Genomic DNA, 288,358 nt, shown 5'->3' with positions numbered 1-288,358 from the left:
CAGACTGCACTTTGGAGGGGCAGAGCGGCAGACAAATGCTGTAGAGCTCCACCCCCCAGCAACTAAGCCCAATGAAGGGCTACACCCACTGCCTCCATCCTGCCAGGGAGGCAAATGGCTGCCACCAGCCTAAGTGGTTTCAGCCACTGGCTGGGATGGCAGGAATAGCATGGGCAGCTCTATGCTTTAAAATGCCACCAAAGTAAAAACATAAATTGTGGAGAGACCTTTACAGTCACTCTCCAACAGTATCTTTTCCATTGTGTGAACGTGTGGCTCCAGTCCCCTGCCCAACTGATGCTTTCTGGTGCTACTTCAAAGAACGCAGTGTCACAGGACCACAAAGGAACAAACAGCATGAGTGAGGTCAATGCTACTATTAATACACTTTGATTAAGACATGTTTGGAATGATTGGGAACTGTTGCACTTCAAGGAACCAAGGGAACAATGACCTCTTCATGACAAGAATGTTACTGATAAAGCCAATCCGTTTCTTATCAAGTTAGTTATTCTAGCCATGTTGTCAACTTGATTTTTTAACATGACTGAAGCATGATGCCCTGTGGTATTTATACTCAAACAATTGAAGTTAACTATTGCTTATTCTCAAAACTGACCAGGCATTTGAATGCTATCCTCAAAGGTTTAGGAATCTTAATATGTCTGAGTCAAGTGTATTCTCTTACATATTCCTTTCCCTTTCTACCACAACTGCACTCATTTTATGTAGGCTAATTATTAATAGCGTGATAGTCTGAAGATACAATTTCTACAGTGCTTTTGAACCTTGGTTTGAAAAACTGGTTAATATTTTCCAAAAATGCTGCCCAGGAGGTCTGAATAAAAAATGTATTCACCCAGAGAAAACTGCAGTTAACCTATACCTTAGTTGTCTCTGAGGGTAGTTAATTCCAAAGACAAGTCCAGTAGCTCTATAAAGATTTTCAAGGTATGAGCTTTCAAAAGTCAAAAGACCCTTCGTCAGATAATGAAGTATTTGGTATCTGATGAGGGGAGCCTTGACTCTCAAAAGCTTAAATCCTGGGGAAAGCTCATTGGTCTTTAAGGTACAAGCACTGAGCCATTACTGACCCATGGGGGGATGTTGCATCATGACGTTTTCTTGGCAGACCTTTTATGGGGTGATTTGCCATTGCCTTCCCCAGTCATCTACACTTTACCCCCAGGAAACTGGGTACTCATTTTACCGACCTCAGAAGGATGGAAGGCTGAGTCAACCTTGAGCCGGCTACCTGAACGCGGCTTCCGCCAGGATCGAACTCAGGTCGTGAGCAGAGCTTCGGCTGCAATACTGCAGCTTACCACTCTGTGCCACAGGGCTCCTGCACCACTGGACTTAAGTCTTGTTGATCCATTGCAGACCAACACAGCAACACACATGAAGATAATTTCAGTGGGTGATAAATATAACACAGAAAAGCTTATGTTATTGATTTAGAGGATACATTTTAAAAATCTGGATTCTGAGCCACTGAAAGGATGAACGCTTTAACAGTGACTCTTTATTGACTTGACAGGCTCTGGTCTAGTACTGATGGATTGATTTTCTAGAGACCACCATTTCCAACAGAATAAAGAAACCAAAAGTTTCTCACATTAGGCAGGTGTTGAGAAACTTAGAGCAGAACCACAAGTGACAAAAGGCACAGATTGGACACTTGTCTGCTTCCCTCAAGTTTTGATGGGAAATGTAGGCATCCTGGTCTCGCAGCTTCGCTCTCTGACTGCTGTCCAATGGACTTTTCAACTGTCACTTGTCCAACATTCCACCAAGCTGCCTACATTTCCCATCAAAACTTGAGGGAAGCTGACAGGTGTCCAATCTGTGCCTTTTGTCACTTGTGGTTCTGCTCTTAGTGCTCCATGTTTTGACATCAGCGTAGGCATGTGAATATAGGCAGCCCCCTAAGTGTTTAAAATGAAACAAGTATTTCTTTATCTGCAGCTGACTTTCAGTTACTGAAACAATTTGCCAATGACTGTAACATTGTACAATATGGCAGTCTAGGCAAATTAACAGTCTGTGTCATCTTTCAGTATTATTCATTTGAGTCTTTTCCTGAAAAATAATTTCTCTTATAAAGAAACCTACAGCTTTCCCCATCTGAAGAAAGAGTGGATGTCTGGAATAGAGGATGCTTGAACACCTGCCAATTTGGATCACTTCCTGTTTGCCAGTAATGATCAGGCAGCCAATTAAACGATGGCCTGTTTGGCTGTTCGTAACCTGTTCACGGTGAGGGATCAGTTGGGAGCTGGCTTCTGCTCTCCTGATGGGATAATTTTGCTCTGTATCCAGCAAAGTATTTTTGGAGAGTGGAGTAAGATGGGAATCAGGAGCCACCCCCAGCTGCTCATAGGGAAGTTGAGTTTTTCTGATCTCCCATCCTAGAAACGTTGCTACTTCCCAGACTAGCTGGGATGCAGCAAATTAAGCAAGACCGAGAGGCTGATCAGAAACCCAGCTGACTTTCTTTCTCTTCTTAGCTTGGGCAGAGGAAAAGTGAGACACGAGCTGTTTGTCTCATCAGCTTGATATGGGCCTAGAGTGCAATCCCTTAAGCAATGTCATGTAAGCAAAGTGTTAATTGGTGTGAAAAGGGTTGCCAACAGGCCTGGAAATAATATCCTATCCCTTTAACGGAGATTTAATGTGTGGAACGGGGCAGCTGAAACTTCTTGTGGCATGGAGGCAAAAACATCTCCTGGTGAACAGCATTCCACTAAGCCTCGACGTCAGGAGATTTTCTAAGGCAGGAGATTTTCTCTCCAGGCAGCTGGCAAACTTCCAGAAATTCTCCAAATTAAACCAGAAGGCAGAAGAGGCAGAATGCAAGACAGAGCAAACCTGTGGGGCCACGAATGTAACAGAATGGGAGCGATCCACTCAGCTGTAATATCAATTGCTGAGACTTAGAGCCATGCTACAAGTGACGCCTGACACAGGTTGGACACTCGTCAGCTTCCCTCAAGTTTTGATGGGAAATGTAGGCATACTAGTTTTACAGCTTGGCTCTCCATTACAGCTGCAAGACCAGGATGCCTACATTTCCCATCAAAACTTGTGGGAAGCTGACAAGTGTCCAACCAGTGTCAGGCATCACTTGCAGCTTGGCTCTATATTACAAGCTGGAGGGGGGGGGTGGAAACACAACTGGGAATTACCCATGATGATTTTTAGTACCTGGAAGGGATGGATAAACTTTCCCTCAGTTTGATTGATAATTGGGATCAGCAAACCAAACAATTCCTGTCACCCAGTTGGAGAACAGCTCTTCTTTTCCTTGAGCCTGACACTGAAATACATTTCCTTTTTCACTTCCAATGGTGTCACCTAATCTCATTTCCTAGTAGCGTTGGGGACCTTTCCTCAGAGGCTGAACTGTGAGACAGACCCTTTCCCCTGGTTCTTTGAATGGCGAAGTGATTTGCAGCTCCTTCCACTTGGGATCATCATTCTAGATACAAGGAGCCCTGAGATTTCTTATCGGGTTGCTTGATGCCTATACTTAGAACCTTAGGGGCAGGGCCTTCATTAACATTGCCTATGGTTTCGAGTATCTCAGAAAGAAAAACTTCACAGAGAGTTCCCCCAGTATAAAGACTCCATTGTCACTACAGCTGCCAGGGATGGAACACTTCCCCTATGAAGAAAGGTTAAAGCACTTGGGGCTCATTTCAAGGGGGAACTCGCAGGGACGCAGTTCTGGCAGTTTCCCAAAGAGGTCACATGTCAGGTGGCCCCACCCACCTGACTCTCAGCCATTTTGGGCCCGTTTCAGCCTGGATTGGGGCCAAAATGGCCTGGACTGGGCCTCTGATGGGTGGGTGGTGGATCACTCTCCCACTCAGCAGTGGCCCGATCCTGACCATTTTGAGCCCCTTTTCAGCCATTTTCACCCCTTTTTGCCATTTTGGGTCCAATTTCGGCCCTGAATGGCCAGGATTGGGTCCAAAACAGCCAGGATATGTGATGTCAGGGGGTGTGGCATATGCAAATCAGTTATGCTAATGACATACCTCCAGCGATGTCAAGGGGCATGGCATATGCTGATGAGTTATGCTAATGAGTTATGCTAATGAGTTCCTCCAGCTCTTTTTCTACGAAATGACCCCTGGTTAAAGCGCTTGGGGCTCTTTAGCTTGGAGAAACGATGGCTGAGGGGTGACATGATAGAGGTTTACAAGATTATGCATGGGAAAGAGAAGGTAGAGAAAGAAGTATTTTTCTCCCTTTTTCACAATACAAGAACTCGTGGGCACTCAATGAAATTGCAGAGCAGTTGGGTTAGAATGGATAAAAGGAAGTTCTTCTTCACCCAAAGGGTGATTAACACATGGAATTCACTGCCTCAGGAGGTGGTGGCAGCTTCAAGCATAGACAGCTTCAAGAGGGGATTGGATAAACATATGGAGCAGAGGTCCATCAGTGGCTATTAGCCAAAAGGTATAGATGGAACTCTCTGTCTAGGGCAGTGATGCTCTGTATTCTTGGTGTTTGGGGCGGGCAATCAGTGGGAGGGCTTCTAGTGTCCCTTCCCCACTGGCAGACCTCCTGAGGACACCTGGTTTTTGGCCACTGTGTGACAAAGAGTGTTGGACTGGATGGGCCATTGGCCTGATCCAACATGGCTTCTCTTACGTTTTTAATTCTGGTATGATCGTGAGATTAGCCTAGATTTCATTTGAGTTTTTAATTGGTGGCTGTATCTTATTTTTAGATGTGCTAACTAAGCATCCTTATCTAAATTATCATTTGATAAATGTCTTCCAGGAACTTTTAGAATGTCACTTGAGTTGTCCACAGGCCTGGAGAAAAATGTCCTGTCCCACACATTAAACCTCTAGATTTAATGTGTGGAAATGGGCAGGCGAAGATTTTTGTGGCATGGAGATAAATAACATCCTATTAATCCTTTGTTAATGGGATAGGATTTTTTTTTTCTCCAGGCAGCTGGCAACCCTAAATGTCAAACCTGGTGGCAAAATGCCTCAACCATGCCATGTAACCAATGCCATGTAACCAGGTAGCAAAATGCCTCACCCATGCTGCAGCAGAGAGGGGCCATCCTAAATCCAGGCCTAGAAGACTGACGCTTGAGTTAGAAGCTTGGCAAGGAGAAGATTTTGCTCAGTTGGTAGGCGGGAGGGTAGGCACCTAGGATTCCTCGTAGGCCTGAAAAAGTGTAGTCTCAGGGTTTCTCTACACGAAATGCCTCAGCACTTGTTTGTCAAGTGTAGGGATATGCATAATGCAATGGGAAGCATAGTTTGAAAAGACAGAGCCGGCAGAGATCGCTCCTCAGAAGATTTGTTAATTTCATCTTTGCCTCCCCAAAGGCTCTGTCAATGTTACCTCTCCAGTCTAAAACTGTGTGGCATCGCAACCAGAGGGCACTGAGGAATGGAAATGGAATGGAGCTGCCTTCCAGAGCCAGGCTTGGACCTGGAGAGGTTATAATGGGCTGAAGTTTCCCTTCTGGAATTTCACAGCCCCTTCACACAGCTCCAGTGTATAGCAAAGCCTTCGCCTTGCAACTGGATCTGTCTTTTTAAACGACCCTTCCTGGCGAATATTGCATTTCCCAACACGTGTTCTTCACATGTCAGATGTCTCCTGTAGAGAGACTCTCAGTCATGCAGACTGGTGTTGAAAATGTCCTTCTGCAACGGAAGAGGGCTCTGAAGCCTGAGTGACCCCAATTTAGGGTAGTCTAGAGCCTGGTGTCATCACCTAAGTGTCCAAGAGTAAAAAACAAGACAGGAAGAAACCTCTGAACGAAGGCGAAAAAAAGATATGCTGAGCACCAAAGGTTAGAAACGTTTATAAAGCAATAATTAGTTACTACACATATGCAAGAAAGCAGAGTGTTGTACAAAAATAATGATTGTAATGCATAAAAAACAATGAACAAAGTACAAGGACATAAACAATAATGCAAAAAAACCCACAGCAATTCAGGCACCAAAACTCAGCAGTAACATTAACAACGATGCAACTGCTGAGGTTTTGTGCATTAACTGCTGTGGGTTTTGTGCATCTCTGTTAATGTTGTTCATTGTTATTGCTTTATAAACATTTATAACCTCTGGTGCTTGCCACATCTTTTTCTCTTCTTCCAACCTAAGAGTGCCTGGAATCTACATAGACAGGATAGTTGGTGACTCCCTTGGCTATTTTCTCCACCGGAGCGTTTGCCCTCTACTTGCTCCTTTCTGCACAGTCTCTTCTAGGTTGAATGTGTTCCTTGTCACTGAGTTTGCCCTAGACACCATACACTTCCGCAGGTTATAAAATAACCAAAGTGGGTTCAGGTACCATGAGAAGGTGGTTCATTAAAACTTGTCACAGTGTATTTGTTCTTGGAGTTCTTTAAAAAGCAATCCTTGAAATCTTCAAATGGAACACTGAGTCTGTAGTTCTCACTGGCAAGGGATACCTGGAATATAATTAACCTTGAGCTGTTGTGTGGGAAGAGCAACTGCAGCAAAGATACGGCAGGTTCTACAGTGAATCTCGAGTCTGTAGACAAGCTTCATGACCAATCAAAGCTCCCTTTCCTCTGGAACCACGTTGCTGTTTTAACTTCTGCAATCTTTCTTTTTAAAGGAAATGGACACTTTATGTTAACTTTAATTTGAAATGTTAATTCAGGTCAATTATTATTAGGCAAATATTAGTATGCAATAACTCTGCATTTTACATCTTACATTTGTTATACTTAAAATTCTGTTAGAGTTTCTCTCTGCTGTATTCTGAGAATAGTTAACTGGGCTAACTTTTCCTTGGCAGCTCAAAAGAGAGCCCATTAACTATAGAAGAGGGACTAATAAATATGCTTTCCCCCATTTTTTTTGTTATCCTTTGTTGTTGTGAGTTTTTATGTGAATGATGTATAGTGGTTAGAGTATCAGAATACGATCTGGGAGGCCCAGATTCAAATTCCCACTCTGGCATGATAGAAGTTTGCTGAGTGACCTTGAACCAGTCACACACTTTCAACCTAACCTATCTTCACAGGTTGCCCTGACCTGGATAGTCCAGGTGAGCCTGATCTCAGCAGATCTCAGAAGCTAAGCAGGGTCGGCCTTGGTTAGTAATTGGATGGGAGACCTCCAACGTCAGGGTTACAGAGGCAGGCAATGGCAAACCACCTCTGTTAGTCTCTTGCCATGAAAACCCCACCAGCCATAAGCCAACTCTGACTTGAGGGCATGCTCCACCACCACACCTCACAAGGTGATGGTGATGATAAAATGGAGGGGAGGAGATGTAAGCTGCTTTGGAATCCTACTGGGAGAAAGGCAGGGCATAAATGAAGTAAAATAAATAATGTGCTCAAATAGTGATCTAGTGTGTTATCAAGAATAACAGTAATACTGGTCTCCATGTGCTTCTGCTGCTCTCGAACAGCTGGGTGGGGTGGGGTGGGGGGGGAGGATAAGGATAGTCGTGGGGGGGGGGAGGATAAGGATAGTCCACAGCCCTCATGCACCTCCAAGCAAAAATTTGGTACCCTGCATTTTGCAGATTGCTAGATCACCTGGAAAGAGCTTAACGTGCACACAAGTTGAATAGAAAGTTGTTTGTGAGCTGATAGCTGCAAAACTAATTCTGGATGAAATCCAAATGATAAAAATACAAATAACTGTTCAGAGATCCAGGCCCCATTTTTACATGCGTGCACTTCAACAAAATACTCAATCAGCTGCTAGACTAAAGGTATATAAATGTGCCTTTATGCTGTAGAAGTAAAGAAACAGTGAAGCAAAAGAAATATATTCAGTATAATAATAACAATAACTGCACTTACATACTGCTCTTCTAGACGGATAAATGCCACACTCAGAGCAGTATACAAAGTCAGTGTTATTATAATCCCCACAATACAGCTGGGGAGCTGGGGATGAGAAGGGTTTATCCAAGGCCATACTTCAATATGCTGTTGTTAAATGATAACATTATACAAAGCTATATTTCTTGCTGACACATTGCAAATATAAGGTGCTACGATTCTAAATAAGACACTATAACAATGACACCCAGGTGCCTTAGCTTACCAGGTGTGGCAGTAGGAACGTGCTGCCTTCTGCGCTTTAGCACCATCGCCACAGATGGTCAGGAAGCAGTATTGCAGGTCACCAACAATCCTGTGTGACTAGAAGCTAGTTACGTAGGTTTCACCCGACACTATAAAGCTGCTGATTTTTGTGTGGCTCTTTCTTCTGTGCAATGTGATGCTCAAGATAGCAGGCCTGGCAGCAAAGCTGTTTCACTCTTACATTTTTTCAGTCTAGTCTTCTGAGATAGCAGTCCTCCTTTGGCCGTCAGGTACAACAGCACCAAGGTGTGTCAGGATCGTAGAACACAGTGGGCAAGCCTCAGCTGATCTACTTGGAAGTAAGTCCCACTTTATTCAGCGGTGCTTAATTCCAGGAAGGTGTTCTTAGAACTGTAACCATACAGTGTAATCCTGAACAGAGTCATACCCTTCTAAGTTCATTAGGATTGCATTGTTAGTTTGAGTCCCCATTCTGCCACAGAGGCTTGCAGAGTAACTTTGGGACAGTCTTACTTTTGCAACTCACCCTACCTCACAGGGTTGTTGGTGAGGACAGAACGGACAATATTGTATATCAGTTTGTGTCCCCATTGGGGAGAAATGTGGGGTATAAATGAAGTAAATATATAAATAGTTACTTAAAGTCAGGCAGAACCTTATAACCTCAAAGAGAAGGCTTCCGGCAAGAGTGCATAAGGGTGAAGGCTGAACTTGTCTTCAGAAGATTCGCTATAAAAAGTAAAGGTGCAAGCACTGAGTCATTACTGACCCATGGGGGGACGTTGCATCACAACGTTTTCTTGGCAGACTTTTTATGGGGTGGCTTGCCATTGCGTTCCCCAGTCATCTACACTTTACCCCGAGGAAACTGGATACTCGTTTTACCGACCCTGGAAGGATGGAAGGCTGAGTCAACCCTGAGCCCCCTACCTGAACCCAGCTTCCGCCAGGATCGAACTCAGGTCGTGAGCTGCAGTACTGCCGCTTACTGCTCTGCGCCACGGGGCTCTTAATATAATATAATATAATATAATATAATATAATATAATATAATATAATATAATATAATATAATATAATATAATATAATATGATATGATATGATATGATATGATATGATATGATATGATATGATATGATATGATATGATATGATATGATATAGGCCTTCATAAAAGTATTGTGGAGAACCACAGTTTTCTCTATGCAATTTAGGGAGACTGAAACTATATTTGCAAGTTTCTATATTCACAAGAATGCTGGGTTAGAGGTGTCACCAAACAAAATTTTTTTGCAGCGCTTATCATTCAAGGCCTCTTCCCAGAATTCCTCTCCCCTATTTGTATTACTGAAATGTCTGCCACAAACCACCCTGACATTTGCAACAGGTTAACAGAAACTCCAGGCATGTTCCATTTCAAGTCTTTTCTGAAGCCATTTGAACATCACAGCATACATCTTTATTTTCTTTGTTTCCTGTTATTAAGAAAAGCAGTGAAACCATAGAAACAAATCATTTTAAAACTGAACAAAATTGTCTAAAAGCTTTAGAATCTAACTGATCAACCCCTGACTTGTTTCCCTCTTTGCTATAGTTCTCCTCAAGAATCATTATAATAATCTTGTATCTAGAAGGGTAACTTTTATTTCTTTTAATTATTATAGTGCTTGGACTTGTACTCATGGTATTTGCTCCATGTTGGTGTCAAATCTATACAAAGATCAATAGTCATTTAGAAAAGCAATGTAATTCAACAATTCATATTTTTACAGCAGAGTTATAATTATTCTTGATATAACAAAATGCGTGTAAAATAAAAAGAGAAGAATGTATTTTTTTTTAAAACCTCCTGTTGGTGTTCGAAATTACTTTAGATATTAGTGGGCTGGAATTTGGAAACTTTTAGTTGCACAGGGCAAATAAGGATTGCCAGATCCCCTGGGGGCCAAACCATGCTTACTATGCACAAAGCATGCATGCTCCATGTTGGCAGAAAATTACATACCAGTAATACAGGAGCATACACACCCATTTTAGCCATGTGCTTCCTGAGTGCTGTGCATGCAGTCGGCCAGTTCCCCAGGCCTTTCCTCATGCCAGCTAGGTGAGCAATTAGAGGGGGCATGGCAACCTTAGGGCACATAGCAACTGGAAGCAATAATAGGAAATATTGTGTGAGTGTTGATAAAGGCAAGACTTCTTTCTGGTGGTATGACAGACCGCCCCCCCCCCTTCAGTTCCTGACTCTGAGGCAGATTTTCCCGCCAAAATCCAAGGTTGCCTGAGCAGCCCCAAGCAGTGTGTCTCTATTTGTGCTTTTAAAGTTCTTTTGTGTCCCACCCTGATTAGCAGTTAATATTTTTGGCTTTTTAGCTCAGCCCAGAAACTTGATAGGGGAAAAGCAGGAGCCCTCTTCCTCTGTGTTGGAAATGGCACTGTTCCAAAAATAAACAACAACTTTATTGAACAGACAGGGATAGAATAAGGACAGTCAGTGAATGAACGAGCTGAGGTAAAATTTGTTAGTAGAACAAATACACTTTAAATCACAGGCAAAATAGGTTTGTTTAAGTTTAGTTTATATGTTCTTGTTCTTTAATTGTGAGAGGTGTTTTGTTTATTACTTAGGTTGCAGCAACAATATTTCCTCACAGAGTTCCCTTTTTCAACTCAGGTTTCCAGACACTAGTTCAAAACTGTTTTCCCTTTACAACAAACCCGGGGTCCTTTTCAGAGCCAAACCCTCTTTAGACACTGGGCAGAAATTAATCTTCTTTTCCTAAGAATGAACCTTTCTTCACTTGTCTTGACTGGGAGTTTTGTCTTACTCCCCAATCACTCCTTGCCAAATACACACACCCCAGTTCTATCATAGCTGTACTGGCTTCTGCTGGCTTTTATAATGGGAATTCTCAACAGGGATTTCCCTCGAAACACTGATGCTACAGTTAGAGCAACAGATTTCTTTTTCCTCATGCCAAGGGGGAACCTGTCTGAACTTCCCTGTCAGACATTTACACACTTCCTCAAAAATTCTGTCAGCAACACTCTCATCCTGCCGGTGGGTTCTGACTGGCCAATCAGAGGGAAGGGAGAAGCCTGCCAATCAAGCTTTCACTCCAAGCCACTGGCAATTCCTCCCCCTCCAACTCTCCAAGTGTGGCACTTGGGAAACCTTTTCTTTACAGTGCTTTCCAACACACACCTGTATACAGTATAGGTACCTCATTCTGCAGTACCAACACCTCTTTTGGCTGTTGAGCTGGAACCTGCACGGTGATGAACATCATGAGTAATGGCACCTCTTTCTTAGGAACAAAAAAACACTGGATAAACACTGGACCCATGTTGTGTAGCATGTCTTTCATTCTTGCCATGTGTAATGCTTCAAGCAGACAGCCATCATGGAACAAGACTCCATCCAAGCTTCTTTGTGTGTTTGTGTTTTACATAAGCCTAATAGTCATATTAAACTTATTTGGACTTTAGCTGAATAGGTGCTTGGATTGTGGATGCTTGCCAGATCTGGGCAGTGCTAGTGTTTGGGCAAACAAGAAACAACAGTGGCCTATACTTATTGTATGTGCACCAGTCCTGTGTAGCTCAGCCTAATGTTATCTGTAATTCTGAATGATAGAACGAGAAAAGGGTGAAATCCCCTTAACGTCCTGAAACAGGGCATGATATACAATCAAATAAAATATTGTCATAAAGCTATTCACCATATCACCCAATAGGGAGACAAGTGCAGTTCCTGCCAGGTGAACTCACACTATACAATTAGTAATGTATTTTTATTCTGTTGCACATGATTTTAGGAGTATTGATACAGGAAATGTGTTGATTTTACAATGCAATGTTCTGTTATGTTGATGTTTGCTGCCCCATGGTTGTGGTTGAGGAGAAGCATATAGAAATATAGATAGCCATGTGCTAAGCTGCAAGATAGCATGGTGGATAACCTGGAATTTGGACTAGTCTTGCTTATCATGAAGCTCATTGGGTGGTCTTATGGGCAAGTCACTATTGTCCACTTTAACCTACTTTGCAAGATCATTGTGAAGAACAAAAAGAATTATCTCTGCAGAAATGTGTGATTAAAAGCAAAAATGGTGAATATGCGATGGTTCAAAATATCTCTGGGAGAGTTCCCTTAAGGAGAACATTGCTTTGCAATTGTATTTCTGTGTTCTTTAAAACCAGGGAACTCCTGAAGTAATTGCAGCAGTATTTTTCAGTGAATTCTGTCCGTAATAAATTGTGGAAATGACTCCATGCATATCTGCCAGCAGCTTTTGAGGCAGCTGCAAAATCAGCAAGATGCTACTGAAAAAAAGGACCACAGTGATCAGTGTCTACAGCCCATGGCTCACGGAGGAATATTTAGTCATAATAGCTGGCAGTAAACTTCATTTGGAGCTCTTTCCCCCTCCCTCAGGGAGTATCCTATCAACAAATGATAACGATGAGTCTCTTATTTTGAAAAGCAAAGCAGTAAAATAAGGTCCAAACAAAATGAAAACCCAAAACTTAGTTCAGAGGACTCTCGTCCTTTGAATCATCATTTGGACTACTTTGTTGCCAGCACATAGTATACCAACCATTTAAAAAATGCAAAGCACTTGCATAAAATAGTGATCCAATGTAACACTGGTGCACCATACACATTGGAAGTTCACAGACCTCTCTACCCATCAGTAGGAACATTTGCATAGGATTCATAAAGAAAAATGTAGACTTATATGGTGATTGCAAAATATGAATCTACGTGTTTAAAGTCATAGTATCTTTGCTGAGAAATTTAAATTATATAAACATTCATATAATTTATTTTGCCTCAATAATCAATGCTATAACCCAGTGGTACTTAGCTTGCAGACACCACACTTGCAGTTACCATTCAACCCCCCAAAACACATTTACTTCCACATCTGGCACAAGGCCTGAATCTCAGGGAGGCTCATGGCTTACCCATTCCTTCAGTGGCATATGTCTTGAGGTGGAAACCACCCATCAGCCACAAGCCCTAGTAGGCAATGATCTTGTCCACTTTTCTAGAACATGGGGCCGGTGCAACATTGAGGAAAAATGCTTAGAAGAGCCACAAGTGGCAAGTTAAAGAGTCACATGTAACTTCCAAGCCACTGAGTATCACTGCTCTAATCACATCCGTACTAGATTACTGTAATGTGTCTCATATGTGACTACCCTTGAAGACTGTTCAGAAGCTTCAGTTGGTGTAGACTGTCACAGATAGATTACAGGCTGGCATATATTATAGGGATGCAGAGGCATGGCATGGCAACTAGGAGGAAACCAGAACAGGGGACTGCCATCAGTAATGGTTTGATGCTGATGACACACAACTTTATATATAATTATCCAAGTTGATGGAGACAGTTGAAAAAGTCCAGGGCAGTGTCTTAGGGCTGTGGTCAACTGGGTTAAGGTAAACAAACTGAAGCTTAATCCAGGCAAGTCAGAGGTGATGCTGTTTGGGAAGGCCCAATGTTTGGCAGGTGTTGAGTTACCATGGGGTCAAGTATTCCATAGCAGATCAAGATAAGATCTTGGAGGGTGTTCCTGGACCTGGACTTCTTAATGGATGAGCAGGTTGGTGCTCTTGCTATAAGCACCTTCTTTCCATTATATCTAGTTCATAGACTAGCACCTTATCTAAATTCTTCTGGCCGGACTGCACTGATCCATATTACTGTAATCTCCAGACTGGACTACGGTAATAATATGCTGGATGTGGGGCTGCTTTTGAAGATATTTCAGCTTCAGCTGGTACAATATGTAGCATCAAGGCCCTTCTCTGGGTTTGCCATTTGGAACAGATAATTCCAGTGCCACATCAAGAGTGCTGGTTACTTGCTTCCAGGTGCAATTGAAAGTGCTGGTTAGAGCCCTTTGCTTTTAAAGCCCTTTATGGCCTAGAGCCCTCTCATAATTATCCAGTATATTTCCTTGCACTCGTTATGTTCAGCAGACAGCATCCTTAGGACACTATAGCCAAACCGCTACAGTCCATACAGCTATAGCAAGAAGGCAGGCTTTTTTTCCCATGGTGGGCCCAGTCCTTTGGAACAGCCTGCTAGAGTGAGGAGGGGGCCTTTACCAGCTTCATTTAGGAAAACATGTTCCAGAGAACATTTGGTGGATAGTGAATTGTTCTGTGGATCTGACAGCGAATTTGTTGATCCTGTGTTTCAAATGTTGAATGCTTTTAATTTCTGTAATTTGTGTATTTTATTGGGTATTTGATTTTCTTAATTGGGTGAAGATGTTTTTGTTCCGTTTGATGCTTCCCACATTAACTGTTATTGACCATCCTCCATTTTTGCCTTATTATGTGTAATTTGTATGTTGATATGTTTTGTTGTATATTTAGATATTTCATATTTTAAATGTTTTGAGGAGGCTTGACGTTTTAATATTAAAATATTTTGACGTTCGCTGCCTTGGGGACTCTATTTAGGTAGACAGGCAGCATAGAAATGCTTGAAATAAATAAATAAATGATCCCTGGTCATTTACAATTATGTTTTATGCTTCTATTATTTACTGTTTTACAATATTTTAATCTCTTTTGCTATTTATTGCTTTGATAGTGGTTTTAGTTGTTCTTTTCAAAAATTGATTTTATTAAATGGGTAGATACTGTGAGCTGTGGGAGCTTATTCCTTTTTAAGTCCATTGACTTTAATGGGCTTAGGAGCTGTAACTCTGTTAGGACTATACTGATGTTAATTTAGTTGGCGCAATTTCTTTTCTGAAAATACTTCTATGCTCTTAACTTCAGGAGTTGTTCTCAGCTCTGCATCCTTTATTCCAGCAAAACGTTCCCTGTTAAATTTCTGTCTATTGTGACCCATTGAGGCCCTAAAATAAATGGCAACCCTAGAGAAGAGGCATACTGCTAATGTGATGTAATAAAACAGGAGTCTGGTGGCATCTTAACAACATTTGAACATAAGGTTTCAAGAGTCAGAGTTCACTTCATCAGATGCACTGGAGTATAAATCCATCAGACTGATTTATACATTTATTTCATTTATGTCATTTATAGTCCACCTTTCTCACTGAGACTCAAGGTGGATTACATAGTGTGAGGTTAGTACAGTCAGTAGCAAGGACATTTCCATAAACAATGTCATAGGGTAAGTAAATACAAGTTTACAAAAACATAGCATTACCAAGAATCCAATACAGAGTTGAAGAAATGCTGAAACAGAACATAAGCAATTCCAGAGCTGACATTAGACATTAGCATGGGAATTGAGAAGAACCTGTAACACGTGTGCGACACAGTGGCTGAATCCACACTTACCGGCATAGCGTGTCAGAATACTAGCGTCTTCCTGGCACTTTTTCTGACGTCATTGCGCCATGAGAGCAGCATCGTGGAGCAATGATGTCATAAAACACGCCAGGAAGACGCTATCATTCTAACTGTTTAGTGCTATGCTGGTAAGTGTAGATTTGCCCCTTGTGGAGACTTCAGACTCAACCTGTGTACTATATTTTTTATTTTATTTGTCATTTTTAGTCCGCCTTCCTCACTGAGACTCAAGGTGGATTAACAATGAGAGATTAGTACAGTCAATATCAAGGACATTTCCATAAACAATGTCATAGGGCAAATAAACACAAGTTTACAAAGACATAACATTAGTAAGATTCCAATACAGAGTTGAAGAAATGTTGAACCAGAACATAATCAATTCTAGGGCTGACATTAGATAACATGAAGCTCAGGTAGCATATATTTAAAGCAACAGATAGCACGTAAGGCAACATAGTGGTGAAGTCTATGGTCCCTAACTCATTAGCGAAGCATCTGAGACCCCCTTGCTACAATACAGCCTTCTTATCTGAGTAAAAAGCCTTTTTGAATAATTTGGTTTTGCATTGTTCGTGGAAAGCCAGGAGAATGGGGGCTCTCCTGACCTCCTCAGGCAGGCCGTTCCTCAGGGTAGGGTCCACCACAGAGAAAGCCTGTGTTCATGCTGTAGTTGATTTCGCCCTTGTGCAGGGTATGCAACAGAAAGGTGGGCTGTAGTTCAAGGTAGATTAATGGTACAGACAACAAATGTTTAAAATGTTACGCTAAGCAGCAGATCATATTTGACATCTCCTCAGGAACATTCCTGCCACCAATCCTGCAAAGTTGCTCTGGAAGGAAATTTACTGGTTGATCAGTTTAAATAAGTATTCAAATGACCCTGAGCACACACACACCCTCTAAAAGCAGCAACTCCAGTAGAACTGTGAAGAAAATGCCCTATCAACAATTTACAAGCTTCAGACCAATTTTCTCAACTTGCCAATTCCTACAGACAGGAAAAACAAAAGGCGTTCCAGTGCTCAGCCGTTCTGTGGGTGAAAGGGGACAACTTTTTGAGCCCCCTCATATCAATTTTACATGCAATCGCAAGGGTGATTTTTTTTAACCATTGGATGGATGGATTTTTCTTTTAAAGCACAGATACTGTAAATGTCAAGTCTTGAATACTGCGAGCTCGCCACTGCAATCCTACGCATACTTGCTCAGAAGTAAGTCTCGTTTTATTCAGTGGGGCTCTTCCAGGCAAGTGGTTTTAGGTTGGCAGTGCGCATTTGCCGTAGAAAGAAGCTTCCTCAAGAATTAAGCCCTATCCACAACGGACAAGCTTCAGCCCCATTTTCTCGACTTGCCCATTCGCCCAGACGGGAAAAACAAAAGGCGTTTCCAGGCGCTCAGACGTTCTGTGGGTGAAAAAAGGGGACCCAGCACTGCCACCGCCCTACAGGTTTCTAACAAACGCCCCCCCCCCCCCAATCTTTTCCCTCACATGAGGGGAAAACCAGAGGCGGCTCTTCATGTCCCTCCACCAGACAACCCGCAATTAACCTTCTGCGTTGAGGGAGGGGGGGAGGGGGAGACTCCGCACATGAGCGCCCAGGCTCGGCGGATCCGTCTGTTGGCTGTTGCCATGGCTACCGCAAGCGGGCGAACCCAATGAGCCGTCTGCGGCCATAGGGAAAAGACCCGCCATTTTGCTGGGGGGGGAGGGGGGAGTGGCGCGCGGTATTGTGCTTTCGCGTGAGGTAAACAAAAATGGGGGGGACGCGAGGCGCCCGGCGTCTGGGAGGCTAATTCGCGGGGCAGGGGGGACGCTCCCCGGCTACCATTTTGACAAGCGGGCGGGCGGAGGCGGCGGCGGCTCCTCACGCCCGAGCTGAGGCGAGGCGGAATGCAGCGTGATAAAATGCTGCATCTCTGCTGCCCGCCGCCGGGGCTGGGTTGGGGCTGTGTGCGCGCAGCGGCGGCACTCCGCGCGCCAAGGCTCTTCTCTCGTCCGCTCGCCTGCAGCGCTCGCGCTAGAAGCCGGTGACCCCCCACAGAGAAGGGGCTTGCGCTCGCCCTCGCGTCCGTCTGGGAAGCCGCCGCCGCCGCCGCCGCCTGGAGAGGAGCAGAGCGCCCGAGAGCGAGCAGGTGTGTGCGTCTGCGGGCGGGCTCGCTCTTGCAGGCTGCGCGTTTAAACCCCCAAAGGAAAGTCGCCCCTGACGAGGCTTGTCTGCGCTTCCTATTAACAGAGCGCTGGCCGGGGAGCGTCTGGCGGTGGATTGAGCCGGAGGAGGCTGTTGCCGGCGCTGGCGAGGAAGTACGCTTTTGTGTTCGCTTGGGGGTATGTATATAGCGCTTGCGCGAACTTTTTGAGCCCCTTCGTGTCAATTTTGCATGCAAAGAAAAGGATGATTTTTTTTTAACCATTGGAGGGAGGAATCATTAAAAAAAACCCACAGATGCTGCAAATGTCAGCTCTGAATACTGCAAGCTCGCCACTGCAATCTTACGCGTGCCTGCTCAGAAGTAAGTCTCATTTTAGTCAAGGGGGCTGACTTCCAGGTAAGTGGTTTTAGGAGGACAGTCCACATTGGCTGTGGGAAGAAGCCTTCCTTTCCTTTCACGTGTACTCTTTCCCATGGCTTTGGAATGCATTCAGAGTGGATTCTTGCAAACACCTAGAGGAGCTATTCCATCAGTTATTTCTGGGTTTAAAATGGTACACTTGCAGAGGGGAAAAAAACTCTCTTGAATGCTTCAGTGTTGTAGTGTTGACACTTTTGCTCAGCGTTAACCCCACTGTTTTAGGGGGGGAACCCAACCCATCAGTCAGTCAGTCAGTTTATTCAGTCAAAGACCAGCACAAATCTGAACAATACAAAATAACCCTAACCCTCTTTCACTGCACTCTCTCCAACGAGATTGTATTGTATTGTTGTAATATGTAGGTCATAAGGGAAAGCAGCGTTTGCATTAGTTTTATGGACTGCACGCCCCGTTGCTGTGTTTGGTTAGTTGCTGATGCCGGCGCTGTTAAGAGGCGAGAAGGTATGAGAAGCAGCTCGCACCTCCTTCTCGGACGCCCGCATACCATAGGCGTGCACAGGGAACACAACACACCCATTGTATGCCTCATTTTGGAGTTGACTTGAAAGACAGGAAGCAAGTGCTCCACATGGACCGCAAAGGCATGGGGGAAAGCAAAACTCCTTTGAAACGTAACCTGGGTAGTAGACTGCTTGTAAAAAGCCATGGGGACAAAGGAAATTAAAAATACATACATGGAAAACCTGCAGAAATTCATGAGCAAGGTGCTTCTGCTGCAGAGGGTTGATGTTGCAGCTCCCTAGAGGATTCCCATTCCTATATACGTTCTCTCAAGGACCAATTCGAGAATGAAGCTGATAAAACCACAATATGTTGACAGGACAGAGACCAGGTCATATCTAAATGATGGCAAAAGTTAGGCATGTGTCCGCTGTGGATAACTCATAATGCTTTGGGGCTGCTTAGAATACTGGGGATGGAATTCATGGACTGCCTGGACTGTTTAGTCAAGAATTATACACTTTCCCCAAACTCTATAGGGGCATTCTTGTTTAACATTTCAGCAATAGGAATGTTAGTGGATTAAATATTATAAGCCGCTACACTTAAGGAGATTGGTAAATTAGTAACAAAAGTGGTATGTGCGGGTGAAGTAGTAAGGTGTCAAAGTCCAAGATGTTTTCAGATGTCTTTGTAGTGATGTGTGCTTGTACAGTTATTAAAGGAGATGGGCAAATAGTATATTCATTGAGCACAGGCTTGTGCTTTTAGGACCTCTTGTCTGCCAAATCTTTTACAAAGCACCTTCTGCTCTCCCCCCACCCACCCCGTTTCCTCCCCAAGTATTTGTGTTGCTTGAACTGGCCTGTTGTATGCGTCGTGCTTTATATTATACTCCAAGGTATTTGGGGGGGGGAGGGCAGGATAGGTTTCCCCATTGTGTTTTATGATGTAATTCATTTATTGAGCCGCATACGTTCTGTCCATTTAACATGTATTTATGCAAGCGTTCTTCTGTTACATGCCAAGTCCATTGTTAACATTAAGAGCTGCTTCCCACATGACAAAATTCTTGCAGGGAGGGCCTTTTCATGTCTGTACATAGGTAATAATGGATGCTGTTAGTACACACAAGAATTTTGCTCTGCGTGCACCTGGTGTATGTATCGGGCCTAGACACCTGTGGCTACCCCAGCGTAGGTTCAGAAAGCATATATGATCATCTCATACAGTGCTGCAGCTCTTGTTGGGGTTTGGTAACAGTCCTTCATAAGAAAAGTTTTCCCAACTGATGCCAAGATCTTTATTGTAATGTCAAGCACTTGTATATCAAATAACGGACCTTATACTGAATAGAGTAAGTCTTCAGTTTACTTGATACTTTTGATGACAAATCAATCTTACCAAGAGGTGATTTCCTGGAGTCTTAAAGACCTGATCAGAAAAATCTGGTAGTACAAGTCCTGGAAAAGTCTGTGATTAACAGAGTTTTACAAAGGCAGTTGTCATTCTTCCTTGAGACCTGCTCAGTCCAGGCACAGTGTGCCCCATCTCCTGAGCACATGACAGAGAACTCAGGGGGTCTTTTGCTTCCAGCCAACTGGAGAGATGGAATTCCCTGCCTCAGGTGCATGAAGAAAAGTTGGAGCCAGGGGAGTCATTTTTTTCATCATGCTGGGATTTGCAGGCACTCTTGCCACATTTAAGTGCTTTTGGAACAGGGTAGAAAAGAATTCCTTTGGCTTCTAAGGTTCTAAAAATGCTTGCCTTCTGTAAGAAACTAAGGCCTGTAAGAAACCAAGTCATTCCTTGAATCTTCTGTTTAGATAGGGAGGTTAGAGTTGCCCAGAGAACTATAGCTACTTACCAAGGCCAGCCAAAATTTGTGGGACCCCCAACCCTTTTAGAATGCAGGTGGGGAAATAACTGGGTTAAATATTCCTGTATGTATCAGAGTCCTTATCTATGAAAAGCTAGATGTCAGGGAGAAGGCTACTGTTATGCTCTTAAACAGCAGGCCAAAACCTACTTAGTCAACAGTGCTTCATTTGGCTTTAAATAGTTTTAGGCCTGTGGCCAAAAATACAATGGAAGGGGATATATTATGTACTTGTTCCAGATAATCGGTACAATGATAGCCACTTAACTTATTACAATGTGTTGATGAATTCATTAGGATACAGTCAATTTCTGTCAGTTTGCTCAGTCTTCTCTGTTTTTCTAAGCCATTTTCACTCTTCGGTCATTTAGTTCTTTCTCTTAGGCCAGTTGAACAATCTGTATATGAAACGTGCGCTTGAAATAGCTAACCGTTCAAGCATTCCACTGGTGCAGTTGTCTCTGAACACTGAGGTTTAGGCTACTCTTTTGCTAATAACCTGTAGGCATTTTAGCAGTCCTGAGGGGCTAGCTGTGTGCTGTGTTGTTCTTCTTGGAGTCCACCCTGAGGAATTTGGATCAGAAGTGCCTAGTGAGTTCTGTTCTGGGAGTTCAGTTCCCAGGTGTGTGGACCTCCAGTTTGAATCAGGACTGCAGTGTGTCTGGACATGGGGCTTAAGCCCCTTACCCTGCACCATTTTCCCAGCCTGAGATAGCTCTGGCTCTGAGCTGAATCAGGCCCCCACATGCCTTGGAATTGTGTTCCTAGCATGGATCTTGCAAGGCATGTCTGGCCAAAAGTCCTTGTGGTGGACTTACTAAGGCACGAGGTATAGTTAAGACTGAATGTTGAGTTTCTTGCCCAAGCCTCGCGACTGACTGGGGAGTGCTGTTTGTGGGCTGTGGGGGGCAGGGCCTGGGGCGGGGTGGCCGCCATGCTGTCCCAGCCGGCTCCCAGCGGCCTCCACACAAGGTATGGGAGCCAATGGGCGGGCTTAAATTGGGAGCTGGCTGGGCCTTCAGGTGCAATTGCCCGCTATCGGCATCCTTCCCACCTTGACTTCATCAGGACTTGGCTCAGTTGTAGTTTGGCCTCTCCCTGTTCTCTCTGGGGGGGTCTTCTTTTCGCTTTGGGTTGTTGGTTGTGGTTTACACTTCTGTCACAACTTTGGTAGGGGCGGTTTGGCATGGGACACAAATCTTTCTGTGGGGAAATATGGCTGACCCCTTAAAGGATCTTGGGAGCAAGGCACAGACGGGGCAAGCCCAGCTCGGGGACTGCTGGGGCATGCTCACTCCTAGATGGCAAGGGAACCATCCAGAGGCTTGCGCCCACATGAATTCCTTCTCGCAGTTTCCCCCTCAGCTGGCGGGCCAAGAGGATGTGAGGTCATCGGCTGGCAGGTGGGTCAGCTAATGCTTGGATCCAAGCCCCATCAGGCGCCAATGCTCTGTAAAGGTGTAATCAATAAAGTCGTGGCCTTTGAAATTCCACCTGATTGATGTCTCTGTGTTTTCTCTTGCCATGCCCCTTGCCTTTCACCCCTCGAGCTGGCTCCACAGTGTATTTCTCTTTACTAATTCTTCCAGGCACAATAACTCAAGTTCAGGAATATTCCAGCATCACAGACCAGCATACCAAAGAGAACTCTGGGTAGTGATAGGGGCCTTTATCCCTAAGTCTTAAGACCTAGTGACCGTCAAGTTTCTTGTGAGGATAAAGTTAAGAAATGGAGACTCATGCAGGCTGCCCTCATAACTTTGGAGGAAGGGCAGAACAAAATGCTCTAAATAAACAAACATCTCTCTGGCAACAATGAACAGTGTTCTCCTGTTCCTTATTGAATCCCAAAATGACTGTAGTTGAAAAAACATTCTAAGACTTAAAAAAAAAAAAATTCAGCTGACTTTTAGCATCTGGGGTGAAGGTGGAGTTCTAATATGCTTATATTCTTCCTTATATTCTTCCAAATAGATGGCCATTTAACAAGTAATAATGTAATATGGTTTGTGTATGCTATTTTTTAAAAAAACAACTGCGGTAAGCTGTTCTTCCTGTTCATGGGAGAAATCATTCCATACTTCAACATTTCTTCAGAAATCCTGGTATTTACTATAACTTGGTAGGATGGTACAGGTAACCCCCTACATAGTGATAAGTAGTACGGACTGTGATGGGTTGCTGCTTGATACAAAGGCCACCTCTGTTTTCTCCAGTTTTATGTACTTTTCAGCCCTTTGAATGGGATGGGCATGCAGTTAGTGTTTGATGGAATATTAGCCATGTATAGATTTAGGATGTCTGAACATTACACAAAGACCAGACCTGCATAAGCCAGTCTTCGTTGATCAGTGGTATATATTTCACAATCTGTACTTGTTTAACTAGATAACCATTTTAATTGACAGTAACTTGCAGACATTTAAGGTCTGATTTTTATTGAGATGGTAAATCTGGAACCCTTGCATTATGGAATGCTGTTTAATACAAAAAACTGTTTTCGCATAAAAAAAATAGATATCAGAAGAAGGTTAAGATAAAACTCCTCTCACTGATGTTCAGTTTTCAGTTTTGTGGGATTGTGTATGTGTGTAGCAGCACTCATTCATGCTAACCTTTGTGCAATCTGAAATGTTGTTCTGTGTCTACGTATTTTCTTACCACGTCTGTGAGAACAGGGTCTATGGGCCTAGATGAATATCACAGGGCTGTGACGCCTTAGGAATATAAGACTTAATACTCACAGAAAAGGTACCTATGAAGGAATCCCAGCCCAAGCAGTGTCACAGTTTTGTAGGAAGTCAAGTAAACAGCGTAGGAGAAGAAAGCTGGAATCAGATGAAGGAAGGTCTTTTATATGTGCTTTTAAAATGAGTATTAAACTACAAGAACAGTGGTTAATTATAATAATCTAAGGAAAGCCCCTTGTTTTGTTAAAACTAGCTAATAGGAAAAATGTATTTCAAAGGAAAACCAGCCTTTTCCATTCAGGATGAAATTTATGAGCACTTACCTTTTATGTTAAATATTTTGTATTTATTTTAAGTCTTTGAGTATTTGTTTTAAAATTCCGTATTATGTGTGAGTAAAGTGCTATCAAGTCACAGCCGATGTATTTTTGCCTCACGGGGTTTTGAAGGCAAACAGGTGGTTGCTATTGCCTGCCTCAGTGTCATGACCCTAGACTTCCTTGGTAGTAGACTCCCATCCAAGTATGAGCCAGGGCCAACCCTGTTTAGCTTCCAGGATATGCTGTGCTAGCCTGGGCCATGCTAGCCAGAAGATAAAATATTTCGTATTACTTCTTGGGTAGTAGTCTTTTATCCTTTTTCTTTGTCTAAAAGGTCCTGCCTTACGGTTGTTTTCCTCTGGCTGCTTACTTGTGTAATGTTACCGGTGTAGTTACATGAATTGGACAGATTTCTTTAAGGAGTTCCAGAACGAACAGCTGTTTGAGGGATTGTTCTACATGAGTTTATTGTTTTTGAGAGTTTGCTGTATGGACTCCTAGTGATACAATATTTTCACTTTAATAACATAATAATAATAACATTTGATTTATATACCGCCCTTCAGGACAACTTAATGCCCACTCAGAGCGGTTTACAAAGTGTTATTATTACCCCACAACAATCACCCTGTGAGGTGGGTGGGGCTAAGAGAACTCCAGAGAGCCGTGACTCGCCCAAGGTCACCCAGCTGGCTTGAAGCGGAGGAGTGGGGAATCAAACCCGGCTCTCCAGATTAGAGTCCCGTGCTCCTAACCACTACACCAAACTGGCTCTTTATCTTTTTATGTTAGGTTAGTTCTGTTTTTTGTAATGATATGTTCTCTCTCTAGGTGCTGCTGTTTGTCTCTTGAGCATAGAGACCAAGAACATATTCTATACAGTTTTTTAAAAATGAAGTAAAATAGTAGTTGTATTTTTACGTTTAGAAAAGGTACAGCTGTTAAATGCAACTTCTAGAGGTCTAATCAACCACCGTAAAAGAACATTCTGTTGATTCACTATACAAACATTAATCGATGCCATAAATTCGCCCTTAGCTGCCATGCTGTCTTCCACAGGAAAGAGAATTTTTAATTTTTCTTGTAATTAATCTAATGTATACAAAACATTAGTGGGAAGCTTGGTTTACATGCTTCTTGTTTGGAGTTGTTTTGGTCCTCTAACTGGGTTTGTCATGTGCCCAGATTCTCTTAACAATGTGCAGGTGATCTGAGCTCATTGGGTGACCCATTCAGAGGACCAGTTACCCCACACCAGTTACCCCACACAAATTATAACTTGTTTGACAGATAAAAAGTAAACACTGTTTCAATCATCCCTCTGGTTGTTTTTAAACAGTAAAGACAAAATTACATGGCATAAATCAGGTAGACAACATTTGAAAATATCTCTTTAAAAAGAACCATGTGGTATTTATAATGGGAACTACTCACATAATAAACTCAAAAATATGGCTTAGGATTTTTTTTTCTTCCTACAAATCTCTCCCGAAACATTAACATATTTATTATTTACAAAATACTACACAGAGCTACATACTGTATGAAAGTTAAAAAACATAAAGACAAAGCCTCCCTACAGATTTACAATTTAATAGGGTAAAAAGATATAAAGGGAGGGAACAAATCAGACAGCAAAGCCTACTCTGCTTTGGTAATCTAAGTATAAAATTAGGTAAGGTGATAGCCTTTCATGTCATCCATATCATTGCTTTGACTCATTGTGATTCTGTCTTTCCTCCAAGGAGCTCCGGGCAACATACATGGGTTTACCTTCACCTACTCAGTGTGGGTGGGTAGACTGAGCACACAACTGGCTCCAGGTCACCCAGTAAGTTTCATGGCTGAGGGGGAAGGTTGAACCTAAGTCTCCCTAGTCCTTGTCCTACTGAGAGTCTCTCTACACAAGTGTAGGGAGATGCCAGTTAACCGAGAAGTGTAGTTTAAAAAGACGAGCCAAATGCTCTGTCAATTTCACCTCTGTATAGAGCTTGCAAAGATAGCTCCTCAGAGGGTTTGTTCCTCTTTGCCTCCCCAAACGCTTTGTCAATTTCTCCTCCCCTTTGGGGAGGCAAACAAACCCTCTGAGGAGCAATCTTTGCTGGCTGTAGAGAGGTGAAATTGACAGAGCCTTCTGCTCTGTCTTTTTAAACTGTGTTTCCCAGCTAACATTGCATTGCTCTCCACTTGATCATTCTCGTGTAAGACGTCTCAGGTGGAGAGACTGTATCACGCAAACACTGCAATCCTGGGCAGAGTTATACCTTTCTGAGCTCACTGTTTACATTGGCACTGTAATGATTAGAATTAGTGGTAAAAGAAAGGAGAAAATTAGCGTGTGGGGTATCTTTCTGTTTCATATATCCAGTGTGGTTTTCTGTTATACAAGTCTAATTTCTAGTCATTTCCATACATAAGACTTTAATCTGCTTTGTCTGTAAATTGTCTGTGAATGAGAAACACTCATTGTCTTGGATTCATATTGAGATTGCATTCAGTTGTATGGCAGTTAGGTACAGATGTAACCCATTTGCTGTACTTGTATGGGTTTTTTTGCTCCTCTCACTGCTTCCTTAGCATGCGGAGCCTGATAAAACACTTCCTGATTTGATTAGGGCTGTGAAGTCTGGAAAAAAATGGGAGGGGGGACGCTTTTCATTGCATCGTTGCCAGATGCATCAGTACAGATATTTAGGTTGAGGTTCCCTGAAAGATAAAGTATGTATTGCTAACCATCAGACTTTTTATGAATTGCTTGAAATAAAAATTTAAAGCACTTTGAATGCACAGTTTGCTTTAAATAAATAAAACACAACACAGAATTTGCTTCTTTCTATTTTAAAAGTAAACTGGATTAGAATGACAACTGTTAAAAGGACTGTGAGAATCCTTACAAGGATCTGTTTGGAAGAAAGCGATGGGTTTATCTGTCTCGGTTAACCTCTTTCTGTTTTATGCAGTCCTTCGTCAAGCCCACATCGGAGGCTGAGAAGGGGAGGTGTGCGCCTATCCTGTCCTCCATCAGTCTTTCTCCTTTTGCAAACTCCCAATGCAGATTATTGTCTGGATTGCTTATCTGCTTGTCATGATTGTCTGTTTGTTATAATGCTTGTGCCACAATTGCTGAAGCTTCATATATACTGCTTTGTTACTGAATTGCTGTGTAACTCTCTCTGATCCTCTGAAACCATATTGCAGACGTTACTTCCTTAGGTCCCGGAAAGGGCCTCTCTTGCTATCTTAGAGAACTATGTGAGTCTCGGCTAGCCGTGACCTTGATGTGTCTAGATTCCAATTTTCTCTCCTGTTCCCAGATGCTGGGAAGTAGATGTTGTGTACCTAATACAAAGTCATAACTGAATAGGTTCCCACAGAACTCTTGCAGGCTTGCGCGCCAAAACCTGTCATTTGGAGTGCGAGGAAAATCAACTGTAACATAGATTCCTTGATTTGAATTGGCACTTCTGTCAAGCTCCGTGATGGAGAACAGACCTGAACTGCATAGATTCTAATAAAGCTGATTCTGCTGGAACCAACGTGTTTTCACTGTGGATGGGCTTGAGCGGTTTACCTGCCAGGGACTGACACTGCTCCTTAGATGGGTCATTTTACTTGTTCACGGGCCACCTTGGTTCCATGGTGGGCATTCTTGCAGAGGTGGTCTCAGTCTTGGTGCTGGAGACACCTAAACTGATACTTATGGGAGTCTTCAACATTCATGCCAAGGGCACCATGCCTGGGCCAACTCACGATGTCATAGCCTGTTGGGCTGCCATGTGTCTCTGTCAGGTTGTGATGGGCCCAATACATGAAAAGGGCATATATTGGACAATTGTGCACTGAGCCTTTGGAGGAAGGTCTGGTTTGGGGGTTAGATCCAGAGGAGTTAGCCGTGTTAGTCTGTAGTAGCAAAATCAAAAAGAGTCCAGTAGCACCTTTAAGACTAACCAATTTTATTGTAGCATAAGCTTTCTAGAATCACAGTTCTCTTCGTCAGATGCATGGAGGGCAAAAAGAAACTGGTCAGATATAGAGGAGGAGAGGGGAAGGCGGAGTAGATGCAAACAGCTCCTTCTGATATGGAGATACAAACAGCTCCTTCTGATATGGAGATCAGTTTGCTTCTGTTAAGGAAATCAGTTACCTCTGATAATGAGATAACCATTCATAGTCCCTATTCAGTGACAGCTTATATCTACAGGTTAATGGCACAGCCATGAGCACACACATGGCACCACAATATGCTAACATATTCATGGCGGACTTGGAGCAACGCTTCCTCAGCTCCCATTCACTGGAACCACTACTATACTTAAGATTCCTGGATGACATCTTCATCACTTGGACCCATGGGAAGGAAGCTCTTGAGAGATTTCATCAAGACTTCAATAACTTTCATCCTACTATCAACCTGAGCCTGGACCACTCTACACAACAGGTACACTTCCTGGACACCACTGTACAACTACATAATGGACGGATAAATGCCACCTTATACCGGAAACCCACAGACCGATACTCATATCTACATGCCTCCAGCTACCACCCTAAACATACCACTCGGTCAATTGTCTACAGCCAAGCCTTACGTTACAACCACATCTGCTCCAATGCTCTTGATCAGGACTCCCACTTAAGAGATTTACAACAAGCATTTTTGGGGCTACAGTACCCACCAAATGAAGTGAGGAAACAAATCGACAGGGCCAGACTAGTACCCAGAAACAGCCTGCTCCAGGACAAACCTAAAGGAACTAACAACAGAACACCACTGGTTGTCACCTATAGTTCCCAGCTCAAACCCATCCAACATATCATCAGTGATCTACAACCCATCCTGGAAAATGATGCCTCTCTCAGAAGCCCTGGGTGGAAGACCTCTCCTTGCTTACAGACAGCCCCCCAGTCTGAAACGACTTCTCACTTACAATCATGAATCAGCTAGCAGAGTCACCAGCACAGGTACCAGGCCCTGCAACAGACCCAGATGCCAGCTCTGCCCTTATATCTACCCAGGAAATACAATTACAGGCCCCAATGGCATCAACTACACTGTCTCTGGCTCTTACAACTGCTCATCCTCCAATGTGATATATGCCCTCATGTGCCAACAATGTCCATCTGCTCTGTACATTGGACAAACCAGCCAAGCTCTGCGCAAAAGAATAAATAGACACAAATCTGACATTAAAAATGGCAACATCCAGAAACCAGTGGGAGAACACTTCAATCTACCACGACATTCCATCAAGGACTTAAAGGTCACTGTAGTTCAACAGAAACCTTTCAAAAACAAAATCCAATGGGAAGCTGCTGAATTGGAATTCAAATGTAGATTTGACTCAGTCAAGCTGGGACTGAATAGGGACTATGAATGGTTATCTCATTATCAGAGGTAACTGATTTCCTTAACAGAAGCAAACTGACCTCCATATCAGAAGGAGCTGTTTGCATCTCCATATCAGAAGGAGCTGTTTGCATCTACTCCGCCCTCCCCTCTCCTCCTCTATATCTGACCAGTTTCTTTTTGCCCTCCATGCATCTGACGAAGAGAACTGTGATTCTAGAAAGCTTATGCTACAATAAAATTGGTTAGTCTTAAAGGTGCTACTGGACTCTTTTTGGTTTGGGGGTTGTATGCTTAGCCTTTGTCATGGTCTGTTCACTACCTCCTTGAGGCACAGAGGAGTGTGGCACTGCAGGGGTGACAGCCAGTTAAAATGGTCTGGCCATGACAACTTATGGATCATAATGGATTCCTGAATCCAGCTCTCTTGAACTGCAGTGTGAAGCTTCTGGGATCTGTGAAGGTTGCCATTTGGACTCTGGATCCTTGTCCAACATGATTGCTGAAATCATGAGGATCATGTTCATGAGTCCTTAATGCCCATCCTAAGTCCATCATTGACTTGGGGGCCCTTTCCTTGGTCCCTCAAAGAAGCAGATAGCCATCCATTACTTTAAAAACCATCACTTGAGACGAATGATTTGGCCAAATATGACAGGTCTCAGATTTGATCTTTCTGGGCAAGGTGATTGCGAAAGTGGTTGCAGAATGACTCCAGGCCTTCCTGGATGATCTATGTACTCTGACCCTGGGATGGAGACCTGTTGGTGGCTTTAGCCAATGTTCTGTGTTTGAATCTAGACAAGAGCTATGCCTCCTTGTTGCTCTTATCTTGACTTGACCAGCAGCCTTTGATGCTGTGGACGTGCCATCTCATTGAGATGTTTAGAGGCAGAAGTAGGTATCAAAAGATCAGTTTAGATAATTCCTTATGGACTAGACTCAGCAGGTTGCAGTTGGAGACCGGTTGTCATTAGGGTCCTATTCCCCTTGCTAGAAGAAATCACTTGTGGGTTTGGAGGTGGCTGTCATCAATATGCCAATGACACCCAGTTCTATATTTCTTCCTCTAATTTTTCTGTTGATGCTGTAGAGCTCTTAAGCCTGACTGCTGTTATTAAATGCCTAAAGAGTGAGCAACTTGAAAGTGAATAGTGACACATAAATCATGGATTCCAGTATCTCTGCACTAATGTACAGAGTATGGGGAAATAAACAGGAGGAAATTGAAGTCTTAATACAGGAAGGAGACTATGACCTAATAGGCATTACTGAAACTTGGTGGGATGAGACTCACAATTGGAATATTAGGATTGAGGGTTACAACTTGTTTAAAAAGGATAGACCAGTAAGGGAGGAGGGAGGAGTAGCATTATACGTCAAGGATGTATATATTTGTGAGGAAATACCTGAATCTGATCATGAAAGGTCAGTCGAGAGCCTCTGGGTAAAAAGAGAAGAAGAATGAAATAATAGTGATATTATGGTGGGGGTTTACTATAGACTGACAAGGCTGGAAGATACACTCCTGGACCAAATGACAGAATTTTCAAAGAGACAAGAGATAGTGGTTATGGGAGATTTCAGTTACTCTGATATGTGTTGGAAGTCAAACTCTGAAAAAAATGTAGTGTCTAATAAATTCCTGACTTGTCTTGCTGACAAATTCATCTTCCAGAACGTGGAGAAGGAAACAAAGGAGACTCCTATCTTGGACCTGATTCTCCCCCAACAGGGAAGAACTAGTTCATGAGGTGAAAATAGTGGGCACCCTGGATAGTAGTGACCGTTAATTTTGTAATTTAAGATCATAGGAAAGACAAGATATATGCACTGGATTTTAGAAAGCTCATTTCAACAAGCTCAGCATTAAGCTGGCTAGAATTCCAGGGTCAGAAATACTGAAGGAGGAGGGAGTTCAAGATTGGTGGACATTTCTAAAAAGCAAGGGGGAGGCATGACATCTGCAGGAGTTGCAGCCGGGTTCTCCTCCATCATGCCCCACTGTTTGGGGGGGTCCCCAGGCCTCAAACCAGATGACTGCCGGGGGGGAGGTTACTTGACTTGATCCCCTTTACTGGTGACTCCGAAGAGCCCAGACCCCTTAGCACCCTGGCCTGATTATGGAGCCTTTCCTTTATACCTCCCTGCTGGCTCAGTCATCACCCCCAGGCCTACCACCCTGATCCTACCCTTGGGGCATGGGACATTGCTAGGGCCAAGGGTTGGAGCATGGCCCAGCTTATCCCCTGGCTCCACCCCAAGCCCTACCTTGGGCTCCTCCACACACACACACCAGCATCTCCGGTCATCTCCTGCTCTGTGCAGCCCCATCCTGCAGGCTTGGGGCTGATAGAATTGCCCTATGGCTTTGGCCTTGCTGCTGGGCCTGGTGTGGTTTCTGCTGCCTGGAACTCCCAGTGGCCTGAACTTGTGGTGTTGTCCCCGAATGAATGCTTTACTCCAGCTCGGCAATCCCTCCCTCATCGCTGGGATACCTTGTGGGTGAGTGGGGCCCTTCCTGGGGGGGAGGTGGATGTGGTTGAGGCTGCTCTGAGTCCCAGGCTATCCCTGGATAGCAAGCCATTGAAGGCACCATCACAAACTATTCACATGAGAAGGGAAAATGGGAAGAACCTTAAAAAGCCAGAGTGACTTCATGCACAGCTTTCTAAAGATCTGAGAATTTAAAAAAGACACATTTAAGAAATGGAAGGAGGGCTGTCTAACCAAACAATTTGCCCAGTGCTTGTAGAGGCTATTAGGCTAAAGCTCAGTATGAGTTTAGGCTAGGGAGAGATGCTAAACACAACAAAATAAGGGTTCTTTGCTTATGATCAGAGCAAGAAAAAGTACAAGGAAATGGTAGGCCCACTACAGGGATAAGAAAGTGGAGTCGTAACAGGTGATAGAGGGCAGAACTATTCAACTCCTACTTTGCCAAGGAAAACCATGCTCAGCTTGGCAAAAAGAAAACACATTATGAATGAATGACTAACCTCCTTTTTTGGGGAGTTGCTACTTGATTAGATCAGGGAATGCTGTGTGGACATAGTTTATTTCGATTTTAGTAAGGCTTTTGATAAGGTTCCATATGATCTTTTTGACAAGTTGGTAAAATGTGGTTTGTATCCTACTACTGTGAAGTGGATTTGTAATTGGTTGACAGATTGCACCCAAAGAGTACTAGTAAATGGTTCCTCATCTTCTTGGAGTGTAGTAACTCAGGGATCTGCTCTGAGCACATCTGTATAAATGACTTGGATGAAGGAATAGAGAGGATACTCATTATATCCGCAGATGATACTAAATTGGGAGGGGTAGCAAATACATTAGAAGACAGAATCAAGATTTAGGATGATCTTGACAGGCTGGAAAACTGGGATAAAACTAACAAAATGAATTTCAACAGATAAATGTAAAGTTCTGCATTTAGGAAAGAAAAATCAAAGGCATAACTATAGGATGGTGGAAACTAGTCTTGGCAGTAGTGCATGTGAAAAGGATCTAGAGGTTTCAGTAGATCATGCACTGAACATGAGTCAGCAGTGTGATGCGGTAGCTAATGAGGCAGATATGATTTTGGGCTATATCAACAGCAGTATAAATGTCCACATCACACAAAGTGATGGTATCACTTGACTGCTGTGGTTAGACCTCACTTGAAGTACTGTGTTCAGTTTTAGGCACCACAATTTGAGGAGGATTCTGACAAGTTTGGAGCGTGTGCAAAAGAGGACAATGAAGATGGTGAGGGGTCTGGAGACCAAGTCCTATAAAGAAAAGTTGAAAGAGCTGGGTATGTTTAGCCTGGAGAGGAGGTGACTGAGATGTGATATGATAGCTCTCATAATATATTTGATGGGCTGTCATATAGAGGATGGGGTGGAGTTGTTTCTGTTGCTCCAGAGGGTTGGGACAGAACCAGCGGGTTAAAATCAAGCCAAAAGTGTTTTGGCTAAACATTAGAAAGAACTTTCTATCAGAGCAGTTCCTCAGTGGCACAGGATTACTTGGAGGTGGTGGGTTCACCTTTGGAGGTTTATAAGCAGAGGCTAGATGGCTACCTGACAGTAATGATGATTTTATGACTCCATATGAACATACACATATTGGGAGAGGGAGGACATGAAGAGGTGAGCTGGTGCTAGGCTCTTGTGGCCCTTTCTTATATTGTCAGCATAATACCGATCACCACTTTGTAGTCAGGAGGTAATTTTCCTCCAAGCCAAATCGGCTGGGGATCCTGCAGGATTTTTGCTTTCCTCTGGGTCTAGAGCAGCGGCCATTTGGATTGGGGGAGGGTAGCTATGAAGTTCCTGCATTGTGCAGGGGGTTGGGCTAGATGACCCTTGGGATCCCAGGATATGCTGAAGGGTATGACTCGAAACTCGAAGAACCCTTGAGGGTGGCAAAGGCGGTCTTTTCTTGGTCCCCGTGGCCATGGGGACCTGCCAATACCCCTTTGTGAGGTTGAGGGTGGAGAGGTAGCGGGCGGCCCTGAGCTGGTCGATTAGCATGTCGGCCAGGGGCATGGGGAAGGCATCAAACTTTGCAATTTTATTCACCTCCCAGTATTCCACGCAGAAACGAATGGACCCATCAAGCTTTGGGACCTTTGGGACTGCGCCACTCACCCCAGGATGGCTGGATAACCCCCAGGCACAACATCTCGTCCACCTCTTGGGCGACGGCATCCCATTGTTTTTGTGGTAGCGGCTGCCAGGCCATCCGGGCGACTTGTCCGGGGACCGTGAGGATGGTGTGTTCTCGGCAGTTGACCAGGACTTGAGCTCCTGCTTGGAAGGTCTGTAACCGGGCTCCTTGGTCGTAGTGGGACTTCTGGGCCTCTTGTGCGGTGGCCAGATTCTTCCGGGCCAGTGCTTGGGCCGTCTCCAGCCACTTGAGGAGGTCCTGGACATACTCGGGGGCCAGACGTCCCGGGTCTGGCTGCTGGGGAACCCACTGACCCTCTACTATCTCCAGTATTGCCCAAGGGTTGCGACTGTAGACCAGCTCGAAAGGGGTGAACCCGACCAATGCCTGGGTGGTTTCCTGCACCATGAAGAGCGGGTTTTTTTTTCGATGAACAGGTCCCATTGGGCGGGGTGGTCGTGGGCCAGCTTCCACAGCATTAGCTTCAGGGTCTGGTTGAAACATTCCACCAGCCCGTCGGTCTGGGGGTGATAGATCGATGTGAATATCTGCCGAATCCCCAGGGTGCGGCACAGGTGGTGGGTGACTTTGGCAGTGAAGGGGGTCCCACAGTCGGTAATTATTTCTCGAGGGAGGCCCACCTGAGTGAAGAACTTGACCAGGGCCTGCGTCACCCTGGGGGTCTGCATGGTCCTCAGGGGAATGGCTTCCGGGTACCGAGAGGCATAGTCCATTAGGACGAGCAGGAACCAGCAACCCCGAGCGGTCCGGGACAGGAGCCCGACAAAGTCTATGGCCACCCTCTCAAATGGTGTGTGGATTATGGGCAGGGGTGCCAGCGGGGCCTGTGGGGGCGGCTGTCCCGAGGCCCACTGGCAGGCCTCACAGGTCCGACAGTGGGTCTTCACATCCTGGGCCACTGAGGGCCAGAAGAACTTAGCTAGCGCCCGAGCCATGGTGTTATTGGGGCCTTGATGTCCAGCCCAGCTGTGGTCGTGGGCATGGGCGAGGACTGTCCGTCGGTACTCCTGGGGCACCAGGAGTTGTCGAGCCTCTTTACCCCTTGCTGTCGTGACTCGGTACCACACGCCCCCTTCCTGATCACCCGGGGCAGCCTCCCAGCCTTCCTCTCATCACTCACGGCGCCTTCACTCACCGCCACAGCGTCTCGGAGATTCTCCAGCGTTGGGTCGTTGGCCTGGCGGGCCACAAACGCCAGATCCCGGGGCCAGTCGGGTAGGTCGGCGTCCGTGGAGGCGAGTGATGAGCACTGGCTGCCTGCAGGTGCTGGTGAAAGCCAGGCGCATCCCGCCCCAGGAGGACGGGGTAGGGCAAGGCCATGACTCGAGCTAGCTCTACCTCCTAGGTTTGCCCCTGGCACCGCACGGGCACCTTGACCATCGGGTAGGTCTCTGAGTGTCCATGAAAACAAGCCACGGTGGTGGTATGGATGACGGGCAGGCCAGGCGGTAGCAGCTGAGTGCGGATCATTGACACTGAGCTGCCGCTGTCTAGGAGGACCAACAGCCACCATCTGCCCACTTCTACTATACCAACAATGGCGGGGGTTGCGACGGGCGTACCGCCATGGGGAGGGCCTCTTCCCAGCCGGCGTCGCACTCCATCAGGAGGCAATCACGTATGAAGTGGCCCCGTTGGCCACATGTGAAGCATGGGCCCCAGTCTTCCGCCACGCGGCTCGCCTTGGGGGCGTGGTCCCGGCCGGAGCCCGGTGGGGTCCTCCCCCAGGATCCCTCACAAGGTGGTGTCAGTGTCGGGCTCCGGGGTGGGCCGAAGTGGGGGCTGGGGAGGTCCTTGGGCCCTGGCCTGGCCTGGCCTGGCCCAGCCTGGCCAGGGGGCTTCAGCTGGCTGGTGGGTCGCCCCCGCTGGGCTCGCAGGAGTCCTCGGCTGCAGTGAAGTTTTCCAGCAGGGCCGTGGCATCCTTCAGGCACGAGGGGTGACTGCAGGCCACTCACTGGCGGGCCTTGGGGGGGGAGTATGTTAAAAAGTTGTTCTAGGACCACCTGGTCCATGATCTTTTTGCCCTCTGTTGTGAGTATCAGCCAGCGATAGGCTGCGTCCCATAGGGCGTTGACCAGGGCTCGTGGGCGATCGATCTTCTGATAGGTGACGGCCTGGAACTTCTGTCGATAGGTGTCGGGAGTCATCTCATAGCGGTTGAGGATGGCCGCCTTCAAGAGCTGGTAGTCTGCACTTTCTTCCTTGGGTAAGGCCCGCAAGGCGGCTTGGTCTTCCCCCGTCAGAAAGGGCCCTAGGATAAAGGCAAACTGGTCCTGTGGCCACCCGGCGGCCTCCGCCGTTCGCTCAAAGGCTTCCAAGTATGCGTCAATCTTATCGCCTTCACATAACTTCGTCAGTTGGTACGGAGCCCCCCTGGCTGGGCATGGGGTTTGACCTCCCTCCTGGGCCGGGGCCGGCCAGGTTGCCTCCCAGGGCCTGGGCCAGACCCTGGAGCAGCGTTCTTTGGAACTCCTGCTGTTGCGCCATCAGGTCCCAGAGGAGGCGCACCTATTTCTCCGCCAACTATTGGCTCAGCTGGCCCAGATCCACCATGGGCATGGAGGGGCTCAGTGCAGTGGTCCTGGACGCTGGGGTGGCAGCCTGGTCCATAGGGTCACAAAGCTGGGTAGGCTGCGATTGGTCGGGCAAGGGGGCCCTCAAGGTTGCTGGTTGCAAGAAGGAGCAGGTCCTCGTCCACCTGGGAGGTGCCGGCAGGTGGGGTAGGGGCTGTTTCACAGCAGGCTCGCTGCCGGCATTCTCCACCACTTTGTCACACCCCCTGGCACCCCCTAGGGGTAACGGCGGCTCCGGGAGGAGGGTGCCATGTGGGTCTGAACTGAGCTACCTATGTTGGCCGCCTGGTCAGCCCAAGCTGGGGTGGGTCCCGGGGCTCCCCCTTAGGCCTCAGAATTGGTGGGCCGGTGCCTGAGCTGGCTTGGCTCTTCCGTACCGACTTCCACCCGGCAGGCTGCCCCTTTAGCGTCAGGGACAGACTCTGCCTCTACTCCTCCCCGGCCTGGGTCTGGAGCCCTCCTTAAGTAGCCACCCTCCTTAGACCCAGCCCCGCCCTCCTTCCCACGAACCCGCCCTGAGAGTCATCCCCACCACCTGGGCCAGGTGCAGCCACACCCGTTTGCCCCACCCACCGACCCCCAGGTGGTTGGTCACCCTTCCTTTGCTCCTCCCCCCTAGCCCCTCCACAGCTCTCCTCCTGCCTGATGGGCAGATGGGCCAGCCCACCCTCAGCGGGGCTGGGCAGGGACACCTCTGACGATAGCGGGGTGGGGTGGGCTTTCCCGTCTCCACCTCTCCGGCCAGCTAGTCGGCATGTGGGGTCTGCTGGGCTGTCTGGCACCTGTGCCCCACCATGCCTCGGTGGCTCCCGTGGTTTCCGCTGGCTTCTTCTCGGGCCTCCACCCCTCGGCTGGTGGCTGCGTCATCTTCGGTGTTGGGCGCCGGGCCGTAGGCGCAGAAAACGCGAAATAAAGGTTGCGCAAAACTCGTTCGAGAAAACGTGATATTTCGTGTTTTCCGCGCGACGACGCGCAATGTTTCGGAATGCAGAGGGCCGTCTGGAATCGGCCCAGCTGCAGGATCCTGTCCACATCCTCCTGGGAGACCAGGCTAAAGTGATCTAAAATTGGACCGGAAGATGGCCAAGGGGCCTCCAGTTCCCTCACTGTATCAATTGTGGCTGGCAGATCGCTCTGGAGAGACAAGATTTTATCTGCAAAGAAGCTCTCAAAAAAGCCTCGCAGCTAGTGGCCGAATTCCTAATTTGGCAGTCTCCCTGCGAGAGGGAGACTAGAGACCGAATAACTTGAAGCAATTTTGCTGGATGTGAGCTTGTAGATGCTATGGAGGCGGCAAAGTATTCCCTCTTCGTCGCCTTCACAGCCACCTCATAGGCCTTCATAAGCGCTCTATAAGATGATCTTGCCTCTTTACTACAATACCGTCGCCACACTCGCTCTAGCAGTCTTGGTTTCTGTTTCATCTGACGTAGCTCCTCCGTATACCAAGGACCCAGTCTGATAGGGGGATGAAGAGGGCGACAGGGAGAGATCTTGTCGATGGCTTTCGAGAGACGGTCCTGCCAATCTCCCACCAGCTCATCTAACGAACTGCCAGGGGGCATTGGATCCCACAGAGCATTCTGGAAACCAATTGGATCCATGAGTCTCTGCGGGCGAGCATAAATCAGCTCACCGCCCATGCAGGAGGGGGTTGGCACTCCCAGACAAGCCTTCAGGACATGGTGGTCCGACCACGGTACCACTGTAATAGCATCTAGGTCCACCCGAACCCCCACCCCAAATATTAGATCCGGCGTGTGGCCCGCTTGATGTGTAGGAGCAGAAACAAACTGGGAGAGTCCCAGTGCTGCCATGGATGACACCAGGTCTGCAGCCTGAGAAGAGCCGGTGTCATCGACATGGACATTGAGGTCACCCAAGACCAACAGTCTAGGATGCTCCAACCCCCACCCCAATACTGCCTCCAACAGGCTTGACAGGGTAGCTACTGGTGCGCTAGGCGGTCGGTACACCAAGTAGATAGCCAAACTCTCCTCTGCATCCCACACCAGGTCAACACAGTTCTGAAGGAAAAAGACTCTTGAATGAGTATTGCCACCCCACTCCCCTGGCCATCCGTCCAGGACTGGTGAAAGACTGAGAAACCTGGTGGGGCCAGTTCTCCCAAGGCGTCTGTTTCACCTTCCCTCACCCAGGTCTCGGTCACACAACCAGCATGCCTTGGGATGGGACGCAAGTTGGAAGGGTACCGAGCTCTTCCACATCTCCGTGACCTTCCATTCCCATCCCACATCCCACTGCCATACCTCCCTTGACCCCAGAGTACTGGGATCCCCAGCTCCATCCCGGTCTCCTCCCTCATGTCCACCGCCCTCTGCAAACCTTCCTTCACATATTATCACACAGCAGGAACAATAACCTGCAGTTCAATCATAGTTAATTAATACTATGGTAATATTCAAAATTCAGTCCCAGGCAGCAGCTCTCTTCAGCCTGGGCAGTCGGTGGGTGGGTGGGGCTGAGCAGCTGAAAAAGCTCACCCCAGGTGGAACAGCCTCCCCAGCAGCAACAGCAGCACAGGTAATCACCCTGCAGTCCCAGGCAGCAGCTGGGACTGCATGTAACTCTGGCAAACAGCATTGACCAGTACAAAAATGCAGAATACAATCGTGGCTGGTATGCTGGCATACATGACATATGTGCTCTTCCTCTGTGCACTACATTGTGTGTCATTGCATCCTTGGACTTTGGATGTTGGCTAATATGTTTGGACATATGTATCTTCCTCCTTCCAGAGAATACACACAGTTACAGCCACTCCTACCAGTTCAACCAATCTGTAGCTTCAAAGCATTATCTGGTACTTTTAAGGCAGGACAGCGGCTCTGAACATGTATGTGTTTCCTTCCTCACTACTGGATAAGGCCCCTGCAAACTGCAAGCCTAAGATGAAGGCCAAGATACTTTGAGGGGTATGGAAGCATAAGAACAGAAACAAATGTTCTGTGTTGCAATATATGTTGTAAATTAAGGGCCTTTTTTTACTTACCCACTTTTAACTGTTGATCCAGAATTGCATACATTTCAGAACTGGACAAATCTGATTTGTAATTGTATGTCTGTATGTAGAACTGTGCATTAGGAACCCACTTTTTTTTTTTTTAGAACCATGAAACCCAGTTTTATGTTATGCGTAGTCCATAACCATAATATGTCTAATTGATATGATGTTACAAATCAAGAAAATCTAAAACAAAGGGAGCTTTCACTCCTGCATGCTGAATCTCTTACTACGAATTTTATTTTTCTTTAAAAAATGTTTCTGGACAATGTTCTGATTTCGGTTACGTCTAAAACTTTTCAGCATTCTGGCTCAGTAAAGTTTTATTTGGATGGAACTGCGGGCTTGGTGTGTTATTGGCTGTAATATTAACCATTCCACTTGGGCAAACAAATGCTTTTTCAAACATCTTTCGCTGATCTTTATTAAATTTCATTGCATATCTATAATTTTTTTAAAAGAAAAGCTCCTCTTTACAAATTTCAGTTTAATTTTTAGTTTTGTTATACCACATGTTCTTTGTTTTGAAGATGTTTAAGAAAGAGTGCTTTTTCATAACTGGAATATATGTGAAAGATACCACAAGGGCCGTATTGTGTCCTCCTTGTGTTTTCTCCAATTCCTTGTAACACTCTTAAGGCAGATGTTCAGGAGGGGAGAGTGAAGTGAAGAAGAGACTGTTATAGCAAATAAACATGATCAATGGTAGCGGTGCTCATAACTAGAAAGGAAAGGAAGGAAGCCCTGCAACCATATAAAAGCAATTGATGTTGGAAGGTCCATTAATTTATGAGGTCTGCAGACCTACTGTCAGGAAATAGTAGCTGTGACTGAAGATTGAAATCAATGATAGCCTTTGCACAACTTGGGCAATTTAAAATTTTGGGTTGAACGAAATTCTATTGTGTGTGTGTGTGTGTGCGCGCGCGTGCGCGCGCGTGCGCGTGCTAATTGGTCTGCTCAAGTACTGACAGCTTAGAGGCCAGTGCCAGAAGTCCAACAATACAAACTCCTAATGGTCTGATGTGAGAAGCAATTCAAGTGAGATACATGTGGCGGGGAAAACAGGTACAAACACTTCTGTGGAGTGGATCTGAGTGTTGTCTACCATATAAATACTGACCAGCACAGTTAGAAACAGAGCATAGAAAGATGCACCCTTCAGAATGCAGAAATCATTCTTAGCTTGAATGCATGCTTTCCACAGTCTGATTAAACACATGAAGCTGCCTAATACCAAGTCAGAACCTTGGTTGGTCAAGGGTGGGTTTACTGTGACTGGCAGTAGCTCTCTAAGAAATCTTTTCACATTAGCTACTTCCTGACCCTTCTAGCTGGGGATGTTGGGAATTGAACCTGGGATCTTCTGTATGCAAAGCAGATGACCTAGCACTGAGCCAGAGACTTCCCCAATTCTCCAACACAAGTGCTCACTGCCACAGTCACGGCAAATCTAGTAGCTAATATAATAATCAGCACATATTTTTGACTTGTTTTGTGAAGTGTCGGGACTGTAGGTACAGTGTACTCAGAGCCTTTAATCCATGCACTGGGCAGGCTGTAAGCCGAGAAACTGCTGATATTATTTAAGCTGCTCTGCAGCACCACCCCCTCGGGTGGCCAGAATGTATATTTCAGCTTCCAAGCCCAGAAGGATCAAGTGGCCTCAATAAGGTCTGTCTGGTCTTTGTATAATTTCTGTCACTGGCTTGACTAAACAAATGATCGCTCAGGGCAGGTTGAACTACTGTAGAAGGTCTAGGAACATTGCCTTTTTCTGGACATCTCCTTAAGGAAGAGATCCTGGGCATGTTTTTGTAATTGTAAATTGCAGATAAAGAGGATTTATGTTATGTTGTTCCCTTTAATGGATTTTCCCCCTTTCTGCTGTAGTCTAGTCTTCTCTTAGTTTGCTTTATCTAGGAAAATCTCTAAAATTAACTGCAGAATAGAATCAAGCAAAGCTTCATTAGTTTTATTTACACCCTGTCTTTCTCCCAAAAGATGTTTATATCATTCTCCTCTTGCATTTTACCCTCACAACAAGCAAGTGGGGTGAATTAGGCTGAGAATATATGACTAGCCCAAGGGCACCCAGCAAATTTCCATGGTAGAGTGGGGATTTGAACCTGGGTCTCTGAGATCGTAGTCTGACACTATACTACTCATTTCCTTCAGTTAATTTCATTCTGTTTTGTGTTATTGATGCACACATGCATTGTTGAAACTTTGCAAAAAACAACAACCCCTAATCTTGATGTGATTGTGTATATTGTGTTGTATCAAAGTCCTTTTTGTACAGTATTCTGCTCGGGTACGCCTAGTCTCCTATGCATTTGATGTAATTGTACTGGGCTTTCAATTACATAATTTTTGCAGTGTTTTAGTAATACACACGTGGCTGTCAGTTACACTAAATGGGGAAATGATGCTTGTGAACTGAAAGCTGCATCAACTTGGCACTTTTATAAAAGTCATGGCACAATGTTGCATCCTTAATCCATCAGGTCCACTTTAAAACAAGAACTCCATGAGAAGAATTTCAAAAATATCCCTCATTTAATATCTGTTACTTTTTAATGCAAAACCCACATCGTTAATAGCCACTTTTAAAACGGGTGTCTGGACAGTCATTTTAAGTACCGTGAATGAAGTGTGGGATGCAAGACGGCTTGCATATTTGTATGTTTTGAATCTTATTAATTTGAGTTAATCTAGCTGCAGATGTGATTTAGGGCCGTGTCCCACACTGAATACCCATGTTTACATTTCATAGAATTGGAAGGGGCCGTACAGACCATCTAGTCCAACCCCCTGCCCAGTGCAGGATCAGCCTAAAGCATCTCTGACAAGTATTCATCCAGCCTCTTCTTGAAAACTGCCAGTGAGGGGGATCTCACCACCTCCCTAGGCAGCTGATTCCACTTTTGAACTACTCTGACCGTGAAAAAGTTTTTCCTAATATCCAGCCGGTACCTTTGTGCATGTAGTTTTAGCCCATTGCTTCAGGTCCTACCCTCTGCTGCCAACTGGAACAGCTCTTTGCCCTCCTCCAAATGACAGCCTTTCAAATATTTAAAGAGAGCAATCATGTCCCCCCTCAACCTCCTCTTCTCCAAACTAAACATTCCCAAGGCCCTCAGCCTTTCCTCGTAGGGCTCAGTCTCCAGACCCCTGATCGTTCTTGTCGCTCTCCTCTGCACCCTCTCGATTTTGTCCACATCCTTTTTGAAGTGAAGTGTGCAAGATGTGTGCAAGATGACAGAAATCATACAATCTAGATAATTTTTAACCCCCAACCCCATATATCAGAAAAAGGATTAGCATTTGATATATGTATCTTGTACCAAAATACAGTGAAACAGTTATTCTGAGAATACAAAATATGTTTAAAACATTTCATGCACATTCATATTTGCATGCAGAATTCTTAAGTTTTGATAGTATGTAGCAAGATGGAAGGGTTCTGGGAGGACGTTTTGGTGAATACTGGTTTGGAAAGTATTGTTTTTGTTCATGGATGGGGAGAGACACCCAGGCAAATTTCCACTCTGTAACACCAAAGTGAATAGTTGACAATCAGGCCACAAATGAGTCAGTCTTCCAAGACCTAGTTTTGACATACTTTAGAATAACCTTGCATTGTGAGTTCTTCGGAAGACCTCTTTTCCTTAGGAATCAGTTTACAGATAAAGTATCGTGTAACATGACCAGCAATGGATGTTTCTATCCTGTCATTAAGAAAGCACAACAGAGAGAGGTTTTAATTTCCACTTTGCATAGCTGCACGCTTGCACTTTCATTGTGCCTAAGAAACAGCACAACATCTCATTCACAGACAAGTTTGTTAGCTGATTTATTATCTGTCTTGTATTCAGTTCCCAAATCCAAAGTGGATGCAGTATTCTCAGGGCTACAGGTCCTAAGAGAAATTTCTGTGGATATCTGCACCTGTTCAGGCAGCACATGCCAGCATGAAATATGGTCTACTTGTGTGGTGAAGCACAGGGGGAAAGCTTACCAGGTTAAGTGCTGCAAAACAGAGTTGTGCTCTCACATGACTGGAAAGACTCAAAGTTAACTCTTATTTCCACCAGATGGTGTTTGTCAAATAGATACAATTATTTTAAGTTTTCAAGAGTAACTGAATCAAACAAACGATTGAATATTAAGATAAAAATGGTTTGTGTGTGTTAATCAACTAATAACGCCAGTTGTATATAGAACTAATAAATTGTTCAAGTCAAAACTGGTTATGATCACTGTAGTAAACAGAAATCAGAGAACTATTGTATGTGTACTTCTTGCATTAATTTTTTGTTGTATGATTTTGTTGCCCAAGGCTACATGCTCATAAACAGTTGCACACTAAGGGTCAGTCTGTTATCTTTTCTTTTTCCTGATATAAGAGTAGTTCTTCTCTCCACATGCCTGCTTAGGGAGATGTATTTTGAGAACCAAATATAGGGACAATAATTCCTGCCTTCGAAACCACTTGAAAAAATGAGTGCTGTATTGGTGGAGATGGTGGGCCATATTCTTCGGCATGTGTGCTGAATAGTGGCAAACTAAACAATTTTGTTCAGTATGCAGTACTGGCTAAAGGGACCAAGATAAGCCACTGAGGTGCTTGGAAGTCCTGCTGAGGCCATGGAGACATCTTACACGAGGATGCTGAAGTGAAGAGAGACACACCGTTCACCGGGAAACGTCAGAGACAGAACAGAAGGCTTCCCCATTTTCACCTCTCTACAAAGAGCCGGGAGATCACTCCTGGGAGGGTTTGTTAATTTCCCCTTCTCCTCCTCCCTGAAGGCTATGTTAATTTCACTTCTTGTGGGGGAGGCAAAGAAGAAGTAAACAAACCCTCCGAGGAGAATCGCGGCTCTTTGTAGAGAGGTGAAAGTGACGAAGCCTTCTGCTCTGTCTCCTATGTTTCCCAGCTAACAGTGCGTCTCTCTTCGCTCGAGCATCCTCGTGTAAGATGTCTCGTCTGTAGAGATTCTAAATTACCAGTGTATCTTTCCAAATACAACACTCATGTGTCCCCCTTCTCTGCCACTTTTATTTGTTGGTTGGGGGAGGGGGCTTGCGGCCAAAAAGTTGCCTACCCCTGTGTTATTTGTTAGTTCAAAGGCAGAGAAAACATTTTAACCCAAGACCCATAAAAAACCTACAACTTCTACCTGTGGAGATGTTGGAGTGCCAGCAGAAGGGGAATGGTAGAGGCTAGGGCTGTACTTTGGCCAGGCACTTTGGGAGCGAGTTGAGCCCTAGCAGTGCTGCTACTGCCTCCAGATCTTTCCTTAGCTCTGTCAAACAAAATTGTCTGGTGTGATGCTGTTTGGCACACGTACTGGGTGTTATCTAACCTGGCGTTACTTAACATAGTATATTTTACACTGACTGCAGTTTCATCTAAGAGCCAAGCTACAAGTGACGCCTGACACAGGTTGGACACTTGTCAGCTTCCCTCAAGTTTTGATGGGAAATGTAGGCATCCTGGTCTTGCAGCTGTAATGGAGAGCCAAGCTGTAAAACCAGGACGCCTACATTTCCCATCAAAACTTGAGGGAAGCTGACAAGTGTCCAACCTGTGTCAGGCGTCATTCGTAGTTTGGCTCTATGTCCAAGGATGGTCACATAGTTGCAAAAAGGATTGAGCAAACTGAGAAAGAATTTAAAAGTAGTGGGGGAGAGAACAGAAGCATAGAAGGGGATTAAAGCTGTAAATCCTTCACTGTATGTTAAGGTGGATGTTACAAGAGTAAGATTCACTAGTCCTCAGCCAAGTTTGTTTTGGCCCATCATTGGAGAGCACGTGGAACTGTGCAGTGATGCTGTAAAACTTTGCCACATTTTAATTTTCAATATTAACCAGTCTAGGTAATTAGTATAACATTAGCATCAGAATTTTTTTTCAAATCTTAAAATGCTTCCCATAGTATGAAGTATCTGTATAAATAATCTCCTGTCAATCATGTTCAAAGCGTAGCAGAATATTTTAAATGTACAAAACATCTGATGCCTCAGTAAGATGACTCTCCTTTCAAGGTCTATGCCTGTAACCGAATTCATTTGCTAAAATATTTATAAACATTTAAATCACCTGCTTCATATTCTATTTACCTTATTCAAGTGTTGATGGAACATGAAACATGAAAGTGGAGTCCTACGGTTGCTGTCTTTGATGCATTCTTTGCTTTCTGAGTGCTTCTGTCCTCAAGGAGATACGAAAGTGTACTGTAAGGGACTAGAACAGGAGGTACTGAATACAGGTTGAATTCTCCTGCATGAGGTCAGAGCATCACAGATTTTTAAAGGGTGCTGTTGGCATTTCAGAAGGTTGAGGAAGTTTAACTGTTAGCCGAAACACTTTCCTAACATTCCCACATCTACCTCTTATGTTTGTCTTCTTTACTGGTGGCTGCTAGAGGCTTTGGAAGTGATTCATCATCAGGGCCGGTGCCTCCATTGAGGCAACCCCGGTGATCGCCTCCAGAGCTGAGGCGCCGGAGGGGGCGCCGGGGCCGGGGGCGCACGCCACAGAGCTGACTGGGAGGGATGGGAAGCTGCCCGCGCACTGCCCCAGCCGCCTGCTATGCCTGGCCCGCAGCTACTGCAGTATTGTAGCTCTCCCACGCTGCTGCTGCTGCCGCCGCCAACACGCACCCCTGGCTGGGAGCAGCAGCTACAGGCCAAGCGCGGCAGGCGTCCAAGGCGGCGCGTGGAGCAACAGAGCGGGAGGGCTGGGAGGACACATGCGCACCTCCCCAGCCACCCACCATGCCTGGTTGGGCCAGCAGCCTCTCAGCCCTCCTGCGCAGCCGCCCGCCACCCTGCAGTCAGGCAGGAGCAGTCCTGAAACTCCCCCCCCCCCGGCCTCAGGTGCCAGAAACCGTGGCACCGGGCCTGTTCGTCATGTTGTTAATTTATTTGGAACAGCAGGTTCCTGTTTACTAGTAGATGGGACACTTTTGTCCTTGTAGGATGCTAGAGTTAGACTTGATCTGGAAGTCTTCATTTTCATCCCTATAGCCAATAGCCAAGGGAGAGGTAACTCTGTCCAACAGGGCCGGCCACAGCAAGAGGAAACCCCAGGTTTGCAGGAGGGAAAAACTCATTTTAGAAAAGTTACTTTGAGAACAAAGCCCCCCCCCCAAAAACTTTTAATAGTAATGTCAGTGCATTCATTTATTTACATTTATAGTCTGCTTTTCTCACTGATGCTCAAGACGGGTTACACAATGTAAATCAATACAATTGACACCTGGGACATTCAATAAACAAGGCAACAAGGTATGCAAATGCAGAAGTTGCAGAAATTTGAAAACAAGCAGAAATCTGATGTAGAACTGAAAAAAAGCAGAAGTAATTAAAATGACATATTACACAGCGCAGAAGCCACACAGCAGGAACATACTTGCAGCAGCAACAGGTAATATACAGTAGTATAATCCGTGTTTGATATCTCTTTACCTATGCATCGCTTTTGTACTATTTCCTTACAGTACAGCCCTCCTACTTGTGTAAAAAAAGCCGTTCTGAATAAATCAGTTTTGCACAGTTTGCGGAAAGCCAGGAGAGTGGGGGCTCTCCTAACCTCATCAGGCAGGCCATGAGGGCCACAACAGAGAATGTGTGTGTATTGGCCATTGTCGATTTTGCCTATTTACCAGATGGGACCTGCAGTAGACCCTGTTCAGATTAGCAGTGCTGCCATGGCAAAGCACAGCATTGTAAGGGACTTTGGGGCAAGAGTTCAGCAGCACCTATAAGACTAACAGACTCTGAGCTTCCATGAGCCCCAGCTCACTCCTTCGAAAGCTCCTACCCTACCACAAATGTTGTTAGTCTTATAGGTGCTACTGGACTCTTGCTCTTTTCTACTGCTTCAGACAAGCTAACAAGCCTACCCATCTCGATCTGTCTCCGTAAAGGACTTAGTACGTGATAGCCAAAACCTTGATTTGTGTGTGGTGACTAATTGGAAAGCCATTGGAGTGACTGCATAATGGAATAATATGCATATGTTGCCTAGCTCCTGATAATTACTGAGCTGCATTGTTCTGCGCCAACTGGGGTCTCCAGGTTGACTCTGAGGGGAGACCTGTGTAGAGTGCATGACATGGTAGGTGGCCATCTTCAACTGAGTTGGAAGAAGGATGCCTTAACTTGCTTCTTTAGCAGCAGTGCTGGATCCAGTATAACCCCTAGGTTCTTAATCAGGTCTGCAAGGGTCAGCTGAACCCCACTGATGGTAGAGAGAGCACAATGTCCTTCGGTATTTCTGCCTTCCCAACCAGCACCCCTCCCCTTTTGTGCAAATGTAGTTTAATTTTAGAAACCCTGGAATTCAGGTGGCATTTTGTGCTGCCATAATACTCAGTATTGCAAGGGTGGCCACCACCAGCAGAAGGTATGAAGAAGTGAGCAGAAGCCAACAGCTGGGGGTGGGGGGGAGAGCCACAGCTGAGCTAGAGGATGGGGTAGTTACAGCCAATGAAGGGGGGAGCCAGAGCTTCACGTCGTGAGTGAGTGAGTGATCATTTGGGAAAGATAACTTGGCTTCAGTCAATATATAATGTTGTCCTAGACAGAGTTCCACTGACTTCAGTGGACTTAGAAGGGTGTAACTTTGCTTAGGGTTGCACTGGTAGATACAGTTCAAGAATGGTGAGTAAAGAAAGTGGTCACACTGGGAAAGCTGGAAGCTCAGAGCTGGCCCAGACGATCAGTCCCTAGTGGGTGGGGCGAAGGAGGCAAAAGCAACAACAGAAAAGACAGGCTATTTTCAGTTTGGGTGGTGCTTCTCTTGTGTGGCTCGTGCAGAGAAGCAGCTCTGAGTGTTACCATGTTCTTACAGTCACTCAAAAGCGTGCAGCAGTGTGTGGGACAATATTAATAATACTTGGCTCATGAAAAGGCCCCATTTTGACAATACTTAAATGCTGTAGAAGTCGTGATACTGTTGTTTGTTTCTTACTCTGCTTGGAAAGCTGGAAACCCTGAAACATATGAGGCTTATTTTAAAAGAATAGGAATTTTGTAGTTTGTAGTAGGTAAAAAGGTAAACGTAGTCCCCTGTGCAAGCACCGAGTCATTACTGACCCATGGGGGGACGTCGCATCACGACATTTTCTTGGCAAACTTTTTGTTACGGGGTGGTTTGCCATTGCCTTCCCCAGTCATCTACACTTTACCCCCAGGAATCTGGGTACTCATTTTACCGACCTCAGAAGGATGAACGGCTGAGTCAACCGTGAGCCGGCTATCTGAACCCGGCTTCCGCCAGGATCGAACTCAGGTCATGGGCAGAGCTTGGGCTGCAGCACTGCCACTTACCACTCTGAGCCACAGGGCTCTGTTGTAGTAGGATGGCCATTTCATAATACAGACAGTGGACATAGCTGCTTATAGTGCTCTCCTAAGCAGTTATACCGTTCTAAGTCCATTGACTTTTGGTCTCCTGCTGAAGCAAGGTACAAGGCCCATTCTTTCCCATTCCCTGCTCTCGCTTTTTCACGTGCTGTAGTGAGGAGTTCAACAGGAGAGGAAAGGTAAACATGATAGGACAGTAAAGGTACCAGGAGGAAAGATCCATAGCTGCCTTGCCCCCTGGTTTTACAGGGGATTTAAATGGTATATCTGATTTCCAGATTGTGAAGTGGCTATAGTGAAAGTTCAGAAAAAGTGTATGTTACAGATCTCCCACACACTCATTGTGCTCTTTGATCTTTCCATTATCTGATTTCCTAGCTAGAGAAAGTTTCCTGAAAGTTTTAATTTAATTAATTAGCATTATTTATAGTCCGCCTTTCTTATTGAGACCCAAAGTGAATTATGCAATGTGAGTCAGTATAGTCAATATCAAAGACATTTCAATAAACATATAATGAGTATATAAAGGAGTTGGTTAATGTATAAATAACAAGTAACAAAACTCCATTCATCCCAGTGGAGTATCAATAGGCTGCCACCATTTCCCCCCCCCCCCCGACTAACTTCTAGCACAGAGGCTGAGGAAAAACAAGCCCCTAGCTTTACCAGACTTTACTTGAGAATTGGCTCTGCAGAGTGTAAGGAAACTGTTAACCTGAGGCTAGGTCTTTGTGAGAAAATGGCTGAACTTAGGTTCAAGACTAAGTATTGTCAGGTTGTGGCCTAGCTCAGAAATGTGTTTGCAGAGCTGATTGGAAACACTTATAGGGCAGTCTCTGAGTTCCCAGATATCTGGCCTTAGAGAGACTCTTCTCAGAGTGCTCTGTGTTAACTCCCTAGTTTTTCACACAGCTGAAACACCAATTAACATCTCAGCTCTGATTGGTTCCTGAGTTGTCATGTGATTCATTGAGACCTGAAAAAGATGGCTTCTCAGCTTACCCAGCTCAGCCAATTTTTATCATGATTCAAGTATTTCAGAGAGCAGCTGAAAAGCTGCATGCTATTCTTCACCTCTGCATGTCCTTATGCTGAACCAACTAGGCATGAGAGAGGGCTTGCATTCTAACGGATGGGTAAGATGTACAACAATGGAAACAGATGCTTCAGTAGCTAGCGCTCAGGTTTTAGACAGGCAGTTTTAATATGTAGCAACAGTAAGAGTTTTTTGTTTTAATGCTTGTTGCCTGAGTAAGAGTGCTTCATGTTTTTGGAGACACTCCTTAATTTAAAAACTTTTATTAAATGTCTTGTGCGTGGGTACCCCCCAGAAACAAACCTTCCGATTGGAAACCTTGGCCTTTCTGAAAAGAAGAGCTTTCGGTCTCACACACACAAAAACGGGAGCACTTCCTGCCTGCCTGATTGCTGGAGTGGCTGTGATTAGCGCCCAGAATTGGGAGCTTGAGGTGCCAGGACCCCTATACAGAGTCTGCACAGAGAGGTCACAAAAGTAGCAGGGCCAGATTAGCTGGGCATTGGTTTAAGTTGAAGCCAGGAACCAAAGGGATACCACGCAGATATAAAGAATATTTGTATTTATTACATTATGCTTAAAAGATTATTTTTGAAAAGTATGCAAGAAAGGAGAGAAAACAAAGTTCTAACTAGTCCTAACACTATGCATATCCTGGCAAAGTCTTTGCTTGCTGTTCAAAACCGTGATGATCCCTTGCAAGTATAACACAGCATTCTTAGACCCAAACTATACAAGACCTCAGACATGTGTCCTTCATGTGTCAGGTCCTGCAAGGTTCCCTGGGGAGTGTAGTTTTACAAAGAACAGCTGCTTGATGTGATTATCTGCTTCAGGAAGAGCAATGGAAGGGATTCTCTCTCTTGCATAAAACCTTAGCTCAGGTTTTCCTCTGGAGCTTGGGAGGGGGGGGCATAACAGGAGGCAGGAAAACCTGGGTGGCTTTTGGCAAGGGAGAGAGAGAATCCCCCCCCCCCACACACACACACACCACTCTTCCCTGGTGGAGAATCGCATAGCAGATTCTCTTTCACACAAAAACCCACAGAGCATCTCATGTAGTTTCCTTCTCCGTCCGTAACAAGTTTCAGAGTCCAAGGCAACAAATGGGCTTCAAAGGGAACCCACAAAACAAGGCATGGCTAAAAACAAATACTAAGAGCAGAAGCTAAGAGCAAAATGAAGAGCTCACTTTCCCAATTTATGCCCTGTGGCCTAGCAACCAAGGCAGATCTCACTGACAGTCAGGATACTGCAGCGGCATGCGAGATTGGCGCCTGTAATGATGTTTCCTTGTTTATCAACTCCTCCTGATCAGTGCTGTCGAGTCTTATTAGGAAACATGTCTTGCTGTTGAGTGGGAAATTCCTGCATGTCCTGATTTAAACAGCACTTTTGTTTTCTTCATTATTCATTTCCATTTCTTTATGACAAAAGGAATGTAGGATTTACCATGCTACCTGTAAGTGCTCTGAAAGACTTTTTTTAGCTCTCCCCCCGGCCAAAGGAAGATCTCTGGTCCTCATGGAGGGGCCTGTAAATAAACCAGTGACATTTTTTCATCACAAATAGTATTATAGCACATTTGCTGACGATCTGATGTTCTGCTGCCAAAAGCGACATCATTACAGAAGCAACCTCCTCACAGTTTTTTGCTCTCTTTCCCAGTTTTCTTCTGTAGGGCCATAAGCACCTATTAAATATAACATTGAAAATAACATTTTGCCAACAGTGAACCATGATTTTTGACAGCAGACATAAACCAGTAGCTACTTTGAGACATAGTTTTTAATAAATCATTATGTATGCACAACTTTAAAAAGGCTAACTGGTTTATATTTAGACAGGTTTATTTCACTTTACATAGCCCAGGGAATTGAATAACGAAGTCCCTTTAGACTTCAGCTTACTTTTAAAGGTGTGTGCATGGGAAGGGAAATGTCAGGTTTGCATTTCACATATCAAAACAGGGATACTTTTGTATGCATAAGTAGAGATGGGCACAAACCACATTATGAACCGTAAAAACCCACGAAAATGGCGATTGCGACCCGGCGGATCGTGATTGGCCATAGCCAACGATCCAGCGGTCGGGAGAGGCCTGGTTCAGGGCGTTTGGGCACAGTTTGGGAAGCCAGACACTCAGGCGCCAGCAATCTATTCCCCTGGCAATGGAGCCAGGGGAAGGCCTGAGCTCTGTCTGCCCTCCTTCTGTCGCCCTGGAACCCCAAATGGAATCCCAGCTTTCCTTGATCAGCGGGGCTTCCTTCCAACCACGGAGCTGGAAAGCAGTTACAAGTTGGGAGAAGACACCCAGGGGAGGGAGGGGGGGTGTCCTGTAGCCATGGGCACTCCAATCTCATCCCTGCAAACCCTGATAGGCAGCTCTGATGGCCAAACACAGACCTCCTGTGTTGCTGAATGGGACCCATGCTTATGTGGTCTCCCAGGCTGGGTTTCACTTTCTGCGAGCAGTGGAGTGGGACAGAACTCTTGCTTGCCACTTGCTAGCCTTTAGGGAGAGAGACTAATTCAGCTTGGATCCACGATCCAGTTCGGTTCAGGAACGGGAGATGCTCGTTGCCGTTCAGGAATTCGGGATCGTGGCCCGCACCAAACCACGATCCGCTGGTTCGATAAATTTTTTTGGTTCATGCCCATGTCTACTTATAAGACCCCCTATTGTGTCTTTATAGTATCATTATTTTCCTGCTGTGGGTCACTGCCCAAGTGCCCCCCCAACCCATTGCTGGAGACACTTGTCTTCGTGCTGTACATTGTAATAATTTCCTCAGCAATTCAACTGTGGCTTCAGAAGCAGATGCGTGATAGCCTTGTTTTCTTTTAATTTATACCCAGTTTTGAAGCTAATATAAACACACTCACCCCCCCCCCAAGTCTTTCTCCAGGGGCAAACCATGGAGATTTATCAGGGACAGGGAACAGGCATATGGGTTTGCAGTCCAATATTTGGATTTCTAAGTTACACAGCTTAGGTGTGAACAGACTAAAATGGCAGCCCAGCTGCAATCTGACAGGCTACGTGGTTTCTTTTCCTTGGCAGCACACTCTGCAATAAAACAGAACACTTTGAGGTTCTCAATGGCCTGTCTATAATACTTGTCGTCCACATTTCTCTCTTCCTTTGTCCTTTCTGGGTCACCTGCAGAAGTAGGCACTCATCTCTTTCTGTGATCTGTCTTCCTGAATTGCCCTGAAGTCAGAAAAAAGTTCCACCAGGAAATCAGTGACACATAACACTGTGAACACTCCACTGCCTTCTGGATTTTATCATTAAAGTTGAAATAGTCTGTTCCACTGTCTGATGGCTTGAGAATAGTCAGTGTTGTTAGGGATACCAGCAACTTGGGCTTCCTGTGCTCATCTTATGCAGGGACTTGTGTGGGATGCTACAGCAAGGAAAACAACGAACTCATTCCTGTAGAAGTAGCAAAACAGTACTGCTTTTGACTCTGAGGCCTAGTTCTCACAAGCAGCAAAAGAGCTGGTCACTTTTTGGACTGTACCACTTCACACAGAAGGTGAGTACTTGTGTGATTGAATGCTTCTCTGAATCAGGGGGGAAATTCCAGCACACAGGAAACTGGGGAAGCCTGGAATCTAGGAGCTAAGCTACAAGAGATGAATTACATGAGGATGCTTATGTGATGGGAGTTGCAATGTTAGCCAGGAAGCTGAATTATAAAAGAAATCGAAGGCTTTGTCAATTTCCCCTCTCTAGGGAGCCAGGGAGATGCTGCTCAGAGGGTTTGTTTACTTCCTCTTGGCCTCCTAGAAAGGGAGGTAAACTGATAGAGCCTTCAGGAGTCAAAGAGGAAATTAACAAACCCTCTGTGCAATGGCTCCATAGAGAGGGGAAATTAACAAAGCCTCTCTTTTAAAACTCAGCTTCCCAGCTAACGTTGCGACTCCCTTCACATGGTCCTCCTCATGTAATTTGTTTCTTGTAGCTTGGCTCTCAGTTTCTGCATGCAGAGACTTCTTTTCATATGATGATTGGAGAAGCATTCAGTGAGATGTGAGCCTCGGTGATCTGAACTGCGACAGCTGAGAAACAGCTTCACCGTTTCACCAACTGTTTGTAGGAACTAGTGATGCTTTAGTGGTGCCTATCGAAGCGTAAAAGCCATGTGCCTCTCCCTCTAAATTTCTCTTCCTTCTGTCTCTCAGAAGCATACAGTGTTTGCAGTTAGACCCCCGCCCCCGGTCTTAGGGCCATCATGACCTGACCACCTGCTGCGAAGTCAACCAAGTGGGAGCCAAAGCGGCTTAATATTGTAGTACCATGATGCCCTCATCTTATGGTGGAAAAATGGATAGGAGCCAGGCTAGGGGCAAGGGAAGAGGACAGACCTTCTCTTGAATCAATGTTAGTTTCAAGGTAACTGCAATGGAGAATCAGCCTATTCTGAACCATATATTGAAGGATATTTACAGGGATTACACATTCCACTGTTTGTGGTTTTTCTTTGTTTGTGGGAGGGGTTTAGATAGGGTTTTATTATATTTTGTGCATTTTAAATTTGAATGTGTAAACCACCATGAGCCACAAAAGAAAGATGGGGGGGGGGTTGCTACTTCCCGTTGATTGCTGGCAGATCAGCGGGCAATGGGCCAAACCCCTGGGAGTTTGCCTGCCACCGGTGGGCACCTGGGAACCCTACAGAGGAGGGACTCTCAATGTCAGTATTGCCAAGCCACTTTTACATATGAATAGTTTAGATATTCTACTAAGGGCCACAGCAGCATTAAGTATAATCGTAATATATCCAAAATTCTGTGCTTGAAATTTTTAAGAAAGGTTTTATTCATATCCCGCCCATCTGAGAAACCACTGCCTACAAGAGTTGTCCAGTGACTTCATAAGGATTTAGCAGCAGAAGGAAATGGTAGGATTTTGAGACAGTAGAATGGGCTGGGCCACTTCAGACTGCAGATCGCTTTTTTAATGTTCCCCATGGGGGAAAAAAATCCCTGCATGTAAAAATTAGCATGTTGGGAAGACAGGTTCTCGCAGAGTCCATCATGTAAGTAGAAAACTAGCACAGTACAGAGAATTAATAACCTATAGGAACTTTGAAATGCAATGTCTTACTCGGCTTCATGAAATGGTGCATTCCATTCTACCATTGTAGTAGCACTTTGTTATCTCATTACCAAATGTTCCGGGCTTTATTTGTATGCTGCATAATGGGGATTCTAGCTTTGAAACCTGTTTCTAGCAAAATTATACTTCTATGTAGTGGGGTGGATTTTGTGGGTATCCTGTTACGCCTCTGAGCAAAGTTTATTTATTCATTCATTATACATTAAACATTTATATCACACTTTTACTTTTAACTCAAGCTTGAAGCCTTCCTCCAGTCTAAGGAGCCTTCCTTCAACTTAAGTGGCTCTCCCATTGGAGGATGGCTGGGTCCACCCCATTGTTAATTATATAAATATATTCTTTCACTAAGTGATACGGAACCAGGCTACCCAGAGAAAACCCACAACACCCAAGTTCTAGGCACATTAGTAGAGCTCACAATTTGGTTTACTCTAAGTTAGAGTGGGGTTGCTTCCTAGTAAGTGTATTTGGGATAAGAGGCCTTACACACAAGGTTAAATTCCTGGCTCTTGTGGATTTACCATGACTGGTGCTCTGGGGACTACATCAGTATGTTATCTTGCTCTAAGATAGGACTAGAATTTTATTTTAACTTTTATTTATCAATTTACTTAATTTATAGTCAACCTTTGTCACTACGACTCAGGGTAGATTATAAAATTTAGCAATGCAACAGGAACTGTGTAAGACCATTGTAACACAACTGGATCTCAGTTAGGAATCAGTGCAATACACATACACATCTTTTTACACACAGACATACACAGATATAGATACACACACACATATATGTATACAACAATACATATACATATCCCTAAAAGAATTAGTTTGGCACCTCAAAATTAGAAGTTCTGAATGTTTCTACTCCTGATTAAGAACATGTATATAATACCAATATAGTGAATCTCTTGTTCTTGGTAGTAGCCATCAGTTAGGAAATAGATTAGTTAAATTTCACCATAAAGTACAAGTAGAGTTATGCCCATGAAGTCAGTAAACTTAGAAGGGAGGAACTCAGGTTAGGATTGCGCTGTACATGTCTCCATTCAAAATGTGTTAATTATTTTCCATTTCCTTTTATCTGCTAATAGGACTAATTGAGTGTAATTGCATAGAGAAACCTCTTTCTAAACCAGCCTCACCAGGTTCTCCTCCCAGTTGAACCTTGCTGGCTGCAGGATCACCATTATAGAAATTCCTTTCTCTGTTGCTTGCGTTAGCTGCTGATGTTCAAGTCCTAGACTTGTGACTTTATTTTAATATTGTGCACATTCATGCACTGCGAGAAGCAAGTTCACAGGAACCACAACAGACAATGCAGTGATAGGCCTGGAGCGTCTCTTTCCAAATTTAACTTAGTATAAAACTGACAATGTGAGGGTGTTCTGGAAGGTAACAGCAATGTGGTTCTACATTTGTATATCAAAAATTGATGTTACTTTAAGAACAGAAGAGTTCTGTTAGATAGGCATTGCCTAGTAGGACTTGTGGTTAGCAGGTAGTTCCCACTTTGACACAGCAACTGCTAGAGGAGCTGAATGATAAATAAGCTGTGAGCCTCCCTGAGCTAGGCATGAAATTAAGGGGCCTCTCCTCTTCAGTAATTTCCCACCTTTCCCTGAAGCCTCTGTGATAACAGCACCTGGATGTCTTTTAATATAGGGAAGCATTTATTTTTTAACATCCCACCTACTAAAGTGCTCTGGAGAATTTGAAAGCTTGGACACAGTTTTGTGTCATAAGTCTGACTTAAAAGCCCTTTCCCTTACTTCGAATATATCAGTGCTGGCTCGAAGGTTCACCAGTGGTGGGGAGAGACAACCACCAAGGTACCTGGTAATTAAAAAGATTGTAGTTATATACATTTAATATTAATAGCTATATATGGGAATATTTGATGGTAATTACAAAAGTGGTTCTCTCTGAGCTGCAAAGAGAGTACCGCTGATGTAGCTTGAAGTTCTGTTTCTAACGGTGCCAGGCATATATTTCTTGGGAGTCTCAAGCAGGGTGTGATGGTGAAAGCTTGGACTTTGGTCTCCGAAAGATCTTGTGTATGAAGATAGAGGACCTGTGTATCTGTCATGGTTTGCAGAGGTTTAGAGATCGGGCTTCCATTAATTTGCCTAACGCTTTTTGAGGCACGCATGTTTTGGTGGAACAATGACAGTAGTGCTAACAAAGATGATAAATGGTATTAGTAAAACTTCATGAAAAGTATAGTGCACCAAAATCAATGGAAGTGACCTGGAAATTTGCCTGGAAATTTTCTGAAAATTCTCCGAGTCTGTTTTTGTTTAGTAGGCTTGTATACTTAATTGGGCATGGCCTGGAGAAAGTCTGGTCGCATAATTTTTAATAATATTTATATCCTATAAAAACTTATTTCTTGTAACCAAACAGAAGTGGAACATTGTAGTGGATGCAAATGATTAACCTACGCTCTGTTAGTGTAACCCCCTGAGCTAGTTGGTTTAGCCCAGTAGGACAGAGTTGTGTCTGGATCTGAGCAGCCAAGGAGAAGGCTGGGAAGCTTGATAAAATTTTATGAGCTCTTATCACCTGGAAAGACACTGTATGTGAAAATGAATGAGTAAAAAGGAGGTGTGGGTTATTTTTTTTAATATATTCAGTTTATATTCCGCCCTCCCCACTGTTAAATTTAGTTAAATTTAAATTTAGTTTGGTATTATTACTGGGATCATGTTGTTATTGGTATTATTAATGAGATCATGTAGTTTCTAAGAGCTGAACTAGATTAGACAAATTACACTAGTCTATACAAGAATCTAGAATTGTGTCTGTTCTTACCTGCCCGTGTCCATTTTGACCAAGGTGAACATGTTTCCTGTAGCACCGGTTCCCTATATGTGTGGTCATATTAGTGAGTGTCCATGGTCACTATCATCAAGTTGTTGGTGCAGAGTGGCGATTCTGTTTTGCTTCCATTTCCCTCTTCCAGGGGATGGTTACATGGGATGGTTTAGGCATGCGCAAAGTTGAGGTGCATGATGGGATACCATTCTGCGTCTTGGAGGAACACAGAAGAAACCCGTGCCAGCATGGACGCGGGATCAAGTGCAGTCTGGCCGCATTGGCGAGTATACAGAAGAGCAGCAGGAGACACATGTAAGTCCGTTCATGTGTCGTTTGCAAGTAATTTGTCTTGTGTGGTTTGGCTCTAAATCGAAGCCTGAAGCCTGGGTTTGTTCCTTAATCAAGAGGACTGCATCAGGGGACTCTGGCAGTTGATGAATTGGTTGGCCTTTGCTCACCCCAAAGTGGTGTCAAGAGACAACCAGTTACTTGACTGAATTCACAGGTCTTATTTGCTGCAGTATTTCTGTTCCATTACATCTGTGTGTTCAGTTATAAAAATCTAGTTGTGTTGTTCTAACTGTTCAATGGTTTTGACTGAAATTTCTTAACTTACCGTTGTCTTGCAAGTTTGGTTCCTAATTTAGCCCTACAGAAAGAAGTTGTAGTAGCTCTACTTAATAAGCTTACTGAATGCTTTAAAAATGAGAGGTATGATAATATTTACAATAGAACAGCCAAGCTGCCCAAATCGACTTTGTGTTGCTGATAAATACAGGGGTTTCGAGGTAGACGGAGGCTGTCCACTGAGAACGCCTTTAAGAAACAAATAGAAACACAGGTCTGCAGAGTTGCTCACTTTGGATATTTCTTGCAGCTTGCAGAATCGGACATGAGCAGCTGGTTCTGGGTCTGTTTTATCCTTGAAAAAAAACTGGAAATAGCAGTAAAAAGAAATGGGGAGGGGGAAGGTCCAGGATCTGAGCAGGTGGTTAGGCAGATCTCTGTAAAGGTGCTAGAGCTGAAACGTGGATCACGGGGAACAGCAAATCAAGGAATTGATCTGTAATCCAGTCAAAATTGAGCAATTTAACTTGCATTACTTGAGCAAAGGTTTATCTGACTTTGATCTTCCTGATTCCTTTCAGGAGTGCTGGTACTGCTACTCTGCTATTAGCCCAACCCATGCACCTGCTCCTTACAGTGTGCAATGACTTCTTGGACAAGATACCACTTCCTAGCTTTCTACATAGAAAATTTTCTAGAAAATGTGCCTGTCATGTCAGGAAAAGGAATCTGTCGCCACAGAATGCAAGGACTTAAAAAACAAAAGCAACCGTTGTAACCTAGGATGCCTGCAATTTGTCTAATCTCTTCATTTTATTATCTCTTTTCAGACATTATCACCATGCTTACTGGCAGGCCACCGATAGGAGTGAGTGCTTCTCACAATGTTCCCTGATATGTGCGGTTGACATTTCATGTGAATAGGGCAACATGAATTTTCCATGTACAGTCAGCTCTGGTGCACATGAACACAAACTTATTCACATGTACCAAAGCTGTATGGAAATGGAAAAATGTCACATGTTGCAATATTCACAAGAAATGGCAACCACACATATCAGGAACATCACAGAGAACACTTGCTGCTGTTGGTGGGCTCCCAGTATAAGTAGTTACAATGTCTGAAAGGGGCTGCTGTTGTGCAAAACTAGTTAAAAATCTGTAGCGTGTGATGTTTGCACTTGAGAATCATTAATATGCTATGGACATTATTTTGGTCTGAAAATAAAATAGGTGAGATTAAAACCTGATTTATCATCTTGGTAGTTTCAACTTCTTTGTTGCTGTTTGAGTACATTAGATGAGGGTCAGCCCCCGAAGGCTAGATGCAGGAAGGCTATATGTAGTATATATTTCATCAAGGTGTGTTTTAATTCAGAAGAACAGTGCAAGAGATGGTGTGTAACTTTGTACTTCCAAAATTAATAACATTATCAATATTGTACAGGAAATATCAGTATTGTAGTCTCTATGCATCACGTGCAAAATCAGGTTTTTTCCCTCTGAAAGTCAAATAGTGGTATGCTGGTTTGGCATTAATCAAACAATTGCAAACAAACAGAAGTTCCAACAAAACACATTGCCTTTATCCTGATTTTGTTTATGGTTGTGCAACAACTACTTGCAATATAGCAGAAGTGCAGATTAATAGATAGTCTCATCTTACCCTGTCTTGGCAGCTTTAGCTGTACAAGTAATGCTAGGGGTGTGCACCTGGAAAAAAATTGGTTTTTCGGGTAAACCCGAAGCAGGAAAATGATCTGTAATACTCCGAAACCTGAGGTGGCAAGCCGCTTTAGGTATTTAAATTGCTTCGGTATGCCCCATAAAGATTTGGAGCATACTGAAGTAACGGGGGGAGCTGCCTGTCTCCCAGCCCTCCCACCCCAGCCCCCCAGTTACAACCCACTCCTTTGCACCCCCACCCCACTTATCTGGAGCTAGGCAGACCAGCTGGGTGGGGGCCCGCATTGCCTATGCTGTCGCAGTGCCCAGTTGGGTGGCGGAGAAGCGCAGAGCCGGCTCCTGCGGGGCCCGCACCGCCTCTCCGCCACCGCAGCAGCCAGCAGGGCAGCGGAGAATCACGGAGCCGGCTCTGTGAGGCCCGCGCCACCTCCTCCGTCACCACAGTGGCCAGCTGGGTGGCAGAGAAGTGCGGGACCGGCTCCTGTGGAGCCCACACCACCTCTGCCACTGCAGCAGCCAACAGGGTGGCAGGGATGGCCGGAAGGGCCTCCTCCACCTCCTCTGCCACTGCAGCAGCCATTTGACAGGCGGGAAGGGCTGGAGCTGGCTCCTTTGCCACCGCAGCAGCCAGCTGGCTGGCAGAGAAGGCCGGAGATGCTTCCTCCGACCCTTCCTGCCACTCAACAGGCAGCTGCAGCGGCCATTTGAGGGGCAGGAAGGGCCGGAGCCAGCTTCTTCGCTGCTGCAGCAGCCAGCTGGGTGCCAGAGAAGGCCAGAGATGCTTCCTCTGGCCCTTAATGTCCCTCAAGTGGCTGCTACGGTGGCCATTTGAGGGGTGGGAAGGGCCGGAGCCGGCTTCTCCACCACTGCAGCAGCCAGCTAGGTGGCCGAGAAGGCCAGAGATGCAGAGATGCTGCCGTGGTGGACATTTGAGGGGCAGGAAGGGCTAGAGCCGGCTTCTCCACTGCTGCAGCAGACAGCTGGGAGGCTGAGAAGGCCAGAGATGCAGAGATGCTGCCATGGCAGCCATTTGAGGGGTGGGAAGGGCCGGAGCCGGCTTCTCCACCGCTGCAGCAGCCAGCTGGGTTGCCAAGAAGGCTGGAGATGCAGAGATGCTGCCATGGCAGCCATTTGAGGGGTGGGAAGGGCTGGAGCCGGCTTCTCCACTGCTGCAGCAGCCAGCTGGGTGGTGGAGAAGGCCAGAGATGCTTCCTGAAGCTGCCTGCGCTCTGCTGACCAGGGAGGCTACTCCATCGAGGGCTGAGCTTTTCCACCTGCTCAGCCCCACCCCCTGAGTGCTCTGGCCTTAAAGGAGCTGCTGCCGGGGACTGCTGCTGCTGAAGCTGCCTGCGCTCTGCTGACCAGGGAGGCTACTCCATCGAGGGCTGAGCTTTTCCACCTGCTCAGCCCCACCCCCTGGGTGCTCTGGCCTTAAAGGAGCTGCTGCCGGGGACTGCTGCTGCTGAAGCTGCCTGTGCTCTGCTGACCAGGGAGGCTACTCCATCGAGGGCTGAGCTTTTCCACCTGCTCAGCCCTGCCCCCTGAGTGCTCTGGCCTTAAAGGAGCTGCTGCCGGGGACTGCTGCTGCTGAAGCTGCCTGCGCTCTGCTGACCAGGGAGGCTACTCCATCGAGGGCTGAGCTTTTCCACCTGCTCAGCCCCACCCCCTGGGTGCTCTGGCCTCAAAGGAGCTGCTGCCGGGGACTGCTGCTGCTGAAGCTGCCTGCGCTCTGCTGACCAGGGAGGCTACTCCATCGAGGGCTGAGCTTTTCCACCTGCTCAGCCCTGCCCCCTGAGTGCTCTGGCCTTAAAGGAGCTGCTGCCGGGGACTGCTGCTGCTGAAGCTGCCTGTGCTCTGCTGACCAGGGAGGCTACTCCATCGAGGGCTGAGCTTTTCCACCTGCTCAGCCCCGCCCCCTGGGTGCTCTGGCCTCAAAGGAGCTGCTGCCGGGGACTGCTGCTGCTGAAGAACTGGTGCTGTTTATTGCTGCTTAGGATGTTTGTATGCTGTGATAAGGGGATGGATATGAGGAAGGCATCTGAGATAGGGCCAGGGATACCAGTCCTCTGGGGACGGGGGAGGTATGGCGGTGGGGCCTGGTTTAAAGGGAGAAGGTCACGGAGATGTGGAAAGGCTCGGTGCCCTTCTAACCTACGCCCCATCCCGAGGCATGCCGGTGTTGGAGCTAGGAAAAATCCTCCTTCGACACTGATGTTGTGCAATGCCAGGTCCATAAATAATAAGACCAGTATGCTGCATGATACTTTTATGGCAGCTAATATGGACCTGGTATGCGTGACCGAGACTTGGGTGAGGGAAGGAGAAACAGTTGCTCTTGGTGAGCTGACCCCCCCGGGTTATGCGGTCCTTCATCAGTCACGAACTGAGGGTCGGGGGGGAGGGGTGGCAATCCTTGTCCGGGAGGGTTTCTCCTTCAAGCCGCTTCCCGCCCCGAAGATCCCTGGCATTGATTGTGTGGGCCTGGTGTGGAATGCCGAGGAGAGTTTGGCTGTCTGCTTGGTGTACCGACCGCCCAGCGCACCAGCAGACGCCTTACCGCGCCTGCTAGAGGTGGTTGCTGGGTGGGCCTTGGAGTACCCCAGGTTGATGGTGCTGGGGGATTTCAATGCCCATGTAGATGATGCCACCTCGATACAGGCCACGGACCTGGTGTCAGCCATGGCAACACTGGGACTCTCCCAATTTGTATCGGCACCCACACATGAAGCAGGCCACACGCTAGATCTGATCTTCGGGATGGGATTGGATGTGGTTCTGGATAAAGTAGAGTTGGTGCCATGGTCAGACCACGCGGTTGTGAAGGCCCGGCTGGGCGTGCCACCCCCCTCCTGCAAGGGCGGTGAGCAAATTTATGCTCGCCTGCGGAGACTGATGGACCCAATTGGGTTCCAGAATGCTCTGCGGGAACCAATGCTCCACGGTGGTTCATTAGATGAGCTAGTGGAGGGCTGGCAAGTCCGGCTCTCTGAGGCCATCGATGAAATCGCCTCCCGTCGTCCTCTTCGCTGCCGGAATCGCCGGGCTCCTTGGTATACGGAGGAGCTGCGGCAACAGAAACGGGAGCTAAGACGACTTGAGCGCGTGTGGCGGCGGTCTCGTGACGAGGAAGCAAGAACATCTTATAGGCTGTTTATGAAGTCCTATGAGATGGCGGTGAAAGCTGTGAAGAAAGAGTATTATGCAGCTTCCATCGCATCAGCTAGCTCTCGCCCAGCTAAATTATTTAATGTGGTCCGTTCATTGGTCTCCCAATCAGGTGGAGACCATCAAAAGTTGAATTTGGAGATAAGCTGTGAGGCTTTTGCGAGCTTTTTTACTGATAAGATCTTGCTTCTCCGCCGCGACTTACCAGCCACAGTTGATACAGTAAATGAACTAGAGGCCCCTTGGCCGTCTTCGGGACCCATATTAGATCATTTCAGCCCTCTTTTCGGGGAAGAGGTGGACAGGATTCTGCAGGTGGTACGGCCTACCACGTGCCCCTTGGACCCGTGCCCGTCATGGCTGGTGAAAGCCAGTGTTGACGGGCTTCGGAATTCCTTGGAGGCGATTATAAACCTGTCCTTGAGCTCTGGGGTTTTTCCCAAGGCGCTGAAGGAAGCTGTGGTACGGCCTCTTCTGAAGAAATCATCATTAGATCCTGCTGACCTGCTCAATTACCGACCAGTTTCCAACCTTCCGTTTTTGGGGAAGGTGATTGAGCGGGCGGCAGAGAAGCAACTGCAGAATTTCCTGAAGGAGACCTCAGCCCTAGACCCCTTCCAGTCTGGTTTCCGCCCGGGACATGGGGTCGAGACATTGTTGGTCGCCCTCACAGACGATCTCCGCAGACATCTGGATCAGGGCGGATCAGCACTGCTGATTTTGCTGGATCTGTCAGCAGCGTTTGATACGGTCGATCATGAGCTTTTGACCCACCGCCTTGCCGATGTGGGGATTCAGGGGACAGCACTGCAGTGGCTGGTCTCCTTTCTCCACGATCGGGGACAGAGGGTGGCGCTCGGGGAGAGGGTGTCATCTCGTAGGCCACTGGTTTGTGGTGTGCCACAGGGAGCGATACTCTCTCCATTATTATTTAATATCTATATGCGCCCCCTCGCCCAGCTGGTGCGGAGTTTCGGGCTTGGGTGTCACCAATACGCGGATGACACCCAGCTTTATCTGTTGTTGGACGGGCAGCCTGGATCGGCCCCTGATGCCCTGGAGCGTGCTTTTGAGGCTGTGGCTGGTTGGTTGAGACAAAGTCGGCTGAAATTGAATCCCACGAAGACGGAGGTCCTGTATGTGGGTCGTGGGGAGATGGCTTTGGGACCCCAGCTTCCTACACTTGATGGGGCAGCACTTACACTGGCCCCGAGGGTTAGGAGCCTGGGGGTGATTCTGGATTCCTCCTTGAAGATGGAGGACCAGATCACTGCAGTTGCCAGGTCTTCCTTTTATTATCTTCGGCAGGCCAGGCAGCTTGCCCCTTATTTGTCTCCCCGTGACATGACTACAGTGGTCCAAGCAATGGTCACCTCTAGGTTGGATTACTGTAACGCGCTCTACGCTGGGCTTCCCATGGGCCTGATCCGGCGGTTACAGCTGGTACAGAATGCAGCAGCGCGGGTCATTGCTGGAGCACCGGTGTGGGAGCATATTACACCGGTGCTACGCCAGCTGCATTGGCTGCCAGTGGAGTACCGAATCAGGTTCAAGGTTTTGGTGTTAACCTACAAAGCCCTACGCGGACTGGGACCGACGTATCTGAGGGACCGTCTCTCACCATATGAGCCCCGGAGGACTCTCCGCTCTGGAGGAAAACATCTTTTAAGTGTCCCTGGCCCTAGGGAGGCCCGCCTGGCGTCGACCAGGGCCAGGGCCTTTTCAGTCCTGGCCCCAACCTGGTGGAATGCTCTGTCTTGCGAGACAAGGGCCCGGCAAGATTTGCTTGCATTTCGCCGGGCCTGTAAGACAGAGCTATTCCGCCAGGCATATGGCTAACGCCGGGCAGTGCCGCCCCCCCCCCGTGAAGGGGGGGTTAAACCATCACCCCTATGCAAACACAGAGGCATGTATGAACCACTGGGCAGCATGAATTGTTATATTTAATGTTTTTAAATGTTTTTAAATGTATTATTTAATGTTTTTAAATGTTTTTAAACATGTTTGTATTTGTTATCCGCCCTGAGCCTGCGAAAGCAGGGAGGGCGGAATATAAATATAATAAATTAAATTAAATTAAATTAAATTAAATTCCTCTGGCCCTTCCTGTCTCTCAACTGGGTGCAGCAACAGCCATTTGAGGGGTGGGAAGGGCCGGGGCCGGCTTCAGCACTACAGCAGCCATCTGGGTGGCCGAGAAGGCTGGAGATGAAGAGATGCTGCCATGGCGGATATTTGAGGGGCGGAAAGGGCTAGAGCCAGCTTCTCCCCTGCTGCAGCAGACAGCTGGGAGGCCGAGAAGGCCGGAGATGCAGAGATGCTGCCATGGCAGCCATTTGAGGGATGGGAAGGGCCAGAGCTGGCTTCTCCGCCGCTGCAGCGGCCAGCTGGGTGGCGGAGAAGGCCAAAGGTGCTTCCTTTGGCCCTTCCTGCCCCTCAACTGTCTGCTGTGGTGGCCACATGAGAGATGCGAAGAGCCAGAGCTGGCTACTCTGCCGCTGCACCGGCCAGCTGGGTGGTGGGGAAGTGTGGAGCCAGCTCCTGTGGGGCCCACACCACCTACTCCACCACCGCAGGGCAGTGGAGACACCCCAGATCAGCTGCTTGGCTGAAATACTGAAACACAACATTATTAATTCTAGGACTGACATTAGACAACATGAAGCATAGGTAGTACATAGGAGTACATATTTAAAGCAATGGATAATATATAAGGTAACATAGTGATGAAGTCTATGGTCCCTAATTCATTAGCAAAGTATCAGATACCCCCCTCCCTACAATACAGTCCTCCTATCTGAGTAAAAAGTCCTTTTGAATAGTTTGGTTTTGCTTCGTTTGCGGAAAGCCAGGACAGCGGTTCCTCTCCTGACCTTCTCAGGCAGGCTGTTCCACAGAGTAGGGGCTATTACAGAGAAAGCTCGTGTACGGGCTGCTGTTGATTTTGCCCATGTGCAGCCTGGCACCTGCAAGAGACCCTGTTCAGATGAGTGAAGCTGCCGTAGAGGGACACAGGGAAGGATGCAGTCCTGTAGGTATGCTGGACCAGGGCCATGAAGAGCTTTGTATGTCATAACTAGGGCTGTGTACGGGTGGGGAGATTCGGTATTCCTGCTTTGGGTTTACCCGAAGTGGGAAACCGATTCGGAATACCTCCAAATCCAAAGCGTTAAGCCGCTTCAGATTCGGGGTTCGGGAATCACTTCGGTATGCTCCATGAAGATTTGGAGCATACTGAACCGAGGGGGGAACTCCCCACCACCACCACCCACCCTCCCTAGGGCAAACCCTCTACCCCCCACCCCCCGGGAAGACCCCTCCACCCCCACCCAACCCTGGGGAGACCCCTCCACCCCCCACCCACTTACCTGGTGGCCGGAGGGTCATCAGCTGGGTGGCGGGCTGCCGCCGCCACCGCTGTGGCAGCGGCAGTAGCACAAGGCAGCACGGTCTGGAGCCAGCTGGCTCCTTTGCCGCCACCTGAGCCTGCAGGGTGGTGGGGAATGCCGGAGCTGCCGCCTCCAGCCCTTCCTGCCCCTCAAATGGCCAGCGTGCTCCGGCGTTCCCCACCACCCCGCAGGCTTGGGTGGTGGTGCAGCACAGCAACGGCAGAGGAGCTGACCCGGAGCCACCGCAAGGTAGGTGGGGGGGAGGTGGGGGGTTGGTGTTTAAAGGGCCCCGCCTCTGCTTGCAAGCAGCGGCTGGACCCTTTAAACAAGTCCCAAAGCTTTCTAAAGCATTTCTGAATGCTTCAGAAAGCTTTGCTTCAGTATTATGAAGCGGGGCCAGCATGCTGGCCCTGCTTCGGGAATACTGAAGCTTGCCGAATCAGGTCTGCTTCGGGTATCTTTACCCGAAGCGAAACCCGAATAGCACAGCCCTAGTGATAACTAATACCTTGAACTGAGCACGATAACTGATAGGTAGCTAATGGAGTGACTGTAGGGTGGGAGTGATGTTCATGCTCCTGCTCGCTCCAGTCAAGCCACAGCATTTTGTAGGGGTGTAAACTGTAGGCCAACTAATGAACTGCTGCAATATACTAGCTCTTCATTCTCAGAATCAGTTTTGACCACTTGAGTGTTAAATGACAAGCCTAGCAATAGCCTTTCTTCCTTAACCTTTTCTTATTTAAAAAAGAAGGGAGCACCTTCCACAGTGATGGTGACTGCTATGCTGGGCCCACTCCAAGGCTGAGCTCAGGAATTTCCTCATAACCACAAATTGTAGCAATGAGACCTATAATACCTGTCTGGTCTTATGGATAGCTTTCTAGCACAGAATTATGTAAGACTGACTCATTAGTAGTGTAGTATTTTTAAAATTAAAGAGATATTTAGAGTGGCAATAAAAACAGCTTAGAATATTTATTCCCAAACTGCCAAGGCTTTTCATAGTTTTGTGAGTCCAAGTGTATCTGTGGAGTGCCTTTTCAAAAAAAAAAAGTTAGGCTAAGCAGTTTCTCTTTCATTGGACTTTATTGGTATCAGCAGATCATTTTTTTTTTCTTCAAATGCTGTCCTTGTGCATCAGACACAAAGATAAAAGGCAAAGTTGCCCTGTAATGGAGACCATAAAATATCTGATTGACCTGGCTAGCCAAATGGAAGACTACATAAGATTTAATGATAAAGTGTTTAATAATATATTTTTTGCAACCTTCTTTTGTACTCGACACCTTAGGTACAAAAAGTGAACTGTAGACAACTCATTTCCCAATCTGTTTGAAATTTTAAAAAATCCTGTGAAGGGCACCGTAGAATAAGCTGCTGAGAACGAAGGTAGTTTCTTGATGAAATGGGTTTTTTTCTACCGGTCGCAGTTATGGAAAGACACAGGGCTTTTTTTCAGCGGGAACGCAGTGGAACGGAGTTCTGGAACCTCTTGAAAATGGTCACATGGCTTGTGGCCCCGCCCCCTGATCTCCAGACAGAGGGGAGTTTAGATTGCCCTCCACGCCGCCAAGCAGCACGGAGGGCGATCTAAACTCCCCTCTGTCTGGAGATCGGGGGGCGGGGCCACCAGCCATGTGACCATTTTCTCCGAGGGCAACCCACTGAGTTCCACCACCTCTTTTCCCAGAAAAAAAACCCTGAAAAGATGTGTGGCGTTCCACAAGGGGCGATACTCTCCCTGATGTTATTTAACATCTACATGTGGCCCCTTGCTCAGTTGACGTGAAGCTTTGGGTTGGGTTGTCACCAGTATGCTTATTGACACCCAACTTTATCTGTTGATGGCTGGCTGGCTGGATACTGCCCAGATAGTTTGGCCAGGGCTTTGGGGGCTGTGACTGAATGGCTGTTGCCCCACGGGTTTGGGTGAGGGAAGGACAATGTGAATGCCGCTAGATTTTATACATTGAATCTGGTTTTATTATGCTACCTGTTTTTATACTGAGATGTAATCTACTCTGAGCCTGCTCTGCAGAGAGAGCGGAAAATAAATATCATAAATAAAAAATAAATACATTGATAAAGGGTATTAATGGAAGTTTTTAGAAAAAAACATGGAAGAATTTTTGAAAGGTTAATAGGCAAATTTGCTTTTTATTCCCACTGATGCCAATTTAATGATGGCTTTTGGATGGTATCATTTGTAACAATTTGTTTTAACATAACGGGGGTGGTGGTGGTAATTAAAGAATCCTTCTTACAAAATCCAAACTCGAATAGACCTTTGGTTGTTGCTCCTTTGCAGAAGTGCCTGTGTGGGTCATTGCAACCCTGAGAGGCTCTTGGTTTCCCTGTCAGAGGAGTGCCACAATGCCAACAACCTCAGGACACTGATGTTCAAAAATAGCATAGCTGCTGATTCCAAAAAAATTTAGTTGCAAACTGGAAATAAACCTCTGGCTTCCCTCTTAGGAAGAGGCTAAGTTTGTCCTTGGTCACTGACGCCAAGCGAGACCCAAAAGATTTGGATTCAAAATAAATCATGGGAGAAAGAGACAAGCTCAAAAACTGGGCTGATACTTTTAATAAGAGGCACAACGTATGCAGTTTTCCAGGCTGCCCGTTGGGTCCAAGAAAAATGAAGGCAGCATTGGTTCGTTTCTTGTGCTCAGGGAAATATGCTTTTTAAAATGAACCGAAAACAGATTTTTCTAATCATCCTTGTATCTGAACAGCGAAAAAGCTGTTATGAGTTTCCTGCCTCTATACTTTACTGGCTTCTCTGATTGTGGACAAACCCATCGGGTGCTGAAAATAGCTCAAATGCTTCTAGAACAGTAGCTGCAGCAGCAGCAGCTGAAATTCTTTCACCCTGTCATTTCTTCTCTTACAGGTTCTTGTTCTTCACCCAGATTTAGACCTTTGGAGAAGATAAACATTAAGTGAGGACTAAATCAACAAGAACTGGTTGTACAAGGACAAAAATATTAACATCTACATCTGAAAAAAACGAAAACTCATCTGACTGGTAACTTTTTTTTCTCCTTTATGTGCAAGTTAGGAGTTTGCAATTTTGTCCTGGGTTCACAGCTGACATTCCTTGGTCACTAATTAACGTAGTATGAGAACCTGCCACAGACAGTGTTTTTCATCAACCCATGCACACAAGTTTTTGTGCTGAAACTTAACATGCTTAGGATATTCAGAGGCAATAGTGGGTATCTACATTTATATTGTCCTGTTCAGAGAGTTTGTCTACTTAAAAAACATGGTGGAGTATGCACTATGCCCCCTCCCTTTAGATTAAGATTTTTTTCTATTAGTTTTTTTTTGGTCTGGTTACTGTAGTGGAGAAAAAGATCTAAAGCAGACCTGCCAGTTGTTTTGTTTATGATTTTATTTGTCCTTCAATCCTTGAAATCCAGTATCCCATAATTTTCCAGGAAATTTCATTTTTGCAGAATAGCAATTCACTGATTGAATATCTAAACTAATTTATATTCAGTATTGTTTGATTTCATTTCTTAGTCTGTGGTGGTATGTAAATACAGTAGGTTTGTTAGAAATATTTCAGTTCACAGTGACATGTCCTTTACCATTGGGCAGCCTGAAGTGGTACAGTTCAGGAAAAGCGTTATCACTTGATTCTGCTGAATATGTAAAGGTGCTGCCACCTTATGTTGTTTTTGTGTTTACTCTTTCCCTTCTTCAACCAGAATTTCTTTTGTTTCCTCTCCTGGGATAGAAGAAAAAAGTTCTTTCTCCAGCCATCCTAATGCCCTAGTTCAGTGAAACTACCTAGTTCTGTCCACCGAACAGTGGTGAGACAGAAAGTGAAAGGGAAAATACACTGTTTTGGATGGTTGCTGTCTAGAAAGGAAGGTTCCAGGGATAGATAAATAAGTTTGTGTGTGTGTGTGTGTGTGGCACGCCAAGAGTTATCACTAGCCAATCAAGGAAAGTACTGTCAACATCAGAGAAACAGGAACAATGGAAAAGAATAAAAGCCTGCACTATTTTCTAGAAGTTGAAAAAAGGAAGGTACCCTTGAAACAGAGCTAAAGGACCTTGAAATGCATTTAGCCAGTTCTAAAAATAAAACTGTAAGTGTTTTTCTTGCCATCAGAATTCAGCCCACCATGAGGGAGGAAAAACAAGTCCCAGATTTACCTGAGGCCCCTGTTTGTGGGCAGTGGGGTGCAGGGCAGGGTGGCTGCTGTCTACATTGGCCCGGGCAGTTCCGGGCAGCCTTCTCGTGGTTCCGCAAGGTGGCTGCCATTCCTTCTGGCCCAGGTGCCTCCCAGTGGGCTCCTTGTGACAGCGGAGGAGCCAGTGAAATTTAGACTACCTAGCTTGCCAATCAGGGGCAGGCTGGTTAGGCTTTCGGGAGCAGGCCCTACTGGCGGACATGGGGAGCTCAGTCTCCAGTCAGGTCCACCAAGCATGCATATATCTAGAAACCGCCCAGGCCACCTTTACATTCGCTTGCGACCCATGTCCCACACATCCCTCCCTTGGCTTAGGGTTCAGTCTGGAGCTCTGTGGGAATGTTCCTTATGTGCAGTGGTATAGTGGTCTCCTGTGTAGTTCTGAATTCTGAGTTGTTTGCTCTAATCTGGACACAGATTTAGGTAATAGTGGTCTAGCGTTGAGTACAGATCCTTGGGGGGGGGGATATGGCCTGCATGCCCTGTTTCCCCATAGCTGGGGATCCCCTTAAAGGATCTTGGGGGTGATGCATGGCAGGGACAAGCCCAGTTTGGAGGTTGTCAAGACATGCTAGCTCCCAGGTGGTAGGGAATCCACTCAGAGGTTTACGTCAATGTGGAATCCCACCTACTGTCATCCTCTGGGTTCCCCCCACTCAACAGGTGGACTGAAGGAACAAGGGGGTCATTGGATGGCAGGTGGTTCAGTTGATACTTGCATTCCAGCCAGGGCTCCATTGGCTGTTATCAGTAAAGTTGTGACCTTTTAACTCCATCTGATGTCTCTGTGTACCTTCTGACACCTTCTTGCCCTTTGCCCTCTCACTCCTTGAGCTAGTCCCTCAAGCGTTTTACATGCCATGCTGTATGAAATTCTTGTATCAGCTTTTCTTGAAAATGATATTTCAGGAATTATACACTAAAGAAAGTCCTCTGCATGCAAAATCTCCACTTGTTCAATATTTAAGTGCCCTCATTTAGCTTCTGGCTGCAAAGTTCCATGCATATAAATTTGTTCTTAAGTTGGAACCAAAGTAATGCCAAGGTTTAGTCTAGGGTTAATTTTTATAGCCAAATAATGTTGCTCCAGCAAGTTGGGGTCTGTAACTGAAGTGCTGACCTAACCTGAATTTGAAGGGATGTGAGCACAGCACTCTAATTCTTCTGAATGAAGGGGAACTCTCCAGGGAGGAATGGAATGTCTTTCTTTTAGTAAATATACCTCCACATTCATGGAGAACAAACAGTAACATTCTGTGCAGGTTTCTTCTTGGACAGTGTGCTCTTTGTTCTCTCTCCAGTGGTGGTGTCAAATATATTAGTGGAAAAATAATAAAATTTCCCGCCATTTGCATTTTTTATTTTAGTTACCTTGTTCACTTGTAAGGGAGTCTGTAGACCTTCAGAAGCACAGCACTGTTACTTGTAGTTCCATGAATAAAAGAAGTACTCAGCAAAGTTGACATTAGTTAAATAAATGAATACAAACTGTTGCCCGTGTTAGTATAGTCATGTATACTAGATCCATGTATCAGTAACAATTTTACAGTGAAAAATTCCCATCAAGCAGGATCTAAATATGTACTTACCAAATGTTTGCCTTTAAAGTTTACTGCTTGTGCTACATCTTGCCTCACTAAATAGAGCAACACTGTTTCTTCTGAGTTTGTCACTTCCGGAGTAAACACACCTTGTAATTTTCTGACGGAAAACATCCTAATCCAGTAGTTCATGCAGCATGGTTTGTCCCAAGCTTAGTACCCCTAATGCACATATAGATTCCATAGACCAAACCATCTTCCTTATTCAATTTAATAGAAGGTGCATATCTTCATTTACAATCTCCTTTAAGGATGGGTAGGTTTCCTCCTTTCTGTTCCCATGTTGCTCAGCCCTCTACTACACACCTTCTGGAAAAGAGGGGAATTTCTAAAACCGGTTTTGAAATCGGGAACATGCAAAATATGCTATACATTTTGTACTCCTGCTGTTCATTTTCATGTCTTTCCTACTCTGTTACCAGTATGCACATGATAAAATGCTGCAAAAAACCCCTCCAGAGTCTTGATGTGGTTGAACATATGACCGCATCACTGTTCTTCTGAGCAGTGTTTTACTAACGCATAGAGGACAGAAAAGAAACAAATGAATTTAAGGAAATAAGGCTGTGGTCAGCTGAACATGTATGAAGTTCTGTACACAATTCAGAAATGTTCTAATGTTTAGCTTCCATTTCAGAAGCATGACTGGGTTTGTGGCTTTCATGGATCTGTTCAACTAATGGTGGCGCTCTCCTTCAGTAGAAGGAATCTTCCCCTGGTGCAAAAAATCCTCTTTTGCTGGAAGAAAGTGCCACTACTTCTGGAACAGATCCATGGGATCCAGTTGATGAAATGCAGAACTCCAAAACCTGGGGTGAAATCTGGATGGAATCTTGTTTTTCAGAGTAGCAGTGATCTCTTAGCCATGTGCTGATCTGCTCCTTCCATTGATTTAAGAAGAACCTTTCTGTATCAGATAGCTCTGGAAGTATGTGAGGATAATAAATAGAAGTTAAAGCTTCATTTTGCAAAGGCTCACAATGCTTGATCTTGAAACCTAAGTTCTGTGCTCAGTCTAGCATATCTAGTCAGAATAATCAAGAAAAGGAAAACCTTTGGGTTGTTGGTGGAGAGTGCCCTCAAGTCATAGCTGACTCCTGGTGACCCCTGGTGGGGTTTTTATGGCAAGAGACTAACAGAGGTGGTTTGCCATTGCCTGCCTCTGCAACCCTGGTCTTTGTTGGAGGTCTCCCGTCTAATTACTAACCAAGGCCAGCCCTGCTTAGCTTCTGAGATGAGGCTCACCTGGGCTATCCTGGTCAGGGTCTTTGATCTGCTACACCGTGGCTTTTCCTTATGCTTTAAGTGACTTATGCAGCCAGCCTCACAGCACATCCCTGTGATTAGGGGGAAAGGCTGCTAGAAAAGAGCATGTCGTGCTTCTAGGTTGGTTCAAACCTCAGAATCTCTTAATCTTCATATTATATGCTGAGGTCAAGTCAAGAATTGGATTGGCTGAGCTTTCCTTTGCATTTAAAAGGAGAGAACAGTAGATCTCATTGGAGAAAGGGGTATGCCTCCTTTTAAAATGTCCATTTTGGGTCACAATTGGTGTTGGATGTTATAAGAAAGAACAAGGATAGAAAACACTTCAAGGATGTATATGCATTTCAGGTCCGTAGCTACAGTGATGCAAAAAGGGGCGGTACTCCAACTAAATCTGTCATATTCAATCAAAAACTTGTCAGTGAACATTAGTCTTTCAAATGTAAATTGTCTATGCAAAGGGAAAAGGAAAGGTGTGGCATAGAAAGGTGTGGATCCTGTCATGAACCTTCCAAGCGTGAATTCTCTCTGTAAGTAACTAGAACAAAATTGTATGGTAGTTGTGGGTTTTCCAGGCTGTATTGCCGTGGTCTTGGCATTGTAGTTCCTGACGTTTCGCCAGCAGCTGTGGCTGGCATCTTCAGAGGTGTAGCACCAAAAGATGCACCAGAGGTGTAGCACCAAAAGATGGCATCTTCAGAGGTGCAGCACCATCGTTCTCCGGCCGTGAAAGCCTTCGACAATACATAGAACAAAATTAGTAGTTAGCAGGTCTTAAGAACTTTGATTTTAAAAGCCTGCAGAGGGGGAGCAGGGGTAGTAAAATCATGTTGGAGAAAAACAAAGTGGTGGGGGAGGGGAGAAAAAAAAGAGAAACTAACTAAGGAGTGAAGGGGTAAAAACGGTGGTTGTAGCAGAATGCAGCCAAGTCCAGCAGTCCTCATGCCCCCATGGGCCAGAAGTTCTGCCTTGTTGCTTTAATCCTCCTCTTGTTTTTCCTTTGCCTTAATAACGGCATAAAGCTAATCCAGCATTTGGCAACCCTTATTCCAGCATAGTTGCGCTGTGTTTTGCTTTGCATTCCCTGATTATTTGGAAGTTTAGGGTTATAGTTCAAATCCACTGAAGTCAGTGGCAGTACTACAGTTGATTATAACGAATGTGGATTTGTGCCCCTTTCTTTTCTTTCGCTTCCTCCTAAACACAGTTTACGCAGCTCTGAAAATTATATAGTTGTGAGAGGCGGACGATGTAATTGTAGAGAATGAGGAGAGTACCACGTGGAACAGCAGGAAAACAAGAAACAGAATAAAGGGGGGGGGATTAAAAGGAGACGATTTGTGAGATGATTTGTGCCCCGTTCACAGATGATTCATACAAAATCTTCTACTGGAGCCACCAGTTTCTTTTTACATTTTTATTTTCACGTATCCATGGCTTTTTCTCAGAAGATGTTACTGTGTTACTTACTTCACAACGAGTGCAAATGCTTCCATGTGTGAAGTTGTGTCTAGTACTTGTAACATTTCCTGCCTGAAAACACAGTGATAATTCTCTCAGTAAGGTAATTAAAAAATACATTGTGGAGGCCTGTGTATATTTGCATCTTGTTAAATCATTGAAGAGTCTTTCATATTCAACTAAATGAAGCAGCACAGTAATAAAAATGAATTTGTTCTGGTAGAGCTATTTCAATTTTCTATAGAACAGTCAGTTAACTTACATTATGTCTGGTGTGCATACTTTTAGGGGGTAAAATTTTGAGGAAATCATGGCAAATAATCAAAAGTTTTATTTTGTAGTACTCCTTAAAATATTGTTTCTTAAGCTGTGAGCTAAGGGAGTAGGAAGTGCTCAGATGACATGGCCACATTGATCCATGCTTTTATAGTCTTGCAGTTGGATTACCACAATGTGTTCTGCATGGGGCTGCCCTCGAAGACAACGCAGAAGGCAGGTGATTGTCAAGAGAGAGGTTGCAGAAACATTTCTTGCCTGTCTTATGACAATTATGTTAGTTACCCATTTGTTTCTATGTTCAGTTCAAGGAACGGGTTATGATAATTAAAAATCTTCATTCACTAGAACCGACATGTTTAAAGCACCGTCTCTTTCCTCTGTCATCAAGCTGGGTTTTTATAACCATTCCCACTATCAAGACTTCCCATCTGACATATATCTCATTTCTTTTTGGGTGATAGCTCCTGCTTTATGGAGTGGGCTTCTGTAGGACATAAGGAGGATCATCTTCAGTGAATTTCTTGAAATGTTCCCCAAGACATTTAAGGGGGTGCAAGAAATGTAGGCAGTGGAATTATTTGGTATTTTTATTAGGAATGTTTCTATATAATTCTATTGTGGTGTTTGCATTTTTTAAAAATGATATAATGTAAGCCACCGTGAGCTTATGATTGGAAAGCTGAGGTCCAAACCTCCTTATGCTGTGTGCTGCCAGATTTCCCAGAGAGTCTATTGATTTATGGTTCACAATTATGAATATCTCTTAAGCTATCCAAATTCTACACATTTTAATGGAGAGACTTAGCTGTATAATAGTTAGGGGTATGGGATTTGAGAGGAAAGCCAGATTTTTGCCAATCTGGCTAAACCCAACTTTCCTGAATCAAATCAGAGAATCTGGGATCCAGTCTGGGAACCTGGGTCCAGACCCCTAGATAAATCTGGGTACATCCAGGAAATATGGCTTCATTACCATGTTTCAGTCCCAGTGCAGTTGCTTCAAGAACTTGTTTGTGTTATCTTTGCTATGTGCCATGGATGGGACACAGTGCGGCTGAGATACTGGTAAAGCAGTGGACATTCTGCTTCACCTAGAGTTAGAAATGGAATTCATGGAGACTGGTACCATATCCATATCCAAGCCTTTATTGGCATAAATATTATACAATGAACAGTCATCCAATTTAAAGGTTAAAGATGCAGGATGCAATCCATACAAAGTAAGATTAAAATTACAAATAAGAGCAAGAGAGTAATGTAGCAAAATCTGAAATAAAATATTACTTGTCAAGGCGTATAGTCATAGCACTATAGAGAAACTTTGCTACTATTTCAGTTATTTCTACATCTGAGTTATCAAGCAAAAAGTGAACCTTAAAATTATCAGAAAACTCAAAGAGTTGGACTAATATGAGATATAAAAGATCCCGACGTGGCACCAAGTAAAAAGGGCACCGGAGAAGGACATGGGAAACAGTTCCAACACAGTCCCCTCTACAAGGTCAACATTTATTGGAGTAAGGAATCCCATGGAATCTACCCAATAAAATGGCTGAATGCAGAACATTAAATCTGGCCAAGGAAAAAGCTCTATGCAAGTTGGGGGCTAAGAGTTGGTAAAGATATACTGCTGGAAAGCTTATGTTAGAAGAAATCCCTAAGTTCAAGGGAGATCAAGTTCTATTGGCAAGACTATAAAGAGTTTGTAACTCTGATCCCAATAAACTAGATTTTATTTTTGAAAGAGCCTCAGACTCAGAAAACAGGGATAAAGAATCTAGACAAGTTCAAAGAACTTATTTTGGCTTCAATGTGGGCTAGCCAGCTAGAGTTGACGGATTCAGGTAATAAATGGTATATATAACTGGAGGGCTCAGAATTGAAATGGAGTCTCAACCAATATTTAATAGTATGAAGCCATGCCTTAGTGGCCAACAAATTCTGACTGCACTCTAAACATAGAGCGGCATATGGAACACACATAGGTACCCCCATGATCTTATGCAGAAAGTTAGAATGGACACGTTCAACTGAGTTATCAGTTGCGTCAATCCAGAGAGGAGCCCCGTACAGTAACTGTGCTCCAGTAGACTGGTAAATTAAAGCCAACTAAAAACAAGATGGAGGCTGTTTGCCAAGATAGTGTTTGCATCAATTAATATCAGTGTTGCAGTGCTGTTCAATAGTGTATTGTTTTGGGAGGTACAAATATTTTCCATCATGTTGAGCACCTTTTGCCAGTTTCACTTGGAACACCAATTGAAGCCACTCTTGGGAATGGATGATCTTGCCACAGTTATGTGTTTTAATAACATTCAGGCTAGAATGTTGCGGTATGTTATGCTGCATTTGAAAACTATTTAGGAACTGCACTTGGTCCACAACACAAACCTGCCCGTTTCGTTTCAGGGACGCATTGTGCAGGTGACCAGAGGCCCTAGATGTTCTGGATGCAGGATAGCTGCCGCCATATAGACCTCCCCATCAAGTGAAGTTGTTGGTGGGTTTTTTTCTAGTATCGCTGCCTTTGGAAAACCCCAAATGAGTACTGCTGTGCGGGTTGCACTTTGCTGATGAAGCTCATTCCCAAGCTGCTGAGGTATACTCGTTTGCAGCTTGCAAGTGCTATCCCATTATCTCTGGAAGAATTATGTGGGGAGCTGACTTACCTAACAGCTCTTCTGTTTGTAATTTAATCGTTTTCCAAATCTTGTATATATTCATGTTCATAGTATGTATTGAGATCAAAGCTTGTCTTTATGGTAGAAAACTGCTGTCTCTATTTTCTTTGTCTTCACTAGGAATAGGGATTCTCCAGCTTGAGAAAATCTGCAGTTTGAGAGAGCCTGAAATTTGATGCACACTTAACCTAGCAGTAAGCACATTGAGCACAATGGGATTTCGGAGTTCATGGATCAAGCTGAAGGAAGGGTGAAGAGGCACTTGGTTGTTCCTGTCCCAAGGAGTTTAAAATCTAAATTTCAATAGTGGTATAAATAATAGGGGAAGGGTATGTCAAGAGACCGATTGGAGGAAGAATGAGAGAAACAAGGTGAATGAGGTGAATGAGAGCAAATCAATTGCATATTACTATATTTGAGCTTTATTTCTGCCACGACATGAAGGGGAATGGACTTGCAAGCTATTATAGCTTGAGACCTGGGATGTCTGAAAAATCCTGTAGCCATCCCACCTCTCTGCTTGGCTACACCATCCCTTTCTCTTGCGGGGGGGGGGGGTTTGCTGTCTTCTCTCTGGATAGTAACCACCACTACAGATGAATGAATGGCCTTTTCACACGTCTTACCGGCCACGCAAAATCGCACAGAACTCCCGGAACAACAGCATCTTCCTGGCTCGATTTCAAGTCATGACTCCGGTTTGTGATGCGAATCGCCACAAGTCAGAGTCATGACGGGAAATCGTGCCAGGAAGATGCCATCGTTCTGGGAGTTTTGCATGATTTTGTGCGGCTGGTAAGATGTGTGAAAACAGCCACTGTCTGCTGCTAGGCAGATTTGTACATTTAGTGCTCTGAATCTGTGTGGGTTTTGAAGGCTCCACCTACTTGCCACATCCCCTGCTTTGTTTGTATTGGCTAGCATGGGGATGATCAGTTGTACCTTTGCAATTTTGAGCTGTCATGTTCAAGGCATGGTGAGCTCACCTGCTATCTCTTCCCTCTACTGCTCTATAGAAAGCAAGACTGCAAGAAAGTAAGGTGTGGTGTGTTTACAGAGATTAGCATTTTTGGTTATTAGATGTCTCCTCCAATTTATTGAATTGACTTACATTGTGTCATCCCCCTTGAGTCTCAGTGAGAAAGATGGACTATAAATAAGGTCAATGAATAAATAAACAGTAGCTGTTTGAGTCTGGAGCTTGCCTCTGTTGTGATCTCATTAGATGGCATAAGGCATGCCGCAATTTCTCAGACTTTCTTTCTGGGAATAATATAGGGAAATATTAGCAACCTGTCTCACATTTGTGTTGTAGGATTTATGTAAGGTATCAGGAATGCTCACTGACACCATGTAAGTGGTAAACTGCCATTTTGTGAAATGTTTTTTGAGTTGAAAAGTGGGAGGAAAATGGAAGTATATGTTGTTGGTACAAAATACTCCCTCCCATGCAGAATCCAGTTGCCTGCTGCCAAAGTGCAGTACAACAACATTAAGGAATGCTCCATAAAAAGACCACTCTTTTCTTGACGTTCAACTTTTAGAAACAGCAAAGTGCATCTCCACCTATGATTGCCGCAGGTTCTCGATAGCCTTAAGAATCAGTATATAATGGTAGTACTCATTGCTTTCTGGATTGAATAGACTGGCCATTTCTACCCATGGAGCCAAAATGCATATTGTTCTGAGGCTAGGTCTTTATGGTGAGAGGTTTCACAATAGGGTGACTGAGGGCCAAGCTACAAGTGACGAATGACACTTGAACGGCAAATGAACAGACTCACGTGTATTCCTCCCTGTTCACTTGCGCTCCACTTGAGTGGAGCGCAAGTGAACAGGGAGGAATACATGTGAGTCTTTTCAGTTGCCATTCAAGTGTCATTTGTCACTTGTAGCTTGGCTCATAGTTTGACCAGAGAGAGTGAAAATGAAAGATACTAGCAGCACTTGTAGTACATTTGTGCCTTTGCTGGCTTTATAGTGCCAGTATATGACTCCTGAGCCATCCAGCTGTACAGTAAACTCATTGCATTTAATTTACCTAAGGGCAAACAGATGTTCTGATAGTACTAAATCAGCTTGGTGTGATTTATTTCTTTGTCTGTAGACAAGGGATGTACAATTTATGACAGGACTCTGATTGGGACCCCCAGGGTGGTTTGAAAAATTATATTGTGTGTGGTACATCCACAGACTCCCACAAAGGCATGGCAGCTGGTGAGGACATATGTGGGAATGCAGCAGGAAAAACAGTTGGATGGAAGGGGGAGGAAGAGAGGAGAAAGAGAATTTACAACAATAAAGAACATTAGACAAAAATAAAGCACACAAAAAGGTTAGGAGAATATATATATCTAACTGCAAATATAAAATTATATGATCAAACTCTTCTCAGTAGAACAAAACTATAGATGCATCATAGTTGACCTGCACAAGGTAGTATATTTGCATACAGTAATAATTTCTTTCTGTACAATTAATTGCATTATGATAGAACTGTTTTGCATTCTGGATCCAATCCTGAATAGTTTGGTGTTGAATATGCTGCATTGTTTTTTGACTGTGATGTCATTTTTAAAGTGATGCTGTGAATTCAGCCATTGGTCCACCTAGTCCAGAGCTCCCCGACCTTGTGCAGCCTGAAGTTACTTTTGGAATTCTGATGCAGGGTGGTGGGAGCAGCTACAAAATGGCTGCCATAAGAGGTGGAGCTAACCACAAATATCAGGCAGTGAGGTCATGCATAATTCTGGAAGTAACTCTTCAACATTTTGGGCAGATGCTCTGTTTAACATGATGCCTTTTAAAAAGAACATGTTATTTAAAGATATTAGAGGTGTGCAGTTTGGTTCGGTATTCAGAATTAAAAACAGATCTTGAATAACGAATCGGGTTTGTAATACCAAACTCAGTTTTACCAAATTAATTTGGTAAAATTCAGTAATACAGTCTGGGCTGTTCCTTTCTATTCGCTGCAACAAAATAGCAATGAAACAACATTTCTTGTCTCTTTTGCAGAGAGGATGTGTGTGTGTGTGGGGGGGGGGTCATTCTTAACCAAACTACAACATTTGCAGGGAACCTTCTGACTGTCCTCCATTGTAGCTGGGTGGTATCGAAACTAAGCAAAATGTTACACTCATCAAGTATAAGATCTATGTGAAAATTATTTATAACTTAGATTAGATAACAGGAAACCTAGAAGATATCACTAGGTCATTAAATGGCACATGGCTCTTCAGCTAGACAGAATAGTTGTTCATGTTGGCCTCACTCATCTGCACAAAACAAAGTACACAGGGAAACAACCTTTCACAACATGCCGGGGGAGTTACACTTGAACAAGCTGAAAAGCATGAGTTAGCTACGTCCTTGTGGATACTTATTACCTTCCATCAGGATTGATGTGATTACCAGTTAAGACAACAAAACCCAGCAGGAGCATGCAGTTTGCTTCCAAGTTTGGTATAGTCAGCATTCTCAAAAACTGATGAACACAACAGCTTAAAAAAGCATCTTTTGTTGAACAAAATGCCAAGAAAATGCTTCAGGCCCTCTCCGCTGATGCCTGTAGGAAAATAAATATAAAAGATAATTTTATAGCAGCATTAAGCATGTTGACTTATTTTTGATAAGTTTCAAAAGGAACTAAAAGATAAACTTACAGAAGTTGGAAGAGATTTATCAGGTCATTAGCGTGCTATTTGCATTTCATGGCAGTCAACTAATTTGTACTAGACTCAATTTAGAGCTTAATTATGATTACATTTTAAGACTCAGGGAACTACTGCTCAGTGTTAGGATACAGGGCTCTACAAGCAAAAAATCCAGACTGAATTCCTGGCTTCTCCTTTTAGATCTCATGTGGGAGGGCTCAAAAAGACCTCTATTTGAAGTCTTCAGAGTTCTTGTCAGTCTGGGCAGACAGTGCTAGAGGTTAGTCAGGGACCCCCAATATGGTGCCCACCCAGTGTTTTAGAAAGTAGGTGAGGCCCCTGTGCAGATTTTTAAAAAGTTGCTTCAGCAGCAGCTTTCAGCACAGTATCAAGATCTTCCCTGGGTGACTGTAGGTATATGCAAGAAAATATATGGGTGTGCGCACACACACACAATCAAGTAAATCTGAACTGGGAATACCGAACCAGAGAAAAAAATAATATAGCAAAAATTTGTAAAATTCAGCCATTGCTTCCTATGGGGAAACGCAATCCGGGGAGTATCCGGTAGGCTACGGGGTGTTATTTTCCAACCAATTTTCACCAAATTTTCAGGGAACCTACTCTTGACTGTCCTGTAAAGACCCCCCCCCCCAAGTTTCATAAAAATTGGATCCCGGAGGCTAATCTTATGGCCCCCCAATGAAGGTGTCTCCAGCACCTCTCTATTATTCCTTATGGGGGAAATTATCTGGGGGCGGTGTGTGGTCTTTTTCAAGAAAACACCAAATTTGCAGGGGATCTACTCCTGTCTTTTCTCTAAAGATCATGCAAGTTTCAGGAAGATTGGACTCAAGGGCCAATTCTATGGACCCCCACATAAGTTGCCCCCACCCACTCTATTGTTTCCTATGGGAAAAAGTCAAAACTGACTCTCACTGCAGAAACTCACTGGGGCAAGGCTACCATGGCCAAGGCAGAATCCCAAATGCAAGCTGAGTTCATCCCAGAGAAAGCCCAAACTGAAGTATGGGAATGGAATCCTCCCAGAACTAAAGTGAAGGAAGGGGACCAACATCACACCAGAGAATCACATCCATTCAACCTAAACCAAACTGAATTAAGCAAATGCATTGTCCTTGTGGCTGGGTACTGCTTGGTTCTGTTCTATGGTGTTCCACCACTGGCTGAATGCAGTACCTGGCTGTTGTGAATGACACTGCTTCTGGGCTAAGTTGCAAGAGTGTCCCTTGCTTCACTTTGGTTTGGGTGGAATGAATGTGATTCTCTGGTCTGATGTTAGTCCCGTTGCTTCACTTCACTCTCCCTTTAAAGCCATCTAAATCAATAATCAATGACATACTGTGGTGATTCATTCAAAAATGTAATTGTGCATTATGTGAAGAAGTACTTTATTTTACCTGTTCTGAATACACTTCCACTTAATTTCATTGAATGACCTTGAGGTTTAATGTTATATATGGGGGGGAATCCTTTCTGTTTTCACCGTGCATAATTTTATATAGCTCTGTCATATCAGCTCTAGCCATCTTTATCCTAAATTTAAAGGACCCCAATGCGTAAGCTGTTTCTTATAGGGAAAACTCTATTGAAGTCAGTTTTAATAATCCTTCCTTTGAAACTCTGTTTAGGCTTATGCTGTAAGTATATATATGAGTGCTGCTGTAGCACAGTGGTTAAGTGGTTCAGCTTCGAATCAGCACTCTACTGGTTTGAATCCCATTATTGCCATGAGCTCAGTAGGTGGCTTGAATAAGCCATTCCTCTCATAACACTAACTTGTTCACCGCTCTGGGTGAGGCACTAATCTATCTAGAAGAGCAGTATATAAGCGCAGTTGTTGTTGTTATAATATTATCCATCAGGTTACTGTTACATACATGTTTGCTTATATTCAAGCAATTCTTAAAAGGTTAGTAAGGCAGGACATGTTATGTTGATTCTTCATCAGCAAGGCTTGTTCTTCATTGCTTTATAATTCTTTAATTAATGCATTCCACTAGTTTTCTGGGATAGATGTTAGGCTGATAAGTTTACTCTTGCTCCCCTTGGATACCTTTAAAATATTGATGGTGTCTTCCGATCTTTGGTAATGATGGGGGCTAGTTTTAGTGACGATGTACATATATTTAAGATGGACTTGTAATGACCTCTTGGGTGCATGCCATGTAAACTCCCCCCCCCCCTTTTAAAGGTCACTTTATTGGTTTTATAGCATCTTTGACTTGTTTATACCTTCCTGAATCTGTGGTGTAAATTTCATCTGAGCTTCCATTGTTGGGTCTTTAAATGATCTTTGACACTTCTTGTTTTGTTCTTTATAACAAATCTAATTTTTAAAAAAGTTTTACCTTCTTTTAAATGTAACTTCCTGGCCATCATTTTACTTGCACACACCTTGAATTTAATGCCTTCAGTCGCTGTTCCAAAAAGATTTGATACTTGCATGTGACACCGGATCCTGCTAACTGCTCAAGATTAAGTCAAGGCTTCTCTCTATGGAACTGCAGAGTCCAAGAAACAAACATGATCATTAGGTCTAATTAGAATCAAATATTTAATAAGCGTTGGTAGCTGAATTTAGTGTACTCGTGAAGGCTGAGAAATTGTTTGGGGGTAATGTGCTGTAGAAGTAACAAATGGAGCATGCATGGTTGAATAGACCTCTGCAGAGGTTTTTCTCTCCTTGTGGAATGTCTTTTATCTAAGTAGCAGTTTACCATACTTGGCATATTAGTTTCCAATCACTCTTGGAATACCAGTGTCAAAGTTTATTTGTCATATAAAACCCATGTTATTCATGTTACGGTTGATGCTTTCTGTAATAAACGTGTGAATTGTGGCTTCATGGACATTTCAAATCGAAGATAGTGGAAATTCTTGTTTTCGTTCTTTCTTTTCAATATAATAAATTTACAGATATATACAAAAGATACCAATATTTGTAGAGGGTCATCTTACATGCTAGTGTAAGTTGGGAGAAGGCTTTTTTGCCACTGCATTTACTTGCTTCTCTAGCAGCAGTGCTGGATCCAATAGGCTTTTCACCGAATCAACCAAGGTCAACTGGACCCCAACAAAGGTTGGAAACACAATGTCCTCCAAGATCTTTGCTTTTCCAGATTCTCTTGGTTCAATTTCACTTCGTTTGCTTTAAGTCATTTTGACAATAGCTAGCTGTCAAGCAGCGACTCAGTACCTCTACAGTGTCACAAGGGGATATGGATAGCGAGATACAGAGTTGGATATAATCTGCATATTGTTGGCACCCAGTACCATAACTATGAATTATTTCTCCTAAAGGCTTTATATAGAGGTTGAATAACATGGGGGATAAGATTGTACCTTGTGGAACCCCACAAAATAATTCTCACACTGAAGATAGCTGGTCTTCAATACTAACTCCTTGAGGAATGATTTAAACCAGCCCAAGACATATTGCCTGGTACCTACTTCTGCCTCCAAACATCTCAAGATGGTCGACTCTACTGCATAGAAAACTGCAGATTGGTCCAGGAGGAGCAACAAAGAAGCATGGCCTTTGTCTACATTCTGGTAGTGCTCAACAACTAGAGCCGTTTCCATCCCATAGCCTGGCCTAAAACCAGAATGAAAGTGGTCCAGAGCACAAGAGTGCTCAGGAGTTGCTCCACTTTGCTCAGACAGGGCAGATTAGAGACTGGGTGATAATTAGCTACACAATTTTTGTCTAAGAATGTTTTTTAAAGTAGTAGGTGGGTCCTAGTCCGACACTCGAGCCACTTCAACTGCAGTGCTCTTAAAGCACCTGATAATCAGATCCAGTTCATGCAGTCAAAGAAGCAGTGAAAGAATAGGTATGACTTAAAGGCATGCTCATCATGAGAAATGGGGCTCCTTTGTGAATTTTGCACACCATTGGGTGCGGTGAGAACCGCGAGTCCCACTTCTCATTGTATTTAGTAGCTGTGGGGGGGGGGTGAGAATAAGCATATTCGTTCATGTATTGTCTTTACAGCTTTAAAATAAAAATCTGAGCCTGCTCTGACAAACTGATTTAGATTTTTCTAGGCTTAGCTTTATGGTGTACTTCTTCTGACTCATTTCAACATATCCAGTAAAAGCAGCTGGAAGCTAGAACTGAATGTTAAATATATAATCAGCAGTCCAGACCAGACAGAACGCTAAACAGGACCAGAAAAAAATCCGAAATGAAAATCTACTTGAAACTCTTCCAGGTATAATAAAGAATATTGACTCAGGTTGGCGTTGTAAGGATCTTTGGTTTTACTCCACTGTTTTTTAAAAAATCAATATTTCTGAACAAGTAAAACCTCCTAGAATCAAAGAAAATAAATAGAGAGAGAAGTTCCAAACCCAGAGATCTGCGTCATGTACAAACAGCTTCCGAAATTGGGCTCCATGGGAGCTGACTTTCATGACCCAACCCAAAACCCCAAGCCACAAAAGAAATTATCTTTGCAGGCTAATGATGATAAAATTATGCAGCCTAGTCAGTGGCATCCACTTGAGATCTTTGGATGTAAGTGATACAGGGGTGGAAGTAGGTCATGGATTCGCTAGCTATTCTTTTTTTAGTCTCGAGATAATTCATGCAGCTGGAGACGGCGGCGGCGGGATCCATTCGGCAAAAAAGAAGCGAAATGCGAGAAATATATACGTCCTGTTGGATGTGGACCAAGAGTGTTAATAAGCCAGGTCTTATCCTCAGAGCTGCTCTCTCCTGCACTGCTTAATTATCATGAAGGAGATAATGAGTAGTAACTTAAATCACTTATCACTGATGTTATGGAGTAGAACAAGATAAAGGGGGCCATTTGAGGAACATAAAGCAGCTGCCTATGAATATCATGCATTAAACTGTTGATGTTGCAGTTCATGAAAGAAGATGCCCATGATCAGTGCCGATATATGCAAATGCCTCTCAGATCCTGCAAAGTTGAATCACCAATCCTAGGTGACAAATAGATGATTTTTACTACTGAGCCCATTTGAGCCAATGTGGTTATGGTGTCAGGCTAGGATCTGGGAGACGTGTTTGAATTCCTGCTCTGCCTCGGAAGCTAATGCTGGCTGACCTTGAGGCAGTCTCCCCCTCCCCCGCTTCCCCCAGCTCAACTTGCCGCAAGAGGGGGAGGGGGAGGATAAAATAGTGGTAGGAAGATTGAAGTTGTAAGCTGTTGTAGCTCCCTTGGGGACAAAGCAAGGTATAAATGTCCATTTGGAAAGGTGCAACTCTCCAAAGGCCAGTCTCCAATTTACCTTTTCTGGGGAAGGTAATGGCTGCTTCTCGGCCTTTTGGCTAAGATCAAGTGTGTGTGTGTGTGTGTGTGTGTGTGTGTGTGTGTGTGTGTGTGTGTGTGTGGTAGCAGAACAGCTCCAAGTGTCAGCCAGCCTACCCCTAGTGATCCATATTTCTGTAACCGTAATGTTGGATTACTATAACATGCTGTATAGTGGACTGCCGTTGAAGTCAGCCTGGAAACCGTAGCTGGTGCATAATATGGCAGCCCAACTATTGTCGGGTTAGCTGATGGGAGCATCTTGAAACAGCTACATTGGTTGCCAATTTGTTGGCAACTTCTGTTCAAGGTGCTGGTTATGCTCTTCAAAGCTCTTTATAGCCTGGAAGCCACTGGGGGACTGCCTAGTCTCATATGGAGGAGACCCATATGGTCTTCAGGCTGCCAGCTGCTGGTTGTTCGCCCGCTTAAGATGACCGACCTCGCATCAACACAAGGCCAGGCCTTTCCTGTTGTGGCTTCCACTCTGGAATAGTCTCTGAAGAGGTGAGTGCAGGAGCCTCTTGCCGATCTTCCAGAGCTGCCAGGCCTGTTCGTTTGCCAAGGCTTTTGATGAGATGCAAACAGCAAGTATCTTTAATGGGAGTGGGGAGGTATCAAGGATTTGTTTTTTAATTGGGTTTTAATTTATAATGTTTCAATTATTACTTAAGCACCTTTGAGCTGAGAGTAAAGGCAGAATATAAATATTTTAGTTAATAAATTCTACTTAGGATTAGTACTACAAGAAACAGAAGTCGGAATGGGTCTGCATGGATAAGAGGAAAGTAGATACTAACGGCAGAGGTCACCAGGGAACAGGTTCAGCTGTTTACCCAAATGTAATTTCTATCTTGTTTGGTCATGCAAATCCGCTTTCGGCCTTGTAACAGTTTCACTGATGCTAAGCCAGCTGTGCAAGAGAAGGTAAACAGTGCACTGATAAATGGGCCAGTTAGAAGGAATTGTGTATTCCTGACATCTGAACCAACAAAAAGGAGTATAGTTTAAGCACAGTTTCCAACTGATAAGTCTGCGAAGTTGAACCAGAAATAAGTAACAGAAGTGTAGTGGGGGAGCATGCTACCCGTCTGAAAAAAGGGGGTCTCAGAAGGATAGTAGGCCCGTGTGGTTTCTGGACAAGAGAAATAATTGAGGTTGGGGTATTATTTTAAGTTTATAAAATTAGTTCTAGTAACAGAAACAATTTTTATATATGATATACTGAGTTGAAAGCAAATTTTTTTAATGAAAGAGGGAGTCTATGAAATCCCATACCAGAGTAGATTCATTTATTTCACTAGGACAGCAGCAGTGGGTACGGGACAAAGTGATGCGGTATTATCTCAGCATCCAAGCAAAAATTGTGGGATCTTGATTGGTAACTGTCTTACCTTGAAATTTAAATATATATAATTTCTTAGTTTCTAAGTCGCTGATGACTGCTTCTTTTTCACCTTGGGAATGATTTTAAATAATTCTGAGAAGGATAGATGCGAAAACAGGGCATTGGAAATGAAAATCTTAACTGATTTTGTAGGAAAGGTCTAATGAAAAAAACCTGCATTGGTTTCAAAGAAAAGAGCAAGAACTGACATGCTGTTCTGTGCACGAACCAGTCCTTTACAATACTTCCCCCCCCCATCAGTTTCCACCAATTCTCCCCTCAGTATTTGGGAGGGCCCTCCAAAGTGCTGCTATTCAATACCGGTGAATGCTATCACAAGAAAAGCCCTGGTTCTTCAAAATGTAAAGGGATTTTTTTCATTCCAACACATTTCATGAGTATTCCTCTATAGAAATGATTCAAAAGTACTTCTATAGAGGGGAACTGTGTTGAAATCACCCTTTCATTTACCACATGTGACCTTGTCGTAGTGCACATCACTCTGTTTATAGAATATATAAAGATGCATATGAATTTAGTGCAGCAAATGATTCTATTAAAATAATATGTTGCCAGTCACCTGAAGGAATGAAAATACACTGTGAACTCTCATGACTTGAGTGGAATGAATACTCTGTGACTAGCCTAATACAAATGCTATTTGTGAGTAGCATTGTTCAACAGAATGCGTAGTGTTGAAGTAGAACATGTAAAGCTCTCTAAGGTCACTTGAAAAACAGTCAAAATGAGCTGTAGAAATGGAACAAACTGAAAGGAGACACTGAGCGGCGCGGAGGGCAATCTAAACTCCACTCTGTCTGGAGATCAGGGGGCGGGGCCACCAGCCATGTGACCGTTTTCTCCGAGGGCAACCCACTGAGTTCCACCACCTCTTTTCCCGGAAAAAAAGCCCTGCATAGTATTAAATGTTAATCTATCATCATATTTATTTATGGTTCACCTTTCTCACTTGAAATCCAAGGCGAATTACACAGTGCCGGTGAAAATACAACATAATGAACAGCTAGGACATTCACTGATCAACATACAATAATGAACAGCAATTAGGGTGTGGAAGCAGAAAAATGTGAAAAACGAGCATAAAGCCAAGCACAGAAGTTTTTCTGAAACCAAGCATAACAAAATTACATGGGATGTTTAGTAATGTGGAGACTCCCTAGTAGGTAGGTACATGTCTGCCAGTACTAAATAGAATAGTCTATAGTCCCTGCCCTTGCCAGTGCATCTCTCTGGTCTACTTCTTGCAATGCAGCCCTTTGATCTGGGTAGAAAGTTTGGTGCAGTGGTTAAGAGCAGCGGGACTCTAATCTGGAGAACCGGGTTTGATTCCCCGCTCCTCCACTTGAAGCCAGCTGGGTGACCTTGGGTCTGTCACAGCTCTCTCCGAGTGCTCTAGCCCCACCCACCTCACAGGGTGATTTTTGTGAGGATAATAATAACACACTTTGTAAACCACTCTAAGTGGGTGTTAAATTGTCCTGAAGGGGAGGTGTTGAATGTTGTTGTTGTTGTTGTTGTTGTTGTTGTTAAAGCCATCCTGAATAATTTAGTTTTACATAGTTTGTGGAAAGCCAGGAGATTGGGAGTTTTCCTGACCTCCTCAAGCAGGTCATTCAACAAGGTGGGGCTTACCACGGAGACAGTGCATGTACAGGTGGTTTGTTCGTTTTGCCCAACAGCAGGGCAGTAACTGCGGAAGATCTTGTTCAGATGAGCAAAGCTGCTGTGGTGGAACATAGCAGGAGAAGCGGTTTTGCAGCTGTGAGGGACCGAGGCCATGAAGGGCTTTGAATGTGATGATAGTCATGAGTCATGACCTTGATTTGAGCTTGGTAGCTGATGGGTAACCAGTGGAGTCACTGCAGAATGGGGCTGATATGCATGTCCCGTCTAGCTCCTGAGAGTAAATAAGCTGCAGCCTTTCTCTGTAACTTAACAGCCTACAAGCCATACATCAAATTATTTTATAAGTAGTTTATAGCTTCATAGATAAATATGGCTAGATCACATGTACACTTTTTAATCTTGTCTGATAACAAAATCTTTAGTTTCTGTTGTTCAAAAATGTTCTGTAGAATTTTAGTCCAGGATTGCAAAGTGAATTGTAACGAGGGCAGCTAAAAAGGATATGGACAATTGAGTCAACTTGATTCTTACAATTAAGGACAATAACGTTTATCGGGGAATTCTACTAAAACAGCCATCTCGGTGGAAGGTAACACATTGCATCGAAGTAACATAAAAGAGCATTGATATTTTGGAACAGCTAAGTAAAAGAAATGTTTAGCCAGTTGGAACGTTTTCTGATAGGATAAATGAAAATAAATAGGGGAGTATTTGAATTTTAGCATAGCCAAATCTTTTTTACATAATTGGTTTCATAAATTTAGCAAACCCCTTTCCTCAGTGTTTGTGAGGCTTGAACTCTTACCAGAAACCATACCAAGAGACCAGCAGCAGCAGGCGTAGAGCAGCACCTGTTGGACCATGTTAACTTCAGTACATCATGGCTGTAGCCTTGGACTGTCACATGGTTATCTGTTGACACTAGCTTGTTGACTGTGAAGTACCTGAGATTTTTTTTTCTATTCTGGGGTTTATCTCTACTTGGAACAAATTGTATGAGGTATGTGCTATCGCAGTACAGGTGGAAGCTGGTAGATATGGGAGTGGGTTTTTATCAAATATCGCCATTGTTGGGCAAGGTTGCTTGCTGCCTGTCCACCCTCCGTAGCATCCCTAGAGTTGGTGATGCAAGGCTCTTTTCTTCCCCCACTTTCTCTCTAATGTGTTTCAGCATTTCTTCAACTCTGTATTGGATTCTTGCTAATGCTCTGTCTTTGTAAACTTGTGTTGATTTACCCTGTGGCATTGTTTATGGAAATTGACTGTACTAATCTCACACTGTGTAATCTGCCTTGAGTCTCAGTGAGAAAGGCGGACTGTCCATGGCATAAATAAATAATGGTATGCAATTCTAGATCGGTGAGGCACAAATCTGTCCGACTGACCGTTGTATTGTAGAAGGAGGAAATTGACCTGGCTTTCATAACTGAGACATGGTTGGAGGAAAATGACGTGGTTCCCCTATCCCAGCTGACTATACCAGGTTATGTGGTCCTCCACCAATCCTGCATTGCTAGCAGGGCACATGGTGTTGCTGTTGTACTCCAACGTCCATGCTGAATGCTCCACGTCCAGGCCAGCCCAGGACATTACAGCTTCATTGGCAGCCCTAGGCCTCTCTCAGTTAGTGATGGGCCCCACACATGAAAAGGACCACACCTTGGACTTGATCTTTTGTTCTTAACCTTTGAGGGAAGATTTTCTTTCGGAGTTGGAGATTCAATCTGGACCACGGACTGACTGCTACTTGGTGAAGTCCAGGGTGACTCTGGCTCTGATATCCCACAAAATAGGGGGCAAGAATAGCTAAAATGATCTGCCCATGAAGGCTCATGGATCCTTCTGGATTCCTAAATATGCTGGGGGATTTTAGAATTCAAACTCAGGCCCTGTTGAGGCTGCGGTAGAGGCATGGAATTTGAAGCTTCTTAATAAAATGGCGTAGGTCAACCTGCTAGCTCCTGTAACAACTTTCAAGTTGCATTTTTAATTAAATATTGTACTGTGGTGGTCTTCATCGTTTATGGAGACAGGGCCTACCTTTAACAAAATGTGGTTGAATGGGACCCACTGGGTTATAAGCATGAAACGCCATATCACGTGTGGCATCACAGTCACATGATAGGAAGAGGAGGGGCCCTGCCTTTGCTAAAAAGGAATCTTCTTTACCTGTGGTCTCACCATCCTGCTACTGGTCTCTGTGTGTGCTCAAAGAGGCAGCACAAAATCCCCTAAAGGGGAAAGCTTCAAGGATTCCCCCGCATCTATACACTCCCTTGACTCCCTTCCTAAGGACAATATTAGTTAGATAGAAAGAGGCTGAATCAACAAAACATACAGGACATTAAGCAATGAATGATTCCAGCACAATAGCTCAAGTTTCCAGAGCCTGTTGCAGCACCTGAAATGCTCTGTCCAGCACACAGTTTGAGGATCAGCAGTTTACTTCACCCAGCAGTTGCTTTTCAACCTGCCTGCTACCTTCTTAACAGGAGGTTCCAGAGATCATTACCACTACTACAAGCTCTCCCCTAAATCACAAACTTTTCTTCTTCAGAAAGTTCAATTTCAGCTATTTTGTGTTAAATGTTAAATTAATCTTGAATAGGCAACCTCTTTTCTAGATGCCAGGTATAATACCATATTCAGCTATAGGATTTTTATAGCTGAATGAGAAAAATGATGGCCTGGAAATTCATTTGGCAATGGCAAATCACCCCGTAAAAAGTCTGCCAAGAAAACGTCATGATGTGACATCCCCCCATGGGTCAGTAATGACTTGGTGCTTCCATGGGGGACGACCTTTACCTTACCCCACCTCCACTGCTGAGAAGATCAAAGGCAGTGACAAGAAGACTGAAAAGGTGTCCTCTGTTTGTTGACTGTCCTTCCTCCTCCGCCCTCATTTGGGCCGTGTAAATGTCTTCTCCCTGCCAGGGGATGCTTTGTGGGCAATCTGCTTTCTGTTTCTTTCCCGTGCCTGCTGTGAGGCACACGTGGGATTGTCCTCACAGTTACCACATCAAGAAGGGGGTGGTGACAAGGTTGTGTAGGAGATGCTGCAAGTTTCTTGTCTCGCAGTGCACCAGGGGATTTTAAATACATACCAGTGAATTGCAGCCTCTCCGGACCTCTAGTTAAATATTTCCCGTCATTTCTCTTTGGTAGGGCGCTGCTGCTGAACCCATTGCCTAGGGAAGCTGCCTTCCCTGGTGTTATGCTATACCGTCGATCTACTTGCTGAATCTACCGTTTTTCTTCCTTTGAGTCCGTTCTACCCCTAGGAAATATTTGCATTTCATGTACTTTTGGTATGCAGATGTGGTTTTAAAATTGCTTGAAAGCTAGAAAAACTTCAGTATTTAGCAGCAGACATGAGTACTTCCTTCCCTCCATCTTGATTATGCTGAGAGGTTTTGAAGGGTGTTACCAGTTCTTTGAAACGTTTAACTTTTTGTTTTAAAAGCAAATTACTTTCTGCATATGTCAGCTTTTTTCCCCCAGAAGGTCTAGCAAATCACCTGATTTACATATGCAGAAGGTTGTTATTATCATTTCATCTGTTTATACACAATGCAGTTGTCAGGAGGGAGGAAGGAGGGAGTGAGAATGAAAAGATTATCTAGTGGAAATGTGTGTGTGTTTTTCAGCTCAAATAATACTCATAACTAGTAGGTGCTACTTGACAGAAACTGATAGACATTTGTTCTTCACCTGATCCTTCCCCAATCCCAATGGCAGACTGGAATTTGCTTCCTTCCTCCTGTTTCTCTGGAGCTGTTTTCTTTTCTGGGCACACAGTAGCCTGATCACTGGAGTGTGCATGGTATTAGCACAGGACAAAGTGCTGTAGTGGTTACAATGTTGGTCTAGAATCTGTGAAATTCCCCACTGTTCCATAGTTAAAGGGGACGTCGCATCACATGGGGGACGTCGCATCACAACGTTTTCTTGGCAGACTTTTTGTTACGGGGTGGTTTGCCATTGCCTTCCCCAGTCATCTACATTTTACTCCCAGGAAACTGGGTACTCATTTTATCAACCTCGGAAGGATGGAAGGCTGAGTCAACCTTCAGCCGACTACCTGAACTCTGCCCCATGGGGCATATAGTTACTCTGATGAATTTGGGCCAGTTATTCTCTCTCACCTTCGCCTAATTCTCAGGGGTGGTGGTTGTGAGGATAAAACGGAGGATGGGAGAATGATACTGCAAGCTGCTTTTGGTCCCCGTTGGGAGAAAAGTGGGATATAAACAAAGAAATTGAGTGTTCTGCCAAGTGTGTTCATGGAAAGAGATTTCCCCACAGTCCTGCCCCAAAGCAGCATCTAGAAATACTGCTGTTTGCCTGTGCAGTAGTTTCTTACTCACTCCAAGGTGAGAACCGCATCCATGTCGAAAACCAGAGGGACTCGTTCAAAAGTGCTGTAACAATGTCTTCCGTTAAAACATTCAGATTATCCAAAGCATTTTGTACCAACATGGAATTGTAGACACTGCATGAAAAATGGGCTTCTTCTTACCTTCCCTAACTTGCTGAATGGCTTGCAGCTTGGTGTACCTCCTCTGTGTTCGGTTAGTGTTACAGTTGTGCCATCTACAAAGCTCTAAGCGCATGCTCCCCCGTGCTTCCCCTTTGCGGAGGAATCCCTGCGCACGTTGAAATGGAGGGGAGTGAAAACAGCCCCTTTGGAGGCAATTTTCACCTGGCTGGTCTTCAGGACACACACATGCATGCACATCACTCCTGCTTTTGTTGCTCTCCCTCCTCTGGTGCACTCATTTTCCAACATGACAAAGGAGGGAGTGGCTGTGCGTGCATGCTGAAAATGAGCAGGGTCAAAACTGCCTCCAAAGGAGCTGTTCACTCACCTCCATCACCATGTCAACACCTACCAGGCTTCCTCTGTGAAGGCGGGGAGTGCACACGCCCCCACACACCTCTCTCCCACCAGCCAGGTGAACAGGGCCAGGGAAGGTAGGTGAGGGCAGGGGGATGGCAAGCAGATGTGATGGAGATGCAACGTTTGTAAAATTAAGGCTTTGAGGAAGGAATGCTCCTACTTCCCAAAGTGAAACCTGACTGATTCACGCCCCTGCTGCCTTTTTGTGCTCTGTGGCCCCAAGGAGTGGCTCCTGCCTCACCAACATCACCCCTTCTGCAGAAGAGAGGCCAGACTGAGCGGGCTTACGGCCCCTCCATCCTCTGCCCTAGAGGTAAAGTATTCTTTCCCAAGTGTCCTCAAAAATTGATTAGGACTTGTTGACTCATGGTGTTAAGCACCATAAAAACAGGGTAGTATTTATTTTTTTATATCATTTATATTCCACTTTTCTTCACAACGAGTATACAAAGTGGTTTACGTTGTCCTCTCCTCCTCTTTATCTTCACAGGAACCCTATGGAGTAGGTTAGGTAGTTTAATCTGTGACCCCATTTCCGAACTGTTTCCCCATCTTGTTTTCTTTGGTGCTTCAATGTTTATCTGAAGATAGTATCAGTATTTCTCTAAAGGTAGTTGTTTTTATTACCAAATAGACTAATATAGAAATTTTATGTTTCCTGTATTATGTATATGGAAATGGCTTTCATTCTGCATTTATTTGTCAAATATTATTTTATGACTAGGGGATATAGTTTTTTATCTACAATAAAATAAATGTCTTGCCTGTTTACCAGCACTACAAAAATATTTTAGCATTGTCTCCTGAGTTTCAGTAATATGTCAACGTTGTATTCACACATAGCGCCTTGGAGTTTGAGCTTGCAGCCAAGCCAAGCTTCAGTTGGCTGATTTCAATTAATTATTCTCTTCCTTGTTAAATGCTGAACTTGACAGCTTATTTGCAACTGTCCACACTCCGTCCCCCACAATATTCTGGCTGTTGGATATTCTGAATATGCAAATACCCTGTGATGTAGAGCGGTTCCTTTACATAAAACATTTTTTTTGTATTCAGTGTGTATCTAAGTAAGAAGGTAAAGTAATTGTCCTTTCATTCAAAGAGGCAGAAATGGGAAAAAAGACTGTGGATTAAAGTAGGAATTTAGGAATCCTTCTACCTTTACTTGGTAACAAACTTATATTTGCCACTTGTCCATTTCATAGGGAGCTGAAGCCAATTCTGGTTTTCTGATTAGTAAGATAATACTTTCCAAATATGCCTTTGTCTCACTCCCATGCTACATTTTTAGATATTCACAAATAATGTCTGAAGTGGCCCTTACTCCAGGTGCCTAAACATAAGAAGTCTTTCACCACATAAGGTACTGGTGTCCTGAGAAAATGGTTTGGATGTTTCTACTATATAAAGATATGCTCAGTTTATATATGACTGACATTTTGGTAAACCAAAATAATTTAATTTTGGAAAAAGAACACTGTAATAGGGCTAGACGTGGGAAAAAATATCTGGAATGGGCATTTTGGAGAGGCATCATGAAAGGGAAAAATAGTAGCGCTTGCCAAACCAAAAAAGGGTAGGGGGATAAAAATATCTCTGCCCAGTTGCAAATGTCTGGGATTGAAATGTCCTTTCTCGTTCTAAGATCATTTAGCAAATTGTATAAAGGCGAGTTCTTTCAAGTGAGTAGTAGCTCTGTCTGCAAGTTGTCTAAGGGGGTGAAAAAGTCAGCGGATTTATTAAAGTTGTTTTCAAGTAATGTAGGTGTTTCCCACAACCAATGACTGAAATAATAAAAATTATGATGTATAAGCCTGATGGTCTGTGTAGCACTAACAGATCGGAGATGATCGAAAATCTACTGGCTGTAGTGCTTTGTGAATGTTTAGTGGACATAGTGGAAGAAAACATGATAGAAGTTGTGTGCAGTTAGACACACACAACAATCAGTAGCCCCAATATGGGTTATTGACCGTCACTATTACCAAGAGAGATATTGCTTTAATTGTATGAGGCTTGGATAAATCTTATAGGGCATACAAAATGCACCGGTGTCTATATTTTTTCTCCACCCTTCCTCCAGGGAGCCTGGAGTGGCAGACCGATTCTCACCTGTGTTTTGTCCTCACAACAACCTGTGATGTAGGACAGGCTGAGGGAGACTGACCCAAAGACACCCAGTGAGTTTTATGGCTTAGTAAAGGTTTCAACCTGAGTTTCATTGGCTCAGGTTCAAATCTCTAGCGGTCTTGATTGTTTCACAAGGTCCTCATCCATGTATGCATCTATGTAAGCCACACTTATGGGAGCCATATGCAAATCCCTGTTGCCAGATTGAGATGTTTTAGGATATGGTGATTCTCCTCTGAAGAAATAATGTGTTTACTAGTTTTATGTAAATTGGGTTCTGTTTGTCACCTCTGGCGCCATTGCTGACAGAGAGCATGACTCATGTTTCAAAAATAAATATATGTTTACAAGTTCCACTTAGAATAAATATGGTAATGTATTATTAATTCATTAATAATTAGCCCAAATTCTTTTTAAAATTCAGGAAGGGATTATAGTATTTTTGAGAATCAAACATTTTAACAAAAGTTAAACTGTTTATTCCTGTAGACAAAGAAATGAGGACCAAGCAACATGGGTAGGAATTTGCTGATAGAATCCTATGTTGACAAAATAGAGTCTTTGTCAGTTTGGACTGCAGGGAAATTATTACATTTTTAAAATATTCCATTATGTTTAAAAAATCCTCCCAGTCAGTGGAAAATATTCATGGAATATAATGACATGCTGTGAAATTTATCACTAACCTATCCCTATGCCATTATAGTGATCATTCTTCCCAAAGAATTTTCTGTCCTAACATGCAGTAGAGATCAGGTGGCAGGTAGCTGCCCATTTCCAGGTGTTCCCTCTGTGTGAAATATAACCAAAGTGCAAAGTATGCTGCAGTGAGGAGAAAAATGTATATGTATTACATAGGGAAATGGATGTGCATACAAACCTCATCAATTTTATTACAGCCCGTCTTACCAGCTGGCTGCCTTTCCCCTTTCTTGCTTGTATATCCTGGTATTTCTAGGTGTTGTAGTTTATTTCTAATGAATAAATTCTTACAGTTTTTTTTAAAAAAAACCTTTCTAGCTTGTGTACCTTCAAGCAGTATGATTTGAATATGTCTTCAACAGTACAGAGATTTTTTTTAAAAAAAAATAGTAATAAATGAGTTTAATCCTAAACCCACTTTTTTAAAGTAGAAAGGCAAGTTAAAATGTCCTAAATAAATAATCTTATTCAGAGTTGTGAAAACACATTTACCTGGGAGGAAGTCCAACTGAACACAGTGCGACTCTGATTAAACACATACATGATGGAATGAGAGCCGAAATGGAATGAGAGTACGAAAACTTATTTGTTTTAATGCAAGGTAGAGGCAGATATATGTATTAAATGGCATTGGTAACTCCTGCATGGCTAATCCAAGAATAAAGGGTTCTAAGCAAAATCTGTATTTTTTTAAAAAAAAGCAGAATAAATGACCTTTCTGAAGATACGATCTAAAATTGGTTTGGGGAAAATCTAAAAATAAAATTAAGTCATGGTTCATTCAGAGTTAAGGCCTTTTAAAAACCATGCTCATGGGAGAGATAAGCATGTGTGATGAAGGGAGATTCATGGCATGAATGTTGTGGATTCCGATCACCATGGCCTATATCAGGGGTGGCCAAACTGTGGCTTGGGAGCCACACGTGGCTGTTCTAGACATATGTAGCTCCTGGAGGTCTCTGAGCATCACCGTGGCCGTACAGTTTATTTACTCAGGGAAGGAGGGGAAATAGGCAAGCTTGCAAGCTCCCCCCCACCCCCCGGCAGAGGTTGTTAGGAGAAAAGAGAGAGTGGGAAAGGAGAACCCACCCCTTCTTTTGATGTCACTTTCATGGCACTTCCCCAAACCCGCCTCTTCCTCTGAAGTCACTTCGGTGCTTAGTGTCTTGGTCTCTCAAACATCTGAGGTTTATTCTGTGTGGCTCTTACATTAAGCAAGTTTGGCCACCTCTGGTCTATATAAATGCAAATGGGCGATGAGATGTTACTGGTGGGGATTAAGGGGTCTCAGCCAATTAGGAGATGGTAGCAGAAAGTATTTACTTGCCTACACCTTCTCCTCAGCAAGCATTTGCCCTGGCGACTGACCCACCCTTCCTACCAACATAGAATGGGACTAGCTGGTCTCCATTATGGGGTCAAGCAGGAATTTTTGAGGGGGGGGGTCATCTGATTGGCAATGGTTGTAGCCCCTTTTTTAACCTTCTGCATGCTGCCTCTGGATTGGGAGTTACTCAAATAGGCCTGGTTGAAATACTGGCTAGGCACAACTAGTTGGCAGGAATAGGGCAAGTTGCTTGGGATAGGTAGAGTTAATGGGTAAACACCCTGAGTCATCATGGTGATGGGAAGTGTGTTTGGAACAAGTTATCACATGCCGTGCAGATAGTTGGTGCTGTTAAGGAGCACCCCAGGTGCTGAGCAGCATCTCTTGAACACAGGGCTTTTTTTCAGCTGGAACATGGTGGAAAGGAGTTCCAGAATGTCTTGAAAATGGTCACATGGCTGGTGGCCCTGCCCCCTGATCTCCAGACAGAGGGGAGTTTAGAGTGCCCTCCGCACCACAAGGGTAACCTTGCTTAGGGCTATGGTGGCAGCAGTAGCCATGCACTTTTTGTAACTTTGGACAGCAAGACACCTTTGAAAGTGGCAGAAGACATCATTTGTTTAAAAAACTGGTTCTGGATGAGCTCATTCATGTCCAGTGATGTGGGGTGGCAGTGGTCCTGGTTCTAGTGATGTCATGAACAACATATAATAGATTGTAAATACTTCGTCAGTCATCATCATGATAGACAGTATAGCTTCAGGATATGCATCCAAGTATAGATCATTGTGTATCTCTTGATGGGAAATGTTATAATCCAACACAGGGCCAAACTACAAGTGACGAATGACACTTGAATGGCAAGTGTATTCCACCCTCTTCACATGCCTTCCACTTGCTCTCCACTCGATCCACTTGCCATTCAAGTGTCATTTGTCACTTGTAGCTTATCCCACAGAAGGCCTCTTGATGGAAGAGGTTGGAACTCCCATAACAATAAAGTCTGATCTTTCTACTGTATGGTACAGAGATTAAAATTATATCAGTGTGAGCATAAATCATAAGAGATAAGCAAAAACAACAACAACAACCTCCCAAATAGGGTGGGTGAAGCAGGGAGAGAGTAAAGTATCACTACTTTTTTGTTTTGTTTTGTCAGTTATGCTCAAGCATAACGGACTCTCTGGAATTTTCCTATATAAGTAATGGTACATCCGATTTAAAGTTTTGTAATGAGTTCAGAACAATATGATGAGTTATCTTAAGTGTAGCAGTAATAGTAAAATACAAGAGTTGATGGAATATCTGAGTAAAAACATTTTCCATCCGGGCTTGATTTTGAGATATCAAAGAACAGGTTGCAAGAGTCTACAACTTATCTATGTGACAGATGACAGAGAAGAGTCAAAAATATCCCTCAGATTATAGACCTGAATGACCTGGAAAAGTCATGAGAGGGGGAGAGAGAGAAGGTTGTGTGAGCTTTTGCGTATAGTCTGTATAGCTTCACAGACAAGAACATGTCTTGCATTTAAACATTTAGAAGTGAAATTATAGAGTGTAATAGAGGCATGTTTGACAGATATTGTGGTTCTAGGGCAAGTTTAAAAGTTGTGCTTAATAATAGATATGCAGTAGATACAGCATTTATGTTTCTTCGGTATATCTACCGATGACTGAAATATTCTGAATTTTTATCAACCACTTCACTACTGTATTTATTTGTGAACTGACAGTGAAGTTCTGTGCAGAGTTACTCCAGTCAAAGTCCATCGATTTCAGTGGGTTTGGATTGGAAGTAACTCTCCATAGAATTGCATCAAACTCTGCATAGAATTGCACTGCCAGTCACAGAACTTTACCAGTGCTTATTGAAATTAGTTATTGTGGGAGATTCTATTTATTTTATCTATTTATGTCATTTATAGTCTGCCTTTCTCACCAAGACTCAAGGCGGATTACACAGTGTGAGATTAGTACAGTCAGTTTCAAGGACATTTCCATAAACAATGCCGTAGGGTAAATAAATACAATTTTACAAAGACATAACATTAGTAAGAATCCAATACAGAGTTGAAGAAATGCTGGAACAGAACGTAAGCAATTCTAGGGCTGACATTAGACCACATGAAGCACAAGTAGCTTATAGGAGCACATATTTAAGACAACAGGTAGTACATAAGACAACATAGTGGTGAAGTTAATGGTCCTTAACTCATTAGTGAAGCATCTGAGAAGCCCCTCTGTACAGTACAAAAGCCTTTTTGAATAATTCGGTTATGCATCATTAGCGGAAAGCTAGGAGAGTGACCTCCTCAGGCAGGCCGTTCCACAGGGTAGCAGCCACCACAGAGAAAGCCCATTCTATCTGCTTTATTTCCTATTGGGCAGAGGGGGAAAAGTAAACATGCTGCCAAGTGAGCCAACTAAGAGCCAAGCTAGACATTACAGTCTTTGGTGACTTGTGTCTGGGTTCCTCTGACCCAACTCAGGTTTGCCGCAATCACAAAGCAGCTGCAGGGAATGCCATTTTTAAAGATTGGAGGAAGCCCTTTTCTGTGGTGTGGGGCAAAGCAGAGGATCCTGCCCACCCCCTGTCATTTTGAGAAGCTGAAACTACTCCAGCAGTTACATCACTTTGGAGGAGCATGTGCATATTCCGAGAGCTGGTGCTCCAAACTGTTGGGGACCAGTTCAAAACAACAGCTGGGATTGGTGGCAGGAGCCCCTCCTCCCCCACAATGCAGTTCCAAGCCAAAAGGGGCTCCCTCTGATCTTTAAAATGACATTCTCTGCAGCTGCTGTGTGACTGCAGGGAACACAATTTGGGTCGGAGTAGCCTAGACGCAACTTGTCCGAACCCACAAATGTCTAGTTTGGCCCTAAATAGAATGGAAATGGTGGCAGAACCAGCAGTATTTTTTGTGCATGCTATCCATGGGTTTATGGGTTTGGGAGCAATGTGGGAAAGCAAAGTGGGAAATTCCCACAGAAATACCAGGCAGATTTTGCACATTCCTAGCTTGTACAAGTAAGTAAGTAACTACTCCAGCTAAAACTAAGATCTTTATTTGCTGTCCAAACAACGCTATGCCAAGCTGCCTCTGGATTCTTAGCATCAAATTCATACTAAGCACGTATCAATTTCCTGCCTCTCATTACAGACTTCTGTGAGTCCTGAATTTGTACCCCCCGTGAATCCGCAGGAACACTGTGGAACTTGAAGCAGGGCAGGCTCCAATAAGGGGATGGGAATGGATGAAAATTGCCCTCCCCTTTTTCTGCAGCACATGTAGCTTTTGTGAGCAGAAAGGGAGCTTATGATCCATCCCAAGGACAGTAGGGCTTAATCAAAAAAAATGTTGTTTAAAATTTTATGTAATTAATCAGAGAGCAGGGTGGGTGAAGGGAATCTTTCAGTGTGAGATACTCCATTCTGGATTGTTTTGTATTCCTTCTCTGCCATATTATTTGTATACAAGTGGGAACCTTTGAGGATTTGTGGGGGGTATCTCGTTTCCCCCTCTCTCACTATTCCTCCACTATTTCACCTTTCTCTTCCCTTAAAGCCCCCATAGCCTTTCACCTTTTCCTGCTTCCTTCTCTCCTTCCCACGCACCAGCCAAACCTACCTTTATGGAGGCAAGGAAAATGATCTGAGCTGCTTTGGGTCCCCACAGTGGAGAAAGGCAGTACATAAATGAAATCAGTTAAGAAATATAGGTGAAGGTGGAGGGGCAGATAAAAGGTACCTTGTTTAGTGAGTTTGAAGGACAGAATGACATAGAGAAAATTAAGCATGTGGAGGCTGTCGGGAGAACAGAAAGAGGAAATGGTGTGGAGAAGGGGGTACAGGGGAAAGCGAAGTCCCCCCTGCAAATCCTTGTAGGTTTCCCACCATGCAACTCGTCTTGGCTCACCCAGCACCGCACAACTGGGCCAAAAGGGAGAGGCTGCCAGTTGAGATGTAAGAGGGAAAGGTGAAGTTGGGGGCAGACAAAGATGGGTGGGAAGGACAGAAGGAAGCAGAAAAAGCTGGAGAGGTTGTGTGGGGGGGAGGGGAGGGAAAGAGGACGTGGTGGGAGAAGGGGAAATTAGATGCCCCCTCCAAGTCCTTTTGGATCCCCGCTAGTATTTATTCTTAGCGAGTTATCCAGTGGTTGTTGCCAGGCCTGGCCACAGTGAGTCCTTGGAAAGGATCATGGCTCCTCCCTCTTAATTACAGAATCCAAGGCTTGAAGGCTGACAATACTGTTGTGATAGCAATAGCCAATAATGGCATTCCTTTCATAGAGTTACAGGCACTGTTTCAATTTGGGGGACTTAATCCTCCAGTGGTTTTTTGGTTGTTAAGATTTCAGATTTTTCTGCAAACCTGCAGTGTTTTTCAGGTTTGTAGAAAGATCTCTTTTGTCCATTTATGGCACCAGATTTAAGTATCCTCAGATTTAGCTGAGTTGAGAAGTAGATATATTAATGATTTTTTTCCTTTGCACAATATATACAGTTTCTTTTATGGTATGGAATCAAGTAGTGAAAATGAGTACTCAATCAAAATGTGTATCTATGCATACTAAAAATCAGACAAATCCTTCAGGCGTCCCAAATGCCAAAATTCATCCTAACAGCTACTTTAGAAATGTAACAATAGAACCGCTCTAAAAGACTCTTAGTTAGATGTATCACCTCAAGACAAAGTGTTGAATCAAAATAATATCTACTGTACAATCTTCCTTTCCCTTTGATTTCTCAACATGACATGAAAGACCAACCCCAAGCATAATTCGAATTTATATTCATCCACTTAGTGTTAAAATGGTGTAGGCTCTGTTGGGAATCCTTTAGTAAAGGAACTATTGTTTTCCATTCAAAGTAGACTTCCTGTACATTAGAGATTCTTAAAAGGCTGAAATATGATCTTGTTACAGCAGAATTTTCTCTATTGTATGCCAATGTTGCTAAACTTTTCTAAGGCAAAGTACATTTAGGACTGAACAAGTGCTAATGGTTTACACTATGCTTTCCCCTCTTTATTCCATGTGGCTTGCTTTTATGTATTTAAAAGAAAAATACAGTGGCCGGTAACTTTTTTAGTTTGAGCTTTTTATCATTCGTGAAAATTTAAAAGCATAAAAATAAATAGAAATGAAAATGGTAGGTTTTTTAAAAAAAGGTGAACTGCAGATTTCCTGCGTTTACTCAAGGAGAGATCCAGAGGAGTTAGCCGTGTTAGTATGTAGTAGCAAAATCAAAAAGAGTCCAGTAGCACCTTTAAGACTAACCAACTTTATTGTAGCATAAGCTTTCGAGAATCACAGTTCTCTTCGTCAGAGGCATGGCAAGGAGAGAGATCCCTCAGTGTTGTCGCAGGCCCTTGGCTCACTCAAACTTGGGCTGACCTTCTACTCTGAGATGGGTACCATTTAGCCACTCAAATGTGTTCCACTGTCAATTATTTACTTAAGTATTTCCTTGTATATGCACTGGACACTTGCTACTCAATGCGCGCGCGCGCGCACACACACACACACACACACACACACCGTCTACCTCCTTTTTAGGTACTTAAAACATTGAACATATACATCAGAACACATGTAACTGCCGTATACCAAATCAGATAATTTGTCCATCCAGCTCAGTATTGTTGACTCTGATTGGTAATGGCTTTCCAGAACTTCAGGCATTAGCTATCTGAGGCCCGTTTAAGTGGAAATGCCAAGGATGAAACCATTGCTTTCCATACCTGCAGGATCTTGAAAGTGAGCACGAAACAGATAGGTGGTTCACCTTTCTTCCTGGCTTACCTTTCACTTTGTGTGGCCTGCCTTGAGCACAGGACTAATTTCAAGATGCATCGGGGATTACAGGGATGGGGGAGCATCACTGCCTCTGGGAAAATGAACAGTCCTCAATAGTGGCTCTCAATAGTAGAACGCAATGGGATAGTAGTAGGAATTTCACTTAAGAGGGCAGAGGCAATGGATGTCAACCTGACATATAATGATAGTAATAAAAAGCATCCTTGACAGTTGAAACTTGAAACTGCCAGAAGGAATGAATACCGTAGATACATAGATTCCTATAACAAGTTCAGACATATACAACAGAACTGATGTTCTCTTCCCCTATTGGGGGGGGGACCCCAGATCTGCTTGCTAGGTAAAGTTGGGCTTGTTTGCTGTTATAGGCACAGGAGCTTGGCAGGGTGGGGGTGGGAGTGTTACAAGGGTAGCAGCAAGCCAAAAGCAATATTTCATTGAATCTGACATTTGAATAATGAAATTGCTTCATAAAAGAAAATGCATCCGCATAGCAAAGGTTGACCCTCTTAAATCAAGCTGTGTTATTGCCTCAGGAGAAATCCACAGATTGGTACATAGAGCAAAACAAAGTTAGTGGTGATTTACTGAGGTATGGGCACTAAAATTCCACCAGTTTCCAACTGAATATTTTTGGTCCCATCTTCCAATGGAAAGCATTCTTTCTTGCGGTAGGTGGAAGGTTGATGTTATATTGAAGTTGAGCTTAGTGGGCTTGGATTTGTCTTACGTGCCTTGACCATTACAGTTCATTTTATCATATAAAGGTGTAAATGTCCTTGCTGAAATATAGGGATCTGCTTCAGACTTTATGTTGTTTTATTCATGTACAGCTTCAAAAGAAGATCTGCTTCTACTACTAAATATAAATATGTTAATTTTTCTGGTCCTACCCTAATGTCAGCATACGTTGGGGGTGGGGGGATGGGTTCTGGAGACATGATAAAAAATTTAAAACTTCTTTAATTATACCTATATAATCTAATATATTCCTCATACAAATTACATACAGCTCCTCTGCTGCCATATAGGGAAGTTGCCCCTGTTTTTACTCCCCCTTCTCTTGTGTCATTAACAGCATCCTGACACAAAGCAAGTCATGTTTCGCCTGACGTGGAGATAGGTTTTGTTAATAGAAACAAAATTGGCAGTACCTCTACACTGTTTTTATACAAAGCATACTTATTTGAATTGGAAATTATTGTTTATAAGCAGTGGACTCATATAAATTATATCTTGGACATGGTGAATTTAACAAACATAGACATTGTCAGGCAGTTAAAAATGCAGGACTGAGCAAAGGAGCAAAAAATCTGGAGGAAGGGGAGAGGGCTTGGTGTAGGTGGTCGTGAAAACCATGGAATTTGATTATCATTCAGGTACAATATGTAATAACAGAACAGGAAAACCTGAGAACAGTTATTGCAGAGAGAAAAGGAAAGCAAGGGAAGATTTGAAATTAACAATTAAGGTGGAAGGTAACCTGTTGAGAACAAAGTTATGGAAATGTAAGTTTTGAAGGAGCCAAGCAGGAAAGGATGACCGGCTGTATCAAGGCGCCAGAAAGGCAATAATAATAACATAATAATAACATTCAATTTATATACCACCCTTCAGGACAATTTAACACCCACTCAGAGAAATTTACGAAGTATGTTATTATTGTTGAAGGCTTTCACGGCCGGAGAACGATGGTTGTTGTGGATTTTCCAGGCTGTATTGCCGTGGTCTTGGCATTATAGTTCCTGACGTTTCGCCAGCAGCTGTGACTGGCATCATCAGAGGTGTAGCACCAAAAGACAGAGATCTCTTTGACACTGAGAGATCTCTGTCTTTTGGTGCTACGCCTCTGAAGATGCCAGTCACAGCTGCTGGCGAAACGTCAGGAACTATCACGGCGATACAGCCCGGAAAATCCACAACAACCTATGTTATTATTATTCCCACAGCAATCACCCTGTTGGGGGTGGGGCTGAGAGAGCTCTGGAAGAGCTGTGACTGACCCAAGGTCACCCAGCTGGCTTTAAGTGGAGGAGTGGGGACTAGAATGCAACTAGAATGAGAACAGACCTATGGATTAGACAGGAGAAGTTTCTTTGCGATTCTGGGGAGGAAGTCACAGAGAGTAGAAAACTGAGTTCATGGAGTCGTGAAAGAAGTTGAACGATAGAAAGTCAAGAAAGTGGAAATAAGCAGGATGCCCCCAAGATTAAAGTAAAGGGTGGGCAATCATAGAGGGGGAGGATAGGTTAAGAGGGGTTTTTTTACAAGGAGGAAATTGGTATGCAGTAGGGAAGAAACCATAGAACCAGAAATAGGTTGGTAATGTGGAGCGTAGGAAGGATAGTAGTGGAAGAGATATAACCAGGAGGAATGGGATCAAGGAGGCATATGGAAGGATTAGTCAAGGACAACAGAGCCAACCTGCTAAGTGTGATGGGGGTGATGTTAGGAGGTTTAAAAGAAGAGCTGCAAGGGGAGGAAGGCGGAGAGATTAGAGTAGATAGCGCCATCTTTTTTGCTGAATGAGGGAAAGTCTCCAGCAGGGAATAAGATGTTGGTAGAAGCCACTGATTTCACTTTGATTCATTAACACTTCATTTGCTTTGTTGCCTGCTTGATTGGGAATAGGCGCACAGGAATACTTGATCATTGCTGCAAAACTGGGAACGTAGTCAATAGCTCTAGTCATTTGGCTAGAAACTCCTCCGTTGTACAAGCCAGTCACCCAATAAAGCCAGAAAGAACCAACATACAACATTGTGCGGGTGTGCATCTATCTTTCTAGTGCATTTTATTCTACGCTTCCTCCAAAGAGCTCAGAGTGGTTGACAAGATTCTCCCTTCTTCATTTTACCCTCACAACCACCCTCTCAGGCTGGGATTGCATAACTGGCCCAAGGTTACCCAGGCTGTTTTATGCTGGAGTACAGGTTTGGGTTTCCGAAATGCTAACCTAATACACTCCAATATATATATGCCTGCTTGGTCATGAAGATCATACATGAAGCTCTTTCTCCATGTATCCAGGGCTTTCTCTGTTGTAGCACTGAAACTTGATGGTTTTCTCCCCACTGCTATGTGCTTAATGAGCTGTACGTTGCAGGTCTCCCCCCGCCCCCGCCACCGCCCCCAGCCATGATTTTCTTTTCTTTATATTTGATTGCTATTGGGTTTAACATCTGATTGGGGGGGGGGGGGAGAGGTGATTTATGGCATCTCTGCCAAAATGTTTTGTATAAAAATGTCATACTTACTTTACTACTATTTTATTGTCCTGGAAGCCACATAGAGAACTAGATAATTGAGGGAATGGGGCATAAGTATATTAAATAAATAAAATTATTTAAATAATTAAATAAATAAGCAATAAAACCAATATTATGCTTACCAGATGCTTAGAAAAATCGCCTGATCTGGTCTTGAGTTTGATAGTAGTTTGATCTGCAGCAACCAATATGTTAAATGTTTTGTGGCATGGATATAGTGCTCACAATTTGTTAGTATCTATAGATCAGGCTACTGTTAGAGGCACAGGGCCTTGTTGGCAGCCCTACCAAATATTAATGTATTCTTTTAAAAAATCCTCTATAAGGTGCTGTGATGCAGCATTATCCAGAAATAACATTTGTTCATAGAGCAAGAAGATGCCTTTTGGTGTTTATCAGCAGTTTATATAGATCAAAGCATGCAGCAATATTATACATCCGCACTGGATTATATACACTCATATAGCAATTTCATTATAACCCTCTTAAAGCACTAGTGCCCTGATAAATGTGTAAATAGACACAGATGTGGCGAGGGATTTCAGAGTGGTGAATCAGTTGCATGCTCCAGTTAACAGATGCTAAGAGAATACCAGCAGTTTGGACTTGAAAATGGATCTTCTCCTAATGAATTACGCTTGTTTGAAGACTCAACCATATGACATATATCTGATTCCAAACTGGGCTCTGGAGAGTGAATAAAAAATTCTACACAGTGGGGCCACTTATGGATAGGGAAGGTATTGCTACACACTTGAGAGATTTTCAGGTTTGCAGGGAAAGGCAAACAGTTTTTTAAAAAAAATTAAACTTTAAAAGAAAAAAAACCAAGCCACTATAACAGTGCCTGTGCAAGTGCATGTCTTGATAAGGGAAAACATCTTTGAGCAACATTTGGGGTTAATAGTAGCCCAAAATGGTGGGCAACAATCGAGAGGAAAATATGGTGGGGGAAGGCGCGGGACTGCAGAAAAGAGATAGGGGGGAAGTAGAAATTGCTGGGGGGCAGGGAAGCTGGCCAGGTGGAGCAAGTGGCTGATTGAGAATGAGGCCAAATAAAACCACAAAAGGCAGATAAGAAGAGCTAATGGGGAGAAAGAATGGATGGAACAAGGACTGATAGGGCAAGGCACTGAGGGATGGAAATAGGAAAGGAGGCACCAGTGGGAAGCTGAAGATGCTGTTGTACAGGTGATTGGCTGTGGCTTGCGCACTTTCAGCTGGCAGGTGCAGTCTTCTGCAGCAGCTTGTACCTGAATACTCAGAGGATGTGCTTTAAGCCCCAAGCCACAGGTGCTAACCTGTCTGCCAGACACTAACAGCATAAGCTGGCAGAGATGGGGAGAATGTGACCTCATATCTCCCATGAGACTTCTGCACATGTCTGTTCGTAATCTCAAACTAAGGATATATATAAATCCCAAACTATATGTATAAATGAGTCCCATGCTGGTAAACATATGTGGCAATCTGAGCTTTAGGCTGCTTTGACTGTGGCCACAAACCACAACTTTGGAGCCATGCCAGTGGAAGTTACCTACTTCAGTTTTTTTGACATTGCTTTTCACCGTCTTAATAGATAGTGATCTCAGCAGTTCTAGTTTGGTTCAAAATGGTTTTATTAAGAGATCTTGTTGTTTTTTTATCTATATCCGACTGCCGTTCCTGCCCAAATATGCCTACTAACATAAGAAATAACTTCAGGGTAGTTTTAAAAACCAATGTTTTATAAACAGAAAAACCATAGGGAGAGATAGTATAGTGTAGTGGTAAGAGTGTTGGACTAGAATGTGGGAGACAGGTTCGAGTCGTCACTCTGCCGTAGAATCTTGCTCGGTGATCTGGGGCCAGTCACACTCACTCAGCCTAACCTACCTCACAGGATAGTTGTAAGGATCAAGGGAGGAGAGGAGAATGATGTAAGAGGGCAATCCTAAAAAGAGTTACTCCAGTCTACGCCTATTGATTTCAGTTGGCTTAGATTGGAGTAACTCTTCTTAGGATAGCACTGTAAATTACTTTTGGGTCCCCACTGGGGGCAAAGTGGAGTATAAATCACATAAAGGAATACAAATTTTTAAAAAGTACAAACAGGCTATGTACAATAACAGGAGGTTTTTGAGACTTGAAAATGATGTGTGCAGGTAGTATCACTCCCACAGTGCAAGCATTTTTTCCTCTGTTTCTCTATGATCTCTTGGCGAATAGGTTTTATGAAGTTGAAAAATATGAATGTGTATTAATTATGAGAGGCTCTACGACATGCCTGCAAGCTAAGTGCAGCATTTAAAGCCATGAGGGAAAAAAGATTCTCTCTCTTTTCTCCAGAAAACAACAAAAAAAATTGGGGGGAGAAATAGAAATGCAATACTTACTTTCCTATGAAACAGATTTTTAAAAATGATTTAACCATTTAAGGTGCATCATTTAGCATACAATATTGTACTATTTGGTATATTTAAGGAGTTAAAAGTATGAAAGTCTTAGTTTTCTATAAGAAAAATAGCAAGTACAAAAGCATATGCGTCTTAATTTTTGCCATCTGAGAGATAGGAAAAAATAAACATTGGTGGTAGTAAAAGAAAGTTTATTATTTGGATGGAAACACTCTCATATAGACAGAATAGATAGGATTCCCTGTTGTAGTATTTGGGTGTTCAGTTAACATTTATAACAATAAAAACGCTGTACTCTTTATGCATTGTCTCTAAATACATTATACCACTAGCAACAAAGCCTGTTGTGGGAAAACATACAATGTGCTCTAGAAAGGGGAGGGTGGGCAAGCGGGCATTACCTCCTCCTCCATAACTAATCCAGGCCAGGTGAAGGGGGGCTGGGCATTACCTTCTGCTCCATGCCTGATCCAGGCTGGGTAAAGGGAGGCAGGCATTGTCACCTGCTCTGCACCTGATCCCATCTGGGTGAAGGACTCCGCTCCTGATTCCAGATGGGTGAAGGCAGGTGGCAGGTATTGCCACTTCCTCCACTCCTGATTGCAACAGGGTGATGGCAGAGGGTGGGCATTGCTACGTGCTCCACTCCTTATCCCGGCTGGGTGAAAGGGAGAGCAGGCATTGCCTCCTGCTTCTCGCCTGATCCTGGCTGAGTGAAGACAGGGGGAAGGTATTGTCACCTGCTCCACTCGTGATCCCAATGGGTTAAGGCAAGGGGTGGGCATTGCCACCTGCTCCGCTTCTGATCCCAGGTGAGTGAAGGCGGGTGGCGGGCATTGTCACCTTCTCTGCCCAAGATCACAGCTGGGTGAAGGCAGGGGGCAAGTATTGCCACCTACTCTGCTCCTGATCCCGTCCAAGTGAAGGTGGGGGTTGTATTGCCACCTGCTCCACACCTGATCCCAGGCATGTGAAGGAGTGGTAGGTATTACCACCTGCTCCATGCCTGATCCCAGCTGGGTGAAGGGAGAGTGAACATTACCACCTGCTCCGCTCCTGATCCCAGCCAGGTAAAGGGGAAGTGGGCATTGCCTCCAGCTCTGCACCTGATTCAGGTCCAGTGAGTGGTGTGGGCTTTGCCGCTTGGTCCGCAACTGATCCCAACTGGGTGATGGCCAGGAGCAGGCATTGCCACCTGCTCTGTTCCTGATTCCAGCTGGGTGAAGGGGGAGCAGGCGTTGCCACCTTCTCCGCTCCTCATACCAGTGAGTTAAAGCAGGGGGTGAGCATTGCCACCTGCTCCACTCCTGATCCCAGCTGTGTGAATTCAGGAGGCAGGCATTGCCAGCTGCTACCCTCCTGGTCCCAGTCTGAGCTTCCCACTGTGGCAGCGCCTTCTGGTGGTGCACCAGGGTTGGCAGTGAGTTGTCTGGAACACAGTTACTCTTTTATATAGTAGGATATTAATTGTTGTCAAAGTGTTTTATACATAGGAATTTAATTATGTAATGCTGTAGATATTTACATATTAAATTTTCATAATATACATTTTGAGAAAAACCTTGTCTTTTATTTCAGTTATTCCAAGAGAGGGGGAAAATCATAGTAGTTTTTTTCAGTGTTCCCAAAAAACCTGGTCCTCAGTATTTTTCATGTTCTACTTCTGGAACTGTTTTAAGGCAAGTTTTTTTTCCATTCATATACACATAATGATGTGTATATTTGTATTCTGTTATCCGCCCTGAGCCTGCGAAAGCGGGGAGGGCGGAATATAAATACAATAAATTAAATTAAATTAATTCAAAAGGAGAAAATACTTTACAGAAGTCCCTCCCTGCAAATTTCCCAGCATATCCACTGGAAGGTTTTTTTAAGTCCTTAGGAAAAAGCAAGGGAAATGTCCTCCCACCCCCTGATATTTTCAGTCTTTTTTCCAGGCCTTCACATCTCTCAGCCCACCTGCATGTACTGTAACATGACTTTGAAACATGACCCCCTTGTAAGGTCACGTTTGCACATAATATAGTGTGTGGCTCTGTCTGGCTTGTTGCATCTCAGGTTGTGAAGGCCTGCACTCTCACAGTGCCTTCCAGTCTCAAAAAAGTGATTGTTTGTATACAGACACTCAAGGTGAATTGTGCTATAACATGATTGAGTGTTAGTGAAACCAGTTATTCAGAGAAAATAGCATAGTAACTCAAGCCAACTGATCAATTACCCATTGAGTTAGGAATCTGGCACTGTTGTCAACACCTGTATTTGCTTCATGTGAATTGTCCAACAGTTAAATAAACCAACATTGGTTTTTTTGTCTCCATTCACATTAACGACAAAGCGGCAAAGTGGCAATAGATTTACAAAGTTGACTGAGTATTACCATTAGCGTTACAAAACAGCCAAACATAAAAGAGGAGTGTCGTTTGGCGTGTTCTTGACTCAGCTGTCAAGTGAGATAATTCATTGGAGTAAAATAGGGCATGTATCAGGTACTAGATGATGTGCTTTACAAATCCTGACTTCTGGTGAGGAAGGTGTATCTGTAAGGAGCAGGTGTTCTATTTACATGAATATCTGCATCATCCAGAGTCCATGGCATGCGGGCAGAAATTATGCAGTTTAACAAAAGTTGCTCATTGAATAATTTGAATGAGATATCTTAAAAGTTTCTCTGCTCAACCACATATTGCTACATTATGCCTCCAAAGTGTATAAGGCAATGGCAGCTAGAGAGGCGTCAGAAGCTGTGCAACAGAGATGCCAGAGCAGACCAGCAGCTAGTTATTTATGCAGCACTCCTAATCTGTAGGCCAAAAGCATAATGTTAGTCCCTGGCAGCTAATTCCCTTCAAGTTCTCCACAGTTAACACACCAGGGTTCCAGTTGAAGCAATTTTATTAGAGATCCATACAGTTCAGGGTGTTCACACAAAGGTAGCAATTGGCAGAAGTGACTATTCAAAAATGGACACTACTAATTATAGGGAAACTTCCCACCCTTTGGGTCCGTGGACATTCTGGTGCGAAACCCCCAAAGAGTTACATGGGAACTGATTGGTTTAGGCTAGACAGAGTACCGAATGAAATCATCACAGTCTCTGAGAAAAGATACATTGCTCGCTGCCCGCAGCTTGCTTCCAAGGACACTTGCTACAGAAGTGAAAGTAAATACTTTCAATAGACAACAGACAGCCCCATTGGGTCAGTGCATTGTAAGTTAGCAGTTTACACACTCTCAGATGATTTATACAGAATACAACCTTAGCAAACAGTTGTGATCAGCACAAAATGCATAACACAATATTGGCAAGTATGCTGGCATACATGACACATAGAATGTATGTGACCCAAGTTGGGTTGCAGGTGCCTGACCCAACTGTCGGTCACATGTTCACACAAGGACTACCTTTGAAAATCTCTCCATCTCTCTTTGTGGCTTCAAGTACTGCAAGATGGAAGGAAAGGTTTGAGCCTTCCCTCCCATGCCATTTTCATCAGCAGAAGGGCTGCTGGTGGGCCGTTTGCTCCTTCCTGAGGTTGTACATCTCCACCCCAGGGTATATGAAGTCCAAGAAGGAGGCAAAATAGTGTAGAAGGGAAGCCTGAAGCCCTTCTTCCCTCCCTGCACTGTTTGGAGCTTCATGGAGTGACAGAGAATTTTTAAAATGTTATTCCCCATATGAACTGTGTCTGAGAGTTGGATAAGACATCAGCTTGTGTCACATGTAACGTATATTTTGACCCTGAGAAAAGTCAGTTCAGCTGAAGAAAATGTCACACAAGGCCCAGGATAGAACAAGCTCTGTGGGGCAAAAAGAGGCTGTGAAGCTGGAGGAAAACAGAAAATCAAAAGTCATGGTTGCTGAGGGGAAGGTTATATGGAGAACACGAAGCCCTAAAAATCACAGAATCACAGAGTTGGAAGGGGCCATACAGACCTTCAAGTCCAACCCCCTGCCCAATGCAGGATGGGGCTCTGACAAATATTCATCCAGCCTCTTCTTGAAAACTGCCAATGAAGGGGAGCTCACCACCTCCCCAGACAGCTAATTCCACCTTTGAACTACTCTGACCGTGAAAAAGTTTTTCCTAATATCCAGACGGTACCTTTCTGCATGTAATTTAAGCCCGTTGCTTCAAGTCCTATCCTCTGCTGCCAACTGGAACAGCTCCTTGCCCTCCTCCAAATGACAGCCTTTCAAATATTTAAAGAGAGCTAATCATGTCCCCCCTCAATCTCCGTTTCTCCAAACTAAACATTCCCAAGACCCTCAGCCTTTCCTCGTAGGGCTCAGTCTCCAGACCCCTGATCATTCTCGTCATTCTCTTCTATACCCTCTCAGTTTTCTCCGCATCCTTTTTGTAGTGAGGCCTCCAGAACTGCATACTGTACTCCAGGTGCGGCCTGATCAAGGCAGTATAGAGAGGGACTATGACCTCCTGCAATTTCGATGCAATGGCCCTTTTGATACAACTCAAGACTGAGTTTACTTTTTTTGACACTGCATTACACTGACTGCTCATATTTAGTTTACAGTCCACTCTTACTCCAAGATCTCTTTCACATACACTACTACCCAGAAGTGTATCCCCCATCCTGTATTTGTGCTTCACATTTTTGTGGCCCAGATGTAATACTGTGCATTTATCTATGTTGAATTGCGTCCTGTTCACAACCACCCACTTCTCCAGACTATTCAGATCTTGTTGAATTTTAACTCTATCTTCTTGAGTGTTTGCCACTCCTCCCAATTTGGTATCATCAGCAAATTTAATGAGTAGCCCGTTTACCCCTTCATCCAGATCATTGATAAAAATATTGTAAAGTACCGGGCCCAAAACCGAGCCCTGTGGCATGCCACTGGATACCTCTCTCCAATCTGATGAAACACCATTGACCACAACTCTTGGGGTGCAGTCCTCTAACTAGTTCCCTATCCACCGAACTGTCCTATAGTCCAGTTCACAGTTTTCCAGTTTACCCATTAGAATGTCATGGGGAACCTTATCAAAAGCTTTACTGAAATCCAGATAAATCACGTTGACAGAGTTCCAACGATCCAGTAAGCTCATCACTCGATCAAAGAAGGAAACCAGGTTGGTCTGGCAAGCTCCGTTAGGGACAAAACTTATTGACTTCCCCAGATCACTAAGTGGTCCTTCAGATGTTTACAGATTGATCCCTTTAAAATCTGCTCTAATATCGTCCCGGGAACAGAAGTCAGACTGACCGGCCTGTAGTTTCCCGGGTCATCCTTCTTCCCTTTCTTAAAGATAACATTCGCTTTTCTCCAATTTGTGGCACATCCCCAGTCCTCCCCCCTCTGAAATAATAGAGGAAACAGGAAGAAGAAGGAGTGGACCAGTAAAAAAATGGGACCTTAGAAAAAGTTTCAGCTGGGGACTAGGGACAGGAGAGTCTGTGTGCTGCTGACATGGGTCAGAGAGGGACAGCAATGATCTGAGTAGGTAGGGATACTGTAAATTAAAAGGGAGATGGTATCAAAGTGGAAGGTACTATAAGTATTGCGTAGAAAAGTTAAGAGGGATTGCATGCTTGATAGGAAAAGAGTAGGCAGGCAAAGGGGGTCCTGGATGCTTTGGTCAGAGAGGCTAACAGATAACATGGATTAAAGAAGAACTGTTCTTGATTGAACTAACTAGGCAAGTGTTTGGCTCTTTTGAAAGTTTTAGCAATATGTTATTTCAACAGGGAGGTTGAAATAATCTGGATTCATTACTAGAGATGGGCACGAACCAGAAAAAAACTAACCATGTGGTTTGTGTTTCGTCAAATTTCATGAACCATGAACTTTCATGAACCTGCCTCCGGTTCGCGGACCAGTTCTTTAGTTCGTGAAAACGTCACATCTAGGTCAGAAAATCATCACTTCTGGGCCAGGAGATGGTCGCTTCCGGGTCAGCAGAAGGTCTGCAGGAAGTCCATCCCCTGTTGCCTAGGAAACTGATTAATCAGCACCAGGCAGTGATGAATAAAAAAACAAAACAAACGAACCAGCCTGAAGTTCGTGGTGGTTCATCAGAAATGGGATCGTCATAAATTCATCATAAATTTTGGTTCGTATTTTGGTTCATGCCCATCTCTATTTGTTACCTGCTTGCTCTTAACAACTTCTGCCAGCTTAAAATTTGGCTTAAAAGAAACTGATTTTTGCAGTCCTCCCCCCTTTGAAGCCATACAACTGTAGAGGTTCAGGGGCCAGGAATAACTTAAGGGCTTGCCAAACCCTTAAGTCGGTTGAATAAATACCTTCTAGGAAATTGGAAGAGGATCAGAACTTCCCCCTACTAGCAGAGTATTTAAATATATAGATATTTGAAGTCTGGAAGACCACTTGTGCCATTAATTGAGGCCCAACCAGTGTCCAATCAGATTCTCTTTTCATATAGAGCTATCCTTCTGTTTACTAACTTGTATTAATATTTATTCACTGAACACGGAAAGTGCACTTGGCATTACCATGTAAAGTGCAGAAATAAAACGGCTTCTTGTCCTAAAAAATACAAACTCTCTTAGAGTTTAGTCTACAGAGTATGGCCTTGTGCCATCTTCTCTCCCATAAAAAAGACAGCTTATACAATTTACGCCGTTAAATCTTGTGCTAAAAACTGAAAATAACATGTTCTGCCTTTTAGCCTGAATAGCTTCTAAAATGAATGAGGAATGATTACAATTTAGACTGTTGAATTTCAGCACTAGACTGTCTGCTGGAAAATTGACAGATTTGTTCCAAGATGACACTGAAAAAAATGCTCGTAATTAGAAAGACTGTATTTGCACTTAGTTTTTAGTTGTTACTCCAATAACATTATAATAATTTTTTTCCTTATAAGAAGGGGGAGCAATAAGAAGGGATTTTTGATGAGGTCAATAGAGAGAGAGAGAGAAACTGAGTTCTGGAAAACACTGCTTAGGGATATAACTACTGACTGGAAGGCCTGAAATGAATCCAGGACAGGAGGAGCAAACTAGAGTCAGAATTCTGGCTGGTGACATCAGTAAGTTTCAAAATTTGAAAAAAAGAGGGGGAGGACGTTTAATATTTTTCCTGCAAATATCCAGTATAGAGCAGCTGTGCTTGGCCAGAAAAACAAAGATATTGTTATTTTTCAGTAGTGTGTTTTATTGCATCTTTATAGCTGTTTCGTAGCACTGTGTAGTCAGGAAGAGACAGCATGCTTTTAGTAGTAACCTGCTGCTAATTGAGCTAAACAAGCACAGAAGGAGCTCAGCTCAAAAAAGGATGAACTCAAATTAATATATCCATTTATAATTGGTTAGACATTTCCCCCTGATTAAATATATATATATATAAAGTAGTTCTACTTAAGCATTGAAATGTCTGGTGTGCCATTCTCACAACACAACCATGGGTCCTTTAGTACAACTTCCTAGAATAACAGAATTCGTCTAAATTTCCCCTTCAGAGTTTCCATACAGGAGGAGTCTACCACCTGGTAACAGTTTCCATTGTTCCAAATATTTCCTTACACCCATTCTTAATTCAGTGAGTTAGAATTTGATACCATTCTTTCAGAAGACATTATAAACAAACTTCACCTTAATCCTTAATATACTACATCCATTATCCTCAGACTGGCAACGCTCCGGGAGTGAGACTGAAGCACAGCCGTACTTTAACCTCTTCTGCATTCACTGGAAACTGAAAACAATGGAAAGCTCCTTGCTACACCCAGGGTGATTTCCTGTAGATGTACTTGAAGCACATATTTTTTTTTAAAAAACTGTAGTCGCTTGCAAAAATGCTAGCATCATAACTTGGAAAAAACAAACCTTTAAAGGAAGATGCGTCTTGCATATGAGTCATCCAAACACAACAGTGTGAAACCAAATAGTTACTAAACATACGGAGTCAAGAGGTAACTGACTGCCGTGGATCGATATAGTTCAGTTTGCATTTCCTGCACTGTTACAGTCGACAAAGTGAAAGCAAAGCCGTCCGCTGGGCTTTCTCAGAACCTTCCTTGTTGGAACAGACTGAAAACAATGTGGGCACTGGCTTTAAATTTGTGAGAATTGGGCAATAATTTACTTGGGTGTGATGCTTTTCTACTGTGACTCCTTTGCATCTAGATTGTCATGGGTGAGTACTTTAGAAATTACAAGAACAGGCTCAAAATCATAGCAGCTTGTTTACATTTTGTAAATTTTGAGTACTGAAAGCAATCAGAATTATTTCACGTCAGGGTCATAATTCATTTTCTCTGCTCTGTGTAAAGATATGCTGATTGTTCTACTAAAATAATGATTTTATGTATTAAATCTGCAGTTCTGTCTAAATCATTTCTTATAGGTGATCACTCATGATTAATGTTTATTTCTTGAATACTATATATAATTGGATGTATAGGATTTGGGGCAGAAATAGCATTATGAGCTTTTCCATATTCTGTGTAAAGCAGTTTGACAGCATTACTGAAATATAGGGGTTAGTGTTATTTCAGAGGTTTATATTTATGTCTGTTGACTGCCTTGGATGTAATAAAACTTCATTCAAATTCTGATTTTTTTTTTGGTAGGATTTATTGCATCTTATTTATGTAATCATTGCAAAGCAATTTTAAGCCGACATGCAATGAATTCACGAGTGATTTGGCTTTTAGAAAAAATTAAAAACGTGAACTAACTTTCTGGCTTGTTTACATCATTGAGTAATTTATTGTGACAACAAAAGAGAAAGTCATCAGGGCACTCAAACAGCCTGCATTTTTATTCTAAAATAAGTTTTACTGAGTTCATTAGAGCTTACTTTAATTGTTTTATCATTCCCATGTGTGTTTATATATATGTATACCAGATAATTTTTATTCCGGTAACCCATGTCACATAGCATGAGTAACAGCCTCACAAAATGGCATCCATGCTGCCACAGCTACTAGTGCTTCAGAAATTAAAATTTACTCACTATTACCTTCTTAAGTAATTACTTGTCTTTGAAAGATCCTGGCTGTTGAGATGCCTGAAGTTTCAGATGTATACTTCATACGCAGCATTCTGACCTCCTCATAAATCATTAAGTCTGCACCACATAAAAGAATCGAAGAGGCATGTCAGTCTTTTGCTAACTGTCCCTGCCACACAAATCAAAGCCGTGCATTTTGTTGAGCTGGCTGGATTGAAGAGCTGTTTCTGAGCCAATGAGTGGCAAGTCCTCCCTATCCTACTACTTAACTTGAGCAAACGAGAAAAGTTCTCGTATTCCAAGAGCCTTCCTTTAGACTGTAATACAAATGTCCTGTCTCAGCCTTCTCCGGGTACAAAGATATAACTTCTACACAATCACAGCTGTTCTGTCGCCTCCTGTCTGCCACCCTGTAACGTAATAGTCTAATCTCGCCCCTTCGTTTAATGCTGACAGGCCATTACAAATCGTGATTTACCCAAGCATATTAACCATAACCATGTTGTACTGTGGGTTCCTGCATATGATTTATTAACCGACAGTAGTCATTTCTATTTACATAGACACAAGGGGTTTTTGAATTACTACCCCTGGAGAACCAGAGGCTCTCCCCATTATACTTCTCTTTGGTGCTGTAAGAGAAAGTCATTCTTGGGTACCGACAAAATGCTTCTATCACCAAAATAAACGTTTAATTATTTGCCAGTGCCTGGTGACCTATAGATCCTCTGCAAATATTGGAAGACAGCAAAGTGTCTGTGAGCCGCAGCCTGTTCTTTGAGGGCACTTAAGCACTTAACCTGTGCGAATGTCTAAATTCTAGTGATTCGGCTACACCACATTGCTCATTTATTTCCCATTTATAGCCCTTTCAGTTATGATTTTGGCATTCTGGAATGCATAAACCTCTCAAAATGGCAGTGATGTTAATAGGGCATTTTCCCACCTCAATACACATGAACAGAGGCTGGAAAATTGGTGCATTTTCTCCCAAAGTGTCAAATTTTATTTATTTATTTATTTAATGTCATTTATAGTCCGCCCTTCTCACTGAGACTCAAGGCGGATTACACAGTTTAAGATTAGTACAATCGGTATCAAGTACATTTCAATACAGTATCAAGGACATGTCCATAAACAATGTCATAGGGTAAATAGATACAAATTTAAAAGACATAGTATTAGCAAGAATCCAATACAGAGTAGTAAAAATACTGAAGCAGAACATAATCAATTCTAGGACTGACATTAGACAACATGGAGCACTGGTGGCAGGGCTTTTTTTCCAGAGGGAACGCAGCGGAACAGAGTTCTGGCACCTCTTAAAAATGGTCACATGGCCGGTGGCCCCGCCCTCTGATCTCCAGACAGAGGGGAGCTTAGATTGCCTTCTGCGCCGCTGGTATGGAGGGCGATCTAATCTCCCCTCTCTCTGGAGATCAAGGGGCGGGGCCACTGGCCATGTGACCATTTTCGCCGAGGGCAATTTAAACTTTAAAAAACTTCCCCCTTGTTCCAGCTGACCCAAAGCGACGTCATTGAGCTGTCTTGAGTTCCACCACTGAGTTCCACCACCTCTTTTCCCAGAAAAAAAGCCCTGCATAGGACATATTTAAAGCAGCAGATAATATGTAAGGCAATATAGTGATGAAGTCTGTGGTCCCTAACTCATTAGCGAAGCATCTGAGACCCCCTCCCTACGCTACAGCCCTCTCATTTGAGTAATGCACTTATTGAGAGGATCACGCAAAGCATGGTGTCCTGGTACTTCAGCTGACAGCACCAAATCTCAGTGAGTTACAGTAGTGTGCCAGCATCACTTATTTTAGTGCTGTGACCTTTTCAGAGGAATTTTGCATCTTCTGAACAAAGTGCTATATTTTCTATTTGGGTAAATACATCTTTTGAATGATGCAGTCTTAGCACTTGAAGTTGCAGTACGGATTATTAGATTGTGTAAGCATCACTTATATTTTAAAAGGATAGTTGTGTATATATATAAACAGCACCATCAATGTGTGTGTGGTGGTTTCCAGAGTACAAAAGGGTCCCCGCAGTTTATGAGAAAATGGAGTCTATCAGTGGACCGATTTTGTTTTGACGGCATCTTCTGAATACACAGGGGTTCTCTTACGGAAGCCCTGAGAAAGCCTCTTCCAGTTTTATACTGATAGAATTCTGTGGAAGATAATCTTAGAGACCAAGAACTCCGAAGTACAAAGGAACTTTTCCTTACTGAATTCATGAGGGAACCTACCAGCTGGAGCATTTAGGAACAGAACATGTGTAACTTAACTGTCTTCTTTTCCTCAGTAGTTTCATTGTAGTTGTTCAGATTGTTCTGTCAGTCTGAACTGGAACCATGCCTGTCTTCAATATGTTATCAATAGCAGCATGCAACTTATATTCATTGTTTGTCTTTCCATGCCGTTCCACTGACCAAAGGATTCTGTACAGTATCCTTCATTGCCCACAGTTTATGAGGTGTGAGCTACGCTGTCACCTTCATTGCAGTGGGGGGAAAGCAGAATTGCAATTGCAGGATCTATCCAATGCCTTGGTTTTTCATTTGGCTCTTTCATGGCAGTTTCCCAGCACATTAATTCTTTGTTCAACCACAAGTCTGCAGAATTTCGTTTGGTTATTATACTGTCATGATTTGTAGAGAATCAATTTATTTTCCAAGTCACTTTGCTTCAAAGGGGAATAAATGTTAAAAAGCATGAGCAGACAAGTTAGCAGAAGACCCAAATGAAAAAGAAGCAATGCTAATTATGCCAAAGATCACAAACAGTGACGGAAACAAAAGGGACATGGACTATAGGTTATGCTATGCTAGGTTCCATGGAGGATTTCTGCAGACAAAAGGGGGTAGGGTGATTTTTGCTAATTCCCTCTGTTCATGGCAGGACTCTGATCCCTGCACGACGTTCCTGGGAGCTCTCTGTCACCAGAAGCAGCATTTCAGGGCCCCAGCAGGAGAGGGAGGCAAGGAGGTCATAAAGCTCCATTGGAACCAAGCCATTCTCTCCATGGCCTGGCATATAAAGCTGTTCCATGGCCACTTCTGTTCAGCAGCATATAGCAGCTGTCTGATGAGATGATGAGCCAAAGGAGCTTAAGTTTTGTGGAGTCTTAGCCATTATGTGGTTTAGTAAATAAGCAGATGCTCTAGGAGGCTAAACCACCTTTAGAGACAGGTACGTGTGGGCCTCAGAAATGTTTAAGGTTGCAGTTCTCAAACTGGGTGGGAACCTAAAATGGATTGCAAGTTATGACTCTCTTGCAAGTGGGTTTTAAGGCAAGGAGGGAAGAGAAGGACAGTGTGCATTGGAAGCGAAGGCTCAGTGGCAAATTTTGGGTTTCTCTCTGGATAATGGTTGATGTGGCCATGGAATATTGCTCAATAATGCTCTACATTTCTAAATTCTAAACATGAAAAATAAAAATATAAACCTGTTCAATGTTAAATAATGCGTGATTCCTGCATTGTATTTTCAGTAGTGGAAAAGTAGTGTGAATTTACTTTGCAAGTGGGCCTAAAAAGTACAGTAAATTTTGAAGCAGATCGAGTTTCAAAAAGTTAGAGAACCATTGGTTTAATGAATTCAGGCACTTATTTAAGACATATGAAAAAGGTAACACATTGACTTGGTAATTTGCACTAAAGTACCACTGCACCCTCCGGGAAGTATTCATAAAGTCTGGGCAAGTGGCCACCAAGAGATTATATAAGGATACACACAACAGTACTTGCATCTTTGTTGTGCATATTTAGTATTCTCTGAAGGTATCAATGAGAGCTTAGTTGCAAATTGACCTAGCACTCTGTAGTTCCATGTAACTTGAATTTTACTGCTTGCAGTATATGTAGATGCTCAAATTCCTTTAAGCCTCATTTATGCTAGAGCACTTGAATATAAGCTGATTTGGTATTCTTAAAGGTATTGTTATAGTAGGCGAAAGAGCCCCATGGCACAGAGTGGTAAGCTGCAGTACTGCAGCCCAAGCTCTGCTCACGACCTGAGTTCGATCCCGGCATAAGCCTGGTTCACGTAGCCGGCTCAAGGTTGACTCAGCCTTCCGTCCTTCCGCGGTTGGTAAAATGAGTACCCAGTTTCTTGGAAGTAAAGTGTGGATGACTGGGGAATGGCAAACCACCCCATAAAAAGTCTGCCAAGAAAACGTTGTGATGCGACGTCCCCCCATGGGTCAGTAATAGAGATGGGCACAAACAGCAATACGAACAAAAAAAAGCCACGAACAGCCCAATCTGCTGTTCGAGAACAAGCTGTTTGTGAGACCCCATTTTAAATGAACAGATGGTCCTTGCAAGCTGGTCGTTGCTGTTCATCAAGCCAGACAGTCTGGCACCTGCAATCAATCCCCTTGGCAACTTAGGCATGGATTGTCTGAACTCTGTCTGAACTCCTGCTGTTGCCCTGGAAACCCCAATCTTAGCCCAATTTAGCTTGATAGGCAGGTCTTCCTTTCAAGCGTGGAGCTCCAAATTTGTAACAACAAGGGAGCAAAGAGCTCCCAGCTCTGACTTTGTAGACAGTGGAGAGACAGTTACTGTTGGCATTTTGATAGAGAGAGTGCATTGGAGCTTGAATTTTCTTTGTGTGTGGTGGGATAGGGATCTACCCCTTCAAGTTCCAGGGCTGCTGCCAGGCTCTGAGCCAAGCTATTATTTATTATCAGTACCTTTCCTGGTGCCTGCTCAGGTCAGGTTTCTGGGAGTGGTGCAGTAGGGATCTTGACCAAACTTGGATGATGGCTGGAGGAGAGCCTGCTGGCCCCCACAACCAACCAACCACGAACATGTTCGTGAACAGGGCCATGTTCGTGGTTGTTCGTGAGTCCCTGTTTGTGGATGGCAACGAACAACGAACATCATGTTCGTTTTTTCCCCCTGTTCATGCCCATCTCTAGTCAGTAATGACTCGGTGCTTGCACAGGGGATTACCTTTACCTTTTTTTACCTATTGTAGTGGACAGAGTGTATGTTTTAAATAACCAAGAACTGTTAAAAACCTATCTGATATTTTAATACACATAATAGTTTTATCTGATTTGCTGTATGATTTATAACTTCCACTATGGCCTCTGTGGGCCAAAGCCTAAGGCTACCTGCTTCAGTGTGAACAGGGGGGCCATGAGTATATGGACTCTAGAGCTCACTCAACACTGATGGCTGCTTTTTAGGAAATGAGATTGGTGCATCAGAGACCCGCTAGACCTTTTGCTTGGTTTCGTTGCATGTTAAGTATCAATACACTACCCAATAATTGCCAGTGTATAAATTAATAAGCATCCCTTTGTATTTTCTTTTTAGTGTTACCATTCTACAGGATATAACCAATGGCTTTTAGATTAACTATTTTGAGGTAGCAATATCTCTTGAGCAATTGGTTGTCTCTGGGACACTTATGCGGTCACATGCTTCCTGTATCAAAGGCACTTCAATGTAGAAAAAAACACAACAATCTCTGATGGATTCAGCTATGCAGGAAGAAGATTCATTAGAATATGTGTGAGCCAACATGGATGTGAAAGTTGGATAGTGGATAGTGAAGAAAGCTGACTGGAAGAATATTTATTCATTTGAAATGTAGTGTTGGAGGAGAGTTTTGCGGCTACCAGGAGTGTCCAAAAAGACCAATAAGTGGGTTCTAGATCAAATCAAGCCTGAATTCTCCCTAGAAACTAAAAGGGCAAAACTGAGGCTATCGTACTTTGTTGGAGGTGACTTGACGACATATAACACGCACACGCCAACATATCAAGGTCTTAAAAAGGCATTAAAGGAAGATAAAGGAGAACACTGGTTTGGGTCCGTGGATGCAAGGGTCACTGATCTTTCCCAGGGATCTTTTCTGTGTGGACTAACAGTTACATGGGTCAGGAAGCTACTGGATCCAGCTGGGTGACAAAAAGCTGAAAGTAAGAAGAGGCAGAAAAGCTAGCCACAGTTGTTTATAAACTAAGTGGGAAATAAGGCTTGATCCATCAGAACAAAGGCTTGGGATGTTTTCCAGTCATTAACAACAACAACATTTGAGTTATATACTGTCCTTCAGCGGAGGAGTGAAGAATCAAGCCCCGCTCTCCAGATTAGAGTCCTACCACTCTTAACCACTACACCAAATAATAGGTTTGTTTCATTTGTTAATGATAATGATTGTATTGAAAAATGTGTTCTGAATTGCCTTTCATTTTAAATGCAGCAGGGGAGGCAGAATTCCTACCTGCTTGATCGGTTGCTTGCAGCTGATCTTCAAATAAAGACCGAACAATTTTTGAAGGCCACTCAGAGGTAATTATAAATTAGAGGACACCTTGGCATTTAAGGAGGCTGCCAATGTCAAACTGACATAACTCTTTCAATTATTATAGATTCTGTAGATCAAAAAATAAAAGTGTTTTGGGCTCACTTGTTCTATTTTGCAGAATGTGTTGCATATTCACTTTTCACCTTTTGCTTTGTTTACCTCTTTCCCATGTGTTGGCTGCCCAGCACACCATGTTCCAGAAATGTTATTTAAGTAAGAAAGTTGGCATGTATACTGCATGTAACTGCTTTTAATTTTTTTTTAAGAATGAAGCCAGTTTTAGATTGCCAGATGTTCCTTCAAAATGCCAAGAAGTTGAGCTCAGGTTTCTTACAAGGTGACATGTTTTTGCTTCTTTTCTAGGGATCCCAGACCCCCAGTGGGGGCTTCCTCCGCCCCCACTCCCCACACCCCGCCCCCGCTTACCTGAGCAGCAGGGGGTGCACCTTCCTTGCACGTTCCCCCATGGTGCGGCACACTCCTGTGTGCTGCAGCCACCATGATCAGGCCCGTTTTGGCATGGATCGGGGCCGCTGTCGAGCGCAGGAGCACTCCTGCACTCTGCAGCGCTCAAAACAGGCCCGATCCATGGCAAACCGGGTCCGTTTTGAGGCGCTACGGAGTACAGGAACGCTCCTGCACTCCGCAGCGCCCCAAAATGGGCCCATTCTGCCACGGATTGGGCCTGTTTTGAGGCGCTACAGAGCGCAGGAACGCTCCTGCACTCCGCAGCGCCCCAAAATGGGCCTGTTTCAGCATGCCCATTGATTTAAGTATCTGCAGATCAGGGCTATTAGTAACAGTAGGTTTTACGATAGCCTGTTACACGTATTGTACTGATAAAGACTACTGGAATGATATTATAATTATGTACAAACTAATTATGAACATCTGCTCTTGAGAGTCCAATTATAGTGTTGAAAAACAAATCTACATTGAAATAATCAACTTTACAAAGTTATGAGTTGAAAATACACCTTCTAAGTTAATGGGGTAATCATTTGAATAAAATTATTTTGTTCCATTCCTTTACGGTACCCCTGTCATCTCATTTCTTTTCATAATATTTCTACCTGATGGTGATGATGAATAGATAGCATTAAAACTGCAGACAGAACTGATGTACGCAATTACATGCAACAGATGCCAGGTAATACTACAGAACTCTAGGAATTACTTCAGTGGTGCTTTCTCCAAAACAATGAGGTCCCAGGAGGCCATTGCTGGATAGGTATGGTCTAGATTTGGGTTGCCAACTCCAGTCTGAAAAATTCAAGATTTGGACGTGGTACCTGTAGAGGGGACAATTTGGGAAGGGATTTCACCTAGAATCTACAGTATACTATAACATCTGCCCTCTGGAGCTGCCATTTTTTTCAGAACTGATACCTGTGCTCTGGACAGTAGTAATTCTGGGAGAACTGCCTGGAGGTTGGCAGCCATAGTCTAGATCCAGGGTATGACTTTGCCTGTTTGAATTTGCCTAGGAATTGTGATCTTCTTAAGTCCCTTATCCAGGTAGCCCCACTTTTAGAGATTAAGCAGGTGTGGTGGAACTCTCTCCCACTGAAAGCCATTATTACTACCTTTCTGGAATCAGGCCATGTCTTGGTTAGGTGAGCTTTTAACATCCGCTAACTTTTGTAATCTGACTACTACTGGAATTTGTATTTATATTGCTGATTACTTAAATTATCATGGAGCTTAAGAAATGACTGCTAGGAGAAGAGTTCTTGCACTGGACCCAACCCATAATGCTGAGTGCAGCTTACCTACTTCTCCTTTCCTCTATTTTGTCCTCACAACAATCCTGCGAGAGAAGTTAGGTTGAGAGAGTTTGACTGAGCTTCATGGCAGGGGAATGATTAGCGCCCAAATCTCTCATGCCTATGATAAACATTGTTAATATATGCAGGAATGCTATTTGAGTTTCTCGATGCGGCGTCCCCCCATGGGTCAGTAATGACGCGGTGCCTGCACAGGGGACTACCTTTACCTTTTTAGAGCCACATTAATGAAAAATTCACTTTCCATTTCATTTCCACTTTTTATTTTTTCAAGTTCTCTGTGCATATCTGTAAATTTTTTTATATTCTGGCCCCAGACCAGTTTGCGTGAGTAACTTGGATTTCATTGCTTCCCCGCTCCACTTGCCTCATTAGAGCTCTCTTCTCCATTTTTTCATACTGGTATTAACAGGTTTACTTTATTTTATTACATCATGCATTTAGGTTACTAAATGTTAATTGGCAACTAATTTTCTAATCACTAATTAATATGTCAACTGGAAGAAAATCTATAGCATTGTTGATCATTAATTAATCAGAAGAAGATCTAAATGGTAATCATGGGTAAATGATGGGTCAAAATAACGGGGAAAGTAACTGGTTAGATGATCCAGCCTCATAGCCAGTTGAAGTAAATCTCCAGAGGTTTTAAGTTAACAATTGCCAGCAGTTAAATGCAAGCTGTTCGTGATCACTTGAGTTTTCCAGCTTGATTTTCTTGGTCATGTTTACTTTGGCTATTTATAGAGGGAAGAATAGGAGCAATTTTGCTGTAAATAGCAACATGTCTTGTAGAACTATATTAGGTATAAATCAGGAGGCAACTTTATGGGTACAAATTGGGGGAACAGCAGAAGCCATGTCAGTTTTGAGTAGGTTTTTTTGTAGAAGAAAATGGCAAGTGTTGTCAAAATAGCCATTAGATTGCTGAGGAAGTTATCATTAGGCCACAGTGCAAGCATAGGGCATTATGCACACATCTAGCAGAGCAGATAGTCCTGTCATGTTGTGTGATTCTAATAACAATGCATGGAGCAACTCTTTGTTTTTGGTAATATACGTAACAGGTTTGAATCCATCTTGAGGGAACAGTCAGATTCATAATTACACAGTGTTACACAACATAGTACTATGTCATTGCTTCTAAATATTTTGCGTTCTTTCATTTAGCACTTAAGGTGATCCAAGGCACGCTGAGTGCCACAGTGATTTTGCTAAACCGCATTACTCTTGAAAGTGAGTACAATGCACTTACTTTGAGAACCACACATAATACAAAGCAATATTTTTAGAATTGTTTATGTCTGTTTCCGAGCTGGAGCAAGATGGAAACAGGTTGGCATGCTTGGGTTTCACTTAAACAACTGATTATAGAGTCTGATTCCATTTGCTGTCAAGGACTTGGCACTGTGGCACAAAGGAGCTATTGTTCTAAGGTAATCTTTGACCGAGACCTTGATAAATTCTGTTAATTCCTTACAATACCATAGATCCGGTCTGTTACTTCTAACTTTGGTGTAAAGTAATATGCTACACCTAGATAGCTTCAAAGGAGGTGTGCACTTTCCAAGAGAAGTACGAGCAGTGAGGGGAGGGAGGCTGTTGTTCCTGTGTAACACACCTGCCTTATATCAACAACTAGAGTTTTTGCCACTTTTCCTATCTGTTAAAGATAATTGAATATATTGGGCTGTGTGGTCCCCACAGTTGTTAAGAAATGCACACCTTGATTCCCCCCCCTCCTTTATGTGGACTCTACTTGGCTTCCATTGCCGTCTCTGCATTGATTAGAGTGAATGCTCTGGTCTGAATGCCATAATATTTTTTTAGCCATAACTGGGCAGGGTCATCCTTGCTGAATTCAGATGTCACAACAACCCTCTCCCCCTCTAGCAGAGAATATGCTTAAAGGCTTCCTGGTGATGAAAGCCTTGAATCAAGCTCCCGTTCACCCTGACATTTGAATCCAGGTGCTTTGACCAATTGGAATTTATTTCTTACCCACAAATTAGGATTCAAAACCTCATTTTAGTCCCAGATTGCGAGTTAAGAAGCAGACTTCAGTTCAGCCAGTTTGCATGCATGTAGGTATCAAGGTGAACTGCCGTTTGATTGGAGGTTCCTCAGTTCAGTCATGTTTGCCCATAAGGGAGCAAGAAAGAGCACATAAGCGTGGCAACATGAAGAAGAGCATGGCTGATGACGGACAGGTCATCATCACTGGCAAGTGCCAACCTCAATCTGATGAGAGCCTGAGCTCTTCTTTGGGGCTTGGGAAAGCGCAGGGACTTTCTCTGACATCATACCAAGCCTCAACTCTTAAGCAGAGTTGCACCCTTCAAAGTCCATTGAAGTCAATGGGTATAGAAGGGTGTAATTCTGTTTAGGATTGCACTGCAAGATATTCCAAAATGCATGGGATATCTCAAAGGTTTCTGAATTCTGTGAGGCTGTATGAGATAAGGATGAACTCTGTTCTCATTATCTTGCTTAAAGGCAGTGAGGAGGAGGGTTTGAACTGCACAGAGCATTATGTCCAGCAAAAACACATCCAGAGTTCTCACTGGGCGAATGGTCTTTCCCTTGCACATTTTGTGTTTCCTTTATAAAAGCACAAAAGCATGCTGTCGGATTTCTATGACAGGACGTTGGCTGTAGTTGTTCCCCAGTGTTGCTTGACCTCTGCATGAGTTCTGACAATTTATATTGCCTGAAATTAGTGAACCTCCAAGGGTACTGGTTCAGTGAGGCCTCTGGCAGTGGCCTGTGTAGCAGCAACGAACCATGCCGTTACACAGTCGAAAGCTGGCTTTCAGATTTCACATGGTGCTTGGGGTTGCAAGTTGTTACAGCTTGGACTAGATAGATACAGGGCTTTTTTTCAGCTGGAACATGATAGAACGGAGTTCCGGAACCTCTTGAAAATGGACACATGGCTGGTAGCCCCGCCCCCTGATCTCCAGACAGAGGGGAGTTTAGATTGCCCTCTGCGCCACTGGAGCGGCGTGGAGGGCAATCTAAACTCTCCTCTGTCTGGAGATCAGGGGGCGGGGCCACCAGCCATGTGACCATTTTTGCCGAGGGTGATTTAAACTTTTTAAAACTCGGACCCAAAGTGGGTCGGATTGGTCCTGGGAGCATGCACGCACTTTGCGCGCGCACATGTGGTACCAGGGGCACCACCTCCCACCAAGAGTTTCCCCCTGTGCTGGCAACCCACTGAGTTCCACCACCTCTTTTCCCAGAAAAAAAGCCCTGGATAGATATTTGTTACTGCAACACTCCATGGATTGGGTTGTAAGCCAGTTTGTTTAGGTACAGGGATGCCTACTTTTTAAAAAGTAATTCCTGATGCATTGGTATTTTATGGGGAAAGGGTTGCTAAAGAATCGTGCCTCTGTGAGTACTCCTTTTGGCGTTCCAGAAAAAAAAACCCTAAAAGAAGGGACTCCCCTTTCTGTTGTCTAAGTGTGTGCTTACCCTTCTTTTTCTGGCTCATTAATTGATAGCTAGTGCACATCTCCGTTTGGAATGTGCCCGCCCTTTTGACAGTATGCTGTCTCAAGATTGCTTTTGTTTTATATGAATGGTATGAATTCCAGTGAACAAAAAAAGAAGCTATATCAAAGGATTTGGACTGTCCAATTAATTTTATGTCATTAAAGCACGCATGGGAGCATGAGGAAACCAAAAGAAAAAACATAAAGCGAATTTCAGGCTGTGAATGCCAGGCCGTGTTTTTATTCAAGAGTCCTTTTCTTCCTGTTGAATTTTGAAGCCATAAAAATTGCATGCACCATCCATAAGGTTCCCAGCTGAATAGCTAAATAAACCTTAATTTGTAGGGGAAACTCCGAATGTAAAAAGATCCTTTTTTATTCAGTTTACTGTAAAGAGCTGCCTATGCAGCTATAAAAACAACCCATAAAATGCACATAGTATGCCCTCAGTCTGTGTCACTTCTTTGGCGCTTTCTGACTGATGTTCGCATACTTTCTTTTCAGAAAAAATGTACTGAATTCCTAAATTATCTGAGGAGTATTTGAGGAATATATCTTGAGCATAACAACAACAACAACAATACAACAGTCGTTTCATCGGGGTACTGGGAACTATTTCGAAAAACTTCACAACTTATATGGAAAAACTGCAGCTTTCTGATACAACACCTAGAGAATTGCAAAAGACAGAGTTACTTGGAACAGCGTACATTTTACACCGATACCTGGCTGATACTTAGGTCTCTGGTGGAAACTTTTATCAGCTCAGCAAGGCCAATCAATGATAACATGTGATCTTTATTTATTATTGATTGTGTTGTGTGAAATTTGAACAATAACAGTAACAACAACAACAATAATAATTGACTATTCTCTTCTCTTGAGATTGAAGTAGGAGAGGTCAAGGATAAACTTGTTAACACCACAAACGTCTTTATCATCTGTTGCTCTGTCTTTTTAAAGTGAAAATGAAAGAACGGAAGCCAGGCACCAAGTCTCCCAAGGGCTACTGCTCAGTGCTACGGCTTGAGACCTACACAGATGCGCTTACAGTGGTTTGAAATGAGATAGGAACATCCTTTGACATTAATCAGCTTTATTAGACCTTCCATAAATTATATATTGTGGCTTATTTCAACAGAACTGCAAGTTTATTTTGATCCTGGAGTTAGCATATTGGGGTGTCCTCTAATAGGGAGAGAGATGGAATGGGACACTTTGTTTCATCATACTTATTTATTTTTACTCTGCTTTTCTTCTCAGTGGGGACCCAAAATTATTAGCATCATCCCCCTCCCTTCTCAGTCATATTCTCGTAAAAACAACCCTATGAGGTAGGGTGAGTTGAGAGAGGGTGACTGCTGTAAGGTCATTCAGTGAGTTTCCATGTTCAAGGGGGGATTTCAGTCTGGACTTTCCAGGTTCTGGTTGGACACTGTATCACGCTGTTGGAGTGCATGACTCTGTTTTTGTAGGGGCTACTAACATGGGTCTTATGTGCAACAGCCAGCCTTGGATCATACATAAATATTGAGACTCCACAAGGTTTTAGAAATGAGACCAGGGTTGACCTGTAGCTCAGTGGTTGCCTTCAGAAAGTCCCAAGTTCCCTTGCACCACTAGATGAAGGATCTTGGGTGTTCAGAAAGACTTCTTTCTGCTTGGAGGAGCTGCTGCCATTTAGAATATATAGTACTGGACAAGATGTGCCAGTGGTCAGACTCACCATAAAGCACCCTCGTTAGGTGCTTTATAAAATCAGAGTTTCAGGAGTGAAACACAAAAAGGTGTATTCTTAACAAGGGACACTTGCAAAGTATGACCACCAGGGGGCTGTTTTCGTATTAGTGTTTCTATGTTCAAAGGCAGAACCCCTTAATACCATTTCTGGGGAGCAGGCTTGGGGGAGGGTTTGGCCCCTGTGCCCTACTTGCTGAGCTGAGTATATCCAGTTGGCCACAGTATGAAATATTATATGATTATATCAACCATTGTCTGATCTAGCTTAGCTGCTCGTATAAAATAGGGTGGCCAGACCTCTGTCCTCAACTTCCAGGAGCTTTTGGGGTCAGGGCACCTCCAGTTTTCTTCTTTAAGTGAAGTCCCGATACTCTAGGAATTCACTGGAACTCAGTGGTAAAACTCTATGGTAAAACTCAGAAGTGACATTGTTAAATCCAGTTGACCTCACTTCCCAACCTCATTTTGCTCCCACTACTCATTCAAGTAGTAATGAGGGATGGGAGGTGGCTGCAGGAGGTCTGCAGCTGTTCCAGGTATGCTGGCAACCCTACTATAAAATATTTTTGTCCCAGGCCTCTTGCCCAATCAAACTTTTTCACTCTGTTAGTTATTTCTTGACTTTCTTTGCTAGCTCCTCTCCTGGTCATTCCTGTGCCTGCTCTATTTTCAACTCATAACTTGCAGCGTCTTTACCAGACCTTTCTTGCTTTGTCCTGTAGATTTGACATGACTACCCAATGTTAATCTTATTTCCTGGCTAACTCCATAGTAAAACCATAGAGTTTCTGTTGATTCCTAGAGCTACCCTACATCACTTCTGGGTTTTCCCCAGAAGTAACATGGAGGCACACACAGAGTCATAGCCCCCAACTTCCAGCAATGATTTATTCCCAGTTCGGAATCCTAGTTTATAGGGAAACACAAGCCATCTTTGTTGGGTCAGATGTAACACCAAAGTATCATTTGCCATGCCTTGCATAGGGTACAGACAGGAGCATATGGGCCTAAACATTTTCCAAGCTTATTCCCACTTGTGCACCTGTCATGGGAGTGGTGCGGCCATTGGGGAATGCTGGCGAGGTTGTAAGAGGACCGGTGGGGCATGTGCCTCCTGCTGTGGCCTTGCCACATCTGGCCGAGCTTAGCCACTGGCCGAGCTCTACCATGAAGGTCCTTAGGGAGCAGATGAGCAGTGCTGCAGAAACACGGGTGCCGGCAGCATGGCAGGCCTCAGGATTGCGCTGTCTGAGGCCTTACCAATTCAGAAATGCCCCCTTAAGGAAAAAAAGACAAACTATGGTCGATGTCTATGCTATTATTTGGTTTTAATCCTTTTTTTTTTGAAAAGTCTGACGGGGATTCTCTTAATTCAAGGTAAACATCTGTAATAATTAGGATTGACTTCCTGTCCAGTAATACAGATGGATGGTGTCATCAGGAGGGGAAGACAGGCATGTTTGTGAAGTTGTGACCACAGCTGAGTTAATTATATACTCCCCTTACTGCAGTAATGTTTGTTCACAGACTTGGCATTTATATAGCACAGAGATTAACCCAAAAAAATGCACATCAGTGGAGCTAACTACAATTTACATTAAGAAATCAAAACTGTCGGTGAAAAACCTTGTTCAAAGAGTTCTGTACTCAGAGTATCTTAGCTGAAGTTCTGTGTGTAGTGTTGCATTTTACAGCCGGTATTCCTGGTGCTACCATTTGTTCAGTTCCAAACCCTGAGAACATTTTAAAATGCTGTCTCCTCTAGCAGCAGGCAAACACTCTTGGAATCTAATGCTCTTGGAATAATTTGTGGCAGTTAAGGAAACCAGCGTTACTATTGAAGACGATTTATTTCAGACTGAGCAAAACAGGCGGGACTTGTTTTGTTCTTTGAGTTAAGGTATGGAGAATTCTAAGGAAGTAAATAATCTTAGTTAAGTTTTACTTGAAACAGAATGGCATGAAGTTTTATTAGCCATTCCCCAAATTCCTACAGCTGCTCTTTATTGTTCACCTTATTCTCCCCTAACATGGTTTTGTCTTTGGATTTACAAATAAAACAGAACCTCTTTTCACTTCTGCTAGGGAGATAGCGTTTTTTGTGGAGTTCGGGACAGTCTTTTTCTTGGCTGTCATCAGACATTTTTCTTTTAGACAGGGTGATCCAGTCTAACCAGAAATCTAATCCCCTTTATCCCTGAGAACCATTTTTAGAGGGGGGTGGCATTTCAGCTTGCCTTGGGAGAGGGGAGGCAGGAAAATTGTGCTCCGGGGGAAGTAATCTTTGCACCTGTAACTTAGGGTGGGTCCAACCCCCCCCAGAAGTCACAAATAAAAAAAGCCTGAGATAGCCAAATAGTCCCTCAACTCCACAAAAAATGCAGCTTCCCAAATACTAAAAATACCAGCGTTTATAAATTTGTTTATAAATCTAAAAACAAAACGCTTCACCCATTCCTTTCATGGACCTGCCATCTACAACCTTCTCCTCTCATCAGGTCATTAGGTGTGCCTCACAGCAGACAACAAACAGCAGACAAAACACGACCATGGCAGAAATGGATGGGAGGCACCATTTTAGGCTGCCTTCAGCCTTCGGTAGCCACTTAAAGCACTGAATGTTATGAGGAATTATGAGGGGATAGCCCTTCACTGAAAGACTTCACTGAAAATGCCCAGTAACCTGGACAGCGATTCTGTATATTCACCAGCTTCTGTAACAGGGTACCTATATCATTATTCGTCAAACTATTTGTTCCATGAGAGGCCTCAGCACATGTTAGTCAAGTGTAGGGAGACACAATGTTAGCCAGGAAGTGTAGTTTTAAAAGACAGAGACTGCAGAGATCGCTCCTCAGAGGGTTTGTTAATTTCATCTTCACCTCACTGAAGCCTCTGTCAATTTCACCTCTCCAGTCAAAAACTGTGGGGGATCGGAAACCAGAGGGCACCAAGGAATGGAATTGGGCGGGAGCTGCCTTCTGGAGCTGGGCTTGGGCCTGGAGGGGTTATAATGGGCTGAAGTTTCCCTTCTGGCCTTTCACAGCCCCTTCACACAGCTCCAGCGTATAGCAAAGCCTTTGCACTGTGGCTGGCGCTGTCTTTTTAACTTACCCTTCCTGGCTAACGTTTCGTCTCCCAACACGTGTTCTTCATGTGTTAGATGTCTTGTGTAGAGAGACTCTAAGACAGCTTAGAAATAATACCCTTTCTTCAAATCCCAGCTCCTGCTGATGCACAAGACGGCTAGGATGGCACTTACCTGTGATATTGACACTGTTTCGCCTATTTTAGCACCTTATGGGATAAACACAGTCACAACAACATTAGTAGCTATAGGCACTTCGTCAACCTTAAGATAGTATCACTCATCATCTTTTTTGCGACTTCATTGCTTATTTCTAGTTTGTTTGTGTGTTTGTTTTGAATGCCATGGAGCATTAAGTCCCCAAACGGAATACCACAGATACTGAAACCTTTCCAGCTTCCTGGTTTAATGTATTTATAATTTGCGTTCAGGGCATTCGAAGTATCTGGCAGGCTTCTGTAATGGCCCTGATTCAGCACTCATTGCACTCCGTGATTTTTAAAGCCTCAAAAATCCATTGGTTAAGGAGCAGTGATTTTTATAGTGCCTGCAAAAATAGCCACTTACGACTATCTAGAGCCAGAGAGTAACTTAAATGTTCACTTTGTAAAACCTACCTGTTTCAACTTTGTATATTTTACTGAAGTAATAAAAAGCATGAATTTTTCCCTTCCGTGCATCCACTTACCTTTTTTTTAAGCTATAGTCCATTGGGCTTTTTTGGAAATGGAAATTTGGGTCCCAAATCTTTTCCACTTGGTGACAGACTTTTTTTTAAGCAATGCGTGAACATTTGAAAATAGGTTTTTTATGTAATGTAAGCACTAAGTTTTAGTTTATGACAGAGGAGCAAGTGGTGTCTCAGGGCCAAGCTAGAACAGGGAGGAATACATGTGAGCAGGGCTTTTTTTCTGGGAAAAGAGGTGGTGGAGCTCAGTGGATTGCCCTCAGAGAAAATGGTCACATGGCTGGTGGCCCCGCCCCCTGATCTCCAGACAGAGGGGAGTTTAGATTGCCCTCCGCGCCATGCGGGGCAGAGGGCTATCTCAACTCCCCTCTGTCTGGAGATCGGGGGCGGGGCCACCAGCCATGTGACCATTTTCAAGAGGTTCCGGAACTCCTTTCCCCCACGTTCCCCCTGAAAAAAAGCCCTGCATGTGAGTCTGTTCACTTGCTGTTCAAGTGTAATTTGTCACTTCTAGCTTGGCCCTCAGGTCAGTTCAGTTCAGTTCAGTTAACCTTTATTGGCATCAGTTGGCACAATATTCACAATACAAGAAATGTAGAAAAACAAAGTTACTTCTGGAACCACTCCTGATGGAATTTTATAGCCATATAGAGAAACATGGCTACATTCTCAGTGGTTTTAGGCAGGGAGTCATTCAGAAGGAAGGAATCCTTTAAGGAATCCGGGAAGCCCCTCATATTAACTAATTCTGCTTCTAAATATTTAAGATGGAAGTCTGCATATGGTTGGCAATAAAGCAGGACACGCAAAACTGTATCAATACTATCGTGATCACAGTGACATACTCTGTCTATGTATGGGATCTTATTATATCTGCCGAATAAGATTGAAGATGGCACCGCATTGAATCTTGCAAGGGAGAAGGCTCTGCGAAGATGTGGTGCCTGTAGGGCAGAAAAATAAGAAGCCATGCCACCAGTCTTAAGGGGGATCTCAAAGCTTAGAGGGGAACAGGTTCTATTGCCTTGGCTAGATAACTCCTGATATTCGATATCCAGTATTCTATGTTTAATTACCCTGTATGCCTCTGGAAAGGAAAGTAGGTATAACGAATCAATGGATATGCCTATGGTAGTTACTTTCTTTTCAATATAGGCTAGCCAATTAGACATGTTGGACTCTGAGAGCATTTGTTGTACAAAGCTCTCTGCCTCTGCGGTATAATGCAAGTGTAGCCAGTATTTTACTGTCCTGAGCCACGCTCTTGTTTCCACAAGATTTAGACCAGTTTCTAGACACAGGGCTGCATAAGATGTACAGCGCAGCATGCCGATAATTTTCCACAGGAAACTGGCCTGCACCCATTCCGTAGCACCATCAAATGCACTTGTCCGTGCTGGGATGCCATATAATAGTTGGGGAATCACGTTGGCCTTAAAGACTTCCAGCGCAGCTGGTACAAATTGGTTTCCTCTGTTATAAAAAAAACCCGGGATATAGCTGATGCGCTGATGTTGGCCATATTTATTGCCTATTTGCGATGGTTAAACCATGATGCATTATATTGGAAATGCAGCCCCAGATACCGCAAGTAGTTAACCTGTTCTATTTCTTTCCGTCCAATTTGGACAATTTCCTGGATTTAGAGAAAACGATTATTTTTTATTTCTCATGATTCAAAATCAGTTTGTTAGTTGAGAAAAATGTAAGACGTCTATCCAGTGATCATTTTAAGCCTACTCTGGAGCTGGAAAGTAGGACAGTATCAACGGCGTAAAGTAACAAGGGAACATGTAAGGCGCCCAGTTTAGGATAATGACTTGTCCATGCTGGGATGCCATATAATAGTTGGGGAATCACGTTGGCCTTAAAGACTTCCAGCGCAGCTGGTACAAATTGGTTTCCTCTGTTATAAAAAAATGTAGGAAATCAACTAGGATTCTAGGAAATCAACTTCTTCTAGATAGGGGGCGAGATCATTGAGAAACAAGTTGAAGAGAAAAGGAGCTAATATACAGCCCTGCTTGACACCTTTATTGGATGGAATTTTGGGCGTTAGTTCCCCTGCCAATGAGCATTTAATTTGGCAAGTGGTGGCTGTATACAGCTTTTTGTTAAGGTTAAGTAGCTTCCTATCTATGTTTAAGTGGTGTAATTTGGCCCATAGGAGTTCCATATCAATTGAGATCTTGGAAAGCAGCATATAGTTTTGAGTTACTCCTTTTAACATATTTGTTAATCAGATGAGATAGAGTAGTACAGTGATCCAGCGTTGACTTCCCTTCTAGCTTGACCTTCAGTTAATTAAGGCCTGGTCCTGTAAACTCAACCTGGATTCATCAGTATTTCTTCTCCTCTCAGACCCCAAACCAGTCATAATTTGTTATATGTCTTTGTTTTGTGGTAATTTAATGAATTGTTCTTTTTTGTTTGTTTTCTGCAGAAAAACTGAAGACTTCTTCAGCAAAAACTCCAGAGTAGAAATGAATACAGGTATGCCATTTCTATGAATGGAGGGGAAACATGGCCCTTTTTAAAAATTCCATTCAGCTAATTAAGAAAATTATGGCAGGATTCAGATACGCTCTTTAAAATATATGTATATGCATACATCAATTATAGGTTTGTTGCTATAGACGGGGCTAGAATGTATAAATACATGAATTTATACATGCATATGCATATATACATGTTCCATTTCAATATATTTTACATATTTAGTAAAATATATTGCTTTACAGTATACATATACATAGTCTAACACAATGGTATATATATAGCAAGGGTTTTTGCTTATGGTAATTCTATTCTAAATTCTTATTGTTGCTTATTTACTCAGCTGTATTTACTAGTACATTCTTACCTAGTTATATTTCTAAATATGCTGCCAGATATAGATGCATGTGTTTTGCATAACTATCTTTCCAAATCATTATATTAAACAGTTATGAGGGATCCACAAATGCAGTTACCAGTTAGCCAGTGACAAACTCAGTTTGTCTGAGGGCCCACCTCCCTTTTCATGTTCAGCACCAAGCGAGAGGTCCTCTTCTAGTTTTCTGCATTTCACAGGAGATGTGGCGGTGGTGGGTTTCTCATTTCATGCAAAGGCAGTGGAGACAGACTTCATACTCCCCACCAAGAGTGCTCTTGAACATGCAAAGAATGTAAAAGTGTCTGTGCTCCTTTGCAGGAGCATATTAGCTAGTCTTTATAATTAAGTTAAACTCTTCAAGGGCCAATCAATACTTACGATCAGGGCTTTTTTTCAGCTGGAACGCAGTGGAACAGAGTTCCGGAACCTCTTGAAAATGGTCACATGGCTGGTAGCCCCACCTCCTGATCTCCAGACAGAGGGGAGTTGAGATTGCCCTCAGCGGCGCAGAGGGCAATCTCAACTCCCCTATGTCTGGAGATCAGGAGGCGGGGCCACCAGCCATGTGACCATTTTCTCCGAGGGCAACCCACTGAGTTCCACCACCTCTTTTCCCAGAAAAAAAGCCCTGCTTACAATACAGAACTAGTGTGTGCTTAATATTATTTTAATTCAGTAAAGTTTTGTCCTGGCCTTCCTCCAAGAAGCTTGCGGAGATAAAGATTGTTTCTTCCTCCTCTGTTTTAGGCTAGGCTGAGAATGCGTGACACTGGCCCCAGGTTGCTTATCAAGTTTAATAGCAGAGTAGGGATTTGACCCTTGGCCTCTCGGATCTTAGTCCAACACACTAACTACTCTAAAACATCACATTAGTAAGTAATGTAAGAAAACAGAAGCCATGTGGAAGTAGGAGTGCCACATAAGAAGATCAATACCAGTGTCACAGACAGGGACAGATGGGTTTGGTTCTTTTGTTCCTGCGGTGTGATCTCTATGGTACAAGAACCATAGGAAAGCTTTATAACTTGATTCTAAACATTCAGTCCTATGCACAGTACTCACTGCTAAGTCCGTTGGAGTCAGTGGGCTTAGGAGGGTGTAACTGTGTTCAGGATTGCGCTGTAAATGTGTTAAGTGGTATTCTGACTAGAGATGGGCATGACTCAAAAAAACGCACGAACCAGGCCAGTTCGTGGTTCGCAAACCAGTGGTTCGTGGAAGCTCATTTCCACGAACTTCCAGGAACTGGTCTACTGGTTTGTTTGGGTTGTAAAGGGGAAGTTTAAATGGCCGTTTCTCCAGGGAAATGGCCATATAAACTTTTCCTGTGGCTTGCAAATGGCAGGTCCCTTTAAACTATCAGCTGGCAGGCAGCAAGGGAGGATCCCCCCTTGCCACCTGCCAGCTGATAGTTTAAAGAGACCTGCTGTTTGCAAGCTGCAGGGCCCTTTAAACTGCCCAAACCTCAACCCCCAGCCCCCCAGCCCCACACTTAACTTGCCCTGTGGCCCCTCAGTGTCCTCCTCCTCCTCCCATGAGGGGTGGGAAGGTCGTTTTTGGCCTCTTCCACCACTGCGTGGGCCCGCATGGCAGCTTCCTCCGCCACTGAAAACGGCCTCCCTGCCCCTCAAATGGCCACAGCGGCAGCCATTTGAGGGGTGGGAAGGCCATTTTTGGCCTCCTCCGCCACCCTGCAGGCCCATGCAGTGGTGGAAGAGGCCAAAAACGGCCTTCCCACCCCTTGCAGGAGGAGGGGGAGGATGGAATGGGCCCACAGGGCAAGGTAAGGCTGGGGGGTGGGGGTGGGGTTTGGGCAGTTTAAAGGGACCTGCGGCTTGCAAGGCAGCCAGGGATCCCCCCTGCCGCCTGCCGGCTGATAGTTTAAAGGGACCTGCCACTTGCAAGGCAGGAAAGGGCCCTTTAAACTGTCAAATGCCTTTTTCCCTGCCGCTGCTAAGCGGCTGGAAAGGGGCATTTAAACCCCACCAACCACGAACTGGTTTGTAAACTTGCCCCAGTTTGTGCCAGTTCGTGGTTCCTGGTTCATGAAAACCCACAAACCTTATGGTTCGGGTTTTTTGTGGTTCGTGCCCATCTCTAATTCTGACCAGAGACTATTACAAACGAAGAGCTTAATCAAGATCTAAGACTTGAATTCCCTATCCCATTAGCCAAGCACATTTGGTTGGGGGGATTCAATCCCTTTTTTTCAGGGTTTCGTCCCTTATCAGTAAACACAGTTACACCCTTGTTAGTCCATTGAAGTAAATGGACTCAAAGGAAGTGACTCTACTTGTGATTGAACTGTAATTTTCTTTTTTAGTTTTTGGAATCCCCATTGCTGTTTGCAGAGTTCTTCATGCCCCCAGCCTCTTCATATTTATCTCTATAACATTATCTTCTTTCCTTGCCAATCTTTAAGACATATGTAGCGGGTGTGTTGGAGAAACCAGTGTAAAGTAGTGGTTAGGATTTCAAACTAGGACTGGAGAGATCCAGTCTCAAATCTCTAATCAGCCACGAAAGACTTTAGGTGATCTTGGGCCATCCTCTCTCTCTCTCAGCCTAAACTACCCCACTTGGTTGTTGTAAAGATAAAATGTAGGCAAGGACCACCTGAGATCCTTGGAGGAGAAGCCAGATTAAAATGTGATAGATAGCTAGATAGAGCTGCAAGCAAAACTGAAGTCTGCCTCTATCTCTTATGCTAAGAAGCAGCTCCGTTCTGCTGATGAGAAATTTATTTGGGAATCAATCAACTGATATAGTCGGCAGATCTGTTTACTGCATGAATGTATTCACAATATGCAGACCACCTTTTCATATATGGATAATTAATGGGTCAAAGTTAATTTCCTCAAATGGATCCTTACAGTCTTCCCATAAATATTGAAGGCAAGAAAATGCATGGCTATTGTATGTGGTTAATTCATCCCATTTAAAAATGATTAAATACGCTAACTGCCTTATAATAAATGAAGGATATAAAGACAAATCACAGTAAAGCATGCATAGTATTGGCAGAAGGCTAAAATCTATTAATCTTAATGTTAAATCATCCCCCGCCCCTCCAAGTTACCTGATACTTTTCATCTCGGTCTGTTCTGAGCAGTATTTCCTAAAATTACTTTGATTGGGAAACCTGCAGTGGGCTGAGTGATCAAATTAAATTGCACGCGTGACGTCTTGAAGCAAACTGTTGATTGTCCATAATGTCAATGACGGTGAACATATCAGCTGAGCTAGAACGCCAGAAAATAAAAATTAGTGGCTCTATCAGTAATTGTTTGTCCTTTTATCTTGTAGAGCCCCTGTCTTAAAATGAAACATGCTCTTTTAAAACTTCTGCTTGAATTCCTTTAGCTTCTGTGTTGAATTTCTAAGAGCCAAACAACAAGTGACGTCTTACACAGGTTGGACACTAGTCGGCTTCCCTCAAGTTTTGATGGGAAATGTAGGTACCCTGGTTTTACCCTGGTTTGGCTCTCCATTACAGCTGCAAGACCAGGATGCCTACATTTCCCATCAAAACTTGAGGGAAGCCGACTAGTGTCCAACCTGTGTAAAACGTCACTTGTAGTTTGGCTCTAAGAAGGAAGTACCACTGGTCTTGGAAAATCAAGTCTGTTCCCAAATTTATAGTCGCTGAGTGTGACATGAAACCCTCACATTGAATGCTGAATATACTTCATTGTTCTACCCCAACAGTTTTTTTAAAAAATTGGGACAAGAATTTTTTTCCAACTAGAATTTTCTTCAGATTTGTATTTCCTGAAGTTACAGGCAGCTGCCATGCTATTTTCCCCCCATCTTTGAATAGCAAAATTCCAAAATTGGAGAGGCACTTGACTATCTCAGAATTCTGGGATTTTGGATTTTCCCCAGAATTTACCCATAAACAATAAATGTTCTGTTTTGATCTCTGTAGTGAATAAAGGGCTGTTTCCACACAGCTTAGCTTGTTGTGGAAAATAGCAAAATCTCGTGTGAAATCTCGCAAGAAGATGCTGTTATCATGTGAGAAGATGCTGTTATTGCATAAGAAGATGCGATAACAGTGTCTTCTCGCGTGATTTCGCGTGAGATTTCGCTATTTTCCACAACAAGGTAAGCTGTGTGGGAACAGCCTAGGTTAGAAGCTGAGGAAGGAATAGGGTGTATGTTCTAATAAGTTGCTTCTACTTGGTACTTTTTTTCCTTAGACAGAGGGCAAAAAAATACTATTATCAAATTCTGAATTAAAGTATTCTCTGAATAAGTATACTAAGCCATATCAAATGGTTAGTATCTTAGTGGGTATTCCTTACAATGCTGTTATTGAAGTGATAATGTTGTAATTGTAATCCTCCATTTTAGAATTTTTTTTGTATGTGTGTGTATGTGTGTAATGAGTTAGGTTCACACAAGCGATCTTTCCAATACTAGAAAGCACATGACAAATCTCTTGGCTCGTTTATTCTTTGGAATGGCAGTATTAATTAACTAGAGCTTCCCCAAGCCCTTTGGTATGTATATACAAATCCGTAAGGATCAACAGCAGTTGCTAACTGCATGAATATATATGTCTCTGTTAGGGCTTTTTTTCTGGGCAAAGAGGTGGTGGAACTCAGTGGTGGAACTCAGAACCGCACAGTGACGTCACTTTTGGTCAGCTCCAAGAGGGGAGTTTTTTAAAGTTTAAATCGCCCTTGGCGAAAATGGTCACATGGCCAGTGGCCCTGCCCCCTTATCTCCAGACAGAGGGGAGTGTAGATCGCGCTCCGCGCCACTCCAGTGGTGCAGAGGGTGATCTAAACTCCCCTCTATCTGGAAATCAGGGGGCGGGGCAACCAGCCATGTGATCATTTTCAAGAGGTGCCGGAACTCCGTTCCACCACGTTCCAGCTGAAAAAAAGCCCTGCTATTAGTGTATGTCACAATACCACATGATATGTCGCACGTGCTTGCTCTCTGTTGTGGGCCTGTGTCTGTGTCATTTTGTGCTTTCAGATAGTGGTGGGTGTGCTCGCAAACGTGCTGCCATGTCTGTCAAATTAACTGCTGTGAAGAGGGTTCAGAGTTCTCCAAACCTATTGACCGCAGGTATTACTATTAACTGTAGAGTGCTGCTTTTGAATGCCATTGTGTTACGTTTTGTTACAGTATCACAGCTGAAAGAGACAAGATGGATGTCTCTCTCAGTAACCCTCTCAGTGGTTATTGCTGTATTTCTTTTAGTCTATCACCACATTTTATTTCTTTGAACAATATAATCTTAGGCTATGTTCCCATAGGATTTCTTGCAATTTAGCACTGAACCACTCAAACATGTCTAAATTTTGACCAGAATTTACTTGTACTCAGCCTTATTATCAGTCATTGAATTCAGGCCCAGAACATGTGCAAATAGTAAAGAATCTTTGAGCTTAGAATCTTCCCTGAGCTGCCACAATATATTCCCTCCTCATTTAGATTTAATAAGAAGGGCTTCTCTTTCAAATGGTATTACTTTGTAGACAGACTTGAGCCACGGTGCTCTCACTTTAGAAAATATACATTTGCTGTACAGAAAGCAGTTCCTCAAAACACACACGTATGCGGGATCTGACTCAACAGTCAGATTTTGGCGTTTTATGCTAACAATTCTAACTCTCTCCTTGACCACTGGATTCGTGGCTTGCAAGTGACACTGTGTGGCCTGCACGCATGGCTAGTAAGTGCATGGCTTGTAGGTGACGTTGAACCCAAGAAATCAGTCTCTCCACAACCATCATTAACATTTCTTTAGCAATAATGGTTCTTCTGTAAGCCTGTCTTGTCTTTCGGAAATGATCTCGCTTATACATCACGTATCGGCTTCCTGGAATGAATGCTGGTGCCCTAGCACAAACCTGGTTCTGGTTGACATCAGTGGACAATTGATCGAATGGTAGATCTGTGTACACCCAAGCACCCTTGTTTTCACTAGTTTATACATTGGCCTTGTGTTTCCCAACCCTGGGATTCTGCAGGACATTGTCAGGGGTTCCGTGGGAAAAAAGGTAGGTAAAGGTCGTCCCCTGTGCAAGCACCAAGTCATTACTGACCCATGGGGGGACGTCACGTCACATTTTCTTGGCAGACTTTTTACGGGGTGGTTTGCCATTGCCTTCCCCAGTCATCTACACTTTACCACCAGGAAACTGGGTACTTATTTTACCGACCTTGGAAGGATGGAAGGCTGAGTCATCCTTGAGCCGGTTACCTGAACTTGGGTTCCGCCAGGATCGAACTCAAGTCGCGAGCAGAGCTTGGGCTGCAGTACTGCTGCTTACCACTCTGCACCATGGGGCTCTTTCCGTGGGAAATAGCAGAATAAATAAATGAAATTTTCGAAATACAACTAAAAATTCCAGATATCCCTCAAAATATCATGGTTATTAAGGTTATATTTAGTTGTATTGTGTCTGTGTTTGTTTCCTTTTGTTACAATACAAATGACAACAATTTAACAGTAATTGAATTGCTCTCCCTATCATCAACTTCTTCTGGCCGGCAAATGTTTTCCTAGGTAGAGGTTCCTTGGAATTTGAAAAATTAATTTAGGGATTACTCCATGGAAAAAAGCAGGTAAACACTATATTGGGAAGTTTATCCTGGGCCATTTCCACACGTCCTAAAAAGAGCACCCCACTCACCGACCTCTGGCGTTTTTTCCACGGAATTACTGACGTCTCCATTTCCAGAACAAATCCAGGCAGTTTTGCTTCCATTTTCACAGTGTTGCAAAAACTGCCTACGTCTGTTTTGGAAATGGAGACATCAGAAATCCTGCGGGAAACCCACAAGCATTTGGTGAGTGGGGTGCTCTTTTGTGGAAACGACCCTGGTTTGTGTTACCAGTGGAAATGGCACCCGCCCCCCACCAAGAGGGGCAGTGGGAAAATAACTTTCACCTTTGTTACCCATTTCAAAGTTCATGTAAGCCAAGGCCTGCCCCACCCCCCAAGTTCTGATGCCAGATTGTGTAGAGACCTAGTTTGCATGATTTCTCCCCCGCCCTTTAACCAGGCATAGAGGGCACAGGTCTCATGAGCTTTGTCACACACAGGCACCCTACTGTTCCTCCACTTTACAAAGTCTGCTGCAGCCGTTGATAAGTTATGAAGTGGGGCAGAGTTTTATTTAGTGGGACTAATCTAGTTTAAACGTAAATGTGCCAATACATGTGAATTGCGAGTTTTGCACAGGAATTTGGAGAGCTGACTGCATGATGAAACAGAATGCTGCCTTAGGCTTTTCTGTTTTATCACCATGGTAGGTCAGATAGAAAGAAACAGTTTGGACCTTAAAGAAAAAGAAAGACCTTCCTAATATTTTTCATAAACTTACAGTGTAAGTTTCCCATAATCCTTTTCAGTATATCCTAATAAATATAAATGTCTGAACGAATTTTTGTAGAAAGTAACTTTCACACTTTATCGCCAAATTGGAACTAATGTAGCATTTGTTCATTGTCAGTCTTCTGTGCAGTCCTGCATGGGACTACGCATGTGCAGGCCTGCTGCTTGGTAAGTTCTGTAGCTTTAAGTTTGTAGAGGGGCGTCTTCCTCTCCCAGAAAGGCAGCGCCCAACCATCAGTTTCTCTCTTGCTGCTGGTCAAAGAGAGCTCCTCTGCTGCTTTTCGTCAGACCTTCTGCATCCCTGCTGTTTTGCCTGAGAGTGAAGAAGAGAAGATGTGTAAGATCATAGGTGAAAAAGCCTTATTTAAAAAGTGCACCTAATGCGGCACTGAAATGACCGAGACAGTTTGCCTCATCTGTCTGGGAGAAGGGCGTAACGCTGGCGCCTGTGGACATTGTGACGTTGTCATGCCAAAAGCCGTGCCGCAAGAGCTACCAGACTCCAGGCTATTCCTTGGGAAAGGGCACTTTCCAACACCAGTAGCTTGGCAGCCAATTCCTCCACCCTGGCAGAGCTCATGGACTGGCCAGATCTGCCTCTTTAAGCACCTTGAACCAGTGTCTCAGGCCAAGTGGATCTGATTCCATCCATTCCAGGTCCAAGGACCCTTTGGAGTCAGTCTCAAGAGCCCTGTCATCAACGCTGACCCCAACCAGCTCCTGCTCAGATCCGAAGCCTGAGAGGTCGAGATCCCCAGAGGCAAACCAGTCCATTTGTGCGACTGCAGAACCGCCCAATTAAAGGGCTTAAACCAAATCAAAGCATGCCTCCAAACAAAAAGACAGCTCCTGTCATTGGAGAGAAGCACTCATCCTCCCCCCACCCCAACACACAGGAGACAGTGATAAATGCAATGAAGTGCTGTTTAGTTCTATTCAGTTATGGTTACACAACGGAGCAAGTGCCATGCCTTCCCACCTCCTTCCCACTCCCTCTGGCTCAGCCTAGCCCCAGACTACCCTGAGTCACTTCCTCCAAGGAGACCATCCCTCCTTGAGTGTGGGGTAGCCCCAGGCCAGCCAGACATGCCCAAGCTGGGCAGCATTTGACCACACCCTGCCCACGTTGCTGGCTACGTGAGACTTGGCTGGATTAATACTCTGTGGCAGAGCCATCTCTCTCCCATGCTGCCCCTTCCTCCCTCCCTCTAGGACTGCAAGGGCCATTGGAATTGCTTATCACAGCAGTGAACACTCAGGTATCAAAGAATAAAGATGTAGTCTTCGGAAGGTGTAAGTTAATGGGACTGTAACAAAGGAACACTTTCCTTTGTTACAGTCTCTTGAACTGTGCATAGATAGTAGAAGGGAAAATTCATTCTAGTTAATCAGTGCATGCTCTGTAGCTTTTGTCTAAAGTAAGCATCATTTTAGGAAATTTGCAAAGGGTAAATGTGTTTCTACATCATGAAAAAAATGCCTTTTTTATAGCCCATAACAAACAATTACCATTTTGCTGCTTTAAAGAGATTGATTCTTACTGCTGGAGTGGCTCATGTACAGAATGATCTGCAGTGCATTTTAAAACACCTCTGCGTAATTAGTCACAGACTAACGATGGAGTGAGGTTTTCATTTAAATCCATTTCCATGGAGAAAGTGCTGTGGCAGGGGGCGCATCAGTAGATACTGTTGCTACAGTAGAAATAACCTCACAAACGACGGCTTCACTTAGTTTTTCAGTAAAATCTCCCCAACACATTGGACAGTATCCTACTACTTCATTCAGCTAATGGGCACCACTTTTGTCGGTACGAAAAGAGGATCTTTTGCTACCAGAAGAGTGTCTTGAGTAAGAACAAGGCTCCTTATGCCAGGTGAAGATGCCACCGTCGGCTGAGTGGCATCGTAGAATACACCCCATTTAGATAAGTAATAATAGATTGATTATTATTATCAACATCTCTGATCTGAAATAATTAAAAAACAAGGACCGGGCAAAGAGCTGCGGGCCAAATTCTACCCCATTCATTCCTCCTGGTTTTTCTCTACAGCTATATCTGCACTTAAGCGGTGTGTGTAAACTGCCAAGTCACATACAACCCTGTAGGGTTTTCAAGGCAAAAGAGCAACCGAGATGGTTTGCCATTGCCTGCTTTTGTGTAGCAATTCTGGATTTCCTTGGTGGGCTCCCATCAAATTACTAACCACCAGGGTTGACCCCGTTTAGCTTCCAGGACCTGACAAGATCGAGCTAGCATGGACCATCCACATCAGGGTATATGTATTTATTTATGTGTGTTATTTTTGAAAAAAATTGTACCTCACTTCCTAACCCTCCAGTGGGCTATCACTGTTGCTTACAAACCAATAAAAATGCAATATAAAAGGATACAATACAACATTAAAATAATAAACACATGCTTAAAAACAGATAACATTCAGTCAAAAAAAATCTCAATTCTCAAAACATTAGTCATCACCTACTAGCACAAAAGTTTCCCTGAGTTAAGGGATGTTTTCAGATCTCTAAACATCCCAAATAATTTAGACTGCAATTCAAAGAAGTTTCCTGGGAGTAAGCCCCATTTAATAAAGTGGAACTTACCCCTAAATAGATTTGTTTCCTATCCCGTTGGAAAGAGAGTAGTGTTGTATATAAATAAATACGTAGCAAGATATTATCTATAGATATTATCTATACGTAGCAACATATTATCGTTCCGCCGGGCCTGTAAGACAGAGCTGTTCCGCCAGGCGTTTGGTGATTGAAGGGGGCGGTGCCATGTCGGCCTCCCACCTTTGGGGTGGGGAAGGTTCTCCCCACCACTGCACCTTGTTAATTTGTTTTATTATTTGTATATTGATTTTAGTTTTTGTTTTTATCAATTTTAACTGTTCACCGCCCAGAGCCCCTGGGATGGGCGGTATATAAATTGAATAAATAAATAAAATAAATAAATATAGAGCAGTAATGGTAGTGAAACAAGCATGAACTGATGTCTTTCACCAAAGCTACAACCATCGGTATGCTTTTCCAGGAAGTAAGCTTCACTGACCATAGTGGGACTTCAAAATATACTTAGGGTTGTGCTATATGTTTGCTAAGGATGGTGGTGGAGAGTGCCCTCAAGTCATAGCTAACTTATGGCGACCCCTGGCGGGGTTATCATGGCAAGAGACTAAGAGCCAAGCTACAAGTGACGAGTCACACTTGCTTGGCAAGTGAACAGACTCACGTGTATTCCTCCCTGTTCACTTGCCATTCACTTGCTCTCCACTTGATCAAGCGGTGAGCAAGTGAACAGGGAGGAATACACGTGAGTCTGTTCACTTGCCAGGCAAGTGTAATTCATCACTTGTAGCTTGGCTCTAACGGGTGGTTTGCCCTTGCCTGCCTCTGCAACCCTGGTCTTCATTGGAGGCCTCCTATCCAATTACTAACCAAGGTTGACCCCGCTAGATCTGACGAGATCAGGCTTGCCTGGGCTATCCAGGTTTGTTGAGGTTATCATTATACACTTTACTATCATTACTTCAATTTTTCTGTAGCTGCAAATGAGGTCGTCGCTGTGGTTTCCCACACTCTAATCTCTGTCCTTTTTTGCACATGCATTGGAGAAGTTATTTACTGTATTCTCTTCCACTGCTTTGTGGCTGTCAAAAAAACCCCTATGGCTCTGGATCATGCAGTTGAGCAATTCTGCAGTCAGCCCGTGGTTTCCTCCATATGTTTCTGGTCCATTCATGTTTCTGCCCAGCACTTTGTTTGCATTTGTTGTATTTCAATTTGGGAGATTTCAAACTACAATTTGGCTGTAAAGGACGGACATCTGCAGCACTGGGCCTGGCAAGCTGGCAGGAACTCTTCTTAGAAAGCAACTAGGAAAGCTGAAGCAGCAGCCACTGGCAGCACCTGTCCGGCAGTGGGCTTTTTAACCCAGTTAAAGTGAAGAGCAAGCAGCTCTTTTGTCGGGAGAGGGATGAGAACGAAGCAGCGCCTCAGAGATTGGGCTTCACAAGCCAGCCTGGTGGAGCAGCTACATCTTGGAGAGATCTGGGCTAGATCTGCCATGGAAGGTTGCTGGGTGACCTTGGAACAGTCACACACTCTCGGCCAAGCCTACCTCAAATGGAAAAGAAGAGAATTGTGTAAGTGACCTTTGGTCGCCATTGGGGAGAACGGTGGGGTAGAAATGAAGTAAATAAATAATTTTCTGGGCCATCCCTGTAACACTGGTTGGTGCACCAATGTGAGAAGTCAGTCAGGGCTCTCACAGGCCATGCATTTGTGTTTTGTTGTATAGTTAATTAAATGTGCATGTAGTGTGAAACTGGAGTGTTTTTGTGCTGGGCTGATTTGTTGGTTTGGGGAACCATGTATTGTTAAATTCTCATAAAGCCCAAGGAAGCTTTGGCCAAGGAGAGGGAGAAGAATGAAACATGCAGTCTGACTCTTATGCCTGTTTACTTAGAAGTAAGCCCTACTGAATTCAGTGGGGCTCTCTCCCAACAAAGCATGCTTTGAGATTTCAGCCTAAAGAAGAAAAGGCCTTGATCATATATGCTGGAGTAGTATTACTACTCATTTTAAAGAGAGTGTGCAACACTTGGACGGTTTTTGGTAAGGGTACAGTCCTAAGAGTCATGACATGCATTAAGAAGGTTAGCAGAACTTACCAAGCACTAACTTGCGTATTTTTCCTCCCTAGGACTTGATTCACACTCTCCAGATTCAGGTAAATGTGATTTTCTTTGTGAGAATACTGCGGCTTTGCTTGTGAGTGAAATGAAGCGGGCATGTGTTTTGCTGTCATGCTTTCCCTCCACAAACTGTACTAATTTGGAGAACTGCCTAAACCTTGGACCTTCAGGGTGTTGCTTTCCTGGCTCCTCCTCATGCAGTTTTGCCCAGCTTTATGTAATTGATAATAAATCAATATATTTGCTCCTCTTTTAGCAGCTTGCTTAAATTCAAACTGCTCATCCTAAAAGACCTTATACTATTCACTGGGATGTCAATAATTTACTGCAGGAAGTGCTCAATGTCCTTTTTTATTAGGAAACTGCAGGGAAATAGAGAGGAATTGAGTTAACAACTTCTATTGTTTCCTAAAACAATCAGAAAATCTAGTATCATCAGGGCTTTTTGTCAGGGGGAACACGGGGGAACGGAGTTCCGGAACCTCTTGAAAATAGTCACATGGCTGGTGGCCCCACCCCCTGATCTCCAGACAGAGGGGAGTTGAGATTGCCCTCCGTGCCATGCGGCGCGGAGGGCAATCGAAACTCCCCTCTATCTAGAGATCGGGGGCGGGGCCACCAGCCATGTGACCATTTTCTCTGAGGGCAACCCACTGAGTTCCACCACCTCTTTTCCCAGAAAAAAACCCCTGAGTATAATAGCAAGTGATAAAAACATGGCTTGACATCTGATCCAAATCATACCTCATGGAGCATCACCCATATTTCTAATAGAAGAGCACAATCTATAGAATTCTTCGTGATGTGTCAACTAGCATCCTTAAAATTTCCTCAGAAAAACTGGTAAGGAAGGAGATTCCACAGTTTCCTTGGGCAATCTTTTGGGTGGCTTGTTGTGAACTTCCCCTGCACAGTTAAGGATGCTACATATATACATTTTTTTTTCTCTTCATCACTCTATGTCAGTATTTCCAATACCTTTAATTGCCTAGTTTCTGAAGTGAAGTTGGAGGCAAAATGTACTCTTAACTGAGAGAAGTGTAAATTTACGGTATGTTAAGGACTAGCCATTCTCAGAGAGTCTCCTTCCTGTCGTAATTTCTGCCTGAGTCACTGTTTGGGCCTGTTTTTTGAGGGCAGGTAATTTTGCGGCATGAGTGTAATGGATGGTCCTAAGCTTAACTTTTACTTTGTTCCCATTTGAACCAGTTTCCAAAACATGGAACTAGGTGTTGTTTCCAAAAATAGCAGCCCCATTCTCCCCCCTCTCAGTATGTGTTATCATTTTTCAGTTTGTGATGCGATGTCATCATGCTCCAAGGGGCATTGCACTCTTCATTAACAGACACTTAAGAAAGCATGGAAATCAAGAGGTTTTGAATACGTTAGACATTACAAGCAAGCGGGGCTTTTTTTCATCTGGAACATGGTGGAATGGAGTTCCGGCACCTCTTAAAAATGGTCACATGGCTGGTGGCCCAATCCCCTGATCTCCAGGACTGAGTAGGGGCAAATGCCTTTATGAACAAACATGAATTTATGACTAATGAACAATGGCTGAAGGACGTAAGTAATTCTGTGGCCATTTAGGAAGGCTAGACTGGCCTCGACCAGAGCCAGTCCTGGCTGCGACCTGGTGGAACTCTCTTTTGGTGGATACACAGGCCTGCCAAGATCTTCTATCTTTTTGGCAGGCCTGCAAGACTGAGATGCTCCGCCAGGCATATAGTTGATGCCGGTCATCTGGAGATCCTCCCAGCCGGCCTCTTGTCAGGGGGGCCTTCTGATCATCTGCCCCCCCCCCTTATATGAGTTGCAACATAAACTGAATGGCCTGTTTCCTCCCTCCTTTTCCCCACCCCCTGTGTATTACTGGGTTGTAGGGTCACTGTCTGGAGGGGGTGTTTTTATGGAAAATGCTGTGATTGTATTGTAAATTACATGTTTTATTGCTGTAACCCGTTTGAGCCCGCTTGTGGGGAGGGCGGGATAGAAGCCTAATAAATTTTTTAAAATTAGCAAAGAATTTTGAGGCACCTTAAACACTAAGGACCACACTAGGCATATATTGGAGAGTTGGGTCCAGGTTCCACATACCCAACTTGGGTTCCCTACAGCCCCACAGCAGCTGCAGGGAATGGCTGTTTTTCAAAAAGGATGGCCCGTTCGTGCTCTGAATGCTGCCATGGCTTCCCCCCATGTTGTTTTCCTGCACCAAAACGGTGCTGGAGGGAAGTTACTTCACCATTTTTGTATCTCCATGTGGAGCAGCAAAAATAGAGAAAGATCTCCCCCAACACTATTTCAATTCCAGAAAACTGCTGGGTTGGGTAGGCAGGACTCCTTCCTCCCTCTGTGGTGGCATTCCAAACCTGTTTGGTCTCTCTTATTTTTAAAAAGCATTCTCTGTGGAAATCCTGAATTGGGTCTGGGGATCAGGGACCCAACTCTTTAAAAACTTGCACATCTAGTTTGGCCCTAACAAATGTATTGTGACAAACTTGCTGAACTCACTTCATCACAACTAACTTTGTTGTTTGTGCTGCTTCCGATTATTATTGCTACCCCTCTCAAAGTCATTGTATTATTTATGGCATTTTTATCTTGCCTTTCCTTCAAAGAGCAAAAAGCAGCCTACCTAGAGTTATCTTGTTTTATCCTCATTGCAGTATTGAGAGATAATGCCTTGTCCAGTGCTGCTAAGCGAAGCTTTGTGGCTGAGATGGAAACTACATGAAACTCCCGAGCGCATGTCAGGTCCCACAAGGTTCCCTGGGAAGTGTAGTCTTACAAAGAACAGCTGCTCGATGCGATTCTCCATGGGGGGAAGAGCGATGGGAGGGATTCTGTGACGTCATCCTCCCCCACCCTCAAGTTCCTGAAGGAAAACCTGAACGGATGTTTTTTGAAAGAGAGAGAGAGAATCCCTCCCATTGGAGAACCACATTGAGCGGCTGTTCTTTGTAACACCACGCTACACAGGGAACCTTGCGAGACCCGACATGTGAAGGACACGCGCCTGGCGTTTGTGTAGTTTGGCTCTTAGTAGCAATTAGAACCTGGGTTCCCCACGTCCAAACTGTGCTATGTTGGCTCTGGTTTAGAGCTTATAACATAGAGAAATCCTCCCAAGCCCACTTCTTTAAAAATACAAAAAAAGACATGAATGTGATCCAGGTCAGGCCATGATCACAGTGATGTTTCCATTGACTCCTTGAATCAGTAAGGCTCTGACCTTTGTGACTGATGGACATTCATCTTTATATTTCACATCTATATTTTTTCATTCCGGTGAGCCTGTGCCTTTATTATATAAGTTCCACCTATTGTATGTAAAACTCATTTAAATTGTTAACATCATCAAAAGAATTCTTTATCCAGAATAAATGTGCTTGGATTTCTTTTCATATAAAAGCTTGGAGAGCATTTAACAATGGGAGTAGAGAGACACTGGATGGAGACACTAGCAGCTCCTCTCTTGCAGCAAAAGGCTTTCGAAGTGTCCGTCCAAATCTTCAAGAAAAGAAATCGCCAGTTCAGGTAAAATGGCAGACATGCAGAATCACACTTTGAGTTTTTGCGACTGTCAAAAATTTAATACCAGCATTCCACAAAATAATAGGTTGAGGCAATTCCCTGCAGATTATCTGATTGTTAAAAAAAAAATCCTAACGTGATCTGAATCTGTTAGCTTGTGGTTTTATTTGTGTCCGTGGCTGTACATATAAATTTTCAGCCATGTTGGCTGTGCAGCTGCTGGTTTGCTCATGCAGTCAGTTCCTTCCAAATAGCAAAGCACAAAAGTCTGAACCTTCCATCAGGATTTAAAATGTACGTCTGCTGCAATTGCCTTCAGTCTTCTCAAAGTCTCTACCCAAAAGTCTATTGTTTTAAAATATGTGCATTCTTTATCGAGGTGGGAAATGATCATTTTTGTTAGATTTTGTTAAAAGTAGTACATTACGTTTAATTTGGAAACATTTTAGTCCCGTCATTGAGTTACTTAAATGCTCCATCCCCCCCCCCCCTATTCACACACTATTCCTGCAACTCAGAAGCCTTCAAGAGGCATTTATTTATTCTCTCAGAATAGCGGTTGCATGATATACTGTTTTGATCAGTATAATCTGAAGGTTGTATAATAATGTATCAGTATAATCCGGTAAGTGAGTAATATTGATCTAAAAGAAAAATTTGCTTCATGCTACTAGAGCAATATGGACCACACAATGGTCTTTTCATTAATAAATGCAATCTCTGATTTCACCCCAAATCAGAACAAGTTGTTATCTGGAATGCTGGTGTATGTTGAGGCCTGATTCAAAATCTTTGGCTGGATTTAGTCCCTCTGTTTAAAGTGACTTGTCTTAACTCGGTTTGCTTTCCTGCTAATGTATTGCTTTATCTCTTTTTCTTGCAATATTATTTTTTGTTGTTTACGTGGATGCTTTTGGCAAATAAGGCACCCCCGCTGCCTCCTAGGAAAGACAGTTTCGGTAGATGTGGAATACCTGATCACAGGAAGAGTGATGCTAACTCCCGATCCATAACCAAACAAATAAAGAAATCTCCTGCTGATGCTGACTGCTGTATTAACAAGGAATCTCTTCACAGGGCAGCTTATTCTAAAAAGTCTAACACCAGTGTGTCTCATACACAAAAAATAACTAAACCACTGGCCTTGGTTTACAGCACAAAAACCATAGCTGGCATTAGAACTACTGTTCGTCAAGGCCAGAAACAGCAGTCCCCAAAACGTAGAGTTTCAACCCTTAAATTAACTCGGGCACGAAATACATCTCGTAGTATTCCTTGTCATACAGAGAAACAGGCTGCGCCCCTTAAAGCACCAGCAACTCCACAGAGGCCCGTTTCACCTGCCTGTAACCCTGTGCCTGAGATACACAAAGCATCACTCTCCGTTCAGATAGCTCCCATCCCTGATAACAAAGCAGAGCCTGAAAACCAACAACATCCACCTAGGCTGTCTCCAGACACTTCAAAGATGCCTCCAAACAATATGCAACAAATGTCTACAGTCCGTTCTGCACAGTCCACAGAATGCAATGTGGTATATTACGTTTTTCTCTCCCTTTTATCTTAGATCTTTTCTGTGTCACCTAACCTTTTTCTCTTTAGTATACTCACCTGGCTTTGATTAGTGGCTACAATTCCTGGGTAAAACTACCTGTTGCCATATTTAAAATAGCATTGCATTATCTATTTATTTATTAGCGTTTTGTTTTTGAACATGATTCTGACCTAGTACATGGAGAGAGGGGAGAAAGTGTGACATCTGGTACATGTGAAGAAACCATTACTGGCATTCTAAGTGCTGCAGAATTATGTTATGAAAAAAAGAAAAGACACTCCACTGTGTTTGATGCACTTCTGAACAACGTTGCTTGGAGGTAATGGGAATAGCCAGGAATCCGGATCCGAAGGGCCACAAGTGATCATTTATACATGCATGGAGGATTTTCTGCTACTGCTTATCACAGCTCCATACACCCTGAAAAGCTACCCTCCAGTATTGCATTCTATTAGGTCCAAGTGGCTGCTGCCAGAAAGGGAAATCATCCATTTTTCTCATTCCCATAGTCATCATGACAGCAGTGACTTACTTTACAATATATTTATGGGCCTGTTTGGGTTCTGGCCTTTGTGCTGTCATTATACCAGGTTCTGATGAGCGTAAGAGTTCTGTGGAGTTGTCCTTGCATTGCTATAGGGGATGTGCACGGGTTACTCTTCCATTACACCCAAAGCACAGGGTGGATATGCAAGGGTCCGCTTTGACTCTTCCCAAGGCCGAGTGGTGTGCAAATGTCTAGAACTCTATGGAAATCATTTAATAAACATTGATAAGCTGTGAATTGTTAGGAATTGGCTGTTAATGGCATCATCAGTGATGTGTTCACACTTCATCTAGAGCTGCTCAGAATATATAAGTCTGAACAAGTTCCCAAATAGATCTCTTGTGTGCAGCAGTGAGGACAGGGTGTTGAACTAAAAGGAATTTTATTCTACAATTCCAGGCATCCTATCACTTTCTGTAAATACTAACGTTGTATTCTTTTTGATATCCCCTTTTTGTGTATAAAATATATTAACAATCTTGTTGTTGGAAGAGGAGGATCCAGCGCTGTCTCTCTCCTCAGGTTTCAGAGGGGGACAAACCAAAGAGTTAGAAAGATAGAGAGGTCAGGGCACTCTGTTTACTGTTCACTATTGTTTACTGCTCTGACTGTCCTTTCATATGCAGATTGCTATTCTCAGGATTTCCTCCTCCTGACTTCCTCCCTCTCATTCCTTCTCTTCTTGGCTTTGTTCCAGGCAACACCTTTCTCCTTCTCCTCCCACCATCTTAGCAGCATGGATGTTGGCCTTGCCCTGCAATCCATGTCCATCTTTAGTGTACTGGCCTGCAGGTTCCCAGTACTGGCGCTGGGAGGTAGGCTGGCTCTAATACCCAGTCCAAGGCTGAGACTCCAGGGGCTAGGCGAGGCGTGGCCATTCAGTCCATGGTCGGCATTCCAGTCAGTCAGGCTCGGCAAGGTCAGGCAGTCCAAGATCAGGGTTCTAGCAGGCAGACGAGGCAAGGTCAGGCAATCCAGGGTCAGAGGTCCAGTAGTCAGGCTTTCAGGGACCAGGCAAGGTAAGGCAGAGTGAATGGCTTCACACCGATTGTACCGTTGCATCCACACCCAGCAGCCTCTCTTGACTGGTTTTATAGCCCCCGGGCTAAGGGCCATGAGTGCAGCCAATTGCTTGGGAAAGGATCCTGCACTTACTCTTTCTCATCATCAGGGGGCAGCTGGCTCAGGGGGTGTACACTTTACCTCCTTGCCTGCAGTTCCATTCTCAGCTTCCTTCTTCGGTGCTCAAAGGGTGGAGGTGAAGCTGGAGGGCTGGGGCCAGCTAACTGAGTTTTACCTGCTGGATCAGAGCTAGAGGGTGTTGGCTCTGCTTCAGCTGTTGATTGTCCCTGCTGATCAGCACTCTGCTGGTCAGCTTCTGTTAGCTCCCCTTCTCCTGAGGAGTCCTTAGCTTGTGGTAGTTCCAGGCTGGCTGCACAGGGCTCCTCCTTCCCCTGAGGAGTCTTCACTATCACTGAGCCCTGGCTGACTCATGACTAGATTGGTAGTTAAGATCTGTCTCTCCTCCTTTCCTATCAGAGTACGGGATTCCTGCACTAAAGAACTCGTATTTCTTTTCTAAATATAAACCAAGTGTATGCTTTTATTATTTTCATTCTTGCTCACACACCAGCCAGCAGAATGAGCTCACAATGACCTATAATCACTCTTTCTATGCCTAACGATAAACTCTGCTAATGGCCCAAACATGGAATCCTTTAATTAGGTTTCTGGGGCCTACATAATGATGTAGGCAAACACCCTGGCTATCATCTGCCACCAGCAGGCAATCCAGAAAAGTGCACACTGGGCACGCTCCCAGTGTGGTGCGATGACATCACTTCCTGAAGTGATACCATCGCGCTGGCCTCAGGCCTGCTCCTGCACTTCGGTGGGGCCAATTTTGGCCCCCAAATGGGCCAGAATTAGCCCTGCGCAAAGCATGGCAGCATACCCTTGGCTGGTGTGATGGTGTCACTACCCGGACGTGACATCATCGCGCCTCTCCAGGAGCACATGTGCACAAGACTACACTAGGTAATTCCCCCCCCCCAACACCGCCAGGAGTGTATAGGGACCTGGGAACCCTAGGTTAAACAGAGAATGTTTCAATGTAACAAAACAGATTTATAGCCAGCTCTCTTTCTGCTGCCTCTCTTAGCAGCATCTCAAACCCTTCTCTCTCCAAGAGCCTCCTTTCCCTCTAACGGACTCCAGTTGGCCCAGCATTCCACCCACTCCCATTGGCTGTCTCTCAGGAGAAGTGGGTCTGGAGCCAGTCCTGTCCAACACAGTGTTAGTCTGTTATAGCAAAACAAAAGAGAAGTCCAGTGGCACCTTAAAGACTAACAACATTTATTTCAATGTGAACGATCATGTGTTGTAGCTCACTTCCTCCGAGCTGTATCTCCTGCAAGCCCCTATTGAAATAAAATGTCGTTAGTCTTTAACGTGCCACTAGATGTTTGTTTTATCATCCTTCTAAGGCCACTGAAGGGGTCGCCAGTGAGGTGACCCTATTTAGGATTGCACTGCGAGTCTCCTAAAATATAAATATTTACACTTTGCAGAAGGACTTATTTACTCTATTTAAAGGAGAAAGCATGACATGATTCATAGAAAAGCATTTCATACAGGGTCCAACCTGGAAAACGATAAAACCATCAGATGAGTAATACTTCCAAAGAGGAATGTTAATGTTTCCTTTGTCGCTTTTTTGGGGGCTCATTACTGAAAGATAACTTTGCCTTAGCTAAATGAGGAGAGAGCTGTCCAGTGTTTATAAGTCAAGAAATTTATCTGTGAGTATTAATGAAATAAGAATTATAGATCTTTGTGTTAAGGAAGCAAAATCAAGCAATTATTATATGCCTAAAGGCATTATTTGTATAATTAATAGCCTGTAGTTTTTTATTTTCATTAATAAAAAGAAAAGCTACAATTTTGTAGGAAAGGTTACCTCCAGCTTCCAGAATCCACATATAAGGGGGCCAAAGTGTAATTAAACGAGGTTTCTAGAACATCAACCCTGTTCTTGCAACAGTGGCCAGTCACTTTGGAAACTCTCTGCTTGCTAGACGGGAAATGGGCGTTAGTCTTGCCCTAATAGGACTCGGAGGGATGAAGGATTCCAGGCCTCCCCAGTGGGGCCATCAGTCAAGGGGGTACGGGCCCAGAAGGCATTTAATTCCTGGGAACACTCTCATGTGGTCATCTTTGCCAATGGAGAACAGCGAGACGAACCGAAAACAAACTAAAGAACAAGTAAAAACAGCAGCTCCAATAAGCTAAGTGTTTGGGAGCTGGGGAAATTTCGCTGGCAAAAGCACTGGGAGGGCAACTTCTGTTGCCATATCATCGAAGCCTCTCATTCAAAACAAGAAAAAAAATCAAAAATCTTTTATGACCTGTTGGATCCCAGGAAATCAAAGCATGTGTTCTAATTTTTAGAGGGACTGCTTCAGCTCCAACCAGAAAATGCTGATTAGCTTGGACAAGCAGGGGACCCAAAAGGACTCGAGGGGGGCATCTCATCCCCTCCCCACTATTTCTTGTTTTCCCTTACCTAACAGCCCCTATAGCCTCTCTCCTTTTCCTGCTTCCTTCTCTCCTTCCCACCCACCAGCCAACCTACCTTTATCTGTGCCCCTGCCTTTAACTTTCCCTACTTCCCTCCCCCAGCAGCCATTACCCAGGAAAACTACGGCCCAGTTTTGCAGTGGGGAACCTGCAAGTGCTTGCAGTGGGTACCTGTATTCTCTTCCTCTCACTGTTTCCCTTTTTCCTCCTCCTGGCAACCTCCATGCCCTCACCTTCCTCTGTTTTCTTCTTCCCTGCCCTTCCCATTTTCATCTGATTATTCATTTACTTCATATATATCTCACCTTCCCCCCCCCCCACTGAGGACTCAAAGCAGTTTACGTCATTCTTGTCTCCTCCATTTTATCTTAACAATAATCCTGTGCGGTAGGTTAGGCTGAGAGTAATTCAGATTTATTCAGTCTTTGACCAGTACAGGCTGAGAATGAGTAACTGGCCTAAGGTCACCCAGTGAGCTTCCATGGCAGAGTGGGGATTTGAACCTGCCAGATCCCAGTCTGAAATCCTAAACGCTACACGACACAAACCCACAACAGCCATCACTACACAACACAGGTTTTCTTGAGGTGGCTGCTGATAAACAGTAGCAAGCAGCTGGGCCTGGGTAAGCCATGTCTGTTGCTTGATAGCAAGTCATCTGGTGGTTGCTACCTGGCCTGGCTTCACAAAGTCCTCCTTCAAAGGCCAAAACAGCCCTGGAAAAGGGTCCTGCCCTTTCTCCTTGCCTTTGACTGACCAAAACCAAGACTTGAAGCCTGGCAGTACTGATGTGGTTGTCTAGCAACGACTACTGAGGGCATTCATTTTTTAAAGCTACAGAAGCTGCTTCTGTGTTAGAAATACTTCTAACATTTGGGGCAGGGTTCACCTCTGATTTTTTTTTTTTAATTTCAGGTTTTTCTGCAACCCTGGAGCTTTTCTCAGGTTTGTGGAAAGATCGGTCTTGGCTGTCTTTGGCCCCAAACGCTACAGTACTCCATTTAAGTATCCACAGATGGGGCCATGTTGAGAATTAGATATATTGGTTGATGACAAAGCTGGCTTCTTTCGTCATTCTTCCATTGCCCCGTGAAACTACAGTGAGAAGACATTCCTCAATGTCCTCTGGGAGTGGACATCTTAGGGTCAAAATATTCAGTATAAAAATTCATGTCAGGACACAGGTTCCCAACCTGAACCACGTTTATAGATTTCAACAGGGACTCACTTTTTAAAATGCTTTCCATTTTCCCATTTGGCAGCAAAAGGGGCATGTGGAAGGGAGAGATTTTTAGTCTCTCGCACCATTTTTGCCTCCAGAAACTGCACCAAAGGAGTCCTTGTTCACTTTTCCTCTGGCACTGTGTGCCCTTCTTAGAGCATGTGAAGCCAGAGGAAGGGGCAAACAGGAGCCCCTGGTGCCATTTCTCATGGTAAAAATGTTATAGGAGGGAAAACTGTCTCTCCCTCTCCTATACTTCATTTGCATTCAAACAGAGAACTTTTTGAAGGTGAGTCCCTGTTTGAATATATAACCGTGAGTCAGGTTGGAAATCTGTGATCTGACGCTTGGAATTCATGCCATGTAATTTGATGCTTAGTTTTAGAATCCCACAGAGATTTGCGTTCTGGGGGAAAGCTACTTTTAGTAGCCTTCTACTGTTGCCAGGTTTTGTAAAAACATTGCTTTTGGCAGTCTCTTGATAAAACACAAGCTAAATGACCATTTACATCTTTTTGAAAAACAGAGAAAAGCTCATATTCATGTTTTGCTTCCTTGCTTGTGCTGTATGCTACAGCATAGATCTCAGACTCATGGTCTTTATATTCTAACCCCAAACTGCATGTTACAGATTACAGCAGCAGTGGAGATACATAAATTACTCTTATAGATTTGCACTCATCTTACTAACATATGAATCAGACCTTAATCTTCCTATGGGAATATCAATTGGGAATTCTCAACACTTCACACAGGAGCTGAGATAATGCATATATTATTGTTAATTGCACAATTACAAAACAGAGGTAGACAAAAAGAAGGAAGGGAAGTTTTGGGGGAGCAGCTTGCTAGCTGCACAACATCTCAGTTGAGTTTGTAGCCTTCCTGCCTATAGATATAATGGCTGTGTGAACCGGTGGGTACGAGCTGAAGAGCAACAGCCGTAGCACTGTTATATTAATGTAATTAATATAATGTTGATATAATTAAATATTTCTGTAAGCTGCTTTGAATCTCTTGGGAGAAAAGCACTTACACAGAATTCCTGATGTATCCTGTACTATATCTATAAGCGCAAATAAATCTTCCAAGGGCATCCAGCCATTCAGTAGCTTGACTAAAATTAAGTCTTTAGCTTCCTTGTGTCTGAATAAGGGAGCTTTGACTCTTGAAAGATTATACTCTGAAAATCTCATTGGTCTTTAAGTTTCCAGCGGACTAATACCCTGCTGTTCTACTGCGGACCAACATAACTACCTAACTGAAACTAACTTCACCTCCCTGTTTGTGAATTACAGTGCCATATACGAAAGAGGAAGATATCTTCATTTCCTCTGATATTCAAGCATATTGATCTAGATAAGTTCATCTTCGTTCTTCTGTGCCTCCACACATGGGGACTGCGCAGGCGCAGGCCAGCCGCCGGAGAATTTTCCATAGCTTCTATAGCTCCGAAGGGGCCGTTCGTCGCGCGCCTCAGCGACCGTTTTCCCGCCCAAACGGTCACGTGCTCCTCCAGCGACCAACGGCCCCTTCCCTCAGTTCTCTTCTTGCCGCCGCTGGGAGAGAACGTTAGCTTCGTTGCTCTGCGCTATTACTTGTGATTGATCTTCTGGTTTATTTGGACATCGGTTTGGACTTCGGACTTCGCTTTTGGATACTGATTTGGACGGTAATTAACGGACGGTTTCTGACTCGGACTGGTTGACCTCTCTTATTTGCGCGCCCCTGAAGATGGCCTCAAAGGCGCTCTTCAAGCGTTGCCTGAAGTGCCATACTAAAATGGCACAGACCGATGGCCACGACCAGTGCCTTTTTTGTCTGGGGGAGACCCACAATGTGACCGCCTGTAAGATCTGTCAGGGGTTCACGCATAAGGCCCGTCAGGATCGGCAGGCCCGGCTGAATTCCTCCCTCTGGAAAGCGGTCATGTCAACAGCAACACCGCTGCCCTCCCCCAAGGCTGGCCCAAGCCCCTCTGTCGGAGGGCGCTCGAGGGCGGGTTCTGTGTCCTCCGCTCGGTCTGCACGCCCCGCAAGTGCCGCAGCGTCGAAGACAACCTCTCCAGCGCAGGGTTCGGCGAGGCCGCCCCGAAGCGCTTCTTCCACCGCGTCGGATCCGAGAGCTGCCGCCTCGGGACCGAAGATCGTGGTTCCGAGCCCTCGGTCGGAACCGACGACTGGGTCGATTCCGGTGGCTAAGCCGCGCTCGTCATCATCCAGGGCTGCGTCGGTACCGAGATCTTCTTCAGAGCCACCTGCAAAGAAGAAGAAGACCAAACACCGTCATCGCTCTCCACGCTCGGTTCCGACGGAGGAGGTCATCCTGATTCCACGCACTCCGTCTCCTCACCTGGGCTCTCCGGTTCCGGAGGATGTGCCGGACCCGGGCGCGTTCGAGGTTGTACCATCGGCACCTTCCCCAGTAGCTGATCCAGGCCCGCCTCCGAGTCGGCGGGATCGGTCGTCTTCTGGTCACCGCTCACCAGCAGCTGCTTCCAGTCGTGAGCGACGTCGGTCCGAGGAGGGGAGTGTCGGTTCCGGGCGATCGTTGGCCTCCCGTCATCGTCAAGCTTCGGATCTGCCTCCCGCTTTCCATTGCCAATGGGAAGGGGCTCCTGGTTTCGCATACTCGGAACCGAGGCCCTCGACCTCTAGGCAGGCATGGTTCCCTCCGCCGGCCCGGGGAGAGGAATCGCACAGTTCCGAAGGGGAGGACGTCGGCAGCGTCGGAGAGTACGGTTCCGAGTCCTGTTCCGAACCTTCGCCAGACGACAACGTGGCGCCGAGCAGTAGTTCTCCATATGAAGATTTGAGAATCTACGCAGATCAGATGGCTCGGATGGCTCAAGCTTTGGAAATGGATATCTCCTCAGCTGTTCCCCAAACCAAGGACAAGCTGCTCAGGAGGGTCTATGCTGACAATCCTGCAACCGTTGGCTTCCCTATGCTTGAAGGGATAGAGGAAATTGTCGAGAAGGTGTGGAAGGTGCCCTGTGACCAACCTGCCACCTCGAGGAGGATTGAGCAGCTTTATAAGATTAAACAGGGCACCTGGCCATCATTGTTGAAGCACCCTCCGCCTTCATCGCTCGTCACGGAGGAGTTCCAGTCTCGCCGCTCTGGAGCACCCTCAGCACCACCTGACAAGGAGGGGAGGAAGCTAGATGCCCTAGGTAGACGGCAGTATTCCATCGCGTCCCTAGGGTTGAGGATTGCCAACTACCAGACGATTATGGCTGGGTACCAACTCTACCTTTGGGAAAAGTTGGCATCCTATGTTGGCATCCTCCCCCCTGAACAGAAGGCAGTGGTGTCGCTCCTGCAGACAGAAGCTGTCCGCCTGTCGAAACAACAGCTAAATGCAGGGAGCCATGCGGCCGACACGGCAGCTCGTGGGATGACTTCCGCCATCGTCCTCCGACGCCACTCATGGCTGCGGTCTACGGCCCTTTCCCAGGAAGTGAGGTCCCGGGTGGAAGGCTTACCTTTCGAAGGGGAATCACTGTTCTCCGCGTCCACCGATGAGGCCTTAAAGAAAAAGAAAGAGGACAGGCAGACGGCACGGTCCTTGGGCCTAGCTCCCACGGACAAACCCGCCTACAAGCCACGGTACGCTCCCAGGTACGGCCCTTACCACTACCAGGGCAGGTACCAGCAGCAGCGGCCGAGTTACCAACCGTTCCCGGCTTATCAACAGCGGCACTACCCTCCTCAGCAACAGCCCAAGAGGCGTAGGCCGTTCAAACCTCGTTCCTCGCAGCCTCCGTCCCAACAGAAGGAGCAGCAGGGCCCGGGGAGGCAGTACTGACGGGTCAACCCAGCCGTACCACCGAACTTCTCGGACAGACTGAGGCCATTCCTCTCGGAGTGGGAGTCAATAACATCTGACTCATGGGTCTTAACTATTGTTGAGAAGGGGTACGGGCTGGAATTCATTGAACTGCCGAGATGCTGTTCACCGCTGACCGCTGTCAATAACACTATGGCCGAGCTGGACACTGAAATAACATCGCTCTTGGCCAAGGGAGCTATAGAGGAGGTGCCCTATGAAGGCTCTGTGAAGGGGTTCTTCTCCAGGTTCTTCCTAGTCCCCAAAAAGGACGGGGGGTTGCGTCCCATTCTGGACTTGCGAGGCCTTAATGCCTATTTGAGGGTGACTAAATTTAAAATGGTAACGTTGGCAACTGTGCTTGCCCTGCTCAGGAAGGGGGACTGGTTTGCGGTCCTGGATTTGAAGGACGCATATTTTCATGTGGGGATACGTGAGGAACATAGGAAATACCTGAGTTTTGTCTACCGGCAAAGGGTTTTTCGATACAAGGTGCTCCCCTTTGGCCTGTCCACTGCCCCACGGGTGTTCACTAAGTGTGTTGCTCCTGTGGTCTCCTTCCTTCGGGAGCAGGGTTGCTCAATTTTTCCGTACCTTGATGACTGGCTCATCGTGGCTGAGTCTGAGCCCAGATTAGCCCAGGACCTTGATCTGGTGCTTACCACATGCGACCGATTGGGCCTCGTGGTTAATCTAGAAAAATCTAAATTGGTTCCCAGTCGTACGGTCTCCTACATTGGTGCACTCCTGGACTCTGTGAAGGGTAAGGCTCTGCTCCCCCAGGAGAGGGCTAGGTCCCTAAAGGGTCTTGTGTCCATGTTTAAGAGGAACCGTTTTCAACCGGTACGCACTATCCAGTGCTTGCTGGGCCATATGGCTGCTGCTACTTCTGTAATCCCCCTCGCCAGGCTGCATTTGCGGCCTCTCCAGAACTGGTTTGTACGAAGGTATGATGCTTTTCAGCACCCTCCGTCCCTCAAGCTCTCCGTTCCTAGGAGCATACTGTCCTCGTTGGATTGGTGGCTGTCTGAGGGCAATTTATTTGGAGGTTTCCCTTTCGGTTATCAACATCCTGACATCACGGTGACCACTGATGCCTCTCTGCTGGGATGGGGGGCTTACTGTGGGGATGTCTGTGTCCAGGACGTCTGGACTGAAGGTGAAAAGGCGCTCCATATCAATGTTTTGGAACTAAGAGCCATTCGTTTTGCGCTTGTGTCCCTTACAGCTCTGCTGCGAAATCGTCACGTGTTGGTACAGACAGACAACACCACTGCCATGTACTACGTGAACCGGCAAGGGGGCACAGCGTCCATGACTCTCTGCCGGGAAGCCACGCTCACCTGGCAGTGGGCGGTCAAGAATGGCGTCACTCTGCGAGCCATACATGTGGCTGGGTCAGACAACGCTCGGGCGGACGCCCTGAGCAGGGTTCTGTTGTTAGACCACGAATGGGAGCTCAACGACGGGTGCAGTGGGCTGATCTTCCAGATGTGGGGACACCCGGTTATAGATGTGTTCGCTACGGCGGCGAACGCCAAAGCCCAGACGTTCTGTTCCCGAGCAGGGAGCGATCCGCTCTCTATTGGGGATGCCTTCCTGTTTACGTGGAACCAGGGATTGCATTACATGTTTCCGCCCTTCCCCTTGATAGCCAAGGTCCTGTGCAAAATAGAGGAGGACAGGACAGACTGCATCTTAGTGGCTCCTTTTTGGCCAAGGCAAGTCTGGTTCCCAAGGCTCCTGCAGCTATCTCAGCGGACCTATGTGAGGCTGCCCCCTTGGCAGGATCTTTTGAGGAATGGGGACATTCTTCACCACGACCCCGGGAAGCTGCATCTGGCAGCTTGGCGGATCGTCCCTCCTCATTGAGTTTTTCTACGCAGGTGGAACGGGTCCTCTTGAATGCCCACAAGCCATCTACCCGGCGCTCTTACGAGGCCAAGTGGCGGAGGTTTGAGACCTGGGCACGTGAGAAAGGGGTGGTACCTACGGATAGCTCCCTAGGGCTGATTTTTGACTATTTGTGCCTCCTGAGGGACCAGGGATTAAGGGTTACCTCCCTCAAGGTTCACCTGGCAGCTATCTCTGCTACCCACTCTCGTGTTGATGGTAGCACGGTTTTTTCCCATCCAAAGTCCCGCCAGTTCCTTAAGGGAATGTTCAACCTCTACCCACCAGTGTCGCCTCCTGTACCACAATGGTCACTGTCTTTGGTGCTGGCACGGCTAATGTTGCCTCCCTTCGAGCCTTTGGCGACCTGCCCCTTGGACCTGCTGTCGTACAAGGTGGCATTCCTAGTGGCTATAACCTCTGCCAGGAGGGTCAGTGAGCTCTCTGCGCTACGGTCTGACCCCCCCTTCCTTTTATTCCATCCCAATAGGGTGGTATTGCGTCCCTGCCTGGGCTTCCTACCTAAGGTAGTGTCCACTTTTCATCTGTCGCAGGAGATATCGCTTCCTGCATTCTTTCCTCACCCCTCTTCCAAGGGGGAAAAGGCGCTGCACACTCTGGATTTGAAGAGGGCGCTAGCTTTCTATCTGGACAGGACAAAGGGCTTCAGAAAGTGTCCTCACCTGTTCGTGTGTTTTGGGGCCAAGGACAAGGGCAATAGGGCTTCCTCGCAGACTCTGTCCAGGTGGATTGTGACGGCCATTAGTAAGGCCTATTCCCTGGCTGGGGCGAGTTGCCCGCTGCAGGTTAGGGCCCATTCCACGCGGTCCCAGGCTGCCTCTTCGGCTCTCCTCCGGGGGGTTCCGTTGGCCAGCATCTGTAGGGCAGCCACCTGGTCCACGGCTGACACCTTTGTCAGGCATTATGCTGTAGATGTGGATACAGGGCGAGATGTGGCTGTGGCCAGGGCTGTATTGCATTCCCTTTTTTCCTAAGGGGTTCTGGGATGCTACGCTATCATGCTACAATTTTGTAGTTGTATGTTTTATATGTATATATGCTTATATATATTTATTGAATATATCCTTATACAAGTGTGTATATATGGGAGTATATGGTATATATGTGTTATTTTTGTATGTATATTTGTGTATAGTTATATGTTGTTTACACTTGTTGATGGTTCTTGTGTGATACAATAAAATTGTGTTGGACTTCACCCCACCTTCCTTATTGTGTGAAGCTTGGTACACTCCCATGTGTGGAGGCACAGAAGAACGAAGATGAAAACAGGGTTGACATACCTGTAACTTATGTTCATCGAGTTCTTCTGTGCTGACACACAACCCTCCCTCCTACCCCGCTGTGAATTCCAATGCACAATGCTGTGTGGGCTATAACAAATATTGATGTCTATGCAGGTTGTGGTTATGTGTATTGGTTCAGCGGCGGCAAGGAGAACTGAGGGAAGGGGCCGTTGGTCGCTGGAGGAGCACGTGACCGTTTGGGCGGGAAAACGGTCGCTGAGGCGCGCGACGAACGGCCCCTTCGGAGCTATAGAAGCTATGGAAAATTCTCCGGCGGCTGGCCTGCGCCTGCGCAGTCCCCATGTGTGTCAGCACAGAAGAACTCGATGAACATAAGTTACAGGTATGTCAACCCTGTTTTATTGCAGTAGTGGGGGTTAATAGTAGGTATTCATTAAAGGTTGAGAAAAGACAGGGCTCAAGAGGGACAGAGGCTTGGTGTCCGTCAAAAAATACAGTTGGTGAGAACTCTTAGTTATGAATAACTGCTTGATTTTCTAACAAAAAAAGCGAATGTATTGATCTAAATTTTGTTTTGTTTGTGGATTTTTTTAGAGGCATAAAAAGGTTAGAAACTTGGTCGGCTAGATATTGGGGATTAAAAAAATTAAATATGCTAAGATTTACTTCAAATCACAGGTTGATGTAGCTGTTAGTCCTGCTTTTCTGTATCATCAGATGTATTAATTTATTTATTAGACTTTTAGTCTGCTCTACCCACAAGTGGGCTTAGAGTAGAGCACAACATAATAGTATAAAATAAGAATAAAAACAATTGTAGCAGTTATAATTATATTAAACATCAGTGCAGCACGCACAGTGCATCCCCGTTCTCTAAATATCAGGGCCCGTGGGACACGGTGGCCATCCACCTGAGGATAACCTAAATCGAGAGGGCACATGTTCCCCCCCACCACCACCTTACAGGAGGCCGGTTTTCAAACAGGAAGGAATAAAATATACACAGGGATTCAAAATGCCATGCCAATTCTATAGCTTTAAGGCTGAAAGTCAGAAAAGATTTTATATCTTCAATTGAGCATCCAAATTTTAAAATTTAGCTATGAATGAAATTTACAAGGTATTTTTACCCATTCATGTGTGTGCGTGCTTGGATTTTGTGTGCTTTTTTCTCTGTGTGGTAATTAACAAAAATCGGTTCACTTTTTCATCTTAGATTCTTAATTGTGTTTTGTTCTTTTGAAGCAAGGCCAGCAATTTGGTGTCACCATGTCTTGTGTATCCCTTTATGAACCTCATGTTAAAATTTTGAGACTGTTGTCCTCAAAGTTTATCACCCAGGAAAAAACTGATGTATATATTTAATATAAATTGTCCATTTAGGACTAAATATCCTAGTGAATGAGTCAGACCTGAATATAAATGGCCTATTTAGGACTAAATATCCCAATGAATGTATCTATGTGCTGAGACTTGTAGTAAGAGCACTGCGATAACAGTATCTCAGTGTGCTTGAATGTGAAGGATTTTTGGTTTTACATACGGTGGTGTCATGAGAATATTTGTTCCCATGACTTTTTTCTTGCGTGTTCATATGGTGATGGTTCCTTAGGAATATGACCCACATAATAAAATCGGATTTCCTACATTCCAGAAAATGGCTACACTAAGTCCCAGGATGTCAGATCTCACCATGTGAGAAACGAATGAAAACAATGGTTACATTACTGCTCCCAAAAAGTGGAAATGCAGTTTGAGAGAAAATACTTCTTTTAAAAAATAATGCCTGCAGTCTTGTTTTGTCCAGAGTATGAAATGGATGTCAGAGACAATCGGCTTCAGTCCTAGCTTTTGGAAGATGGTTACTAAGAGTCTCTCTACACAAGATGCCTGGGCACATGTTCGTCAAGTGCCAGGAGATGCAATGTTAGCCAGGAAGCATAGTTTTAAAAGACAAAGTAGCAGAGATCGCTCCGGAGGGGATGGATTCTCTCACAGCCTCTGGTGTGTCGAACTGTTTCCCATTGTGGAGCCTTTGCCCTGCCCGCCTGCTGCTTAAAACTTTGAATTAACCAAGCCTCAGCAGGGCAAAGGCTCTGGAATGGGAGACAGTTCGACACACCAGAGGCGGCGGGGGGCTGTGAGGGAATCCATCCCTTCCAGAGTGATCTCCTCTGGCTCTGTCTTTTAAAACTACGCTTCATTGCATCTCCTGACACGTGAAGAACACATCAGAAGTCTTGTGTAGAGATACTCTTACATTTGGTAACAAGAACCTAACCATAAGAGGCTCATATGCTAGTGCAATGATTCTTAAACCGTGAACAACAAATCATTAGCGCTGCTTGATACACTTTTGTAGGTATGCAAAACAGCGTAAAAATAACGAAAGAAAAGGCCAAAGAGATGTGTCAGAGCCAGCAGTAACCACTATTGAAATAAAACTCCTTCTGTATTAGAGCATAGCTGTTCTGAACAAGGTACTGAGCAATTTGAAAAGAGTTGGTGATGCGTTGCTAGGTAAAAAGCAGACAGTGCTACCATTTGTTCTGTATCCCTGAGATACTCTCTACACTCTACTTCTCGTTACCTGAGTTGAGTTTTAGTTCAGCAGTCTTTTAAGTAGCCACTCCTATGTATCAGTTGTAACTAGGGTTGCCAGGTTCACCCAGACAGTCCATTTTTTCTTGGACAGTTCGGGAGAAACATACTCAAAATTCCAGACACCCGGGGGAGGGAGGAGAAGAGAAGGAAGGGGAAGACAAGGAAGGGGAAGGAGCAGCACAGCATCGAGGAAGCCAACCCACTCACTGCCACAGAACAGACATGAGTGGACTTAGCCTGGGGGCCAGAACTGCTCACAGGCTGGGCCCACAGCGCCTCTGCCTCTCCGCTCCCTGTCGAGTGGCGCGCCTTTGGGAGAGCTGGGCTGGCCAGGGCAGCTTCCCACCACTGGCCCCCAGCTGCGTGGCTCTGCCTCTCAGAGACTCGAGAGCTGGGGCCTGCATAGCCAGGCATGGTGACGTCACTTCCAGAAGTGATGTCATCATGCGGGGAAGAATGTCCTGAGGGTGAATATCTGTGTGTCCCCCCCCCCCTCCCCAGGTTCCGGTTCAGGGAGGGAGAACGTCCAGCAACTGTAGCTATAACATTTAAAAATGTGGTGGTCTGCAAAGAAGCAGCGAACCCAAATAGTAAGTTGCAAATTTAACAGTGTGGTCCTAAGCAAAGTTACATGCTTCTAGGTCCATTGAAATCAGTGGACTGAGAAGGTCATGGTTCTGCTTAGGGTTATTAGCCAGAATTATTACTCGAGTGGTATGTTGCATAAACCACAGAAGATGGAGGTACAGATGATAGCAGTTGTTGCCTTTCCCATTGTTGTTATTTTTTAAATTGCTCATCCTTCTGGCAATGGCAGGTTCCTCCACAATGCTATGTTTTTTTGTTGCAAACAAAACTTATTTCAGGATGAATCTTGTCAAATATTGGGGCTACAGTCATAGATCCATTTCATTTGTCACATTGCTATTCATATTGACAAAGTGACTCCAGAGCAGGGATAATGTTTTTTTTTTTACCAGTTCTAACTTGGTGGGCTCAAAACAGAAGATGGGAAGTACCGCTCTGGCCACTCTCTTATCTGTGCTCCTGCCCATACCTGCTTGCTTTCCACCTCTGCTCCAGAGTTATTAAGCCTAGGGTTTCAGTGTTGGTTTTCATTTGATTTTATGAACTCCTTGGCTGCGTAGTTTATAGTAGCTGTACTGTGTTGGCGGAGGGGCAGGTTATGTGCAGATTTCCATGCCTTCTATATATTGTCCTTGTTCCAGTATTAGAAATGTGCATGGACTGCTGCTACCTTTTATAAGTAAAAAAAACACTCTGTGTATGCAGTAGGCAAGTTCTGCTCTTGAGGAACACATGTTCCTTCATTAACATGAATACACCTACAGATAGGCCACTTGAGATCCCTTGCTTTTGAGTTTTATAAATATTACTTGTTAGTTACATTTTATTATGGCAATATTTATGATTATCATTACAAAAACATTTAAAATAAAGTTCTCTACCCTGTTTTTCAGTCATACCCATAGTATTTAAAGCTAGTGTTTAAAGGTGCTAGCTACCTTTTAGTTGTTCTTATTTTTTAAATGGTACAACTTTTTGACAATTTTATCTGCAAAATGACTTGCAAAGGAATCACACTACGGTTGTGTTTTCGAAGTCAGCATCCTCCATCCTTGAGATAAAAGCCCCCTCACAACTTGGAAAAGCTCCGCTAAATAGCATTGCGGAGACACAATGGTGGCGGAAAAGTGAGCTCGTTTCACTGCCGTTGCAGCCACAGAGAAGGCACGATAATGTGCTCTCACCTGGGCCGATTCCACATGGCTTACCTGAAGCTGGGATGTTGCGGAACATGCCGGAAAAAACGCAGAAGATCGTGTTTTCTCACGCAAGTTTTGCGCGATATCGCGCAAAACTCACGTGACAAAATGTGATCTTCCGCGTTTTTTCCGGCATGTTCCACAACACATGGCTTCAGGTAAGCCATGTGGAATCGGCCCTGTGTTTAGTCGCATTCATTTCCACTTGTGCTCTAACCATCTGGCTCAACCATTTCATCATCCAAGGGGCATTCCAAACTCTACGGAAGGAAAGAGGGCACTCAGAGCCAAGCTACAAGTGACGAATGACACTTGAACGGCAAGTGAACAGACTCACGTGTTCATTTGCACTCCACTTGCACTCCACTTGATCACCACTGGGCGCACAATACGTGAGTCTGTTCACTTGCCATTCAAGTGTCATTCGTCACTTGTAGCTTGGCCCCCAGGGGCAATCGTGTCTTTGTACTCCACAGGTCAACCAGGGCTGCAACAGGTCTACAAACTTTATAGAATGGAAAATTCCCAAGAGACATCAGGAACCCCTCTGGATCCATCAACCCCCTGGGGGGGACTGTCCTAACTGTCCCCTAATTAGAATTCCAAAGACTCTTCATTGGACACTTATTTTCTTCTTAAATGCCTTCCAAGATTAATTTCCAGAGCTTTCTCCACTCTCCTTGCAATAAATAACATACCTGCAGAAAACTGCCAGATACTGATAGGATGGGGCAGATGCCCGAGCTGCCCCCAGTATCCTGTGCTAATCGGGAAGGGGCCACACATGCAAACCCAGTACAAAGGAAGAACTTCCTCTCTGTGTATTAAAACTGAAGGGCAGAAGAACAGAGCCTCGCCTGTCCTGCCTTCGTTGCCTTCCTTCTTCCCAGCTCAAGCAGTTTGGAGTGATACATCAGTTGCTGTACAGGAAAGAATGGAGTTGGAAATGACATGGAACAGAAACATGGAACATTTTAAAGATCTCTTGTTCTTTGATCAGTTGATGGATGCATATATTGCTGATGTACCAGTCTTAAGGCTTATCTCTAATGTTTGTTGTGATGATCAAACAGGAGAATCTTCCCTGAGTTCAGGGACACCCGTAGTGGTGTCTCATGCTGTCATTAAGTTGTTTCCTGTGTAGTTGACAATATTTTCAGAGTAACACGGGCATTTCTGCAGCATCAGGAGTAACCCTTCACTGTCTCAGTCCCTCTTCTAATTTCTAACCGTCAAGTTCTTTTACACCGTACGGGATGTAGGGCAGACAGGCAAATCCTATGCATCTTTTGACAGAAATTCCACCAAGTTTAATGGCTGTTATTTCTATGTGCATAGGATTACAGCCTTAGTGATTTTATAATAAAGGTCTCCGGTGCTGGAAATCTAGATCAGTCAAAAAAACGAAACGTGCATCTTACTTCTGTGGAAGTATAGATTATGGACTGCTTTGAAGATTAAGCTTATTTTGGCCAAATAGGCAGATGCAGTTTTGTGGTTAAAAAAACGAACTCTAATAATCATTATAGGCACTTAATTTAAACAAAACCTCTAACAATTCAAGTCTTGGAAACCAACATGAATGTTTATTCCAACACACTGCAGTTTCTGGCATTGCTTCTGTTAATACTTGATAAATTCACTTAGTTTGTTTTCTTTTTTGATACAGTTTCTTTCTTTCCTAATCTGTTTGTGAACTTCCTAAGACTGCTAGAGTGCTAGAAAACAATGTGTTTATCCCCCTTATATTCCTGCACACAGCAAAAGTGTAAGGAAAAGGGTTTAAAAAAAAAAAGAATAAGTTTAGTAATATGTTTTCTTATTTTTTGTTTCTCAAAACTCAGCTTGGAAACCAGAAAGTAACTGCCCATGTGATGGAGGTAAATGCTTCACAGACCCACAGACAAACTTCAGCTGAAGCGTCACCACTGCCTCCTCCTCCTCCTCCTCCTCCTCCTCCTCCTCTGGTATCGATTAACAGACCCTCTCTCTCACCCGACAGTGGCACCCACGTAACATCATTTATTTTGCCAGCACGTGATGACTTTTGGCCTTCACGCTTTTATAGAACCCTGGCCCTGTCACGCTTCTCATATGCATACCCGTTCTTAGCTCCTCCTGACAATATTATCCATAGGACTGAGACGGCCTCTGTCATGACAGACTCGGCCATGAGTGAGTACTCCTCTTGCACGGCGAGCGAGTCCTGCACGGCCATTCTAGACGAACTGCAGAGTTGTCACTATGATACTACTGACCGTTCTGAAACACCTTCCCCAACTCTGAGCCAGATGTCTGCCGTGTCAGATGGCACCACCTTAACCACCGCTGCTACCGGCTCTCATGTAATTATCCTTCCTCTTTCCTCCTCCGTTTGTTCAGTCAGGATTCCAAAGGGCGGGGGGGGGGGGACGGAAAGCTATTCTTTTTCACCCCATTTCATTTTAAATAAATGTGCTGATCATTAAGTACTCAGGTTCTGTGAGGTGATTTTTTTTTCTTCATATGGAAATTTTAAGCGCCATACCATAATATAAAGGTACTTGAAATGTACAGTTGTGTTATTTTGCACTGCCTATATTCAGGCAATGTATATCAAACAATATATGATTACAAGGTTTTACTCTCTAGGAACAGAGGTGCCGTTGTTCAAATCAGCCTGGACCTTTAATTCCATCACTTTGAAGGAAGTTGCAGAGACAGATAAATTTGGACGCGGCAGTGTTGTAGAACCAACAAGAAATACTTTCTCACCCAAAACACGGAGTATAATAAGCAGTCGTTGCTAATGCATTTCGTGGGGGAAGGGGGCGATGCGACATTGGTATTTTAAATGTGGTGATGGAATTGAGGGATAGGATGCATTGAGGCAAAATCGCTTCTTTATTGCTTTGCTACACTCTCACATTGGAAAAAATACAAAGGGCGGCCCCAGGTCTAAACTGAGAAAACCAACAAACCGGGGAACCAGAATTCTGTAAATTAATTATATATATTTTTCAAAGTGCAAGGTGCAAAAGTGCTAATTAAGTATAACATGCATAATAAATACATTTACAAAATACAAAGTCCATCCAATGAATCGTCACAATTTCAAAATCTCAGAGTCCATCCATTTATAAACTGAATCTTCACCGTCCGGAATATATTAGAAGATTTTAAAGTGCAAATGCTGAATACAGTGAAGAAAGCCGGTGGGAAGGGAGACTTGTGCAAGTTGTTTGTTCTTTCACGGTCCAGAGTGGGAATGATTATTTAATAGTCGCCAACGGGAGTTTGCAGGCAAAATGTTATTAACCCGTTTCGTGAGTGGAAAAAACTCACTTCATCCTGGGCATAAACATAATCAGACCGGAAACATTTTGTTGGACAGGTAAATGATTGCCATCAGATCACACTTCTTGTTGGAAGAGCAGTTTGCAGTGGTCATAAGAGGCACTTTTTAACCATCTTTATACACTGTTCTTTCTTTTAGACTCTGCTGACCATGTTCATTCATGCTCTCTCCCCACGAACAATGGTTGCCAGCCTCCAGGTGGTTCCTGGAGATCTCCTGGAATTAAAACTGATCTCCAGGCTACTGTAATCAGTAATAATAACAACAATAACAGGAACATTTGATTTATATACCGCCCTTCAGGACAACTTAACACCCACTCAGAGTAGTTTACAAAGTCTGTTGATATTATCCTCACAACAATATGGGAACAATAAGTTCTCTTCAATAAAATGGCTGCTTTGGAGGCTGGGTTCCATGGCATTATAAAGTCTCTCTACATGAGATATCTTACAAGAGAACACTCAAGTGAAAGGAGACGCAATGTTAGCGGGGAAGCGTAGTTTTAAAAGACAGAGCCAAAGGCTCTCAATTTCACCTCTCTACACCAACTGGCAGAGATCGTTCCTCAGAGGATTTCTTAAGTTCATCTTCACCTCCCGAAAACTCTGATGAAATTAACAAACCCTCTGAGGAGTGATCTCTGCCAGCTACGCTTCCCGGCTAACGTGAGGCATTATCCCTGACACTATAGCCACAGTCTCTACCTTCAAATCTCCAAGAATTTCACAACCCAGAGGTGGACAAAGCTAATTGCAATGGAATTACGGGAGGGGGCGTGACTTAGTGGCAGAGCATCTGCTTAGCATGCAGAATGTCCCAGGTTCAATCCCCAGCATCTCCAATTACAAGGATCAGGTGGTAGGTGATGCGAAAGGCCAATAACGGAAACGGTAGGTGATGCAGAAGGCCTATAACGGAGGCCTATAAGTGGACCAAGAGTCTTGATGGACCAACAGCCCGATTCAGTGTAAGGCAGACTCATGTGTTCAAGCTGCTCGTAATAGTGAAGGAGAGGCTGTTTGCACACACGCTTAAGAGACATCCTCATGTTCAATCCAACTGCATGTGTTCTCGGGCACTGAAACAGGCTCTGGGGTTTTGCTCTAGCTTAAACGAGGCGGGAAGGAAAACCCTGCAGCAATTCTTCAGTCCCGCTGTGCTGAAAAGAGCTGGCGCATGGAATCTTTCAAATGCTTGATAAGTGTCCCTGCAGAAAGAATACTCAAGCTGCAGAACCTGTCAAACCATACTGAAAAATCAGTAGCAGAAGCAGAATGTGCCTCTTAGTTGAATTTTGATACCTTTGATAAGAACAGCACTTAACACAACTTTTGCCTTCCACTAGCTGTGATCCCTGACTGCATGAAGTCGCTTCTGTTTTAGCTCTTCCTCTAACTAACAGTTCCCTTTTTAAGCACTTTTGTCTTACAGGAATGAAAGTGTGAATAATCTTACATTCACGTTCTACAAACGTGCAATTGTTTTTTTCCAGGACTGCATTTTCTTTAGAGCAATTTCAGGGAAGTGACTAAGAATAGATAAATAATGTCTTTATGCATAAGTCCGTAATCCAGGAACAAATGTATTATATATATGTGGGGGGGGGGGGGGGAGTGACACAACTTCTTTCGAATCAGTTCTTCCTCATCTCAAGTGAAAGGTTTATTTAGCACCTAAAACCAGGCAAGCTGGAGTATGTCCAATATTTAACATGTTGTTCTTGTTGCTGCAAAATCACAATATTTTAATTTCTAAAACATTTTCCTGAAGGAAGAACCATTTTGCCGAAGATACTAAAATGTTGTGGTATTTAACGCCAAAAAGTTTCAAACTAACCTAACAAAACATAATCCTAAAATCCTAAATATGAGTTCCTATTCAACTAAATGAGTTCATATTCCTAAGTATGAGTTCCAATTCAACTTAGTGAAAGTCTTCAAGGTATTTAAGATTGGAAAGTTGCCGTATTTCTTTCTTGCCATGTAGAAGTGTTACAAGCCCATATCAATCAGGAACTTAGAACAGACAGGTGTACCACACAAATTTACCTTTTTATGTCTGTTCTCACTGGTGTATAAAGGAGATATCTAGTCTTCCTGGTTTATTTAGATTTTATAGAATGGTATCATATGAAGTGGTGGAAAAAATGCAGCTGTGTATTCTTAATAAATCAAGGCATGGCTGAAATATTAGCATTGATTGTAATTTTGCAAAAGGAAAATTGGAATTGTTAGAAGTGTGACATTTTAACTTGACAATAGCTCTATGGTTTTCCTTTATATCCAGGGGTAAGCCTTAACACTTCAGGTAGATTGCAGCTTCTCCAGTGGGCATCCTTTTCCCTTGTCCATACTTGAATGGCAATATGAGTTAATGCAGAGTGTAAGAAAAGAACTGCGACTTTTATTCTGCATTCATACAATTGCTGCCTTTACTGATGAGTTCTTGATGTCTTCCCATGCTTCTACCTTGTTTTATTTCATTTGGGAGGGAAAGGAGGTTAGATGGGAATACTGATCACGTTTGTGACTAAATAACTGAGAACTGATTATTGTCATTTATATTACATGTTTTGTGTTTTGAGTCTATGAGATTCTTCCAATTCTTAGTTTAGCTGATATGTTTTTGTCTTTTTCCTTAGGCTCATGTAACAGTGAATGGGACCTCTAGCTCAGCTGTCAGCCCAATGAGTCACTTTCAAAGGCCGTTCTCCCCTTCCTTGGCATATTCCCCACCAACCTCACTCAATTCAAGCACAGTTCTCCTACAGCATAGCAGGACGATGGGTGAGTTTCCCACATGAACTTCATGCTTTGTTTGAAAAAAAGAAAAGTTTCTTGCACATTGTACAATGACTACAATTGATCATACAGAGATAGCAAAGCAGGAAGCATACCATCTTAATAAAGAAGATGTTACCCACACAGGCACCTTAAGAAAAATCAGAACCACACTGTATATAGATCGAACACCCCGAATTACACGTAGTATGCTAAAGATGCCTTCAACAGTTTGATGTAGTAGTTAAGAGGGAGGGACTCTAATCTGGAGTACCGGGTTTGATTCCCCACTCCTCCACTTGAAGCCAGCTGGGTGAACTTGGGTCAGTCACAGCTTCTAGGAGTTCTCTCAGCCCCACCCACCTCACAGGGTGTTTTGTTGTGGGGAAAATAACAACATACTGTGTAAACCGCTCTGAGTGGGCATTAAGTTGTCCTGAAAGGCGGTATATAAATCGAATGTTGTCATTGTTGTTATTAACAGAGAATTCTCAAATGCAGGGGCCACATAGGATCTTTTACTTTGGGTTGTTGAAAATGAGCCATAAGCTCTTTTATTTTTAAATAAGCAACACGGGCAGAAGAGGGGGTTTTTAAGAGAAAATGATAGGACTGTTATAGGATACACAGCTTATGCTGCTTGCTTGTGATAACTCCAGCAAACAAGCCAAGCCAAGCCAAACACCATGGAAAAGTTATTCAGGCTTACCAGTGCACATTGCCTATGGCAAAATTCCTTTCTTTTTTTTTTTGAAATTATATTTTATTGTAAGTATAACTATGCAAACAGGGTATAAAATACAACAACAAACATTCAATAAAACTTGTGAACTTTTTCTGTGTAAAACAAAAACCGAAAAAGACAAAAATCAAAAGGGGAAACAGAATTGTCACATCTCTCAATTCTGATATCCAGGTATCTTCATATTAAGAAACAAGTATATAACAATTAAAGATAGGCCATAGAAAAGTAGAGGTCATGTTTCACCTTATTATTTGTCCATTTTTCCTCTTTAGTCAAGTATTCCAAAAGTGGAAGCCACTGTTCTAGGAAATAAGATTTGTAATTTGGATTTTCCCTCTGTGCTATTTGTTCAGTAATTTTCTGCATGATGAAATGATCCCACATTCGGGCTTTCCAGCTTTCAACTGAAGGGGCAGATTTCTGTTTCCATTGTGCAGCAATTGACAATTTGGCGAGTGCCAAGAGTGAATAAATGAGATTTAGACTATTAGGTGGGATCCCTGGGTCTTCCCAGTAATTTAGTAGTATTATTTCAGGGGTCTTTGGAATCAGATGGCCTGTTATAGTTTTGATTTCTTTAATTAGCAAAATTCCTTTCTGATTATAGCTGTACTAATAATAATTGACTCCTTGGCCATGTGAAAACTCCCTCTCTTGCAATACTTGAATACAATAACAACTGTGTTGATTCGATTTTGCTTTGTTTATAGCCCACCTTTCTCACTGAGCATCAAGGCAGATTACACAGTGTAAAACAGTGCAGTCAAATAGCATGAGACATCAAACAAACAATTTAATAGGACTAGGATCACAAAAATTAGAAATAATGCAAAAAAAATCAGATGTGGTGTGTCACTAACAGTGAAAAAACGCCTTTCAAATGCAGTAAGTTGAAAAAATAATTGCATATGTTTAATTTTTATCAACTTCTTAAAATGGTTATTAAATATGCTCTTTTTACTTTTAGAGTGTACTTCTATTAAAAAATTGTTGCACGATGTAGAAAAGCTGATTCGGAAATGTTACCTTCAAAAAGAAGGGGAGAACATTCGTACTAAATATTCCACTGATCCATAAAGATGCTTTTTGGCCCTCTTAGATTGCACAAGTTTTCCCCTAAGTTTAGTATTATGTTTATTTGGAAAAAGGCTCAGATATTCAGCTATTTCATATTCACCAGCATGCCTGACCATATATGTTTAGTTCTAAATTATTTATGGACTTTTAAATTTAAACAAGAAAGAGAGTGGATGACACATGAATTCTTTAAAAACCACTAGGGAAACAGTACAACATACCAAACACTAATTTGGGCATTTCTAATAAAAATTTCCGTTGAAAGTGAAATACCCTAGGTTTTACCAAATACTTGGTTTAGCAGAAAGTGATTGCCTCCTTTTAAAAAGCTCAGAATCCCCAGCTTTATGTCTTATTCTAATAATTCAGTATTTGAAATGTAAGTAACGCATTACCAGTGGTTGATTTTTGGTCTTCTGTGCAGTCCCACATGGCATCTGCCCTTCCAAGAGCTCTGGGAGGAGCAATGCCCCCAACCCTCAGTTCCTCTTTTGCCACAGGTTAGAGAGGTTCTTTGCAGCATTCCTCTGTCCATGTCACTTCTTCATCTGGTGAGAGACGGAAGATAGGGGACGATCAGAATGGCTAAAAAGGTCCTATTTAAAAAATGCACACAGTGCAATACAAAAATACCTACAGACATTCTCTTTGCCGTGTCTGTTTGGGAGAGGGTCACAATGCAAGCTCTTGCAAACACTGCCAGAATTTCACACCTAAGGCCTTGTCAGAAAGAGCCACTAGGTTGCAAGTAGCCCAGCCACTGAATCGGCTGAGGCTTCTCCTGCAGAACTAGTAGCTGATCAGTTGGACCCAACCCCACCAGCCGGCTCACCATCGAAGGCTCCGAGCCCATCGGATCCAAGTGTGCTGTGTCAGATCCAACAGCATCACTCAACCTGGAGTGCAGCAAGTCCTTTGGATCCGACACCACCTCGGGTCTGCCAACACCAATTGGCCTCCAGTACTCCGAGCGCACTGGATCTGGCAACATGTAGGATCCACTAATACCAACTGGCCTTGGGTATGCCGAATTCATTGGCTCTGACACCGTTCCAGATCCAACAATGCTCCAAGTCTAAAGAGCCATTGGATCTGGCATCGGATCCAGCTTCTTTATGGACACCTGCTTCTAGGGGTTCACACTCAGCTCTGAGCCCTGGCAGGCAGAGATCTGAGGGAGCAGAAGTAATTGGAACCACCAGGAAGAAGGCCAGATCCAAGACGAAGCATTTGCCGAAGCATAAACAGAGCTCCCACAGAAGGCCTGTTATAGACCTGAAGGTGGGAGACTTAGAGGTCATGGATACCTCACACACCCCTCCTTGTTCAGGATCATATTTGGTGTGGTCCTCGGAGGAGAAAGGAGAGCTGCCCTGAGCTCCCTCGGACCTGACCCATCAGGCACGTGAACAGATCCTACACTAGAACTGTTGTGTGCACAGGTGCCCTTTGTAGTACCAAGGAGTGCCTCCACCTCTGGAAATTGTTTGGGGAGAGCCCTATAAAACAGAATCTGTGGGATTCATATTGAACTTTGCACAGCCAAGGGCACACCATCAACAGCACTCCATCCTGAATTCATCAATGCCCTTCCATCTGTCTGAATCTGAACCAGTGCCCTGTTCGGAGGTGTGGAGCCCAAGTCTGCCGTCCGACCCTTCACTGGATGAGGGGGGGGGCGTGGAGAGACAGAGAACCTGTATCCTCTACGGATGACTTTTGGCTGGGCCCTTGGACTTTTCTTCTTTTTAAACATCATCTGCAATCATCTCTTTTCTTTCATTTTCCACAATTGGTGTTCTTTTGTTTTCTGTTCTCATCCCTCCTTTCCAGTCAATGCCATGTGCTTTTTGTGCCAAATCAAATACCACCTTGCAGGCAGGATTTGTCTCATTCTCACTTCTGAACTCTGCCTAGAAAGAAATTATTCTGCAGTCATTCACTTTACCCATTCTCCTGCCATTTTATAAGGGGCATTTTTTTTTCTGTTGGTTTCTGAGTTCAGCACCAGAGGTTGTGTGTGTTAAGTGCCATCAAGTCACTTCTGACCCATGGTGACCCTATGAACGAAAGATCGCCCAAATGTCCTATCATTAACAGACTTGCTCAGATCTTGCAAACTGGAGGACGTGGCTTCTTTTATTGAGTTCAGCCATCTTCCTGTTTTCCTACTGCCTTCCATTTTTCCTAGCATTATTGATTTTTCCAGAGAGTCCTTAGCACATTAAATTCCTCTTCCTCGCAGAGCAAAATGATAGATGTCATTTAATGTCATGTTATGAAGCATTTCGAAAGCATGTGCCCATTTGCCACATACATTGCTGTGGGACTTTGAAAGTGCCTGACACAATACCTAGACTTCAGCATGCTAGTTAAATGGTTATGCAGCATCCTGTTAACCTTATCTTTGTAGAATCCACAGAGACGTACTCCCAGCATGCGCATTCTGTTGGCGGCGGCAGCACTACCAGTACAATACCGATCTGTAGAACTTCTGAAGAAGAGAAGAAAGTTACAGTCATTAAAGCTCCACATTATTCAGGGATTGGCCCAGTTGATGAATCAGGAATCCCAACTGCAATTAGAACGGTAGGAAACGCTGAGAGAGAGAGAGAGGGAGAAGGGGAATGTGTGTGTGTGTGCTCGCGTGTGTGCAAGTTCATACAATGAACTGATTGTTGACCACAGGGTATTTTTCCACATTCTTCTGGGCTTATATAATGTGGAATAGAATATGCATATCTGGGGGACTCATGAATATAATGCCAGAAAGGAGAAGATTGGTGGGATATAATTGGAGGGTCCTGTAATTTAAAAAAAAATCCATTGTAAAGTTTTCAGCAAAACTGTATTTCCCCCCTTTTTCCTCTCCCTTCCTCTATTTTGTTTACTTTGTTAAAGTTTCTTTAAAAAATTTTAAAAAATTGTAGCTTGTAATTTTATCAAGATGCTGTTGCATTTCGTGTGTGAAGTGAATAGCTTTCTCCTCCCCGCCCAAACAATAATTCATTTAACAGATAACGCCAGGAAACTCAGGGCACAGCAATGCTGTCCTTTGGTGGCCTGGAAAAGCAGCAAGAGAAAACTCTTCCAGGCTGGTTTTGACCGTGTGCCACTGGTTAGTGCTCGAGTGATTTCAGGATGCCTTACTGAAGTGTTTTGTTTTGTGCTATGCTGAAGCATTCTTTCCACACTGCCGCCCCGGCAGCCCCTTCTGGCTGGTCCGGTCGGCAGCAGTCACAGCTGCAGCCTATGTTGGGAAGAGAGCTGTTTGCCAGCCTCCTTATCTGAAGGAGGAATTGCTGCACTAGACAAATGAAGCGACTAGGAGCCAGGATGAAAGCAGCTGAGTCTTTGCAGGTGAAATCTTTGAGAGGTACAAGAACTTAGCAGCCGTGCATTTGCTTTGCCTGCCAACAACATGTGGAGTTGTGGAGTTGCCAGGAATAGCTTCAGGGGAATGAAAAAGTGGGTTGGGAATTAAATTTGATGGGAGAAAAGCAAATAGAGAAGATTTCTGAGTAAGTGTTAAAACGTAGAACTTTTTTTTTTTAATCTAAGAAATGGGAAAGTGTTATATCCTTATTTTGAAATGGATAAGGCATTTGAAGTTTTTTCTGATGTCTAAATTGTTGTAACAATGCCATCCTATTTAAAACAGACAGATCTTAAATGGCTTTTAAAAAGAATTTGTAGATTAAGCATATAGAGTGAGATATTAGTTATATAAAAGTATATAAACAAATGAATCGATTTATTGTGTATAGCCATAAGCTGTCACAAAAACCCCACTAAATAAAATGCAGTTATATGTACAGTACAGATTTACCGGTACACAGAGAGAGGTTAATTAAAAGTATATAAACTGAAATCCTTCCACCTGTACTTAATGGGCTTGGCAGAAAGCAGGCTAGATATTTAAGCCTAAAGATCAGATTCTCTGGGTCTCTTACGATTCACTGTGAAATTCCTTCCCATTTTGTTCTTTTGTATAAAAATAATGCCCAGCTTTTGTTACCAGTATTGCATTGATGTTTCATGTTGGCTAATATGAGTTAAGTGATACACCGTGCCATCCTAAGCAGAGTTACAAATGAACTTAGAAGGGTGTCAGTCTGCGAATCATATAGTAGAGTCCAGTAGCACCTTTAAGACTAACCAATTTTATTGTAGCATAAGCTTTCGAGAACCACAGCTCTCTTTGTCAGATGCATCTGACGAAGAGAACTGAGGTTCTCGAAAGCTTATGCTACAATAAAATTGGTTAGTCTTAAAGGTGCTACTGGACTCTTTGCTATTTTGCTAATCATACGAATCATCTGAACGTGCACATGTGCTCCTGCTTGTGAGAGTCACATGTATGTGGCTGCAGAGTCAAAATAGATAAGATGGTATGTTGTGAGACTTGCACGGCTAGGCCTGCTTCCAGAGCTGCCTTTTAAAATGTTAACGTGTACAGCTCTGGCTTAAGGTGTATAAACAATTATTCTCCAGACAGTACAAGAACTTTTATGTCCAGAAACAATGCTAGCAGTGCTGTTTACATCTTTCTACTTGTAAGTAAGTCTGATAGAGTTTAGAAGGCTTACTGTTACTATTTTTTATTGCTTTCAAGGTTATTATAGAGAAGTGGAATAGTGGAGCGGGTACCTTGTGGGTCATCTGATCAGTTTAATAAATAAATAATACACTGAATCGTATGTGTTGGTCTCAATCTAACTGAAGTTAGTCACATTAAGTACCTTCCATTGAACGCTGTAGAGCAAGTTAGTTATGGACAACTTCATTCCCAGTGCTTTCAATGGAATTCATCACGACTCAGTTTAGCCAGAATGTCTGATATATCACTTCAAATTACTGTTGGTAGGATGCAGTAAATCAAATAACTGCTCTGATCTGGGTGATGCGTATGTTTACTGTACAAATGCGAAAAAATTCTCAGTTTTTAAGTGTCGTTTGCGGTCATCATGAATCTTTTCCCCGGTAATCATTCACATTCTAGAAGGGGAGACCATTGTGAGCCATTTTGGAGATCCCCGTTGGGGGAAAAGTGAGTTATGAATGAAGTAAATAAGTTCTGTTTCAGTGCTTTGCAGAACATGTATGTTCTCTGAGAAACATACTTGTTAAAATTTCTGCACAGCCCTATCTTTGGAAAGTATCCTTGTAAGCGGCACTCTGTAACTGACATTCAGAATCAGTTCTCAAGGTATTATCACCTTCACTTGCATCTCTTCTTTATTCACTTTTGATGCTTCCTCATACAGTAAAGTCAGCTGCAACAAATGGGAGTTTTGTCAGTATAGTAATCATGTCTACTGTACACCCAGCTACAAACTGAACAAAGGAATGTTTCAGCCAAAAATTTGGAAACGTGTTTTTGCAGCCTTCTCATTTTGAAATTCTGGTCTGTTTTCAAAAGCTCAGTTTGTTGTCTTTATAACAGTTAAGATACCTGTCACCCATGGGAAGGGGCAGAAACCCTATTTTCAAAAGTAAGGTTCTATAGGCTACTGTACAGAAGATTAACTTTAAAAGTTATAGATTACCTTCAGTATGTTGCACCGTATTTATGCAGTACTGGTCATCACAAAATGCCGCAAATAGTTAGGAGTATTAGCTAACTGAACTTACTAATAAGAAAACTGCGGTAAATCATTATATGAAGCTTCCCAATTTGTAGGGCTGTAAATATATATCCTATAAAGGAATATATCCTATATTAGGGGATGAGCCATCTTGGAAAATGTACAGATTGTAATCCATAAAATGCAGCTTTTTATTTTCTTATTTAATCCTCCCCATAGCATATATATCAGTTTCAGTTTATTATTATTTCAATCCAGGATCAGAATCTAAGTCAGTAGTATACAATAATATATGAGAGATACATTAGTTACATATCTAGCATATCTAGGGATTGAATACAACAATATAATTAAATAGATAAAATCATTAAAATGTTGTTAAAATTTCTTTTTAAAAGTAATAATATTCTGTCTGATTAGACTAGCCAGGGTGCAAAATCTTGCTACCTTGGCAGTAATTTCATTACAACAATCAGCTAACAGGTGAATGTAATAAGAATGATTAGCATATATATCAATATGTGTGGCCTTGTTTGCAGGCTTGTGCTGAATGCGGGGGGAGAGCGGAGGGGGGGCAAGGTGACAAAACACAACAGGCAACAGTGCTGGAGTTGAAAGTGGCCACAACTTTATTGATATTATAGCTTGCAGAGCACTGGCGCAGCATAGGGCACAGATCTGAGCATCAGCTGATCTGCCTGCCAGCCAATGACCCTCACGCCCCCATCAGACCGATGCCGGGGGGGGAACCATGGGATGACAATCAGTGGGATGTCAGTGGGATGTCACTCCTGAGTGGGTCATCCCCTGCCACCTTGGAGTGATGCGGATCTGACAGCCCCTGAGCTGGGCATGCACCTGCCATGCCTCACTCCGCAGACTCCTTAAGAGGATCCCCATAATAGGGAAACTGAGCTTGCAGGCCCTGTTTCCCCACAAATGGATTGGTGCCCAATGCCCAATCTGCCTGCTTGCTCCAAAGTTGTGACAAAAGGGAGGGCTGGGCGGGATGCTGGCCAAAAGCCAAGTGCTGAGGAGCAGGGGCCAGCTCCTCCGACCAGAGGGCGCAGCAGAAGTGCCCCCCAGGCCCTCCATGCTTCCCTCACTCCTCACTACATCATGGCCGCCGTGCTTTCCCTACTCTCCTCCATGCAGCCCGCAACCCAGGCCCCCAGGTAAGTCGGGGGGGGCGTGTTTCTGTGCTTTTTCAGGTCAGAGAATCCACTAGTGACTATTAAAATGCATTCTAATAGATGAAAATTGGTTTATGTGTAATTTTCTTAATATAATATGTTCTATATTTCTATACACAGTAATGTAACAAGGTATACAGTACATGATTAGCTTCAACTTACTAAAATTTAATTTAATTTAATTTATTGGATTTATACTCCGCCCTCCCCACATCAGCAGGCTCAGGGCGGATCACAACACAACTTAAAACACATTTAACGATCATTAAAATTCTAAAATACTACATCTTATCATTAAAAATTACACACATATATATATAATATATATATACACACACATAGAGAGAGCAAGGAAACAAAGCAGCACACGATTGGTTTGGACGTTCCATACAGTAATTCTTCCGAGAACAAAAAGTGAAAGATGGACGACGACATTGCATGGGAGGGCATATGGTTCCCCCCCCAACTAGGGGGGGCACCACCTAGCATCAACCACATGCCTGGCGGAACAACTCCGTCTTACAGGCCCGGCAAAATGTTAACAAGTCCCGCCAGGCCCTGGTCTTATGAGACAGAGCGTTCCACCAGGCTGGGGCCAGGACCGAAAAAGCCCTAGCCCTGGTCAACGCCAGGCGGGCCTCCCTAGGGCCAGGGATCTTTAATAGATGTTTATCACACGAGCGGAGGGTCTTCTGGGGCTCATATAGGGAGAGACGGTCCTGCAGATACGTCGGTCCCAGTCCGCATAGGGCTTTATAAGTTAATACCAAAACCTTGAACCTGATTTGGTACTCCACTGGCAACCAATGCAGCTGGTGCAACACCAATGTAATATGCCCCCATACTGGTGCTCCAATGATGACCCACGCCACTGCATTCTGTACCAGCTGTAACCGCCGGATCAGGTTCAGGGGAAGCTCAGCGTAGAGTGCGTTACAGTAGTCCAACCTAGAGGTGACCATTGCTTGGACCACTGTAGTCAAGTCATGGGACGATAGGTAGGGGGCAAGTTGCCTGGCTTGTCGAAGATAGTAAAAAGAAGACCTGGCAACCGCAGTGATCTGATCCTCCGTCTTCAGGGAGGGATCAAGAATCACCCCCAGGCTCCTAACTCTCAGGGCCAGTGTAAGCAGTGTAAGGCCCCCAAACCCATTCTTCCACGACTCAAGTACATGATCTCCGTCTTCGTAGGGTTCAGTTTCAGCCGACTTTGTCTCAACCATCCAGCCACAGCCTCAAAAGCATGCTGCAGGACACCTGGGGTCGATCCAGGCCAGCCGTCCAACAACAGATAAAGCTGGGTATCATCCGCATATTGGTGACACCCAAGCCCGAAACTCTGCACCAGCTGGGCAAGGGGGCGCATATAGATAGTAAATAATAATGGGGAGAGTATCACTCCCTGCGGCATACCACATACTAGTGGCCTACGGGACGATTACCTCTCCCCAAGCACCACCCTCTGTCCCCGATCATGGAGAAAGGAGATTAGCCACTGCAACGCTGTCCCCTGTATCCCCACATCAGCGGGGCGGTGGGTCAAAAGATCATAATCGACCGTATCGAACGCTGCTGACAGATCCAATAAAATCAAAAGTGCTGATCCACCCCGATCCAGATGCCTGCAGAGATCGTCTGTGAGAGCGACCAGCAGTGTCTCGACCCCATGTCCTGGGCAGAAACCAGACTGGAAGGGATCTAGGGCCAAGGTCTCCTTCAAGAAACTCTGCAGTTGTTTCTCCGCTGCACGCTCGATCACCTTACCCAGAAACGGGAGTTTCGAGACCAGGCGGTAACTGAGCAGGTCGGCAGGGTCTAATGATGGTTTCTTCAAAAGAGGCTGTACCACAGCCTCCTTTAACACCCCAAGAAAGACTCCAGAGCTTAAGGACAAGTTTACAATCGCCTCCAAGGAAAATGTAGGAAGTCACAAAATTTTATATGCAAGTCATTTCATGTATACAAACTTTTTGTAAGGCATTAAAAGTACATATAAAATGCAATCTCTAATATTAGAACATGATATGCAGATGGCCTAGAATGGCCATCCAACATCAAGGGAGTGAATGTGATGTCAGTGATGCTATTGCCATTATATGACCATCCATATCCTCCATGATCTTTTCCCCCTTTTAACAATGAATGTAGAAGGCACAGAAAGCAGTTCCATGTAAGAAATGTGTACATTATCACATGGAAGTGGAAAGTGCCCTCACGTCGTAGTTGACTTATGGCAACCCCTGGCAGGGTTTTCATGGCAAGAGACTAACAGAGGTGGGCTGATTCTGCACACGTTGGATAATGCACTTTCAATGCATTTTATCAATCGTTTGAGGTGGATTTTTTGTTCCGCACACACAAAAATCCATTCCAAATGATCTATAAAGAGGATTGGAAGTGCATTATCCAACGTGTGCGGAATCACTCATGGTTTGCCATTGCCTGCCCCTGCAACCCTGGTCTTCAGTGGAGGTCTCCCTTCCAATTACTAACCAAGGCTGACCCTGCTTAGCTTCTGAGATCTGACAAGATCAGGCTCACCTGGATTATCCAGGTCAGGGTAGATGATCACATACAATAATCTCATACACACAATCATGTTGCTGTACATATTTCAGAAAGCACTTTCTTACAGGTAAGTATTTTCCATCTAGTAGGTCTGTAAGAGTAACCCGCAGTACAGAGATTCGTACACTTTATAGGAAATGCATGTTCACGTTCCAAGTCACTGATGTGAACAAAATACTAGCAACCCAGTTTGAGATGGTAAAAGTACTGCCAAATGGTACTTCAAGTAGGGATGGAATTATTTCTGAATTTTAGGGCATAACTAACAGGATGGTGTTGATCGTGAGGTTTCTGCTTAGAACAGCAGCTTTGCACCAATTTCTCTTTTCATACTGTGAAGCTTTCTATGTGGAATGCATGTTCCCCTTCCATGCAGCAGCCAATAATGTGGAACCACAGTGTAGAAATCGTGATGTGGTGGTGTGCTCCTGTTACCATACATTATGGGAAGATACATTATGGGGAGACTGACTGCCACATTGATTTTTCCCTCTGATAAGTCTATACTCAGCACATCATCTCATTCCACACAGTTTACCTCTTTCCCTACCAGTTAAGCTGAAAAATATTGAATTTAAACTGATTTTCCTTTGTGTTGTTTTCAGTGGAACAAAAAGTCGCTTATATCCACATATAGCTTAGGGGCCCGACTGGTATTCTCTACGATTCTCAGCATTTGGCGGTGGGATTTTTTTAAAAAATACCTTACCTTGTATCCAATGCTGATTGCCTAATGATGTTTTTATTTTTCTTAATAGTAAATGGAACATGTATTGGCTATGCACTGGCCTACACAGTGATTAAAAGATACTGGTTTTTACTATCACTATGAAGGGATCTTATCAAGGAAATAATTGAATGACAAAATTGCTATATAGCTGTGTGTATATGGCCGTTTTCACACTGCTTACCGGCCACAGAACATCGCGCCAAGCTCCCGGAATGACAGCGTCTACCTGGCATGATTTTGTGTGAGAACTGCCGTTCTCGCGCGAAATAGCGCCAGGAAGACGCTGTAGTTCCAGGAGCTTGGCACGATGTTCCATGGCTGGTAAGCAGTGTGAAAACAGCCTATGTGTGTACTTTTTATAACTGTTTAACAGTCAACCCTCTGACTATTGCAAATGACAAAGAGGCCTTTCATTTATATGTGAATAACTCAATCCTGTTCAGCCAGATTTGTTTTCCCTAAGTAGTGGAATCCCGTAGCTAGCTCTCTTCTGGTTTTGCAGTGGAGGTTTTACACTGTCCAAATTAGACCCTGCTTTCACAAAGCATTGTGTGATTATGGATTGTTACAAAGCTAAGTAAAAATGTAGGGCAAAGAGGAGAATTTCCTGTGAGAATAATGAAAACGTCTATTATTTCCTGATTGTTCATTACTCTGTCACATATAATTTTGCATCTCTTTCTGTTGTCTTATTGCTGCTATATTATTACATATTAATAGTGTTCAGTTGTTTGTAACAAGGGGTGTTTTAACCCTTGCTGTCAGCCTCTCCATAATACCTGTTCTAACATATTCCAAAGATGCAAGCCATTCTAGCAAGAAAAATGGGTTCTATTATTGCTACTGAAAGTTGTTGTTGTTTTCCTTCCTGCAGTCTGAGCTGGCATATTCAAAACTTGCGCCATTGCACAAGAAGTGCCAGTACCACTGTTGAGTGATTTTAAATCATTTTTTCCCTTAATAATTATAAAATTACTACCATGTGTTATAAGTGTGTCTTTGAGACATGATTTAAGTGGATGCAGTTGTTCAGGTATTTTCTGCTAATATACAATAAAAAACCTGTCTCAAAATATTCCAAATCCATTATCTTGGTTCATTTAAATTATTTTGCTAATTGTTGTTTAAAACTTCATTTTTTATAGACAGTTGACAGGCCGAAGGATTGGTATAAGACGATGTTCAAGCAAATTCACATGGTTCACAAGCCAGGTATGTGCAACTTCCTTGCTACATTTTCAAACATCTTTGCATCCAGGGCTTTTTTTCTGAGAAAAGAGGAACTCAGTGGGTTGCCAGGGGACAACTCTTGGCAGGAGGTGGTGCCCCTGGTACCACATGCGCATGCACAAGGTGCGCACATGCTCCCAGGACCACACAATGACGTCGGCGAGGAAGACAATCTAAACTCCCTTCTGTCTGGAGATCAGGGGGTGGGACCACCGGCCATGTGACCATTTTCAAGAGGTGCTGGAACTCCGTTCCACCACGTTCCAGCTGAAAAAAAGCCCTGTTGACATCTATCTTGCTATCAGCTAATAAATTATTTCAAGTGATCACTTGATATTCACGTACCTGCCTCCAGCAGACCCTCTCCATGATTTATTTTCCCCTGAGTTGGAATGGCTAATGGGCATGAATATTTTACTTCACCTTCAGGGAAAATATAAAGGGGACAGCAGTGAGCGCATTAACTAAAACCAAGCAGCACAAGACTTTGTGTACATTCCTAGGAATTAGCAGAGCTTTTTCAGATGTTACAAGAAGGGGAGCGCTCATGTGGGAGCCCACCCACTATGTGCTTTGGGTGTGCATGCTACTTACAATTCTCTTAATAAGCATGGCTGCCATGTTGTGTGAATGGGGGCAATGTGCATATTTAGCCTCAATATACACAAACTAAACACTGGATTTTTCAGGTTCGTACAACACAGCAATTGTGTCTGCAGAGAATTGTGGGGTAGTGTGTGCTCCTGTTATAAGTGGTTGGTGAGCTCCCAGTACAAGTTATTGTAATGTCTAGAAAAGTCTGTTTTTATCATTAGTATCTCCTAAAGGCATCTGATCTATATGAGAACTCTTTTTTTTTTGCAACTGCAACAAGGTTAGCCATGGAAAGAATGAAAAGTTCCTACTTTAGGTGTGAGGTTTCTGTGTAACCGCAATCCCTCAGTTGTGGTTTCCTTGTGAAATGAACTCTGCTATACAGATACCAAAATGAGCTTTCATCCACTAGTTCAGAATCGTTTTTACAAGTAGTAATTACTCCTTACGGACACTCTAAATATATTTATATTCCATTAATAGCTAGTTCAGGAATTATAAATTACTCTCTGCAAAGCTACTCAAGAGATATTGCTGTTTAGAAAAAGTAGAACTTTGACCAGTGTGTCCGTAGATAAGTCAGTACTTCTTAATGAATGTCTGTATGGACTTCTTGTTTATCAGCTTTCTCTGATGAACTAAAGGTAGCATATAAACGGTTGATTCCATTGCACACTCACTACAACTTTTTGAGATAGGTTAAGCTGAGGAATAATGATTGATCCACAAAGTTAGTTTCAGGAAGGTAGCTTTGTTGGTCTGCAGTAGAACAACAGAATTTTGAGTCCAGTGGCATGAGCATCTGTATAATGTACTTCCTAGCATGGACTCTAGGTCCAGGGACTGCAACAAACCAAGATGCCAGCTCTGTTCCCATATTCTCTCTGACAACACAATCTCTGGACCTAATAACACCAGTTATACCATCTCAAGTTCATTCACTTGTTCATCTTCCAAAGTTATATATGGTACCAAGTGTAAGCAATGCCCTTCCACTCTCTGCAATGGACAAACAGGTCAATCCCTATCAAAGGTGTGCAAAGCAGAACAATTAAGCTGAAAATCACCCAGAAATCACTAGTTCATATTGTTAGAATGGCTTCTGGAATGGTGAAACAAATTTGGGAAATGGAGCTGTAATGACATCCCCCATCTAAAAAGTTTGTGTGTTTCGGCTTGGTTCTTACTATGCAACGGTAACGCAGACAGGCAGGCTGCAGCATCTGTAACTGTTTTCCTTAATAGCAGCCAACCAATGAGATCCCAAGGAGAGAAACTGAGCACTACCATTAGTGTAACTCTGTTGGTGGGAAGGGGAATGTGTGCATTGCAAGTGAGTTGCATTTTGTCTTCAGTGCCTCCCAGACTTTGGCATTGAATGGCTCTGATTCGCAGAAGGCATGCTTTGAGCCAGGGAATGGAGCAGCAGACAACACAATGCTCTTGGTGTTGCCTTGTCCATCCCTTTTTGCACTCCTTTTACAAAAAGTCTGCCAAGAAAACAACGTGATGCAACGTCCCCCCAGGGGTCAATAATGACTCGGTGCTTGCACAGGGGACTACCTTTACCTACCTTTACCCAGAATGCAAGGAAAGGCTGGTGAGCAACCAACGTCCATGGGGTCGTGTTGTTGTGGGTTTGAGGAAGGAGGGGTTTCCTCCAGCCTCTGAGTCCCCATCTGTCACAGAGGTTCATGTTACATAGATTAGGGTGAAAATTGGAAATAATAAAGAACTATTAAGGGAGAGCCACATAGAAGAGGTCCCTGGCCTGTAGATCAGGTTGTTGCTGCCCATTAAGTGGCCTTCTGCTGCTGCTATCCTTCACTTAGGAGCCACTGCAAGCCAACTGTGACTGTAAAAGTCCACCTAAGGTAATGGGTCAGGGAGCACCAGGAGATGCTTCATCTTGCTCTGATTAAAACTAAATATTCTATTTAACATAGAGGGGAAAGGTCAGGTGAAATCAAGGGTTGAAAAATTCTGAGGTAGCTCAATATAGGTATCGCTGAGGTAAAATCCATACATATGAGGTCTTATTTCAGGCTAATGAGAGTTTCTTAAGCTCTTCAGAGCTACTTAAATCTTTTTATTCGGAGGCTTTTGTACTCATGTTTTCCCAGTCACTCTAGTACACTTTCTTTGAGTATTCTCGTACTCTTTTGGATTTAAGGAGGCTGGTACCCTTTTCCAGTACCCAAACCCCTTCCATTTAAACACCACTGCTCTTCTTCAATTTTTAACTGATTCTTAAGGTCTCTAAAGGCAGTGTCTAAACACACCAGACCAGGGATCTCTTCACTCTTCAGAGCTAACTCCCTGTTTGACTAGGTAGGGAAATTCTCCTCTCACTAGAAGATCTGTCCCCTTCCTTTGGCCCAAATTAGAGTCTGCACCTACCTCCCAAACTTCCTTGTAGAGATAGGCACGAAACGGGGGGGAAACGAACCCTGAGTTTTGTAGTTCATCACGTTCCATGAATCACAAAACATGAACTTCCACGAAATTGTCCCGTTTCATGAAACGGTTTGTTAGATTCATAATTCATCAGATCCCAGAGCTCTGCAATGGTCCCATTCATACCCAGAGATGCCAAACTTGCAGGGAGATTTCAAAGGCACTCTCACCCAACAACCTTCCCAGCAAGGACAAGAGCAGAAAGCTCTTGAAGCAAAAGCAAATCAGCCAAAAGCTCCTAAATCCACTCTCTATCTCTCCAAATCCCAGCAACAGCTCCTCCCTCTCCCTCTGTCAACTGGAACTGAGAGCAGGAGGCACACAGCTGTGCCTTATATAAGAAACGCTGACATAGAGCAGAACAGGAGCTCTCTGGTTAGCAGACAGACCTACCTAACAGGGTTTGGAGGGATGAGATTGGTGTTCCCATGGCTATAGAAGGCCTATCTCTCCCCTGTTCGTTGCTCTCATAGAACAGAATGGGAGCTCTCAGGTTGGCAGGGGTAGCTGCCTATCAAGGTTATGTGGGCTAAGATTGGGGTTTCAATGGCAACAAAAGGTCTGCAGACATTCTGGGCCCATGTTGCCTAGGGGATCAATGGATCAGTGCCAGCCTGTCTGGCATCACGAAGCATTCATAAATCGAACAAATCAGCCCCAAAAGTTGTGACTTTCATGACAAATGTGGCCTCACTAAACGTGTTTTCACAATACACAAATCGGCCTGATTTGTCATGAAATTTGATTCGTATTTTGATTCATGCCCATGTCTACTTCCTTGCCAGCTTTCTCCCAGTTCACCTCTTTGTGTTAAACTGCTCTCAGTCAACGCCAAATCACCCAACTGTCAGTACTCGACTCCTTTCAGCTAGGGCTGAAATCAGACTCTCTTCTCCCCAGCGTCCCATTCAGAAGTCTTCCTCTGTTCAGTTTGTGCTACCCAATCAGATTCCTTGGAGTAACCTGTGACTCAGGGCTCTCTGCTTCTGACCCTTCACATTCTGTCACTCCAGTGTTAAATGAGGGGGAAGAGCAGGGCTGTGCACAGTGCACAGTTCCATGGAGGCACCACAAAGTCTTTCCAGATCAGTATTCTATGTGGAAGTACCAGTCTGCTAAGACTGGGCTACCTTCATTTTCTTTATTGAGACTGTGTCTTTACCTTCAGTTTAACTTTTTGTTCTTCATCCTTCAACTCTGGGTTAATGTTTTTGTTTGGAAAAGGGAGATGGGACAACCTGCCCCAGTCTTTCACCTTTATTGGTAAAAAAAATAGAGAAAAGGCATATGTACATTACTTATTCAAACATGCCCCATAGCTGCGTGGGATGGCACCATGGGGAAGTGGGTCCCTTGGAGCTGTGAATGTTTGTGAAGGGGAATTTAGTTAGACTGAAGTCAACAGAGATGGTAAAAATGACACATATGTGGTAATGCCTATGTTAGAAAGAGGGAAATGATACTTTAAATCTGAATTTTGAAGACAATTTCATAGCTACCATAGAAAACCAGTGGTAGCTTTTATCAGGTACAACCTAAGCCAAAAAGGAAGAGGTCATAGTTCAATGATAGAACATGTGATGTTCATTTATGAGGCACTAGGTTTGATTTTAATTCTGGGACCTCATACAGCAGAGTTGTTAAAAGCCTTAGATGCTCTGATGACTGCTGCTAGTTAGAGCTGTTTGCTGTCAGTACTGCCAAGATTAGCTAGTTAATTGGTTAGAAGAAGCACAGAGCAGCCAAACTTTAGCCCTTTCATTATGCTGAATTCAGTGAAGGAGGGACTGAAACAAGGGCCGATTCCAGACGGCCCCCCGCCTCGCGAAACGTCATGCGTCGTCGCGTAGAAAACGCGAAATATCGCGTTTTCTCGTGCGAGTTTTGCGCGATGTCGCGCAAAACTCGCGCGAGAAAACGCGATATTTCGCGTTATCTGCGCGACGATGCGCGACGTTTCGCGAGGCGGGGGGCCGTCTGGAATCGGCCAAGTACTGAAATCTCTCACTGGAATCAGGTAGCTTTAAAAATGCTTATTGTTGGCTGTATCTCATCGATTGTTATTGTAGGACTAGACAGCACTCAGGTAGCTCCTTGTCTCCTCGTATCTCAGGGCTGATTCGCATCTATTTGCAGGCTGGTGTTGCATGAGATAAATCACGTCTTTGGCCTTGCCAAAGACACAAACACAATCTTTGAGTGATGTAGGGGAGAAGCCACAGGGAAGTGGTTCCCACCCTACTCCAAGTAATTGTGAGTTGGCTCCCTTGTCAAAGGCTAAACAGAAAATGGGGTATAACTTGCCATCTAGAACTGGATGGGGAAATAGCAAGAGTCTAGTAGCACCTATAAGACTAACAAAATTTGAGGTAGGGTATGAGCTTTCATGAGTCACCGTTCACTTCTTCAGAAGAATTTTGTTAGTCTTATAGCAGCAGAAAAGAGTCTTGTTCTTTTCGGCTGCTACAGAAAGACTAACATGGCTACCCCTCTTGATCTATCTGCATGGATTGGAAAAATAGGACAATAGTATTTGGAATAGACTCCAAAAATAAAAACATGTACCTAAGGGAGAGACTTTGCTGCTGGCTAATTTTGTTTTTGTTTATGCAAATGTGAAGCTGCGTTGCTGTGATAAAGTGACAGGTATTGCATTACTATAACATTTATATTTCTTTTTGTAGATGACGACACAGACATGTATAATACTACATATGCATATAATACTGGTAGGAGTTCTTCCTTCCCTTCACATGAATTTTTGCTTCTTAGTGTCAGAAAGTAATAACGGTATCTAACCCTGTAGGCTGCCTCTCACTGTGTTTGCGTAACAATAGTTTTGCCGTTGTTTTGTTGAATCTCAGTATGTGGTTTTCATTTTTGTTATTCATCTCACTTTAATTTTAGCTTTTACCAAAATAACCTTGAATTATATTTTTGATGAGATTTTCTTCAGTTCATTGCATTGGTTTTGCATTAACTGCAACAGATTCTGGCTTAAGATCCACAGTGTTAGACTTTAACATCTTTAATGTATTTAAAATTATTATAATCTGTATGTAGTGGAGATGGTCAAGGGAGGAACTAGGTACAATATTGTACTGTGTACACAATTCAAGCCAAGCTATGTTCTTAATGGGTGTGAGAGAGAACACTGAAACTAACGTATCCTAATTGTATTCCATTTTCAGTGGACTATGCCTTTAGCCGTTAAGCAAAACTCAGATTCAAAATGAGATAAACATATATTTGCACATACAAAACATAGCATATTTGTGCATCAAAACTGTAAGCATGTTACTTTGTAATTGACTGAAATTTAATGTAACTGAAATTATCATAATATAGTAATAGATAGTTGTAAGAGGACTATTGGAAAAATGTATGCTAAGCTAGAGGATACTGATAACGTACAACAAAGTTTGGCATACATTTTATAAATTTAATTCTTTATTGACACATTCACTTCTAAGTTTTCAAATCACATTTTGTATAGGCCTAATCTTCATTTTTAAAAGCATGTGCTCGTAATATCATTTGTTAAGGCAGTTTTCCAACACTAATGCTTCTAAATCTTAAATTACTAACCACAAACACATGATCCATTAACAAGATTAACAAAGGCATGGCCATGTGTCTGCATATTTCCTTTTCAGCTTTCAGTAATAAGACTCAAGATAACCCCAGGGGGACACCAGAAAATGAGAATATTTGAGCCTGTGCTTCCAAGACGCTTCTCTTTTCATGTGGGCACATTTGGTCTGAACCAGGCTTTCGCAACTTGTGTCCTGCCAAACAGAAGACAGCCCACCAACAATAAACAGAGGCCAAAAGAGGATTGCTAAAACCCCTGATTATGCTGCCTGGTTTGGACTTTAAAAATTGTCAGATCCTTAGTAGGCCTGACCACATTATGTTGCTAGTGGGCTGAATTTCGCTTGTGTGCAAGTTTCTGTTCTTTTGGCAACTCCGAAACTGCCTTTTTTAAAAAACTAGAGGATTGTAAAAGTAATTTGGATGTCATGGGGAAGGATAAAGTACTGTGGTACTGGAAACTGACCAAGATGATCTATCAAGTGAACAGGTCTGGTACATATAGACCCGTTGATGGAGACCTATCTTTTTGAGAAGAAGTTGTGGAGGCCTGTACTAAGCACACGCTCTTCGAGTCTCTGTATAAGAAATGTCTTGGTGCATGTTTGTCAAGTGTAGTGAGACACAATGTTAGCTGGAAAGCATAGTTTTAAAAGACACAGCCGGCTAAGATTGCTCCTCAGAGGGTTTGTTAATTTCATCTTTGCCTCCACAAAGGCTCTGTCAATTTCACCCCTCCAGTCTAAAACTGTGCGGGATCGCAAAGAGAGTAGCGAGGAATGGAAACGGGGTGGAGCTGCCTTCCAGAGCCCGGCTTGTACCAGGAGCGGTAATAATGGGCTGAAGTTTCCCTTCTGGCCTTTCACAGCCCCTTCACACAGCTCCAGTGTATAGCAAAGCCTTTTCCCTGCCACCAGCTCTGTCTTTTTAAACTACCCTTCCTGGCTAACATTGCATCTCCCAACATGTGTTCTTCACGTGTCAGATGTCTCATGTGCTGAGACTCTGTGATTCAGCAAGGGAGACCTGTGTACAAGGACAGAGTTTTGCACACAGATCATCCTTCCTGCTTGTGCACAGAAGAGTGCTGCTAGAAACAAGCCATCCTTCCTGCGCAAATTGAACGCAAGGGGCCAAGCATGGTACTCCACTACTTTATGGATGGTTGCACTCTTTCTGAATTGATCACCTGTGTAAGGTATGCAGGCACCTGTGCCCTCACCAAACAGATCATCAGCACTGCCAAAGGAAGAAATGGGTACACAGCATACAAGTGTGGAAGAGGAGTTCTGAATCAAAGCTGTGGAGTTGTCAGGAAGTTCCAATGAAATCAATGGGAAATACTTCCAAGGAAATGGGTTTAGGTGTTTAAATCCATACCATACTTATGTGGAAAATTGGTATGTCCAAAAGTATCCACTGAAATGTGTGTGTGTGTGTTAGGAAAAATGACAGCAGACTATTCATTCTGCACCTTTAACCCCTCCTGCACAGGCCAATTTTGCCAGTTCAGTTCTCGTACTACAGTGGTTCTTTTCATGACCATCTGCACCCAATTTGTGGCCATGAGTACTCACTTAGGCTACTATGCAGCTTTTCCGCAACTCTTCTGGGAGCATTTATACCCTGATTTTTTTTAAAAAAAATGTTTTCCAGCCTGCTGTTTCCACATGCACACTTTTTATCCCATCTCTTAGCATTTCACTCTTTTCTGCTCCCCCCCCCACCCTCTGCCAGCCCACTTCATTGTGATTGGCCACTGTTGTCTATCCAGCCACTCCCTCCCCCTCCTTCCCATTCTTTGCCCCTCTCCTCTTTCCTCTCCATTTTCCTTTCCACTCTTTTTTAAAAAATGTAGTCTACCGTAGGATCGATTCACCAATGGGTTGAGAGGAAGAAATCTAGGAAATAGATTGATCCAGTTTTCCAGTGATGCAGCGATTCATCACATGTGTAAAGAAAAAAAAAGGCCTGATGCTGTGACGTCACCAGTGATGGCATCAGTGACGAAAGTGCCAGCACTCATCAATCCCCATGCATCACACTGATCAAACATAGTAATTCCAAACTGCAGGGATGAGTGTACAACGGGGACACCTTAATAGATAATTCACTAGTCACCCAGTCAAAATTTGCTCTGTGGTATAAAATCATAATAAAAAATCATTTTAGAGCTTCATTCTTGGTAGACATAACAACATACAAACTCAGAACGGCGTTTACATTGTTGCACTTTCAGACTATGCAAACGGAGCTACTTAACGGACGATACTTTAAAATACCTTTGGAACAACGCATTTGTTTATGCGGAAGCTCAGTGGAAGATCTTTTCCACTATGTCCTAGTTTGCCCTTTATACTTGGAACCCAGAAATAAATTCCTGGCCAAGATATTAGAGAGTCTACATTCCCTTTCCGACTCTGACAAATTGGAATTCACGCTGTCAGATGTGGATCCCTTTGTTTCTAACAGAGTGACACTCTGTTTTAGCCGCCAGGAAAATTAGAGCAAGTGTGGGACTAGATGAAATGACATGCAATCTCTGGGTCTGAATGAAGAATTTTAGAGATGGATATAATATTAGAAGTTTTATCATTTTAGTGTTGCAAATATGTTTTAACTTGTAAAGGCCTGTGGCCATATCCAATAAATTTGTCTGTCTATCACTGACCAAACGTGAGAGGTGTGAAAGGGCCCAGACAAGCCGATTCCACACCTTTTGGCTTAACTTCTGGGATAGTGAGGAGTTATGACTCTGGTGCAGAAGGGGCTTTCGTTGAATTACTGTTTGTGTGGGCAGTATCTATATTTCGTAGTCATATTTGGGTTTCTTCTGGGTTTTTTGGTCTCTCCTTAGGTAACTTCAGCCCGTCCTTTTCCACTCAAGCACATCCTGCTGCAAAGACTCAGACGTACAGACCGCTGACAAAGAGCGCTTCAGACAATAGCACTGAAGCCTTTAAGGTCTCCTCCCCTGTGCCTCCAACACCTCCAGCACCACCAATTCGTCCACGGCAAAGATCTGCACCAGAAAAGTAAGCCCTGTGTTGCTTTTTTAGAGTTACATCTGCAAGCAGTAAGGCTGCTAATCTCCAGGTAGGGTTTGGAGTTTTCCCAGAATTACAGTGGTCTCCAGACCACAGAGATAAATTCCCCTGACAGAAATGGCAGCTTTGGGTGATGGATTTTTCGGCATCACATCCTTAGTAAGCTACTGCCTCTTCCCAAAGTCTGCTCTCTGCCCCTGAATCTCCAGGAATTTCCCAAGCCGGAGTTTGTAGCCCTAGCATGCAGCAAACTCAGAGCCATTATTTCAGCTCTGTGAAAGTGAGTTAAAGCCTACCGCAAGTGGTGTGTTACTTACAGCTCATAGTTTTACAGAAAGATCATGCTGTCCCATAAATAATTTAGCAATCTAAAGTGAGTTCTTCCTTTTTTTTTAAATCAATATATCTTTATTAAAAAAATGATAACAATAAACTATTAAACTATATACAATCATGAATTTGCAGTCATACAAGAAGTTAATACTAAAATCCGTTAATAAATACATACATCAAAATGAATAAACACATAACATGTCATAATAAGTAACAATTGAGTGCATTTTAAAGCAGTTTAGAGGGTTATATCTGAGCATCTAAGGAGAAAGTACTTGTAAATTCTAACATATTAAATTGACAGATTACTTATATATTTGCATATGTATGAAAGAGTTTAAGACCAGGTAAGGAACTATTATTTTCGAGGTATTCAAAGAAAGGAAACCATTTCTCAATTAAGTTGGTTGTTCTTGGAAAATTTTCTACTTTGTAAATATTATCATATAACTTTTCTGATATATAATGGTCCCAGATTTTTTTGTGCCAGTTATCAATAGAGGGTGTAGACTTGGATTTCCAAAAGGTAGCGATTGCGCTCTTTGCAGAGTTCTTCCTTTTGACTTTTGATTGTTACATGGTCACCATTCTAAGCAAGTATGAAACATAATTTTTCATATGCCTGTAATGGAAATAAAGTTCAAGCACAGCACAGTCAGTAGATGATCTACCTTCAGTGAAATAGAGCAGTTTTTCCTGATTTCGTTAATGCTATATAAAGAAAAAGCAACTTTGCGATTCCTGTGGTTCATGCACACTATTTGATAGGAAAGACAGTTCCATTCAGATGCCAATTTTTAATTTTTCAGAAATGACTGGGACCCTCCCGATCGAAAAGTGGACACCCGCAAATTCCGTTCTGAACCAAGGAGCATTTTTGAGTATGAACCAGGGAAGTCTTCAATTCTTGAACACGAAAGACCGGTAAGAGAAGTTTGTTGATATTCTAAACAGCATAATGGGCTCTGTTCTATTATTAAATTCTATCATTTAAACCTGTAGGGACATCAAATCAGCTCCATGCAGGGGCCTTCCCTTCCTTGTCATGCCGGGAATGATGTCTCCTGGCATGATAAAGAAGACCTCAGCCCATTCCATGCGCTTCCCACCCACTGGCCAGGTGAGTGGAAGTAGGGAGTAGAGGCTGGGAGCGTGGGATCCCTTGCTCCTACTGGGGAACTGGTCATTCTAACCAGGAATCACATTAGTGGGTACCATGGTTCCATGCCATGGATCACTGCACTAGATCCAGAGGGCTAGTGGGAGGCCAAAATGGCCCTGGAAGACATCCATGTCCTTGCCCCCATGCACACACCCCTTATCTAAAGGCAGGCGATGAGCTGGAGGGAAAGAAGGTGCAGCTGTGCATCCCCTTTCTGGCCCCACTGGGCTAGCAAGGCAAAGGCAGTTAGCATTGCACTTTTGCTGGCTCACCCAGGGGGCAAGGAGGGTCTGGGTCAGATGGTTCTCCAAGACAGTGGCCCACTGGGATTTCTCCCAGTAAAGTAAATTTAAAAACTTTCACAAATCTCATACTTGTTTCAGCTTATTGCAGCTTGTGCCCTTCCCCCAATAATTCTTACCATTTGTCAAGTATCAAAGTATGTGTTACACGAGACAGACGTGTAACAGTCTACTGAATTTTTTAATAACGAAAAACAGCAAATTTGATCAGAGAAACAGCGTTGGAGACTGACTGCTTTAACCATGTCATCTCCAGCCATTTTTTTACTCTAAAAGCATAAAGACACTTTATGCTTTTGATTGTGACTTTATGCTTTTGATTGTGACTTTGTGGATTCATTCTGTTTCCCCAGACTTGGCTTCAGGTGTCATTTGTAATTGTTGTAGAGTGCTCTAAGCATTGTCATGTGATGAAAATTCAAACAGAATGGCACAATGCTGTGTGCTTTGGATCCACAGAAGCATAAAGAACAGTTCCCAGGGTTTATCATTGCCAGTAAAGTTCTTGCAAGACTATGGGTTAGATCCCACAGAACGTTTAATGTGCATTTCTCACCTGTCCCCCAGAATGCTATTCCTAGGAGTCCTAGGAACAGCATTTCGGGGAAGATTTTGGAGAGAGGAAATGGCAGGAAAATTGCTCTCTGTTGATGGTAATTCTTCTAGCAGTGGAGAAGGCTTCCAGATTTCTCCCTTCTTATAGTTATAATAATAACAGAGTCCCACCCTCTTAACGAATGCACCAAACTGGCTCTCTCTTACCTCCTCTTGCATTACATCCCATATAATTCCTGGAGACTCCCAACCTTCAGGAGTGGTTAGAGTAGAGAGAGTCACCGGGAACTGCAGTGAAAAGGGGAAATCAGCAGAGGTCCGTTCTATGAACTCCTTTATCTTTGGAGAAGAACAAGAGCAGCACCTATAAGACTAACAAAATTAGTAGTACTGCTAATTTTTCCACTGCTACAGACAGACTAACATGATTACCCATCTTGATCTATCTCCTATCTTCATGATTCTTTGGATCGAACCCTATGTTTAAAAGATATTTAGAATCATGAATCAGTGTCAGAATAGACCTGATGCGGGAGATTCATGACCCCCATGATTCTGGGGTCAAAAACTTATTTTGGATTTTTGTTCTTTATTTCAAAGTGCTTACTAGATTGAATGGAAAAGCAGCCCTGTGCAGTATACCTGTTCTACCTCACTGAGAAAAAATGTAAATACTCGTATAGTCCCCGTATTGTTTACCTCAGCAAAGCTAGTTGTAGATTCAAGGGAGTATGCAGATTGGAAAGAGTTGAATACCCCCCTCTCCTAATGATGGTCCCCTGACCCAATTGTCATGTACATGTAGCTTCTACTAAGTAAAGAAAAAGAATCAGAAGCTCCGGTCATACATCTCCCATGTCACATCTGTTTTTGGTCATTAGATAGCAATGTTCTATTTCCTGAATTGCTTCCTTTTGAACAACATCTAAATCAATTAACAGAGAAGTAAGCTGTTAATGTAACATTAGTTTAGAAGTTCCACTGTATAACAGATGTTAATTATAAAACAGTTTATTAGCATGAAGTAATGAGTATTGCTTCTTTTTTTTTGATGGAACTGCAAAATTGGTGGACAAAAGAAATGCAGTTTTACAGAGTGTAATATAATTGGGCTTTTGTCATTTTTATATTGTGATAATGAAGTGAGAAATTAATTCTCATTACCTTGGGGGTTAATGCAAATTGGAATCTAACTAGTTCCTATATGAATGGAATATGGCAGTACAGGACAAAGAATGGGCATATATATGTTAGGTTTACAGCCTATTATGTAGACTGGTTGGCACTTCAAACAGATGCAAGAAAAGCAAATGTAAGAGTCACTGACTTCTGGTGTAACCCTGTAGGGACTCCTGCATCGCCCACCTTTTGCCTTGCTGGAGCAATGGAACTGCACTGTGTGCGCAGTGGGTTTGCATTTTATGCTAATGGCAGGAAGAAATTCTGCCGGGGCTGATTTTCCCAGTGCAGAGAGACCAGTCATGTATAAAGCTTCTGCCTGCCATATGGCTCTTAAATAACAGGGACTTGACTGAGAGAAATAGCATTCTGATTTCAATGGTAGAAATTTATTATAATATTTTTATTACGTTTCAGGGGAAAGGACCATACACAATTATTTAAAAATGGCTTTGACAAAAAGCTTACAATGTAATAACTGATACTAAAAAGAAAGAAAAAAATGGGAAGCAGGCTGATTACATTTTTTAAAATGTTTCTTAAAGATAAGAAATATTTGAATAAACCGGATCTCAATATATGATCAGACCTTCATGATTTTGTGATGCTGGTGCAAGAGTTGGGCACGGATATAGTACATTCCCCATTCGCTTTCTGAAGTGACCTGTCCCACTTCCTTTCTACATACTTAAGAAGGGAGTACAGAAATGAGGAACAGCACAAAACAATACGATTGATAGACATCCCCACAGAAAAAGGAATCCTGGGAAAGACAGGGCTGGAAAGGAAAGTCCAGTGGAAAGTCTCATGGTATTATTACCTACAACATAAACATATGACTACACAGATAAAGATAACAGAAATACTGAAAGAGCCTGAAACAGAATTAGAACAACTACTAACCAAATCAGAACATACTCGTAAAAACCTAATCATGAAATTATATAGAATACTCAAACATACCAATAAAACCAAACCCTTAAGCTGCCAAACAAAATGGAATTGTGGAATTCCTATATCAAAGGAACAAAGGAAGCAAACTGGTCTTCAGATCTCTTAAATTCTATCTAAATCAAGTATACTACCTCTACATATCTTGACACTGACAAAACAAAATTTACTCATAAAATTTAAGTATCGTTGGATGGATAAGATGCTACCGTATTTGGGCTTTAACATCACAACAGATCTAAACTCTTTATTGAAATACAATCATTTCGAAAAAATAAAAGAAATCAAACAAGACCTACTTCAGAAAAATAAACAACAGTATTCATGGTTGGATAGATTACATCTTATAAAATCTTTTATTCTCCCCAAAATTTTATTTCTTTATAAAGCAATTCCCCTAACTCCACCATTTATAATGATAAAACAATGGCAAAATATGCTCAGTAAATTTCTATGGAGCAATAAAAAATCAAGAATCTTATATAATATGTTGAAGGCAAAAATCCATCAAGGACGTTTTAATTACCCAGATTTGAAATCACATGCAATTGCATCTAGATTAGCGAATGTTCTACAGATGCTACAAATTAAAGAAAACTATGATTGGATCCAGACATTGACTCCTTTATATCACCCACACACTATTCTAGAAATTGTATGGAACAGAAACAGGAATAATCTTTCAAAAATAAAAGAAAATAGATTTATTGACATCTTAAAAATATGGGATACACAAAAGGGAAAACTTCTCCCTGACATCTCTTGTTATTCTGTATTCCCAGTGCAAGATTGGTTTCCTCCAGGGAAAACACAGCAAATAAACAAATTTTGAGAACGAGCCAAATTAACAAGATTAATAGATATATCGTCAAATAAGAGAATCTTAACAAAGGTAGATAGAGCTAGAAAAAAAGACAGCTCAACATATCCCTTGGTTTACATATTTTCAAACTAACTATACGGCATCACAAATTCATCTTATGGACATTTTTAAAAACCCCAAAACAGATTTGGAAAAATTCTAGAACAAGAAGACTACAAATAGAAAGGACTTCTTTCTAAGATCTACACTATTCTACTAAAGTCAAGAGACACAAAAAAACATACATACCAAACAAAATGGGAACACAATTGGGAATTAATAATCACTCTAGACCAATGGAAAGAAATTTAGGTGTCAAAATTATTTAACTCTTTAGTAATAACCACCAGACTACAAACTTTTAAAATCATAACTTACTGGTACCACACTCCCAAACAATAAGCAAAAATAACAGGCAAATATTCTCCATTATGTTGCAGGGAGTGTGGAGAAATAGGCACATAAATTCGTTTCTGGTGGTTATGCAAAAAAAATCGACCTTCTGGAAAGAAGTAGCAGATACTATTTATAGAATAACTAACTATTCTCTACAGATACAACCGCTAATAATTTTTTTAGATCTATGGCAAGACAATACTGTTCCCCCAATTAGAAAAGATCTTATCAGAAGTCTCCTTACAGCAGCAAAAACAGGAGTCACATCAAGATGAAATGCTAAAACAATACCAACTATAAACTAGTGTTATGAAAAAATATGGGATCAAAATCATTGTGGAAAAAATCACAGAAGACATACAAATGTTTTCTTGGAAAAGAAAAAACAACAGGATTCTATGAAAAATGACAACCATTTATTGAGTATATCACAGCAAATAACTTGCACCCTACAAATACCATTTACCAGTCAATACTAAATGCATAAAAAGAGCCCCGTGGCACAGAGTGGTAAGCGGCAGTACTGCAGCCCAAGCTTTGCTCATGACCTGAGTTCAATCCCGGCAGAAGCCAGGTTCAGGTAGCCGGCTCAAGGTTGACTCAGCCTTCCATCCTTCCAAGGTCGGTAAAATGAGTAACCAGTTTCCTGGGGGTAAAGTGTAGATGATTGGGGACGGCAATGGCAAACCACCCCATAAAAAGTCTGCCAAGAAAACGTCGTGGTGCGACGTCCCCCCATGGGTCAGTAATGACTTGGTGCTTGCACAGGGGGACTACCTTTACCTTATCTACTAAATGCATAAATTACAGTGTAATAGGTAGAGCTTACCTATGTTTTAATATCAGGTTCAATAACTCTTTTTCCCCCTCTTTATTGTGAAAAGAAAACTGTAATGTAATAAGGAACAGACTCTCCTAATGAGTATAGTTAAAGTTCTGGTTCAGCATGTGGATAAAGAAATTTCAGATCATTGTAACAGTAAGAACTATTTCTTTGCTATGTATCTATATTGTTGAATGTTTAATAAAAATTTATAAATTAAAAAAATCTCTTAGATTCTCCAGTGATCAACATTAAATTACAGTCCGATAAATTAATAATGTACTAGTATTGTACCCCCCCCCCCGAAATATGGCAGTAATATCTTCATTGAAATAGCCCCTATGCTGGAAAAAGTGTGGAGAGGTAGGCGCATACGCCCACTGCTGGTGGAAATGTAAACATATAGAAAACTTTGGAAGAGATATCCTTGAACATATAAAATTTATCACTGGATACACAATTCCATTGAGACCTAAACAAATCTTCCTAGACCAATGGCAAAGTACTAAAATTTCAAAAATCAGACAGGACCTAATAACAACTTTCTTAGTAGCAGCCAAAACAGCAATAGCCTTAAGATAGAAATCACCAAAAGCCCCCACACTGACAAACTGGTTTTCAAAGGTTTGGAATCATTATATTATTGAAAAAAATCACAAATGGTATTCAACAAGTTGATCGATTTCCCGGAACTACAGGATTTACTGAAAAGTGCCCCCCTTCTTTGAACAAGTTACCAAAAACGACGTACAACCAATTAATCAATCTTATCAGTCACTCTTAATCTTATAACTCTAGACACCTGAATTCATTCTACTCATATTCTTGAAAACTCTACAAATCAATTAAAACCATTAATCCACAAGGCATTATCTGAAAACAGAGAGAACATTGTAATACAACAGACAACTAAAAAGATACGTAACAATACTAACAATATCATTGTGCTTTAATATGATTGATCTTATTGTTGTATCTGTTATTGTAAAATTGATAAAGTATGTATTTAAAAACTGAGGAACAGAAAGCAATCTAAAGAACCTCCATATTTTAGAAGAGGTGGCAAAACATACTTCCTCCAGCAAGAAGTTCAATAGGATCATCTTGTATAAAAACTAAATGGATGGACCAAGCTCTCAGTTTTATGCAGTAAATGATATTATTATTTAGATCACTACTATAAAAACAGGAACTGATACCTGGTTGAAAGGCCCTGGAGCACAATCCTATGGAAAGTTTTTATTTTCCTGCACAAACTGTATTGAAATAAATAGAAGTTCAAAAAAAGACCACAGCTGACAATACTATATTGGAAGGCTTCCTGTATTGTCAAAAAAGCAACAATACATTCTGGTCAAAAGAGGAATTAAAGTGTGATGGAATTTGTATCCTTCCTGTCATTGGATAGTACTGATCTAGGCTGTGGCTCAGTGGCAGAGTATCTGTTCGGCATGCAGGGGTCCTTGGTATCTCTGGCTGAAAGAGCCAGATGTTAGATGATGTGAAAACCCTTCGCTCGAGACCCTGGAGAGCAGACAGTACTGAGCTTTACAGACCAATCGTGTGATATAAAGGAGCTTCGTATGCATTCTTCATGCGAGAAATTTTAGGTGCTGTTAAAATGTCATACAAACATGGAAGAATCCCACCGTAATTGACTAACCCATGGAATCAAAAAGAGATTCAATTCACATCAATACAAATTAAAATTGTAATCTTGAGCCAACACGAGTAACAAACGTAAAATCAAACCAGCTTTCTCCTTTGTTCCAGAGCACCTTTTTCAAGAGTGTGCCGCATCAAAGAATATTCTCCCCAAGGTGTATTTCCTGCTGGCACAAAACTCTCTGGACTAGACTCTCTGACAGATTCCTGACAGACTGAACACGTTCCCTCAGCGCTATGGTTGCCAAGTCTCCTTGACAGCCAGCGGGAGAGAGGGCCTCAGTACTCACCGGTGTTCTTTCCTTCGTATGCATGCAGAGGTTGCATGCATTCCCAGCCTCTCAGCAACGCCGTCCCTTCTGGAAGTGACGTCATCACTCTGGCCACAGAAGTGCTTCTGAGCTTTGCCTGTGGCCTATTCTTTGAGAATAGGACTGTGTGGGGCCAAATTGGCCCTGCACAAAAGTGCAGGAGCACTCCCGCAGCCATCATGATGGCATTACTTCTAGAAGTGTAGTTGTCCCCCCCCCCTCCCTGAGTGCACAATACTCTGCATTTGCCCAGGTTGCCTCTTGCTGATTGCTGGCAGACAGCGAGCATGGGGCAGACTGACGCAAGTTTGCCCACTGCTGGTGGGCACCTGAGAACCCTACTCAGCACTCTGACTAAAAACTGCATTTTATACCATCCCCTAAGGTATAGCTGCTGTCCAATCAGATTGCACTCCATTCACCCACTCAACCCCCTCCTTCTTACGTCAGAGGCTGCCACATCTAACCACATTAAATATATATCCATCCCCACCCCCCAATTAACTAGTTGAAAGAAAACACTAACTATTGGTATGGCAAAATATTACACTCTGTTTCAAACTGAACTTTCCCTTTGAAGTCACTATTAAGATCAACAATGATATTTCCTGGAGGAATTAATAGTTCTCTTTCAGATTTCTGAGTGCTGCCATTTTTATTGCAGGTAGGTAAAAAGGTAAAGGTAAAGGCAAGCACTGAGTCATTACTGACCCATGGGGGGACATCACATCACAGAATTTTCTTGGCAGACTTTTTACGGGGTCGTTTTCCATTGCCTTCCTCAGTCATCTGCTCTTTACCCCCAGGAAACTGGGTACTCATTTTACTGACCTCGGAAGGATGGAAGCCTGAGTCAACCTTGAGCCGGCTACCTGAACCTGGCTTCCGCCAGGATCGAACTCAGGTCACGAGCAGAGCTTGGGCTGCAGTACTGCAGCTTACCACTCCGCGCCACGGGGGTCCTCCATTCTGCATCACGGGATTTGGCGCAGATTTATGTCCATCTATTCTCTTGTCTTCCCTGACCTGGATGATCCAGGCAGCCCAATATTGTCAGATCTCTGAAGCTAAACAGGGTCAACCCTGTCTGTATTTGGATGGGAGACCAGCAAGGAAGGCCAAGGTTGCCATGCAGAGGAAGGCAATGGCACACCGCATCTGAATGTCTCTCACCTTGAATAACCTACTGGGTTGCTGTATGTCAGCTGCAGCCCGATGGCACAAAAATAAAAAAATACTCTGTTGCATAGAGGCATACCCCTTTGTCCTGTCACTGTGTAGTCAGCAGAAGGGCAACGTTGATGGAAAATATCACTTTGGAAGAAACAAAGTGCCTCTCCTCCCTTTTCTTTTTCCTTCGTACATTTTTTCTAAAAGAGAGACATTGGGAGAAGGTGATGAAGTGAGGCATCCTACTCTGCTGTGCAGCACACCGTGAAGGGCCAGGCTCCACCGGATTCTCGCCATTCTCGGCTATATCACATAACCGTCTGAAAATCCTTTTGTACTGCGCACAACTCCTGCAGCCACTGTGCACACACATAAGTTTTGCTTCATTATGTGGGATGCCAAATGTGAGCCATTTGGTAACCGCAGAACTGCCCATGAGAGTATTTGCAGTTTCCCATCCTCACTATGACTTGGATTTAGCGGATTAACTGAATTGTTTGGCACAAGCTAGCTAAGTAGTGAGCCAGGGTATATAATTTGTGGACCGCCACAGATATTTAAGGGCTTCAGGGAGATATTTTTCAATAATTGCTCTACTTTTCCAAAGATTAAAGTCTGCCTACCTATAGAGAGAGAAATTTGTAAACCTTAGTAGTTACAGCCAAGTAGTCACCCTGCAGATTATATTTTATTATTGGCTCTAGTTTAACAGCATATTCTTAGACAAAGCAAAAATGTGTACTTGATCCTAAAATGCCACTTGGTATTAACAAGAATCTTATTTTAAGTCTCTTTATAATTCCACATTTTGGCATACTATTGCATGTGTTGATGACCTCCCATCTAAGAGAGAAGGCTTTTAGGATCCAAGCTTCATAGAAACAGATGTTCAGGAGATGAACCTGTAAGAAAAGGGTATTTTTCAGAAGAACAAAGTTGTGTTTGACTGACATTACCATTGAAGGATTTAAAAGAATGCAAACTATAGTTCCAGATTGATCATACAGTCATATTTATACATTGGCAGAGGGTGTAATGGCTAAATCCAATTCATAGTGGAGGTCAGAGACTGCCATTATTCCCCATGGGCAGTTCAGTGATTTACTAAATGCTTAGTTGGCTTTACGACTTTGTTCTTTGCAACATGTCTGAAAGAGGGATGGTTTTTGCTCTGCAAAGACGGATGATTCTCCTCCGTTGGATTGTTCATTGCAGGGAGCTGCCGTTTACAGGGAGGCTCATGTCACCAAGGGATACAAGGCCACTGATGATAAGTCACCTAAGTTTTTGCACGCTCACATGAAGTGGCATTAATAGAACAGTTTCTTTTCTCAAACGCATTCAGAGATCTCTTTATGAAACAGCTGTTTTTGTTGATCCCATTTTATTAAACTCCACCAGTTATGTCAAGTCTTATGTGATCTTGGCAGCTGTGACTGTGGTGAAATTCTGTTAATCCTTGTTCACATTCCACTCTTAGTCTTTGGAAAATAAACAAGAATTAGCCATCTCAAAGGTCCAACTAGACATAACTTGGGGAGTTCAGAGCTCCCAAGTGTTTTACTTTGTAAATAGCAGGCAGGCAGAGGCCTAGTTTCATATTAGGACCATGGGTATGGGCGATGAACCCCTTTCCCCATGCCATTCTCCAAACCTGAGATGGCCCTCACAGCACTTTACTTATAGGGGCAAATGTACAGGCACTTACTTCTATGTGCTCACTACCTAAGGTTGCCAGGGCTCCTGTTATGGTGAAAATTTTTTTAAAAAATCACTGTCAGAGTAATAGCATAACGTTACTTCTGTGGAAAACCTGGAAGTGATGTCAGACCTCTCTAGGAACTGCTGGAAACTCTGTGGTTTTACCACAGTGTTTCCACTGATTGCTAGAGAGGTGTGACATAACTTCCTGGCTTTCCCCAGAAGTGACATTATACTGTCACTGATGGTGCCCCCCATGTCCTCTCTGGACTTCTGCCACTGGGAAATGGGTATCTCTCCAAGCATCTGATCTTTACGAAGAATAATCCTCGGGAACACCAAATATAGCAATTCATCTAATTTGTCCACCATTGTCTTGATGGTGATCTGACATTAATTAAAATTATTGATGTGTATTGTCCTTTTTATTCTACAGGGTTTTTAAAAAATAAACCACTATGATAATTTTGATACAACAGCCAGCTACCCTGTACCCCATGACTTGACATGTGTTTGCTCTTAATGAGTACTTTTTATTAAAATTAGGATGTGTCAGGAGTGTATCTCGTGTGTATTACTGCATTTCACTTTGCTTGAGCTACTGCTGTTACTAATTTTCATGCGTTTACATCCATATGTGCATTTCAGGTCTGGAAAAATATCTCCTAATGTTTTTCTTCCTCAGCCTTTGTGCTACTCTTTCTTCCTTCCTCACTGTTCTATACTCAAAACGCATCTAAGCAAATCTAAATTTATGTTTTTATAGGTCATTATGTTGGATCTGCTTTTTTATATCACTTACTTGTTTTACTTAGTTGCATAAGTTACTAATCTAGTTTTGTGCATTCCTATAGGTTTGGGTATTTAGTGTGATCAGTGACAACTGTACTACTGTTATAAAAGATAGTTTCAGGTGAGTTGGTTTATAGTAGATGAGCAAGGTATGTGTCCAATAGGACCTTAAAAGCCAACAAGATTTTCCAGGCTATAAGCTTTTGAGAGTCAAAATACAGAAGGGTATCAGCTGAAGGGAGCTTGACTCTCAAAAGCTTATACCCTGGGAAATCTTGTTAGTCTTTAAGGTACTGCTAGACTCAAATCTTGCTCATCTACAGCTATAAAAGCCTTTAAAATACTTTTGGGAATTGAGTTTACGCAAATACCATCATAGGTATCGCACTGATTCTCACTTGGGAGTGCATGGAAGGAGTTGCTCATACACTCTGCAGCCCTGACGCATTCACATTTCAGGGTTCTCCAATAGACCCATTACTTTGGCATTTGTGCAGATGCTGTATTGTTTGGGCAGAGGAGGACCCGAATCACAGCTCTTGGCCTCGCTTCCTTCCCGCCCCCATAAAAAAGCATATGAAGCATTTAAAAGTCAGTACTTGGACCGCACATTGTACAAAGGATCCAGCACTCTATTTTTAATTGAGATCTCAATTTCCTTTTCATTTATGCACATGTAACGTCTTTCATTTTGGTTGTCCAGATCAAGTAACTCAGCTTTTTTACTGTCTTGTATGGGGTGTTAGGAGGGCTAAAAATCTTACATTGCAAAAATAGCTTTTGAATACGTGTGTACAGATAGATATTACAAGATAACATTTACTCGCTGACCTTTGATTGGACTGTAATGGGTACTTTACCAATTGGTAAGCTAATTAAGTTGACCAAGTGAATTTCATTTGCATGTGATGCTAAGTATACTTTTAAAAAACATCATTTACCCCCCCACACACCCTAGAGAGAGAAGTCTCACATTTTCTCATCGCACTCTCACAAAGACAAAGAGAGCTGTGGTTCTCGAAAGCTTATGCTACAATAAAGTTGGTTAGTCTTAAAGGTTCTACTGGACTCTTTACTATTTTGCGACTACAGACTAGCACAGCTAACTCTTCTGGATCTATAAGCAAACATCAGTACAGCCTACTTTACATTATGCTCGTCTTCAGCTAGTTCCTCTCTTTATCTATCTCCGGCTTTAAAAGTCAGGACTGGAAAGGGGGGAAAGGTGTCTAATCGCCAACTGCCTAATATGGAAGCCAGTCCAGTCTTCCATTGCTACATCTGAATAGGGTCTCGACAGCAGCCTGGACACGAGCATTCTCTGTGATGGCCCCTACACTGTGGCACGGCCTGCCTGTGGTCAGTAGATCTCCACCCTCCTGGCTTTCTACAAACGATGCAAAACCGAATTATTCAAAGAGGCTTTTTACTCAGATAGGAAGGCTGTATTGTAGGGAGGAGGTCTCAGATGATTTGCTAATGCATTAAGGACCATAGACTTCATCACCATGTTGCCTTAAGTATGTGCTTCTATACGCTACCTTTGCTTTAAGGAGGACCCTACTGGGTAGTTATATGTTGTCTAATGTCAGTCCTAGAATTGCTTATGCTCTGTTTCAGCAATTCTTCAACTCTGTATTGTATCCTTGCTAATGCTCTTGTCTTTGTAAACTTGTATTTATTTATCCTATGGCATTGTTTATGGAAATGTACTTGATACTGACTGTGTTACTCTCACACTGTGTAACCCGCCTTGAGTCTCAGTGAGAAAGACGGACTATAAATGACAATAAATAAATAAATTGCCCCTTCTGCACATTTGAAAGCAGTACTTCATGCTGGAGGGGCATACTGGGAGCTGTCCCTGCATGCTTCATTTAGCACCTTTGCCAGTGCGCAGATACTGTTGCCATTTGAAAGCCTCACGAAACTGAATCACCATCATAAACACAATAATAATAACCCTGCTCCCTTTTGCTTCTCCAGAAGGTTTTACCTACTCTGCCCAATCCAGTTATGACAGTACTTCGGATTTTAAAAAGTTTACTGTGTAATTCTGTTGCAACCAATCCATGATTCTGCAGCAGAATTCAACTATGATGGTATAAACAATCTCTTCCCCTTGCCAACATTGCTGCAGGAGCATCTTTCCTTCAGAGCTCATTAGACATTCGCCTTTTCCAGATTCATGGGATGCAAAAATCTCATTGCCTGCACAGCGGGTGACATTGCAGACCCACATCTTTCCTCCCCCCAGCTCTGTACAAGTACCCTTTTCACAGCACTGCATAAGTGATACTCATCCATTTGAATTTTTTTCCGAATCGAATACCTTTATTGGCATAACAGGACATACATTCAGTCAGCAAGGAGAGAAAAACAATCCCTTGCCCCCTCACTTAAACCATTCCTCTCCTCTTCGATGCACAACAGAGAAATTTAGCCACAGACTCCATGATCCCAGGGTTATGTGTGGATAGTAAAAGGCGTGTCTTACTGTCATCCGGTTGACCTTCATGATTTCGAAGCAAAGGTTCTAGATAAACGGCGTGAATATCACAATACAATAAGCAGTACAGGAGAACATTTTCAGTACTTTCTATGTCCCTCAAGCCACAGGCACAATACCTTGTGGAGTAAGGAATATTCTTAAACCTCCCATGGAGTACCTCAGAAGGAAGAACATTAAAGCGCGCGAACATGAATGCTGTCCGAAGGTGAGGGGAAGTCAAACCAGAAAAATACTCTGCCAAAGAACCATTAGAGGAAATCCCCCATCTCAGAGGGGAACATCTACCAGAGGCGAGGCTCCTAAGTTCGATGGTTGTTGTGGGTTTTCCGGGCTGTATTGCCGTGGTCTTGACATTGTAGTTCCTGACGTTTCGCCAGCAGCTGTGGCTGGCATCTTCAGAGGTGTAGCACCAAAAGACAGAGATCTCTCAGTGTCACAGTGTGGAAAAGATGTAGGTCATTTGTATCTACTCAGGAGGGGTGGGGTTGAGCTGAGTCATCCTGTGAGAGTTTCCCAGGGTGTGGAATGCTAATGGCGGGAGGCTTCACTGTATCCTGAGGAGGTTCTTTTGCATATGGATTGGTACTTGATGTGCTAATCTTCTCTGCAGGGCTATTGTCGGGGATAGAATGTTTTGTTAGCCTGGTGTTTTTCAGAACTGGAAACCATGCAGCCCGGAAACCAATACAGCCCAGAAAACCCACAACAACCATTGTTCTCCGGCCGTGAAAGCCTTCGACAATACATCGCTCCTAAGTTCCTGCATCTCAATTACTCGTCCGTTCAGCAGTGTTGCTGTTACCACATCATCGCTCAAGGACAACCTGGCTGTTGATGTTCTGGGGATGAGGGGCACAGCGGCTGTGGGGCTATAACAGGCCTTGCTTGGCAGCCTGATCCGATCCTTTGTCCTTGGTCTGTTCGGTCGGTTTCCTCTTTTGGCTTTCATAGAAATGCAGCTACAGGAGTATAATTACGGGCCGGCTCCTTATTAAGATGAACTTTTACTGAGCAAAAAGAAAATAAGCTTTTTGGTCACCCTTTAGTTATGGGTGGCATTTTAAAAGAGGTCACCTGACAATGGGAAAACCCAGTCAATAGCTGGGAACCAGCAGTGAGTATGTGCTGCCCGGCCGGTATCTTTGGTGACTGACAAGTGCACTGGAAAGCATATTATGGCGGTGAATGCAGGACGGAATTCGTGGAACGCCTGCTTCGGCACCCAGTGTTTTGCCCAAAGTTGTAATATTGAGTTAGCAAGAACTAATCACAGAAGCTTCTGCACTGGGCCACCAGCCCATCGATTGAGACAGTTCCAAACTCTAAAGAAGAGTCAGCTTAGAATTCTGCTTTTTGGACTGTAAGAATTAAAAGTGCCAGCTGGCAAGTCAGTGTGGAATACAGAAGGTGTAGTGGAATCCTGAGAATTCACTTGTCATACCCCTTCTTTTAAAAACTGTGTTGCCAAAATTCTGTGCTTGATAGGCGGGTCATGTTGTTTTGAAAGATGGTGCTCAGAGTCTCTCTACACAAGACATCTTACGCAGGGACACTCAAGTGAAAGATCTTACACTTGTTCTCCCATTGTGGATACACAGGCCTTGCTAGGGAGACAGAGCACACTTGAATATAAGACCACACAGAAATTAAGTCACTTGAGCGGCCTCCAGGCAATTTAACAGAATTTTAAAAATGAATAAACCTATTAGCTCTACTGTTTGGTAGTCAAAGGGTAGTTCTTGCTGCCCTCTGCTGTTCAAGTCAGTAAATCAAACTGATAAATGTAATGAGTACGGGACAATCATTATTTTCCGGTGTAAAAAACAAAAGCTGTATAGATATGAAGAACATACATTAGGGCCCGATAACTACCCCCCCCCCACCACCACCACCAGTGAGCTGCTTCTGACTTCCTTCGATACTGTCAGTACTGGGTGGGGGAGAAGCAGTGGACTGGAAAGAGCTTAAATAATGAATAAAAGATGTCTTGATAGGCGGTGTAAATTCCAATCTTTTATGCCTGATCTGCAGAAAGATTGTCAGTACTAATAATCTACTGGGGAGAGCAGGATGGAAATGCCTGGATTTATTCTTTTCCCCCCTATTTAAAAAAAATGGCTAGAGCTGTCAGAATTGACAGTACTAATTATCTCTTCAGCTGTACGTTCCGTGCTTCCATCAGCGTTCCAGTCTCTCCAATTAGTCTTTTTTAAAAGGTGCATGCAGAGCTCTGGAACTAGTTCCCAAATTGAGGTGTGTCAATATTATACACCGAGTTTCTTTAGCATAGGCTGACGGCCACAGAGAAGGAGGGTTTTTTTATTTATGCTGCATATTCTACATGTTTGGCTTTAAAATGAAAAATTAACACACTTTCCTTGGGCAGTAATCATGTACAGTTAAATAGTCATTGTATGACAGTTTTATGCATGCTAAAGGGGAAAGTAAACCATTTTTAAAAAGGGTCATTTTTCTTTATTCATACAAAATTCATACTCGAAAGCAAAATAAGTGTGCCTGTATTTGTTGTACGGGGGTAGCCCCATCCTAAGACCGACGCTGATGACACAACCGTGACAGTGAAATTTCCCAGATAGGATAGCGAAATGCTTAATTTTCATCTTAGAATGGGGCTTTAACTCTCTCTTTTTTTAAAATTCAAAATAATCTTATATAATGATATTTTATATAGTCAAGGACATTGGACCTTTATATTTTCTAAATAAAAAAGCACATTTTTGTTTTGTATCGTGGACACGCAATAATTATTTGCCACATAAGTTGAAAAGGAGGAGTTCAAACAACCAGTGTGTGTGACAACCGATCAAGACAGTCACTTTCCACCATGAAATCTCCATTTCCTTTGTTTTTGTTTCAACCTTTCTCTCCTATCATTTGTGTGTGTTTGTGTTATCAGTGTGATGTGTCATTTCCAACACTTTGATCAGTTTGTGCCTTTTCCTTCCCTTTTTCCTTCACAATTTTTCCAGACTGGTCGCATAAACCCAGATGACATAGATTTAGAAAATGAACCCTGGTATAAATTCTTTTCAGAGCTGGAGTTTGGACGCCCGGTAAGTGAGGCTAGAATATCAAGATATAACATTAAAGAAAATAAAAATTCTCACATCGTAGCTCAAAATATGTTTCAGTGTATTCAGAAATAATAATCGGAACAGTTCATCATTAGTGTTCATGTATGTTTTTATGCAGGGCTTTTTTTCTGGGAGAAAAGGTGGTGGAACTCAGTGGGTTGCCCTCGGAGAAAATGGCCACATGGCTGGTGGCCCCGCCCCCTGATCTCCAGACAGAGGGGAGTTGAGATTGCCCTCCGCGCCGCATGACACGGAGGGCAATCTCAACTCCCCTCTGTCTGGAGATCAGGGGGTGGGGCCACCAGCCATGTGACTATTTTCAAGAGGTTCTGGAACTCCGTTCCCCCGTGTTCTCCCTGACAAAAAGCCCTGTTTTTATATATTGTGGTAAATGTGTAATAGTTACACAATATTCCATTTGGGGAGGGGAGAGTCCTACCAAAGTCAATAGGGGTTTTAATGACCAGTTAAACAGGGCTATCAGTGAACTTGCTTTTTAGGTTTTGGCACATTATAAGTATTCTTTAACTTGTTGAAACTCTGGAGAGCTCAATGCTAATTTGTTGCCAATTGCGTAGACTGTTAGTTATTCTAGTTAGCAAGCAGCTCTCACCTAGGGAAATTAGAGAAGAGAGTTACCACACCATAGGAAATGGAAATCCCTCTCTTCGTACCTTCAATGAATGAAGAATATCACTGAGAAATCATCGATGAGATTCCCATTTAATTCCCCGTTGCCATCCAAACTGATTACAAGCTATCATTTGATAGCCTGCTCTTTTGGAGTTTTTGTCATACGAATCTCCGTTCTGCCATGGAAGTTTGCTGGGTGACTTGGGTCCAGTCGCACACCATCAGCCTGACCTACCTCACAGGGTTGTTACGAGGATAACATGGAGATGGGGGGACTGTTGTAAGCAACTTTGAGTCCCTATTGGGGAGAAAACGGGGTATAAATGAAAGAAATACAATATTAACATGCTTAGTTTCTATTGAAAGCAGCAACAAATTTTTGTTCCCCTTTCCACTCCATAACTTCAATAAGAATTTACCCACATTCTGACATTATGCTGTTGTGCCTTTCCCCACCCTGGTTCCATGTTGTCGGCTACTGAGACGTTAGCACTCACGGAAGTACAGAGAGGGAGGGGTTCAAGACACGTGGCTCCTGGACCTGGTCACGTGTGCTGTCTCTCAGTACCCCCTGATGTCCAATTGTTTTCCTATGTAGTGCAGCTTTAGTAAAAGAAGGAATGTGGTTTATTTATTTCTATCCCAAAATTTGATGGTATCCTGTAGCCACGTTTTGTTCAAGTTCCAAGAAATGAATAACAGTACTTGAACAGTTTGGATCCATAAATATCCCAAATATGTTTCCTTTGCCCTAAAAAGACCTAAATAGCGCTCATAATAACAACAGCAACAACATTTGATTTATATACTGCTCTTCAGGACAACTTAACACCCACTCAGAGCAGTTTACAAAGTCTGCTATTATCCTCACAACAATCACCCTGTGAGGTGGGTGGGGCTGAGAGAGCTCTGCGAAGCTGTGACTGACCCAAGGTCACCCAGCTGGCTTCAGGCGGAGGAGTGGGGAATCAAACCCGGTTCTCCAGATTAGAGTCCTGCCGCTCTTAACCACTACAGCAAACTGTCTCACTCATATGCTCAAATGCTTTTGTAAACATTCCTCTCTCTTGGTCCATGAAAGGTTTCTGTGTTTATTTGAGTGAGAGCTCTACTAACTGTAACAACCTGTAAGCTTGCTAGGGCTACTGGACCGCTACTGTCACACATTCTTCACCACAGTCCACATTCCCTCCCCTCCCCCCAATTTTGTTTTGTTTGTGTCACTCTCGTGTTCTGTTATCACTTGGTTTCTAACTATGTCACCTTCTCCATGTTTCATTCCTTGCTGCCATTGATTCTCCTCCATTTCATCTCTGCAATTCTACTTATATGGTGCAGCCTCCTAAAAAGCTCTTGGATTATGTTCAAGGCAGTCCTTCAGGTCTTTCCAATGAGGTAAATTAAGCATGTTTCTTCTGTAGTTGATTTAACTAGGAAACAGCATTCGGTTTGGTTCATGAGTTCTCTTCGGTTTGGTTACTGTGCACATCTCTTGGTTGCCACCAAGGAGTTTACTTAAAGCAAAACTCAAGATGAATTGTGGCGGGGGGAGGGTGAAATATCTGTAAGAACTTTAACTGAAATAAAAAGAATGCTTATAAAAAATTGCAGGTCATCAAATTATCTGTAATTTTGATGGTTTTTTTCCTGCTCACTCCAAGTGTTCTCCGTTCCTACTTGTCAAAAGTGATTCTTAATTCAGCATCTGTTCTCTGCACAAACCAAAAAATGTATCACCTCATAACATACTACTTTTTTTTTGTTAATGTGCATGTTTAATAAAGTTGAGATTTCTTCGGATGTCAAGCAAACTTTATATTGTCCAGAATCATTATTTCCCCACATCTGTGGCTTAAAAATGCTTACAGAAATGCTTACAGATGTTCTTCATAAAAGCTTCTACAATTGCAGCGTTTTAAAAGGAAAATTTGGAAGGTGGGGGCTGTAGTCTGTTAAATGTGTACAGAACTGACATTTGTGTACCCATAACTGTCCTTGAATAGATCTTGTCCTCAGATAACCAGTTACTTTTAGTTTATGTTGTGCTTCTTTGTGACTATGTAGTGTGTATTACAGTAGTAGGTGTCAGTTGTGGCAACAGCACTTGAATCAGCAGTTGACATAGTTGGGCTTCTGCTGGTGCTCATGAACCGGAGGGTGGCTTACTGCCAACTTGACACCATGACACACAATACAGTTGGAGCTGTAGTATCAGCTCTCTTATTCTTGCCTTCCTTCATCTCCCTCCGGTCCCTCTATACCTTCTGTAGCATAATGACCAAGTGAAGAGGAGGAGGAGGAGATCCACAAATATTGTGGTGCCTGAGTCTCAAACTAGATGTTAGAACTTACTCAGATTGGGTCGTGTTTACCTGTCCCAACTTGCTTTCATACAGAAAAACAGGGTTTCTTACCTTTACAGTGATCTGTTGTTCCATTCAGTTCCAAAGTGCCGTGAAGGGGGAGGAGTGGTTTCTGGCCTCCGTGCCATGCTGTTTTCACCAGCCAAAATGTCTGCAGAGTGGGTACCCATTATTTGGGAGGCAGAGAAAGGGGGAAACAGCCCCATGATTGTTTCCCCTGGGGAAAACTGCTCAGGAGGGAGGATGGAAGACCCTCTTCCCCCTTCCCCCTCACACCACTCTGGAACAAAACAGAGCGCTATAAAGGTAAGATACCCTGTTCTTCTGTTCTGTGTACCAACAAGTTGGGACAAGACCCATGTCCCGAGCTGTGTAAGTTATAACGTCTAATTTGAACCTGAGAATCTACTAAAATCTGGCCCTGTGAGATGATATAGTGTCTTTCAGGGTCTTTGAGCGCAAGTTTGACCTCGAGAAGTATGATTACAGAGTGTCTACCATCTTCAGTGGCACCTTTTTATTGGAGTCATATTAAAGAGATCAATTAGTACAATCTACCAAGCTCTGCTTCTGGTCATTGAAAGTAATTCGTGTCACACAGATGCAGTGTAACAGTGGACTGCTCCCTGTAAAACATTTTGAGGATATGTTTTTAATGTATGATTATAGCAAAACATAGTGTGAAAATTCTATTTTCAGTCCCCTCAGGTCACCTCTGAAATTACATAGCCTGAATGTAAAATATGTTTAATATGTGAGTAACATAGTTTTGTGTCCATGAAAAGATGCCCAGAGGGCAACATTTTTTCTAGCTCTCACAAACTGTGGTACAGTGTGCATCTAATTCGGGCTTGAGCTTTGGCACTCATTAAGTGACTGGATTAAAAATAGTTGTCACTACGGGCTGAACTTATATTCATGGGTTTAAAGTATTTGCATTCCCAAAGACCAGTCAGCAGCCCCTTCTTAAGCAGCGAAAGTCTTGAGGTCGGTGTGACGATCTCTGCTCTTAACATGAAGCTTGAAAGGTCAAGTGGCTGTATGCGTTACAGATGTTTAAGCTATATTTACAGAGAATTTCCAGTTCTGTTTGACATTAATACTTTGGTAAGTAAATGGAGGATTTTGAAAAAAATCCACTCTTCAGCCATTCTAAGCCATAGTCTATCTAGTTTGGGAAACAGGCTACTAAAACAACAGTTTGTTTCTGAATTTTTATCTCCAGCATGAAATTGCAGATATGAAATAGATTTTGAAAGTATGACCTCTCTTGTGAAATGGTCTAGATTCTTTTGGGTTGTGCGTTAATCATGCTGGCTTGATGTGTTAAATTATTTATAGGTTCTTTGCATGGTTATTTGTTATGAATAATGCCAGCGGAATTCAGAATAAAAGTTTAATGAAGTCATTCATTTGTCTCTGCAGACTTCCTTGTATTACAGTCCAACAGACAGGGCCTTGGATAGACCACCTAGGTAAGAGAAACTTAATATATCAATGTGTTTTTTCAAAAAGCCTTTGTAGCTGGAAAGAGACATCTCAACATCAATATCACAGTTCTTGTTCAAAAGCAAATACACTCGGACTTCCTTTGATGGGAGGAACTGCAAACTCCACCCCTTTTATTTATTTTTCATCAGTCTCAGTTCAGGGTTCGGAGTTGGGTTTCCCATCAGTGTAGATCTAGAAATCTGTTCTTGTGCTTTTATGATTGAATCTAAAGATTTAGATGTGTAATTTGTTTCTGTGCGCTGAATTCTCATTGTTATCCTAGCACAGAATTCTTCAGCATATGCAAATTGTATGTGCTCAGTTTTTTTAGTATTCTGGGCTTTTATAGCAGCAAATGCTTTAAATAACAGTCTGTAATAAAAGTATTATCATTAGCCATGTTCAAAATGTATTCAAATAAAACAGAATTAAATTGGGTATACCTACAGTAATCCAAATATTTACATTCCTGTCTTTTAAAAGATCTGTGATGGAATTCCAGATGCCCATTTTATATTCCTGGCCAGCAATGTAACTCAACAACCGTTGAATTTTGTAAGAAAGAGATTGCCAGCAGGAGTGGTTTTAATTTGCGCAAACCAAGAATTGACATCTATTTTACGGCACTGTAAAGGTCATAGAAATTGGAACAACGAAGGATGCAAGCTACAAAGACAACTACTTAATAATGTATCTCATTTTGTAGATGAATTATTATTCTCCTCCTCCTTTGGCCTTGTGTCAGCAAAAGACTGCCAGTATTTTAATAGTGCTTAAGATAATGGGAATAGACCATCTACATCCTCTCCTTTTGTTCTCTCTGCATTTTTTTAAAGTTTAATTGGAGCCATTATGGTGTAATGGTTGGGCTAGGACCTGGAAGTCCCAGGTCTGAACATACTCTTAGCCTAACCTATTTCACAAGTTTGCAGTAAGGGTAAAATGCAGGAATGGAGAATGATGCAAGCCACTTTGAGCAAGGATGGCTTGGGAAGCAGAAAGCAGTCTTAGAACAGGGTCACACCATGCCTCCTGGCCCTGCCCCCAGTGGAGGGAGAGGGAAGGAGCAGGCTACACTGGGCCCCCACTCAGCTTGCTGCTGTGCCCCTCCCATGGCAGTGACTATTTATTTATTTATTTATTTATTTATTTATTTATTTATTTATTTATTTATTCAATTTATATACCGCCCATCCCCAGGGGCTCTGGGCGGTGAACAATTAAAATCGATAAAAACAAAAACTAAAATCAATATACAAATAATAAAACAAATTAACAAGGTGCAGTGGTGGGGAGAACCTTCCCCACCCCAAAGGTGGGAGGCCGACATGGCACCGCCCCCTTCAATCACCAACTACTATCTCCAGAGAAGTAGTGGCCACCTGCAGCAGTTCTTGCCTGCTTTGCTCTGTGCCACCCCAACCCTAGGGTGGCCCCAGTTTTGGGGGGACATCACCCCAGCCCACCAGGACTTCCTAGAGGGGTTTTAATAGCCAATTCACCCTTGCTCTTTAAATCTCCACTGGGGAGAAAGGTGGAGTATAAATGAAGTAAATACATAAAATAAATAAATAAAAATGGTCTTAGGAACAAGGGGTTGTTATAACAATGTAGGTCCATTTCATCAAAGAGGCACACAGAGGTATTATTTAATAATGGACTTCTTAATTCAGGCAGTGGTATAATTTGTTTTCTGCCTCCCCCCCCCCCACACACACACCTTACTTCAGGGCAGACTCCATGCCAAGGACTATTCTCACCTCAAGCTCTATACGGTTTGCAGCTTAGCCTGGCAAAGCCAGCCTCCCTGGGAGTGAAGGGTGCACGCCTCATTTGTCACTGGAGCAACACATTGGCCCCACTTCCTTGACTCTGCTTTCCATTTCCACTTCCCACCTCATCCTATTAAGCTTATGTCTTCTCTCAGGAACCTACCCCATGCTAACCAATTTCCTTCCAGCCACACCCTCACAACTGTTGCCAGGGGCTATGCATCCCAGAGCAATGTCTTTTTTCACCAAGGGGTGCATGCCACTTAACACTTCTGACTCCGTTTCTGATGGGCTGCGGTTCTTCTTGCCAATGGTGTCAGTCCCTTCACCCGGCCAGGATGGGCTGTAGCACTGATATATGACCCTGGGGATAGAGAAAGGCAGTTTTTTCCTTAATGAGACGTGCTGTACCACTACAGCACAGCTAGGAGAAATAAAGATAAAGGACTTTTAAGATGGGGTTGCAGGCTGCTTAGTTTTGCTTCCTTAAAAAAGGAGGGAGAGAAATACCTCTGGAAAAAACCAAGGGTGGAAGTTATGCAGTATGGAAGGAAGGGAGGTCCTGAATGTTGTGTGAATGAATATTATTAATCACAAGGAATAACTCGCAATGTAAGTAAATATAGAAATCATAATTATGAAAAACATATATACATCATATGCAAGACAGAACAGTTTTCTTCAGTGGGCAAAATAAAGTTGTACGCTAGCAAAATAGCTACGCAGCCCAATGAACAAACAAATTACAGCCTGCCAGCTAAATAAATCTCGTATTGTTTGCTTTTGCACCCTGGCCTTGTGATAGTGAGGTGGTAGGTTTGAAAAACAATACAAGTCTATGTCAATCTATGCGCCCAATGCAACGCAGATATAAATAACCAACAGAAAAATACACATACTACCTGTATCAATTAATCATGAGGAAAATCAAACTTATGAATACTCCACGTGGAGCAGAAAAAACAGGGAAAACCTGCCTCCTCTGCCATTTTGACAGGGGGAAATGGCTTGAGGGAGGAAAGAGGAGCCCTCCCCCCAGAGTAATTCTGAGGTCATTTTGGGTCTCCTTTATTTTTAACAACTACTTCCCAAAGCGGCTACGTAGCTGCGCATCTAGCTGGGCCGTTATATAGGCAGCCCAAATTTTAAAGAAACCAAAACATGGAGAAGTCCTAATCAAGTTCAGATCTTTTTCAGGTTTTTTTGTTCTGTCTGGCCTATGATGTATATATGTTTATTGTAATTATGGTTTCTGTCTTTACTTATGTTGTGAGTTATTCCTTATGCTTAATAATATTCACACAACATTCAGGACTTCCTTCCTTCCTTCGGTACTGCATACCTTGTGCACTTAGTACTGCTTCCATGGTACTTTTCACACTTTAAAGCGTTTCAGCACCTTTTCTGCTTCCCATGTTTGTGGGACCTTCATACTTGCAAGGAAGTCGTGGGATACGGAACCGACGTTTGTCCGCAGCATCCCCAATTTTTCCCCCTGCAGACATACCGCAATGTTATGTTGAAGCCACTGCCAAGACGCGTCTAGCCTGAACTTTATACACCCCTTCTGCTCCTCTCCCCCCTCTCCTTTCCCCTGGGAGCTGATTGGTCTGTGCAGAATTAACCACTCCCACCCGCCTCAGTTCTCTGAACTCCTTGTCTGCCATTTTTGTAGTAAAGCGAGGTAATGGTCATAAGTCTACTTCTCCGTTGGTTTCCTTCCTCCCAGGTATGCATGCAATTTTTTCCCCTCAAAGCCAGGAACGATTCCTAAGCTTGCTGCTAATACCCTGCTGACTTTAAAAGCCAGAAAAGGGTTTAATGGCAGTTAAATGGTGGGGCAGTTGTATGATGACCGTTCCTGAACATGCGCTGAATTGTATGCATGAGAGAGCTTTTGTGAGAGTTGTAAAATTGTCTGTTCAGGTGGATTGTGTGACATCCCCTGAGGAAGTGGATTGCATGAAACAAGCTGATACTTAGGGCGGGGGGCCCTTCGGGGTCCTTGTATCATCATCTGCACTCCACCTATAAAGGAAAATACAACATACTGATTAATATCTTCCTCTTCTCTTCGATTCAAACAACATATTGGACTCTTCACCTGTCCCGCACAGTTTTGCCATTTACATCTAATGCGGACGTCTCCAGTGTTCTACCATATTGAGAAAAATCAAAGATTTATAGTTGGGCTTATAAAAGGGACTAATTTATATCACTGGGAGACTTTGGTGAGGGGATACAGTCTTATGTGAATGTAATTTACACCTTATGCTGTATGAGAAATTTAACTTTTGTATGTATTCAAAGAATATATGGGCTGAATTGAAAGTTGACATAATTGTTAATATATAGGAATATACTTCTGGATAAACGGTTTATTTGAATGATATATGGGGTTCCCTAGCTTTCATAGCTGTTGTTGTCTCTTCAGGTTTCTTGCACAGGCAGAAATGCAAGAAAAGGACCGTGGCAGCCGCTTGCTCTAAGTCAAACTTAATGTATCCCCACTTGCATTTCTGCATGCAAAGATGTGCAAACAATTTCTGGGCACTCTAATATCTAGGGAGGAACGTGCTGGGTGTTGCACAAGATCTCGCTGAAGCAGAACCGCACTAAGTCCGTTTACGCTTTCACGTTGGTGGATCTGAGTCTTTGGTATTTCTGGTTTAGTTTTGTGTGTGTGTTAACATCTCTATAGCTCAAACTGCACAGAAAAACTCACTTTGCTTATTTCCTTAGTTCTGCAAGTACTGCAAGTGACTACAGGAAAAGGAGGAAGTCAGAACCTGCGCTGGTTCACCAGAAGGCACAAAGTGAGCAGAATGCAAACCGGGCCAGTCAGGGCCGTCCAGATACACAGAGCACGTCCTCTACCCTTAGAAAGCCTGTCGCTAGCTCTTCTCCATCTTCTCCATCAAGAGCAAAAGGTAAGGAACAAATACATTTGCAAAGAAGCAGCAGTGTAATTACATATTAATTCTTTTTTTTTTGAAGTGCAAGATACAAATGATTGATTGGATAGGAGTGGAATGCTGTTCGCCTATTCAGAATTCACTGTTCTCTCAAGACCAGTTTCCGGGCAACAATGAAAAATCCAGAATTCATATGTTTATATGGTCCTTGGAATATTTTAAAAGCTTTTCCATTTGTTAATTCCCATAGGTTTTGTGGTTGTTGTTGGTTGTTGTTGTTACAACCAACTTATTCAAACGTTTATGACATTGTCATTGCATTTTATCCGTTGCCTTCTTGACAGAAAGAGTGATATCTTTTAAAAGCTTCTGTCATGCATAAGACACAAATCTCAAACATATATGTCTCTGTGGTGACACGTAGAGAAACTTTCACCATCCAGCATTCCTAATTCTATTCATACTGTCCTCTCTTTAAGATAACTAAAAAAGAAAATCCCACATTGCTTAAACGGAAACCATTGGTTTCATGAAAAACTTAAGGAAGTTGAGCTGCTAACTCAGGACAGTCCAGCATTGGAACAGCTGATTCTTCTAATCAGCTTTCTCGGAGTCTCTCTAAATGAGACAAAGTACATGCGGAGGCTCAAGTGAAGAGAGGCGCAATGCTAGCCGGGAAGACGAGTTATAAAAAGACAGATTGGAAGGAAGGCTTTGTCAGTTTCCCCCTCTACAGAGCCGGCTCGCTGCTCAGGGGGTTTGTTTATTTCCTCCCTGGCGCCCAGAAGGGGAAGTGAAACTGACAGCCTTCGGGGAGGCGGAGAGGAAATAAGCAAACCCCTTGAGCAGTGATCTTCTTTGCCGGCTCTGTAGAGAGGGAAACTGACAAAGCCTTCTGATCTGTCTTTTTAGAACTTGTCTTCCCGGCTACCATTGTGTCTCTCTTCACTAGAGCCTCCGCATGTACTTCGTCTTGTTTAGAGAGACTCTCAGAGTGATAGTTGTCCATCAGGAGGTGTATATGCACCAGACCTGTGTATTGTCTCGGTCAATTCCCACTTCTCCAATGCTTTCTCCCTCCCCTAAACACCCAATTTTTTTTTTTTGCAATCCCCAAATTTAAAAAAAAGCAGTTGAGGACAGAAGTTACATAAGAACAGAAGCTTCCATGCTGCAAAATGTTTTAATTATGTTAACATTTTGCTGTGATAATATGCTAGCACAGGAGCCATACCACAAGGGCAAGGCCAGTAACATGGATCTTTCCCAGTCTGGTCAGGAGGAGGAACTGATCACCGTGCTACCGTTGCATCATATGACAGGGGCCTGAACAGCAAGACATATCTAATTAAATCATATATGGAGAATTCTCAAGTCTTCTTGTTCGAACGCATTCAGCCTGTTTGCTGCTTATTTAGGCAATATGCATGTTCAGTTTAAGTATATTGGAAATATTATAATCTGATTTTGTTTCATTTGTTTAAATCTTTGTTTGAATATCTTGCCCCCCAAAATGCTGCCTCTTGATGTTTGTATCTGAATGGGAGATGTGATTAGACTCATTAGCTTTGCTCATCCCTGGATTATCACTAGGGGTGAAATGAGACATTCCTAATCTGTACATGGCAGATTTGCTGGAAAGAGGTGCCCTGTTTCTTCACATCAGCGTTTTTAAAATGTTGAAATAGATGATACTTTCAGATGTTCAAATTATGGAGAACAGCTGAAAGGTGTAGTAAGTGCTTAGATAGCACTATCTGTATTTCATCTTCTGCGCTTTGGTAATGTATATCTTGTATTGGCGCTGAATGCTTGCTTAGGAGCAATAACTAACTACTTCCCTCTCTTTGTTCTTTCTGGCATGTACTGATCGTTTTTTCCCCCTCTATCTTTTTGATCCTGTTAATTTCTGGCAATGTTTCTTTTTCACCATGCTGCTCTATGGATTCTAAAGGTGGGGATATTAGCAAAGCATATTCATCCCTTTCCGGTTATTCAGTGCCCAACCACAGCACCTCAAATGAATTAGATTACTGTAGTAGAACCTATGGGCAGCGTTTGGCTGTCCCAAGTGACTCAAGAAGGGCAATCAGCTATAAAAATGGCTGGCAGATGTCCCGCCAAAATGCAGAAGTCTGGAGCAGCACAGAAGAAACTTCCTCTCCCAAGCGGAAATCTCGTAGCTGTGACGACCTGCTAGCAGACGAACACTGTCACTTTCCTGACCCGCAGAATAAGTCAGAAAGCATGGTGTCTCTCTTATGTGAGGAAGATTCCAAAGGTGGATCTTCACTTCCCTGGGCCTCTCCATATTCTGAGAGCCGTGGTTCCGGTAGGTCAAGAGCCCGCCATCGATCCGCACACGATGCCCCTGGCTTCCTCAAAATGTATAAAAGAATGCACCGCATCAATCGTAAAGACTTGCTCAATTCAGAGGTGATTTGTTCTGTGAAGTCCAGGGTATTGCAGTATGAAAAAGAGCGGCACAGGGGCCTTTTGCAGGGCTGGAAGGAATCCTCCGCTGGGGAAGTGCCCAGAGATATGGTGCCCAATAGAATATCTGAATTTGAGAAACTAATTCAGAAATCGAAATCGATGCCAAATTTAGGCGACGAAGCATTATCCACAGTAACCCTCCTTGAACCTCCTACAAATGGTTTGTATGGAAAGCGGCGGTTTTCTATTGAGTCCTTGCTGGAGGAGGAAGATCACAGTCGGCATGCTGCTCAGGTACCAAGGAACCGCAAATCTAAAACCGTGGTGCCAATTCATATTGAAGTCACCAGTGAGGATCCACAGAGATCTCATTTAGAATATTCCGACAGTGACCAAGATGGAGTGGTCTCTGACCTCAGTGACTTCATACAGATAGAAGGCTCTTCTTTCTGTAGCGAAAGCGATTTTGATCACTTTTCCTTTACATCTTCTGAAAGTTTTTATGGGTCAGCCCACCATCACCATCACAAACACCTGATCAGCTCCTGCAAGGGGAGATGCCCAGCATCGTATACTCGCTTCACCACCATGCTGAAGCATGAAAGGGCTAAACAGGAACCGACTCCTGAAGAGCCTCGGAGACGAGACCCCGACCCCGGCCTCTCCAAGATCGCATTCCTAGTCAGCCCAGTGCCTTTCCGGAGGAAAAAAACGACAGCTCCCCAAAAGCAGGCTGAAAAGACTCAATGCAAATCTTCTGTCTTTGAAGCCCTGGACTCTGCTCTTAAAGATATCTGTGACCAAATCAAAGCAGAAAAAAGGAGGGGCAGCTTGCCCGATAACAGTATATTGCACAGGCTTATTTCTGAGCTGCTTCCAGACATTCCTGAAAGGAATTCCTCCCTTAAAGCTCTTAGAAGGAGTCCAATTCACAAGCCTTTTCATCCACTGCCTCAAGATGGTGCTATTCATTGCCCATTGTACCAGAATGAATGCGGAAGATTACCTCTCAGTGCCTCTTACCAAGACATGGATCCAGTGAACAACAGTAGCCAAGAAAACGATAGTGTACTGTGTTTCCAAGGTGGATTTTCCTCCTTTTTTCTCTTTGTGCTTGTGGTCTGAGTCATCCATCCTTATTCCCCTGTCACTTTCAGTTCATTCCCATTGCATTTGCATAGTGTATTTATACAGTCTACAAATTAAGTGTTCCTTGTATAAGAAATCATAGGAGAGCAGGGGGGCAGCAATGAGAATCACAAAGTTATATTTAAAGGGGAAGTATTTTATTCATAAAATGTAATCCTCAGGCCACTAAAAAAGAGAAGTATGTAGCCTTTGTTAAATGTTAATACCATGACATCAAAAGGTGAGCGTGCGATTCATAATGGATATTAAGGCCACATCCTTTTGGATTGGAAAAAAACTACCACCAAGGATTTAGTTTGCATATTTAGAGCTAATGAAGAATATGAGAAGCCTTTTATCAGGGAAGGGCTTTCGCAATAAAATAAGCAGTCACTTATAATGCTATATCGTGAAAAAAGAGTGTTAAACAACTGGAGAAAATCTTCACCACCAGCACCTTTCTAATAAATACTAACAGTTTTTACAAAATAGATTCAGCTAGGAAAGAAAAATATATTTGGTTTTACTCCCTGAAATATTTTTATAGTTGGACCGTTTGGCCCACTACAGTAAAATGTTCATTGTTATAAATGTCACATTTGTAATGGAGGCAAAACTAGATCTCTTTTACTGATTTTAAAATGCCTCCGTTCAAATACGGGGAACAAATCCCAAAGGACAAAGAAAGACAAGGTGAGTCTTGTTACAGTCTTTGTTTAGCAATCCCATGTTATGTAAACTGTAGGTATGACTGCCTTGTTCTTTTACATTTTAACCAATATATTTCATTTTCAAATTAGAACTTGGTCTGAATGCAAAATACCTGTAGTAATAGCCCCAAACACTATTCTGAGACATTCAGCTCCACACTGCACCCTCTTCGCCCTAAGTCTATAAGGTAAGATAGAGTTTCTCTACATGAGACATCTGACACGTGAAGAACACGTGTTGGGAGAGGCAATGGTAGCCAGAAAGGGTAGTTTATAAAGACAGAGTCAATGGCAGGACAAAGGCTTTGCTGTGTGGGACAAAGGCTTTGCTGAAGCTGTGTGAAAGGGCTGTGAAAGACCAGAAGGGAAACTTCAGCCCATTATAACCTCTCCAGATCCAAGGCCGGCTTTGGAAGGCAACATCAGCCCACTTCCATTCCTCACTGCCCTCTGGTGGTGATCCCACACTGTTTTAGACTGGAGAAGTGAAATTGACAGAGCCTACAGGGAGGCAAAGATGGAATTAACAAAGCCTCTGAGGAGCAATCTCTACCTGCTCTGTCTTTTAAAACTATGCTTCCTAGCTAACATTGTGTCTCCTTACACTTGACAAACATTTGCCGAGGCGTCTCATATAGAGAGGATCATAGTGACCAGTGGTATATGACAATCATCTAGTTTCCCACGCAAAGGTGTGGTTTGTATAAACTCACCTTGAGTAAAACATTGGGGGGAGAGGCTGCCAGATTTCACAGCTTTAGCTCACACGGCTTTAATTCTGGAATTGTTTGAATCCTTTGCCATCACTGTAAATTAGTCATTAGCTAATGTCCCAAATCATGTTATAGTTGCTGAAAGTAATGGAAACAGGAGTAGTTATCTGAAAGTCCTGAAAAAGAGGGTTATTTTATATACTTAATACCTAGGATTTCTACAGTCTAGAAGCCTATGCTTTGGTTTATTTTTCAGAAAATTTTTAAGAATTACATTTTGTTCTTAAAACAGATGTTTGCATATTGTCCTATAACGAATGAGCAGCAGGATCCCTTACTCCAAAATAAGCTGCACTGGGTCCAGTAACATCCAGTAAGCATGATTAGGATTGCACTCATAGGGCATTTGCAACCATTATCCCATTCATATGACTGTCTCAGAATAAAGAGCTCTTTTTTACAATACCAGGGCTTGAAGTTCTGTATGCAGCTCCAAAATCCCTTCTATAAAAGAGGAATGCATATTAATGGATAATCCTGAAAAATGCCTGGTTTATCGTTCTGTCATTGTGGCATGCTTTTGACACATCCCCCTGCATGAAGTTACATGTTTAACATTTTGTGATTCATGGTAATGTTTTTTGTACTTTTTGCATTGTCACCGTATCATATATCTGTTCCTATAGTCGCTTAAGTCGCTACTGTTTAAATTAGATTTAGGGAAGATGTGCTGTCTTGTTTTGCTCTTTAATTGTACAAATTCAGTTTAAACCAAATCGTATTAGCAGTAGTAACTTGCACAATTCCATCTTTAAGTTTCTGTTTCATCAGTTTTTGTGTATCTTTTTTTTTGGCGGGGGGTTAGCCTCATGCTTATGGTCTTACATATACTTTAGAGGTAGCAGCCCTTCAAGCAAAGCCCAACAGAATTAATTAAACATAATTGATTAATTTCACAAAATGGCATTTTATTTTCAGTAGACCAGGGGTCTCCTGGGAACTATTCTTCAGCTTTCACTGATGTGGGTCGATGTACTCCAAAGGAAAGAAGAGGAACTCCAGAGAGAGAGGTAGTTAAATGAAAATATATATATATATATATATAATTCAGAAGCATTTAAAGCCACAACAACATTTTTTAAAAATAGTCTATGGAGACATTTTCAAGGCATTTATAGGATGGTCATTTGTCAACCCAGCTGTTACAAGCAGGTATTTTACTAGTAATAACAGGGCTAGAATTCAGATACCAGGCAAGGGAGAGGAATATGGAAAAGAGTCTGAGGCACCCAAGTGGCTCTGTATGATCTTCAAATGCAGTTTTCATCCAAAGACTGCTTTAGCACTATATTCATTTCAGTAATGCAATCCAAGAAAGGGATTTTCTGCACACATTTTTTTCTCTCAGTTCTGGCCCCATTCTGCTTCGATTTATCCCGATTTCTGCATGTTTTGTTTTGGTTTTGCCTTTAGTTCTCACTTCAGGTTTTTTTTGTTTCCCCCAGGTTTTTTCCAGTTCTTGTGAGAATGTTTTACCTGTCTTTTTCTGGAAGCCGATTTTGAATTGATATTTTCCTTATGCATAATGTTTGTTTCAGTTTTGTTTGTCCCACCCCTTCTAACCCACTTTTTGATGATTGGGTGTTCATCATTGTTGAACCACTCCTCCCCCTGCCTTCCTTTCCCCCCTTCCTTGTTTTTTTTTTTTTTGGTCCATATCAATATATCAACCTATGGTTGTACTAATAGATGCAGCAGTTCTCTAAATTCTCAGCTTTCATTTTTAAAAAAGTAAACACTTCCATTGCAGAGATATGCCTTTCCCCTTATATCTCTGCAAGGAAAAGGGCTAGAGGCTTACTTTTTTAGAAAAAATGAAAGCTGGGAATTCAGAAGATCAGCTGCATCTATGGTAGGTTGATACAGTGATATGAAAATTACAATTTAAAAAAATTGCAAGGGCCGTAGTGGCCCAGTGGGGGGAAGGATTGCCACTTCTGGCACCCCAAAAAGCAACCTGGTTTGAAAAACACATAACCCCTGCTGCTCCAACCTCCATCACAACAGAGATTGGTTTGCCCCACCAGCGTTGGCCTCTGCCTCCTAGCTCTTGGTCAGCCTGGGCAGGACTCTCTGGTTGGGATCGAGTGGAGGGAATTTAATTATGGGTGAGGGAGCTGCTTCTTTTTTAAGGCTTTCCGATGCAAGGACATTCTCATGTGTTCATATTTAATCTTTTTAAAAATGTAGCCCTTGTATCAATATAACAATATAAGCATGCATAAAAAATACAAGGGGAGTGTGTGCTGAAATGCACCAATGATGCAACCGATGGGCATAGTACCCTCACCTGAAAATCCTGATTATTTAAGGCATGTGCAGAACAAAACAAAAACCAGAACAAAACAAACACGTGGAAGAACCATACCCAAAATGATTCCAGTGCTTGGGGATTGACTACTAAGAAACTCGGGAATGAGTTGAGTGTGTGGGAAAGCCCAGAAATGAATTTGAGGGATTTTGAGCCCCACTTCCTGTTCATAATACTTGTCACCATACTAGTTGGGAAGCATATTCTTAGAATACTTCTTGAAATTGTGTCAAAAAATCACGTTTTCCTGGACAACATACACATTTATCTGATGCCTGGAGTGTTCTCCTCTGCTAGACAGATATATACAGATGAGAACACTGAGAAAATTAGTGAACATTGAGGCTGAAAGACTCTCAAATACTAGAGGTATATTCTGTTTGTAAGTTATTTCATCTGTATTGATCTGTGTATGTAAAAATTTGCCAACCGAGAATAACAGTTTTTGCAACTAATTAAGAGAGCTGTATTTCATGAATGGTTATGCCACAGCCTTTAGACTATCTTGTTTGTCTCCAGGATATTACAAATTACACTGTATTCCTAATTCAAAGGCCTATATTACCTGAATGTGATTCTCTCGTTCTTTTGTCAATGCTTAAAGTGACAAAAGCAGGGCTTTTTTTCAGGGGGAACGCAGGGGAACAGACTTCCGGAACCTCTTGAAAATGGTCACATGGCTGGTGGCCCCGCCCCCTGGTCTCCAGACAGAGGGGATTGCCCTTGGAGGGCAATCTAAACTCCCCTCTGTCTGGATTGCCCTTGGAGGGCAATCTAAACTCCCCTCTGTCTGGAGATCAGGGGGCGGAGCCACCAGCCATGTGACCATTTTCTCCGAGGGCAACCCACTGAGTTCCACCACCTCTTTTCCCAGAAAAAAAGCCCTGGACAAAAGTATCTATCTTACCACACAAGCCAGTACTAGTACTCAGCAGTTGTTCTGTAGTGTTTTGCCTATGGATTTGGGAAACAGACTTAAAGAATTCAGCCCTTACTGGATATTTTTCCAGAAAATTAATTAGTTCAAGACAAACTGCTTTAGTACAACAGCCTTTACAAAACGCCCTTGAGAACAATTTCCATGATATGAACTAATACATATAAGCCAAACTTTACTCTCCATGCAACAAAGATAAAAATTGTTGAATGATTATTTATGGTATTAATGCTAACAGTAAATTACATTGAAGGCTTTTTACTTAGTTATTTAAATAGAGAAAGCCAGTATTTTTTTTAAAATGGACCCCTTTATCTTTGACTTTTTTAATAAAAATATATTTTTTAAAAAAAATAGGTCTCTGAACTAAATTCTTTTTCTCCTTTTCAGAGACTGCCAGCTAGAGCAGTATATGATTTTAAGGCTCAAACCTCTAAGTAAGTATTGCTGACCATTCATTATGAAAAAATGCATTATTTATGCTAGAGAAATTTTTATAGGAAGAAAACTCCACATACATTACCTTTAACTGATACAAAGCTCTCTCTCTCAGATTTATTTGAACCATTGTTGTTGACTGTATACCATTTTATCGTTCTGGGTGTACAAATAGTAATGTAATTGGAAATCAATATCTGCAGTATTTAGTTATGTTGTATGTCCCACTCACTCCCACACTGAGGTAAATTTTGTTTGTTGAACAGAATACTTCACAAGTATGAGGCACAATAGACTTCTTAATGCTTAGTTTCAGATATTTACAGATCTTAGATGTGAGAGGTTGGTAGTTTCAGACTTAAGTTACTTAAAGCAAAGTTAGTTCCTCCAGAGAGTTCACTTCACTGCTTAGGTATTCCACACAGTACTCTTCGTTTTACTGCAGTTCCTTTTACTGCAGACCTAGGGTACTCCACAGAGTCAAACTACCTTTCCAGAATTATTTTTCCACTAAAGACTTATCCCTGATTCCTTGGCAGAAGGGGAGTCTCCTTTTACTACCCATTTCTTTTGCGAAACACATGCTCCCAGTTCTATCCTGTTTGAGTAAAATTAGTGCTGGCTTTCCCACTTTAGTTAATCAACTAAAAGCTTTTTATCAACCTTAAGCTGTCCCAGTAAAGGAAACTTTTCCCCTCCTTTTCCTTGCCCAGAGGCATCTCAGTCTGACCCTCCTGGTCAGATTCCAAACTTGGACTCTCTCTGACAATCTTGTCATTTCCAATTTGTTACTTTTTCACTGGCCTATCACAGAGAGGGTGGAGCAGCATGACAATCATCCTCCCTTCAGGTAGTTGTTTTAACCCTTTACCTTCCTCTCTCGATATAGCGCTTGGTAATCCTTGCATTGAATGCTTATTCTGTCACAGCAGTGCATAGACTCAGTCTCATCAAGCATTCAGTGACACATAAGAAATCTTAAAAAGTTCTGTTGGCCTTCGCACTAAGTTTTTTGCTGTTCACTCTTCAGAGAACAATTTCACAGTGAACTAAGAGTATTTTCATACATAACACCCTTCAGCCTTCCTTGAGCTATTTGTGTACCTGTGTTGAAAGCTGTCAATGTAGCATCCAAATGCAAGAAAAGCCATCATTTCAAAGTATATTCTAGACATTGTTGGATTGGGTGCAAAACATGAGTTTGACTTCACAGGGGCCTGCTTGTTGACAGAAGCGTTAAATTGACCAGAAGATTTTTCTCACGGGTGTTTTGGATCCAGTCCCACAATTTGAATCCAGTCTGTTACATTTACATTCCTGTTATAGACCTGAAACATTTAAAAAGTCACATGCAGCCAGTCCAGCAAAGGAGATTTATAAATCATCTGACTTTGAAACGCACATTGAAATATGAATACCATCTATTTACACCAGGGGTCCCCATCTTTCCTGGAGCTCATCAAGTATTTTTAGAACATGGGTGAGGCCAGGTGGGCTTTTGCCCATGAGAGCTTCAGAATAACCATAAAATGTCAGGAGTTGTGGTTATGCATAACTCTAATAGTAACTCTTCAACATTTCAGGCAAAAGCTCTTCTTAACAGGATGCCTTTTTAAATGACCATATTGTTTACAAATATTTTCTTGCATACACGCAGCTTACCTTCAGTCACACAGTGAAGATTCTTTTACTGTGGGGGTGTTGCCATGGAAGCAACTTTTTAAAAAATCTGCACAGCCAATCAGATCTCCATTGACCAGCTCTGCCTCCCATGACAACCATTTTTTGGTTGGCTCCACCTCCCGCAGCAGCCATTTTGTGGCTGTGCCCACAGCCCTGTGTCAGAAGGCCAAGGTTGTCCACAGCCTCAGAAGTGTTGGGGACCCCTGGTCTGCACTGTATTGCTTCCTACTAGATGAGCACTTAAATATGTGTTCCTATCTACAGTGCGATGCAAATAGTTACACGTAAATACCTTTTTATGTGCAACTGTAGATGAATCAGAAGAACATCTAATAACTTAATAAATAATGTAGATGTGCATATCAGGAAAAAGAAGAAACGCTGTAATGAACCTTTGAGGAGAGAAACAAGAATTAAAGAATAAATTGCCATATCAAATTAGAAGAGTATTTCAATGGTATCAGCAGTCTTATTTGTTGTTTTAATTTTGTTTTTCAATAACACAATATCAGCATCCAAAGAAGAAAGCTTCTTGTTGGCCAATTTGTTCGAAATATATTGCATTTCAATACCCTTGATGCAGGGTTTTCCTTTGCTCAAGAATTAGTTGTGTGTTGCAGCCATGTTGCTACAAAAGTGCAAAGGAAGATCTGCACCCATTACCAATATCAAGTAAAGATAGATTTATATTGACTGTCACAAAAATGATAACCTTCAGTTGACTTGGACTGCTTGTTTCAGGGAACTGTCCTTTAAGAAAGGAGATACTGTCTATATCCTCAGGAAAGTGGATCAAAACTGGTATGAGGGCGAGCACTATGGAAGAGTTGGGATTTTTCCTATTTCTTATGTTGAGGTACGTCCTTCAGATCCTTTCCCCTTCTGTATTTATTTGCACATACTAAGTTGACTTATTAAGGCTGTTCTTCTTTCAGAAACTCACTCCCCCCGAAAAAGCACAGCCAGCAAGGCCACCACCCCCTGCACACATTGGAGAGATTGGAGAAGCTGTTGCCAAATATAATTTCAATGCCGATACAAATGTGGAACTGTCACTGAGAAAGGTAATCGCTGGCAGTCTCCTTGTGTGTGTGTGTGTGTTTTTACTGGAAAGCAAAATTAACTGAAGTGATGAACACGAGTGCTGCAGCTCTCCACCTATTCTGCATGGCAGTACATTTCAGTTATAAACACTGAGGGCCTGACTACACGTTTCAAAGTCCTCAGGTTACCATTGGATCACCAAGAGGACTTGAACTCAGACATGTTGCAAGTCCCCGCTGGGAGCTCAGTTTACAGGTGTGTAGCGGCCTGATTTGCATATGGATCACGGCATGCAGGGAGAAGGTGAATACACCTTCCCACCCATGCTGTTTTCCTGACCTGAAATAGCTTGTTACCAGAAGATTTAGTCTATATTCAACCCATTATCATTGCTGTCATTGCTTTCTTACATCTGTCTAACACAGGAAACATCTTTGGTTATTCAACAAAACCAGCCACTTATTTTCAGGTATCGTCCACCCATTTATTGCCAGATGGCTGTGTGGATAAGAAATTAATAACAAAATAGGTGAAAGATGAGAAAAGAGGCTGGCCAAATTTTAAAGATCAGTAACATCATTTGAGGAGTGTATTTCATGCTTGATTGATTGATTGATTGAATAATCCACCATTCTCAAGGTGCAAGTCAATGTAATCAACAGCAAGAACATTCAGTGAACCAGGGGTTTTTTTCTGGGAAAAGAGGAAGTGGAACTCAGTGGGTTGCCCTAGGAGAAAATGGTCACATGGCTGGTGGCCCCGCCCCCTGATCTCCAGACAATCTCAACTCCCCTCTGTCTGGAGATCAGGGGGTGGGGCCACCAGCCATGTGACCATTTTCAAGAGGTTCTGGAACTCCATTCCACTGCATTCCAGCTGAAAAAAAGCCCTGCAGTGAACAAAAATACAATATGATCAACAGCTAGGACATTTAATGAACAAATATAATGGGGCATGGGTTGCAGATATCTGGTATTTTAATCTTTGAAACAACCAATGTGGGTCAATATTACTGCAGAGGAAGCTGAGAGTTAGCGGCTTGCCTAAATCCGCGAAGTGAGCTGGTGCTGAGATGCAGTTTGAACTCGAGGCTGACTCAGGGTCGTTCATTCTTAGCCACCACGCCATCTCTTATGTTCACAAGGGATGAAATTTGTGCTGAAATGCACAGAATTGGCTGTTGTCAACAGTGAAGGAATTTTGATAATGCCTTACAGGGAGACAAAGTAATTCTTCTCAGACGAGTTGATCAAAACTGGTACGAAGGCAAACTACCAGGAACCAACAGGCAAGGCATCTTTCCTGTGTCCTATGTAGAAACCGTGAAAAAGAACACAGCTAAAGGGGCTGATGAATATCCCGTTCCTCCAATACCCCAGAGCTATTCCAGTGACAGAATACACCATTTAGGTTCAGCTAAGGTAAGGAAGATTTTTTCCCCTACTTTTCACCAGGTTCAGAATTATTTGTTGTCTAAAAGTAAAATAAGAAATGATGCTACTATGTATTTGTTTATAACTAAGCTTGCAGTGCAAAGTCATGTTTTCATACTCATTTCTCTATGAAAATTGCTTCATATTTTTTTAAAAAATGATTCTTTTAATTGTGTCGTTGCATTTGATCCAAAATACTGGGAAACCAAAGAGGGCCCGATATAAACATCACTGTTGTTGCTGGGAACATTTGGTTCAGTCCAATTCTATACTGATAACATCTTGAAAAGGCCATGAGTTGGCTTCATTTCAGCCGTACAGATCCATGCTACACATATTTGAGGACCAAGCCCTTGATTTTTTAAAGGAAAGTTAAGCAGCTGAACTCTGGTTCAAATTAAGCCTTAAGTGCCATATTACTTAAACCTAGTTTAATTTTGTAATATGAATGTGTCTATGGCCATTTCCACACGGCTCCCTACTGCTCATAACAACCCAGAATATTGCGAAAAAAACGCGGAAGATCGTGTTTTCTCGCATGAGATTTGTGCGACGTCACGCAAATCTCGCGTGAGAAAACGCAATCTTCCGCGTTTTTTTCATGGTATTCCAGGTTGTTACGAGCAGCGGGGAGCCGTGTGGAAACGGCCTCAGTCTTACCTCTTTGGATAGGAAAGATAGCCCAGGCATTTCTCTGTTCACTAGGTAGTAAGTCTGGTTGATTTAAATGCACTTATTTCCAAAGAAGCACTCTTAGAATTACAACCTGAAACATCCTAGATTTATTTACAATGTGCACGTGCATGGAAACAGCTATAATTTTTCATCATAGTTTTATCTTAGGAAAGTTAAGAGTCCAAGCCCCTAAGAAGACTCAAAATGCAAAAGAAAACAGGTCACTAATGAACAAAAAACATCAATAGACAATAAAACACTAATATAATTGCTTCAGGTGCCCCAAAAGAAGAAACATGGTAAATGTTTCTTATTCAGTCTTCGCATGGTCTTTTAGTCAGCTCACATCTGCATTACAGAAGGGGTGGGCAAACTAGATACCTTTCATCCAAATATGTCACCAGCACCAGTCTCCTACCAGGGGAATATTGGCTCAACAATGGTGGTGAATCACATGCAGCATTGGTGCCATCTTTGTATAAACTCAATGCAGATACTGCGCTGGTGACATCATAGTGCCATCTTCTTTGGAGATGATTATATAAAGAATGGGCCAGTACAATGTGTGCATCATCACTATGAGAGATTTTTTCCACTGGTAGGAAACTCACATAGTTTATCAAAAATGAGTTTGTGCTCTATCATTGGACCACAGTCAACATACTACTTGCCACTGCATTCTGATACATCACAGTGAGTGCGTCCGCATTGTTTGTTTTTAACTCATCATGCTTTTATCATGAGACCATATATCATGTTTCCTTAGTTCTTTACTTTCTCAAACTTCCATCATCTTCTAAGCAAATGGCGTTCATCTAGATGGGTATGTGTTTGCGGCAATAACACTTATGCACAGGAAGCGACAACATATTATTAAGTAGTTTATTCAATGACATTTTTAAATGTGGTTTCATTAGGATGAATTTGCTTGTGCATAATTGCAGTTATTGATCAATAAATGAATGTTTCCTGCATAAAATGTCTGACAATAAAAGAAGGAATAAACTCTTTTCCCCCCAAAATTCCTTCAGTATGTTGTGCCTTTATGCAAACGTTATATGTTGCAAGTGTATTATCACTTCAGCATTATCCATAATATTTTCATATTGATCTATAAAATGATACTAACAGAAAATGCTTTAATAGTTGGTAGCTTCGAATTATGTAAAAGCAATTCCTGTTTTACACCTACTCCATGCCAAACACGTATGTCGAATGACAGCTGAGGTCTACATGTTCAATTTCTGTATAACTTTGGAGCACGGACCATTCCATTAAATAAGTGCAGGTATCCCATGTACATGTCATGAGACCCCTTTCCCTCTTTCTGTCCTCCACAATAATTCTGCCAGGAGAGTACACAACCATTATCTGCTTTAGGAGGCCCCACGAGTAATTCCCATATACAGATACAGCCTGCTCAGCCCTTGCCAGGACTGTGCAAATAAGCTGATTGTGTTCTGAGCAGGAGTAACATGCGCATGCAACTTGATGAAAAGCAGGCCAGCTGGATATACAAACAGGAGGCAACCAGACTTTCCATTACTGGTAATGGCTGGTATGCTGGTGCCAGGCCAAAGCTGAGAATTCTTTTTTGCTAAACTGGAACCAAGCATTCACTCCTCTTCCCTGTACTATCAGTGGATGAATTTTTTACCAAGAAGTTTGAAGTCATACTGATGCATAACTAGCCCTCTAACAACCTTGTAAAGCACATACTGAATTTGGGGTATATTTCTATTCTAAGCCAAATTCCGATGTATCTTGGGGTAGAAAAAGTTCCCAAAAATTGTGCTTCCCAGTACTAAACTATACAGAGCTTGAAAGTACACTTTGACACGAAGCAGAATGTTTCTTTTGCATAGATTCAACCTCCCCTTTTGCATATTGAATAAGTCATACTAGTATGGTTCCTTTACAAAGATGTGGATATAAATCTATGGTTCAAATTTAAGATATTAAACGATAAACTTTTAAGAAATTTTAAAGGAAAACGTTTTAAAATGTCTAAAATTAATATTTCTAATATTTTGGTACTGTGGGTTTTTTGACCAACAAATATATCTCTCCGGGGCTTTCTTTCTGGGAAAAGAGGTGGTGGAACTCAGTGGGTTGCCCTCAGAGAAAATGGTCACATGGCTGTGGCCCCGCCCCCTCATCTCCAGACAGAGGGGAGTTGAAATTGCCTTCCGTGCTGCTCGGCGGCGCGGAGGGCAATCTAAACTCCCCTCTGTCTGGAGATCAGGGGGCGGGACCACCAGCCATGTGACCATTTTCAAGAGGTTCCGGAACTCCATTCCACCGCGTTCCTGCTGAAAAAAAAGCCCTGTATCTCTCTGAGGTGATGTAAATATTCTCCAGGTTGCCAGTTCTCAAGTTGTCATGAAGGGCCATACCTAGACCAGAGCACTTAAAATGGTTCCCTGGATCAGAGTTTTCTTAATTAACTTCTGGGATTATTTTTTACCCCAACATATTAGATGGGTTTAGGATGGAAAAGCTACTCCAATGGCAAAGTTAATAGATTTCTGTTTTTTTTAAAAAAACCAACAACTCTGAGTCCTTTTTTGTTTCCAAAGAAGGGACTGTAAGTATTAACTGGTTGTACTTCAGGGACATTCTTTACTGCTGTACAGGTGACAGTGTTCTAAGATGAAAACATTATAGAGCAACTTTCTCGCCATTCTGCCAGAAAAAGTATAACCAGGGTAGGGAAATATACCCCCACAGTATTTATTTCCAGGGCTACAGAAATATTCAACTTAACAGTTGATTTCAGTTATTCTACTACTCAGATTTCTTTTCAAATGAAGGTTTAATGTTGAGAATTAATAACAACATAAACTACATTTTCAGTATTTACTGAAGCAGTGGATATCCACCGATGCGATATACGTTTGAATTCCACCTCTGCCATTCTTAAACAAGGACATTTATTTTACCAGAAGGAAACTTCAATCAATATTTCATATTGCAATATTATTCAGACAATAATGATACTCAAAATAAATGGCTGTGTGGTATAGCTCTCTGTTTACACTTATTGTCTTACCGTTTACACTAAGAAGGATTTGAATGCTGTATTCTTTTAAATAACGTGTAATTATTATTTGTCGAAATGCTGTGAATTTTGATTTAAAAGGTGGATTGCTTAGCTGCAGAGGCCTTAATAGAAGTATGCAACTGTATGTAAGATGTTTCTGTAAGGTTACTGTGTCAAAAGACAGGAACGGTTTAAAATTTGCACAACATGAGATTGCCCAGTTGGGTTAATTTTCATTAATATTTAAAGGTAGCCCTGGCTTGGGAAGTTCTGGTAATCACATCTGGGCTATTAGTCATAGGCTTACTAAGGGACAGTAAAGAACATAACTCTCATGGATCAAATTCACCTCATGAACTCAGTCTTGCTGTTCAACATTTAAGCCTGATACAGTTTCACTTTTCAGATATGCTTCTTTCTGCTCTTCTGATTCATGTGCTAATGATTTCAGAAATTTATGCTCAATGAAATAGTATCCTAGGGATAGATGACATTGAACTTTATTTTAGCTTTCATACATTAGCCCAATGTCTTCCCCCCCCCATTATATTAATTTCTATGCTTTCCCTTATTTCTCAAGTTGGATTCCAAAGCATCACCCCCTCCTCTCAGGTACCAGCCCTCTCCTTGTCCAGAATCTAATAAAGGAAATCTTCAGGCTATCACCAGTGAATGGCTGTCACTGACTCTTGGCTTTTCACCTTCAAGTACTCCTTCCCCTTCTCCTCCACCTTTTCCACACAGCTTTCGTTCCGATTTAGAGGATCTCAGCTCTCTAGCATTAACAGGTTCTCAGAATGTACCAAGGCTTACAGATAGTATCACTCCTGAAGTAAAACATGGCCATTTCGTCCCAATTTCCTCACCAAAGGCCTCCCACTCTTTGCCTGAATCTCCTACTTCACCTTTGCCATTGTCTTCATCCGTCTGTAAATCGCCTCCTCCAGCCACTCGGTTCCGTGAGAGAACACATAAGCTTGTAACTAACGGCCTAAACCTGAGTGAAAGCAAATGTAGCATTTTCAGAGATATGAGAGGAATCTCCACTGTCAAGGAAAGGGAAAGCTTCACAGATACAACTTCAGAAGTGCATGAAGTGGCAGGCAAAGAAGACCTCTTACTCGGAATGCTGACAGAGACGGACGAACAGGAAGAGGAAATCTGTGAAGAGCTGCTGTCAATAATCCAGGGGGGGCAGTCAAAATGTAAAGATTCGGGTTTCTACAGACGTGCCCCTGATGTAACAGAACAACTGGCAAGGCTTCATATAGAAGAAGAGCCAAGCCATGATAATTTAGAGTCACCAGTAACAATTCAGAAACAGTCTCTGATAACTTATGAAGGGGACAGTTCATCAGACACTAAAAAAGAGGTATTTAAACTTCCTCAGAATAATTCCTAAATTTACATAATTAATTCAAGTCTAATATTTCCCTTTTATGTGTTCCTGCATGTGTCTACCTCTGACTTACAGTTTTCAGGAATAGCAAAAGCACACTAACACAAAAAAACTTCCCTTATTTCAAGTCACTTGTTAGGAAAGAAAATGTGTTTTCAAGTTGTTAGAAGCAGAGAAAGCTCATAGTTTATTGTCGTCTGTCTCTGGATTATGGATATCCAGTTATGGAGTTTGCATTTTCCACAAATGCCAGTTGGTGCCAATTGTATTATACAGCAGAATAGCACAAACTTCCAACCTGGTAGTCTGAAACCAGCAACCTGGAGACTTAACTGTGACCTACTAGGTGCTTTGCTCCCTCAGGCAAGCAACAAAAACAGGATGTTTAGTAAGCCCTGATGGCTTGTGTCAGACCTGGTGGACTACAGATTTTTTCTAGCCAATTGTAAATCATGGCTGGCTGTGAAGTGATCAGTTTGTGTGACAAAATTTATTTCAGGGCCTTGACTGTTGTCTGCAAAACAGTGTGCTGCGCCTTCTGAGCACTCAGTCCGCAGGCACTGGTTATCATTGGTTTAGGTATTTTACAGTGCAATCCTAAACAAAGTTTCTGCAACCCAAGCCCATTGAAATCAATCAATCAGTCAATCAATCAATCAGTCAATCAATCAATCAATCAATCAATCAATCAGTGGGCTTAGACTGAAGTAACTTTGTTTAGGATTTCACTGTTAGACAAGGATGGCAGTCCAACCAATTAAACATTTTCTTCCAGCTTGCATAGGTTTGCTTGTGTGTAATGAGGCCTTTTTTCTATTTCTTCTGAACAGTTAGAGCCAAGCTACAAGTGACATTTTTCACGTGAAGGACACTTGATCGTTTTCACAAGTCTTTCTGGGAACTGAAGTCCCTCTCCTCTGCCCCTTTTCCTTCTGTTCCTTCCCCTCTCTGTTAGAATCGCTGCCTGAAGAGCCAGAGAAAGCCAGCAGCAGCAGCAGCTTTTGCAAATCGTCTTGCTCCCGGGGACCTGCTCTGGAGAAAGCTGACATGCCGGTGAAGCTGAGCAGGACACCCAGGGAGAAAGTTGCAGCTGCCCGCCCCAAAAGATCGTTGAAAGCAGGCTTGTGACTGGAGGAACGATTTGCAAAAGCTGCTGTTGCCGCAGGCTTTCTCTGGCTCTTCAGGCAGCGATTCTAACAGAGAGGGGAAGGACACTGGGACTTCAGTTCCCAGAAAAACTTGCGAAAACGATCAAGTGTTCTTCACGTGAAGAATGTCACTTGTAGCTTGGCTCTTAGTCATTTGCTAGCTTAAATTGGGTGGGGATTAGAGGTGAGCACGAACTGAAATACGAATCGTGCTGTTTATTGTTTCATGAACCAGCGGTTCATTGGAGGGCATTTCTGATGAACTGCAACGATTTTTAGGCAGGTTTGTTTCATTTTTCAGTTTATCACTGCAGACAGCCTGGTGCCAATCAATCAGTTTCCTAGGCAATGGGGGTGGGGGTGGGCTTTTTGCAGACCTTCTGCTGCCCTGGAAGTGATATATTCAAAAACCAAACAAACCAGTTCACGAATCGCGAACCGGGCAATTTCATGCCAGTTTGTGGTTCATGAAACATGACAAACCACAGCAAACCACCATTTTCCCGGTTCGTTCCCATCTCTAGTGGGGATTTTAAAAGCAGCCCACCGTGCATTGCTGCCCAGGAAAGAGGTGGGGGCTGCTGTTCAAGAAAGCATGGCAAGAGTCCTGCTGAGCATGGAGAACCTAACCTTGTGCTTCTCGTTATGGTTTGAACACGTGCCCAGAAGGCCCAAGATACAGCTAAGCAGGCTTGATCTGATCTGTGCCTAGATGACAAACTTCTTAGAAACCCTATGTCTACTGCCTTAATCTCCATGGAAGAAAGGCTGGAGAAAATTATAGTCAATAAGGAATCAGCATCTTGTCATAGCATCTTACTAAGACCAATAGTTGAGGGGAAGGCTTAATTTCCTCTCACTTACAGTGGTGCACCTCTCTGTACTTTGTGTCTTCCTCTGTAACTGTTGCTGCACACAATTACTATTGTCTTTCTCTAAATGTTCAAGCCAGCTTCACTTCCCTATGGGATGCAAGCGCCTTCCACTTCTCCTGCCTGCCTTGCCTCTAGCCTCCCACTTCCCTCCGCCAGATCCTCTCTCTCCAAATGTGTCTCTACATCTTCCAAGTCTGCCGTTACCCACTCACCCCCTCTCCTTTCCAAACTGTCATACAGACAAGAGAAAAATTCACCAAAGTTAAAGGTAATAAAGTCTACTTGGTGTGAAATACTGCATGGCTTCTGAATTGTTTTAACAAACCGAAAACTCAGAGGTTAACTGAATAATTAAGGATCAAATTTACTAACATTTAATAGCTTAAGCATGCAATTGGACTTTTTCCCTGAGGTAAACCATTTAAATGTATTTAAATTACATAATCCTAAACACATTAGATATAATTCTACAAACTTAATCACATCCTTGAAACCAAAAAGTCAGAATTGAGATGTTCCAGATAAAAACAAAATTGCAGAGATTGTTTGGGAGCATAATATCACCCATAGTTAATATTTCCCACGGTCGTTCTTGTCTGAATCTAAGTTTTGGTTCCCTTTTTAATACTAGCAAGTTGTTCGCTACATAAATTTGTGCAATAAAAGTTTCCTCTAGAGTCTGTTAAATCTACTGGAAAACTACTGTTGACTTTTATGGCATAGGCTTTTAACACTGTTACCTGCTTTGGAAATAATTTGTATTAAGGAGGCTGTACAGCACTGTAGACTTGGTTAACTCATTGAAGTGCTGAATAAAGTATCCAGACAACCAGAGCTTTTTTTCAGCAGGAACACAGTGGAACGGAGTTCCGGCACCTCTTGAAAATGGTCACATGGCCAGTGGCCCCGCCCCCTGATCTCCAGACAGAGGGAAGTTTAGATTGCCCTCCGTCGCGGATTGCCCTTCTGTCTGGAGATCAGGGGGTGGGGTCATCGGCCATGTGACCATTTTTGCCTACGGCGATTTAAACTTTAAAAAACTCCCCCTCCCTTGTTCCAGCTGACCCAAAGTGACATCATTGTGCAGTTCTGAGTTCCACCACTGAGTTCCACCACCTCTTTTGCCAGAAAAAAGCCCTGCAGACAACTATTTATTCCTTTGTGTTATAACAAGTACATGAAATCCTGTTGTCGAGAGCCTGTAGCATTCTCCTGCGGTGCTGTGCTATGACCAGCCCAACCACAAGTACACAAAACTGGGCCGGAAGTGACACACACTGGCATCTCCATTCTCCTGAGGCAAGAAGAGTTTGTCTGTTCATTCTTGCACATGCTCCGTCATCAGTTGAAACTAGGCCTAAAATGAGTCACTGCACATCCCAAAGCATTTGCTTCATGCAACATTAGAACACCAGCACAACACCCACCCAGGCTGCAGATGTCTGTTGTGCTCAGATTGCACATGGAGTTGTTGAGGACCAGCTTAAATGAGGATGCAATTTAAATGCATAATAGTGCAGGCAAGTTGTTCTGTCCCGGAAATAAATGTTTAAATCAGACATTAGAGGCCGCGGGGGAGGCGGGGGGGAGAGAGCCGTGTTCTGGGAACAGGCAAGCAGGAGACACCATCACAACCACCATCCCACAGCTGATGAGGCAAGTCCCCCCAAGGCTACAGTTGTACATCTTGAATTGGATCCAGCCAGCATTCCCACTTCTGAAAAAAAGAGGAGGGAATCCCCTTTGACTACCATGAAATTTAAGGTAGGGATTACGGGACCTCCATGAACAAAAGCCACATCAGACAGCTGGAGTAAAGAGGAGATTGAGGGGAAAAGCTGGCTGGATCCAACCCCATAGGCAGCAGAATGGACCAATGTGGTGCTCTCTGAGGTACTAGAACAGACTCAGCCCAGGGGAGATGCCATTTTTCTCAGCTCTGAACATGCATGCAGGCATGAAGCCAGTAGCTGAAGGATAGTAGGAAGACCCAGGGCTTTTTTTCTGGGAAAAGAGGTGGTGGAACTCAGTGGATTGCCCTCGGAGAAAATGATCACATGGAGATCAGGGGGCGGGGCCACCGGCCATGTAACCATTTTCAAGAGGTTCCGGAACTCTGTTCCACCGCGTTCCAGCTGAAAAAAAGCCATGGGAAGACCACTATTTAAAAATTGCTGAAATTAATTCTTCCCTTGCATTGTATTACTGAATAGTGGTCACCGACACAAAGTGTTTCCTGGGTAGTCCAGCCACAATTCCAGACCACCATGTAGGAATCCCTGCTAGGGAGGATTTTTCACCCACTGCTTATGCAGTTAGGGAGTCCAGTTGACGTTTCAGCCTTTCTGTCTTTAGCAGGAATTATATCCAATCAGATACTGGTTATAGAGTGCCGTTGAAATGTCATGTATTTACTCTCTGAATCAAAACAATCTCCAAGCTGCCAAATGTTATAGAAGTGTGAAATCTGGAAGCATCATGTGACTCATACAGACTCACGTGTCTGTTTCAGCGTCTTTGGGAATGTTCCAAATTCGAATGCTGCCTGCGTGTCCTCCCCCCTCCCATATTTTTTTTTCATTTCTGAGCAGGCAAGCTTTGGAATCTAATTTAAGGGAGGTGTCCGCTTGATCTCCCATCATATATCACTTCCTCCCTCCCCCCATGCAAAATTCGCACTTATACAACAGATCGAGTTTTTAGCAGTGTTCTCCTTTTAATCTCTAGAGAGTTATAATGTCAGCTAATAGTAATATTTTCCTGCTGCTGGGAAATTTCCGCTGTTTGTCCTGAGCTTCCTGCATTATTAATTATACAGCTGCAGTTTGAACACATACATTGGGAGGCTCTTGTGTAGGTTGAAAGCTAATCCATTATTGGAACTGTAAACCTTAAGTGCTTGGGTTTAAAATAATAATAATGGTAGTAACAATAGCTTTCCAAGCAGATTACACTAACACACCTATCTGTCTTTTGCACAACGGGCTTTTTTAGTGATGGCAACTACTGGTCTGTGTAACTTGTACATGAGATTAAAACAGAAGCCACCAATAATGCCCAACTAGACACTTGGCCGTAAAAAATGCATTGACGTGGTGTTTGTGGTTTTTCCAGGCCGATTTAAAAAGAGAGATACTGGTCATTGGCAAACCTCCTCGTAGCCCTGTTACGACGAGGAGATCTTGTGGGTCACCGGTCAGAGGCTTTTCTCATAGGGTATGGTACTGTATGGCCTGTGTCCGTTGCTGGTTATTCCTTTACATAAGGAATTTGGTAATGCTTAAGTATGAATTTCCATGTTTGGTTGATTCCTTTCTGTTGTGCTGCTGTTTAGAACTGGCTTGTGTGATAACAGCCTGGAAGCCATGGAGTGCAATAGCATATTGGCCTAGTTCTACTGGGGGAGCTGTTGCCCCTGTTTACAAAACCGCTCCAAAAAAGAAGCAGCTTCCTGAATTTTGAAGTGCCCCCTCTTGTTTTGAAGGATCTCTTATTTAAGAGCCCGTTCGTAATGGCTAAATGAGAGGGGTCTACTTGCATGTTCTGCGAGTTTCATAATGTCTCTGCTGCTCTGCCTTATTGTTTTTAAATGCATGACCTTTTCAAAATATTTTGTTGCCACAGCAACGCACACTGGACTCACTTGACACCCTGCTTTCGCTTAGTGCTGCTTCTCCCAGAACTGTCACTCATCTGCTTTTTCTAGCATATCAGCCTAGAACTACAACCCCTTTAAAGTCCAGCCTATTCTTATGAAACATTTGGCCCATACTGTTTGCCTTTGGTTTTTTTAAGCATACGGCTTTTATGCAGAAACCCACAAGAACTTGTGCGAGGCACCTCTTTCCCCCACCCTCTATTTCCCCTGTCCGTTCCCTTAAAAGCCCTCATAGCCTGTCTTGTCGGCTCACAACTCCAATGTCTGGATTCAAGTATCCTCAGATTTGGCCAGATTGAGAATTAGATATATGGATATCAAACCCAGATGTTACTCATATTTGTATTCGAATTTTTCCATACTTTTTACTAACTTCATTTATCTGTACAAAGGGCTTGGAGAGAGGAAAAAGTGCATTTAGATGAACCTGTTTGGAAAAATTAGTGCTTCTCTGTAGAGTTACATGGCTACGTGGATGAATGGTCATATCTGTAATTCAGCACTGTGCCACTGAAGATATGATTATCAATAGATCTGCAAACTGGACCTGGGGCAGATGGGGGAATTTCTCTGCAGACCTGAAAGAAGCCCCAGATACGCAGAAAAATCTGAAATCTTTTTTTTAAAGTGGAATTAAAACTCCAGAAAATAATAGAAACAATGCCTGTAGCTTTAAGAAAAAATGTCCACTGAGTTCTTAGGCTGCTATGCAAACACAACAATATTGTTGACCCTCCGAAGATTTTGTATCTTTAAAGCAAAAGAGTAGGGGTGAACTTGGCTTGGAGGCCAAAACAGCCCTGGAAAAAGTCCCTCCCCCTCCAATGCCATATCCCCTGATGGAGGAAAACTCATCCTGGACAGGCCCAGCGGCAACTACCAGAAATTCGTTACCCACACAACTTGGCACTGGTGGGCAGCCGCTGTATCAAGGGGGAATGGTCTTCAGTTGAATAACATCAAAGAAAAGGAGAAACCACTCCAAGAAGACCATATAAGATAATTAGGCAGACTTTCTCTGGGGGAGAGACTGCCAAAGGAAGGGGAGAAGTTGAAGATGGCAGAAAAAGGTTGGTCGGCTGCTGGCTGAGAATGAGAGAAGGGAGTATGAAAGGGAGGGGCTATGAAAGGGGGAGGGGCTATGGGCACTGCCAGGGAAGGGGAAAGGAAATAGTGGGGGAGGGGATACAGGAGGATATAAATTGTCCGTGGCAGGCCCTTGTGAGTCCCTCACTTGTTTTATACTAATTACGAAACTAGTGAGCAGTAGCTAATGGCTTTTCATCCAGCAGTGCTAAAGCCCTTTCTCTCCAGCTGAGCTTCATGGATGACTTTGTGCCTATATACTTGTATTTCAGTGACTGTGCTGCCTTTCTGAACCAGTCTGGTATAAATGTGGGTTATAGATTTGGTCTTCAAAGTTCTGAAAAACTCAGGCTACAAATAATCTCTCCCTGAGGTCCATAACACCCTCCTCTGTCAGCTGTTGAGAGTAGCACAGCTGAGGGCATGTAGTGGTTTTTATTAATAAATTTACAGTGCTACCAGTTGTGGGTACTTTAACTCATTAGCAGTAGCAGCCTGTCTCTGAGAAAAGCCTGACCGCCCGTGCAAGGCTGGTCCCAGTTGCATGGTGGCCTCCAGTACTGAACCGGTACCAGTTGTGCAGTGGCTGCTGCTGGCCGGCATCCTTCTCTCCTTCCTACGCACCAGCCAACTTACACCTGCCCCCTTTCTTAAGCTTTCCTTCCTTCCTTACCACTGACAGCCTCTCCCCAGGAAAAGACTGGCCTGGCTGCACGGTGGCTGGACCCAGTTGTACAGCATCAGCCACTGGGCCAAACCAGGCTGGGCTAAATTGCACAAGTGGCGGCCACTGCTGGGCCAGGCCAAGTTGTGTCAGTAGTGATTTTCTGGGATTTCCTGTTGGGCCTGTCTCTGATTCCTCTCCATTAGGGGGCGTGACAGTTGCGGGGAGGGGGCTTTTCCAGGGCTGTGTTGGTTTTGCAGTCCACTCCTGTTTCCCACCAACATGACGTTGATTTACAGAAACCAAGGCTTAGAAGGCTAGGCAATATTGTTGGACATTCTTTTCTTAAAGCTATAGGCATTTTTCTGTTATTTTGGAGAGTTTTAATACCCAGGGTTTTTTATTTTTAAGAATTCAGATTTTTCTGCAACCCTGGCTTCAGGTTTGTACAGAACTCCTGCAGTCTGTCCCTAGCTCCATTTTGTGGCTCTAGCAATCATATCATTTGTGGCATAGATTTACAAATAGATATATTGATACGCTGAGCTGTGTATGACCAGCGGCAATGTACCAAACTTATTTTCCCTATTAGCAGTTCCTACTTCCAGTTGAATGCCCCTTCCCCTCCTTCACAGGGTTATGTTTTTAGGTATCAAATGATTTCAGAATGCTGAAACCTGCTATACATGTTCTTGTGCAGGTTCATATGTGAGGGATTATTGGTTGCACATCTCTATTGCATGGCTCTATGATGCCCAGTGATGCCCAATGTGCCCTGCATGTTGTGCAAAGTGTTCCGAAAGGCAGCTTATTGGAGGTTTGGTGTGAGAGCTGCTGATAGGCAATCTGCTGTGCTGAAAAACACGGCCCTGCTGGCAGGTGTCATTCTAAACCCCTCTTAATCTTGACTGGTTTTCTCAGATAAGTTCCTGATAGGGAACCGCACCAGAATTCCAAATGTCTCTCCTAGATCAGTAAGAGGCTAGAACAGGAACTCCGCTGGCTTATGAGCAAGGATGAGTGGCTGGGTGCTCTACAACTGGGCTCCTCACTGGATGACATTGAGATAGGTAGTTGGAGCAATGAATGGGTTCGGTTACAGATGGCGCTGGATCCTGAACATGGTCACCCAAGGATGAACTTTCAAAACTTGCCCACTGAAGTGGCACGACTTTAGGTGAATGCAGGCAATAGTTTGTGAACTAGGGTCCAATTGTAAATTCAGTGTGGAATGCATAAAGACATATGGGTGGGCACACATCTATTAACGTCCAGCCACAGAGAGTCTGTCTACCCGAGACATCTGACGCAGGAAGAACACATGTTAGGAGATGCACTGTTAGCCAGGAAAGGTAGTTTAAAACACAGAGCCAGCAGCAGGGCAAAGGCTTTGCTATACACTAGAGCTGTGTGAAGGGGCTGTGAAATGCCAGAAGGGAAACTTTAGCCCGTTATAATCTCTCCAGGTCCAAGCCCCGATCTGGAAGGCAGCTGAAGCCCATTTCCATTCCTTGCTGCCCTCTGGTTGCCATCCCACACAGTTTTAGACTGGAGAGGTGAAATTGACAGAGACTTCCAGGAGGCAAAGTTGAAATTAACAAACACTCTGAGGAGCAATCTCCACCGGCTCTGTCTTTTTAAACTACATTTCCCAGCTGACATTGCATCTCCCTACACTTAACGAACATGCGCTGAGGCGTCTTGTGTATAGAGACTCATAGTGAGGCTAGTCATTACAAAAGGTGTCTAGTATGCCTCCCATTACCCCACATGTCCAGTTGGTTCTGGAGGCAACCTCTCCATCTCCATGCATCCCTAGAAGAATTTACGCACAGCCACCTCTTTGTGCAGTCTCATGCATCTCATGTTGTTTTTAATTTATAACGCTGATCACAGGTCACTCAAAATCATGCCATTCATGAGACAGGCAGGATGTCAGAACTATATGAATCTTCACCATGGGAAGATTTCCAAACTGTTATGAAAATGAATGCTAAAGACACAGTGCTTGAACCTATGTGTGGGGAAAGCAATAAACAATGTAATCCTAAACAACTGATGTCCATTGGGTATTCACTAAAGCTAGGTTGCATTTGTATAGCTTAACATATCCTTGAATTAATTTCTTTCACAAGTAAATGTATTGCAAGTGAAAGCTCTGTTCTTCGTAACTCAAACTAAGGAGGACACATTTCTTCTCATCTACTATTATCCTGGCAGTGTTTACTATTTTCCCTTATAAGGATACAGGCTCATAAATTATTTGCATTCTTTCAGAAATTTGTTTTGCTCTTTTCTCATCCCCTAAGGATGAGAAATCTCCGTCCTCTTGAGCTGTGGCAGCATCAGAAATAGCACAGTATGTATGGGCTGCTGGTTGGATATCTATGAGACAGTCCTGTCTGCGAGAATGCTGCCTTGAGCAATCCTAAGGAATGTCTGCTCGTCCAGTTGGTGAAGTTCAAACTGACTTGTTTTCTGCTTGCCTGAGGGCCAAGCTACAAGTGACGAATGACACTTGAACAGCAAGTGAACAGACTCGCGTGTATTGCTGCCTGTTCGCTTCTTTTCAGGTGCAGTTTCATACAGCACCCATTTACCCGTGTGTACATTTTTGTGGATTTTCAGTCTGTGTGACGCTAATGGTTACTTTGGCATGGTGAGATCTGGGCTGAAGATAAAAATGAAAAAGTTGCAAAGAAAAAGTTTTAAAGAAATACCTAGGGTTTGCTCTTTTCTTCTACATTATAACCCTTTTTCCACATAACACCAAATAGACTGGAATGAAAAATAGTTAAAATAGCTGTGCAATGCTTGAGCTGGGATCCACCAGCCATTTGGCTGACCCTGTTATGCAGCCCCAGGGCCAGACACGCAAGAGGTTTATGGTGTGCCAGGTGAGCTGCAGTGCATGGCCTGATGAACCGCCGGAGCAATCCTAAGGAGAGTTGCACCCTTCTAAGCTCATTCAGTGGCTTTAGAATGGCGGGACTCTACTTAGGATTGCACTACGTGTATAGTAGACCTTGGGCTGCACGTGTTTCAGGACTGTGCTAAACTGTACCAACGCTTGTGACCGTTTATTCTCTTACTACATTTCAACTCATTTCATTTCAGCCACAGCGCCCTGTGCTTGCTCATGAAAATATACACAGTGGGGGGGAACCGTAAGTATTTTGTCTTCTCAAGTTCTCTAAATAATGGTTATTGAATTTCTGATTAGGTAAGGAAGGTTTATCATTGACTCCTGCCATTTGATCATACCACATGGACCCATGATCCATACTGCCATCCATTGAAAATGCTCCTAAAACTCAGGGCTTTCTTATGGGCCCCAAAAGGTAGAATTGCCGTTGCTGTCCAGTTCAGAGTGAAGTCCAGGCTGGATTGCGCACTTCAGTCAGGAACGCTTTGGATTGGTGTCGCTGCATACCTCAGTGGGGAACGCACTTTTGTATGTAATACAAAGGTTTGATCTCTGGCATCTTCAGTTACCAGATTTCAGGGTCGGGGTAGACCCTGAAACCTCTGAGAGCTGCTACCAGTCAGCATCAACTGTACTGGACTCGTTGGGTCAATTATCTCAGTGTGAGGTAGCTTCAGAAATACTCGGGGGAAACTATAGTACCATCTCCACTGTAGAAAACTGTCTTTCTCTTTTTGTAAGAATCCTGCATTTGAGTTACACATTATTCACTTAAGAGCTGTCCATTTTTGTTCTTTTTTTATGTATGGGTAACCTGAACTTGGTGCATCAAGCACAAATTGGGCAGATTTCAGAGATGCTTGCCGAGTGCCATGGTACCTGCACGAGCCCTACTGAAATGAACGGAGATGGCACCACAGTTCTTTACTCTTTTGTTCTTATGTGGCAGCCAAGCTTTTCCGTATGGCTTCCTGAACAAATCTGAATACTGTGCTGTCTTGAAAAATTATGTTTCCGTCCCACTAAAAACAACTTCAGAGTCTGAAATTCAACACCTAAGTAAATGCCCTGGTAATTAAACCGTTGCTCTGAATGTCCTGGCATCTGTTAGTCATGACAGGCCAGTGCCTAATTACTGATCGATTGTTTTAGCATGATTTTCATCTCAGGATAAAGACATATTTAATCATGCTGGGAATATATGAGTTAGCTTTTGAGAGATACACATAAATATCCAGTGAAAATATTTCTGGTTAGCACGTTGGATCTAGAATTTTTATTGGGGAAAGATAGCTGAACTAGGAAAACAGTTTATTGAAGAAACCTTTATTTTGTTGGAGTACTAATTTACAGAGAAAATGACACTGGATTGATAGGTTTCCTAAACAAGCATGTGTACTAATTGATTACTATAAACAAAACCTATCTGTTAGCAACCAGTTTTTATCCTACCAGGACCATAAACAAAAATATCTGGTGTCACAGCTCACATACCATTTGCATTACAGGATTTGTAAATGCTTAGGAGAGAAACTGTGAAATAAAGGATGTAATTATACATAAATAAGGATGATAAGCAAAATGACTTATTTGAAGACTAACATTGCCATCCTAAACAGATTTATACCCTTCTAAACCCTCTGACTGCAAAGGTCTTAGAAGTATGTAACTCTGCTTAGAATTGCAGGGTAAGTTCCTAGAACTTTCCAGAAGCAAAGACTATTTCTCCATTATGTGCAAAGAAAAATGTGCATGCTGTTCGATTGAAAGTCTAAATGATTATAATGTGAGCAAATGACACGTACAATATAGGACTTGCTTTACATATTCGTGACCAACCTCAAAAGACACATCTTAACTAACATTGAAATTGCTAGATATAAACTACGTTAGACTGCAGTCATAAGAAAGCTTTTCTTGGAGTATGGACCACTGAATATAACGGGACTTACTTCTGAAAAGACCTGCTTAGGATTGCTGCCTATCGTAACAGGCTTACACGCACTGACTTGGAAGTTCCACGGAACAGAGTTTGCTTTTAAATAAACGTGCATAACATAGGGCTGCGCATCCTCTGAAATCCAAGTTTTCATCCTAGTCTCATCCATCCAGTGTTTTATTAATTAATCTCCTTGGAAAACAAATTCAGTGACCTCCATAGCACACAAGCAAAACTTTAGGATTTAAGACTGTTCAAGTCAATGAAGCCCATTTTAGCCCAGGAGAATACGGCTGGGCTAAATCCTTGTACTCTGCCTGTAACTTGGAGCCTCCATGTGCTAAGACTGAAGTGCATCCTATCCATTTTTGGTTATCCTGGAACTGCTACTTATCCTTAATAAAAAGTTCAATTTAGATGCTTAGATGCCAGCAGAGAGAGAGAGAGAGAGAGCCTTTCTTGGTCTTCCTGTCATACTAGGCAGTTTGTACTGATTTCTACATGGGATCAGTATTATTGAGCTGCTCTTGTTCTGCACACAGTTTCTCATGTTACTGTTCCCGTTTGAGAGTCACCACACATTAAGCAGCCGCAAACAGGTTTATATGTTAAGACAGCCATGGCCAGTCCATGCTTCCAGTGTGTGCATTGTTTGAGCACCTCTAACAGTATAGCATATTAGATGGCCCATGTTACACATGATTATTTATTTAGAACATTTGTATGCCACCTCTCCGGATACCTGTTTAAGGTGGTAATAAATAAAAGTGCAATCAATAAACATTAAATCAATAATACAAAACTAAAAGCAGTAAAACAACAACAACATTCGATTTATATACCGCCCTTCAGGATGACTTAACACCCACTCAGAGCAGTTTACAAAGCATGCCATTATTATCCCCACAACAAAACACCCTGTGAGGTGGGTGGGGCTGAGAGAGCTCCAGAGAGCAAGGTCTCCCAGCTGGCTTCAAGTGGAGGAGTGGGGAATCAAACCCGGCTCTCCAGATTAGAGTCCCACGCTCTTAACCACTACACCAAACTGGCTCTCAGTAGTAAAGCAGTAGTAAAGCAATAGTTTTGATGTACAAAATCAAAAGCCAGTGTATTATGTAAAACATGTGCACTCTTTGAAAAGATGTGGCCAGACCCACATGTGTGTACATATAAATAATGTATACCAACATGCATGTGTTGTCTTCATCCGTGGGGATGTTACATACAAGGTATTCTGTCTGTACTCCCATGGAATTTGCCTGAGCCAATGGGATATAATTTGCAGATAGCCAGTGGCAGAAATGTACCCATAAGCTTTTCCGCTATTCATATATGTTAAACTTACATTTTTGCTATGTTTTTTATTGCAAAGAAGAATTTCTCTTTTCCTACTTTTTTGTACATTGCACACATTTGAACCATTTTTTAAAGTCTTAATTCTTGAAACAGATTGTAGGTTACATTTTCTTGTCTTTATAGTGAGTTAAATTAAAAAGCCAGCACTATGGTTAAAAAATTAGAGCACTTGGAGTTAGTCCACTTTGTTCCACTTTCTTTACATTTAATCCAAATACTCCACTTAACTAATATGTGGATTGGCCTGAAAATGGGCCTTGCATTATCCTTTACCTAATTATTAGAATTTTTTTTAATTCAATATGCTGTTTAAGAAGCTTCTGTAGTATAGCAAGGCATATAATTTTTCCTTTAAATGCATCCATTTTTCCTGTTTAAGGTTTCAGGTTCTATATAACTATACTCCTAGGAATGAAGATGAACTGGAGCTCAGAGAGGGAGATATCATTGATGTGATGGAAAAGTGTGATGATGGATGGTTTGTGGGTATGTTCATTTTACATTTAGTTGTGCTTTGGGATGTATGTGCGACCCCGGAGAGTGCACAGGTGAATGAACTGCTCATATAGAGCTGGAAAATGAGACAATGCAGTCACTGCAGTAAAATGAATCCTACTGGCAGCATCCTGAGACCAAATCACAATTTTCATTATGAACTGTGTTATGCCTTTGGGACAGAACTTAGCTTCCATTGATCCCATTTACAATACACATCAGCAGGGCTTTTTTTCTGGGAAAAGAGGTGGCGGAACTCAGTGGGTTGCCCTCGGAGAAAATGGTCACATGGCTGGCGGCCCCGCCCCCTGATCTCCAGGCAGAGGGGAGTTGAGATTGCCCTCCGCGCCACTGAGTGGCGCGGAGGGCAATCCAAACTCCCCTCTGTCTGGAGATCAGGGGGCGGGGCCACCAGCCATGTGACCATTTTCAAGAGGTTTCAGAACTCCGTTCCACCACGTTCCAGCTGAAAAAAAAACCCCTACATACACACACTGCTCTCACACAAGGTCCATACCAAGGTTTTGAGGTCATTCTGCTGAACACCATCAAGTGGTCTGCCAATATCTAACCTTGCCCTATTCCCACAAGCATTTGCACTTGAGCCCATTAGCATCCCTGGTGGTCCAGCAGCACCTCCATCATTATAGACTGTTCAGGGTACTAAGCTCTGAGCAGGAGGAAGAGAGAGTCATGCGGTATGCTTACCTGGCATGAGCGGTGCCAAGTCAGAGGCAGCAGATGCTGCCTTTCTGCTTCCAGCTGGGTAATGCCTTGCCTAACCTGGAAGCAGAAGTCCCTCATCTCTCTGGTACAAGCAGCATTCTTAGAAGGCATGGAATTGTCCAGGTTGCTGAGAAGTGTTTGACCATCCCACCAGCTACAAATTAGCCATAGTATTCACTTTGCTGGTGGGAACACCTCTACTTTGTACTCAAAAATGAGGTGCACGCATGGAACTGCTGAGTCAATTGATATGAACCAGAATGTATGCACACAAAGATCTGCTGGACTGAAATCTTTGCAGTGGCTTAAAATAACTATATTAATAAGGAAGCTGTTGTTAAAATCTATGCCCAAGGTACATGGACCAGAACACATGTTTGTTGTTGTTGTTAGATTAAGAGGAGTTAGCCATGTTAGTCTGTAGTAGCAAAATCAAAAAGAGTCCAGTAGCACCTTTAAGACTAACCAACTTTATTGTAGCATAAGCTTTCAGAAATCACAGTTCTCTTCGTCTTCATCTTCTCTTCATCTTCATCAGATGAAGACGAAGAGAACTGTGATTTCCGAAAGCTTATGCTACAATAAAGTCGGTTAGTCTTAAAGGTGCTACTGGACTCTTTTTGATTTTGTTAGATTAACAGTTTCTCTCAGTGAAGCTTGAATGCATGCGTGGGAAGAACTCTGGATGTAGGTATCTTTAAGGTTTTATTTTCAGCCACTTGTGTGACAGAGGCAAGCCACGTGCTAAACCTTTAACAGCAGTTTGCCTTTTCCAGCTACAACAGACGCTTCTGCTGTCTTTGATTTTAAGCATGCCTGTAGTGTCACTCAACTACTGCAGCATGAAATCCCTTTCAATGTCATGTACTTCTTGTTTTCCAAACCAAATAGCATTGACTGTGCTAGTGAAATACTCTAAAAAAATTAAAAATAGGCCAGATTTACAGAGTGATAGTGTTGCTACTGCTGCCATATTTCACTTATTACTTCTACTTTCAGGAACCTCCAGAAGAACAAAATTCTTTGGTACTTTCCCTGGAAACTATGTCAAGAGGCTGTGAAATTTTGTTTTATTTTTTCCTACTTATTTATGCTGCATCTCTGCAACACATCTGCATATAAAGCTGCTAGAAAAACATGCTCCACCAGCCTTCTGTTTTCCTGCTTTGCAGTACCGAGTAGAAGCCATCTAGCTCATCTCCACCACCCCATCTTCATCTGCCAGCCCAGCAGTATTACCGTTAACGTCCACGATGGAATAACGGAGGTGGTTCCCTTAGGGAATGAGGAATTAGTTCAACCTTTAGTACATTTTTTCCTAAGCCCCTCCCAATTTGAAACACGTAACTAAGAGAAAAGCTTAATGGAAGGGTCAGCACGACACTTCATGGAATAACCCATATTCACTAAGGGGGGAAAAAATGTTCACCTCTTACTGACAGCAGATGGTGGCTTTCAAGTATTTAATTGTTGTTTGAGACCTTCACGTTCTTTTTATGCATACGGTACTTTGACTTTGCTGTGTCACAAGTTTGCCTGTTTTACTCATTTGTGATACAAGGTAATTACTAAAATAAGGCAGTTGGTTGCCACGTCCGTGTATGTTGCAACATATGCAGAGTGACTGAAAAGGTTCAAGAAGGAATCAATCAAAAGAGAGAAAGTGAGAACACTTGATAAAGTCACAGTTTCCAGTTGCACTTCATAGGGCTTGTGCCAATGTCCACTGAGAAAGCTGGGTCATAAATTGGTTTGCTTTCTAAATAAGGGCACCTTCAGACAGTATGCACAATTGCATTTTCAACAGATGCTGTCAGTGCAGTGCAGGATAAATGTGGAAATCCTCATTAAATATCTTCATGTGTATAGGAAAATGCAACAAATGAAAAGGCATCTCGCTTTCTGCCCTGGAGCATGTTAAGGTCCTAAGTGGAGTCCCTCTGCACAGAGCCGTGGGCACTGCCAGTGCAAGAACATCATTATGTATCAGTCTCTCTAGAGAAAATGTACAAGTTCCTATTCCCATCACTAATAGTATGCATGAAATGAGAAAGACACTCATATATCCTATATTTATCCATATCATTAACATCTGACGCATCTCCAAAAGAAATTGAGTTTACTTCTTGACATTAAGGAAAGTACAGAAGGCCTAACGTCTTGGGAAATCATGGACAATTATGAAGTATGCCAACAATGCAAGTGATTTATGACATACATTTCTCTGCTGTATTGACAAATGATGTCGTAGGAGCAACACAACATTTGAGAATCTAGTATTCAAAATTCATCTTTTTTCCAAAGTTTTGGCAAAAAAAAAAGTTAACACAATGGTTTTTTTTTAAAACATGGCTGCCAGAAACAAAATACTTGCAACAGTTTCACATGCTGATATTATTTTGCGACATATAGAAGAACATACAATATACATCAAAGTTATACTTTTTCCTAGCAATATAGTATTAAAACAAAGTTACAAACATGAGAACTAATACATGTGGGTGGATTTTTATTCACAAAACAGGGTTGAATATTTGAACACAGTTTTCATTTTCCTTATGCAAAGATAGGCATAAATAGCATAGGATAAGGAACACAAAACTTATCATATCTACAGCTTTATGGAAAACAGTTCAAAGTTTGTTTTGCTGGCACCTTATAGAAGAAAACAGTTACTGTGTTTCTTTTGTGGTAAAGGACAGATCTCACAACTATTCGTAGTCTTGTAGCATTTTGTACATATGTTTTGCTTTTTGTACAGAGCCATTTATTGTTGATTTTTTTCCTCTGAAAAAAATCAAGTTGTTTATTTGATTTTCAGGCCCCCCATCCCATTAATAAAACATCTCATTTTCTTTACTTGCCCCCCCTTCCCATGTATAAGCACATTTGGATAGTGCAATTCTGTAAAATAACACTTTATGCAAAAAACATTATTAACTATGATATGGTTTTACCAGCCAAATCTTTAAAAAAAGTACATATGTCTTTATTATGGAGAAATGTCAATAAGCCAGATAAAGAAACATCTTTGTGCTGCATACCTTTATTACTGCAAATTTCATGGCAAAAGCTTGATATTTCAAAGGCTTTCCATTATAAACTAGATGTGCATGCAGCTTTGCTGTGAGATTAATACCTATCTTTGATGCCATTTATGATGGAAAACTTAAACGTATGTTGCCTGTGATATTTTTTTAAAAAGCACTGTTTCTACTCTGTATCTGATTTTAATAGAACAAGTTTTTCATACCTGGCTTTCAGGTACTTGACTTTGAATTCTTACATGCAAAAGGGTCTCTGTCTCTTCCCCCCCCTTGAATAGACTTCTAATAAAATTTGCTTGGAGTACACTGTTGTGTCTTTTTGACTGGCATCTTTACAGAATTTAAAACGTAAGCAGATTGATAGTAGAAAACTGAGAAGAAAACTGAACTGTCCTGTGAAAAAGAGGCACATCATAGACCCTCTCATAGCGAAGACAATGGGATATTCTGAGTACCTTTCTGTTCAGCCAGGTTTGGGAGCATGGTTATAGACAATACAGATTTGTAGTGTGCAGACACATCACAGGACTGAACTATGTGGTTTGTAAAACCATAGGACTGAGTCTTTATGGACACTTACATCACTTTGGACTGTAAGGGAGAGGTATTTTTAATGTTCTGCTATTTTTTTAAAAAAGAATGTAAATGCTGAACTGACTTCTAGTATATTAAACATACCTGGTAAAAACATGGTAGCATATGGACTTCTCATGTCATGCAAATTGGCACTGGTTTGTATGATGGCAAAAGCTGATGGTAAGTATACAGTCCAGCTCCAAGCTTTCCCTGTACTGCAAATTGTCCAAAAATACAAATAAAAAGGCAAATATGAGATAAAATGAAGTAAAGGCATCTTCTTCAATACAAAATTAAATAAATAGAATATTTGTAGAATGGTTCATTTGGTTCCCTTAAATACAAAGGCTGGAAATAGCCAACCCTCCCTCCCGTTGCACATGGCTGATCTCCAGGTTGGGAATGAGGAAAATTTATTTTATTAATTTACTTCATTTATACACCATTTTTCTCCCTAATGGGGCTCTAAAGTGACCGGCAACATTCTCCCCTTCTCCACTTTATCCAACCAAAGCAAACAGTAAACTGTGGTTGAAGTTGTGCTAACACACAAGCCATGTGTTCTTGGGCGTTGCACTGATCCAGTTAGCTCCCACTTGTTAGAAAGGCTGGAGTCCTAGGGATTTTGCCTCTTGCTACAAAACTCCAGTGTGATGAAGCCATTATTTGTTTGACTTTATTTATACCCTGCCTTTCTCGCTAATGGGACCCCAAAGTGGCTCACATCAGATATCCCACCCCCCAAAGCCTTCCTCTCCAGGATCACCTGCATCCTCCGGTGCTTCGTTAGACTAATTTCTTCCCTTCTCTTCTGTCAATGATGCTGTGCTGTTCTCAACATTCCATCCACACGGGACTATTTTATGGCCTCATTGAGCTGTTTTTAAAAGATTGTATCCCCTTTGCTTGATTTACAAAGTCATGTTTTACTTGGGGATTCCTCCAGGTACGCAGAGACCTTGTCTGTGCATGGCTGAAGGCCAAGCTACAAGTGACGAATGACACTTGAATGGCAAGTGAACAGGCTCACGTGTATAGCTCCCTGTTCACTACGTGATCAAGTGGAGCGCAAGTGAACAGGGAGGAATACCCTCCCTTGCCATTCAAGTGTCATTCGTCACTTGTAGCTTGGCCTTGAGTGTTGCTGCTCTGGTCACACTTGCACAGAGACCAGCCAGATTTCTGTTAGAATAACATATGCCTGTTTGAGCCAGTAACAAGGGAAGAACACTGGCTTCTGACAACTGCCAGAGGAATCAGTCCCGTAGGGAAGTCACTCCTCTCTCCTCCCCAGGAAGAGCATCATAACAAGGGAAATACTAGCCCAGCCCTAGACATCACCTAGACGATGAGCAGCCACAGAAAGTTCACTTTCCTCTCTCCACCAGAAACCGTTCTGCTCCAACTGCAAGTCGCTTCAAGGCTGCAAGAGTGAAGGGAATGGGCCCTGTGGTCTCTGTCACTGACTAGGCAAAGTCCACAGGATGCCTGCTCCAGGTCCATTCATTTCACTTTCCTCGGTGACCTGTCTCTTTGTATTGTAAGCCTGAGACCGTAATAAATAGTCCTGTGATCTTAAAGACAAAAAAGGCTCTTGAACACAACTCTAACTTGCGTTACATCCCGTATTTGTATTCTGGGAGGCAATGAAAGCAGATCTGCTTTAGTTTCACATTCAGTTTGGACTACTATAACATATACTGTCGAAGGCTTTCATGGCCGGAGAACGTTAGTTGTAGTAGAACATAGTTTGTGTGGGGCTGCTGCCTTTGAAGATTGTCCACTGGTGCAGAAAGCCATGGCTTGGGTCTTGACAGGAACCTGCCATGAAGAGACTATATAACTCAAATCTTGTGTCAGAACGTTTATTATTTAGATGCCACCTTCCTCCCCAAGGGGAACCCAGGGTGGCTTACATGATTCTCTCCATCCTATCCTCACAAGAACCCTGTAAAGTAGGCTAGGCCAAGAATGTGTGACTAGCCCAAGGTCACCAAGCAAGCCTCCATGGCAGAGTGGGGATCTGAACATGGTTCTCCCAGATCCTAGTCTGATACTCTAACCACTACAACACGCTGTCTCTTCACTATTGGCTAGTTTGTTTGGGGGCCAATTCAAAAACACTGGTGGTAAGCCATAAAACTGTAAATTCAGTAGGACCAGGGTGCCAGGAGCTCATAGGAACCTCACCACAATCTCAGGTCTTTGGCTGGAGCCCTGCTCTGCATGATCTTGTCAATAACAGCAAGATTGAAAGGCGTACAGGGTCGGTGTTTTTCTGCTAGCGGATCCAGTAGATGACATTTGTTGAACTATTTTTATTCTGAAAAGCATTTAAAGATGGGTAAGTGTCTGATAACTTTTATGCTGTTGTTTTCTATTGTTTCTATTGCTGTTTGAAGTTGCTCAGGTTTCATTTTTGATCTTTTTAAATTCTTTGATTTCAGGATTTGTTTGTATTTTTATGCTGTTCTGACTGCCTTGTATGCTATAGACACAGTAAGAAAGCAAGACAGAAATATTAAAAAAATATCTTCTCAGGCAAGAAAGTATCTAATATATTCTTCGCCGAAGAGGAACTTCAGTCTATTCATTTCCAGCTTAAGCAAGAATCTCTCCTGTGTATTTCAAGTCCAGTGGGTTGTGATATCAAATTAATACATTCATAAAAATACTAAATTGTCAGGAACAGATGGCGACCAGAGAGATATTAGCCAGGACTTGTCTTCCAGTTACAGCCACAGAAAGCGACTGCCAAGAAACCGTAATATCTAAGGAAGCCTCCTTGCTTCTATAGACAAAATCTGGTTGGGAACATTCCCTGAGCAATATGGGAATTTCCTGGTCACACTTGCTTCTCAGTGTTATAAGGAAGTAGGAGACCAGCACAGCACTCCTAAGCAGAGTTGCACCCTTCTAAACGCATTGACTTCAATGAGCTTAGAAGAGTGTAACTCTGTTTAGGAGTGCACTGGAAGACATATGTTATGCCTTTCTAAGGCCACTGTAGTCAATGGGTTCAATCAAGTTTATTCAGTCAATGACCAGCACAAATGTCAGACTTACAGATTGCAAAAGAGAGCTCAGCTATAATAACCCAAAAACAAAACAGTATCAATTTATATAATTTAACTAAAATTTAAATTCAGTACACATGATTGCCTGGTGAATTTTGTGAGACACCGCAAAAAGTTTTGCACAAGGGATTGTAATCTAGGGTTAATCCCCTCAAAAGACATCCTTAATATATCATAGTCGGAACAGCCAAGAAACCATCTAAGCAATGGATTTCCTGGTAAAAGCAACAATGAAGAAAAATATGTTTGGTTGTTTCCACCTCACCAAAGCCACAGGCAAATTCTCTCTCGCATGGAGATCTTTTTATATCTCCCCCCAACACCATAGAGAGGAGAACTCTCAATCTAGCTTGGGAGAATGCCCTCCGTTGGCTCCAGGGCTGTAATCAATGGGGCTGAATCCACACTCACCGGCACAGCGCTAAACAGGCAGAGTGAGAGCGTCTTTCGGGTGCATTTTATGATGTCATTGCGCCACAAGAGCGGCATCATGCGGCGATGACATCATAAAACGAGCCAGAAAGATGCTCTCACTCCGTCTGTTTAGCACTGTGCCGGTAAGTGTCAATTCAACCTGGGTTTAGAAGGGTGTAACTCTGCTTAGGATGGCACTCATAATCACGCCTATACAAAACTGATTTGACATAAGCAAAAAAGAGTCATGGTTAGGTCTCTGTCATCACCATATCTCAATGGCAGGGGACCAAGGAAGCTCTTGTAGGCTGCCACCACTCTGGTACAGGTCTCCTCGGAAGGGCCCAGAGTACCCAACCGACCCCTTTGGTCCAGTCTTTCCCAGTAGGTTTTACTTTATATGTGAGCAAATGAGGCGTGAGGACCCGGGTAGTGGCCATTCCCACGCTGCTCATCTTCATCCAGAACAGAGCGCAACAGCGTGAAAAAAACCACAGAAGATAGACTCTTCTTGTGCGAGTTTTGCACAACATTGCACAAAACTCACGCAAGAAGACGCTATCTTCCACATTTTTTCGTGACGTTGCGCCCCATTCCGGATGAAGGTGAGTAGTGTGGAAACGACCAGTGTAATAAACAACTTTATTGAAAAGGTTAAGTAATAACCGGTGTTATAAAGATAACAGTAAAGGTAGGTGAACAAACAAAATAAAATAAAATACCCGAACGCGTTCAACTAAACTGTTCCTAGCTGTCTCTTGGTGATTGTCTTCGAACTATCTCACCCTTTCTTAGAGCTCCAGGTGGTGGCTGGAGATCTCCCGGAATTACTACGCTTTCCTGGTGACAGAGATCAGTTCCCCTGGAGAAAATGACTACTTTGGACGGTGGACTCTCTGGCATTATACCCCACTGAAGTCTCTCTCCTTCCTAAACCTTACCCTCCCAAAGCTCCACCCCAAAAATCTCCAGGAATTTCCCAACCCAGACCTGGCAACCCTACCCCTTCTGGATGAGGGATCCCTCCGTCTGCAGCTGCCCCTCCTCAGCTCTTCTCCCTAGGAGTGACCCCCCCCCTCCCACTGTGGGTGAGGCCTTTTATCCCTTCTTGTCAGGTACCATCCTCCTACTTACCTATTGGTGCAATTTTTCCCTCCAAATCCCCTGTTAACCAATCACAGAGTCTAAAGGGGACCTGGGAACTGTAAACCCTGTAGTCAATCTAGAACAGGCTTCCCTGGAGCCGCTAGGCCTCATGACACCATGCCTTAAGCTCTATCCTGTTGCTTTTAATAGAATTTACAGAATGATGCTTACCATATAGGAATTTCCACTGAATTAGAGGGAAAGCATTAGTTCTTTAAAAAGATCAAAGCAAAGCCAGCAGAAGCATCGTGTTCAGGGTAGCTTGAATATATTGTTTGTGTCAGCAGCTGAAGCAAAGTGTACCATCCTGCCTTTTGTAATGCTTGGATGCCAAACTACAAATATTTAACAGGGCCATGGGGCAAGGGCTGTTCCTCCATCTTAAAAGAAATCTGTCTGCTACCTACTGAGAAGTTGAGAACTATCTACAGAATTATTAGGTAAGTATCTTATTAACAGGACTGTACATCGCTGCTGTTTTCACTAGCTTAGGGGAGACTCGGCTATAAAGGAACTGAGAAAGTTATGAAACCAGGCAAAATGTAGCTATTGGGTTAGTCAGAGAAACGTGTACCAAGCACTTTTTGATTCTTAACACATACAAAAGTTAGTGAGATTTTAAAATTTAAAAAATAGACGAAAGAATGATTTATTGGAAATACATTTCTTTCAGCCTGTGGCCCTAAAACATGCAATATTTGTTACTAAGGAAATGGAAGCATAAACAGTATTACAAGCAAACAAAAGTTTGTTGCTTTAAAAGTCTGCAATTCTAGAGTGCCCAACAACACTCTAATGTTTTAAAATCATACACCGCCTCATAATCAAGTGGGTTAAGAAAGCATAAGGGAAAAGATTAAACCTTACAATCTGACTATCGAGAAGAAAGAGCAAGAAGAAAAACAGAGAAGCGAGAGAACTGACTTTGATACCTATCAGTTAGAAGAGCTAGAGAGACTGGCCTTTATTCAGGTTCAATGAGAAACAGCTTAAGTCTGTGAGGTGGCTGAGGATAAGTCTTTGAGTGAGATGACTGCTCTGCAAATAGAAATATCTTCTTCTTTTTTTCAGATGGATGGCCAGCTGGTACCGGGAGTGTGAGAGCACCAGTAACAAAGCCTTCTGCTGGTGCAGGAAGTATGCCAGCCTTTGGCATGGAAATGGAATTGTGTAAGATTTGTATTTCTCTTTTAACAAATCCATATCATAGGTTCTTAAAAGATCTCCCAGAACCTTGGGAGAAAAACGTGAAGAGATTGGCCTTGAGAATGGAAACTCAAACTGTTCACAGATTTCATAAACTAAACTATTCAATATTTCATATAACTAATTTGTACAGACAACATATGCTTAAATTTCAATGCAATACACTATAAATATTACAAGTTGGAGGTGGGGGGGCGGTGACAGCAAGGCAGAAACTATAAATAATATCTGCACAGATTCTGTGTTGTTCTAAAGTAATGTTGGCAAAGCTGCTTAATCACGTGACCTGCATGGCTTCTAACATCCTTGAAGATGCACTGGCCGAAGTTCACTGTGGTGCCTGTAGGAATATCCCCACAAACAAGTGAACCAGGTAGCACATTTCTGCATCCAACCATTGTACCTGCTGGCCAGACACCATTTGTCTTGAGAGGTCAGAGCCCTGTGAAGCAGCCCAAAGAAAAATTGCAGATGGAGTCCCAATGTGACTCCCTGCAAGTATTGACCCAACAGCTATACTATCAGTAACATCCTCAGCAGAGTTACTCCAGTCTAAGTTCAATAGACTGGAGTAATTTTGCTTAGGATTTCACTGTATGTCCTGTAACAGGTAAATCCATTACTTTTCCACCACTCAGGACCAGAACAGGGGGATGGAAGTAGCACTGAACACGGGGTGGGGGGGTCGTCTGCAGTGTGAGCTCGGGAGGTGCATGACTGGAGGGTTATGAGTCTCTCCCTGTGTATCAAAAGGATACGCGTGCAGGACACCCCAGACCACAATCCTGACCTACCGTATAGGTTAAGGCTGAGAATCCTGAATAGAAACCCATGTTAATTAACAAGGAACAGGCTACCGTATAGGTTAAGGCTGAGAATCCTGAATAGAAACCCATGTTAATTAACAAGGAACAGGCTACCGTATAGGTTAAGGCTGAGAATCCTGAATAGAAACCCATGTTAATTAACAAGGAACAGGCTACCGTATAGGTTAAGGCTGAGAATCCTGAATAGAAACCCATGTTAATTAACAAGGAACAGGCTACCGTATAGGTTAAGGCTGAGAATCCTGAATAGAAACCCATGTTAATTAACAAGGAACAGGCTACCGTATAGGTTAAGGCTGAGAATCCTGAATAGAAACCCATGTTAATTAACAAGGAACAGGCTACCGTATAGGTTAAGGCTGAGAATCCTGAATAGAAACCCATGTTAATTAACAAGGAACAGGCTACCGTATAGGTTAAGGCTGAGAATCCTGAATAGAAACCCATGTTAATTAACAAGGAACAGGCTACCGTCATCATTTCCCTGGACAAGAATCTTTCAAATTAATATTAGTTTTCTAAAAACACTTTTCTTGGTAAGGGTGGGAAAATAAAACCAGAAGAAAGAACAGAACAATTCCTACCACTTTCTAAGAATTTGCTCTTTTGAAATGCACTTTATATCTGTAATGGGAAGGGGAGGGGTGAAATTACCATAACAAGGTACAATGTGAAGAAGTAGAAGAACAGTAGCAGAGAAACCAAATATAATTCACTGAGCAGATGAGAATAGTTGATCTAGGCATGGAAGATCATGGTTAAACTAACAGTCACTCCACAGTTTCTTCTTTTATGAGTTCTCCACAGATCCATCCCGTGTTCTGCACAGACACTCATCACTTCGGGATTGGCTTCTGTTAAAAAAACCCAGCGTGCGTATGGGTTCAGACAGCTGCTGCTGGGGGAGGGAAAGCTCGTGCCTTTCTCCCAATTGTAAGCAGTCTGCAGTATATTGCCAAACAAATTCCACAGAGCTCTCTTGGAACTGCGAGGTAGTTCTTTCCTACCCTAGTCAAGCAATGAACATTTATATAAGTCTTTTGACAATCTGGTTAAAGGGCCTTGGGTAGAACAAGCATTGGGAGTGGGGGGGAAGTCGGGGAGGAGGATGATATATAATCCTTCACCAACACCTTTCCAAGCAGCAGAAGGGATGAGATTACAATGGCTCCACATTTAAAAGGGGGAGGTGAGAGAGGCAAAGGGGAGAGAGCCAGGAATCCCCAGCCTGACCCCTGACACACACACCCTCCACTTTGGACGATGCACCAATGCCAGACAAGAGCCACAGGTTTGCTGAAGAAAGAGGGAGTGGGACTGCAGTCGTATGCACTTGTGGGAAGAAAGGCACCATGAACTCAAGGGCAGTTACTTCTGAGTAAATGTGCATAGGCTCCAGATGAGTCTATGGCAGGCTTGCCAAGCCAGGTGCATTGATAATAACCCCACACCCTTTCATGCAGGGAAAAAGTACCAAAGAGAGGGGAAGAAATGCTCTTACGGAGTCAACTGACTTTTCCTTTCCCACATGATGTATGGAGCAGGGGCTTGATTCATGCATACCCTTTCTCCCTTTCTACTGTTTTCCAGGTTTGTTTTTATGATCTTGGACATGTTCCTCTTTTCTATAGGCCGTTTTTGCAAAAGAAAGGGAAAGCCACAACCTTAGGCAGCCTTACCTGGAAGAAAAGACCTGTCATAAGCATACATCAAAGTCAGGGCTAGTTCTCTAGCTGAGCCACCAGGTGCCAATGCCACATTGGCTCATAGCAATCAGTGCCACTAGAGGCGACTGGCATTTTCTCCTGGTTTTTTAGGGTTGCCACAATTCCAGCTTGGAAAAATGTCGAGCAACAAATACTGGCTTTTGCAATGGGAGGTCTTCTGTGCAGGCACACACACTCTCCTTCCTGCTCTGCTATGGGCTTTTCACTACTTACCTGGAAAGTGTGGTGGCTCAGGAGAAACTGAGGGTCGGGGTGCCGTCCTCCCAGAATGTGGGTCGTTTTGGCAGGAATCGGCCATTTGTGTGCATTGGGATGGGACAGACGCCCCCAGGTGAAATTTAAGCAGCAGAACTTACTGATCAGCAGGTCTGTGCATGTGCAGTCCCACATGTGCCTGCACAGAAGAACTCAATGAACAACAGTTTACAGGTCAGTACAGATCTTCTCAGATCTCTTGCTGCAAAAAATGGTGTTGCCCACAACAGTCACAACTGAAAATGCAGGAAAGTATTGGAAGTTCGTGCTTGAGAAATGTGGAGCTGACTGAGTGCCAAAATTTCTAAAAGGCTCTGGAATATAGTCTGACTGCCTGGCAGAAGGAGTTGTCGGGAGTGTGTGTTCTTCATAAAGGATAATATTTGGGCAAATGTACAAAGTAATCTGAAGGTTGTATTGTCGAAGGCTTTCACGGCCGGAGAACGATGGCTGTTGTGGGTTTTCCGGGCTGTATTGCCGTGGTCTTGGCATTGTAGTTCCTGACGTTTCGCCAGCAGCTGTGGCTGGCATCTTCAGAGGTGTAGCACCAAAAGACAGAGATCTCTCAGTGTCACAGTGTGGAAAAGATGTAGGTCATTTGTATCTACTCAGGAGGGGTGGGGTTGAGCTGAGTCATCCTGTAAGAGTTTCCCAGGGTGTGAAATGCTAATGGCGGGAGGCTTCACTGTATCCTGAGGAGGTTCTTTTGCATATGGATTGGTACTTGATGTGCTAATCTTCTCTGCAGGGCTATTGTCGGGGATAGAATGTTTTGTTAGCCTGGTGTTTTTCAGAACTGGAAACCATGCTCTGTTCATTCTTAAGGTTTCTTCTTTCCTGTTGAAGTTTTGCTTATGCTTGTGAATTTCAATGGCTTCCCTGTGCAGTCTGACAAAGTAGTTGGAAGTGTTGTCCAGTATTTTGGTGTCCTGGAATAAGATACTGTGCCCTGTTTGAGTTAGGCTATGTTCAGCCACTGCTGATTTTTCAAGTTGTCCAAGTCTGCAGTGTCTTTCATGTTCTTTTATTCTTGTCTGGATGCTACGCTTTGTGGTCCCAATGTAAACTTGTCCACAGCTGCAGGGTATACGGTATACTCCTGCAGAGGTGAGTGGGTCTCTACTGTCTTTTGCTGATCGTAGCATCTGTTGTATTTTTCGGGTGGGTCTGAATACTGCTTGAAGGTTACGCTTTTTCATAAGCTTTCCCATCTGATCAGTAATTCCTTTGATATATAGCAAAAACACTTTTCCTGTAGGAGACTGTTTTTCCTTGGTTGTTTGATTCATCCTGGGTTTGATTGCTCTTCGGATTTCATTTCTGGAGTAGCCATTTGCCTGAAGTGCGTGGTTTAGATGATTAATTTCCTCATTGAGAAAGTGCGGCTCACATATCCGTCTTGCACGATCCACTAATGTTTTCATTATGCCTCTTTTCTGTCGGGGGTGGTGATTGGAGTTTTTGTGTAAGTACCGATCAGTGTGAGTTGGTTTCCTGTAGACCTTGTGACCTAACTGAAAGTTTGCTTTGCGGATGACCAAGGTATCCAGGAATGGGAGTTTTCCCTCGATTTCTTTCTCCATTGTGAATTGTATGTTTAGGTGGATGTTGTTGAGATGATTCAAAAACCCCATCAATTCTTCCTCCCCATGGCTCCAAACACCCCATGGCTCCAACACCAGGCTAACAAAACATTCTATCCCCGACAATAGCCCTGCAGAGAAGATTAGCACATCAAGTACCAATCCATATGCAAAAGAACCTCCTCAGGATACAGTGAAGCCTCCCGCCATTAGCATTCCACACCCTGGGAAACTCTGACAGGATGACTCAGCTCAACCCCACCCCTCCTGAGTAGATACAAATGACCTACATCTTTTCCACACTGTGACACTGAGAGATCTCTGTCTTTTGGTGCTACACCTCTGAAGATGCCAGCCACAGCTGCTGGCGAAACGTCAGGAACTACAATGCCAAGACCACGGCAATACAGCCCGGAAAACCCACAACAGCCAATCTGAAGGTTGATGCTCTGAAGAACAAACATCTCATAAGCCAATGTAGAGACTCAGAGAATGAGATTTTTTTTCCCAAGAGGTTCCAGGCTCCAGTGACGTCACTGCAAACACATCTTTTGCCAAGCCTCTGTTCCCAGCCATCTGCAATATGGGGGTTAAGATACTGGTTTATCTTACAGGGCTGTTGTGAGGATTACAAAATTGTGTGTTTCAAGCACCCTGAACCCCAACCAATGTTACAGATTGTGATCATTGCAGAGTCTTCTCTTATTCAGTCAGCATTCCTTCCAGATACAGATATCTTTATTACGGTCATAGACCACACAATAATAGCATACCACCTACAGTCAGGGTAAGTCATATTATTTACAAATCTATTCACTAAAATTTCAGGGTACAGATTCTTAAATATTTAAAACCTTAAAACCTGAGTGCCTAAGACCAAATTATTAAATATTTAAATCCTCAACATTATAAAATATTTAAATATTTCCCCCTGTAAAATACTTCCTAATCCGTATGGCTTGCACAGCAAAATTTGCCACCTTTAATGTAATTTCATGGTCCTTATCGGCTAAAAGCTTATCTAGATAGAATCTATCATTTCTACCTGGGAACTGATTACAAATTGGAGTTATGAAGATTGCCCTAATATTTTGATAAAGCTCACACTCGAAGAGTACGTGTCCCCTAGTTTCTATCTTTCCAGCCCTGCATATACATACTCTTTTCTCGAGTGGTTGTTTTGCATATCTGCCCTCCATGACCACTGATGGTAACGTGTCCATTCTAAGGAGGGTAACTGCTCTTCTAAAATCTGCTTTATCCAAGTTTTGTAAGTAAGGCATCATTATCACTTGGTTTAGGCTATCTATTCCCGGGAAATACCCTTTGACTTGACTCAAGTCGTTCTGCCTTTCAATATCCAGGATTCTTTGTTTCACAAAGGGTTTGACCAAGTCATGTTCCATATTCATCAAAAACTGTTTGGAAAGACCATAATAACCCAATTTGCGCTCCGTTTCTTTGATCCAATGTGGTACTCTAGAATCCCATGCTATTAAACCGGTTAAACCGGAGGGATTAGTTATTAGCTTAAACCAATAGACAATGGTAGCAATCCACAAGCGTGCTTTTACAGTGACCATACCGGATTCCAACCGAATATGTGCATTAGGGACACAAAAGGGAACCTGCAAAATGTGCCTTAAAAACTTGGATTGCACTTTTTCCAGTGACTGCCAATAAGACTGATGTGTTGTTATGCTCAAGGGCGCCGCATAAAGTAATTGGGCAAGAGACTTAGCCTTGAAAATCTTGACTGCTGCTGCAACATTCCAGCCCCCAGAAGACCAATAAAATTTCTCAAGCATTCCTTCCTGTGCACATTCACACAGAAATCCCCATGATATTTAATGTGGCTTAATTCCTGATAAGTGTCTGCAGGGTTGCAGTTTAAATAGCATTACATCTGGAAGGACCAAACGGCAAAAGCATAGACAGTGTCCTAAAACTGGCTGCTCCCCAATTTTAGCCCTCCAAAAGTATAAAACAGCCAAACCCAAAGTGCCTTGAAGAACTGATGGGGCTCAGGAACTGTTTACAAGTTTGCAAGCTCAAGCTTAAACTTGTTTTGGCATTCCAACTAGTTTGTAGGGAAGCTTCAATAACTATTTAATGGAGGAGGAGTGGAAAGCCTAGATTTTTTTTGGAAGCATCTACCAGCATGCTGTGTGAGTCCCCTCCATCATTTCTGCATTTAAAGATTAAATTTTTTACAGAAGGAAAGGGAGGGGGAGCATTCAGAGAGAGAAAATCACAGTGCAAAAGTTGGTGGCTGGAACATCTTTTCAGAAATCCTGGATTCCTGAAAAGCCTTAACAAAGCCTCTGGTGATGGGAAAATGAGGAGGGTAGAAAAGGAGGAGAGAAAATTGAAAGAAAGTCAGATTTTCATATTAAAGTGGGTAGTAATTTCTAGTATGTGAAAGTAGGAAGATTGTGGGAAATTTCCCAAATATAGTCATTAATTAGTGGCAACTATTAACTACCCAGATGTTGTTGTTGTTGTTTAAAAAACAAACAAAATATCTTGATAGTTTCATACAGATATAGTCATTTATTTTATTTCATTTATACCCTGACTTTCTCTGCAATGGGGACCCACAGCAGTTTACATTGTTCTCCTCCCCTCCATTTTATCCTCTACAACAACCCAGAGAGGTAGGTTAGGCTGAGAGTGTGTGATTGGCCCATGCCAGCAAACTTCCATGGCAAAGTGGAGGATTCAGACCTGTGTCTCCCAGATCCTAGTCTGACACTTTTACCACTATTCCACACTGGCTCTTATGTGGTGCAGAGATGTGAGAAGTGGTGAACCTTTCTTTTTTGTACTTGCATTTTGAAATGTATGCTTCTTTATCATGGGGTCAGGTGATGCTTTTCGTGGCACAGAAGTCAATGATATCACCTGGTAAATATGAGTCCATCGAGCCTTTATTAAAGGGGCAGGACTTTTTTTCCCTCCAGGCAGTTGGTAACCCTAATGGGAATACAGAGCTGTCATCCCAAACATCAACACCATGTTTATTCGAAGTCAGAATGCATAGGATCACATTATGTGAATTGGGGCTAGCACTTGCTAATTGGCAGAGGATTGAGGAGTCAACTTGTTTTAGGTGAAGTGGCACTCCACAAAAAAGATGAGCCTCATACCTTGGCAGCGTTATTAGACTTGCACAAGTAGATCTGCTCTCCAGGTAGCAAACATTTGGAGAAACACATCAATCTTCATGGCTGCGACTTGACAGCACTTCCCACCACCAATGAATAAGGCCAAAAGGGATTTCTGGTGTTGAATGGCACTTCTCAGCCTTAACCTAATGAAAAATAATGTTGACATGGAATATGAAGGACTGCTAGCATATTTCTAATTATCATTCATCTACTGTATGAGTGTAAAACAAAACAAAACAGTACAAGGAAAGAGATTCTTTGATTTGTTTAAAAGATTCTGGACTGTGCTGTGTTTGATGTGTCTCATTTGCATAAGTCAATATGTTAAAATAAAAGCCTCCAGATCATGCAAAAGGGCAAGTGCCACTGTGGATAACAAATTGAACAGGCACCTTCTATCCTTGGCAGGTGAGCATGAAAAGAGATCTAAATGGGGAAGAGACCCGACCCCCCCCCCCCAAAAACCTTCCCCCACTGAAGGTGTCTGCAACAGATGCTTCAGCCACCAAGGTCAGCAGACTATAAATTGGCAAGAAAGATCCTTTGCTTACTGAAATGTAATCTGATGCCTTAGCAGAAACCAAACATTTTGAATGGTATCCCCTATTTTCTCTCCCACATCAGAGAAAGTCCCTAAGATTAGGGTTGTTAGTTTCAGCTTGGGAAATTCCTGGAGGTTTAGGGCAGTGCCTGGGGAGAGTGGAGTTTGGGGAAGGGAAGGAGCTCAGAGGGCATGTTTCCCTTAGGCTCTGTGGTATACCATAGAGTCGGCCTACCAGAGCTGCCATTTCCCTCTAGGGAAACTGATCTCCATAGTCTGGAGATCAGCTGTTATTCCAGGAGAACTCCAGACCCTACCTGGAAGTTGGTTCCTGACTGAGATAAAACAAGGAGAGCAGTTGTAATGTTTTGCATGTATTGTATTTAATTTAGATTTTATTTCTGATTGCTTATGTGGCTTTTTTAAAATTGTTGCTGTGAGTTTAAGGGTGGGGGCGCTGGATGGGTGAGTGGAGTATAAGATGATTATATGGTAGCTATACCCTATGGGGCAGAGTGAACTGCAGTTTTTAGACAGAGTGCTGACCAAAAAGCAGTTGTTCTGCCCAGAACATGCAACCTGTGTGGAGTCTGAGAGAGAGTCTGTGTGTTTTTGAGAAAAAATATTTATTCTTGCCAAATTAAAAAAAACTGTGTGGAAGCCTGATCTCATTCTGCCAAGTTCAGTGAATCTGTGTGGTGTTCTGAGAAATTCTATCTAATACATGCACCTGAAAGAGAGTCGGTGTATATCTGAGTAAGAGATTAATCTATTTAAGTCAGGCAAACTGTGTGGAAAGGCCTGAGTGAATCTATGTCTGTGTGGTTGTGTTTATTCTGTCAGTGAAGATCTGTGTAGAAAATTAGTCTGTGTGACAGAATCTACGAAAATACTTTTAAGAAGGTATAGTTATATTTGAAACTGCCAAGCTTAAGAACTATTCTGAAACCACTACGCTTAGCAAAACTTTGCAACCATCACACTTACGTACCTATAAATAAATTCTACTTTTGTTTAAGAAAAAAAGATCCTTTTTTACCTCACAATCACCCTCATATGCTGACTGTTCTGTCACAATACCATCTTTAACAAAGCCTTCCTGTTAAACTGAATGGATCTAAGCCAGTTAAGCAGAAGAGATATAAGGCGAAAGCCATTGGTGGCAGTGACAGCTTTTTGGCAATATATAGGTCACATAAACACAAAAGGGAAGGCATTCTTGAAGTAAAAGCCTGGGTAAAGTAGAGAACACCTATGCTCTCCATGAGTGAAATTAAAAGGCGTGTTGGTTGGGACGAGAGACCTCCTGAGATATAAGTTTAAACTAATATAAGGAAGAGCTGAATTTAAGGTCCACAGCCAAAAGTTTAACAAAGGCCTAACAGAGCAAATCATTACAGGGTGGTTCAAAACAAAGCAAAATCATGACAGTGATCTACCAACATCAGGTATCAAAATCAGAGACTGTCCCTGTAGGTTAAATAGAATTCTCTTAATTCCTCTGTCGAATTTCTCCCTGAAATCCAGCAATCCATTTCTATTCTTCTTTTTAGGAATTTGAATCAGTTTTAAATCAATTCCCCTTTCGTGAGAGGAAGATGTGATTAGATCTCAAAGAAGTCATGTATATGATGATAAAACTTTATCTACCTGGATTGCCTTCAAGCCATTGAACAATAGTTAGCTGCTTTTGTGTGTGTACGTGTGTTACAAAAGGGCACATACAGCACCATTGTGATAAACAGAAACTACAATATCACATGGTAAAAAAGCCCAAAAAATCTCAAAGATAAATAAACTCAAAGGGAATTCCTTTGTTGAAAGCGGAAAAGAGAATAAGAAGAACCAATTGTTATGAAAAAGAAAATTTCAGAAAAAGAAATTCCACTCCTGGTTACAATCCTAAAATTCTCCCACCTGGTTTTCTTCTGGATATGTACAATGTGTTTGGTGAGGGGTAGAGATCTGTAGGATAAACTTCTACAGAAAATTCCCCACACATACTTTTCTTTAAAGTCAACATGACTTGGAAATAGTAAGTGCCGAGGACGAGAAGACTCTTGCCATGTTTAACACTGTTTAATATTTAAGAAAATAATATTTACGAAAAGAAGGACCAATGATACTGGCTTTGATCCTGCAGAAGACTTCCACCGTCATTGCATCAGCAGAACCACTGAAATTACTGCTTGCTGTCTACTTTTGTAAAATGAAAGTGAATATATCCCCACTATTTCCCCCCTTCACATGCTATTCCTTCTGCTGTATCAATTGCCCTACTGCTTGAGAAAGTGGAACTACATCAAGTACATTTTCCTTCCCACTCATGCATCGATAGGTCCATCCCAATAGCTAAAAGCTTTAATCGGCTTAACAGGTCATCTGATAAAAGCTTACCCTGAGTAGGAGCCAATCTTAATCAGCAAGTTAAGGGCACACATCTTTATTTTTGAAGGTACATTGGTTCCGGTATTTTACTACTGTAAGGAGTCATAAAGAAAAGATATGTTTATTTACTTACTTGTTTACTTTCTTAATTTATACCCAACCTTTCCCTCCAATGGGGATCCAAACAAGCGTGCATCATTTTTTCCTTTTTTGATTTATCTTCACAACAACCCTGTGAGGTAGGTAAGGCTGAGAGAGCATAACTGGCCCAAGGTCACCCAGCAAGCTTCCATGGCATAGTGAGGATCCAAACCAACACTTCATGAATAACGTCTCCAGGGACTTGATCAACCAGTACGTCATAGGATACCTGGTTGGCATCCTAATCTACTCCCAGAATCTTGCCCGCCATGCTGCCCATGTCTGATCCATCCTGGAAAGATTGCGCTAGCAACATCTCTGCCAAGCTCAAAAAATGTGCCTTCAACCTGACTGAGGTAGAATTTCTGGGGCACGATTTCACCACAACAACTCTGGATGGTTCCCCAGAAGGTGAAGGCAATCCATGAACTGGCATGCACCGCAAAACATTAAAGAGTGCAACGATTGCTGGGGTTCACCAAGTACGACCAACAGTTCCTCCTTAACTTCTTGACGGTAGCCTTGCCCTGATTTGCTTGCTGCGAGGTCGAGCTCTGATTGTGTGGGGCGCTGAAGCTCAGCAGGCATTTCAACAACTAAAACACCCGTGCACCACGGGCCCTGTTCTGATGCATCCTGACTCCAGCCTGCCCTTCGTAGTGGAAATCAATGCCTCCGACGTTGCGGCGGGAGCAGCGCTACTGCAGCAGCGTTCTCCACAAGCACCTCTGAGTTATTTCCACTTAGGCTTGTAAAGAAAGTAACAATCTTTCATTTGAAGTGCACCAATTGAAGGGAAAGCACCAGTTATAAAAAGAGATAAAAGCAAAGCTAGCAGAACCATCATGTTCAATGTAGCTTGAATATATTGTTGATAGTAACTGAAGCAAAGCATTTTGCAATGCTTGAATGCCTCTGAATGCCAAGCTACAAATAGTTAACAGGAATATGAGGGGAAGGTCTTTCTCCACCTTAAAAAAATATCTCTGCTACCTACTGTGAAATGGTTGCAAACTATCTGCTGAACTATTAGGTAAGCCTCTTATTAACAGGATTGTAGGTCATGGCTATTTTTACTGGCTTAGGGAAGTCTCAGCTATAAAAGGGGTAGCCTTGAAACTGACAAAGTTATGGAGACAGACAAAATATTGCTATTGAGTAACTCAATGAAATGTGCACCCAGCCCTTTTTCATTCTTAACACGTACAAAAGGTCAGCTATATCTTTAAGCATCATTTTGATTTCTTGTTTGTAATTAAAACTCATAAAATAAACCTTTTTCAAGTAACTGTAAAACTGACCTGAGTTTTAAGTTAATGTGTAAACATCACTATTAAAAGTTCACGTTCTTGCTTGGGAACAAATTCAAGTTTTTTACAGTGCAATCCTAAATATACCCTTTTACTTCCATTTAAATCAATGGGTTTACCAGGGTGGAAATCTGTTTAGGATTGCACTGTTTTTCTTCTTCAAGTAATCAAAGGTTTATTAGGCAGGTTTATAATGAATTATTAGGCTTCTATCATAAAAAATGTCTTGTGAGCTAAAAGAACACTATAATTTCCTTCAGAGAAACAGAGAATCATCACAGCTAACGTAATGTTCGCTCTGTAAAAAGAAAATCCATAAGAATAAGATTTTTTTAATGTTAAAAATAATGTAAAGGAGTTTGGCAGACAAGCAGGTAGGTCATCGGATAAATTGGCATGACAGTTGTTGATTATCCCAATTTGGTCAGCTGGCACCAAGAGCTGTTCACAGTCATAACCAGGGCTTTTTTTCTGGGAAAAGAGGTGGTGGAACTCAGTGGATTGCCCTCAGAGAAAATGGTCAGATGGCTGGTGGCCCCACCCCCTGATCTCCAGACAGAGGGGGGTTGAGATTGCCCTCCGCGCCGCTGAGCGGCGCGGAGGGCAATCTCAACTCCCCTTTGTCTGGAGATCAGGGGGCGGGGCCACCAGCCATGTGACCATTTTCAAGAGGTTCCAGAACTCCGTTCCACCACGTTCCTGCTGAAAAAAAGCCCTGGTCATAACGCATGATCAGATTCCTGGCAACATCTTTCTGATTTCCACCACTGACAATTGTGTAAAGATACTGTGAAATATTGAGACAAATGTATATGTGAGAAGAGGGATTTGACTTCTCTAACATTCTAAGGAGCGTACCCTGACCTAGCTCTTTTGAGTGGAACAAGGGGTAATAGTTCTTTGCAGGGGTCATTTCATAGAAAAAGAGCTGGAGGAATTCATCAGCATAACTCATTACCATATGCCACACGTCTTGCCATAACCGGAAGTGTGTCGTTAGTACAACTGATCTGCATATGCCACACCCCCTGACATCACCTATTCTGGCTGTTTTGGACCCAATCCTGGCCATTCAGGGCCGAAATTGGGCCCAAAATGGCAAAAAGGGGCTGAAAATGGCTGAAAAGGGGCCCCAAATGGTCAGGATCAGGCCGCTGATGAGCGGGAGAGTGATCCACCACCCATCAGAGGCCTGATCCAGGCCATTTCGGCCCTAATCCAGGCCGAAATGGGCCCAAAATGGCCGAGAGTCAGGTGGGCGGGGCCACCTCACATGTGCCCTCTTTGGGGAACTGCTTGAACTGCTTTCCTGTGTGTTCCCCCTCGAAATGAGCCCGGATTCTTTGGAAACAGAAAGATAGAGGAAGAGGAAGCTGTTCACACAAAAGGAAAGCATTCCCCCTGCTCTTCTTTGTGTCAATACATTGAGTTGGACTAGATGGTTGCAAAAGAGAAAGGAGTTCATGCAACAGGAAAGTCTTCCACATGTCTCCCTTCTCCACCAAACACATGCACTCTCCACAAAAGCCTCTCCTGAGGGGAGGGGACCCTTGTGGACAAAGTACATTGAGGGAGGGGGCTACAGTGAAATCTTTTGTCCTTATGGATTCCCCTATCCTCAGTAGAGAATTTTCATGGTTTGGGGGACTAGGGGAGGAAGGGAGAGGTGGAAAAGATCTGGTCAGACAACCAAAGGACCCAACTCTCTCTCTCTGTGTGTGTGTGTGTGTGTGTGTGTTGCAAAGTATTTTCTTGCACCAAGCAATATACATACCCACTGCCTCCTCCTGTATTGCCACTAGCCAGGTGTGATCAAAGCCCACAGGGATTTCTCTTGGATTCAGCCCACAATAGCATAAGTCCAAGAGTTGATGCCTGTTGCTTCCTGCATTGCCAGAAACTGGGATCAAGTCTGCCCATACGTGTGCCGGTACTTTCCTTATCATGCCATCTCTAACAGTCATTTGGGTAGTGTGTCCAGAGTGCTGACCCTGAAAAGCACAGCCCAAGTGTTGATTCCTGTATCCTCTGCACCATTTGGCATGCTGAGAACGCCATTTGTGACAGTGCTATGTCATATCTAATCCAGGTTCTGGTACACAGACATTGCCCCTGGAACAAATTGCATTCACAGGCTGAACGGCACCACGGAACAGTTACTGACGGACAACCTGCGATGTGCTAAGTTTCTTTTCACTCCACACGCTTAGTTGATCACTAGTACATCTTATTCCAGGACTGTTACATGGTGACTCAGACGTCAGCTATTCAGTTGTTTCCCAAAGCAAGAAACTATAAAAATGGCAAGCCCTCAACAGCCACAGAAAAATCGCTATAACATAGTGGCTCTGAGATCTAGGTATAAATCAGGAAAAGTCTGGTTTGAATCTTGCTTTTCACGTTGAAGTGTTAAAAGGCTTTAGGTAAACTCTGCAAAATGGGTTAACAATAATAATTTCATGAAGGGCTGCTGTTGTCAGAATTGTGTCAAGATAATTAACATGAGGTACTTTGAACACTCCAAATTGTCATATAAAAGCTATTTATATAAACACCGGCCCTCAGACTCTTCTGGGGGCTCTGGTGGCAGCCCACAGGGTGGGGTACAGCACGTGGAGGCCGCCATCTCCAGAGCCCAGCAGCTCCCAACGGTCTCCCATGGGGCAGCGCGTGCTGCCTGATTTTCAAATCCCCAGCCAGCCAATCAGGGCCTGCCAGCTGGATTTTTACAAAACAGGGCCAGGGTATTAGTTGTGGCCCTGGCTGGGCTCCGCTTCACTTGACTCACAGCCACTTCCCTTCCTTTCATCGTCATCTTGCTGGGAAATGTCCAACAGTTTTGTTGATGGAGGTCTCTGGGAGTAATTAGCTGCATGTTCTGTGCCTCATTCGGGAATTTGTCTGTTACTTGTTTTCACTCTGTCACTGCTTTGGGTAGGTCGGTTTTGGCATTGGCCATGGATCCTTTTTGGGGGGAGGGACAGGGCCTGCATCCCATATTTTCCCTGTTTTGGGGATACCCTTAAGGGATCTTGGGAGTGAGGCATAGCAGGTGCATGCCCAGCTCAGGGGCAGCCTAACTCCCAGATGACAGGGGATACACACAGCAGCGTCCGCCCACATGGTATCCCACTAACTGTCACCCCATGGTTCCCCCCTCAGCAGGTGAGCTGAGGGGCATGAAAGTCATCAGCTGACAGGCATGTCAGCCAATACTGGGATCAGCGCCCCATGCCTCGCCAGTGCTCCTTAAGCTGATACCCAATAAAGTTGTGGAGTTTTTAACTCTAACAAGTTGTCTGGTGTCTTCAGTCACCTTGTCCCCGTCCCTCTTCACCCATCAATGCTGGGCTTGCAAATTGCTGTCGCCTATCAGGCTGTGGACGATAGATCCCTGTACCATTGCAGCAAGAAATCCAGGCTCTTGGTTAAATGGCTTTATTCAGAAATCAGATCATTTCCACAGATATGTCCATAGAATTACTCAGAAGGTAAGAATCTAAGCAGTAAGAACAGGTTCACAGGAATGGTAACATGTGGGAAAATCCTTCCTCTTAACACACACATTTGCTACTTCCCCCTCCCAACAGTAAAACGGGACTTTTGGCGCGAACTCGTCCTGAGAACGTCTCACATATTTGTACTATCAAGTCGAGACACTGAGAAAGCAAGAGATCAAAGTTGAGACATAGCAGTGCATGGGAGTGAGCAGTGAGCTTTCAGAGCAGAAGCACTGAAAGTTTCCACAGTCCGTTAGATAAGGCACCTGCAGCTTCAATAAGCTTCAATAATATGACATCAATTTTTAGCATGAAATTCGGTTCCGAAACAACAGGTCAGCATTAAGTAGTGGCGTGGATGGGGCACAGACATGACAGTGGACCAAATGATTCAAGGTTCTTGGTGGTGTAAACAATTATCGTTTGGTAGTAATAAATACTCAGTCAGATCCTGCAGATCCATTCTGCTAATGGCATCCCTAGTACAAGAAGCCCTGATCTCACTCAGAAGGCTCTTCCCCCAGTAGAAGAAACTCTTGTCTCAGCAAACTCTTCATGACAACATTAGCAAAATATACCAATGGGATCTAACCAGTCCACCAAAGCACCTGAGAGTTATTCCAAAAAGTGTTCACTGAGAGCCTTGGACAAGTAACACCCACCAGTACGGGTCAGGAGGATTACAGTTGGTGTAACCCCACTGCATTAAAATAAAATGTTTCTAGTTTAGGTTATTCCCTTCCTCCCAATAGGGTATGAATTCTCCTTGACATTAATAATTACACTCATCTCCTTTCAAGCTGTATACATACTTCTGAGCAACTGCTTATTAGCCTCGCCAGCGTTTGATCTCAGAAATACATGCCTTCTTGGTTTGCTCCTTTAGTTCAGCTCCTCCTTATATTACCTTAAACTTATACCTCAGGAAGAACCCAGTCTTAATAAACACTCCTTATATTTCCACTAACACAGTGTTCTCTACTTTACCCAGGCTTTTACCTCGAGAACATCTTCCCTTTTGTTTGTGTGACCTATATATATTGCTGCCTCACTGACTCCCTCGAAAGGTTTTCGCTGCCACCAAAATATTTTGCCTTAGACCTTCCTGTTGTAACTTGTAATATAGGATGGCTCGTTATAAATTTTTACATCTCATTAATTTAAATGGAACCATCGAGCAAGTTCTCATATCAGTCCTGCAGAAATCAATGAGACCTAGAAGTATTGAACTTTGGCTGGTATTTACAAACAAAATGGTGAGCAAATGAGTTTAAACCAACTATGTATTCTTCTTCTCATATTTACTGGGTTTTCTGATATTTTGCAACAGCTCTAGCTGAGCCGCTGCTAAACAATGGACCTCGCGGGGGTAGAGGGAGGCTAAACTCATTCCAGTGTGGCACATTGAGACTTTGTCTTGCTGTGGTTGTTTGACCATTTTTGAATTGGTGTGACATATTTCTTCTCTTTGAGTTATATCATCCTTCAAAGTCACTGATATGCAGGGCTTTTTTTCTGGGAAAAGAGGTGGTGGAACTCAGTGGGTTGCCCTTGGAGAAAATGGTCACATGGCTGGTGGCCCCGCCCCCTGATCTCCAGACAGA

The 288,358-nt window shown here is 43.2% G+C and overlaps 1 protein-coding gene across 3 annotated transcripts; it reads left to right on the top strand.

Annotated features, from left to right (window-relative positions):
• The first annotated feature begins 118,171 nt into the window (after positions 1-118,171).
• Positions 118,172-265,197, top strand: SORBS2 (sorbin and SH3 domain containing 2). 3 transcript variants are annotated; one of them, XM_054989732.1, is made up of 26 exons: positions 118,172-118,318; positions 125,368-125,456; positions 138,719-138,768; positions 144,140-144,232; positions 151,223-151,249; positions 154,630-154,754; positions 174,882-175,382; positions 179,019-179,163; positions 183,393-183,568; positions 192,204-192,270; positions 198,024-198,068; positions 201,791-201,968; positions 203,123-203,237; positions 219,685-219,768; positions 221,761-221,817; positions 224,211-224,260; positions 228,791-228,978; positions 230,918-232,483; positions 234,932-235,020; positions 237,649-237,695; positions 240,121-240,235; positions 240,315-240,443; positions 241,641-241,844; positions 257,522-257,571; positions 261,005-261,111; positions 262,846-265,197. In XM_054989732.1, the coding sequence occupies exons 1-26, from the start codon at positions 118,277-118,279 to the stop codon at positions 262,905-262,907; spliced, it is 4,401 nt and encodes a 1,466-aa protein (XP_054845707.1). In that variant the 5' UTR covers positions 118,172-118,276; the 3' UTR covers positions 262,908-265,197. The 3 variants fall into 3 exon arrangements, with proteins under 3 accessions (XP_054845707.1, XP_054845708.1, XP_054845709.1); XM_054989733.1 differs by lacking the exons at positions 174,882-175,382; positions 230,918-232,483; XM_054989734.1 differs by lacking the exons at positions 174,882-175,382; positions 219,685-219,768; positions 221,761-221,817; positions 230,918-232,483.
• The last annotated feature ends 23,161 nt before the right edge of the window (positions 265,198-288,358 follow it).

The sequence above is a fragment of the Eublepharis macularius genome, chromosome 10 (assembly GCF_028583425.1).
Source record: "Eublepharis macularius isolate TG4126 chromosome 10, MPM_Emac_v1.0, whole genome shotgun sequence".
Classification (NCBI taxonomy): Eukaryota; Metazoa; Chordata; class Lepidosauria; order Squamata; family Eublepharidae; genus Eublepharis; species Eublepharis macularius.
The sequence above is the reverse complement of the archived record's forward strand: the minus strand, read 5'-3'. Positions and strand labels throughout refer to the sequence as shown.

Bases quoted from the DNA above. Each gene is read 5' to 3' on its own strand.
- SORBS2 (XM_054989732.1), top strand. From the start codon at position 118,277: ATGCTTTTCTACTGTGACTCCTTTGCATCTAGATTGTCATGG. The intron at 144,233-151,222 runs GTATTACTATTA...TTTCCTCCCTAG, and splicing joins TCCAAACCTATTGACCGCAG to GACTTGATTCACACTCTCCA. The intron at 261,112-262,845 runs GTATGTTCATTT...TTCTACTTTCAG, and splicing joins TGATGATGGATGGTTTGTGG to GAACCTCCAGAAGAACAAAA.